Here is a 205,411-nt window from a genome sequence, read left to right as displayed (position 1 = left end):
AGTGAAAGGCACAGTGTGGTGATGATGAAGAAGAGGGGGGAGAGAGAGAAAGGCACAGTGTGGTGATGATGAAGAAGAGGGGGGGAGAGAGAGAAAGGCACAGTGTGGTGATAAAGAAGAGGGGGAGAGAGAGTGAAAGGCACAGTGTGGTGATGAAGAAGAGGGGGGAGAGAGAGAAAGGCTTAGTGTGGTGATGAAGAAGAGGGGGGGAGAGAGAGAAAGGCACAGTGTGGTGATGAAGAAGAGAGGGAGAGGGAGTGAAAGGTACAGTGTGGTGATGAAGAAGAGGGGGGAGAGAGAGAAAGGCACAGTGTGGTGATGAAGAAGAAGGGTATAGAGAGAAAGGCACAGTGTGGTGATGAGGAAAAGGGGGGGAGAAAGGCACAGCGTGGTGATGAAGAAGGGGGGGAGAGAAAGGCACAGCGTGGTGATGAAGAAGGGGGGAGAGAAAGGCACAGTGTGTTGATGAAGAAGAGGAGGGGAGAGAGAAAGGCACAATGGGGTTATGAAGAAGAGGGGGGGAGAGAGAGAGGCGCACAGTGTGGCGATGAAGAGGGGGGAGAGAGAAAGGCACAGTGTGGTGATGAAGAAGAGGGGGGAGAGAGAGAAAGGCACAGTGTGGTGATGAAGAAGAGGGGGGTGGAGATAGAGAAAGACACAGTGTAGTGATGAAAAAGGGGGGGGAGAAAGGCACAACGTGGTGATGAAGTTGAGGGAGGGGAGAGAAAGAAAGGCACAGCGTGGTGATGAAGAAGAGGGGGAGGAACAGCATGGCAGAGTGTGCAGAGGTTCAAAAGCAGCATGGCAGAGTGTGAAGGGGTTCAAAAGCAGCACAGCAGAGTGTGAAGGGGGCAAAAGCAGCATGACACAGGGTGATGAAGGGATGCCAGCAGAAAGGGGGAGCAAAAGCAGCATGGCACAGAGTGATGAATGGGAGGCCAGGTGAAGGGGGAAAAGTAGCATGGAGGGGGCAGTGTGATCATGGGCATAGTGTGGCTCTGATGGAGGGGCAGAGTGTGATCATAAGGAGGCACAGCATGGTGATAATGAAGGGGCACAGTAATGTGTGTGTGTGTGTGTGTGTGATGGCACAGGGAGCTTTTGGCAATGAATGTAGAGTGTGTGGGGTAGGTGGTGGCTAATTAATGGGTGCTATTTTTTGGTGTGGTGATGGTGGGGCAATGTAATAGTGGGGACTATTAATTTAAGATGGGGTGGTTTGGGGGCTATTGAATGTAGAGCCGAGTTTGGGGAGAATGAGTTCTCTTTATTAAATGTGAATATGAATTATTTAATGGCAGTGATGGTTGCAGGAAAAGGTATATTTATGAAATGTAAATACTATTAATTTATTGCTGGGACTGTTTGTAGGGAGGAAATTAGGTTTATTTCTTAAATGGGAATACTATTATTTTAATGTTGGAGCTGGAGGAAGGCCTAATTATTAATCGTAGATGGTATTGATTTAACGCCGGGGCTGTTGGGAATTTTCTAAATGTACCCATTTTTTTTCCAAATAGGGCCCCCAATATTCCAGGATTCCGACACGCCGCAACTAAAGAAACCTGCAGCCACAGGTGGTGAAAGTGACAAGAGCAGGTAGGAGAGAGAGCAGGAGAGTCATGTTCCGGCGAATTCAAGGCCTAGCGATTTTGATACCTGCATAGCTATACCTCTAATTGTATGACCACACCCACTATTAATTTTGCGCAGCAGTGCAATTTTTTTTACCATGCTTAACTACAAGGGGGGCCCCTGAAGTTTTTGTACCGGAGCCCTGAATTCCTCTTGGCTGCCCTGGCAATCAGCCTGACTCTCCAAACATTAAACGACATGACATATATTACTAAAATACAAGCTGTTAGTAATATTTGCATGTACACAGGTTCAGCAAGATAGGATGGGTCAATTAGGATTGACAACACATTGCCTCTACCTACACCATAGGTTAACTCAATTGGTAAGCCGATGAACAGGCACTTGATTGCTTGATTTTTACATTAAAACTTGTTCTATTTGGGTACAGAGTTTTAGTAACATGTAAGAGCTATTTTTATACATATTATTATTGTAGCTATATCTGTTATATCAGAATAAAACATTTTCTATACTCACTAGAATGACATCTTTAAATGAAAATGGAAATTTCAGCTTGCACTCAGTTATTGATCAAGGTACAAATAATTTCAACATCTTGTATTCTATTTCTGTTCTGCTTCTGGACCCCTGTTTTCAAAGGATAGAGTGCCATTGTTTTATTTGTTGTAGAGAGTTCAACATAGAATGACATTTGTAAACTTATCACTCACATTTGTAATATTTAACCCATCCTGTAAATCCTTAATATAAAGTTTCCTCAAGTATGTGAAATGTTGGGTAATAACTCCATTCCCTTTATCTGAACACATATTAGAAATATGTGTCATTCAGTTAATATTGCACAGCTTTAATTAGATACAGGAAGTCTGAGGCAATTACCACTATCGGTAAAGACCATGTCATCAATGGGGAGTTTGTACATAGGGTTTTAAGTTGTTAACATTGAAAATGTCACAGTGTCAGTTAACAGGAATACATTGTGGCAAGGACTGATCATTCTAGAGCAGTGATGGGCAAACTACGGCCCCGGCCAGATCCGGCCCACTTAGAGTTCTATTCGGCCCGTCAATATTTTAAAAAATGTATTAAAATATGCATAAAATTATTAGGGCCGACCCTGTGTGTCAGAACCTTAATTTTTATGCCTTCCCAGCTATTTCCTCCATTACACTTCATCCTCCTTCCTAAAAGGGACACTTTGTATGTCAATCACTCAAACACCTGCCCGCCCCCCCTAATGGCTGAAAGTCATGTGAGAAGAGATGGGCTGGGCCATATACTAAGGCGGATTTTCGATTGGCTGCTGTGTTGTCAGTTAGTGGATCACCAGAAAGACGGATCTGCAACAACCTGCTGAAATAAGTGCTGTGTCTGTACGATCGCTGCACTTATAGATGTAACACTGCTATATAACACCCTCCCGTCCCATTCTAAAATTTGTATTATATATTTCCGATATTTGAGTTTTTAATAAATTATATTGGCCCGCCTAAAGTTTTTCTTTTTTATTTGGCCCGCACCTGAAAAAGTTTCCCATCACTGTTCTAGAGCATGCTGAAAGATTCCCATATAGAGGTGAAACTGGACATCATTGAGTCTCATAGCAAAGTTGGGAATGGCCTGGTGATGCCACTGTATCACCCTGCCCTCTGCTCTGCTTTAAAAAGAGCAGAGAGGAGACAGATGCTTGTCTGACGTATGTGCATAGGCACATGCACCGCTCAGCTCTGCCTATTTTTTTTATAGCAAATTGGTAGCTAAGGGGTGATGTGGGGGCTCTTGTTCCTGGTATTGAGAACTAGGGGTTGCAAGAAATAGACACATGGGTGTTGGTGTGAGCACTATCAGGGTTTCAAATATGTTACCAACAGAACATGAAAATATGTTTAAGATTTTGATTTAAAGGTATAGTGTAAAGACTGGAGTTTACTATTCTGCTAGGTTTAGAAGTGGATAAGGTCAGTAAATTGGAAGAGTGTGATTGATGGAGTTAGGAATGGAAGGGTAGGAGTGGGGATGATATCTGGTCAAGGCATCAGTAGGGCTCAAGTAGGAGATGGAGGGGTGGTGGTGGAGGGGGGATATTGTGAATATATGGGGTGGATTTGCAGGTGGAAAGGGTAGGTTTAATTGGGGAATAGCTGCTTAAAGGTGTATGTGAGGACCGTTCGTCCGGGTGGTTTTAAAAAAATCAGTGATTTATTCAACAAATGGCAAAAGAGGCAGAGTAATTCCGTAGAAGCACAGTGTAGGTACATGATGGAAGTGCAGTTCCTAGTCACCACACAAGATACATTCACACTCCCCTAAAAACACAGTTTATATAACACTGATTATTCCCATGGTCATGAAGGTAATGGGGGAGTGTATTAGGGTGGTAACTTGCTGGTGACTGGTGGTTATATGACCAGCTAACCCTGGAGTGTCCTCCTCTCTGCTGACTGTTTACTGTTGGTACCCTGTGGACAGGGTGCCTAGGAGTCTGGGCCAGAGTACTATCATGCCATGTCCCTGTTGTCTATAGGACAGAAGTGGATAATATAGAGTTTACTATCCTTGCTTACCCAGACCCCTTATCCTGTCTTAACTTTCATTAACTCTTTGACCTGGCGACATTTAAGAATAAACCCTTGTAACACACAACCAATAACATAAAATAAGCAGGATATATAATCGCATATCATAGCACACGAATGTGAACAAAATACAATAAACTAACACAGCTCGATGAGAACAGTTCAGTAAGAAGAATGAGGCAACGGAACACAAATGTTCTTATATCTTATATGCTTGAGTTCAAGTTTACAGCATGGATTTTCACAGTGTATAATGTGGGTTGATTAGAAATAAAATTGTAATGTATGCAGGCATAGTGATAGAAAGTAGGGGTGTGCACCGGCCACTTTTCGTGTTTTGGGTTTTGGGTTTTGGGTTCTGATTAGCTTCAGGTTTTGGGTTCTGATTGGTTTTGCCAAAACACCCCACTCAAGGTTTTGGTTCTGATTTAGGGTTTTAGGTTCTGATTTTTTTTGTAAAAAGCATAAAAAGTGCTAAAATCCATATTTTATTTTATTTTTCACTCCTACACTATTATTAACCTCAATAGCATTCAGTTGGACTCATTTACAGTCTATTCTAAACACCTCACACCTCACAATATTGTTTTTAGGCCAAAAGGTTGCACCGAGGTAGCTGGATGTCTAAGCTAAGCGACACAAGTGGGCGGCACAAACACGTGGCCCATCTAGGAGTGGCACTGCAGTGGCAGACAGGCAGTTTCAAAAGCTAGGCCCCAAAGAGCACATAATGCCAAAACAAGAGGTGCAAGATGGAATTGTCCTTGGGCCCTCCCACCCACCCTTATGTTGGTGAAATAGGACATGCGCACTTTAACAAACCAATCATTTCAGCGACAGGGCCTACAAAACTGTGGCTGAAATGATTGGTTCGTTTGGACCCCCACAAAACGAGCTGGCAAAGAAAAAAAAAAGGTACAAGATGGAATTGTCCTTGGGCCCTCCCACCCACCCTTTAGTTTTTGAAAAAAGGACATGCACACTTTAACAAACCAATCATTTCAGCGACAGGGCCTACCAAACTACTGTGGCTGAAATGATTGGTTTGTTTGGGCCCCCACACAAAAAAACCTATTCTTCTCTCCCTGTACAAACTAAACTGGCTCTACTGAGGCAAGATGTCGTCCTCATCCTCATCCTCTGATTCCTCGCCCCCTTCAGTGTGTACTTCCTCATCCTCACACATTATCAATTCGTCCCCGCTGGACTCCACAATCACCGGTCCCTCTGTAGTCTCTGGAGGCCATTGCTGTTCTTGATTGAAGAAGTGATAATTCATTTTTATGAACATCATATTCATATCAACATTTTGCAGAAGCAACCTCCTTCGCCGCTCACTGACCAGGTTCCAGCTGCACTAAAAACTCTTTCGGAGTATACACTGGAGGGGGGACAACTCAGGTAAAATAGAGGCAGTTTGTACAGGGGCTTCCAAACTGCCTTTTTTTGCTGCCAGTAAAAGTAAGGACTGTCTGACATGTCTACTTGGATGGTGTCAGCAAAGTAATCCTCCACCATTTTTTCAATGGTGACAGAATCCAATGCAGCAACAGTAGACATGTCAGCAATGGTTGGCAGGTCCTTCAGTCCGGACCAGATGTTCTCTGTATCCCCACCAGCGGGTCGTTTATGAAATCTCAGCTGTTTCCTCGCAGCCACAGGTGTGGAAGAAAATGAAGGAGGAGCTGTTGGCATATCACGGTCCTCTTCAGGTCTTCAGGTCTTTGCACCGCTCCAAATTTTTGTACTCCATTATATTTTTTTATTAATATTAATATTATATATATATATTATATATATTAATATTATATTATATTTTTTTAGACTGCAGGAACAGTGAACGTAATTAGATTGCAATACCAATTTTTTGAGACTGCAGGAACAGTGAACGTAGTTATATATTGCAGTACAAATTCTTTTATACTGCAGGAACAGTGAACGTAGTTTGAGATTGCAGTACCTATTTTTTTGTACTGCAGGAACAGTGAACGTAGTTTGAGATTGCAGTACCTATTTTTTTGTACTGCAGGAACAGTGAACGTAGTTTGAGATTGCAGTACCTATTTTTTAATACTGCAGGAACAGTGAATGTAGTTTGAGATTGCAGTACTAATTTTTTTATACTGCAGGAACAGTGAACGTAGTTTGAGATTGCAGTACCTATTTTTTTGTACTGCAGGAACAGTGAACGTAGTTTGAGATTGCAGTACTAATTTTTTTGGACTGCAGGAACAGTGAACGTAGTTATATATTGCAGGACAAATTCTTTTATACTGCAGGAACAGTGAACGTAGTTTGAGATTGCAGTACCTATTTTTTTGTACTGCAGGAACAGTGAACGTAGTTTGAGATTGCAGTACCTATTTTTTTGTACTGCAGGAACAGTGAACGTAGTTTGAGATTGCAGTACCTATTTTTTAATACTGCAGGAACAGTGAATGTAGTTTGAGATTGCAGTACTAATTTTTTTATACTGCAGGAACAGTGAACGTAGTTTGAGATTGCAGTACCTATTTTTTTGTACTGCAGGAACAGTGAACGTAGTTAAATATTGCAGTACTAATTTTTTTGGACTGCAGGAACAGTAAACGTAGTTAAATATTGCAGGACTAATTTTTCTGGACTGCAGGAACAGTGAACATAGTTAAATATTGCAGTACTAATTTTTTTGGACTGCAGGAACAGTGAACATAGTTAAATATTGCAGTACTAATTTTTCTGGACTGCAGGAACAGTGAACGTAGTTAAATATTGCAGTACTAACTTTTCTTGACTGCAGGAACAGTGAACGCAGTTTAATATTGCAGTACTAATTTTTCTTGACTGCAGGAACAATGAACGTAGTTTAAAATTGCAGTACTAATTTTTCTGGACTGCAGGAACAGTGAACGTAGGTAAATAATGCAGTACTAATTTTTCTTGACTGCAGAAACAGTGAACGTAGTTTAATATTGCAGTACTAATTTTTCTGGACTGCAGGAACATTGAACATAGTTATACATTGCAGTAGTATTTTTTTTATACTGCAGGAACAGTGAACGTAGTTAGATATTGCAGTAGAAATTCCTTTTTACTGCAGGAACAGTGAAAGTAGTTAGATATTGCAGTACTAATTTTTTTTATACTTTTTTTATAATTTTGTTTAAAAAAAAATTGTAATTTTTTTTTATCATTTTTTTATAAAAAAAATTTATACCAATGGACTTAGCAGGACAGAGCACAGGACCCAGCACCACTGGACTCAGCAGGACAGAGCACTGGACAAAGCACCACTGGACTCAGCAGGACAGAGCACAGGACACAGCACCACTGGACTGAGCAGGACAGAGCACAGGACACAGCACCACTGGACTGAGCAGGACAGAGCAAAGGACACAGCACCACTGAACTCAGCAGGACAGAGCACAGGACACAGCACCACTGGACTGAGCAGGACACAGCACAGCACAGCACGAGAAAGAGCAGGACAGAGGACCAACTAACATACCCTCCCTCTTCCCTGATCAATGCCCGAGTGAAGATGGCGGCGGCAAGCGGGGAATTTATAGAATCCGAGTATCGCGAGATCCGATGGCGGGATTTGGACTAATAGCCTCGTTTTCAGTTTTTCTCAGCGCCGGAATTTATGTCTGAACACAAATGAAATGACTGTCTATGACTTAAAAGGTGGAATGGGGATGCAAGAGGCAGACTAACATAGGCCTGGTACAGTAAGGGTGTTCCCAGGACCACAGAGGGGGGGTGGAGCAACTAATTACCTGGGCCCAGACATGACATGGGGGGGGGGAAGCAGCATATCACAGAGTGATGAAGCGGGGAAGCAGCATGGCATAGTGATGAAGGGGGGAAGCAGTTTGGCACAGAGTGATGAAGAAGAGGGGGCAGCATGGCACAGAGTGATGAAGGGGGGAAACAGCATGGCACAGTGTAATGAAGGGGGGGCAGAATGGCACAGAGTGATGAATGGGGAGCAGAATGGCACAGTGTGATGAAGGGGGCCAGGTGAAGGAGGGAAAAGCAGCATGGAGGGCGCGGTGTAATCATAAGGGGGCACAGCGTGATTGTGATGAAGGGGAACAATGTGATGTTGAAGGGGCTCAGTCTGATCATCACAGCGTTGTGATGTTGAAGTGGCACAGTAATGTGTGTGTGTGTGTGATGGCACAGGGGGCTTGTGGTAAGGTGTGTGTATGTGTGTGTGTGTGTGTGTGTGTGTGTGTGTGTGATGGCACAGAAGGCTTGTGGTAGTGTGTGTATATGATTGCACAGGGGGGCTTGTGGCATTGTAGTGTGTGTGAGGTAGGTGGTGGCTAATTAATGGGTGCTATTTTGTTTGTGGGGTGATGGTGGGGCAATGTAATAGTGGGGACTATTAATTTAAGATGGGATGGTTTGGGGGCTATTGAATGTGAGGGTGAGTTTGGGGAGAATGAGATCTCTTTATTAAATGTGAATATGAATTATTTAATGGCAGTGATGATTGCGGGAAATAGATAAATTTATGAAATGTAAATACTATTAATTTATTGCTGGGGTTGTTTGGAGGGACTGAAATAGGTTTATTTATTAAAGAGGAATACTATTATTTAATGTTGGGGCTGGTGGAAGGCCTAATTATTAATTGTGGGTGTTATTGATTTTAATGCCGGCGCTGTTTGGAATTTTCGAAATGTACCAATTTTTTTTCCCAAATAGAGCCCACAACATTCCAGGACCCAGACAAGCCGCAACTAAAGAAACCTGCAGCCATAGGTGGTGAAAGTGACAAGAACAGGTAGGAGAGAGCAGGACAGTCTGTGAAACGTTCTAATTCTAGTGGGACAATCCCAATTTTTGGTGAGTGTTCTGCCCAATATAAGGTGCAGGCCAAGAATGTGAACTCTTTATGTACACACTGCATTCTTTATATACTACACTATAGTGTTAGATGTCCTGAAAGTCAGGAGTGCTGGGACATATGTCATGCTCTGGCAAGCCGGCACTATATCCTGCTGACAATGGTATACACAACAATGCAGATTTTTTTTCTGTAGGAGGGTGGCCTAGCACTTTTTAGCTGCTAGCCACATACCAATGATGCATATTCACAGCCCAAATTGTATGACGGCACCTACTCCCACTTTTGTGGCGCCACAAAATTTTATGCCATGCTCAACTATAAGGGGGGGCCTCATGAAGCTGCTGTACCAGGGCCCTGAACACCTCTTGGTAGCCCTGGGTGTTTCCAATGCAGATGTGACCGATTCTAGTCCTGTGTTTTAAATAAGTATGTTTATTTTAAACCGTATCTTTTGCACCAAGTACAGGGAAGGTGTAAATGCAGACTGATAGTGATGACTGGTACGGCAGTTTTTTAAATAAAAAACTTCCACTCAGATTTAAATCAAAATGTATCTTGAGATTCAGTTGGATTTAAATACGATCTGAACTATATGCATATTCTGTGCTCTTTTTAATTATGTAACTTACGTGCAAGCGCATTTGGTCATGAATCCGACCCTGTTTGTTTATCTTCCTGTATTTTGTTTTTACAGGTGCACTGCAGGTCCCAGCATACCCAAACACTTTAGTAATGCTATGACCAGTAGTACACCAGTCCCGCACACCCACCTCCCCATTGTTGTGGGAAGAACACTAGTGCTTTCAGCACAGTGCTGTTTTCTCCTGGGGGGAGAGCATGTTTACAGGTCCGATGCACCACCGTACTGAACAGGCTAGGGCTGATTGACATTTTGACATGGGAAACCTATGCTGTATGTTTCCCTGCTATAGTGTCACCAGCCCTATCTGCCAATGCCTAGTGCTGGTAGCAGCTTTTTCAAGGGGACCATATGCTATTTGTCAGATTTTTTTAAGATAGAAATCATTGATTTAGTTAGATTTTAAATACCATTATTTCTTTATTTTAAGCAGGTGATACTGGTCAGTAATTGTGCATGTACATCTGCAAGCAAACTGTATGTAGTAATCATATTATGTTACACTTCACTAGTGACTGTTATAAGTTTATGAAAGTATGGCTTTATTTACTCTGTTCAAGGTACTTTCCGGGAATGTGGTAGATGAGAGCTAAAATCTGATACTATAAGTCAGACTCTTTACTTATCTGAATGTGACTTTTTCTTTATTGTCATATATTTATAGTAGAACGAAAAATTAGAAATAATATTATAATTTAGATAATGCCATATGGTAGGTGGCCACTAAACATAAAAGGTAAGTTGTCCTATCTAAAAGCAAGAACAGGCACATTATATCTTTATAGGTATTTAATAATGAACAATAACCTTTGTGGTTTTCACTACAATAACACCCCTGTCCCCTGTAAGTTGGGCTTGATTTTCATTTAAGAGTTAGCAACCCTGGGTTTCTTTTGAGAAGGGACAAAAAGTCATGCTCGGGGAGGGGAGGCTGTTGTTGGAGAATCTTGGGAGAACAAGTACTTGGACTGATTGAGTAACCATATTCTCTCAGGCCCAGAAAGTATTGCTATAGCAGGTGCTTCTTCAGACAGAGCGGAGTGCACCTCTAGGACTCAATCTGACACCACTCCATCAGCAGACACTCGCAGATTCTGGGGAATTAGTGAGCCTGCAATGGCAGGAAGACTAATACCCAGGGTCCAGCAAACTCTTGGAGAGTTGACTGAGTGGCTGGGATCCTAAAGGTACTCAAACTTTCCTACAGTCCAGAACCCCTGGCCCACTGGACTATCATCTGTGGACAGGTATTGCCAGGACTGTGTGCCTGCTAGAACTCCGTGCTGGGAAGGTAACCTGCTGGGGACTTTGTTGGGGAATTTGCTTGCACTGGTGATATACTGACACTTGTTATATTTTGGGAACACGTTTCTCCTTGGGGAGCAATGTTGTATTTTACTTAATGCGTGCACTTTGTCTAATAAAAGGGGTTATCATCTCTTTCCTGTCTTCTTACCTGTGTGACTTGTGAACCTAGAGGACCGGGTATCTAGTGAGCTTCGGTTCCAACCCCAGTATCCTCACAGGTACCCTCTGTGAATGGAAGCATAGATGCCGCTGGTGTCAGTGTGCCCAGCATCACAAGAATCTCTTACATGTGGCAGTTTAGTTTTTTAAGGTGCATTTGATTAGGGTCTGAGCAACTCCTTTAGATTGTACGCTCCTTTGAGCAGGGTCTTCTCTCCTCCTGTCTTCACCACTTTTAACTCTGCTCTCCAGCTACCGAGCCCTCCTCCACGAGGACCCTCTTCCCCCTGTCCCCTCTCGCTCCCTCCTCCCCCCTCTGGGGATCTCCCTGTCATCCGTGCCCTCCCTCTTGGACTCTGTCGTAGGCAGACCTTCCCCTCTCCACTCCCCCGCCCCTCTAGCTGTGCTTTGAGCTCACTGAATTACTGTGCTTATTGTTTACTGTAGTGTGCTGTCTCACCTCGTATTGTAATTTTGTTTGTCCCTGTATGGCGCTACGGACACCTAGTGGCGCCCTATAAATAAAAATTAATAATAATAATAACTCATCTGTGATGTCCTCAGTTTTGAAGTGGGCAGGGATAGAACAACTTGTAGCCAGTCATATTATCGGAATGCTCACATAAATAGGAGATGAGTACGATGATCTTGTGGGAAGCAATGTCCTGTCCACTCAGTTGATTATGTTACTGAGGACTGGCCTCCATCAGACCAGGTCTGCATCAGTTTATTCTGTTGTGCAGTGCGGTTGCTGTAGAATTTGAATATCATTGGAATGTTTCAAATTTAAATTTAATTTAATTTCCAAATGTGAATCAAGGTGAATATTTCCTTGAACAGTTTTAAAAATGTTGCTCATCTCTACTGGAAGCCAAAAACTGAGAGTCACATAATGGAAGGGCCAGGGTCCCAAATAACAGTCATGTCTGGCTTCTGATGCGGGACAATTGTGTTGTCAAATACACTTCTATTTCAGAGTTCATACAGTACATCCAACTTGTTAATCTGTGGTGGAACACTATTCTTTGATCACATGTTCCAAACCCAAGCAGTTTATGGTCTTACCAAAACAACATTTCCAATATAGATTATTCATCATCATCATTTATTTATATAGCGCCAACATATTCCGTAGCGCTTTACAATTGGGGACAAACATAATAAACTAATAAACAAACTGGGTAAAACAGACAAAGAGGTGAGAAGGCCCTGCTCACAAGCTTACAATCTTTGGGACAATGGGAGATTGACACATGAGGTTAAGTCTACATTTTGCATTTTGGCCCAGCCAGACTGCAAAGGTAAAAGTGACTCATAAGCTAAATGATCCCATCACACAACAATGTTGGTCAGGGGGTAGTTGTCTTCTGTGAAAATGTGTAACAGGCTAAAGGAAGCGAGGTTAAGAGGGTGGCTGAGGAATATTATAAGCTTGTCTGAAGAGGTAGGTTTTCAGAGAACGCTTGAAAGTTTGTAGACCAGAGGAGAGTCTTACTGTGCGAGGGAGAGAATTCCATAGAGTGGGTGCAGCCCGAAAAAAGTCCTGTAACCGGGAATGGGAGGATGTAATGAGGGTGGAAGAGAGACGCAGATCTTGTGTAGTAGAACGGAGTTGCCGAGTTGGGAGATATTTTGAGACAAGAGAGGAGATGTATGTTGGTGCAGCTTTGTTGATGGCCTTGTAGGTTAGTAAAAGTATTTTATATTGGATTCGGTACAAAACAGGCAGCCAGTGTAGAGACATACAGAGTGATTCAACAGAGGAATAACGATTTGCAAGGAAAATCAGTCTTGCCGCAGTGTGCAAAATAGATTGTAGGGGTTTGAGTCTGTTTTTGGGAAGACCAGTAAGGAGGGAATTGCAATAGTCAATGCGGAAGATGATAAGTGCATGAATTAAGGTTTTTGTAGTGTCTTACGTGAGATATGTGTGAATTCTGGAAATGTTCTTTAGATGTATGTAGCAGGATTTAGATAGAGTCAATGTGGGGAACAAAGGATAGGTGTGGGTCAAGGATTACACCTAGGCAGCGAGCTTGTGGGGTGGGATTTATGGTCATGTTATCAACAGAGATAGAAATGTCAGGTATGCTTTTGTTGGTGGGTGGGAATATTATTAACTCTGTTTTAGAAAGATTAAGTTTGAGTTGGCGAGAGGACGTCCAAGATGATATGGCAGAAAGACAGTCAGTTACATGGGACAACACAGATGTCGAGAGATCAGGAGAGGATAGATAGATTTGAGTATCATCCACATAGAGATGATACTGAAAATCAAAGGAACTTATTAGATTTCCAAGAGAAGCAGTATAGATAGAGAACAGCAGAGGACCTAGCACTGAGCCTTGTGGTACTCCAACTGATAGGGGAAGCGAAGCAGAGGTGGCTCCAGAGAAATTAACTGCGAAAGAGCAATTAGAGAGGTAGGATGAGAACCAGGATAGAACAGTGTCTTAAAGACCTAGGGATTGCAGCGTTTGTATGAGAAGAGAGTGGTCAACGGTAGCAAATGCAGAGATCCAGGAGAATTAGGAGAGAGTAATGGCGTTCAGTTTTAGCAGTGATAAGATCATTGACAACCTTGGTCAACGCAGTCTCTGTGGAGTGTTGAGAACGAAAGCCAGACTGAAGAGGATCCAACAGGTTGTTAGCGGAAAGAAAGCGTGTGAGGCGAGTGTAGGCAAGTCTCTCTAGAAACTTGGAGGGGCAAGGGAGCTGAGAGATGGGACGGTATTTTGAGAGAGACTTTGGGTCGGAGTTTTGTTTTTTTAGAATAGGAGTAATCACTGCGTGCTTGTATAGTGATGGAAATATGCCAGTAGAGAGTGAGAGATTACAGATTTGAGTTAGAGGTGAAATGAGCACAGGAGACAGGGATCTACCTATTTGCGAGGGAATAGGACCAAGAGGACAGGAGGTGGAGTAGGAAGATAAGAAGAGCGTAGAAATTTCCTCTTCATTTGTGGGGTCAAATGAAGAGAGGGTGTCAGAGGGTAGTGGGAAGGAATTGAGCTGATTGCTTGTCGAGGAAGAGGATACCATTTCTAGTCTGATCTTGTCAATCTTGTCCGTGAAGTAGGAAGCAAGATCCTGAGCACTGATAGTAGATGGAGGGTTCGGGGTGGGAGGATTGAGAAGATATTTAAATGTATTGAAAAGCCATTTGGGGCTAGAAGCCTGGGCATAGATAAGAGATTGGAAGTATGTTTGTTTTGCAGTGTCCAGAGCATTTCGATAGGAGTGGTTGACAGAAGGTGCGAGATTTACGCCAGTGACATTCTGCTTTACGGGACAGTCTTTGAAGATTTCGTGTTGCTTTAGTGTGCCACGGTTGACATTGAAGTCGACGTGTAGTATGTAGTGTCGCTGGAGCCACTTGATCAAGGGCCGTTGCTAAGGTTAGGTGACAATGAGGTACTACCATCTCAGGGGATGAGAATGTAGAGATAGAGGAGAGAAGGTGTTGGAGAGAGGTGGAAAATTGTTGAAGATTGTCAGGATGAGAGCATAAATCTGATATGCTGAAATAGAATATTGGATGTCAGGACCCAAAATAAATCTTTGCATGAATACCTAAATTAACCTGATCTTCAATTCAAATAAATTTGGGACCAAATGAGCCCAGGAGGATGTAATTGATTTAGGTAAACCCTTTGTGCAGAGACCAGCTTAAGATATGCAGATCACAGGCATCCAATGTATTTGATCCTGTATTTCCCTAGCTAATTGACTTCCTCTCAATAGGGTTATAAACACAAACTAACCCCTAGGTGTAAATTGGAGAGCCAGACGCCTAGGTGAGGATCTTGGAGACTCTTGTATAAAACCTCTATGGTCTGTATGCCGGTATATAGAAATGTGAACTTGAAAGGAAATTAATTCATTTTTCATATTTTGGGAAATCTGGATGCCACAAAAACTACACAAGGGTTTTGAAACATAGATACCCACTACACAGGGAACAGCCATAGGCACATGTTTTTCAGGATGAGATTGGATATTGTTGTAATTCCATTATGTTTGGTATTTAAATGTGCGGGAGAATTTGACCGGTTTATTGAGGGAGGTGTTATTTCTCTGAGATATATCTGTGAAGAATTACCAACAGGTCAAAACGTAGGAATAGTTTGACCAAACCTGAGGTAACACCCAGGGGACATTTCCGCCCCCACATTAGCATTCACACTGCCCCTGTGAATGCCATCCCATTTGAGTTTGCTTAAAAATCTGTGTTCTGAGCGGAAAAACTGTCAGCTTCTTGGGGAATCAATCTAATTGAAGGACTGTCCATCTTTCCTGCCTGCCCCAGGCATACAGATTATTATTTGTAAGTAATGCTCTGTACTTTCATCCCATTTGTTTTATAACTGTTTGCAATTTTTTATTTGTATGTCAAATCTTTATTCATTATTTTTGTTATCTGTATGCCCTGTACCTTTTGTATATTAAATCTAAAATTTAATAAGTTGCATCCTTGATACTCTAAAGAATTCATAGCCTTTTTAGAAGAGATCGCTCGACCAGGTTAACCATTGGAATGCCAGTGTGTGATTTGTTGATACATTTGATTAACAAGCTGTGTGGGCTTGTATGTACATTTGTCTAACAGTCTGGAGGTGTGAAGAGTTAACCCTGTGTGTGCTGGTGTGAGTCTTGCTAGTTTGTGGAACTAGAAGCCTGTGTGCCAGTGTGGGACAGTATATTGGGGTCCTATTGCCCGTACCCAATAGGTGGTGGCTGTACCTTGAAGTGTCTGGGGGTGTGAGAGCGCTGTGTTTGGGGGCGATTCCGTATGTCTAGAACCTGTGTGATAGGTGAGAGAGACTGCGGGCTGAAATCGTGTGTGACCTCATACAGCAAACACCCCAAAGTGACGGCAGCTGGGAGCGTGTTCGTGACAAAGATTAATAGAATTCAGATTTCTGCGGGTATGAGAAGGCTTGGTAGAGTTAGACAGTAGAGAGGTTAGAGCAGTGGGGGTGAGTGAGTAGCTGATAAGGTGAAGATCCGAGAAGGGGAAGGGTGTGTTAAGAAAATTAGAAAGTGAGCATAGTCTATAGAAAACAAGATCAAGGCAGTGGCCATCCTTATGAGTAGATGATTCAATCCACTGGGAGAGGTCAAACAAAATAAAAATAAGTCATTTTAAGCAGACATATCTACTTTTAATTGGAATGCTCTACGATCCCGTTATCCAGTAGAATGTCAAAAATGCTGCATTTGATACTATTAAGTAATAATGACCTAAGTCCAAAAAAGGTCCCTTTTAGATGATCAATTCAGCCACAACATTAAAACCACCTGCTAGTATTGTGTAGGTCTCTCTCATACCGACAAAACTGCTCTGACCCATCGAGGTATGGACTCCACAAGACTTCTGTAGGTGTCCTGTGGCACCAAGATGTTAGCAGCATACCCTTTATATCCTGTAAGCTGAGGGGGGGGGGGCCTCCATGGCTCGGACTTGTATTCCAGCACATCCCACTGATGCTTGATCAGATTGAGATCTAGCGAATTTGGAAGCCAAGTCAACACTTTGAACTCTTTGTCGTGTTCCTCAAACTATCCCAGAACAATTTTTGCAGTGTGGCTGGGCGCATTATCCTGCTGAAAGAGGCCACTGCTATCAGGGAATATTGTTGCCATAAGGAGGTGTACTTGGTCTGCATCAATGTTTGGGTAGGTGGTATATGTCAAAGTAACATCCACATGAATGCCAGGACCCAAGGTTTCCCAGCAGAACATTGCCCAGAGCATCACACTGCCTCTGCCAGCTTGCTTCTTCTCATAGTGCATCCTGGTGCCATCTCTTCCCCAGGTCAGCGATGCACACGCACCCAGCCATCCACATGATGTAAAAGAAAGCGTGATTCATCAGACCAGTTTCCCTGCTTCCAACTTCAAGAACTGACTGTTCACTTGCTGCCTAATATATCCCACCACTTGACAGGTGCCATTGTAACAAGATAATCAATGTTATTCACTTCACTTGTCTGTGGTTTTAATGATGTGGCTGATCGGTGTATATACAGCATATATACACTATATGGACAAAAGTATTTGGCCACACCTGTTAATTATTGAATTGAGGTGTTTCAATCAGATCGGTTGCCAGAGGTGTATAAAGTCAAGCACCTAGCCATGCAGTCTAAATTTACAAATATTTGTGATACAAAATGGGTCGTTCTGAATAGCTCAGTGACTGCAAGCGTGGTACTGTGATAGGATGCCACCTTTGCAATAAGACAGTACTTGAAATTTAATCCATGCTGGATATTTCACTGTCAACTGTAAGTGATATTATTAGAAAGTGGAAGTGTTTAGGAACAACAGCAACTCAGCCATGTAGCGGAAGACGACATAAAATCACAGAGCAAGGTCAATGACTGCTAAGGCACATGGTACGTAAAAGTCGACAACGCTCTGCTGATTCCATAACTGAAGAAATTCTGAACTTCCACCGGCATTAATGTAAGTACAAAGACTGTGCGGCAGGAGCTTAAAGGAAAGGGTTTCCATGGCCGAGCAGCTGCATGCAAGCCTCATATCACCAACACCATCGCAAAGTGTCGGATGGAGTGGTGTAAAGCACACCAACACTGGACTGAAATGTGTTCTGTGGAGTGACGAATCATGCTTCTCTGTTTGGAAGTCAGATGGGTGGCTCTTGGATTGGCAGATGCCATTAGAACATTACTTGCCTGACTGCATTATGCCAACTGTGAAGTTTGGTGGAGGAGGGATGATGGTATGGGGATGTTTTTCAGGGTTTGGGCTAGACCCCTTATCTCCAGTGAAGGACAATCATAATACTTCAGCATTCCAAGTCATTTTGGACAATGTTATGCTTCCAAGTCTGTGGCAACAGTTTGGAGAAGGCGCTTTTTTATTCTAGCATGACTGTACCACAGTGCACAAAGCAAAGACTACAAAGACATGGGATGAACTGGAATGGAGATTGCGAGCCAGGCCTTCTCGTCCAAGATGCCTGTCCTCATAAATGCTCTACAGAATGAATTCCCACAGAAACACTCCAACATTTTGTGGAAAGCCTTCCAACAAGAGTCCATGTCCCCATGAGTTGTGTAGTTACAATACAAATTTTGCATTTATTTGTTTGTACTTTGTATGTGCCTTACAATCCACAAAAGAACAGAGACTACAATACACTTATAATTTTTAAAATAAAGAAAACAATTATTTCTCATTTTGGACACTATTTATCAATTTGAGCTGATGATAACATGGATTTTTCTATTGTTGCTTAACTCAGAGATAGAAAATCTTGTATTACAGCAATTTACCATTAAAATATGAATAATTCTTTGTTGCCAGTCAAAAATTACTGGCAGTGGTAAAAGAACTCTTAATACTTATCCATTGTAATCAAAAGGACAAATGGACAAAGTTTGACTTTAGTAAGAAATAAATTCAGTTTAGTTTGAAGGGTTGTTTACGGAGATGGTTATTGTGTTTATTGGGTGTGTATTGCTGTGTATACTAAAGAAGCACTAAACCTCAAATAAAAGTTGACAAATTAAAGAGCTGATAACATTCTCAAATATATGCCTTGACAAAAAAAATTAGCTATTTTGCATTGTGTTACCATTTGTTGTACATCTGAGTAAAAGCTGTTTTCTGTTATTTAGTAATGTTTTACAATGACTGGTCTGAATAGGAAAATATAACACTGTACCACCAAGTTATCTCAAATATCTCTGTCTTGATAATATCCTGGAGATTATATATATATATATATATATATATATATATATATATATATATATATATATATATTTGTGAATGTCATCATGAGCTCTTTTATAGAAAGAAACATGTATTTTACATTTGAGGTCCATGATGTTTTGCAACGAGGATGTTATCCTATAAGTGGTCCAGAAAGAATGTATATCAACTCTGAATATTTAAGTGGTTCAGGCACAAATAAATATGAAAGGGTTCATGGCTTATTCCCAGTTTCCTATATCCATTAGCGTGGTTTATACAGCCATCCTATCCATGGGCAGATAAGAGAAAGTAAAATAATAAAAACAAATAATAGTTTTTAAAATGAATTAACCTCAAATGCCTAAAAAGCACAATGTACAGGGAATACGTTATAGTGCATGAGCTTAAATAAAAGGTGTATTGTACTTATATTGCATGAGCTCCAATCAGGGGAGGGCTGGCAATTTTTAGCCCATGGGGGCAAGACTCAACTATTAGGAACATTTTAAAGGAAAAAAAATTCAGGTGGCCGAGTGACCCAGTCCAAGGAAGCCCCCCAGGCCAGCCTGGCCATAGCTCCAATACAAGATATATTGAACTTATAGAGCATGAGCTCCAATACAAGGTGTAATGGACTTCTAGTGAATGAACTCTGATGCAAGATCCACAGGGCTTATAATGCAGGAGTTCACATGCAAGTTGTCTAAAAACACAACAAATAAAAAAAACACACAGACATGTTTCACACATACACTGTGTTGTTGTTTCTGTTATATAAAAATCACTTTACTGAATGGGGAAAGAAGTTGTGTAAACACAGTTCAATTACTCCACTTCAGAGCCACAACTTTGGAATGTTTGTTTATTTAAGGTGGCCTGAGGAGGGTATTTGGAAACAGAAGATGCAGCTGAGCTTGTATAGTAAAAAGAGTCCATTGCATCCACTCTTGTGCTTGCTGTTCCTATGAGGCTCAAGCTGGCTTTTAATTGAAGGTTATATTGCTATGAGCAGTTACTGCTTGCACTAACTAGCCTTACTCTTAAACCAGCCTATACTAAGATATCATAATAAAGCACAGCTAAAAAGTGTGTGGGGGGGGGGGGGGGGGAGACGACTATCAAGTCAAGTGTTGGCTATTTTGATCAAACTTTTGCACAATTCCCACAAGAGACACTTTATTAAAGGGATATCAAACAAATATAAATTGATTTATATGAAATCACTACTAATTATTCTTGCAAACATAAATAGAAGAAATTAAAACAGGGACACCCAGAGAGTTGTAACCAACACATGTACCAGAAGTTGTGCTAGTGATTGTACTTGATATACCAGTCTCAGATATTGGAACATCAACTATTGATAATGGGTAACTCACTAAACCTCAAAGACATAAAGATATAAAGATGTACCATAATAGTGCAATACTTTTAAAAGTGATTTTATGTTGAATGACAGTTTTTAAATATACATCCGCAGTATAAAATTATGAATAGCTTATCTGTATGTGCAGAGAATTTTGATATTAGTCCACCTCGAATAGTCCTGGATAGGCATCTACTTTGCCAATGGACCAATAATATCATTGATAATAATAGGGAGTGACTTTTACTGAGAATAACATTGTTATAAGTTGCTTAGCGAACATTGGATAATTACTAACAACATGAATTCTTTTTAAAAATGACTATGCAGCTTAAGTAAATATCTTCAACGAACTTGCTTAGAGGTTACTATTTGATTAGAAAATTTCTTATGAGCACTGTTGTAATCACTTAATGATTTCTCTGATGCAAACTGTATATTTTTATTTTATATACCATTAAATCAATAAAGACATTTGATAAAATCTCCTGCACCATTAATGTTACATTACCCTGCTACTCCTAAATTGCAAATATGTATTCATTTTTTCCTTGTTTATATGTAACTATTTGATTGTTTATTGGCTTACTATTTAATCTAGATTTTGATTTCCTTTGATTGTGCTGTTTACTTACTGTGTTATTCTTATTTTTTTTTAAATTCTTTAAAAAAGCGATCCATGTATGTCACTCACCATCTTAATTAAATGAAAGACTTCCTTGTAAAGGCTGTGGAAAGATTACAATATTTACCACAATCACATTCTTTTTGATAAGAACATCAAAACAAAATGTTTATGACACATGAAGACCATCAGGCCCATCCTGTCTGCATAGTTACCTTTCTGTTTTAAGTTCACATTGTTATGGTACGTTTACAGTACATTGCCCTATGTTTATTTTTCAGCATTGTTTTTCCCAAGTAGTTTTCCAGCACCACACCACAACCTACCAGCATGCAGCATCACATGTCATTGTCTGATATATGCCTCTTTCTGAACTTTGCTGAGTACAGTTAAGGCTTTATTTAGAGTTGGATATCAAGCCATTTACAACACGTAAAAAGTCACTTTGAGGCACTGTACATTCACCAGAACTAGTAATCTCATTATGCTAATATATAATAAGTAAATAAAACCTAAGTTTAGGGAACACCTAATTCTGTCTTTTTAGTTTTCCGTACACTGAACTCCAGCTGCTGATATGGAGGAGCAGCTTCTAGTAGCTTCTTACATTTGACTATACTGGCTACTGCTCCTCCATGTCATTGATAGGCTGAGTTGTGGCACTGGGCTATGACATCACTGCCCAACACCACATTCCATGTCTGATGCAAGCAGGAGATGCCCCCCCCCCTAAAGTGATAGGAAAGGGGGGGCATAACACCAAAAAAGAGGGGGGACTCCAAAGGAGCTTCCACAGCCCTTTCTTGCACTTGTGTCCCTTGCGCTTTGAGAGGCAGATCGGATGAGTGCAGTATCATAAAGAATTTTATATTCTCCTCATTACTTGATAGAAAATTGAACCTCTTATTTAAGGGATTATGGAAAATGTGTTTGTTCTCTTCGATTAGAAGGGAATGTGCAATGGATTAGCTGATTACTATGGTAACAAAGCTGCTGCTTCAATTGTATAATGTTAATGTTAATGAACAGATTTACATTGATTCTATGCTTTACACATTCTCTTGGAGCGTGAGGTGGCAATAATATCAGAGATAATATAATTCTGGTTAATATATCATATAAGAAGTTTCTGTTCGATCTGATTTCCATTCATTTGCTGTATAATGAACGGCATTGGTATGTTTTATAGTATTAGGTTAGCTAACCAATCCAATCCTCTCCTTTTCATTTTATGTGTAGTGAACAGTTTTGATATGTTATGTATGATTATGCCTGCTAACTAGACATTCTTTTATGATTAAAGTATAAAGATTTGCAAATATGTTTCACACAGCAAGCTGTGTAACTCCGTACTTATGCAAGATGTGTGGACGGAGCTTGCCATGTAGCAAACTAGTCTTCACATCCATATTATTTAAGTGAGTTATATTTCAGAGTTTATATAGAATTGTAAGTCTACTTGGTAATATGGTATATAGTTTCTCTGAGTTATGAACATCATAATTAATATTACACACCTATTTGAAATAATCAGTATGCTCGAGTACTACACACTATATAAAGCTCCTAATGGCAAGGGGACTTTGACCTTTAAAAAGAACCCATTGAGAGGGTCAAAATGCGTTGGGTTTAGCTGACATGGGATTTATGATCTACTGGAGAAAACAAAGATAATTCACCAGGGATAGAAATTTCATTTTTCTGTTGTTCCATCATCCTCTGGTAGGAAATCTAATCTCACCACAGCTGGGGACCTTTTATGCATTGTATTTGTGTTATAACGTGAGTAGGATTTGTTTTTACATATTTATACAAAAAAAAAAGATGCGCTAGATGCTTTTTATTTTTTGCATTTAATTCCATTACTTTGGAGGAGCCAAGCAACTCAAATTCGGAGTAGAAATACAACTTATGATGATGATACATCTCATAAGCAGAACCACATTATTAAGTAAGCATTTAGACAAAGGGGCGCACCAGGTGTCTGATTATCATTTTATTTTATATGTGGTTAAGGGCACTGGTACTCTTGTATAGTGTGGTTACACTGTGAGTACCTCCTTCATTTAGAGGAATACTGCACCATATTTAATTTCCTATTTTTTCCACACATATCGATAGATACGATTTATATTTGGGGTAGACCATTTCCTAGATCAACTTTTAATGTCAGTGTAAAAATAAAGCTATCAAGTATTTGCATCCTACATGAAAAAATAGCCAGTATTTTCCTTATGTGCAAAATATTAAATTCCGCCGGATTGGTAAGTTTTCTTGTTTTTTTTTTCCTTGGCCTCTGCACCCATGTGACAGTGCTGCGGCTCCCCTGGGAGCCGCAGCGCACACTTTGGGGGCCGCTGGGTTAGAGGCTCTTTTTCCTCTTTTTCCCTCTCCCTAAACCATTGAACCCACCATGGTGGGTACTGTCGGTGGTAGTCAATATTACGGCTATGGTAAAGCCGACATACATTTAAACGATGTAACAATAAAGATTAGTGGCAATACTTGGACTTCACGCCATGTATAATGGAATACAGGCGTGGGGTCCGAGTAGTGCCACTTTAAATCAAAATTTTCACTCTGTCTATGGTAAATAATGTAATTTGGTAGTGTAATTGTTTAGCCCATTCGAATATTACAGTGGGCGGTCATTTCAACCTTCAGAAAAAGTTCTTATCTGTTGTATGGTAAGTAGTCATTTTATTATTATCGGCCTTATACCAATCCTTATTGTCACATCGTTTAAAAGTATGTCGCCTTTTCCATAGGCGTTAACCCGTACCCCACCCGATACTATCACTAGTTCTTGTTTGGTTGCTCCACATTTAACTACTTGCTAACTACTTGCTAGATACGTGAGAGGAAGATGTGGGGTATTTTGACTACAGTGTCCAACTCCCACTCTACTTTTATATTTACCTACTAAATATGGGGAAAATCATCACAAGCAGAGACACAGAACAAGAACATGCATATTACACATCCTGCTATTAAAACTTATATAAAGTGAAGAATCCCTCAGGATACAATCATATAATATCAATGGGCAAAACATATCTGATAAGAACTCCTTAACGACTACATTCCGATAAGATACACATAGCCTTCATACATGAGTTCCACTTTAAACATGGCCCCACCATCACAATTCCCCTGCTTTTTTCAGTAAAAACTTAAGGGGTGGCCACCCCTTTTTCCAATCATCTATAACTGACATTATACAGTGTGCAATAGGAGACTGGCATATACTCCTAACTGGGGTCAATGTAAATACTTTGCTAGTGCACTGGAGCAGGTTGAGACGCTTAAAGAAAGCATCCTACTTATAGGTGATAATCTAATTTGGGCCCTGTACCCTCCAATGTTTGAAAGCATCTTGATTTATGTATTGATTGTTAAAAAAAATGGAAAAAGTTGAAAATCCATATTTATGTTAATGATTATACTGTTAATAGTTGTTCATTTATTTTATAATATAATACTTTTTGTATGCATTCTGATGTGAGCTTATATTGCACATGCACTTGTGCATATACTGCAGTCTGTTATGTCTCTCTACATAAGGCAAGTACCATTTAGGCAGAGCGCATTTACACTCAGATTCAATTTGAAATATTATCTAAACAATGCAACTCTTAAGCGTTCGCACTCCAGGAATCAATATTCAAAACTTATAAAAAAGGAGAATACCTTGTCGTATCCTAACTAAAGGGTGTCAAACCATAAAAATGGATAAACCTAAAAACATAATGGGAGGTGCACTAGGTGACTACAATAATTGACATAATAAATAATAAGCACTAATATAGCACAGTTTGTATGCTAATAAATTATACAAAATCCAGAAACATACAACCATATATAATATGCTAAATAAAAATACTGAAAATAAACATAAAATACATAAAAAAAAGTATTCCACAGTTTACTGTCAAATACTAGACTCACAATACAAACATTCCACTTATCTCAATATATCCAGGGTGCCCAGACTAAAGAATGTACATGTCCAGGTAGCTTTATAGGGTGCACCTAAATCCTGTAGAAACAGTCGGGTATATAGATGCAGGTGCAGATTGGTCATAGGCTTTACCGGGAAATCTCCAGGTAGGCTGGTGACCTAATGAGGCCACCTGATGTTTCTTTTTCTTTTTTTTTTAATTGCAGTTTTTTTTAAACAAGGAAGGTGACTGGACCAGCCAACTTCCTGCAACTGGCCGTGGATATGTGGTCCCCATATGCTGTCCCATGTGAGCAGAGAAGCACCGCTGTAAGCTGCTGAATGGTAAGTGTGGGCGTGGTGGGAGGGGCTGTTGGTTGTGTGTGTGTGTGAGAGAGCAGCGGTAGGGGGGGCCTGTTGGAAATGTGTGTGTGAAAGAGAGCAGCCTGTTTGAATTGTGTGTGTGAGCAGGGGTGGGGGGGCCTGTTGGCTATGTGTGTGTGTGAGAGGGCAGCGGTGGGGGGGCCTGTTGAAAATGTGTGTGTGAGCAGTGTTGGGGGGCTGTTGACTATGGGAGTGTGTAAGGGCAGTGGGGGGAGGCTGATGGCAAAGTTGTACGTGTGGGCATTAGTGTGGGGGGGGCTGTTGGAAATGTGTGTGTGAGCAGAGGGCAGTGCTGTTGGCTATGTGTGTGTGAGCAGAGGGGGGTGCTGTTGGCTATGTGTGTGTGTGTGTGTGTGTGTGTGTGTGTGTGTGTGTGTGTGTGTGTGTGAGCAGCTGGGTGGGGGCTGTTGGCTATGCGTGTGTTTGTGAGCAGCTGGGGGTGGGCTGTTGGCTATGTGTGTGTGTGAGCAGCTGGGGGGGGCTTGTTGGCTGTGTGTGTGTGTGTGTGTGTGTGTGTGTGTGTGTGAGCAGCACACATAGCATGTTACACAACTTGGCTGTATAGAGTTCTCCTCAGGTGAAATAATGATGATTTTACCACTGCTGACACCTGCTATCTGAATGATAAACTTCTGTCCAGCAATATGAGTGTTTGAGGGCAGTGGGGGGCTGGTGGCAAAGTTGTGTGTGAGGGCAGTGGGGGGGGGGGCTGATTGCACATTTGTGTGTGTGGGCAGCAGTGGGGGGGGGGCTGATGGATGGCAATGTTGTCTGTGTGTGAGGGCAGCAGGGGGAGGACTGATGGCAATGTTGTCTGTGTGTGAGGGCAGCAGGGGGGGACTGATGGCAATGTTGTGTGTGTGAGGGCAGCAGGGAAGGGCTGATGGCAATGTTGTTTGCGTGTGTGATGGCAAAGGGGGTTGTGGCAATGTAATGTGTGTGTGGGAGGTAGGTGTTGGCTAATTAAAGGGTGCAATTTTGCTTGTGGGGTGATGGTGGGGCAATTTAATTTAATAGCGGGGCCTATTACTTTAAGATGGGGTGGTGGGGGTGAGTTTGGGAAGAATGAGGTCTATTTATTAAATGTGAATATGAATTATTTAATGTCAGTGATGGTTGCGGGAAATAGGTAGATTTATTAAAAGCAAATGCTATTTATTACTGGGGCGGTGGGCATTCTCTACTTTAATTTGGGTGGGAGGTAGGCTATTAATTTAATGGAGGACTGTGGGTTTGCGCTAATTATTTAATTGTGGGTGCTAGCAATTTATTTGTGGGGCCTTTTAATTTAAGGTGAGGTGACAGGACCTTTAATGGTGGGTGGTTTGGGGCTATTAATTGAATGTGGAGCTGAGTTTGGGAAAGAGGGCTATTTACTAAATGTGAATATGAATTATTTAATGCCGACATGGTTGTGAGAAAAAGCTATATTTATTAACCGTAAATGCTATTAATTTATTGTTGGGGCTGCTTGGAGGGAGGAAAATAGGTTTATTTATTAAATGTGAATAGTAGTATTTTAATGTTGGGGCTAGAGGGAAGCCAATTTATTAAATGTAGGTGCTATTGATTTAACACTGGAACTCATTGGAGTTTTCTTAATTTCATGTACTCATTTTTTTTTCCAAATAGGGCTCCCAGCATTCCAGGATCCAGACAAGCAGCAACTGATCAAGAGACAGCAGCAGCCACAGGTGGGGAAAGCGACAAGAACAGGTAGGAGAGAGCAGGACAGTCTGCTAACTATATTAGCAGTTCCTCTGCACTATGTTATTAAATAAACACTCTAAAAGCTCTAATTGGCTTTGTGAAGTATATTGCTAAATATTTTATTTTGTGAAATTGCCATTTAAAACAAAATAATTGTTTTATATTGTATTCCATGTCCCCAGGGACAAAATTCAGAACCTCATTTTTTTTCTGCGTTGATTTTTATAACCTGAAAAATGAACATAAGCGTCTTAACCTTTCCAAAGGTTCAGAAGGAATGAGTGCGGGTTCATTGTCTGCATAAAGTGCAATTTTATGATTTGAGTAGCCTGAGGTAAGACCAACAGGATTTACACAAATTTTGATTGCAAGGTGCTCAATAACTAATGCAAAGATTAGGGGACTGAGGGATAGGCCTGCTTCGTGGCATTGTTGAAGCTGAAGGGTTATGGTATAGGGTGGAGATTGCTGATAAAGAATTTCCCAGAAAACCCCACTAAGGATAGAGTGCAAAATATGAAGAACCAAGATATGCAATCAAATGCTTTTTCAGCAGCAAGGCCATGCATTTTTCGCTAAGTTGATTGTTCATCTAGTATTGTGTGATATCTGCCTTCCAGGTTAAACTAAACTTGGTCTGGGTGGGGAGGACTGAGTTACCATGTTACCAGGATTTTTGCATAGATTTTGAGGTCAAATTTAATAGCAATATCGGTCTGTAATTGCTACAATAGGTATATGGGTCTGTAAAGTCTGGGGTGCTGGTATTGCCTGCATAGAATCCTCTCCCTTTGTAACAACCCCTCAACCAGGATTCATGTAAACTGTGATCTATAAGACTCTCTCCAACATTGATATCCACCCCTAATCTTAGCAAGATAGGACTGTGAGACCAGACATCAAAGTTCCTAGAATAAACCCCTAGAACCAGGCTTGTCATAATATTCACATGTATCAGCCCCCTTTTGCTTAAAGTGGAAGGTGCTCACTGGTACTTGGTTGCTCCCAGGTTTTAGAAACTTAGTAGTAGGGGTTTATTCTGGAACTAACTCTAGTACTGGGTATATAGGAGACTATGGTCATGTGATACTTTGCAAAAACAGGAAACATAGGTGCTCACGCAAACCTTGCCTAGTGTCTGTGCAATACCATCCAAGGAGTAGTCAGTGCCCAGCCAGAGGTTCAAATAGGAGGCAAGTCTGGATCCAAGCAAAGGTCTGGTTGGGAAGCAATCCAAAGAATACTCCACAGTGAAGATCAGGGCTGGTGGCCAGCCAAAAGAATATTCAAAGTACAAAGTAATGGTTACGGCAGGTAGCAATGTACAGAGAGGTCAGGAACCAATGCAGGGGTCAGAAACCAAACCTATTTGTCTGGCAGTTCCTTTACTCTCAGTAACATGTCGTTACTGAGCACTCCTACTGATGTACTTCAGGCAACAGACACTCACTGTTTGTGAGTGCCAACTGTGAACCAGTTGTAGGAGCGTAGTTACTGCACCCACCATTCTCCTTCACTGGCACCTGGAACTGCTTACATCTGGCTTTTGTAAGTAGCTTCTGCAGCACTTCTTTGCTGGTGACTCTGGCTGGTTCCTAATGAGTTCAACACAAGACAATCAGCAAATGGATTAGAGCTGTAGCTCTTATCTATAGGTCATAGGAATTCAGCACATAACAGGTGTCATGCATGATTTTAGAGCTAATAGCAGTTTGCACCCTTGTCATAAATTCAAATAGGCACTTGGAAAAATGTACCAATCCTACTGGATGATTTGAGCAGGGTGGCCCATCTGAGAAAGAGGAATGAATGCATTGGAACAAGGGTTTTTTCATATTTATCATGAGGACATACCTATCTTCTTGCAAACAGGAAAGATTCCAACAAAGCATTATTACATATTAATGGTCTGGGCACAGGGAAAAATGGGGTGTTTGAAATTGGGAGTTAAATATAATTTACTGTAATCTATGATTCCCATTGGCACGGTTTCTATTACTAATGTAGGAAGACTCACTGATGGGCACTCAACCCAAGGATTGTGGTTGTCACTGTGATGCCTTGTCTCTATCTGGGACCTGAGGTGGATCCAGCAACAACATCTAAGGTACTTACTGCTATGTTTTCACCTTTGATTGTGAACCTACTTGCTGTGCACCTGCTTTTGCTGTGTCTTCTGGTATTTTGGATAATAAAAAGAAACAAACTTGAAACTCCTGCTCACTGACTCAACAGTGCCTGATACAGACCTGAAGAAAATAACACAGGTCTGCGATGAAAAAGCCTTTTTAATGAATTTATGTAATATTATAGATTTTTGGCTTCTGAACACGAAAATGACTCCCGATTTTACATATCACATCACGTTTTTCTGCAAAACGTGTATTTATGAATAAGTAATTTTTTTCATATTCTTTAAAATAATAAGGGCTATATTTACTAAACTGCGGGTTTGAAAAAGTGGAGATGTTGCCTATAGCAACCTATCAGATTCTGGATATCATTTATTTAGTACCTTCTACAAAATGACAGCTATAATTTGATTGGTTGCTATAGGCAACATCTCCACTTTTTCAAACCCGCAGCTTAGTAAATCTAGCCCTAAATCTATTCTGCCTACATTTATTATAAAACATTGTCTTAAATGAATTCAGTCAGTAGTATAGAACGTTGCAATTTCAATACCTAAAATTTTGGAGAACTGTGTAATCAGTGGCTTTATCTAGGGAGGTAATAATTCTGCTTTAAACATGACCTCCTATGTCCCTGGGAAACACACATGAGGCTTGCAATTGCTATAGATATATAGTTATTATAACTTGGTTTACTGAGTGGGATTGTATAGTAGTATGGACACTTTGAGATGCTCTAAACCTTAGATAGAACCAAGAAAAATGGCTTCCTGGGGTCTTGGGGGTCTACCAGTTGGTAGATAAAAGAGGGGTAAGTCCCCTCCAAGAACTTCAGGAGGAGCTATGGAGTGGACCTATGTGCAAATTTGACACTTCATTTCATGCATGGGCCCACTTACTCTACAGAGATTATAGGTGAAGAGGTCATGAATGACCCCTGGTTTTGGTTCCTCCTTAAGATTCAAATCTCAATGTCTAACTATGATAAAGCATTTAAACTATGCAGCCAGGCTTTAATTTTCTTAAACTAGGAATTGCCAGTCTACCCCTCTATCCAAAAATGGTTTCAATCTGAATAGAGGACTTTTCTATTTTGCTCTGCTAGATCCTCTGTAAAATCTCCTAAATTGCCTTAACCCCCACCCAAACTGTGATACGAGACTCTACATACTCTAGGAGGCAAACACATAGACACAACTCCAACTCATACCTTCTGGGCTTCTGTTGTTACAGAATGGGTATAATATATTTGCTATCTTGGACCATCTAGGTCACCCATGAGGTCTCACCACTTATTTACCTAACCTTATATAGACCCACTGCACAGTCCACACCTCACCACATAGGTCTCTTACACTGCTTGGATCCTGGTCATAAATGGGAAGCCGCTGGTCAACTGAATTTTTGGTGAGCTGCTGTAATTTTTGGTGAGCTCTGTGCTCTCAGGCTCCATTTTCAGGATGACTGTTGCCTGGTATTCAGGGCCAAATTGCCAACCTTTTACAAGTTATCAAGGTAACATTCCAGATGCAACTTAGACAAGCCAAAAGAGAATTACACTTTGATATTAGTGACCTGGGCAACAGAACCTATGCATTAGAATCTATGAATGACTATCTTTGCTGGGGTGGGGTACAAGTTTGCGAAGGCAGTCATGCCGACAACAATTTGAGCGACAGGGATATCTAAACGGTCTAATTCCAATATGGAGTTAGTACAGATTTGTAAAAAAAAAAAAGTGACTTACAAGAATTCCAGCATTAGGACATACCGCCAGTGAGATTCACGACACTTCAAACGGCAACAGTTCTACCGGGTTATTTGTTAGCTAAGCCAATTTGTTATCTCTATGTTGTACACATTTTGTTTTCCTTTTTCTAGTAATCTACTAGGCTTTTCCTAGCCTTTTAGTTGTCCACTACAGATGCCCTGTTCAAATACCCATTGTAGTTTTTATTACCAATGTCATTAATTAACTTAGTTATCATGTCATCTTTCTGCACACACAAGATGTTTTGGGTTATTATTGTTATCTTCTCTTCACTTTCCCTTCGAACCTGCTTCCTTGACCTTGCATATCCACTCAAATGCTCAGTATGAGCTCTCACATCTCATTATACAGACTCCTTACAACGTCTAATGGCATCTAATGTTAATGGCCTAGATTTACCGCAGGAAACATTCCATCTTCCTACTTGACCTTAGACATGGTAATTTTTTATAAAGTTTTAATGTAGGAAACTCACCTGGTACCCCCACATTTCCTTGGGACCACCTTCTTTTTGGTTATGTTGATTCCAAATAAAAATGAGTTCTTATCCTTATCCATAGCAAAATCTCTTCACTCCCATCACACATTTTCAGACCCATATAAGAGACTTGTCATATTACTTGGATCTATATGCCAAATACAAAAAAAATTGGTGTTGTCATTTGCTCCAAATACAAGCCCAAAAATGACCTCATCAGCAATTTCAGGACCTGCCTGATTGGTCCTTTTCTGTGTTTACCTTTTGACAGGTAAACATACAAACAAAGGGATAGCAGATGAGCCACTCCTAATTTAATTAGGGACAGGTATTGTTCTGTGGCTATACATCAGAGTTTGTTTAAACAGGAGAGATCACAATCCAGACACATTTACATTTAAATGCACTATACAGTCCTCTGTAATTAAACATAGAGCTCTGTCTGTGGGCCTTTTCCCTATGCTAGCACACACAGACCCACAGTTAAACAAAGACAATAGACCCCCTGGTGTGATGTACATTCATAAAGCACTACTGGACAATAATCCTTTTGCCTAGGCTGAGACAATGGACTAGTTTGCAAGATAAGAAAACCATGCTGGCAGAAATTTTAACTACTTACAAAATTGAATGTATATAAGTATAAATATGACTGAGAAATATGGGGAACCAGAGGGCTAGAAAAAGTATATGTTTTTATAGTTCACAGTTTGTGAGAAATGAGTTGCAGACTGGTTGAGGTGAATTAATAACTTGTTCCTCTACACACTCTTATAAACTTAGACAGAAAAGCCCCCACAACCTAATTTTAGAAAGAAACAACAAGTGTCCACAAACAGGTTACTGGAGAATCTTACCAATTTTTACGCTTCTTTTTTAAGCATCCCTGAGTTTCATTACTTTCCGCTCCTCTTAGCAGAAACAAAGATAACTACTTATTATGAGGCACTCCTATGGTATTAATAATGTAAGGTACAGTATTAGGAATTAGATGCTTAATCTATTCATTAGACTAACGTAGGTAATGTACAGAAAGTGTGTGCGGAGGGCGTTCCGATGCAGATATGACCAATTCAAGTAGTACGGTTGGTTTGCGCATATTATTTGCATAAGCTACAGGGCAGGTGTTAAAGCCGACTGTCAGACTCCGGCCCGCACACCGACTGGTTGGGTCATGGCGGATACCTCTAAACACATTGTGGGCTTGATTAATTAAGGTACACAAAACAAACGTAATGTGCGTTTTTGCACACGTAATTCGGGCACGTGCACGTTCATATTTAACTACAAGCTGATCTGAAGAAACTCTTCTTGTTGAACATGGGTGTAGGTGCACACTATATATAAGGCACTTGCCATATTAAGACAGATACAACACACTGCAGGATACAAACAATGCATATGTGCAATATAAAGTCCCAGCAGAACGTACAGAAAAAAGTAATCAATTAATGTCACTGGCTAATAAAATAATCATTAATGAAAAAACATTAAAAAAAATGTTTTTTTTCTTCCTATGAAATACATTTATCATGAAGTTGTTATTGTCTATAAAATATGTTTTTGCAGTTGCTCTTGATTGCAAAAACATGTTCTAGTATGCATACGTGACATCACTATCACTCGGCACTTACACCAGCACTGTAGCTGGTGCAAATGATATGACTGAAAAACAAATTACCTTAGAGATGCCCAGAGTTTGAATCGAACATTGCTGCGTGTGTTCGACCTTGACACGCACTGTACATTGACTGCCTGCATAGGCCCCTACACTCCCATATTTCGTCCATCAAGTCGTAGGCTGTCGGAAGTGTCCTTTGTGTTCGAAGATGAATTGGATGTACTTGCATTCATTGGTGTATAATCCTTTTCTGGGCATGTGCAGTGCAACTTAACGCAATATAGTCTGTTCTGTCTGTCTACATAAGGCAAGTACCATTTAGGCAGAGCGTACTTACACCCAGATTCAAATCAAAACGCATCTGCTTCTATTTGAATACGGTCTGTACTATGGTCAAGTTCCATGTTCTTTTTCAAAACACAATTTGTGTGAAAGCTGCGTCCAACCATGAATCAGGCACTATTTTCACAGAGCCGTAGCCCTTATTCTCATCATTCACACTAGATTTAGATCAGTATAAAAATTTGACTATGTATCAAAATGCTCCAATAATTATTAGTCATTCAGATACATTCTCTACATAAATTGCAGTAGCTAATAATGTTTTCCCTTTGTGTATAAATCTGATATCTAGGTTGTTGAGCCTATACAAACAAGTGTGATCTAAAACAGACACACGTCCCTGCAATCCTGAAATATCTAGTGAGTAATGACTATCTGTGTTGCAAATTCTCAAGATTATTATGTTTATACTGTATACACCCACTGATGTTAACTGTATTGGCATTATTATTTGAAAAGATAACGATACCATACAAGTTGCGGTAATAAGCTTTTTTTTTAATAAGCTTTTCCAGCAGCAAGGAATGCCCCTTAATACATGCACTCTCCACTCCTGTATATCGTTTTGATCATCTTAAAATCAAATGGTGTTTAGGTACTGCACAGAAAAACTAGTGCGCCTACTTCATACTCTTGCAAAGGACGCTCTCATTCTGTTCAACATCTCCTACCAGCCGTTGCAAACTAAGGCATACATCACCACCAAAAATTACCTTTTACTGTACTTTGGGAGTTTTTCACTTTATAAATGAGACACTATGGGTGTCATTTAGCATTGCACTTAGGTTTGCAAACTTGAACCTGTGCAAATATGCACAAACACAAGTTAGATATGTCTGTCCATATTTAGAGTTGTGTTACACTTATGAGCATCTCATAATATGAAAAAAGTATGTCTACAAAATTTGTAAGTCAGATGCAACTCTAGCCCTAACTACGTGTGCTGCTCAGGGGGGCATGGTTAACTTGCTTCCCAATGCCCGTATTGTATAGTATTTGCATGTCCCTGATCTGCCCTTCAAAGCACAAAAGGCCGCAAGTGTTACATATGCGCGTTACTGCCAAACATTGTGTGCATTGAATTGTTATCACTGACTATGCTCAACATTGAAACTTCCTACTGCAATTATATTGATGAAATAGTAACATGAACTTGCAATATTGAGCATGATTACAGTAAAAAATAAATTTACTACTTCGACTTACAAATTTTTATTGATATGAAAAAACAATAAAATGCAGTGTTGATTCCTTTCCTCATGTACCCAAATTACTTCATTTAAACTCTACATGCTTATTACCAATAATAATAATGACACTGACACCAATGTTAGTTTTCGAAGAAAGGTCACAGTTTATTTAAAATCGAATAAAAAAATTAGGTGCCAGAGAGAGCAGGGCAGTCAGCTAAAAAGCATATACCAAAAAGGTGGGAGATCACCTTCCCACCGACCCAGGTTAAACATTATCTATTGGCCGGTACTATTGTGAGGCAATAAGTGACTATACCCCCTCTGACTCAACGGTGTTATGCCCTTACTAGGCATCTCAGGGTCCTACTTACTAGAGCAACCCAGAGTCTAGTGCTTTGAAGGAGACAGTGACCATTAACCTTGAACTGCGTAAGTACCGTCTGCTAACTGCAATCTGACTGCGATGCTCTCCCACCACAGCAGTGAACCTTTAATGGACTCACAGCCCGCCACCCATAGAAACCAATAAAGACTCCCGAATAAAGTCGCTCAATAAATAGCCTAATGCCTTCCATCGTTAAATGAGACCCAACTGTTCTAAACAGGTGTCCTTTATCAATTGATATTGGGGGATGATCAACGACTGCGCCCTGTAGGGATCTGATGTTCTGTCTCGCATATCTATTAATTTTCTTTACCACTCTCCGATGAACATGACAACCGGGGTATAATTTTAGACCAACAGATCTTAATCTTTGGTCATTCTGCGTAAATATGCTTCAAGTTCTCTCGAATACGAATGATTAAGTCAAAGGATCTGCCTTTACCCACATCGTTGTCACCCAAGTGAGAGACTGCTATATCGGGAACGCCATTAGTGCTTATTTCCTGTGTTAAAAGGGGGATGAGTTCTGACCATTCCATTAATCGCTTTTGTGACCACCTGATGTCAACTGGGTGGGAATAACGTGACCAATTATATGCCAAGCTATGCTTTGATGCCCAAAACATGAAAGAGTGACCTATGACCCATATTTACCTCTTCTTGTCGGCTGAACCAAGGACAAAAGATATATATCTCCATCAACATGTGCAGAGGAAAAGCAGGCATCAAAGCTGCTCATACCAGTTGCCATTAATAGCAAACAGAAGACAAACTTTCTTTACCAGAGGGCATAATAAGGAAAGGAAAGAAAAGGCAAGTAACCCAAATGAAGGTGAAAACCCATAAAACCCTGGAGGCATACCACTAATCAGGCCTTGGTCCAAGGAAAAAATGGGAGAGCTCCCTTCATGCCCCCATTCAACACGGTGAGCGGCATAGCCCTGGGTCACCCACCAACAGCGAAAAGAAAATGACCAGTAAAAAAAGAGGAAGCAAGGTTTGTTTAACATAACTTTATGCATCGGGCCTTATATACCTCCAATAAGTATGTGACTCCCATCTCCCAAATGCCTGAATTTATGAAATGGATGCGCCCCTGGCTGCTGCAGCAGTAACTGCCCCTATCCAGAACGAATGAGTGCCATACTGCAGTATTAATAGTAATATTGCCGGATAGACACATGTAAGTGCACTTATTGGACGTGGACACCGCTGGATGCTGCAGCAGTAGCTGCCTCAATCCAAAAGGTTTTGGTGGCATATAATGCCGGGTCTAAACCAATGAGGGCTAGGGAGCACTTTAGGAGGGCCTTAAATTGCAATTTCGTCAATGGATATTTATCTAAACGTATTAACCATAAATCACAATGTTTCATAATTGTCTGCGGTAGACTCAGACAGGGATAAAATCAGTCTTGCCAAAGTTTGCTGGTCTATTGACCGACGGTTATCAATTATTGCTGGATGTATCTTAGCCTATCCTTTAAGTGCTTTTGAATAATGAGCCTGACATATTTTGCTTTCGTACATGGTCGACTTCCTTAGGTCAAATGGCCGAGTATCGGACCCAGATAATATAAGTGTTCTGAAAGTTATGTCATAATAAAGCCTCAAAATTGGAAATCAATGTAGGGCCAGCAAGAATGAGATGAGCATGTCCCATGAATTAACCGTCAGCTTACATTAAATAACGGAGAGAAGTTCCTTAGCTGTATTGATTAACGAGCCACTCACGCTCGCAGTCCCGAGCCTGTAGCATAGCCTTAACTTCTGTGATTTTTGACCCAAAGGTGAAATAAAGGAACAATGTGTATCTTTTAGTCATGAGTCAACTATGAGTCACGAATATTAAAACGTCATTCAGGAGTCTGTGGATTAAGTCTACCGGGGGAGATGATTGAAATTTAGCTCTGCTAAAAGTAAGACCCATATCATTCTCTGCACCAGATATATACTACAATACATTAATGAAAGGTAGGTGCCACTTTTGCAATGTACCCAAGAGAAGTGCATACTATTGGCCATAAATTAAATTGTAAAATGCCAATGCCTGCGCACCAGGTAATAATTATGAAATCAAACCATTCCAGAACAAGTGGGTAAGGGCGTAGCTTTCTAGTTACTATATGAAAGGCAAACACGCTTCTTACTGGGGGGGCCTATGCCTTATAAACCATCCTCGCCATGGTTGCCCTCCATGGATGTCCTTGCCATGGATGTAGTCAACCGAACCCTGCCACCCCCCTGGGCCTCTATGTGTGTGGCTTTGTGCTAATTGAGGTGTTCTATTATCTAGCTCAGGGAGCATGTTTGTAAAGAGCCTCACCCGATTATGCGGACCCCAGTCCTGTCTGGCAAGCCGTAAATGTACTATAAAGCCTGTTGAATTCATGTGTGTAGCCACTAATGAAAATGTGATAAGTAGCCTAGCTGCCCTCTGATTATAGAGAGGGGCCAAGAAATTAGGTAGTGTTCTGAATGGGACAGTGGTCAAAGTGGAGATTTGTAAGTGGCAATATGAAAATTTAACAATCTACAGCAACCAGCTTTGTAGTTGATAAGAATATCTGCAGCCTTTACTCTCTTGATCCTGTGAGAGTGTGAAACAATGAATAGCTATTAAAGGTACAAATAAATGTGTGAAATACCTTAAAAAGCTATAACTACAGATATGAGAACTACGCCCTTGACATAAGAGTCAAAGAAAAAACAAGTGTTTCCCATGAAACAGAGACAAAAAAAGGATGCAAGACTAAAAACAATGACTGAAGGACATTGCACAGTACTAGACAAAGGATATTGCCTTATATGTACTTATTGTTGAAAATAAATATTTGCTGAGCTAATATCATCATTTATTTATATAGCGCCAACATATTCCGTAGCGCTTTACAATTGGGGACAAACATAATAAACTAATAAACAAACTGGGTGAAACAGACAAAGAGGTGAGAGAGCCCTGCTCGCAAGCTTACAATCTATGGGACAATGGGAGATTGACACATGAGGTTAAGTCTACATTTTGCATTTTGGCCCAGCCAGACTGCAAAGGTAAAAGTGACTCATAAGCTAAATGATCCCGTCACACAACAATGTTGGTCAGGGGGTAGTTGTCTTGTGTGAAATTGTGTAACAGGCGGTAACAGGCTAAAGGTAGTGAGGTTAAGAGGGTGGTTGAGGAATATTATAAGCTTGTCTGAAGAGGTAGGTTTTTAGAGAACGCTTGAAAGAGGAGAGTCTTATTGTGCGAGGGAGAGAATTCCATAGAGTGGGTGCAGCCCGAAAAAAGTCCTGTAACCGGGAATGGGAGGATGTAATGAGGGTGGATGAGAGACGCAGATCTTGTGTAAAACGGAGTTGCAGAGTTGGGAGATATTTTGAGACAAGAGAGGAGATGTATGTTGGTGCAGCTTTGTTGATGGCCTTGTAGGTTAGTAAAAGTATTTTATATTGGATTCGGAATAAAACAGGCAACCAGTGTAGAGACATACAGAGTGATTCAACAGAGGAATAATGATTTGCAAGGAAAATCAGTCTTGCCGCAGCATGCAAAATAGATTGTAGGGGTTTGAGTCTGTTTTTGGGAAGACCAGTAAGGAGGGAATTGCAATAGTCAATGCGGGAGATAAGTGCATGAATTAAGGTTTTTGCAGTGTCTTGCGTGAGATATGTGCGAATTCTGGAAATGTTCTTTAGATGTATGTAGCATGATTTAGATATAGAGTCAATGTGGGGAATAAAAGATAGGTGTGAGTCAAGGATTACACCTAGGCAGCTAGCTTGTGGGGTGGGATTTATGGTCATGTTATCAACAGAGATAGAAATGTCAGGTATGCTCTTGTTGGTGGGTGGGAATATTATTAACTCTGTTTTAGAAAGATTAAGTTTGAGTTGGCGAGAGGACATCCAAGATGATATGGCAGAAAGACAGTCAGTTACACGGGACAACACAGATGTCGAGAGATCAGGAGAGGATAGATAGATTTGGGTATAATCCGCATAGAGATGATACTGAAAGCCAAAGGAACTTATTAGATTTCCAAGAGAAGCGGTATAGATAGAGAACAGCAGAGGACCTGGCACTGAGCCTTGTGGTACTCCAACTGATAGGGGAAGCGGAGCAGAAGTGGCTCCAGAGAAATTAACAGTGAAAGAGCGATTAGAGAGGTAGGGTGAGAACCAGGATAGAACAGTGTCTTGAAGACCTAGGGATTGCAGCGTTTGTATGAGAAGAGAGTGGTCAACGGTGGCAAATGCAGCCGAGAGATCCAGGAGAATTAGGAGAGAGTAATGGCGTTCAGTTTTAGCAGTGATCACATCATTGACAACCTTGGTCAACGCAGTCTCTGTGGAGTGTTGAGAACGAAAGCCAGACTGAAGAGGATACAACAGGTTGTTAGCGGAAAAAAAGCGTGTGAGGCGAGTGTAGGCAAGTCTCTCTAGAAGCTTGGAGGGGCAACAGAGCTGAGAGATGGGATGGTAATTTGAGAGAGAGTTTGGGTTGGAGTTTTGTTTTTTTAGAATAGGAGTAATCACTGCGTGCTTGTATAGTGATGGAAAGATGCCAGCAGATAGTGAGAGATTACATATTTGAGTTAGAGGTGAAATGAGCACAGGAGACAGGTATCTACCAATTTGCGAGGGAATACTTGTTTTTAACCAATTAATGCTCAAGCTCAAGTATAAATAAAGGAACAGTCTGGGAAGTCCCTCAAAGCTGATTCTGAAACTACAACTACTTCTCTGTGTTTCATTTCATCCTCTCCTATTGACTGTATTGCTGCTCAAAGGAAATCAGACTATCAGAGATCGATAATAAGGACACCAAGGATCAGTACCCCACATTTACTAGGTGCTCATCTGGGATACCCCAAATATCAGCCCAGGACTCACCAGATACCTCCTCAATCTCCGGGAAAGGCCGGTGAGTAGTGAGTAGTTGAAGTTTTGTGCATTTGCACCGCTCTAATCTATCTGCTCTTCTGTAAGATATAAGGTGGGGTTCAGTAGGGGATGGTATAACAGGTATCTGAAAAGTTACTGAATAACCTGTTTTTTTTCTAACCTTATTAATCAAATTGTTTCGTGAAAATAGATAAGAGTGAATGTATGTGTTTGTGTCGATGCAGGATGTATATAAAAGGATACAAATAAATAACTTAATTGACCTTGATAATCAAAGGCATTCCTCTATATCCGCAACTGAGGCTTGACCTTGTCCTTTGTAGATGATTATCCCTGGTCTTTAAAAGAGATCATTTGCTCCTGTAAAGACTGTGTGACATTGTGGTGATAAGAGATGTATAAGGGGATAACATAACCTCGAAAAGACTGACCTGATCAAAGACTGCCCTTGTCCTTTGTAAACTGCAATCACTGGGTCAGATGTCAGTGCACAAGGGTCCTCAGCTCTCTAGAAAGTTGAAAGAAGTAACAACTGAGTAACAAGTGTGAAATAAAGTTGCTCAGTGATTCTGGAAAGGATCCTTCGCATTTCCTTGGAGGTAGACCCAGGGGAGGGCTGATAAATTTTAGCCCAGGGGGGCAAAATTTGACTTAGCAGCCTATTTTAACAGAAAAAAAAATGCAGGTGGCCCAGTGACCAAGCCCAAGGTAGCCCACTATTGGACCAGCCTGGGGGGCATATGCCCCCCTGCCCCCCAGCCCAGCCTGCCCCTGGGTACCCCTGTTGAGGGGCGCCTGAGGTCAGAGGATAGGTCTGCCTATTGTCTTAAGAAAAATTAAATGACACCTTCAGAAGAAATAGCTGACTATATTGGTGGAATCATTGTAATAATAATAATTGTACTAGTCTTAATATATTGTCTCATAAAAACATCAAGGGGAGTGGAAGGAATTAGAGACATGCTGTGGGGTGTATGAAAATAATCTTAGTTGTCCAAACTGTAAATGTGTTGTTATAATTCAAAAGGCATTGACAATACAAAATAGTAAATTGATAGCGGTGATAGGAACTGACACTGTAACATATAGTAAACACAAGGAGGGAATTTATAATCCAACGATATATACAGCAATAGTTGGAGTCACGGTTGTCCAGACTATCTGAAAACCCAAGTAGGACTAGGTTGGTGACAAACATATCATTTTTTACCAGAAAACATTAGAAGGTTAGGACCACTTAAATGTCCATCAATAAATAAAATACCAGGAAAATATGTACCCAAGTTCATAAAAAAATCCATACAAATAGGATTTAATCGTAAAGGTGTATAAAATTAAAATAACAGTCACTTCTCATACACACTAGGGGCCGTTATTCCCATAGCTGCTGTAATGGGGGCCCAGGACAGTAAAGGAATGATGGTACAGACATCATACACTCCTGTAGATCTAGTAAAGGAAAGAGAAGGTAATGTGGCTGTTAGAGGAATCCATATCATCTTCAGAAAGGCAGGAATTCCAGATATGGGGTGATTAGATCCTAGAAAACGGGAGACTTTAAAGAAAGAACAAAATATATGGATTACCAGGAATAAGAAAGAACACCAAGTATCAGCATGGGTAAGGGCATGTAGACATATAGAACAGGAACAAACCGTAAACCCGCCTCCTACTAAGCCACCCCCAAGTGCACCACCATCAGCCCTACATAATCATTTGGCACAGGTAAACTATTCAGCTAATCATGCACAAATGCAGACGATAATAGAAACACAGGAATTAAAATATGTAGCTTATCAATTAAAAGATAAACTGCAACACCATTGGTGGGATGTGTTCACAGGTAACTGCCCCACTGCAACAGGTATTTTTAGGGTAATACTCATCCAGTACTAATAGTGGTTTTGATCCTGTTGATTGTGTGGAATTGTTATTTGTCCCATATGTTTAGAAAAATGGTTAATCAGACCATGACTCCAGTACCAATATATTTTACTCAAACTCAAAAAGTATGTACCTCATGTAAACGGAATAACACCTATCAAGCAAAAATGACATGTCTATACTGCAGTGAAATACTACTAGGGAAAGAAAAAAATAATGCAAGGGTACCTTCTCTGGCGAATGACTGATTCTCTACTCACAAAATCTGGATAAAAGTAGCTGGAGTAATAAAAAGGTAACCCTGTATCATGACATGAAAGGAAGGGTCAGGAAACACATGTATATTTGTTTAGTGGAATAAAAAGAGGGGATTGTGAGAGTATAAACAAATGAATAGTTATTAAAGGTACAAATATATGTGTGAAATACCTTAAAACGCTATATATTTATCTGTAGCTATAACTTTTTAAGGAATACTACGCCCTTGACATAAGAGTCAAAGAAAAAACAAGTGTTTCCCAGGAAACAGGGACAAAAACAGGATGCAAGACTAAAGACAACGCCTGAAGGACATTACGCAGTACTGGACAAAGGAAATTGCCTTATATGTACTTATTGTTTATACTACTGTTTTACTACTTATATTATTTGTACTTATTATAATTCTTGGGCGGCGGAGAGGTCGTCGGCGCAAGCCGAGGAGGCTGCGGGACCTAAGAATAAAAAAGTGTCCAGATAGTGGGTTATACCTGTATGACCCATTCCTGCTTGTACACACCAATGCAAGAAGGAGCTGAATCCTTCAAAGTATGCGCAAGAAACTGAACAATCCATAGGAAGGCACCTATCAATATAACACCCATCTGACAAACCGAAACACATGTAAAGAAAAGACTCTGGGTGGAAAGAGAGAAAACAAAAAGTAGAATCAAAGTCCAGCTTAGCCAAAAGGGCCCATTCCCCAAAGAACAGAACAAAATCCAAAGCCGTCTCGAAAAATAATAACTAACTGAGCTATGGCACAGATCTATGGTGCCATTTACCAAGCCTCCTGTGGATCGGACAGGTGCTGGATCAATCTGTATTTTCCCACCGCTTCTTGGGAACCACCCCCAATGGGGATATAATCAAATCCGAAACAGGGGGGAGGTAAAAGGGTCAACTATGCATCCCAAACTAACTTCTTTGGAAACTTTGTACACCAACAGCTCAGGAAATATGTAGATGGAATGGAGGTTCCTCAGAGTGACCGAGCACACTTCTCCACTATTGGGAAGATGTAAATTGCAACGAAAACCCTACCCTAAGAAACAAACCTAGTAGGTTTTGGGAAAGAGGCAGAGCCATCTACTGAGCTCCTGCAATTTAATCAGGGAAGGAGCTTTAAGTAGGGGCGCATGCAGAACCTTAACCTTCACCTGAGCCTGTTGAGCTCCTGGGGCACTCCCGCTCAGGGTGAGAGAAACGACAATTGGTGCAAACGTGTCGGTACCTACAGGCATCACCTCGACTGAATGTCAAGATTTTGAAGGTAAAGCAACGATTCTTGGATGTGAGGGGAGTGCTATGCCTTCCTGTCGCTGAAAACCTCATGCCCCCCGCCACGTGTGCCGTGGTCCCACTTGGGTGCGTCTGCCCCATTTAGAGCTCTACGTCTTTGAAACCACAAGGGATAAGCGTTTGACCACTAACCTTTCATCGAAATCGCTCGTTGCATATGCGCCATATCCAAACTTCATCATTGATAAACATTTGTTTATAAAGTGGAGGTGGGGCCCTACATCAATGAGAGCCGTTGGCTGGGTCTCCCAGTAGGAGGATGCAATAATGCAAAAAACGGTCAACCAACTAGGAAATGACTGGTATGCGTCCTCGCCTATCACCCTCTCTCTCGCAAAAGTACCTTCTTCGTCATATCCATGAGGGAGAACATGTTCACGTAAATACCCTTCCTGATCTTATCTGTGTTGGAGCAGCACCATCTCACCTCCAGAATAAACATACCGCACAGCCATGGTATAAGCTACCTTCACGGCCTCACTACCCCCAAAATGTGCAAACAAAACCTTTAATAGCTTGCATGGACCCTTTTCTGCATTTGACAGTCTAGTGGTAGAGATGGGCGCACTACACTTGCGTGCAATGTATGAGTCGTGCAGCTCATATTTACCGGCAGGCCGTGACACCGCTTGTCCCTCGCACAAGACCTCCGTCTCACTGATATCTTGCCCAACCAGCAGTGTCAAGACCCTGGTTGTTATCGGTAAGCTTCGGTCAGGAACATTACCTCGACGGCGTATTGCCAGTAGTACTGTACAAATAGACATGTTGTTCACCTAATTATCCTTCGAGTACAAAAACAGGCATGGGGGGATATGTGAGGGGTGGGGGGAATGGGTTAAGGTGGGGAGGGGGAAGTGAGAACGAAACCAGGGGCAGGGAGGTGCACTGCTGTATGTCTGGTGAAGGGGCGGTGTCACGATTTGCATTCTGCAGCTGCTGTCTGCAGTGACTCTATTGGATTTGTTATGCATTCTACTTGTAGTACCACTGCCCACCAAAGGGGCCACTGTGCTACTTTGGTTATTTTCCTTGATCACTGGGAGTTGTATCACCTGCATGAGGCCTATATAAACCTGCCTGCTTCAAACAGTCTGGGCCAGATCATCAGGTCACTCCTGTGAGCATTCCCTGTGCTCAGCTTCAATCTACTACTGCTGTTATCTGTGTACTGGACTGCCACATCAACAACCATTATACCTGGTACTTCTAGTTCCACGCTGCTTGCTGAAATCTACTACTGCTGTTATCTGTGTACTGGACTTCCACATCAACAACCATTTTACCTGGTACTTCTAGTTACACGCTGCTTGCTGAAATCTACTACTGCTGTTATCTGTGTACTGGACTTCCACATCAACAACCATTATACCTGGTACTTCTAGTTCCACGCTGCTTGCTGAAATCTACTACTGCTGTTATCTGTGTACTGGACTTCCACATCAACAACCATTGTACTTGTAGTTCCACGCTGTATGCTGAAGCTACCTGTTGTTTCTCATCTGTATACTGAACTGCAATCAAGTTACCTTGTCATCTGTGTGTCTTAATAAAGTCATTATAACCACTTACACTCTCTCCATGGTCATACCTGGGAAATCCTGACAGACGGAGGGGCATAAAATGGCTCGGGGGGGACAATGGTCAAGGCGATGAGGATGGTGGTACACTGGTGAAGGGGTAAGGGGCCGACCAATGCGGCAGCCAATATGGGCCAGCCTGGGCCATAAGGGGAGATTGAGAGGGGCCACCCAGAAGTGGTATGCCCTGGGTCTGCTACCTAAAGGACTGGGATGAGAGGGATTCCATGAACAGCTCGGGAATGGCCACGGGGCAGAATGGAAATCCATGCAGCGGTGGACCCAGTGCAGCTGACAGAGCCAGGGGCCTGGGTGTAGGCCGGGGGTAGGGAAGGGGATGGGAGGAGACAGAACTCCGGGAGTCCTGAAAGTAAATGAGGGGGAATGGCCGCCATAGAGTACGTAGCAGGGGGGTGGTGGATGGGGCATGAAAATTTTCATAACGAATCTGCATGGGGGGGGTGCAGGGTACAGAAATGGGCGACAGAGTGGAAGCAGCCTGGAGAAATGGGCTGGGGGGCGTTATATGTTGCATCACCTCATGGTGCAATGGGTTCTTCCTAAATAGGGCAGGAGAGGAGCCTGAACTTTAATGTCCCATGCCCTCTAAATTGGGTTCATGCAAATGGAGTGGGGGGCCCTCCCCTGTCACCCTGGTATGAGGATTCCCTTCCCATCGCCCTCTTTCTGCTGGCAAAACAACGCCTGCGCTGGAGCATGCGACCGCCAGCCACTGGGCCTTGCTGGCAGCTGCAGTGGCCAGAGCTAGGTTTAAGCTCCGGCGCTCATGCTGCCATAGTGGGGGCCACACTCCAGTGGGTGACATGAAGATCACCGGGGCTTGGAGAGATGGCCACGGCCATCAGTGGGGGGGGCTCCATAAGATGCAAGGGAAAGGAAGCCATTGGAGAAACAGGACAGGTTAACCACTATCCTCTTAGGGTGGGTCATGACGGGGTGGAGGATAGGTTATAAGTGAAAAAGGGAGGGAGAGATAAAGGGAGTGAGGCAAGAGAGGGAAGGTGAAAGTGGAGAGAAAGCAAAGGACTAGAGAAATGAGGGGGAATATAAGCCACGGAATATATCAAAGGAATATGGGAACAAACGGTGAAGAGAAAGGCAGAAAAGAGTAGGGAAGCTGACAGCAAGTAAAGTTACAAGAAAGTATACAAAGCGTGAATGTCCTTTGTCTGTGTCCTATTCAGTGCAGCAAACAAAGAGACCCAGCATCCACTGGGGAGAGAATATAGAGAAGCCTAAGACCCTCCCCGTGGACATTACTGGTTGGGGAGAGCAGGAGACTTAACCCCGAATGGCAGAGCCGTAACTTAGACTTTTAGCTTCCTGGGTGAGAAGGAAAACTGCCACCCCCTGGCCTACAGTTTTAACCAAATTAGTGTAAATATTCATAAACTATGCCCCCCTTCAGCATTGCACCCTGGGCTGTCGCCCCTCTTACACAGCCCTAGTTACGGCCCTGCCGAATGGGTAAGCTAATGACGCACAAACACATGAGTTTAAGTGCGTTCGTCTTTATGGCCTCTCTTGTTATTGTGGCCCACAGTCAAGACCAGTGATAGGCAACCTGTTATCCTTCTAGGGTCGCATGTGTGGGCCTCTAACCTTCAAAAAGGCCACAAATTTCCCTTAATGTCAGTAATAACTTCAAACAATACATTTAATCAAAAAAGACACCACTCTGTAATAATGTATCAGCAGGCATTTTAATGTAAGATAAATTAGTGCAACAAGCTATAACAAACATATCTGACAATTCAATGTGTTCAATGTGTGTGACCATATTTATCACCAAAATTAAGTGCATGGCTGGAACAGGCACTTTGCAGTGCAATTCTGCAGGGATGTTTCCATTCATCAAGCTGTTGTGCTTTTTTTTTTTAATGTGTTCCATATGCCCCATGATAGAGAATGTCTGTGGATTGCACCACACGTATAAGAACTGAGGGCTGAAATAAGCTCAAAGGCAATTTACAAGCTGAGACTGTATATTGAAACTGGATTTATATGTGCGCCCAGGTTTTGATTGATTGTCCCCCAGTGGATGAGGTCCCATGGTTAATGCTAGGGCATTCTGGTTCTGCCTGGCAGATGTCGTACTGAGTGCTCTTTTTCTCCACCACCATATTTAAATAAACTATTTTAATTTTGCCACACTCAGGTTTTATTATTTAAGGAAATAGGAACTAGTTAAATGAGAGTAAGAGGGTAAGGGAAGTCAGGACATCAGCCGTTAAGCATTTTATGCACAACAAGGCCTGCCTAAAAAATCCTACCTTGCTTTAATGAAATAAGTAGGAGTCACAAAGCTATTTCATTGGAATGTAGAGTAGAGTCATGTGTTTTTATCTCAGATGTAAAGAATAAGAGCTGAAGTTGATGAGGCATAAAGCATAAAAATCAGTAATGAGCTGAGGGCCACCTGTTGCCCATCATTGGTCAACACCATATAATCTTAAACTACCTGTAATTAATTTACATTTATACAACATATTTCTACATGTTGTGCACTAGTAGTCCAAATTGTATACTACAAAGCCCATAGGTTGTGTGAACCTAGTGAAAGGAATTTTATATTTTATGCTTTAATGACCAAAATTAAAGATTTATGAAGAGTAATTCTTCATAATCAGTGTTGCTTTCTATATTGCAATATCTTAACGAGGCATCAGGTGATTGCCATCAAAGTACTGTATAACTCTTTACTTCCTTATTTTTACATTTGATTTATTTACAGTGAAATATAACTTTATTATCTCTTGCGTGTCCTAGATTTCTCTACATTTACACACTCAATACAAAAATGGAGTTGCTAAGTCTTTAATTTATTAGACTAGTTTTGTAGGTTGATCCAAGATCACATAGTTCATACCCAGCAAATACTACTGGTGTACATAGGTTGGTATTTAGAAAGATCTATTATATACATGGAGATCACCTGTAAATATGTCGAGTATACATAGATACCATAAAAAATAGAACATGTTATTGCAGCAAGCTGACACATTTTTTAAAGAAAAAGCACCATGTCGTCAGAGATAGGAATGCACATGATAGCAACTATCACTTTTGGACCACACCCTAATTAATTTCAGTGTGTACATTTTTCTGTTCATTTATGTTGAAAACATGTTGTTCACTTTTAGACAAACTTTCCTTAGTTAGACATTCCCTACACATGTAGGAAATAGGTGCTTTTCCCTTGGGACCAACCCTGTTACAACAAATGGTAATGTTGTATGTGGTTCAGAATGATGGTGATAACCCGGGACAGGTAACAGGAGGGAATACCTCTGGTAGCAAGAACCTGTAGGCTTTGGCGCCAAATAAACTAACCTTGAGAAGTTAAGACAGGTCTCCTCCTGGGTGCAGAGACTCACTGACACAGACAAAAAAAACAGGGGCAATAATGTAGACAGGAACGGTGGTCTGAACCAGGCAAAACTTTACTTGGAAGAATGAAACCTTTGACAGACTTTTAGCAAATAAGATTCAGTATTAGGCAATAACTTCAATATAAATCTCAATATTCATCAAGATTCAGCGATCAATGCAAACATTTGTCAATATGCATTCATTCAATTCAACTGGTATAAATTACAGTACATATGCAAATCACTGACAAAACCATAAATAAACATACTCTAAAGGTGTGAAATTGTTCAGTTTAGATGTAACAGAAAGGAATAGTTCTGTTGCATTTTAGGAAAAGATCAAGGATAGGAACAAATAACACAAACACCCGTGGTAGGAAAATTAACAATTAGATTGTACACAAGACCTCCCAGAAGCTCATGAGGAGAGCAGATATATGAGGAGTAGAAAAGATGCAGGATAAATGGAGGCAGTGCAGCATGGTAATAGAGAAGAAGAGCGTGACTGGCACCATCCTGGAGATAGTGCTTGCAAATGTCTATTTATCCTGGGTGCAGAGGAGAGCCAGCGTCCAGAGGTGTCCAGCTCTATCCAGGTACCAGAGGTTGTCCTGTTTTAGTATCCAGCAGATACCAAGTTGTCCTGTTCTGGTGTCCAGTTGATACCAAGAATTCAGTACTTGGTATCAACATAATTAGGCATAATTGTACACCAAATGTAAACATTTAACAATTATGTAGTGAGTTTCCTTGATGAATAGGGAGCTGTTTCACCTTTTGATATTTAAATGTATTGTCAGTATGTTCAACATAACTTTAATATGGACTGGATTTAAAGGATAATTTACAAATTATGGTGGAGCGTAAATATGCCACAAGTCTCCTTGTTGTGATAGCACAAATGTCTATTTACACTGAACTGAAGATGTGCAAAGCAGGATACTAATCAAGTTCATTTCGCATAGGACAGTCATGAAGATTCATGCAGATCATGCACTGTCCAAAGCACTTTGGGTTGCTTTACTACACGCAAAAATTCATAAAAATGAAACTTAAATTTGCAGAACAAGATTAAGGTAAATTTTAAAGAAAATGCTTAGCCTATAGTTTATTGCTATTTCACACACCCCATTGTCATGCTTTTTTTTACAGCCCAATTGCCTTTCCTATAGTGCACATACTACATTGCAATATTATACAGACTTATAAATAGTATATATAGTAAAAATGTAGTAATCTTGAAGCCAGCTCCAAAAGAAGCTACTATCTTATGCAAAGCATAATATACAGAGCAATATATATTGTGAAGTCTAATACAGAGAACCTTATCTAGTCTAATAAGCAAAGTCATATCTGGTGCCAATTCTCATATACAGAGCCGTAGCTGGTGCCAAGTCTATTTGCAGAGCCATAGCTGGTGCCAAGACTAATATTTATATCCATGTATAATATGCAGATACATAAAGTAGATTTAGGCATTGAGTGAACTCAATTGAATGGGACTACCCTTTCAAACACTCTCCTCTTAGGTCTCAGGCAGCCCCTTCATCCATCTTGGGGATTGTTCCAATGGGTCCCACTCTCACTGGTGCTTTCTGCCTTGCACAGAACTCTGAAAGCCAGTGGGTTTTTGGCATAACACAGGAACTCAAGTGGCTTTTCCTTGTGAACATCTAGTACTACCTTTTAAGAATTAATGGACTATTTTTCCCAGATCACTTTCCCAATGCTTTATGACATATGGATTATATCAGTATCGGTATATCAGTGGGCGACCACATGACCATGCTCTGTGAGTGAGGTGGTTTTGTCATTATTATTATTATCCTTTATTTGTTGGGCGCCACAAGGTTTCCGCAGCGCTGTACACAGTACAAACAGTAGTACAAAACAGGGTGACAAAGTACAGAACAATAAACACAAAGTACCAATGCTTCAGGAACTCCAGGAAGACATATGGAGTAAAGACAGAGCAGAAGAACCGGTATGGAGACAGGAGGGGGGGGGGCCCTGCTCATGAGAGCTTACATCCAAAGGGAGGGTGAAACAAAAACAGGCACAAAAGGGAGCCAGTGAAGCAGGGGGAGAGAAGAGAGGTGCCAGGGGAGAGAGGGAGAACGAAAAGAGTGGATGAGGGGTTAGGTGGCTGGTTGGTAGGCTTTAAGGAACATGTGCGTTTTAAGTGCCCGTTTGAAGGAGCACAGGTTGGGAGAGAGACGGATGGAACGAGGGAGGTCATCCTGGAAGACACTCCTTCTAGCAGGAAAAAATGCTGCAACATGGTGTGAAGATGATCACTCAGTACTATTAAGTAGTGATGAATATTGATCTTGTGTTCTAATGTAATGGCAACACTAAACTATGCCAAATCCCTGGTCCCCGCTTTCTAATTCAATACATGCACTCAGAGTCTGTATTGGATTTCCCCCCACCCCCATAACACAGCTTTAAATCATAGGAGTTTCCTGTTCAGACAGAATCTCCTCTGCTGTGCTCCGACTTTACATCACATAGTCATCCAAATGGAGCTTGGACACGTCCTCCTACCTACACCAGAGCTCTACCGGTAGAATGCTGTGCATTGTAGTGTGTTCCCCCTTATATCTATATGCCCCACACACACAGACTGACACACACACACACACACACACACACACACACAAACTGCTGTTCATTGTGGTGTATATCCTTCACCCTTGTATTTCCCCCACCCCCTCAACAAACACAGTCTGCTGTTCATTGCGGTGTATATGCTTCACCCTTGTACATTTCCCCTGCCCTTACATCTAAATGTGTGTGTGTTTGTGTGTGTGTGTCCCGCACGTGCGCACGACTCTCCAGCTGTCACATTCTCTTTCCCTGCTTCCAGGCACCTCACCTGCCACACTCCCCCTTCTGCTTCCAGACACCCCAGCTGCCACACTACCTTTCCCTGCTTCCAGACATCCCATCTGCTGCACTCCTTCTTCCTGCTTCCAGGCATCCTATTTGTAACACTGCTCCTCCCTGATACCAGCCACCACATGCTGCCACTGGTCCCACCAGCACAATGTTCCTCCATAATGCCATACATCACTGTTGCAGTGCTTCACCTGCCACCAGTCTCCCCTACCAGACTCTAGGCTGGCCTCCCTTTGGCTTTTGTAGCTGTTCTGGAGACATCAGAATAGAGAAGAAACAGACAGAAGAGAGTAGACAAAAAAAGAGATTACATTAATTTTGACCTAGGTAATTAGAACTGAGGTATGAGTTAAACCCAATGGAAATTAAAAGCTGTAGTTTGGAATACATAACCATTCTGGATTACTGAGGGTTAACAAAATGAGTAGGTGTGGTATTGTGCAGACAAGTGTCATGAATGGCAGGGACAGAGGCTTTTATTTTAAAAGGACTGGGGTGGAGTTAGCTCACTCTCTTAGCCCAGGACAGCAATCGGATAAGTAGCACAGCAATTTTCTGTCTCTTTGTCCTTTTGACTTTTTCTGATTTTATCCTCTTTTTCTTTCTTTTTGTGCCCCATTCTTTGCCCTTTACCTGATCTATTGTTTCCCTTTGTGTTTTTTATTCTTTTTTACTCCCTGTTATTCCGTTTTCCCCTACCCAATTCCCCCTTTTTGCCTTCATATCTCTGTCACTCACCGGACCGTGAGTGCCTCTTCCCGGACATTTAGGAACCGTGGACGTCCACCATCCTGAGGGTCTGCGCATGCGCAGCCCTTTTCTATACTTTAGTGTATACCCCTTTAACTTAATTGGCAGATCAGGCAACCTCCCTATATTAAGCACCTGTGGTCACTACCACGTTGCCTGATCTTGGAGTCTCATTCTTCATGAGTCTCTGAAGGTGTTCCTGTATTACTCGTGTATTCAGCGCTGCTGATTCCTGTGGTTTCCAAACCACTTCTACGACTGTGGTTCCATACCACTTCTACCATCAACTGTATCATCATGACTGTTTGCTGATTCCTATCCGCTGCCTCCGTGCACTACAGTCTTCTACACCACTTCAACGTTATTTTATATCAATGTGACTGTTTGCTCATTGCTATCCGCTGCCTCCGTGCACTCCAGCTTTTACCTCACTCACCTGCTTCTCATCAAGTCTGTTTGCTGATTTCTATCCGCTGCCTCCGTGCACTACAGTCTCCTGTTTGCAACTCGCCTGTGTTCAACATCGTGACTGCCAGCTGACTACTATCCGCTGCCTCTGTGCACTACAGTCTCCTGCTTGCAACTCGCCTGTGTTCAACATCGTGACTGCCAGCTGACTACTATCCGCTGCCTCTGTGCACTACAGTCTCCTGCTTGCAACTCGCCTGTGTTCAACATCGTGACTGCCAGCTGACTACTATCCGCTGCCTCTGTGCACTACAGTCTCCTGCTTGCAACTCGCCTGTGTTCAACATCGTGACTGCCAGCTGATTACTATCCGCTGCCTCCGTGCACTACACTCTCATCTCATCTTTGCTGTGACTTCCTCGAGACTGCCGCTTTTCATTACCATCTGCCACACTTCGTGATCTACAGCTCCTGCCCTGCGCTGCATTCCTGGTTCCCATCGCTGTTGGTTCCTGTGGTTGCTACTGGTTACCTCCGTGTGCCGCTGAGTCCTGCCGCTGTGGTCAGCGCTATCCTCCATCTCCTGCTGATCCACTCTCCACGCCTTCACGTGTTCCACTGGTCTCTACCCTCCTGTCAGCATTGGATTTGTATCTTTTCTACTACCCTCTGCTGGATCATCTCCATTCTCCTGGGTTTCCTATGAGTCCAGTTCCACGTGTTGCTGACTCCTGTGGATTCGTGTCCCTGTCGGTCTACTCACCTGTGCGCTGCACCTGCTAGACCGCTGCTTCACCTATCCAGGGACTTCCTATCCAGTCGGCCTCCAGCCGCTCAGGTACCGCTGCAATCCCATCTGACTGCTACTGCTGAACCACGGTATGCATACTTCTCATTGACTGTGCTGTGTATTGCATATCTTGCTGGACTGTGTTTGGTTCTCTCTGGAGTCTGCTATCCGCTGAGTCTATTGCCATCATTGACTGTGTTATCATTGTGCTGGACTACTTCAAGAGACTTTCTAGATTGCAGACCTGATCAGTCATTTACATATATATATATATCTATATTGTGCATATTACTGTGGATCGTGTATAAGGTGCCTGTGTATATCCTGTGTTGCAGTCTTCCCCCGTGCACCTCCTCACATATATATTCAGTGGTACAACTTGCTGATGTCAGACCACTGATCCCTGTTTCCGGTATCACCTGTTCCATTATCCTCTCACATAGCAGTGGTACAACTTGCTACCGCAGACCACTGACTACCTGGATACCTCCACTTGGATTCCATTCCTTCACTCAGACAGCGGTACAACTTGCTACCCGCAGACCGCTGACTCTCATCACCTCCTTGTTTCTGTTGGACATTCCTCCTCACTATAGCAGTGGTACAACTTGCTATCGCAGACCACTGACTACCTTCACGTGTCCTTGTCCATACAGTTCCTTGTGTATCATTACCTCATTATTACCAGTGTTGCTAGTCATAGACTTTCCTGAGCATCTCATCGGCCATCATTTCATGTTCCGTGATCACCCAGCTACCAGAGTACCCTATTACCATCTACATTGCTCTGGTAAGCCTACCATCTGGTGATCCCTGGGTAAAGACTCCTAGTGCCCGTGACAGTAAGATCAGGCCATGACAGACCCAGATTCGGAACCAACAGCTATAGAGATGCTGCGGTATCTGGTTACCCGTATGGAACAACAAGATGTTCGTCAACAACAGTTGCTGCAATGTTATCAGACTTTAGTCGCCCAAGTAACTTCTGTGCCAAAGGTAGCAGCCACTGTTGATCCTTCTGTGTCGTCATCTTCTTCCCCTGTGCCATCCCAGGTGTCTACTGCTTCCACGCTACACCTGCCTACTCCGTCAAAATATGATGGAGACCCCAAAACCTGTAGGGGTTTTCTTACTCAATGCTCAGTTCATTTTGAGCTCCAACCTCAAAATTTTTCTACCCATCGTTCCAGAGTGGCCTATCTTATTTCATTGTTTTCTGGACAAGCTCTCGCATGGGCTACCCCTCTGTGGGAAAGAAACGATCCATTGTTACAGGATAGTGCCGAATTTATTTCCACGTTCCGAAGTGTATTCGATGAACCAGGTCGTGTTATTTCCGCTGCATCCAGCATTCTCCGTCTTCGCCAAGGATCTTGCACTGTGGCTCAGTACGTCATTCGATTTCGGATATTAGCCTCTGAACTTCAGTGGAACGCTGAGGCACTGATCGCCGCCTTCTGGCAGGGGCTTTCCGATAAAATTAAAAACGCACTGACCTCACAAGAAGTACCCTCTTCTTTAGAAGATTTGATCTCTCTTTGCCATCGTGTAGACATGAGGTTTCGTGAAAGAGAATCTGAGAAAACAACTTCGGTTAAAACACCTCTTCTCTCAAATCCTCAATTTCACCCAGTTTCATCTCCGGTGATACCCATGGAGATAGGTCGCTCCAAATTAACTTTAGAGGAGAGGGACCGAAGAATAAAGAATAGACTTTGTATCTATTGTGCTGATTCTACGCATATGCTCAATTCTTGTCCCAGGAAATGCCGGGCTCTAACCAATACTGGGGAGATAAGGTTAGGGTTCCTGGAGTCCTCTCCACCTTCTACGAAATTAAAAGTCTGCGCTTTTGATGTGACGATTTCCTTTGCTACCAAATCCTTTGAGTCTCAAGCACTGATTGATTCTGGAGCAGCAGGAAATTTCATTTCTAAATCCCTAGTGAATCAATGGTCCCTACCAGTGATTACTTTGAAAACACCGATTACTGTGACTGCTATAGATGGATCACGTCTCATCAATGGTCTCATCACCCAGAGTACGTCTCCAGTAACGCTTCAGATTGGTGTGCTACACCATGAAGAGATTTCGTTTTTAATTCTTCCTGTTACGACAAGTCCGATTGTCTTAGGCCTTCCGTGGCTTCAATGTCATTCTCCCCAGATTGACTGGCGCACTTCTCAAGTTACGTCTTGGGGAGCTGAATGTCATCATCGTTGTCTCTCTCAAGTGGTTTCATTCAAAAGACAGCATTCGTCTATTCCACCAGGGCCTCCTCCACAGGATCCTTCATCTACGGATCTGTGTGATAAGGTTCAGTCTGAACGCCGTCCTCCTCATCGGGCGTTCGTGACGTCATCGGACGTTGAAGATGGATCTCAGGAGTCATCTTCAAAAAGTCAAGGGCTGGTGGGTTACGGTCACCATCCGTCTTTTCCGGAATTTCCTGCCCTCCCGCCCACCCAAGTTCCTGCGGTGGAGACTGTTTGTCAGACCTTTAAAAATATCTGGTCTCAGGTTAGAACCTGTTTAAAGAAGACATCTGTCAAATATAAATCTTTCGCTGATAAGAAGAGGCGGGCTATTCCACCACTAAAAATTGGAGATCGTGTCTGGTTATCCACAAAAAATATTCGTTTGAAGGTTCCATCCATGAAATTCGCCCCTCGTTTTATTGGTCCATATAGGATCATTCAAGTTATCAATCCAGTATGTGTGAAACTCCTTCTTCCTAAGAGTCTTCGGATCTCTAATGCCTTCCATGTATCTTTGCTCAAACCTCTTATTATCAACCGTTTTTCAACTCCTCCCTCAGCTCCGCAGCCAGTTCAAGTCCATCAGGAGGAGGATTTTGAGATTACCGAGGTACTAGATGCAAAAATTTCGCGAGGAGTCCTCCACTTCCTCGTTCATTGGAAGGGCTTTGGTCCTGAGGAGCGCTCTTGGATCAAAGCTGAAGATCTTAATGCTCCTGTCCTTTTGAAGAAGTTTTACTCCAAAAATCCGGACAAGCCCGGTTCCAGGCGTTCTGTGCCCACCTTTAAAAGGGGGGGTACTGTCACTCACCGGACCGTGAGTGCCTCTTCCCGGACATTTAGGAACCGTGGACGTCCACCATCCTGAGGGTCTGCGCATGCGCAGCCCTTTTCTATACTTTAGTGTATACCCCTTTAACTTAATTGGCAGATCAGGCAACCTCCCTATATTAAGCACCTGTGGTCACTACCACGTTGCCTGATCTTGGAGTCTCATTCTTCATGAGTCTCTGAAGGTGTTCCTGTATTACTCGTGTATTCAGCGCTGCTGATTCCTGTGGTTTCCAAACCACTTCTACGACTGTGGTTCCATACCACTTCTACCATCAACTGTATCATCATGACTGTTTGCTGATTCCTATCCGCTGCCTCCGTGCACTACAGTCTTCTACACCACTTCAACGTTATTTTATATCAATGTGACTGTTTGCTCATTGCTATCCGCTGCCTCCGTGCACTCCAGCTTTTACCTCACTCACCTGCTTCTCATCAAGTCTGTTTGCTGATTTCTATCCGCTGCCTCCGTGCACTACAGTCTCCTGTTTGCAACTCGCCTGTGTTCAACATCGTGACTGCCAGCTGACTACTATCCGCTGCCTCTGTGCACTACAGTCTCCTGCTTGCAACTCGCCTGTGTTCAACATCGTGACTGCCAGCTGACTACTATCCGCTGCCTCTGTGCACTACAGTCTCCTGCTTGCAACTCGCCTGTGTTCAACATCGTGACTGCCAGCTGACTACTATCCGCTGCCTCTGTGCACTACAGTCTCCTGCTTGCAACTCGCCTGTGTTCAACATCGTGACTGCCAGCTGATTACTATCCGCTGCCTCCGTGCACTACACTCTCATCTCATCTTTGCTGTGACTTCCTCGAGACTGCCGCTTTTCATTACCATCTGCCACACTTCGTGATCTACAGCTCCTGCCCTGCGCTGCACTCCTGGTTCCCATCGCTGTTGGTTCCTGTGGTTGCTACTGGTTACCTCCGTGTGCCGCTGAGTCCTGCCGCTGTGGTCAGCGCTATCCTCCATCTCCTGCTGATCCACTCTCCACGCCTTCACGTGTTCCACTGGTCTCTACCCTCCTGTCAGCATTGGATTTGTATCTTTTCTACTACCCTCTGCTGGATCATCTCCATTCTCCTGGGTTTCCTATGAGTCCAGTTCCACGTGTTGCTGACTCCTGTGGATTCGTGTCCCTGTCGGTCTACTCACCTGTGCGCTGCACCTGCTAGACCGCTGCTTCACCTATCCAGGGACTTCCTATCCAGTCGGCCTCCAGCCGCTCAGGTACCGCTGCAATCCCATCTGACTGCTACTGCTGAACCACGGTATGCATACTTCTCATTGACTGTGCTGTGTATTGCATATCTTGCTGGACTGTGTTTGGTTCTCTCTGGAGTCTGCTATCCGCTGAGTCTATTGCCATCATTGACTGTGTTATCATTGTGCTGGACTACTTCAAGAGACTTTCTAGATTGCAGACCTGATCAGTCATTTACATATATATATATATCTATATTGTGCATATTACTGTGGATCGTGTATAAGGTGCCTGTGTATATCCTGTGTTGCAGTCTTCCCCCGTGCACCTCCTCATATATATATTCAGTGGTACAACTTGCTGATGTCAGACCACTGATCCCTGTTTCCGGTATCACCTGTTCCATTATCCTCTCACATAGCAGTGGTACAACTTGCTACCGCAGACCACTGACTACCTGGATACCTCCACTTGGATTCCATTCCTTCACTCAGACAGCGGTACAACTTGCTACCTGCAGACCGCTGACTCTCATCACCTCCTTGTTTCTGTTGGACATTCCTCCTCACTATAGCAGTGGTACAACTTGCTATCGCAGACCACTGACTACCTTCACGTGTCCTTGTCCATACAGTTCCTTGTGTATCATTACCTCATTATTACCAGTGTTGCTAGTCATAGACTTTCCTGAGCATCTCATCGGCCATCATTTCATGTTCCGTGATCACCCAGCTACCAGAGTACCCTATTACCATCTACATTGCTCTGGTAAGCCTACCATCTGGTGATCCCTGGGTAAAGACTCCTAGTGCCCGTGACAGTAAGATCAGGCCATGACAGACCCAGATTCGGAACCAACAGCTATAGAGATGCTGCGGTATCTGGTTACCCGTATGGAACAACAAGATGTTCGTCAACAACAGTTGCTGCAATGTTATCAGACTTTAGTCGCCCAAGTAACTTCTGTGCCAAAGGTAGCAGCCACTGTTGATCCTTCTGTGTCGTCATCTTCTTCCCCTGTGCCATCCCAGGTGTCTACTGCTTCCACGCTACACCTGCCTACTCCGTCAAAATATGATGGAGACCCCAAAACCTGTAGGGGTTTTCTTACTCAATGCTCAGTTCATTTTGAGCTCCAACCTCAAAATTTTTCTACCCATCGTTCCAGAGTGGCCTATCTTATTTCATTGTTTTCTGGACAAGCTCTCGCATGGGCTACCCCTCTGTGGGAAAGAAACGATCCATTGTTACAGGATAGTGCCGAATTTATTTCCACGTTCCGAAGTGTATTCGATGAACCAGGTCGTGTTATTTCCGCTGCATCCAGCATTCTCCGTCTTCGCCAAGGATCTTGCACTGTGGCTCAGTACGTCATTCGATTTCGGATATTAGCCTCTGAACTTCAGTGGAACGCTGAGGCACTGATCGCCGCCTTCTGGCAGGGGCTTTCCGATAAAATTAAAAACGCACTGACCTCACAAGAAGTACCCTCTTCTTTAGAAGATTTGATCTCTCTTTGCCATCGTGTAGACATGAGGTTTCGTGAAAGAGAATCTGAGAAAACAACTTCGGTTAAAACACCTCTTCTCTCAAATCCTCAATTTCACCCAGTTTCATCTCCGGTGATACCCATGGAGATAGGTCGCTCCAAATTAACTTTAGAGGAGAGGGACCGAAGAATAAAGAATAGACTTTGTATCTATTGTGCTGATTCTACGCATATGCTCAATTCTTGTCCCAGGAAATGCCGGGCTCTAACCAATACTGGGGAGATAAGGTTAGGGTTCCTGGAGTCCTCTCCACCTTCTACGAAATTAAAAGTCTGCGCTTTTGATGTGACGATTTCCTTTGCTACCAAATCCTTTGAGTCTCAAGCACTGATTGATTCTGGAGCAGCAGGAAATTTCATTTCTAAATCCCTAGTGAATCAATGGTCCCTACCAGTGATTACTTTGAAAACACCGATTACTGTGACTGCTATAGATGGATCACGTCTCATCAATGGTCTCATCACCCAGAGTACGTCTCCAGTAACGCTTCAGATTGGTGTGCTACACCATGAAGAGATTTCGTTTTTAATTCTTCCTGTTACGACAAGTCCGATTGTCTTAGGCCTTCCGTGGCTTCAATGTCATTCTCCCCAGATTGACTGGCGCACTTCTCAAGTTACGTCTTGGGGAGCTGAATGTCATCATCGTTGTCTCTCTCAAGTGGTTTCATTCAAAAGACAGCATTCGTCTATTCCACCAGGGCCTCCTCCACAGGATCCTTCATCTACGGATCTGTGTGATAAGGTTCAGTCTGAACGCCGTCCTCCTCATCGGGCGTTCGTGACGTCATCGGACGTTGAAGATGGATCTCAGGAGTCATCTTCAAAAAGTCAAGGGCTGGTGGGTTACGGTCACCATCCGTCTTTTCCGGAATTTCCTGCCCTCCCGCCCACCCAAGTTCCTGCGGTGGAGACTGTTTGTCAGACCTTTAAAAATATCTGGTCTCAGGTTAGAACCTGTTTAAAGAAGACATCTGTCAAATATAAATCTTTCGCTGATAAGAAGAGGCGGGCTATTCCACCACTAAAAATTGGAGATCGTGTCTGGTTATCCACAAAAAATATTCGTTTGAAGGTTCCATCCATGAAATTCGCCCCTCGTTTTATTGGTCCATATAGGATCATTCAAGTTATCAATCCAGTATGTGTGAAACTCCTTCTTCCTAAGAGTCTTCGGATCTCTAATGCCTTCCATGTATCTTTGCTCAAACCTCTTATTATCAACCGTTTTTCAACTCCTCCCTCAGCTCCGCAGCCAGTTCAAGTCCATCAGGAGGAGGATTTTGAGATTACCGAGGTACTAGATGCAAAAATTTCGCGAGGAGTCCTCCACTTCCTCGTTCATTGGAAGGGCTTTGGTCCTGAGGAGCGCTCTTGGATCAAAGCTGAAGATCTTAATGCTCCTGTCCTTTTGAAGAAGTTTTACTCCAAAAATCCGGACAAGCCCGGTTCCAGGCGTTCTGTGCCCACCTTTAAAAGGGGGGGTACTGTCACTCACCGGACCGTGAGTGCCTCTTCCCGGACATTTAGGAACCGTGGACGTCCACCATCCTGAGGGTCTGCGCATGCGCAGCCCTTTTCTATACTTTAGTGTATACCCCTTTAACTTAATTGGCAGATCAGGCAACCTCCCTATATTAAGCACCTGTGGTCACTACCACGTTGCCTGATCTTGGAGTCTCATTCTTCATGAGTCTCTGAAGGTGTTCCTGTATTACTCGTGTATTCAGCGCTGCTGATTCCTGTGGTTTCCAAACCACTTCTACGACTGTGGTTCCATACCACTTCTACCATCAACTGTATCATCATGACTGTTTGCTGATTCCTATCCGCTGCCTCCGTGCACTACAGTCTTCTACACCACTTCAACGTTATTTTATATCAATGTGACTGTTTGCTCATTGCTATCCGCTGCCTCCGTGCACTCCAGCTTTTACCTCACTCACCTGCTTCTCATCAAGTCTGTTTGCTGATTTCTATCCGCTGCCTCCGTGCACTACAGTCTCCTGTTTGCAACTCGCCTGTGTTCAACATCGTGACTGCCAGCTGACTACTATCCGCTGCCTCTGTGCACTACAGTCTCCTGCTTGCAACTCGCCTGTGTTCAACATCGTGACTGCCAGCTGACTACTATCCGCTGCCTCTGTGCACTACAGTCTCCTGCTTGCAACTCGCCTGTGTTCAACATCGTGACTGCCAGCTGACTACTATCCGCTGCCTCTGTGCACTACAGTCTCCTGCTTGCAACTCGCCTGTGTTCAACATCGTGACTGCCAGCTGATTACTATCCGCTGCCTCCGTGCACTACACTCTCATCTCATCTTTGCTGTGACTTCCTCGAGACTGCCGCTTTTCATTACCATCTGCCACACTTCGTGATCTACAGCTCCTGCCCTGCGCTGCACTCCTGGTTCCCATCGCTGTTGGTTCCTGTGGTTGCTACTGGTTACCTCCGTGTGCCGCTGAGTCCTGCCGCTGTGGTCAGCGCTATCCTCCATCTCCTGCTGATCCACTCTCCACGCCTTCACGTGTTCCACTGGTCTCTACCCTCCTGTCAGCATTGGATTTGTATCTTTTCTACTACCCTCTGCTGGATCATCTCCATTCTCCTGGGTTTCCTATGAGTCCAGTTCCACGTGTTGCTGACTCCTGTGGATTCGTGTCCCTGTCGGTCTACTCACCTGTGCGCTGCACCTGCTAGACCGCTGCTTCACCTATCCAGGGACTTCCTATCCAGTCGGCCTCCAGCCGCTCAGGTACCGCTGCAATCCCATCTGACTGCTACTGCTGAACCACGGTATGCATACTTCTCATTGACTGTGCTGTGTATTGCATATCTTGCTGGACTGTGTTTGGTTCTCTCTGGAGTCTGCTATCCGCTGAGTCTATTGCCATCATTGACTGTGTTATCATTGTGCTGGACTACTTCAAGAGACTTTCTAGATTGCAGACCTGATCAGTCATTTACATATATATATATATCTATATTGTGCATATTACTGTGGATCGTGTATAAGGTGCCTGTGTATATCCTGTGTTGCAGTCTTCCCCCGTGCACCTCCTCACATATATATTCAGTGGTACAACTTGCTAATGTCAGACCACTGATCCCTGTTTCCGGTATCACCTGTTCCATTATCCTCTCACATAGCAGTGGTACAACTTGCTACCGCAGACCACTGACTACCTGGATACCTCCACTTGGATTCCATTCCTTCACTCAGACAGCGGTACAACTTGCTACCCGCAGACCGCTGACTCTCATCACCTCCTTGTTTCTGTTGGACATTCCTCCTCACTATAGCAGTGGTACAACTTGCTATCGCAGACCACTGACTACCTTCACGTGTCCTTGTCCATACAGTTCCTTGTGTATCATTACCTCATTATTACCAGTGTTGCTAGTCATAGACTTTCCTGAGCATCTCATCGGCCATCATTTCATGTTCCGTGATCACCCAGCTACCAGAGTACCCTATTACCATCTACATTGCTCTGGTAAGCCTACCATCTGGTGATCCCTGGGTAAAGACTCCTAGTGCCCGTGACAATCTCCCAGGTCCCCTTTTTGTTTATCCCCTTGTTTTTTATCCCTGTCCCCTATATCCCCCTTTTTAATATTTGCTCCCCGCTCTTCCCCGTGTTGCGCAGCACTTTAAATCCCAAGTTAGCTCCCGCATGGCGCGGTGCAGGAGACGGTGCATTCTGGGCGGTGCAGGATGGTGCGATGCATTCTGGGATGTTACTGCAGGTACCTCTAGGTGTGAAATTAATGTCTCCTCCAGGTCACTGTCAGTTTCCTCATCTTCTGACCCGTACTGGGCATCTCAGGCTCTCAGCGCCTTTTTCATTTCGTTTCTTGTCTCTGTGTAAGGAATTTCTAGCTTCTTTGTTTGGCACAGTATCTCAAGGTCCGCCTTGGACATTTTACTGTACTTCGACATTCTGTGCGTTCTCCTGGCTGCAGTTATTCCTCTCCCAAATAACTCGGCTCTCCTGACTGGTGCACGAAAAGCCGCCCGGGGTTATCCCGCCACTTGCCACCAGAAATCTATGACAGGATGGACCGCCTATGCCACCCGGACTGTTGTTTCTGGGAACCGGCAGGGCTTACTTTACAAAATACATTAAGGGTCAATACAGAGAACTTTCATGGGGAATTTTTATCCCAAGGACTATACACAGGACACGCAGTCACCCCCTAAGGTTAGAGGAGAGGAAATTTCACAACCAGCAAAGGAAGGGGTTCTTTACAGTAAGGTGGATTTACATGCATTGCAAAGCTAACAATATTTACGCTTATCTGTAATATCTTAAAAACCTTGCTGTCATTTCCTGCATCTTATTTCAGAGCCAGGAAGTCTACTAGCAAGTAAAAATATCTAATTAGCATGAATTTAGCATGAGTCATTTCTTCCAACAGTTGCAGAATACACATTTCAAAAGAAAGGTACAAACCCCAAACAAGTCATTTCCCCACATCACGATACACAAAAGACTTTCTAAACAAAGGCTCATTGTATCAGATATATACATCAGAAAAAAGGCATTTCCTTTAGCAAGGTTAAAACAGAAAAAACGAATTTTCTACCCTGGTCTCAAAAATAACGATTTCCTATATCAAAATATACACAATATAAAAAATAAGTGCATTGGCAATTATATAAATAAGCACCCTGTGCAATTTCCTTTAAATAAATTTATACCATAAGTTATTTATAAGTGATCCAGTCACACTACTCATCTTACCACCTTTCCAGAGGTATCCAACCATGCAACCTGCAGGCTACTCATCTCACCACCTTTCCAGAGGTATCCAACCCTGCAACCCGCAGGCTACTCATCTCACCACCTTTCCAGAGGTATCCAACCCTGCAACCCGCAGGCTACTCATCTCACCACCTGTCCAGAGTTATCTAACCCTAAATCCACAGAGTACTCCTCTCACCACCTTTCTAGAGGTATCTAACCCTGCAACCCACAGACTATTCATTTCACCACCTCTCTAGAGGTATCCAACACTGCAATCTGCAGGCTACTTATTTCACCACCTCCTGCAGAGGTATTCAAAACTGCATTCCGCAGGCTACTCATCTCACCACCTTTCCAGAGGTATCCAACCCTGCAACCCACAAGCTACTCATCTCATCACCTTTCCAGAGGTATCTGACCCTGCAATCCGCAGTCTACCCATCTCTCCACCTCTCCAGAGCTATCTAACCCTGTAATCCGCAGGCTACTTATCTCTCTTCCTCTACAAGAGGTATCCACCCTGCAACCTGTTGGATACTGCATCTCACCATCGCTTTACAGTATTGCCTATTCTGCTGTTAAGAGCTGTGGTTATATTACTGCCTTACCAGTTATTGCATCCTGTACCTGTATTACCTGTGTTTCTATTAATACCACTTTGTTCACCTACTTTCTCTCCGTGGTCTTACCTTGGAAACCCTGACAGTATGATTTGGCCATAAAACTGAGCCTGCTGCTGCACGCTTTCTTCCCTTGTGTAGAGGATTCCCAGGGTATTGACTTACCCCTTATTCAACATTCTAAAGACCATGGCTACTATTTCTTCAGAAAATTCCCTGTTCCAAATGCTTCAAGTGGACATTCTCCAACTACGCACTCAAATCTCGCAAGTATCTTCTTTGCTAAATAAAGTGCTTAAGCAATTTCCTGTTTCCATCCCTACTACGTTAAGCTCGAGTACCTGCTTTGGTCCGAAAAATTATTTTCCGAGGGACAAACTCATTACTGCTGCGCACCTTTCTGAATCCGTATCTTGCTATAAGGAGTCTAATTGTGCTGCTAATTTATCCCAACCAACTTTGTCTGCCTCTGACTCATTGCAAGGCGCACCTTCTAATAATCCTACCACAAAATCGCAGTTAATCGTGAACTCTGCAGCAAATTCCTGGTTCGCAGGTGGTCCATGCTCCCACCTGATCGAAGAAGAGCTATGGTGCAGAAGTGCCAAAAAACTATGTCTCTACTGTGCTAGTGATGTACATTTTTTACAGGACTGTCCACTCTGCACACCTAATCAATTTACAGAACCATCTTCTGATTACTCTACTCCAAGATGCCACCTTCAGTTTCCAGTACTCAGCTGCTAGTTTCTGCTTACAGTGCTGAATCTCTAGCTACTGTCTCCATTCCAAAAACATTGTCTGCCTCCGAGGGGATGTGCCCTTACTACCTGCTTCCAAGAGGGCCCTGTCCCTCCAGTCTGCTCCAGAGAGGGCCCTGTCCCTACAGTCTGCTCCAGAGACATTATTGACAGTCCAGCCAGAGTTGCCGGTCAGTGTGGTCCAGCCCGAGTTGCCGGTCAGTTCAGTCCAGCCTGAGTTTTTACTCAGTGCTGCCATGTCCGAGGCTCCTCACAGTGCTGCCGTGTCCGAGGCTCCTCACAATGCTGCCGTGTCCGAGGCTCCTCACAGTGCTGCCGTGTCAGAGGCTCCTCACAGTGCTGCCAAATCATGTGCTCAGTCCGGGCCTTCGTATATATATTCTGAACCTAAGTTCTCCAAGAAGTGTGCTCAGTCCGGGCCTTCCTCCAAGTTTGTCCATCCCGAGCCTTCCTCCAAATCATGTGCTCTCTCTGAGTCCTCTCTTGCCGTCCCAGTTGGGGATCCTTGTTCTCGACTCAACCCCCCCAGGGTTCCGGTTACCCAATCATTTAAAGTTGCCAAGACTGCTGACTCTGCTTTCGTTTTTGAATTCCCACCACCTACCTTTGATGGGGACAACCGGCAATTTAATACCCTTTTAAGTTTTTGTATATCTTACTTTCCATCAGTACTCGACCTCCTGGATACCAATAAAAAAGTGTCCAGAGCTATCTAACCCTGTAATCCGCAGGCTACTTATCTCTCCTCCTCTACCAGAGGTCTCCACCCTGCAACCCGCTGGCTACTGCATTTCACCATCACTTTACAGTAATGCCTATTCCGCTGTTAGTGGTTATATTACTGCCTTACCCGTTATTGCATCCTTAACCTGTATTGCCTGTGTTTCTAATAAAACCACTTTGTTCACCTACTTTCTTTCCGTGATCTTACCTTGGGAACCCTGACAGTATGATCTCTTCATAAAACTGAGCTGCTGCTGCACGCTTTCTTCCCTTGTGTAGAGGATTCCCAAGGCCAAAAAAACGGTGGTAATCGTTTGATTACCACCATTCCGACCTGGTGAATTCCTCCCAAAAAAATGGAAAAGAGTTAAAATCCGACTGTAAAATAAAGAGACTTACTTTGAATGCAACGCTGTAGATGAGCGATGAAAGCACAATGTTGAAAGCAAGGTATTCTGATTGAAGAAGTCTTCGGCAGTGCAGGGTGACGTCATCACGACATCTGTCAATCCAAATTTAAAGAGGCAATGTGGGGTTAAGTGTTTAAGCACTTAACCTTTGGGATCCCCAATGGAACTTTTTCCATTGTAGTTGCGGTAGAGCTATTGGCAGCTAAATTTCAGGGTAAGCAGGTTACCTTCTGGTGTGACAACCTGGGAGTGGTGCAGGCAATAAAAAGGCAGAGCGCCTGCTCTGCTCCAGGCATCAGCTTGCTCCGTTGAGAACAGTTTGGCAGATGCGCTATCTAGGGGTGATTGGGACAAATTTCGGCTGCTTGCCCCGGAGGTAGCTATAAATGGTTCTTACTGTCCCGCTTATGTCTGGCAGATTGTGAGGCGGGAATAAGGAGCCTGGCAGAATTCTCGTTGGCTCCTGCGACATTGTGTAAATATCGGTCTTCCTAGCAGGAATGGCTCCTATTTCAGAATGCGACCCTGGGTGATAGTAGAGATGGGTCTGACTGCATGCAAGATTTTTTGTGGGCTGGGTATAATGCCAGTAGGTCCAAGTCGGCGATGTCCTCCACCCTCGCAGGTATCTCCTTTTTCTCTATGCTTTATGGGTTAGTTGATGTGACCAAAGGGTTCTTAATTTCTAGAGCGCTGCGAAGGTGGGCAATGACGCGCCCAGTTCTTCCTGATGGTAGGAGACCCATTAGTAAAGTAGTATTGAAGGACTTGCTAGGTGAAATTCCTGGGGTGGCTAGGGAACCATATGAAAGTGGTCTTTTCAGCTTGGCCTTTGTGATGCTATTCTTTGGCGCATTTCGGGTGAGTTGGTTTCACCAGGCGGTCCGATCCTCTCTCCGGGATGTTAGCCAAAGACGTGGTTCAATCCCCTTAGTCCATATCTTGCAGGGTACGGTGGTCCAAGACAGATCAGCGGGGTAGGGGGCGATGGGTTACACTGTTGCCTTGGCGCGGTTGCTCGGTTTGCCCAGTAAGGTGGTTGCTGGCTTTTCTCGACTTAGGCCGAAGGATTTGTGGCCATGGCTGGTGCACAGTGACACGGTGCCAGTTTACAGTAGTCTTTCAGTGCACGCTGGACGCCTTGGGATTGAATAGCAAGCAATTTGGCACACATTCGTTTAGAATCGGTGCGGACATGTCTGCAGCAGTAGATGAGCTGGGTCCATATATTCAGAAATTAGGCAGATGGAAGTCCACTGCATATCGGAGATACGTGAGGCTCTCTTTTCTCTCTTGAATTGTTCTGTTCCTCCGTTTCATGGGTTGACACAGGACTCCTTTGCTTGCTGCTCTTTGGTGCAATGGCACAAAGGGATTTCTCCGGATTTTTCCTCTAAAAGTGGACCTGATTACCTATTGGTACAACAAGGTTTTGACGGTTTTACCTTCGTCTGTGTCGCCCATCTTCTTCTTCTCCTCAATGTTCTTCTAATTATTTTTTGGTTTCATACTTACCTCACATAATGTTTTTTCTGCCTGGGAGTGGGTCTCCTTTGTCTCGATGTGCAGTGACTTCAAATCCCTATGGGATTGCTATGACGCTGTGTGATGCTTTAACGGTATTGTTTTTGCTGCATTACAGTGCATAGAACTCCGCTAAAGATCTAGGTCCTCGGTCATTCATTTGTTCATTGGGCTGCTGTGCACTGTGCAGCTGGTGACACAGCTGCGCTCCCCTGTTCAGTAGTGGTGTCCTGGTTAGGTTGAAGGGAATGAGGTGGCCGAGTTTTAAAGGACTACTGTCCAGAAAAATAGCAGAGAAGGGGTCATACATATTCTGGTTATACATTTGGGTGGAAATGATTTTGGAAATGCCAAATCTATAGAGTTGTGGCTATCCATAGTCTCCGACCTAGCATGGGTGCATGCCTCCTGGCCTGAACTGTTCCTGTGCTGGTCCGACATAGTTCCCCTGCTAGTATGGAGATCTTTTCTGAACGGAAAACTGGCGGAATGGGCCCGTAAGAAGGTGAATGCGATCATAGCCAAATATCTAAGGTCAATCGGGGGACTGAGAATTGAGCAGCTGGGAATTAGATTTCAGAACCCAGGCCTCTAGAGACCTGATGGGGTGCACCTGACAAATGAAAGGTTAGGTATATTTATAGTAGATATATATAAGGCGTTAGGTGAGTTCATTAAGGGGTAGTATGGTGGCGGGCCCAGGTTCAGGAGGGAACCTGGCGTGGCAGATGAACACTGTACGGTATAAACAAAGTGGGTAAGCACACATTTATAGTAGTCAGGTGTTTGGAAGCCATGCCCTTCAAGGAAGCGGCTTAGGTTCGGTGCAAGTACAGCTCATCTGGGCTGACTTGCGGTGCATTACAATTAGCCCAGGGGGTGCAGGTTCCAGATATCTTCTATCTATCTTTGGTCTGCTCCCCTTGTCTTATCTGTTATATTTATCTTCCAGAATGTCTGTCTGAAAAATATCACGATATGTCATTGAAGGCCTGGTTCCACTTATCTCGTTCCGGGTTGTTGTAATTCTACAGCAATGCAACTTGTTTAGGAAGTACATGAGCATTTCTAATTCTGATTTCTCGCAGGAATGCTGTGCAGTGACATCAACACATAGTTCTGTAAATGAATAGGGCTTGTACAACTACTAAATAGGCCATGTTTGTGTTACTGAAAACTGGTGCTACAACTGTATAAGCTTAGAGCTTCTTAGAACTGAATATATATGACAAAAAGAGCCACAAAAATATCAAAAAGAAAATTTTCCATTGCAAAATATCTTTATTTATCGACATTTTCATTATTTTTCCTCTCCATTATTTTTACATGTACTTAAGCTTTTTGAAGTGGCGAACTGAGAGTACTTATCATTGTTTATATGGCATTCTGTGGCAGTGTTAATATCCAAGTGGATTATAACTAAACAAGCCTAGTGATCATTTCATGATTGATTGCACTTACTATGGGTATTTATGTTGCATTGTTTTTGAACATTATTGGGTATATCCGCAGTGATTGAGTTGGGATAAGTTTGATGCAGAGCATTGCTGAAAATTGCAACTGGGTATTGATTATTCATTGACTGTGATGATTGAATGTAGCAGTCCAATCAGATGCTTCTGGCAGCAACGTTAAGTACTACAGCCCATATCACTGATATTATCTATAGTGCACATTCCATAGTGGTTCCAGGGTTTTGGGCTTTTTGAACATTGCTGATCCTGGCTTCCACTGTCGATATGAATACATTTAAGTCACAGCACCAGATTTATTGGTTTCTATTGTTGTTTCTAAGAATATTGCACAAATAAATCAGTCCCTTTCCCAGTGAGGAATTTAATTATATAGCTCTTTATAGGCTGTTTCAGGTGGAACGATGGTCTTTTCAGGTTCAAAGAGTTAATGACTTGTGAGTGCAAGATTTAATAAAAGTTAATATTTATTTACTAATAATATAAACTAAGAGAAAAGTAAATACTTAGCTCCAATATTGAATCTCAGATCAATGTTAAAGCAATAGTCAATTCCAGGGGCATGCTTTTCTGTTGAGAAAGCTGGAAAAGCAATCAAGATAAACTCTGACACCTTCTGCAGCCGGGTCCAGTTGTGAGGCTGAACCTGTCTGGCAGCACTCCAGTTTTTATAACCACAAAACAAAGGGTCCTGAAACCAACTTACATTTAAGGGTATAAACATAATTTTCAGACTCTTAACTGGCACACTCCTGATATGAAAAATACATTCCTGCACAAGTGCAGTAAGCGTCTTGGTTATGTCCTGGTTAGATAGGCATTTTGCAATACACACATAAAAGTACAAAAACAGCAAAATGGAGTTTAGTGGCCATTTTGACAGGCCTGTCACACAGGGCCGTCTTTCCCATTGGGCACAATGGGCAGGTGCCCGAGGGCCCTGCAGCCCAGGGGGGCCCGTCAGAGGCAGTGCCAGAAAAAAAAAAACCTGAAAAAAAAAGATGAAAATACTCACCTTGCGCTCAGCTGGCGATCCGGCTCATTCCCTGGTCTATTCCTCCGTGCGGCGCACGCAGTGCATGTCAGAGCGTGAGCGAACTCACACCCGAACTTAGCATATCCGAGTACCAGGCCGAGCCGGCTCGGTACTTTCAAGCTTTTCAGAAATTGAGAACGAGTCAAAATGTCATTGTTACATCGTTGGATCTCGAATCTCGTGAGTTTTGAAATCTATAAGTACCGCCCTCCACTGCGATCTAGCGCCACTTCACAGAAGGACACAGAAGGGTTAGGACAGTCTGTAGAGCAGTTGGGCAGCAACATAGAATAGAAAGAGGACGGGGTAGCAGTGTTCAACAAAGTCTACAGTTACATTCAGGAGAGCTCCATTGCTAATTGTCATTGCTGAAATACAAATCCTAGTGCTGGCAGGCTTGGTGTAATTCTGCAGTCACATTCTACTGTGTTATATAGGTAACACACAAAGAGGAGAGCTCCATTGCTACATTGCTAATTTTCACTGCTGAAAAATACAAATACTAGGGCTAGCAGGTTTTTCTTCTGAATTTGCAGTCAAATTGTACAGTGTTCTATAGGTTAAACACAAAGAGGAGTACTCCATTGCTAAGTGTCATTGCTGAAATACAAATGCTCTGCCTGGCAGGCTTTTCTTCTGAATTAGCAGTCAAATTGTACAGTGTAATATAGGTTACACACAAAGAGGAGAGCTCCATTGCTCCATTGCTAATTGTCATTGTTGAAATACAAATACTAGGCCTGGCAGGCTTTTCTTCAGAATTTGCAGTCAAAGTGTACGGTGCCATCAAAATGGATTCACAGCAGAACACAGAAGAGCAGGAGTACCTAGCAGCTGCTGTTTTTTTATTAGAAAAACTTGCAACAAAATACATATCTCAACAATCTTATAATAACGAAACCCCTCCCATATCCCAATAAAAAAGTTCATGCTCATAATAAAAATAAAGTCCATAAAAATACAAAGTCCATAGGCCTTCATGGCTAACGTAAACTGGTTATATGCACCATAATAAATCACAACTTTAATGTTAAATCAAACTTTAACTGTACCAAAACTAAAAACAAGCATAGTGGAACTAAATAGGATGACTAGACATATGCAAGCACTTACTAAAAAAAAAAAAAAGGAACCAATCAAAATCTACTGGGAGGTGAAGAAATAGAAAGCCAACAGATGGAGAGGCCCCAGATTTCCACCACCCACTAAGGAGATTTCAAGCGACGCCAAAGCCTGGCCCAGCTCGCAGCATCCATCCATTGCCTCTCCATATCCCTTATCTTCCAAACCCCGTGAAGAATATCTCCCACCACCTCTTTGCAAGGGAGGACTTTCTTGCAGATTGTCACTAAACACCGTGCATTCCACGTGTAATACCTAACCACTAATGTAACTAAAAACAAAGTGACCAAATCAAAAGCCCTAAACCTCTTGAGCGCCCCGTAAACCCACTCAGGGTAACTAAGCCCGAAAGACTAGGCGTGCCCAAGACACACGAGACCCCATCATGAACCTCTATGTTAAAAGGATACCTCAACAAGAAATGATCCATTGTCTCCTCCTCCCCTGGACACTCCTCCCGTGGGCAGCCATGATCATTGGCATTCCTTACCTTGAGGTTTCCTCTAACATAGAGTCTCCCATGGAAGGAGAGCCAGGCAATGTCCCTGAGCTTCAGTGGTATCCTCCGATCAGTGATCAGAGCTATGCCATCTGAGCAGACACTGCCCGGGCAGTCCCTCAGTGACAGAGGCTCCCAGAAGTGAGACCGCAAGACTCTCCTCTCCAACTCCTTTCTAGAGGAGCTGTTGACCTCTCCCACCTCCAGTTGCCATTTCCTTGTCACCTTCAAACCCAGTTTCACGTAGGCCGGAAGGTATCCATGTGGAACTCGAAAGCTCTTTACTGCTCCTCCCTCTACCCAGGAATTGAGGAATGGATGCAACCAGGCATGAAAACCCTCTACCCATCGAGGGGGAGTCTCCAAGATGAGACTGTGCAGATGTAATTTAAGAAAGGTGAGGTTATAAAGAGCACTGGGTTTACCATACCCAGGCCCCCCTCGATCTGTAGGTCACGCTACGCTTAACAAGGTTCAGCCTGTTCCCCCAAAGCATCTGGAAGAACACTGATTCACCCTGGCCCATAAAGATTCTGGCAAAAGGCATACATAGCTGACATACAAAAAGACTGGAATCAGGTAAGTCTTGATCAAGTCCACCCTTTCCCTAAGAGACAAATGCCATCCATTCCAACATACCACTCCAGCGGAAGCTGCTCCCAGCCTAATCTCCCAGTTTGCTTGGCATAATCACCAGGGCCAAATCGGATACCAAGAATTTTAATCTCCTCGCTCGCCTGGGGAAGGCTGTCCGGAAAATCAAAATGCCGACCCTCCTCCCCCATCCAGAAAGCTTCACACTTATCCTGATTGATTCTGGACCCTGAGGCCGCAGAATATGTACAGATATCAACCGTCACGTCTTTCGCTTCATTCACATCAGAAATCACGATCGTGACATCATCTGCGTAAGCCACCACTTTCAACGGCTTCCCCGGGCTCAGTTGCACCCCTCTCACTGTGTCGTCTTCCACCCTTCTGATGAAGGGATCGATTGCAAACACGTACAAGAGGGGGCTCAGGGGACATCCCTGTCTGACTCCCGGAATCACCGAGAAAGTAGGACATACCCAACCATTCACAAGCGGGAAGCTTTCAGCTTGCCTGTAGATCACTCTAATCCAATTGACCACCCACTCTGGGAGCCCATACCTGCCAAGTAGACACCAGAGGTACTCATGATTGACCCGATCAGAAACCTTCGACTGGTCCAGTGTCAGCAAATACACTTCTCAGCACGACACCGCTCAACGGCCTCCCGAACAACAAGGACAGCACTAAAGGTGCTACAACCCTTCACGGTGCAATGCTGAGAAGGAGAAAGTACCAGGTCTGTAATCTGAATCAACCTGTTAAACAGCACTTTTGCCAGAATCTTGCAATCCACATTAAGAAGGGCGATGGGGCGCCAGTTCTCAATCTTGGATTGGTCCGAACCCTTGGACAATACTATAAGGGCAGATGTCCTCATGGAAGGAGGGAGTAAACCCTCGCCCAGGCACTCATTAAACACTTCCATAAGGCGAGGGGCCAAGATGTTGACAAAGGTCTTATAAAACTCGGATGTCAGGCCATCCGGTCCTGGGGACTTCATCATAGACAGACTATCTATGGCAGCCTTGACCTCGTCTACCGTTATATCACCATCCAGGGTGTCAAGCGCAGCATGCAAGTTATTCACACCAGGAGTTTCCTTCAGAAATTGCTCGATCTTCCCTCTGTCAAGTGATTTCTCAGAGAGGAGGCCAGAGTAGAAAGAGCCAATCATGCCAAGAATGCCCTCCCGAGACTTTTGAAAGACACCCCGCTCATCACACAGCCCTCTCACCTCCTTAGCATTGATCGAGTTCCTACAGTTCTGGTAGGGGTCTGGCGAGTGGTATTGACCATAATCCCTCTCCAGAACTAAGGAAGCATACCGATCATACTGACACTCCTTCAACCGAGCCTTCACCCGGGAGATCTCCCCACCATCTCCCTCTTCAGAGATCAGGAAAGCAAGTTTCCGCCTCAAAGCTGAGTAGGTATTAATTTTTACCAAGTTTCTGTGATTTACGAGGCGGCGGAAGAAGCTCTGAGTTCGCTTTTTGCAAACCTCCCACCACTCTGACCTACTCCAACCTGCCATCAAAAGTGATTCCTGTGTTTCAAAGAAGTCCCTAAAGGACTGTCTAATCTCATCCTCCTTTAGGAGCTCAGGGCTCAGGCGCCACAGGCCCCTGCCTTTCTGAGGGGTTTCTGAGGCGTTCAAGCTGACACACACACAAACGTGATCGGAGAACAACACAAGCCTGAGCACAGGTGCCGAAGTCGCAGAGCCCTCCTTAACAAAAAACCTGTCTATCCTAGACCTAACCCTACCTCTAAAAAAGGTGAAACCCGTGAGGTCTGGGGAATGCTAACTAGAAAAAGGGAATCGCAGCCCAGCGTAGAATTGGATCCTCCCCTGTCTTTGGGCCTAATAATGGTGTTGAAATCACCTCCAAAAACTACCTGCCGGGCTGTAAAAAGGTAAGGCTTTATCTCTCTGAAAAGGCACTTCCTGTCCCACTTAGATTGCGGACTGGCATAGATGTTAATTAACCTGAGGTCGTACCCATTCAGAGTGACATCCAGAATCATACATCTACCTACTTCAAGTTCTATAAACCGCTGAATGGTTACCATGCCGGTAAAAAGTACCGCCACCCCACCGTACGGCTTGTCCGCAAGAGACCAATAGGAGGGACCCCGCCTCCACTCACGCTTGGCTTTGTGGAGGTCCAACAGTCGACCTAGCCTAGTCTCTTGCAAAAATAAAAAACCGACCTCAAGCGTGTCGAAAAAACTATAGGCCATGTAGCGAGCTCGTTCGGACATTATAGATGCCACATTAATGGTGGCAAATCTAATAGGTTGGGGAACCATCATTCTAGGTTATAGAAGTAGGCCCATTTAGTTCCACTTTACTTATTTTGGATGTGTCCCACAGAGGAGACCAGCTCTTTCCTTGACTCCTTTGAAGGAGGCTTTGAAACCCGAGTCCTCCCTCCAACACTCTTTTTGAAGATGTCAACCATACCTGGCCCACCATTACTCTGTTCCTTATCAGGGGGGATGGATTTAGTAATGACTACCTCTTTAGCAGAGGCCTTAAGGGGCTTAGGAACAGCAATTGTACCCAAGGAATTGCCTGAATGAGTTTTAACCTTTGGAGTCTCTACATGGGTGGGTACTTCCCCTGGCATTATAGTGTTAAGGGTCAAGGGAACTGGAGCAACTCCAAGAACAGGATCCATCCTAGATGTCGAAGGGACCACTGAGTAATCTGGCTGCCTCTTCCCCCTACCCTTCCCCTTGCCTCCTCCTACCACTAACCCAACCCCTACACCAACAGGGAGTTCCTTCACCTGTAACTGAGGGGGGTTCCTAGGTAACTTCTTCACCTTCTTCCTCTGATGCTTAGGCCTAAGTTTAAAATCACCTTCTATGTCCCTAGCCACCTCTCCCTCTTCCTCCTCTTCACTGGAAATAAACAGAAACCGATTTACAACCACAATGTCCCCTGATTTGCTGGACACCTGCTTTCTCCTTTTATTTTTGCCCACTAGGGTCCTTTCCTCATTCTCCATCTCCATTTCGGACTCTGAGACATGATCAGGAGTGGCATGTGATTTATTCTGAGATCTGCCTCGCACAGCCTCCTCCCTCACACACTCCAGAGTACCCTCCATGCTTTGTTGCAAGACTATTCCCTCTTCAACCACAGGGCTCATGACTGAGGGGGTCACAGTTGGAACTATAATTGAAGAAACTTTATTATGCTCCGCCAGTGGGCATCTACTATATGGGTGGCCATCCTCACCACAAAGGTTGCACTTAATTGAAGTACAATCCCTTGCAGTATGCCCTAGCCCCTGACACAGAGAACAATTCAATTCCGTACAAATATTGCTAATGTGACGAAAAGATCCACACCGGTGGCATACACGAGGCTGCCCGGGGTAGAAACACTGGATCCTATCCCGACCTATGGAAGATGCAGATGGAAGATGCAGAGTACGCCCCTCACTCTGCCGCAGCCGTACAGTCGTGGACCAGGCCCCACCCCAGATATGGTGTTCTGGATCCGGCACCTTACTTAAGGGTGAAAGTAGGTCTGCGTAACGTTTAACCCAAAAGGACAGATCTTCCACTGACAAAGACTCGTTACGGACTAATATTGTAATCCTAACCTGCTCTTGTCTAGTAACTGCCTAAGCTCTATATCTTAGCCAGGGACTCTGCCCTTTAACAGAACCCCATATATTCCAGAATGCCTGAAGACCCCCATATGTGGAAAAGCTAATGTCATACTCAGGGGAGCCTACAGGGTGTATGCAAGCAAACAGATCACTAGCTACAAAGCCCAGTGTAAAAAATTGATTAAGAAAATCAAGCCTAGAGGGATGGGGGTCTCTTAACTTATCCATTTCAATTGAACAACATTTAGCTGTTTTGGTGGCACTCCTCCTAACACAGGCTGTGGAGTCATCACCCACTTCCCTGTTAATACTCCAGCATATGACACAAGGGCTAGCCTACCGACAGCACCTGAAGTCCCAGGTTGAGGCTCTAAAGAAGTAACTGGAGGATCAGGGATCTCCCCACCCCCACCCCTAGGCATAGCAGCAGTCACAGACATAGCAGGAGCCAAAACTGATTCAGCCACACTAATTGAAATATCTTTTACACACTGAGCACCACTGGGTAATTTTCCAATACAGACAGGCCCAAAGACTGATTGCACAGACACAGTACCAGCACTAGGTGAACTAGCAAATGCAAGTCTCTTACCCCTTATCTCAGTGTCCAAAGCACTTGGTGCCTCAGTCTCTGAACTCAGTTTATTTACACCTGTGGTAACGCTGGCTGCTGCAGACATTAGTTCTCCAAGAGACTCACTCATTGCAAGATCAATCTGAGCCTCCTCCTGCTGCACAATACAGTTAGCTGCTGACATAGATGCAACAGAGTCCATTACAGACTGCGCCATACTTCCGGTCGCAGCACTCAAACCAAAGCCGCAATCTTTGGTTTCAAATTTTACCACTTTACCACCAGAGAGAGGAGTGACCCCTGACTGAGGTACAACAGGACCAACTACAGACCCTGCCGCTGACAAACCACCATCTTGGACTTCAGGTGACTGTTTTGCTTTAAACATTGTAAGGCCCACTACAGACCCTACTGCACTCACGACCACACTCTGCAATGTCACGCCTTCTTCCAATGCCCTTATGGATGAATAAAGGGCATTTTCTCCTTCCATATTTTCCATCTCTGCCACAGGGATATTAGCAGGCAGAGGGACTGATGCAAATTGTGAGGTTATATTTACAGAGACCGGATCCACACATTTTACAGCTTCACATGCAGGACCCACAGTCCTTGTGATGGATCAGTAGTAAAAGCATCAGCAGATGTTAATAGCTGACTACTCTCCCTCGGATTGATAGCATGTTGCTGGTAATATGCCAATCTCTTATGCAACTCCTCCAGGTGAGATTCTTTATACTTTAGGGTATCCGCCAGTTCATCAATAGCCCTCTGCATTTCCACTTTGTCACGGGTAAACAACTTATTTTTCTTTAGCTTCTTTTTAGCAATTCTCTGTTGCAATCTAGCAACTGAGGTCTCTGCCCTTTGCACTTCTTCCTGCAGATCCTCTATTTTCACTCTGTCTCCCCAGGATAGATACTCTCTGGAGTCAGGCACTGACCGGGCATCCTACAAAGGCTTCAGCCTCCTGACCACCCTGACTGGATGAAACAGGCGCTTCCACCCCAAAAATTAAATTGTCAACATGCCATACTACACACGCAGAATAAAAGAAAGAATGAGGCCTTCACCTTTCTCTATGAGTGCTAGTTCGGCAACTTCACTGAGGCATCTTCTTGTAAGGTCAGTCGTGACCAAGCAAGACCAAATACTAGTCAAGTCAAGCTAGAAGAAAAACAGTAAGGCATTAGAGGAAAATGTATGTTCAGATTCAGAAATTACACAAATCCCTGAGTAGAGTCTATCCACGAGTGCTATGTGTAATCATGACCATTCTGATAGTGTACCCATCTGCAGATTTGTGCATGAACAGCCCAAGTGTAGCAGGTGATACACAAATTGAGGATGCCACTTTGGAATTGCATCAGGATGAGGGGGATATTTGTGTAGCTGAGGAGGGCGCTTATGAGGATGTTGATGAGGATGATGTTGTTTGTGTAAGTCCTGCACCAGTGGAAGCAGTTCTGGCACATAATAAGAAGAAGGCCATTGTTATGCCTGGACATAAGACCAAACAATACACTACTTATGTGTGGAATTATTTTTACCCAAATCCTGACAACAGTTGTCTAGCAATTTGTAGCGTATGTAAAGCCCCAGTCAATCAAGGTATTTGAAGTGAGTTCATTTTGCTAAAAAGTCCATCATCAGCTAGGACCCTTCTCTCACCTATATCCCGACACCTGCAATCTACATCCACAACACCGTCCTTATATATATATATATATATATATATATATATATAATGTAACAAAAGGAGGCATTTAGCTGGCAATATGCAGAGAAAGCAGGGAAGTAGAGTAAAACATTGGCACAGTTATGTACCTAGGTGGAGATTAAACCAGGTAAAAACATATAGTAAAAGTTGGTTTACTTACAAGATTTAAAAAGCTGCTTCCTCTCAGCAAACAGACAGGGTGTATCTGAAAGTCTAAACAGAGCCAGGGATGGGCGTGTCTTTTTTAAAGAGAAGGTGGGTGTGTCCCCTGTCCATCAAGCTAGGCCTGTGGAAGGAGTGTCAGGTATAAAACCCTGCTTGTTTTATTGTTCAGGGAGATCGACGCTGGGATAGCTGGCTGATCTTGACAGAGAGCTGGACTATGTATAGTAAGCGTTTAGGGTCTCCATAATTGCTGTGCAAGTATACGGTGTCAAACAATTATTACCATCCTGACAATAAAGAACTATAAAAAGGAAGAAGTTGTGCTTCACCAGTAGCGGGCTCTTGCCACAAGTGGTGTCAGAAGTGGGATGCTCCGGGAAGCAAGTTTCCGTTACCCAACCCGCGCAGACATCAACATGGAGGAAGTACTGAGAACCCTCGTGAATGTGGCCGCTGCGCAGCAACAGCAGCAAGCTCAGATGCTACAAGTCGCCGAGGCACAGGTGGAAAACATAAGGCTCTTAAGAGAAGCATTAAGCCAGGTGAGACATGACAGAAATGAACCACCTGGTCCTGTTCTCCTGAAAATGTCGCCAGGTGATGACATAGAAGCATATTTGGTGTCCTTTGAGAGACTTGCAAAAAGGGCAAAATGGCCTCCTAAAGATTGGGCTGAGAGACTGGCGCCATATCTGACTGGTGAAGCTCAGCGAGCTTATATGGATCTAGATGAGGAACGGGCCTCTGATTATTTGTGCCTAAAGTCTGAGATATTGGCTCGCATTGGAGTTTCCGGGTGCTATGATAAAGAAAAACCGGTCAGAGCGCAAGTGGCTGAGCTTTCTAAAATTTTAAAGAAATGGCTGCAGCCTGAGGAGAATTCGCCTTCTCGGATTATTGAAGTTCTGGCGATAGATCACTGCATCCGGGGGCTGAACCGCGATTTGCAAAGGTGGGTTCTACAATCAGACCCACAAACTTATGAAGAGCTTGCCACCGTGGTAGAAAGGTTTTGTGCTCTACAGCAAATGACTAAAGAACCTGCATTTGTGCCAAAGCCGCTGCCACGCCAAAAGCCAGGTTTGACAATCCTTTCCACAGGGCTCAATGGCAAAACTGCCACGGACAGAGGGCCAGGTGCAAAGCTGTCTAATCTGAAGTGTTTTGAATGTGGTGAGCCAGGCCACTTTAAGGCAGAGTGTCCTAAACTACAGGAACCCATGGACTGTTCTGTGGCACATATTGGGCCTGCATTTCCAAGCTGTTTTACCATGAGTCCCACATCAGGAAGTCCTTGTTTGTTCCGGGTGACTGTGCTAATCAACCAAAACCTTGTTCTGGCCTTGGTTGACTTAGGGAGTGAACTCTCATTGGTTTCTAGCTCTGCCTTACCCGAAACCATAACTTGTGAAGGTTCTTTGCGTACATGGCACCACAGAGGAGTATGAAAGAACAATGCTACCAGTCACACTCAAAGACAAAACTGTTATGGTGGTAGCTGCCATAGCACCTAAACTCCCATATCCACTCATTTTGGGGCGAGACTTCCCACTGTTTAATGATGTCCTCGGTGAGCGGATCCGGCCGGACATGCCGGCAACTGATGCAACGGTCGGAAGCCCAGTCTTAAAGGAACCGCCTAACAATCCACAGCATCTGGACATCGATCTTTTGGAACCGCCAAACCGGAATGCCATCCTGGGAGTCACAGCATGAGTTCCACAAAAGCATCCACCTGTGGGGAATCATGGACAGTCCAAACTAGCATTGGTCTGTGATGTCGCAGATGAGCCCACCCCGCATGTCAGTGAGGATACGGACTGGTCCGCAATACCAATTTTGTTTCCTCTGCAGGACTTTGCTCGAGACCAACAGGGGGAAAAAGTAGAACAATTAATGGTTCCTCAGGTCCATGTACCCCTAGTGTTAAAAGCAGCACACACACATGTCTGTGGGGGACACCTAGGGGAGGATAAAACACGGGACCGAGTTCTGCTTAGGTTTTACTGGCCCGGTGTACACATGGCAGTGAAAAAGTATTGCCGGTCCTGTCCCATTTGCCAGAGAACCTGTCCCAAACCTATGTACAGGGCACCTCTCATTCCAATACCAATAGTACAAGTTCCCTTTGAACGGATAGCTATGGACCTTGTGGGGCCACTGGAAAAATCAGCACGTGGGCACCAATATATACTAGTGGTGCTTGACTATGCAACCAGGTATCCAGAGGCAATTCCCCTGCGAAACATAAAGTCCAGCACCATAGCTAAAGAACTTGTATTGATGTTTACACGCTTGGGAATACCCAAAGAAATTCTCACAGACCAGGGTACTCCATTCATGTCTAAACTGATGAAGGACATGTGCCAGTTGCTAGGGGTTACGGCGCTTCACACCTCTGTATACCATCCACAAACAGATGGCTTGGTGGAACGCTTTAACCGCACATTAAAGCACATGCTCAGGAAAGCAGTGGCCCAAGAGAAAAAAGATTGGGACACTCTTATTCCCTATTTGATGTTTGCCATCCGTGAGGTACCTCAAGCTTCAACAGGGTTTAGTCCCTTTGAGTTATTGTTTGGGAGACAGCCCAGATATGTTAAAAGAAGGCTGGGAGCAGCAAGGTCCCAGGGAGCCAAATCTGGTACAATTTGTGTCCCAAATGTATGAGAGGCTAGGAAAGATAGGGCCCATTGTGCAGCAACATGTAAAAGAGGCTCAGGAACAACAGAAGAAAAGTTATGACAAAAGTGCTGTTGTTCGATCTTTCAAGCCTGGGGACAAGGTCCTAGTCCTGGTTCCTACCCAGGAAAGCAAACTTTTCGCCCATTGGCAGGGTCCATATGAAGTTCTAGAGGCTGTCGGTCCTGTCAATTACAGAGTCTGCCAGTTAGGTAGGAGAAGGGAGGAACAAATATATCATGTGAACCTCCTTAAACCCTGGCATGATGAGGAAACCTCTCCTCAGTTAGTGAGTACTGCCATTGAAAAGTCTAAAGTGCCCATAGAGCCAGCCTTGTCCATTCAGCAGAGACAACAGACTGAAGAAATGATTCGCCGGAACAGGGATGTCTTCTCTTCTATTCCTGGGCGCACTACCTTAATCGAACAAGACATTGTCACTGCGCCAGGAGTCATTGTAAAGCAGAAGCCGTATCGTATTCCAGAAGCCAGACGGGTGGACGTGAGAAAGGAGGTCGAGAAGATGCTCCAGTTAGATGTAATTGAAGAGTCCACGAGTGAATGGAATAGTCCCATTGTGCTTGTCCCGAAACCCAATGGGACAATTAGGTTCTGCAATGACTTTAGGCGCCTAAACAGTATGTCGCAGTTTGATGCCTATCCGATGCCACGTGTGGATGAACTAGTGGAAAATCTTGCTGGTAGCAATTATTTGACAACCCTTGATCTAACAAAGGGTTATTGGCAAGTTCCCCTGACTTCCACGGCCAAGCCAAAGACTGCATTTTCCACCCCTGATAGTCTCTATCAATATAAAGTCCTACCCTTTGGGTTGCATGGGGCACCTGCCACCTTCCAAAGGGCCATGAATAAATTGCTACGACCTCACACAGCTTATGCAGCCGCTTACTTGGACGACATAGTGATTTATACCCGACTGAGGATCACATTTAGCCAAAGTTGAGGTGGTCTTAGCTTCATTAAGGTCAGCAGGGTTAACAGCTAACCCAGAGAAATGTGCCATAGCCATGAGAGAAGCCAAATATTTGGGGTACATTGTTGGTCAAGGGCATGTAAAACCCCAGCTAGACAAAGTGGAGGCAGTCAAAAATTGGACAAGACCAGAAAAAAAGTCGGTCAAGAACCTTTCTAGGCTTAGTAGGTTACTACAGGCGGTTTGTAAGCCACTTCGCCACTAGAGCTGCTCCACTTACGGACATGTTAAAAAAAGTTGTCCAGATAGATTAACCTGGTCTGACTCTGCAGAAACCGCCTGGTCTGATCTTTGGTTAGCTCTTTGTTCCTCTCCAGTTCTACAAGCACCGGATTTTACCCGGAGGTTCTTCCTCCAAACTGATGCTTCTGGTGTTGGCTTAGGTGCAGTCTTGTCACAGGAGAAGAATGGAGTAGAAAATCCTGTCCTGTACCTAAGTTGTAAGTTGCTTCCAAGGGAACAAAAATATGCCACCGTGGAGAAAGAATAGCAAAACACAACGCAGTGGAATATCAATGTGATTGGATTAAAACAAATTTATTAAAACAGAATTACATTGGTATTAAACCATTCCCCAATAGGCATGCAGAACCAAGTAGGTCCCAATCTAGAGAAATATCAAAAATAGGTGCACCTATATAGATTATATCAAATTGATTGTTTAGTATTTGAGTCTGATAGTTATTATTCCGTTTGGGCCATGCTTGTTAGAGGCTCATGAAGTTGATATCAATGCATATAGTATGGTAGATAGTAAAATTGCATATAACCGGAGTGAGGAGAATCTCCAAACAATTGATGTCTCTATAAATTGTAACCATGTATATAGCTGGGAGCGGAAGAACTATCGGCTTCGCTTTCACAGTAATGTACTAGCACATATATTCGGAGTGGCGGACCATTAAGAGTAGTGTAATGTTTATAGTCGGTATAGACCTCCTCTATGTATAGGGCATATATTCATTTGGTAATATAAAGCCCATCAGAGGGGTACTTGCTTACCCGAAGTAGAGATCTCTGTTGGAACACCCGCTCTGTGTTCTTCTGTCTCCCGCGTGTGTACTCCGAGTACTTCCTCCACAATTAGGTGTTGCAAACTCAGTTCCCATCCAAAGCAATGAGCTGTGAGTTCCCGTAGGGCCGACAAACGGCCAAAAGATAGAAATGGAATGGAATCTCAGCTATAGTGGAGTGGACTTCAGGTTCTTAGGATAAGAGACTTGCAGGATAAAGTCTCCTCATACAGTTCCGGTGATTAAATTCATGAGCTTCGCAATAATGATCGCATGCACTTTGAGGGTACCTCCGAATGGTAAGAGACACCGTCTAACACGTTTCGTTGTATACTACAACTTCCTCAGAGATCGTGGAGAAAGAATGTCTCGCCATAAAATGGACTACAGAAGCTCTGCGCTATTATCTTCTAGGCAGAGAGTTCACCCTAATAACAGACCATGCACCATTAAGATGGATGCAGAACAACCAGGAGGTAAATGCCAAGGTAACCCGCTGGTTCTTGGCACTACAACCTTTCAAGTTCTCAGTAGAACATAGACCTGGGATTCTACACAAAAATGCTGATGCGTTGTCACGGAAATATGCGCTCCTCGCGAAGTCCGCGTCCCCCTACTTGGAGACGCTAGGGGGAGGGATATGTAACAAAAGGAGGCATTTAGCTGGCAATATGCAGAGAAAGCAGGGAAGTAGAGTAAAACATTGGCACAGTTATGTACCTAGGTGGAGATTAAACCAGGTAAAGACATATGTGTAATAAAAGTTGGTTTTCTTACAAGATTTAAAAAGCTGCTTCCTCTCAGCAAACAGACAGGGTGTATCTGAAAGTCTAAACAGAGCCAGGGATGGGCGTGTCCTTTTTAAAGAGAAGGTGGGTGTGTCACCTGCCCATCAAGCTAGGCCTGTGGGAGGAGTGCCAGGTATAAAACCCTGCTTGTTTTATTGTTCAGGGAGATCAACGCTGGGATAGCTGGCTGATCTTGACAGAGAGCTTGGCCTATGTATAGTAAGCGTTTAGGGTCTCCATAATTGCTGTGCAAGTATACGGTGTCAAACAATTATTACCATCCTGACAATAAAGAACCATAAAAAGGAAGAAGTTGTACGCATGTGCTTCACCAGTAGCGGGCTCTTGCCACAATATATATATATATATATATATATATATATATATATATATTAGAGATGTTCACTGACCCCCGTGTGCTGGTTTTGGTTTTGGATCTGGATTAACTTCGTGTTTTGGTTTTTGTTTTGGCAAAACCGCCCTTGCGTGTTTTGGTTTTGGTTGTGGATCCCTATTTTTTTCTTAAATCCCTATTTTTTTTTTGCTAAAATCACAGAATTTTGCTTTTTTTCCCCCTACAATATTATTAACCTCAATAACACTAATTTCAAGTCATTTGCCGTTAATCTGGACCATCTCACGGGTCCCAATATTATTTTCATACACTTTGAAACAAAGACTGCAGCGACCTGGCTGGATGCTAAGAGACACAGCAATGACTCAAACACACGGCAGTTCCTAGCACATCTAGGAAAAATTGCCACACAGCAGTGTCAGTAAAGACACTGTGAAAGAAAAGTGGTGCAAGATGGAATTGTCCTTGGATCATGAAATCAGTTATGGTTCCTTTGATCAAGAGATGGTCACTGACCCCCGTGTTTTGGTTTCGGTTTTGGATCTGGATTAACTTCGGGTTTTGGTTTTGGCAAAACCGCCAAAGGCAGTTTGGTGGCTATCTGTATAGGCCCCCCCTCCTCCACTTGTAGTTAAATAGAAAATAAGCAGCCTGCATAGGCTGTACAATATAAAACAAAATGGACAAAGGTGATTTGGTGGCTGTCTATCAGCCCCCCTCCACTTGTAGTTAAATAGAAAAGAAGCAGCCTGCATACACTGTACAATATAAATAGAAATGGACAGAGGCAGTTTGGTGCCAGTCTGTATCAGACCCCCCCTCCACTTGTAGTCAAACAGAAAAAATTCAGCCGCTATAGACTGTAGAATATAAATAGAAATGGACAAAGGCAGTTTGGTGTCTGTCTGTGTATAACACCCTGCCCTTATCGTGAAATTGACAAAACAGCAGCCTTTCAAGACTGTACGTGATATAGAAATGCCCCAAGTCCCTTTCTTATTTGGTGATAGATTGCACCCTACACCTATACTTATACTTATACTTATAAGTATACTTATTTTTTTTTGGGAGTGTTTTTTTCCCTGATTTAAAAAGACTATGTACTTTTACCAGATGACGTACAGGGAAGACTTCCATCAGGACTGGTGCCAGCACCTGCTTGCTGATCCTGCTCATATGTGAACTGCTTTGAATCCATTTTAATGAGCCCAAAGCACTTGTAGTGCAAAATATTCAATAGATAGTGCTGTTAGATAAGACTTTATGCAGCCAGAAAAATTGTTGTTTCACACTGGGGAATATGAGACACCCCAAAGCACTTGTAGTGCAAAATATTCAAAAAAAAAATGCCTCCTCTATCCTTCTCTCTTCCTGCTCTAACAATTGCTAGAAGAATTGCTAGCAGAATTTCAGAATAAGGTATACAATAATTGCTCTGTCCCTGCTCACAGCAAAAAGCAAGTTCATCACTGAGCTTCAAACCCCAATTCACAAAAAATTATAATATAGTTAGGTACGTTTTACGTAAAGTGCAGATTACAAGCACTTTGTGCAATACTGATGAAACAGCAGCAGAGTTACAGCAGAGGTGTCACTAATTTTGATCAATTCTTTTACAGTAGACAAGACCAGGGGGTAAATGTATCAAGGTCCGATTTTTCAGCGTGTTTAAATCACGGCAAATCACGGTTGAAAACCCGCGATTTTAGTCCAAAAGTTCTCAAATGTATTAAGCTGCGATTTTGACCCTGATTTTCAAAATCGCTGGATATCTCTGGCGATTTGCTGCGATGTCAAACACTCCCGTGTTTAGCAAACTCTCCTGTGTTGTCCTTATCTAGCTGCGAGATTAGTAAACACATCACTTTTACACTGTCCCTGCCTATAGAGCCGTTGGTCCCTGCAGCTATCAAAACTGTTAAAAATAGATAAAAGTTTAAAGAAAAAAGTGTGTGGGGTCCCCCCGTCCGAGCACTATTAACCCTAGTGCTGTCAGCTTACTGCTGGTTACGTGAAAATGACGGAAAATATTTGCGTGGGGTCCCCCCCGATTTTCACTTAACAAGCACTAGGCAAACCAGCCTGGGTTGGGTGGCACTATAGCAGGGGTCCCCCTGTCATAATGAAACCCAACCCCAGTCTGTTCAGTGCTGGATTCCCTAGGGATTAGGGTCCGCCGAAAAAACGAGCGGACCCCCACTCTAAGGACAACCAGCCCAGTGTTGAAAGCACTATGGCTCTTCCTACCCCCTAGGGTTGTGGGTAGTAGGGTAATAACGGCGATATTAATGTATAAAAATAAACAGACGCAATCTTGTTTTGTGGAACTACAAGTCCCAGCCAGCCAGGGTGCCATAAACAGTGTGGGCATGCTGATACTTGTATAACTACAAGCACCAGCATATCCATGGCAGCCAGGGCATGTTGGCACTTGGAGAACCACAAGTGCCAACATGCCCTGACACCCACGGCTGACTGGGAACTGTAGTTCCACAAAAGAAAATGTTAAATAAACCACCACACCCTCATTAAAACCACATAATTTAATAAAAATAATAAAACCCCAATAAAGACACTAAACACCCTCATTTATACCACATACTTTTATTAAAAATAATAAATCCCCAATATATTCACCACTGATGTTTTCATCTGTTGCCAGCAGCTTTTAATCCTAAAATGAGTATAAACCAAGACCCAATAAAATATGTATCCAAAGTCCGGCTTGACCAAGTCCCAATTAAATTTGTATCCAAAGTCCGGCTTGACCATGTCCAAAATAAATTTGTAATTCCAATAGTCCGGCTTGTAAATGTCCCAAACAATTTTGTATCCAAAAGACCGGCTTGAAATGTCCCAAAATAATTTGTAAATCCAAAGTCCCTGCTTGAAATGTCTTCTGTTCTTCTTGGGCAAAAAGCCCCCCTTGTTGCCTGAAGTCTTCAGTTCTTCTTGGCCAGGAGGGCCCCCTTGTTGCTTGAAGTCTTCTTATCTTCAGCCATAAGCGCACCATATTTGTAAGATCCCATCTGGAACATGCTTTTTCTAAAAAAAAGAGACGCCGCAAGCAGCTTCTAGTGTAGAAGCTCCGATACGCAATGAGCTTAGCTCTTCCGCGAGGTCTATTTATAGTATTAGGGGATTTTCCCACACTGTCAACTCTCCCGAGAAAATCGCTGATTTTGCAAAATCGGACCTTGATACATTTACCACCAGATGTCAAAATGTTGTGCTGAGTCATCTGCATCATCAATAGATATCTATCTAGGGATTTTTGCAAACCACACAACAGTATATAGCACATTTAGATAACATTGGCACACAGCAGTAGCTGAAAGGAAAAGTGGTGCAAGATGAAATTGTCCTTGGGCTCTCCCACCCACCCTTATGTTGGATTTTAAAAAGGACATGCACACTTTAACAAACCAAGCACTTCAGCGACAAGGAGTGCCACTGGTTTGTTTGGACACCAACAAAACAAGCTAACAATGGGCTTAATGCACCTAAGGTAACAGTGCTGTTAATGAACTCTACTGTGGCAAGATGCTATTGTCATCATTCTCAGCCTCACCCTCATTCTCATCAGTTTGTACATCATCCTCACATATTATTAATTCATCACCGCTGGAATTCACCATTACAGAAGCCTCAGTATTTTGATGTAATTGGCGGGAAAGGCCCTCCTTGTGGAAATTGAACTTAATTTTTATGAACATCACCTATTCCACACTTTGAGGAAGTAGCCTCCTACGACGATCGCTGACAAGGTTCCCGGCTGTGCTGAAAACTCTTTCCGAGTACTCACTGGAGGGTGGACAGCTTATGCACTGCAAAGCGACTTGGTACATGCGTCTCCAAATCCCCTTTTTTTCCTCCCACTATGTAAAGGGACTGTCTGATGTGTCTATTTCTATGCAGTTGTGAAAATAACCCTCCACCATCCTTTGGATGTTGATAGTAGGATCAGGTGGAGTTTTGGCAGAGGTGTCACGTTTTTTGGTCAATTCTTTTAGACTTGACCAGATGTCATATTGTTTTCCTAATAGCAGTTAAGTGAGAAACTTAAGGAGGAGACGCTGTGCTGTCATGTAACACTTGAGCTGTCATCTTGCTCACCAGGAGTTCATTGTATCTCTTCAGATCTGGGTCAGATGAAAACAAAGAGAAGGCATAGCTCTTATACCGAGGATCAAGCACAGTCGCCAAAATGTAGTGATCTGATTTCAAGATTTTGAAAACTCTTGGATCCTGGCAAAGCGAATAAAGTACTTATTCTACAAGTCCAACATACTTAGCGGAATTGCTTTGTTTAATCTCCTCCTTTAGTTTCTCAAGCTGCTTTTCCAAAAGTCTAATTAAGAGAATCCCTTGACTCAAGCTAGCAGTGTCTGAACTCACTTCACAGGTGACTACTTTGAATGGTTTTAGCATCTTGCACAACACGGAAAGTATTCTCCACTGCGCTTGACTAAAATACACCCAGCCTCCTTTCCAAATGTCATGGATTGTGGAGTAAGCGTGGATGGCTTTTCGCTGTTCCTCCATCCGCAGAAGCATATACAGGGTGAAATTCCACCTTGTCACCACCTCTTGCTTCAGTTGGTGGCAGGGCAAATTAAATTGTTCTTGTAGCTGTTGCAATCTCCTACATGCTGTTGCCGAATGCCGGAAATATCCAGATATTTTATGGGCCACAGACGGCATCTCCTGCACGTCCCTGTCAATTTTTATTAAGCTCTGCAACCCCAAGTTTATTGTGTGAGCAAAACAGGGAATGTGATGCAATTCACGCAGCTGTAAAGCTCTCACAATATTGGTGGCGTTATCAGAAATTGCATATCCTGAGAAGGTTCAAGCAGGATAAGCCATGTTGCAATGACATTCCTTAGTTTTTGTAACAGATTGTCAGCTGTATGCCACTTAGTGAAGCCAGTGATAACAGAGTAGCCTGCCTCTGAAAAATGTGACATACTTGGGTACATGCTGTTGCTGTTCCTGCTGGTGAAGGCAAATCACTAACCCAGTGGGCTATCACAGTCATATAATCTTTCGTTTGCCCAGTTCCGCTTGTCCACATATCTGTGGTTAAGCGTACAGTGGGTAGAATGCCATCTTGTAGCCCAAAAATTCCATTTATACGAGCCTTCTGGCAGAGGTGAGGAACAGATTTTCTAGTAAAATGGTGTCGTGATGAAATTTATTAACGGGGACACAAGACCTCAAGTAATTGTCTAAAACCAGCTGCATTAATTGTGGATATTGGACGCAGATCTAATACTAGCATAGTCGCCATGGCGTCTGTGATTCGCTTTGCGACTGGGTGACAGCTTTCATACTTGCTTCCTCTTGCAAAGGATTGTTTAACAGTTAATTGTTGTAAACTACTAGTAGCCTTCTTCTTGGTCTGTTTTTGGGATGAAGATTCACCCCCAGCAGCAGCAGCAGTGGGACTAACGCTCAAGAATTCTTCTGAGGAATCCATGATAGTGGAGGAATCATCTAGCCTTAGTAACTTGGATGCAGGACTAACTTTGATCTGAGGATATCGATGAAGACGGTTTTGTGGGTGTAGATTGCAGGTGTCGGGATCTAGCTGAGAGAAGGGACCTAGCTGATGATGGACTGCTTGTTGTTATTAGTTTCCAATTTTCCCAGCAGCTTGCCATGAAATTACTCCAAATGGCGTAACATGGATGAGGTTCCAAGATGGTTAAGGTCCCTACCTCTAATAAGTGTGGCTTTACAAATGCTACAAATTGCTAGACAACTGTTGTCAGAATTTGGGTAAAAATAATTCCACACATAAGAGATGGATTTTTTGGTCTTATGCCCAGGCATGACAATGGCCTTCATCTTATCTAATACAAGAACTGCTTCCACTGGGGTAGGACTTACACAAACAACATCATCCTCATCAACATCCTCTTTAGTGCCCTCATCAGCTACACAAATATCCCCCTCATCTTGTTGCAATTCCAAAGTGGCATCCTCAGTTTGTGTATCACCGGCTACACTTGGGCCGTCCATGTACACATCTTTAGAAATGCTGAAAGAGGCCATCTTTATGAGTACACTATCAGACAGATCAGGATTACATTTAGCACTCGTGGATAGACTCTCCTCAGGGATTTGTGTCATTTCTGAATCTGATCATATATTTTCCTATAATGCTGTACTGTTTTCTTCCAGATCGGCTTTTACACATAATAGTATTTGGACACCCCTTTTGGAGTCCGAATGACAAAGTCTTGACTGACCTTACAAGAAGATGCCTCAGTGGCAGTTGCAGAACTAGCACTCATAGAGAAAGGCGAAGGCCTCATTCTTTCCTTGCCACTGCGTGTGTAGAATGGCATGTTGGCAATTTTATTTTTTTCTGCAGATAACTTTGCCTGGATTACAGGTATTTTTTTCTTGACCAAGATTGAAGGTGATTTTTTTACATTTTTGTTTCTCTGACTTAAAAACACTATGCACTTTAACATAGTCTTTAGCAGATTACATAGAGGGATTACTATCATCATGACTGCTGCCAGCAGCTGCTTGGTGCTCCTGGTCTTCTGTGTACTGCTGTGAATCCATTTTGATAATACAGTACAATGTGACTGCAGATTAAGAACAATACTGCCAGCCCTATTATTTCTATTTCAGCGATGACAATTAGCAATGGAGCAATGGAGCTCTCCTCTTTGTGTTTTACCTATATAACACAGTACAATGTGAATGCAGATTTAGAAGACCAAGCCTGCCAGCCCTATTATTTGTATTTCAGCAATTACAATTAGCAATGGAGCTCTCTTCTTTGTATGTTACCTATATAACACAGTATAGTGTGACTGCAGATTTAGAAGACCAAGCCTGCCAGACCTATTATTTCTATTTCAGTAATGACAATTAGCAATGGAGCTCTCCTGAATGTCACTGGAGACTTTTAAGAACCCTGCTACCCTTCCTCTTTCTTTTCTACCTCTGACGCTGCCCAACTACAAGAACTCCAAGATCCAAGATCCAACGACGTAGCGATGACGTTATGCTTTGTTTTCAATTCCGAGGGCGCGCGAAAGTACGGAGTCGGCTCCGTACTCGGATCTGCTAAGTTCGGGTGTGTTCGGTTCTCGGGGAACTGAGCCTGAACATCTGTAATATATATATAAATATATATATATAACTACAATTTTCAGCAGTCTAGGGGGGGCCCGCTCGTTTTTTTCGGCGGACCCCACTCCCTAGGGAATCCAGTCCAGCGCTGAACAGTCTGGGGTTGGTTAGTCATTATGGCAGGGGGACCCCTGCTGCGTGTCCCCCCTGCTATAGTGCCTACAACCTCAGCTGGTTTGCCTAGTGCTGGTTAAGTGAAAATCGGGGAGACCCCACGCAAAATTTTTCCCCGATTTTCATGGAACCAGCATTAGTCAGGCAGCACTAGGGTTAAGCAGAAATAGCAGGGGGACCCCACGCTTTTTTTTTTTACTTTCATCTATTCTTTACCATTTTTACACTGACAGGCAGTGTAACAGTGATGTGTTTATACAACACGCTGCCAGCAAGCAGCGTGTTGTATCTGGCGTGTTAGAAAGCAAACTCACCTGAGTTTGCTTACTCGCAGCTTCATACATTTGAGAGTTGTATAGCTGCAGTGGCAAACAATCGCGAGTTTGATCTCTGGCGATTTTGCAAATAGCAATTTTGACAGAAGCACAACTCTGGCGATTTCGCATGAAATCTCAGCTTTATACATCTGCGAGTTTCAACTCTCCCGAGAAAATCGCTGATTTTGCAAAATCGCACCTTGGTACATTTACCCCCAAGTGTTTGGGGTGTCAGATATTCCCCTCTTTGAAAAAAGCTATTTTCTGGTGTTGAAAGTATTATATACCAGCACTATATATTTCAGAATTTGCACTACAAGTGCTTGGGGTATCGATATTCCCCTCTTTGAAAAAAGCTTTTTTCTGGTGCTGAAATTATTATATACAAGCACTATATATTTCTGAATTTGCACTACAAGTGTTTTGGGTCTTATTAAAATGTATTCATAGCAGTCCACATATGAGCAGGATCAGCAAGCAGCTGCTGGCACCAGTCCTGATGGTAGTCTTCCCTGTACACCAAACACCCAAAAAAAAACTTTTACCGTGTTGAAGAGAAAAAGAGCTGTAACTGATGAAAAGTTAACTGCCGAGAAAAAAAATAATTGCCAACATACCATTCTACACACGCAGTGGCAAAGAAAGATTGAGGCCTTCACCTTTCTCTATTAGTGCAAAATCTAAAAATGTTACTGAGCCTTCTTATTGTAAGGTCACTCGTGACCAAGCAAGACCAAGTAATTTGGAGTCCAAAAGTGGTGCACAACTACTGTTATGTGTGAAAGCCGAGCTGCAAGAAAACAGTCAGGCATTAGAGGAAAATGTATGCTCAGAATCAGAAAATGACACCAATCCCTGAGGAGAGTCCATCCACGAGTGGTATGTGTAATCGTGACCATTCTGTACCCATAAAGAAGGGCCCTTACAGCAGTTCTGCTGTGTGCCTGAACAGCCCGAATGTAGCCGGTGATACACCAATTGAGGATGACACTTTGGAATTAGAAGAGGATGAGGGGGAGATTTGTGTAGCCGACGAGGGCGCTAATAAGGATGTTGATGAGGATGAGGTTGTTTGTGGCAGCAGTTCTGGAACGTGAGGTTCTGGCACGAAATTGCACTTTCCAAAGAGAAGCAGGGATGACGCAGGTGGCAGACCACAACAGTTTGACATCTGGGCTGGTTTGAAACATTTTACCAAAAAATGTGTGACCTTGCCCATAACTCCAACCAATCCTACTATTTACATGCAAATGATGGTGGAGGATTATTTTCAAGTGTTAATTGATATGGAAATGTCAGACAGTCCCTTTCCATACTGGGAAGAAAAACAAGCCAATTGGAAACCCATGTACAAACTTGCTTTGCAATACCTAAGCTGCCCACCCTCCAGTGTGTACTCTGAAAGAGTATTCAGCACAGCCGGGAACCTAGTCAGTGATTGACGTAGGAGGTTACTTCCGAAAAATGTGGAAAAATGATGTTCATCAAAATTAATTACATCTTCCACGAGGAAGGCCTTTACCGGCAAATATATCCAAGTACTGACACTTCTGTAATGGCGGATTTCAGCGGAAATGAATTAATAGTCTGTGATGATGATGTACACACTGATGAGGGTGAGGATGATGCTGAAGATGATGACGACAACATCTTTTTAAAACTTTCACTATAAGTGGGGGTGTAATCTACCCCCAAAGAGAAAAGGGACTTGGGGCATTTCTATTTAACGTACAGTGTTTGCAGGCTGCTGTTTTGTCAATTTCACTATAAGTGTAGGGTGTAATCTAGACCCAAACAGAAAATCTGCTTTGGGTATTTCTATTTATGGTACAGTATTTGCAGGCTGCTTCTTTCTCTATTTAACTATAAATGTAGGGTGTAAAATACAGACAGACACCCAACTGCCTTTTTTGCTATGAATGTCAATAGCTCTTTTTAGACCGTTGTCTGCCACCCTGGATTGGTGTGTGTAGCTGTAGAATTAAGGAGGGCCTTGCAGGGATTAAACAGTATTTTTCATAATTTGCACTAATAAAGTTTGCCAATAATATACACCCAAACAGAAAATCTGCTTTGGGAATTTCTATTGATCGTACAGTCTTTGCAGGCCGCTTCTTTTTCTATTTCAATTTTTAGATATGGGACTAATCTAGACCCAAACAGAAAAGCTGCTTTGGGCATTTCTATTTATGGTACAGTCTTTGCAGGCTGCTTCTTTCTCTATTTAACTATAAATGTAGGGTGTAAAATACAGACAGACACCCAACTACCTTTTTTGCTATGAATGTCAATAGCTCTTTTTAAATGTTGCCTGCCACCCTGGATTGGTGTGTGTAGCTGTAGAATTAAGGCGGTCCTAGCAGGGATTAAACAGTATTTTTCATTATTTGCACTAATAAGGTTTGGGAATAATATACACCCAAACAGAAAATCTGTTTTGGGCATTTCTATTTTATTGTACAGTCTTTGCAGGCTGCTTCTTTTTCTATTTCAATTTTAATCTGTGAGAATAATCTAGACCCAAACAGAACATCTGCTTTGGGCATTTCTATTTTATTTCTATTTTATTGTACAGTCTTTGCAGGCTGCTTCTTTTTCTATTTCAATTTTAATGTATGGGAATAATCTAGCCCCAAATAGAAAATCTGCTTTGGCCATTCTATTGATCGTCCAGTCTTTGCAGGCTGATTTTATTTCTATTTAACTATAAGTGTAGGGTGTAATATACTGTTAAACACCCAACTGCCATTTTTGCTATGGATTTCAATAGCTCTTTTTAGTGCGTTGTCTGGCACCCTGGATTGGTGTGTGTCTGATAAAAGCACACATCCCGGGGGGTCAGCGCTCATTGACATTTATTAGCTGTAGAATTACCTCTCTTGTCCAAGAAACAGATGGAGCACTAAATTATGTTATTTTAGCCCAAAAAAATTGAATTTTTTAACAAATTGCAAAACAAAACCGAACAAAACCAAAACCAAAACACACAAGGGCGGTTTTGCCAAAACCAAAACCAAAACACGAAGGTAATCCAGATCCAAAACCAAAACACAGGGGTCAGTGAGCATCTCTAATTATTACCCTAAAACCAATCACCCAGGGGTATTGAAAAGAGCCCCAGTATTTTCGTAGAGATGGGTCTTATTTTGTTTCTTTGCCAATTCAGTCGCTATGACAAAGGGACCCCATGTTATAGTCAGACCTGACAACTTGTCATAGCCTGTGCTGTTTGTGACTTTTGAGGGGGGGGCATATATTTTTTATCCTCCAGGACTAGCTGTTTCCAGCCCAGGCTATGAGCTCTGGTGTTCAGTTCAGTCAGGGGAGAGGGGGGGGGGGGGGAAATAGGCTGGGCTTTTTATTTTTATTTATTTTCATTTATAAAACACTGAAAAGGCTTGTACTGATGTCATCCTCATCAGCATATATCTTTGCACCTGGTGTCAAATTATATGTCTTGATGCAGGCATAACTGGACATGTGTCCTACTCAAACCCTTCAGTATTCTCTCATTATCTCTTGCCTGGACTTGTAATGTTGCTACACAGTCTAACAAAGGAAAGAAAGAAATGTTTTTAAGGGGCACTCAGGATCCATAGATCAATGGACTTATTATATATAAAACATAAATTTTATTGGTACGTATAAAATAAAGCAAATAAGTGCTCCTCCTCAAACTATGAAAAAGCTAGCGAAATATTAAAACCAAACAACATATACAGTGAATTAAAAATCGCAGTTATACTGCAATGGCTCGGTGATCCTGTCCAAATTAAAGTAGTAATGGTTTAATACCATAAATTGTCATATATAACTGTAGGGTTATAGGACTAGTTGTCTCTATATTTTCTAGATTGTGAGCAATCCCTACATGTATTGAGAACAGTTACACCGAGCAAACGCCGACGAGCGTTTCGCTCGTGTAACGCCTTATAAATAAACATTGATGACGAATAGACTGCATCTCTAGGCATTGCGCCATACTTATGTGTGCACGCACTTTCTGTACTCAAGTTAAACCTCTACATGCATGCCACAAGTACATCTTACAATACTGCAGTCGAGCAAAACAAAGCAGACATTTGCACTTCAAACTTTTGGACATCCAGCTCTAAATAATGCTCTTAGTCCCTGACCAACCTTTCAGGCTAATCATATATATAAAGTTTGTGTATATATGACATTGTGATTTCACTGCCATTAATTTATCTTATAACTGGTTCTAGTAATATCAAATCATCACTGCTTGTTGGTAACACCATTCAGAACTATTGTTCTGTTGTTGTTTGTTTTTGACCTGTCATTGCCATCATTACATATACAATGAAATACAATCAACATATTACACTACTGGAACAATCATGTCCAGAGAATACATTAATTCCTTAACATTTCCTTAATAATTGACTAATTCACAAATGTATTCATTTAATTTAAAAGTTAACTGTACCCAAAAATTATGTTAAACTTTGCAAATAATGCTTAGTTCCTTCTTGTAAGAATACTTCTATGAATCTACTATAGCTACCTAATTGTCTTTGCACTACATCCACATCAATTTTTAGAATATTCCTTTGCAGATTATTAGTTTACATCACTCTGCAGAATTTTATTGCTCTGCCCCAGCTATAACTTGACAAATATTTGTATGTAGTTTTACAAAATGGAAAGTATACGTTCCATTAATAGTTAACAAATATAAGTAATGGTGACCACTACAGATGAATAGGAATTTTTATTAGGTGGCAAAACATCATGTGCAAAACTTCTGAGCCCAATCTATTATTGGAACATAATAGATTGAGCACTGTGTCTGATTAGGAGAGGAGCTGCCATAAGCATTTGCTCCCCAGCATGAGAGTTGTGTAAATCATTAACAGAAAAAAAGAAAAATACCCTCTATACATCATGTTTAAAGGTGTGTATGCTCCATATAGAGATTATGAAATGATCTTTACCCTGTACATATTGAAACATATAAACAAACTTATAATTGTGGTTTTAATAGTTTTGACCTTAATGGTTTGTGTATCCCATGCATTTTAATGGATCCTAAATCCAAAATCCTTGACCTTTAGGTCAAAGTTGAATGGTCTCCTTTTTCCCTGTTATAAAAAAGGACTTTCTGTAAAACATTTATGGGCGTAAGGTGCATACAGCAGGAAAAAAAAACAACTGCTAAAAACATTTGCTAAAAAAACCCCAATCATATTAACATACATTTTTATATATCTTTTTTTGCTGAATTTTAATATTATAAATATATTTATTTTTGTAACAAAAACAAATAGTATCACTAGAAAGAGCATCACAACAAAACTGACCACACTAGACATAAATATCAACAGCTTCAAATCATCAGATAATAAGAATAAAAGGCAAGACATTGGCTAATTAAAAAAAATCTTCCATCTTACAATCTTCATATACCCTTTTCCCTAAAAATATGCCCAAAAATAATAACTTCTGGGATCAAGTAAGCAGAAGGGTCCGTGAGCACCAAAAAATTTTAACCCAGAAAAATATTTTTTTTTATTCATATACATGTATCTTTATATATGAATCTAAAAAAAGTAGTACATACACCCTGAGTGGAGAGAAATGATGCAATACTGAATAGCTGATAACAGATTAAGATCAGTCAAAATTGCAGCTGTATGCATCTGATTAAACCACCTAAAATATTACAATATTAACTGCATATATATATATATATACCACATTTGACACAAATATAATCTATCACTGTCAAACCTGAATAGTTTGTACACCCACACTAACATATAGTCTGCAACAGGGGACAAAAGTTATGTGTTTTAGACAGTTGGATATTTTGCTAATATTTACAATTCATAATATATTTTAACTAAGGATGAGCGGACTCGGATTCCCCTAATCCGAGCCCACCCGAACAGTGCGGATCCGACTGGATCCGAGCACTGTTCGGGTATTTCCGGCGCCAAAAAAAATTAAACTGAGGCTCTGACGTCCAAGTCTTGCGTCGGATCTCGTGAGACTCGGATTGCATAAATTCCCCGCTAGCGGCCGCCATTTTCATTTGGGCTGTGATCAGGGTAGAGGGAGGTTGTAGAGTAGTGGTACTCCTGCGTGATCAGTCCAGTTGTGCTTTATGCTTGTGTCCAGTGCTCTGTCCTTGCTGAGTCCAGTGGTGCTTTATGCTTGTGTCCAGTGCTCTGTACTTGCTGAATCCAGTGGTCCTTTTGGCCTGTGCTCTGTCCTGCTGAGTCCAGTGGTGCTTTGGCCAGTGTCTGTCCTGCTGAGTCCAGTGGTGCTTTAGTCATAGTAATTGTCTAATTATTAAAAACTCCCCCAAAAAATTAAAAAAAAATTAAAAAAAATTATACAGCCCACTTTTCTCTGACTATCCTCTCTTTTCTGTCTCTTCTTTCTTCTATTCTTATACTTAAAACTTGGTCAATATCAAAACTCTTTTTATTATGATATACAATGATTGTATTAGTCCCTGAACATGCATAACCTGATTGTAACAGATTTTGTCTTGGACTGATGCTCATTATTGACCTTCTCAAAAATAAAACTTTAAAAAAAAAAAAAAATTATACAAAAAAAAGTAAAAAAAATATTAAAAAATAATTTAAAAAGTATAAAAAAAATTCTAAAGCAATATATTATTGCAGTCCTGAAATATTAGTACTGCAATACCTACATTCACTGTTTCTGCAGTCCAAAAAATAGGAACTGCAATCTATATTACTACGTTCACTGTTTCAGCAGTCCAAAAAATAGGAACTGCAATCTATATTACATTTACTACGTTCATTCTTTAAGCAGTTCCAGAGAATAGGTACTGCAATCTATATTACATTTAATACGTTCAATTTTTAAGCAGTGCAAGAGAATAGGTACTGCAATCTATATTACAAGAGAAAGTGAGGGAGGAGCTGGTAAACCATTGCATTTCCACCAAGCATGTAGCTCTTGTGGATGAAGCCCTTCGTACGCTTTGATGATATATTGTGGGCCCGGTACCAAATTGGGTACCGGGGCCACTCCACTACGCAGTCCAGAAAGCTACCTCGGTGCAACGTTTTGGACTAAAAACAATATTGTGAGGTGTGAGGTGTTCAGAATAGACTGGAAATTAGTGGAAATGATTGTTATTGAATGTTATTGAGGTTAATAATAGCGTAGGAGTGTAAAAAAACCAAAAAACTGGATTTTAGTGCTTTTTATGCTTTTTTAAAAATAAATCAGAACCCAAAACCCTAAATCAGAACCAAAACCTTTCGTCAGGTGTTTTGGCAAAACAAATCAGGACCCAAAACCTCAAGCTAATCAGAACCCAAAACCCAAAACCCAAAACACTAAAAGTGCCCGGTGCACACCCCTAATTATAACAGAATCAATATTGTCATGTTGCTCTGTTTTGTTTTGGGGGTTTTTTTGGGGGGAGGGGGCTGGTTTGCGCCGCTAGTATTCTGGGGCTGGCATTACAGACATCTTCACCCTTATCAATTTGGTGGGTGGATAACAAATCTACCCAACTTACCAACAATTGTGAACAAGTTTCTATTGAGAGCAGTAAAGCCTGGTGGTTCTTGGCTCCTTTGCCTCATGGTTAAGGCCTAAATTCTCTTTAGTTCTCTTAACCTTTTCATCAATTTCCTAACTTTTATACTGACATATGATATTGTTTAATATACACTATTGTTATATATTTGGTACACTGCATTCCATATCCCAAAAAAATTACAATAATATACAGGGTGTTAAAAGTATAAGAAGCCTTCATGCATTTCAGTACCTACCAGTGAGCATGATAGATATCAGACTTTTTTGCTCTAAGCAAGGAAAACCCTTTTCAATGATTTCATTGATTTAGTATTACCCTTTACAAGACATTTCCTGTCTACCCAAGGTTAGTAATTTTTGACCTCCAATTTTAGAGACAAATACTAAATAGTAAACTAGAGTACGCAATACACCTGAGCATTATACTGACAACATAATGTTTTACATTGTATACATAGCTGGCTGCGTCCACAGTGATTCACATTGTACAGACAGAGAAAGAAGGTCAATGCAAAAACAGAGCTAGTTGCCAAAATAAGACAGCCATTGTAAGCACATTTAGATACCTATTTATACACATCACTTTTCAAGTAAATCAATGGAATGAGTATGTCATCACTGTTGCAGATTTGCACAGTCATTTCTTTCAAAATAATCTCTCTATTTGGCAGAGTAAGTCTCTGAATGATCTACTGACCACACACATCTCCACAGAAACTACACAAATATAGGGCAAAGGTCTACTGCACAATCGTCACTCAACATCAAAACATTAGACATTTGTATTTAAGAACATGTGATGAATTTTAATCCATGATTAACCACTATGAGGGAGAATCAATTAGCCGCGATGTTCCTCAGATCCTGGTGGCCGCAGGATTTCTACAATAAGTCTCTGCTGATTTTTTCCTTGTACCCCATAGAGGTATGAGTATATATCAGCAGAGAATTTACCGTAGTAATGGTAAAAATGTGCAGCCGTGATGTTTTAAAGAACATGGCGACTAATTCAATCTCCCCCTAAGAGTTCGATTTATTAAACCTTCTCATAAGGAAAGTGGAGATGTTGCCCATAGCAACCAATCACATTTTAGCTAATTTGTATCCAGTATATTCTAGAAAATGGAAGGTATAAACTGATTAGTTGCTATAGACAGCACCTCCACTTTTCCTTTTCAGAAAGTTTGATAAATCTACCCCTAAATGACCAAACGTTTTTCATCCCTTTATAACCAGACTAATATTTATGTTTTGAAGATGCGTTGTTTTCAGCAAGAATACAATTTTTACTTTTTTAGACTATCAATGCAAATTATGCTTTTTGAGGTGGGACAGGTATGGCTTTTTCTTGGTATTGTATTGGAATACATATGATTATATGTTAAATATAAAAATACAGCAAACCATTTTCCCAAAGCTACTTTTTACTCAATTAGTGCAACCCCAAAAATGTACCCCAATATTTATTTACTAGATTGTAAGCTCTATCATTAGCAGGATGGAGGTCTACCATTTGTTTTGACGTCTGCATTTATTTTGCCTACCACGTAAGTCATTTTTTATGTATGATCTGTTTTCCCCACTTCCCTTTGTGGCGCTTTACAAATCTATGTCAATAATAAAAATAATCAGTCAGAGAGAGAAGCTTTATTTTTCTCTTGAAGGTATTTTACAACTGCATACAAATCCAAAACATTAGCTACAAGTCTCTACACAGTGGGATAAATTGTGAATAGTTCCAGTAGAAGGTGGACAAAAACTGAGATGATAGTGCCTTTTTTGCATGCTGTGACCCCCCAGGCTAGAGGTAGTAATTTTTAAGTAACTGTGATTCCATGACATTTCCAAATTGGCATATAAAGCATTAACAATGTAGTAAATGTGTACTACCACCGGTCAAAGAGTTCCCAGGTCCAACACTGGAACCAGAATCACATAGCGTTGAGCGTATTGTGCGGTTGGATGCCGAGACGGAAACAACATTGGGGCTTTGCATGGCCCATGCTTCATACATACGCACACTGTAAATTGTCTCAAACCTGACAAGTACACAAATACATTTACAGGCCAAATAACCATTAGAGATGAAACACTACTCCTAAGAAGCAACTGACTACTTTTAACCCGTATAACATGCACTTCTCAAGCTTGAATGCACCAGCAGTACTCTCATATACAAATAATCTGTCTTATCTTACAAGGTTCTCCTTGTGCTGCTACGTTGAGCCATCTATTCCTTTAAGTCTTTGATTGCCCTGTTTTTCTTGTTTTCCAATTTATTTATATATGTGTATGTAAACTTGCTGAGTAGGATAACTGTACATCTTCTTAATAAAGTACATACTTATGTTTTAAGTGAAATGTATTTTCCTTGGTATTGCACTTTGTTAAGGTTACGTGACATTCCCATTCCTCCCAACATTTGGATAGGCAGCCTCAGGACAGGGGGTGGTGGCCACGGCATGAAATGGCCTAGCGCTTTGAAGCATTATGCTGCCTGTTCTCTCCTCCCTTCCCCTCCTCTCCAAAACCTTCATTGCATGTGCACCAGCATACACCGCACCCGCTCTCCAGAGCTCTGCCATGTATTGGGAGGTATGAATCCTCCTGTACCAAATATTAATGTACATATTAACACCTTATTAAATACATGTATAACCTACTGTCTCTGCACCATTAAAACATTAATATTTGTTTTCTCTACACTAAAACACACTATTATTAGAAAGAAACCAGACTGATATATATTGTTTATTAGAGAGGCTTCTATAAATTAAATACAAAAATATAATCAGTGCCATAACGGGGCAAATTTTTGTTTTGCCTGTACAGTTTTCCTCAGGCATAACTAGGCAGGGCTGCCAAGAAGAATTCAGGGCCCGGGTACAACAAATTCATGGGGCCCCCCTCATAGTGAAGTAAGCCCCAAAATTTTTTTGCGCCGCCTTACGGCGGCGCAAAAAAGATTAGGTATATGGTCATATATTCAGGGGCGTGGCTAGCCAAACGGCAGTGCAAAAATTTTGGGAGGTGCGGTCATGCATTTGGGGGCGTGGCAAACGTGCCATTGGGGCGTGGCTAACATAAAAACCACTAGGCTCTCAATTCGCCGGAGCGTCACATATGTTTAAGCACTCCTGACTTTCAGGACATCTACCACCACAGGGTAGTATACAAACAATGCAGTGTGTACACAAACAGTTCAGTCTTGGCCTACACCTTACATTGGACACAACATTCACCAAAAATTGGTATTGTCCCTACTAGAATCACAACATTTCACACACTGTGCTGCTCTCTCCTACCTGTTCTTCTCACTTTCTCCACCTGTGGCTGCTGCTTTCTTTAGTTGTGGCTTGTCCGGATCCAGAAATGTTGAAGGACCTATTTTGAAAAAAAAATGGCTACATTTAGAAAATTACAGCCAGCCCCAGCGTTAAATCAATAGCACCCACGATTAATAATTAGGCCTTCCTCCAGCTCCAATATTACAATAATGTGCCCCTTCATCATCGCCATGCCTTATGATCACACTGTGCCCTCCATGCTGTTTTTGCCCCCTTCATCTGGCTCCCCTTCATCAGACTATACTATGCTGCTCCCCCCCTTTTTCAATCCCACTGTGCCATGCCTCCCCCCCCCCTTTGTAACCCCACTGTGTCATGCTGCCCACCATTTTTTAACCCCACTGTGCCATGCTGACCCCTGTTTATTAACCCCATTGTGCCATACTGCCCCGTTTTTTAACCCATCTGTGCCCCTCTCATTTTTTCACCCCCTCTGTCATGCTGCTTTCCCATTTTTTAACCCCTCTGTGCTCCCCCCTCAATTTTTAACCCCTCTGACATGCTGCTTTCCCATTTTTTAACCCATCTGTGCCCCTCTCATTTTTTAACCCCTCTGACATGCTGCTTTCCCGTTTTTTAACCCCTCTGTGCTCCCCCCTCAATTTTTAACCCCTCTGACATGCTGCTTTCCCATTTTTTAACCCCTCTGTGCCCCCACTCATTTTTTAACCCCTCTGACATGCTGCTTTCCCATTTTTTAACCCCTCTGTGCTCCCCCTCATTTTTTAACCCCTCTGACATGCTGCTTTCCCGTTTTTTAACCCCTCTGTGCTCCCCCCTCAATTTTTAACCCCTCTGACATGCTGCTTTCCCATTTTTTAACCCCTCTGTGCCCCCACTCATTTTTTAACCCCTCTGACATGCTGCTTTCCCATTTTTTAACCCCTCTGTGCTCCCCCTCATTTTTTAACCCCTCTGACATGCTGCTTTCCCGTTTTTTAACCCCTCTGTGCTCCCCCCTCAATTTTTAACCCCTCTGACATGCTGCTTTCCCATTTTTTAACCCCTCTGTGCCCCCACTCATTTTTTAACCCCTCTGACATGCTGCTTTCCCATTTTTTAACCCCTCTGTGCTCCCCCTCATTTTTTAACCCCTCTGACATGCTGCTTTCCCGTTTTTTAACCCCTCTGTGCTCCCCCCTCAATTTTTAACCCCTCTGACATGCTGCTTTCCCATTTTTTAACCCCTCTGTGCCCCCACTCATTTTTTAACCCCTCTGACATGCTGCTTTCCCATTTTTTAACCCCTCTGTGCTCCCCCTCATTTTTTAACCCCTCTGACATGCTGCTTCCCCGTTTTTAACCCCTTTGACATGCTGCTTTCCCGTTTTTTAACCCCTCTGTGCTCCCCCTCATTTTTTAACCCCTCTGACATGCTGCTTCCCCGTTTTTAACCCCTTTGACATGCTGCTTTCCCGTTTTTTAACCCCTCTGTGCCCCCCCTTATTTTTTAACCCCTCTGTCATGCTGCCCCCCCCGTTTTTTAACCCCTTTGTGCCCCCTCATTTTTTAACCCCTCTGTCATGCTGCCCCCCCGTTTTTTAACCCTTGTGCTCCCCCTCATTTTTTTAACCCCTCTGTCATGCTGCCCCCCCCCCCGTTTTTTAACCCCTCTGTGCCCCCCTCGTTTTCCTCCCTTCACTTACCTTTTCTCCTCTCTTGGTCTTCTCTGCTGCTCTGTGCTCCAGACTGACTGAATGCTGGGCATGACATGATGACATCACACCCAGCATTCAGACAGTCTGAATAGAGCACAGAGCAGCAGAGAGGAGGGATGCCGGCTCCGCGATCAGGTGAGTATGTTTTTTTTTTTTTTTAAACTAGCCTGCTCCCCCCACCAACGACCGAGCCCCCCCCCGCCAAAAAAAAAAAAAAAAAAAAAGGAAAGGAAAAAAAACGTTTGGAAAAAAAAAATTAAAAAATTAAAAAAAATCAGCAGCGCAAGGGCCCGGGCCGGGCCCCCTGACATGCCGGGCCCGGGTAATTAGTACCCGCTCCCCCCCCCTCTCGGCGGCCCTGTAACTAGGCTACATCCATTCCTCATTGTAATTTCTGGTAAAATGACGGCTCTTGCGAGTTTTGTATCGATATCCTCTATATAAGCCCTCCCTCCTGTTCTCAGTTGCCATTTAGAAGGGAAAACATGTGGACAGGATGTTTTCTGCTATTTTGTGCTCAGAAAATCGTTTGTAGAGGGTTGGACAGGGTGAAAGACACAATTTATATTGCAATAGCTATGATTTTACTGCACAAATCTTAAGAGTTTATTTAGAGAACAGTCTACTGGAATTGTGTGCTCATCATTTGGGTTTAAGAGAATGAAGAGCAAGCAAGCAGTGGCTACTGGCTGTAATAGCATATTATAGTATATTTAGTATAGATATCTGAACTATTTAGTGGAGAAAAAGCATGGTGATGTATGACTGTGAGCAGCACACCCCAAGAAACAAATTTATTTCTTATTTTAAAACACCAAGGGTTATATTTACTAAACTGAGGGTTTAAAAAGTGGAGATGTTGCCCATAGCAAACAATCAGATTCTAGTTAGCATTTTGGAGAATGTACTAAATATATGCTACCTAGAATCTGATTGGTTGCTATAGGCAACATCTCCACTTTTTCAAACCCACAGTTTAGTAGATATACCCGCAAGTGTCCAATTTAGAATGCAATTGTGTGAGGGGCAGTATCAGTGACATCTGAACTATATAGTGGACAAAAAACAGGGTGCTCTATGATTCTGAACAGCACTGCCCCCCCCCGCCCCCAAAATAAAAATTTTTGCTTTTAAAATCCTAAGTGTTTCAAGTGTTTCAATACGAATGCAATTGTGTGAGTGGCAGCATTAGTGACATCATTAAGTGGGCAAAAAACAGCGTGCTCATTAAATCTGAGCAGCAGCACCCCCCAAATAAATTATATGTTGTGTCTCAGGTATATTTCACACACAGATGGCACTGTCTTTTTAAATACTTTGACTACTTGATATTTATTGTACATTAAGCGCTGTTTGATAGAGATGCTTTGCATATAAATTATAGCAGCAATAAACCAAAATGTCAGCTCATTGCCTGTGTTTTGCTTGTTTTGGAAAAGCACAGTAAAGTCTCCAATGCTGAAAAATAACTATCATGCTAATTACCTATTGCTACTGGTTTATAATAATTGGTAGTTGTAGATGAGAGAAGCATTCCACTGAAATAACTAGCATTCCAGCACCAGCCCCATGGTGAAAATGGATCAGCTGACAATGAGTTTCCATAATAAATTGTGACAGTCATGTGAATCAGCATTATTAATTCCTCTTTTGACTATCACAGGATGTTTGAAGTGTGCGCTCTGTTCGCTCTGTTGACCTTCTCTACCTGGAAAATCTATGAGTATGACAGTATAAACCACATTCAAAATATTGCTAATTTACTTATTTATGTATAAAACATTGAAGGGAAAGCATAAATAAGGCATATGAAATACAGTATCTCTATATTTTATCAGGATTTGTAACTAGAGATGAAGGGGTTGGAGTTGGAAAAATCCACCAGATCCCAATATTGGGGTTCCGTGTCGTAACAGACCACGGGGTAAATGTATCAATGTCCGGATTCTTCAACTCCGGCGTGTTCAGCGTCTTCGGCCATTAAATTTAAAGCGGCCCTGCATTGTAAATGGAAACTTCCCTTTACAATGCAGCGCCGCTTTAAATTTAAGCGCTGAAGACGCCGATATCGCCGGAGTTGAAGAATCTGGACATTGATACATTTACCCCCACAACTCAGTTTTACGCACCAAATTCAGATCTGAAAATGAGGCCACACGTCATTTCTGGCAAAATGTCAGAACTCTCGAGCTTTAGGTCGAGTTCTTCTATATTTAACCCTCCCCTTTTCTGATCTGCCATTTTAGAAGTGATATCATGTAGATAGAAGTTTGGCTACAATTATGTGAAAAGCAAATCGCTTGGAGATGGTTGGACAGCACTATTGCGATAGCTTTGATTTAATTGCAGTTTAATGAGAAATCAGCCTGCTAGAATGTTGTGCTGACAGTAAGGAAATATGAACAGGCAGACAGAGTCTGCCTCTGAAATCTATAGAGCCAGATGGTAGAAAGTGTGGACGCAGGGTGGGTGATAATCATTTAACCTGTCTAAAAACTCTATTTTATATTCTAAACTTTTTCTATTTTTCAATACTTGTCATGTTGTAAAGGGACATTCAGTGACATCTATATTAAAAAGGGTGTTTGTGGGTGAGGGTCAGCAGGAGAACTCTTAAAAATAAAACTATTCTATATTCTAAACTTTTTTTTAGTTTTCAATACTTGTCAAGCTACAAGTAGCTCCAACTTGTTCAAGTAGCAATACTTCTCTTGTCAACCATGGATCACTATACAGATCAGGAGCATCCCAGTATCAGTACAGGCAGTATTAGTACTTTTACTGTTATGAACTCTACAAGTAAAAAAAAGGTAACGCAGGAAGAAAGTTGACAAAAGCAACCTCATAATCCAAACACTATTTGTCAAATTAAGTCTCAAAGAAAACATCAGTTCTTAACAAAAGGAGCAGGAGTAAGAGAGAAGTTTCTGATGAATTTGAAAATTTGTCCAAAAAACAGAAAATAGCTTACATTCCATACACCAGCCGCAGTGGTAAGACAAGGCTCAGCCTATGCCTACTTTTTGATAGTAGAGGTTCTGCTACTGTTGGTACTGTATACGTACTACAATGGTCATTTCAAAACAGAGTGCCCTTCACGGTTGTGCATCTTCCTTCTCTTCCACATTGTCGCTCAGAGTGTAGGTCTAGCACTGTCACCTCCAAAACAGCCAAATCAGTGCCTGAAAACAACTTGGGCTGTCCCAGAATCCTGAGGAGAGTCTAAGGAGGGTATCCATGAGTGCTATATGTGAGTCTGAGGTTTCAGATTCTGACATTGTAGAGCAGCCTCCTTCGAAAAGTCCTGAACCATTTGGAAATGTGAGGATGAGTAGCAGTAATACTAATGATGATGATTTACACACAGAAATTGAGGATGCTACTTTGGAACTTGCAAATGTTTAAGAGGCTGATGAGGATAATTGTGGATCTGAAAATTAATGTGTTGTACTTGAACAAGATAAGGAGGAGGAGGAAGATGATGGTGTTTAACTAAGGCAGCCACTAGTGTTACTACCAGCTCATGCCCATGATAAACACATTATCAGGGCATAAAACCAAAAAAAGCACCTCTTCTGCTTGGAAATATTTTTATCCAAACCCAGACAACATTTTTGAAGGCATCTATAGCCTCGTCAGCCCAAAATAACTAGAGGGAGAGACATTGATCATCTAGGGCACATGATGTATAGTAGCAAGCAGCCCAGCATCAGCTACCAGTCGAATGGATAGACAGTTGCAATCCTCACTTGCAGCAACACAGTCATCATCAACCTCCATATTATTGGTACGAAGTCCAGCATCCAAATGTCAAATTCCAAATGACATCCTTAATGCAATCCATAATTCCCAAGAGACATCCTTACATGCTACAGCTGCTGCTGCTGGAGGGGGATACATCTATACATAAGGGGAGCAAAATGACAAAGCATATTTTTACACGATTGTCTGTGAAGCAAGGGTTTGCAAGAGGAAACAAGTATGATAGTCAGCATCCTGTTGCACAGCAGATCACTAAAGTAATGACAGCTATGTTAGCGTCTAATTTACACATATAATGCATCAGGCTTTAGATGATTAGTTGCGGTCATGTGTCCTCACTGTCCATTTAATGACCTTTGATTACTGCCTCTTCATTTTCCATGATGTATGCTGTGTAACTTTAAAAATATAGTGTGCATGATCTTTCTCTCACCATTTTTCTGTGTTGATCATGTAACTGACTAACATATATATCACACCCAGCAAGAGGTAGTAACGAGATTGAATTCCACACATTATGTGCTTCAGCTATTATCTCAAACCATTTCAGTTGTGGGGTGGCAGTTGTGAAGAGATAATTAAAAAATAGACTGTAAATGACTGTCAATGAATGTTAATGCTATAAATAGTAGTGTAGGTACAAAAACATGATTTTACTAATTTTTCAAAATTTTTAATTAACTCTAGATCCAAAACTAAAACTAAAACACATGAGGATGTTTGACCAAAAATAAAAGCAAAGCACTGAGATGGTTTTAGAACCAAGACCTAAGCACCGGGGTCTGCACACATCTCTACATATAAGTATCCTTCTTTGTAAATAGTTGTCAGCAAATATTCCCATACCTCATACTTCATAAACATTATTATGCATCTTGTTTAAATTTGAAAATTTGATTATTTTACACGCTTGCACTTGGGGTATTTCATTGGGCCAGGCTATATAGTGTCTGTGACATTCTGCATTTCTCATTAATACGCTTATGGCTTACAGCAACTATTACACATAGTTATTATACACAGAATGCATCAAGTCAAAAGCTAATACATACAGAGCTTATCCTTTTATTTGGCAATGTTGCTCTCAAGCAACATGAATTCCACATTACTTTTATGTACAGTAATAACGTTTACATGTTTACCTTTCTTTGGCAGAAATTCTCTCACATCTAAAGGGGGAATTCAATTAGCTGAAAAGTGTCTCCAGAACAACCGTGAGACACTTTCCGGCGGAGATTTGAAAGAAATTTCCGCTCATTTTTCCTTGCACCTCTATGGTGCATAGATTTCTACCATAATGCCACATCGCCGGCAATTGAATTCCCCCCTAAATGCGTATTTACAGTAGCCTGTTGTTTCAGAAGTTTCAATATTGATCACTAGATGGTGTATGAATACAATACTAGATGGTGGATGATTTGAAAGCTTACAAAATAAAGGATTATATTATAAAACATGTAGAAACTGGGGGGCGTGGCTGGGTGGCCATACTAGCTGGTCACAATTTTTATGTGTTCCATCTGTGAAAAAAATCTAGCCTCATCAGAGGTTTTGAGCCCCTTCTACATCCAGTGAGTCTGGCGGTTATCGAGGGCTTCTCTCCCACTGCTTTCAAGTGTGTGCATGGTGCCTGGGGAGACCGCACGGAGCAACTCCCAGCCTGAGGCCTGCAGGGTCTGAGAAGTACAGCTGCTCGAGACTGAGTTTCGCACCGAGGCCCATTGGGACTTCAGACAGGACACCAGGGGTCATTGGGGATTGCCTATACACTTGGGACCCCCAGACATTGATTTGGGCCACTTTCATCTCACTGTCGCCCTAAACGACCTCCTACTATAGAGGCGGAGGATGGCTGGCTTCCTCGTACCATCAGAGCTCTGCACTTACCTGTCTTCTGGAGAAGTGGCTCCTACAGGCTGTGGTGTTTCTGAGGTGGAGATCTATCCGGCGGCGAAACCGGAAGTCACCGGCTCATTGCACTTCCGGTTGTGGTTCCCCGGGCTCACAGTGCGGATCGAGGGCCTTGCTGTGGTGGGACCTGCCAGGGTACTCTGCCTGGGTGTGAGACCTGCAACCGAGGTGCGCCTGTCGAGACCTAGCATCCTGCTAATCATTGGGCATGCCTGTGGTTCCTGGTGCTATAAGTTGCCTGTGAGTGCCTGATCCATGGGAGACTCCTAGCAAGTATCTGGTCTTCATAGTCAGTGTCTGATTGTGTGCTCCATTTACCCACGTGGGCATACTTCTCAGTGTTGCTGATCTCCATAGCTTTAAAACTGTGCCTCTGTTGCCACTTTGTGGTGAAGTTCAACATGTGCAGGCTCTGCTATTGTATATCATAAAATTCACTCCCAGCTTCACTGCTGTGAATATACTATAGAATACCTCAGGCTGATAGATCTGGGAGCGCAGAGTGCCTCATCTGGTTATACATAATGCCTGGAATTCTACACACAATAACGTGAATCAACTCATCCGGGTCCCAACCATGTTTCCAAAGTTGGTGCGCTATCTGTTTACAAAGGACATTTACATTGTATTGCGGCATGGTTGGATGGCTAAGTAATCCATCCACTGGGGGGAAGTAACATGTGGCAAAGCAGATCATCGATTTATAGCAAGTCTACGCTCAATTTCTGTGCCTCCGTTTTCTACTTGGTGTTCGTGGTGCGACCATCTAATGGGCAAGGATAAGAAAGTCCAGTCCAAGCGGATACACGGGAAACCTGCGGACACGCCCAGGCGTCAAGATTTACGGCAATATCTACATTCTGTAGCTACTCCTTCGGAACAAGATAGTAGTCCTCCGACTTCACCTAAAGTCTCTAAGGCTGCAGAAATGGCTACTCCCACTGAAGCCTCTTCTACTGAGTGCCCTGTGAGTACCAACCAGGAAATTGGGGCGATCCTGCAATTAGTCAAATCCCTACCAACAAAGGCTGAGCTTCCTTCTAAGAGAGACTTTGAGTTACTGGAATCCAGTGCTAAAGATACAGTCAAGAAGGAGGGCGCCACTCTGCAAGCGGAGTTAACCCGTCTTTCGTCGAGAATATCCACGTTAGAAGATTTCAAAGAGGAGTCTGTGGCACGGCATAATCTTCTCAGTGACACGGTTGCTCGGCAGGCTCAAGATCTCCTATTGCTACAGAGTAGAGTTGATGACCTGGATAATAAGGGCCGCAGGAACAACCTGCGTATTCGGGGAATCCCTGAGAATATATCTACACAAGATCTAATTGCCTTCCTCACTAAAGAATTCAGTGGAATTCTGGAGCCAGACCTCTCCACAAATATCCAATTTGACAGGGCTCACAGGGCCTTGAGACAAGGGGCTCCCCATCTGAACGGCCAAGAGATGTGATCTGCCGGCTGCACTATTATGTACAGAAGGAGGCAATTCTTCAAAAATCGTGAAAGCTGGACGGCATAGAGTACGATGGTAACAGACTTCAAATCTTCCAAGATCTTTCATGGAGCACTCTTCAGATGCGCCGTATGATTAAACCTTTAACTGACACATTACGTGCCAAGAACATTAAATATCGGTGGGGATTCCCCTTCAACTTGCAAGTGTCCAATAATGGAAAGACCGAGTTTCTGAAATCACCTCAAGATATTATTCCATTCTGCTCGCAACTGGTTATACAGGTGATGCCGCTTCCGGATTGGCAACAGCATTTTGCCCGACTGCTTCCGACTAGTTCAGATTCTTGGCAAACGGTGGATAGCCCTGGAGGTGCTAGGAGAAGACAGCGCGATCCTCCAGAGTCCTCGGTCACATAATCTGATGCTCTCAGCTGGATTATCACTTATCCGTGCTTGTTGTAATCAGTGAACCTTTGCGCCAACTAGTTACCCAGTTGGTTGTTGGTTGTGGCTGGAGCTGCACTAATTCAATCAGATTTCTTTTAGTACACGGCCTTTCCTACTTCAGTTTATCTTTACTGGTTTCTTTCTGGTAACTGGGATATTAGAGTATTGAATCCTCGCACTTGCCATGTTTCTCCCTGACTTTTCTTATGCCTGAAGTTGAACACTTAAAATAGTTATTGTTAGATGTGCACTCTATTAAGCAAAAAATCTTTGTGCTTCATGTATTTTCATTGGCGCATCAGAGTTCCTGGTTTATTCTTGTTGGAGGCTCTCTTAACCACATGATTTGCTGTGCTTTAGTTACTATTATTGCTATTGTTACTGATATTATTTTGAAAGGTTTTACTATGTTTGCCACATTTATAGGATGTTTCTGTTAGTCACTGTTGCTAACTCCCCCTTTTCTCCCCACGCCGCGGCAAGAATTCCGAGAGATGGGAGTGGCTCCTCCTCTCCCTTTTTACTGGAGCGGTTTATTTCTGTGTTACTTGTTATGTCTTTGTAAGTCATTGTGTCTGTCTGTGTATGAATTTGTCCTTTTTCTTCTGTGGCTTTCATTCCCCAGTTTTCCCAATAGTGTTAATTTACACAATCCTCTCATTACCCTCTAAGCTCAGGTCTATTTCAAATTTACAATTGCTGTATCAATTGGTTTGTCCGTATGATATCAGAGGTGCTCTTCCGATTTTTGTAGATCCTTCATGACAGCTCAACTTAAATTGGTATCAATTGATGCCAAGGGTCTTAACCTCCCTGAGAAGAGATCACGGGCATTAAAAGAAATGAGAACTCCTGATTAAATGTCGCCTATTTGATGTAATGTATACCTTTGTTAATTTATACTTGCCTAATCATGGTCAACCACTGTTTATAAAATTGCGGAGTTCACAGAGGGAGCCCTGATTGTAGGAGATTTTAATTGGACCCTGCAAACAGAACTTGACACTTCTAATGGTCGGACGGCAATACGTAGATCTCAACACTGTAAGGTTAGACGGGCAGTTCATGAACACCAACTGGTCAACACATGGCACCTTCAACACCCTGGAGAAAGATATTACTCTTTCTTTTCCCACCCACATAATGTATATTCACAAATTGACTATCTGTTTCTTTCACATAGGTTCCTTCCTTATCTTCTAACAACATCCACTGACCAAAATAACTTGGTCAGACCACGCTCCTATATCACTAACTATTCAACTAATTCACTCCATGACCAAAAAATGCACCTGGTGCCTTAATGAACTTCTCCTTCTAAATACATCTTACAGAGACCAATTGGCGGTAGCATTAGATGACTATATCACGGATAATGATACTCCGGATGTTTCCAAAATTACCATTCGGGAGGCACATAAATGTGTCATGAGATGGAAAGTCATTGAATTAGGCTCCCGAATTAAGAAAGAAAGCATAGCTCGGCGGGATCAATTATTACAGCAGATTCGAGATTTAGAGATGAAACACAAATCCAACGCCACTAGCGACCTGTTGAATAAATTGACTGAGACAAGGGCGGCACTTAACAAGTTGTTAAATTATAAAGTTAAATTAGATTTTCGTAGATGTGGCCACCGTTTCTTTCGGTGGGGAAATAGGCTGGGTACTATGTTAGCGAGGGCCTTTACGCAAACAACGTGCTAAGGCCTATATGGCCTCGATTAAGGATGGTAGGGATCGGGACTGTAAGTTAACCTCGGATATAACTGATGCTTTCCACACCTATTATATCAAATTGTATAACTGTCACGGGCACTAGAAGTTTTGACCCAGAATTTACCAGATGTAGCTTTACTCACCAGAGGCGTGGAGTCTAACACAGTGGCTGGTCTTCTCCAGGAACTCCCGCAAGGAAGTATGGGTTTCAGCGGCTTCCACTGTGCAGGTCGCGGCCCTCTGGGGAGTATGGTAAATATGCGGATACAGCTATACACAATGAGAACAAAGATCTCCTTGAGCTGGATAGGAGGAAGAATGCAAAAGATATATAGTCTCTGAGTAGTAGGCACAGTAATGACACAGCGAGGATGATGACCCGTAGTAATCTGGAAATGGAAAGTCTCCGGAGTGCCGAGTATGCAGGTAAACTTAGAACAGACAGATGCTTGACAACTGAAGGAAAGTCTATACGAATAGCCAATAATACAGATTAGGAGAAAAGTCAGCGACTAGCAGCTATCTCTACGGATGCACAGTAGAAACTTAGTCCCGGTAATAGATAGCATACAAGGTAGCATGGAACGATCTGCGGCAGACAGATATTACCACTGGCATGTAGAAGAGACTTGTTCAGGTGCAGGGAAGATACAAGGTAGCGTGGAGTGGTCTGCGGCTGACAGGTATTACCACTGGCGTGGAGTAGAGACTTGTCCAGGAGCAGGTGAGATACGAGGTAGCGTGGAGCGGTCTGCGGCTGACAGGTATTACCACTGGCATGGAGTAGAGACTTGTCGAGGAGCAGGAAACATACGAGGTAGCGTGTAGCGGTCTGCGGCTGACAGGTATTACCACTGGCGTGGAATATAGACTTGTCCAGGAGCAGGTAAGATACGAGGTAGCATGGAGCGGTCTGCGGCTGACAGGTATTACCACTGGCGTGGAGTAGAGACTTGTCCAGGAGCAGGTAAGATACGAGGTAGCGTGGAGCGGTCTGCGGCTGACAGGTATTACCACTGGCATGGAGTAGAGACTTGTCGAGGAGCAGGAAAGATACGAGGTAGCGTGTAGCGGTCTGCGGCTGACAGGTATTACCACTGGCGTGGAGTATAGACTTGTCCAGGAGCAGATAAGATACGAGGTAGCGTGTAGCGGTCTGTGGCTGACAGGTATTACCACTGGCGTGGAGTAGAGACTTGTCCAGGAGCAGGTAAGATACAAGGTAGCGTGGAGTGGTCTGCGGCTGACAGGTATTACCATTGGCGTGGAGTAGAGACTTGTCCAGGTGCAGATAGCATCCACAGCAAACAGGAACCATAAACAGGAACAGGGAACTCCTTGGTTACTTCAGCAGAATGAGGACCAAGAACAGGCAACGATAGTAGGGCAACAGGTGTCTTAAATAGTGAGAAGTAATTAATGGTCCAATGAGGAGAGGAACAAGGATTTAACAGTCTGTAGGTCTGCACATGCGCAGACCCCTGATCAAGATGGCGGACGGCTGCGGTGCAAGACAGGCACCGGCAAGGCAGAGAGAGACCTAAGTCTTGAGCCAGAGGAACTAACAGTCCGGTGAGTGACAATAACCTTGAGACCCAGGTTAATGGCTTTGATGGCACAACTCACTCAACTCAGATTTCGACATATTTGAAGGAGGTTGGTTTCCTCACTCTTTCAAGCTTAGACAGAGATGTGCTAGAACAACCCTTCACTGAGGGTGAGTTGAGGGAGGCAATTAAATCTACGCCTGCAGGTAAGAGCCCTGGCCCTGATGGCTTTACTATAGCTTACTATAAGACTTTCAAAGACAAGTTGGTACCCCTCAGAGTTTGGAAGCACACATTACGGTGATTCCCAAGGAGGGGAAGGACCCTCTCAATGCGCGAGCTATAGGCCCATCTCTTTGCTTAATGTGGATATTAAGTTGAATGCAAAACTTATTACAAATAGATTAAAAAAGCTACTTCCAGAGATAGTTCATTCAGATCATGTGGGTTTTGTTCCGGGTCGAGAGGCTCGGGACAACACCACTAACGTGATAGATCTGATTCATCTGGCCTCTCGCTCAGTAACAGCATCATAGCTTTTGTCCACTGATGCAGAGAAGGCTTTAGATCGCGTAAGTTGGCCTTTTATGAGAGGGATCCTTGAACGCCTGGGCCTGGGTCCGGTTGGTCTTCATAGAGTTCTGGCACTTTACCGACAACCTACGGCTCAGATTAAAATCAATGGAGACTTGTCGGAGTCAGTCACGATGAATAACGGTACTAGACAGGGGTGTCCACTCTCACCACTCATTTTTGTATTGTGTATGGAGGCATTGGCAAGAGCTATCAGGGCCAACCCAAATATCTCAGGTCTGCAGGTTGGCGAGAAAGAACACAAACTTGCTTTATTCGCAGATGACCTTTTAGCCATTATTACAGATCCAGTTGTTTCATTACCCAATCTGGTCAGTGAGTTTCAAAAGTTTGGCTTGTTATCTAATTTTAAAATTAACTATAGTAAATCTGTGGCTTTGAAAATCAAGACCCTGACTTCACTGGTAGAGGGACTAAAACTTGCCTTTCCTTTGATTTGGCACCCTTCCCAATTAAGATATCTAGGGGTGATACTTTCTAGTGACCTGTCATGCCTTTATGACGTCAATTTTAGATCACTTTTGGACAGGCTACGGGCAGACTTGAGGGAATGGCAGAGTAAGAACTTTACTTGGATGGGTCAGGTCAATATAATCAAAATGAATGTTCTTCCTCGTCTCTTATATCTCATTCAGACTTTACAGATTCACGTACCTGACTCTTGGTTTCAGGGTATCCAGTGAATGGTGCGCGACTTTGTATGGTGTGGGAGACGTCCTAGATTTAAGCACAAGATATTATTTAGACGTAGACACTTGGGAGGCCTACAACTGCCTCACTTCTCCTCTTACTATGATGCAGCAATATTGGTCAGAATAATGGAGATGACTGGTCGGGTTGGGTCGAAACAGTATGTTGAAATTGAATCATTTTCTCTGGAATCCCCTGCAGCCACACTACTTTAGCTCTCCAGTATTCCTAGGATTGCTCATCCTACCATAGGTCCCACGTTAGTGAAATGGTCCAAGCTTAGAACCCTCTCATATATCTCCTCTCCAATCTCCCCACTAACCCCATTATTTAATAACCTAATGTTCCCTCCTGGGACTGCTCCATTAGCTTTCAAACAATGGTCTCAAGCAGGGATTTATAGTGTCGGTGGGTGCTTCTCTCATTTACAGAGATGCAATCCAAATGGCATTTGCCTAATATAGAGATCTGGAAATACCTGCAGATTAAGCACCTCCTGTTGTCAGGTCTACCGATACAATACACCTCTAGGAGCTTAACGGTTTTTGAATCTCTGTGTTGCAGGTCACCCTGTCCTTCACATTCCCTCTGAATTATATATAAGTTTTAGGTAGAACATCTATTTGTTTATTACAGAGTGGGAGAGAGATTTATGACAGAGTGGGAGAGAGATCTAGGAGTTGAGTTACAAGATACTGACTGGTCCAAAATCTTCCAGGCAGCTCATGCATATTCTCCTAATGTTTCAATTCTAGAAACACACTATAAGGTACTTACCAGGTGGTATAGATGCCCGACTCATTTGGTGAGGGTTTTCTGCGGGCTGTCCGACACCTGTTTGAGATATGACCAAGGATCTGGTTCTCTTTTGCATATCTGGTGGGACTACCCCATGTTGCAAACTTTTTGGTCCCGGGTGGTGAGCACCATGTGGAAGTTGCTAGGTCAAAGCATACCCTACACTCCGGTATTCTGACTATTAAATAAAGTGGACATGCCTCTATCACGCTTTAAAAAAATCTCTTTTAAAATGTATAATCTTGGCTGTTAAGGCAGTAATTCCAGTGAAATGGAGATTAACTACGCCTCCGAGTATTTGAGACTGGTCTAATAGAATGAAACATTATAGGATCATAGATGATATACACCATTCAGCCACAGACTCGTTCGAAATGTATTATGCCATTTGGGGCCCATGGTTAGACCTTTTAGACTCTCCAGAATCCCCAATCTCAGATGTGACTAATTGATTGGTTTGGTTCCTATTTAGCATGTGAATATTGGCTTGGTAAGGAGGGCCACATGGGTTTGTCTTATGTATGGCAGATATACAATTTGCTGGGTTAGCAGAGCACTCAACTGAGGTCTTGAGCGAGGACTTTTGCTTAGTTTTCCCATCCCCCCCCTCTTTCCCCAATGTGGTTACCTTTTCCTCCTTTCCCTTTGTCTTTGTCTGTGTGTTATATGTTATGAGGTTATTAGCAGCTATATGTATGGTTTGGCATGTCCCTTATCTAGGTTTTTAAGCATATCTTGGCCTGGTGCCATGATGTCATTCTTTTATTGCCAATAGCCTATCATGCCATATTGTTGAATCTGCATCTATAACCTGTTTGTGTTATTAAAACCCAATAGAAACTTAAACAAAAAAAAGACATGTAGAAACTATATCATAACAATATCAGAATGTGCCATATTTTTGCAGATTTTTACCTCATGGACGAGGTTGTATGTTAATAATCATATATGTAACTATTTGTCTCAGTCGTTTCTATATTCTATATTCACTTAACAAAGATCACAACCACTTCAGGAAACAAGTAATTGCACCGTGCAGATCTTATGTAACTACTGATATGTTTCACAATCTTATTTTTGGTAACTAATCTGGAATTAGTCATTAAATACTATTTTGCTATACATATTTTTTGCACAAACATTAGAGATGTGCGCTGACCCTTGTGTTTCGGTTTCAGAACCGGTGTCAGTTCTAAACCATGTTTGTTTTTCATCTATGCTACCTATTTTGCCCAAAAATTGTGAAAGGTTTTGGTTTTGGATCTAGATTTAATTAAAAATTGTGAAAAATAGGTCAAATAATGTAATTTTGAGCTGTTTTTGCTCAAATATTACTATTTATAGCATTAACATTCATTTCCAGTCTATTTTCTAATGATCCCTTCACAACTGTCCCAATTTCCATCAATTTTGGCCAAAGTCTGCAGGGAGCTGTCTTATTGAAGGATTTTGTGACTTTGCCATCATTACATTTGCTTTCTCTGATTCAATTAAAAAATAATAAACTGAATAGTGTTGATATCTCCCTTTAATTTCACCCAAACCTCCTTCACAAGTTCAGACTTACTATTACTGTAATAATAACCACTCAGACACCAATGTAAATTTGGCAAAAGGTCACAGTTTTTACTTAAAAAAATAGCAAAGTCAAACAGTGGAAAGTCAAATTGCTATTACACCACTAGTCCTATAGCTTCCTAGTAACTGTCATAAGCTTTTAGAACTAACAGGAGAGGTCTTCACCTATAGCAGCCACCATTTCCATAGAGTTGGACGCACTCACAGGTACTCAGAAGTACCCAGGACTTAATTTAACATAGTAAAAGCTTATGAGCAGGAACCATTAGCACAGAAATAGGAGAAATGGGGCCAAGAGCACACACCCCACGTCCACTCAGGAAGCATCAATAATGTAATTACAGCCATGCGCCCCGGTTGCCTGTTATACTAGTCGGGACGCAGCAGCAGTGTAAGGTGTGCTGGTTGCCCTGACATCAGTGACTACACCCTTTCAGGCGACCTCCTCTGCTGCAAATCTAGGGCAGACCCCTTTACCTTGGGGTTGGATTAAGCTTACCCCGGGGAAATGATGTTTCAGCCCTCCCTCCCCATAAATAATTACGGCAGGGCAGCCTTAAGGCACAGAGCATATAAGTAAAGCATGGAAGGAAAGCCCTGCTCTTGGCTACCGATGAATGCTTTGCCAATGTAATGTGTACCTACTGTTATGCTCAAGGGAGTGCCTCAGTCAGTATTTACACTGGCTTAGCAGGGCGCGGGGTCTAACAGCCTCTCAGGTCTTCACCAAGAACTGCCGCAAGGCAGGATGGGCTGGGCTGCTCAGAAACTGCAGGTCGCGGCCCCTGGTTAAGCCTATTAATGTGGGAGACAGACAGAAGAAACAGGAATGGTACCTGCATGAGGTACAGTAGGTATCGCTGAATGTTCTGGATGAAGCCTGAATAGGTACACAGTAGCAGATGTCAGATGTGCAGCGGAGAATCCAACAGAGTAGCAAAGAACTAGTCGGGTCTGGTACACAATATCAGTTGACAGCCGTGCAAAAGGAGAATCCAAAAGAGTAGTGAGGTTCTAGCCAGGTCTGGTACACAATAGCAGGAGTAACCAAGCAGGAGGTCCAAGGAATAGGCACAGAAGCTCACACAGAGAGCCAGGAGTCAGGGGAAAAACCTGTTGCCCTGACACAGAGCTGGTGTCAGAGCGCGATCTTTATACAGGCAGAGGAGGAGTTTGAATTCCCACCGGAGATCACATGATCGGGACTGCCACAACCTGGAAGTGATGGGCAGCCGGCAGAGCGGAGGATAGTGGAGCAGGTGAGTATTACATTACCCCCCCCTTTTTAGGGGTGGACTCTGGAAACCCTAAACGGCTTGTTGGAAAATCTCATGTAAAAACGTTTTAGAAGATGATGTGCATGAACTTCCTGAGTCGGAATCCAAAAACGTTTTTCCAATCAATCAAGAACTGAAGGGTTCCTTTGGAGATGCGAGAATTAATAATGTCCTTGAATTCAAATTCTTGATTTTGTACAGAGATAGCAGGAGGTTTTCCCTAAGAAATGAGAACTTATTAATAACCACAGGTTTAAGTAGGGAGGCATGGAATACATTTTGGGATCTTCAAGGTACGTGGAAGCTCTAGTCTAAACACCACATGATTAATCACTTCCAAAATCTTGAATGGAACGATGAACCTAGGAGAGAATTTCCTAGAAGGCACTCGCAGTCGAAGATTCCATGTGGACAGCCATACCATATCTCCAGATTTAAGTAGGGGTGCTGGCCGTCTCCTCCTGTCAAAGATTTTTTTACTGGAAAGTGAGGCTTCAGGTAGATTTTGTTTGACTTGAGCTCACCAGGAGTTGCAGTCATGAAGTAGAGAATCTACCGCTGGAACTCCAGATGGGAGAAGATTGGAGAATGGAGGGAGTTTAGGATGAAAGCCCTGGAGAGTAAAGAAGGGTGACACAGAAGTTGATTCATGAGATAAATTGTTGTGAGCGAATTCGGCCCAGGGAAGCAAGTCAACATAATTACCATGAGATGGTGAAATGTAACAGAAATTTTTCTAATTCTTGATTGTTCTTTCGGTTAGCCCATTGGTCTGAGGATGGTAGGCGGAGGAGAATTTTAGCTTCATTCCACAGAGATGACAAAAGGCTCTCCAAAATTTAGCCAGGAACCGAGTACCAGTCTCTTTAATAAAAAGCTGGGCTAAAGAAGGAGCCGAAGGAAGGGCTTTTAAGGGTATGAAGTGGGCTGCTCGGGAGAGGCGGTCCATGACTAACTAGACCACTGAATATCCTCTGGATTGGGGAAGGTCGGGGAAAAAATCAAAGGAACAAGAGAGGGCATCTGCTTTGATGTTCTTAGCTCCAGGTCTGAAAGTGATACGAATATCGAAATGCGAAAAAACTAGGGACCATCTTGCTTGTTGTGGGATATCAGAAGGTAAAGTTGGCCACCAATAGTTGCGAAGAATGAATTCCTTGGTCTTCTTGATGCCAGCGTGGCTGGCGAAGTAAGAGGCATGGGCCCATTTAAGAAGACTACCACGAAAGTGAAAAGGCACGAAGGTAATCCAGGCAAAGTTATCTGCAGAAAATAATAAAATTGACAACATGCCATTCTACACACGCAGTGGCAAAGAAAGAATGAGGCCTTCGCCTCTCTCTATGAGTGCGAGTTCTGCAACTGTCACTGAGGCATCTTCTTGTAAGGTCAGTCGTGACCAAGCAAGACCTTGTCATTCGGACTCCAAAAGTGGTGTCCAAATACTTTTTGGTGTAAAAGCCGAGCTGGAAGAAAACAGTAAGGCATTAGAGGAAAATGTATGTTCAGATTCAGAAATGACACAAATCCCTGAGGAGACTCTATCCACAAGTGCTATATGTAATGCTGACCATTCTGATAGTGTACCCATAAAGAAGGTCCCTTTCAGCATTTCTGCAGTTGTGTGCCCGAACGGCCCAAGTGTAGCCGATGATACACCAATTGAGGATGCCACTTTGCAATTGCAACAGGATGAGGGGGATATTTGTGTAGGCGATAAGGGTTCTAATGAGGATGTTGATGAGGATGATGTTTAACATTTAGTTATTTATATAATTCATATTCATGCTAGTCCGTTACACTTTAATTTATGAGCAAATAGTATTTGGTTTATTATTAGTTTATTATTAGTTTATATAATATGATTATATGTACACTACAGTGATATTTAAGGTTCAGCTTATAGGAAAGGTGTCATGTCTAATATCATATTAATCCCCTTTACATCAGCAGCTGTTCGGTGCATTGCATACTCTAGTTATTGATGTTAGGGAATAAACCTTTAATATGATATTAACTGTCAAATGCAAATGGACTGATTGTACTTGGAGTTTGGCGGGAAGAACAGAGCAGTTTGGCGGGAAGAACAGAGCTCATCCCCAGGAGAGACCCCCACCGTTGGATTCCTTAGATTGAATCAGCCTATGATGTGTAACCCCCTGGACCCTCCTGATGCCTGGACCAATAGAAGAAAGCTATACCACCTGCATTGTTTCACTGTATCTCTGTTTGCATATAAGCAGTAGCTCTCATGTAGTCTCAGTCTACTCTGACCACAGTTATCTATACAGACATACTGTTCCACTGGGACCCGTGGAAGCGCAGCGATTGCAGCGGTATGTATTTATCTTTTGGTATTGGCTGTACTGTACTGTATTATATTACAATCATGTATTGAACTGTTAACTTTTTACATTTGCTAAAATAAATCACTTTGTGCGTTAGAAACACAATACAATCGCTTGGGCAATGCTTATTTGAAAACGATAAAATTACTTTAATATGTGTAACCATAAGACCAACATGTATAGACTTTGTGCTTACTAATTTTATTGATTAACATCTTTAAAACAAATTGTTTAAAACAAATCTCCTGGTATTGACCTCTGGCGTTCTGACACCGCTCCTGCCTGCTCCTTCGGTACCTGTATTGCTCGCACGGTTTAACATCAGACCACACGACTCTTGTACACCTACACTTCACTGGTAGCTATTTGGGAGGGCCGCGACCTGCACGTCTCTGCAGCGAACTCCCAAGCTCCCTTGCGGGTGTCCCTGGCGAAGACCAGAGGCTCCTAGCTTAGCAGTGCCAATGCCGACAGGTAAAACCTTCAGAGCAAGTCTGTTCCAGACACAAATTTGCCAGTTTGATATATTCAATTGCCCTTTCTCCCACTGTACATATACCCTTTATCTTGAGCACTAAATCCCTAGTTTATTAGCTGTACTCTTTAAAAGGTTTGGAAATACATATTTTAAGTTTTCTGGCTGCTTTCCAATTTTTTTCCCTTAGTATGTAGGTAAGAGTGCTGTTTTACTTACTTTAAAGCTTTTTTGGCTTTAAGTTTTAAAGGGTGCTCTGAGCAGTACACCCCCCAAAAAAATGTTTGTTTTATTTGCTTTTAAAACCCAAGTTCAATCTCAAAGAAATTGTGTGGTGGCAGTATCGGTGACATCTGATCTTTTCAGTGGTTAAAAAAACAGGGTGCTGTGAATGACCTGGCACTGTGTGCTAGATCTACTATGCTGAAGGACTAAGGAGGATGATGATGCTGTAGGCAATGCTGCTCCTGAAGGCGTTATTCCTAATCAGTGGACTGTCATGGTCATGTATGCTTTTGTTTGACCAGTACTGCTTGTCTACATATCTGTAGTTAAGTAGATAGTCAGTACAATGACATTTTTAAAGGACTGAATTTATTTTTTGTGTAACCTCCAGCTACGGTTAAGGAATTGCTGTTTGGGAGAAATGGAATTAAGATGGAATTTGGTAGCGAGGACACAAGATCTCAACTAATCTGCTAAAACCTGATGCATTGATGGCTGAAATTGGGTGCACACCCAATGCTATCATAACTGTCATTTAGTGATCTGCTGTGTAACAGGATGCTGTCTGTTTGGAAACACATGCTTCACAGACAATTGTTGTTTAAAACTATGCTTATTCTACTGTACAAAAGTTTCACCCTCAGCAGAAGCTGTAGTGTGCAAGGATGCCTCTTGTTATTCATATATTTCATTATGGGTCAGTTTGCATTTGAAAATTGGATGCTGGACTACATACTAATAATGAAGAGGTAAATGATGAAGGTGTTGACAGTGAAGATTTCCTGAGATGTCTATATGACTATCCATTCTGCTGCTTGCTGATCCTGGAATGCTTGTTACTATGCATGATTTTCCACCTTGTAATAAACTACTTGAATGAACTCACTGCAAATAATGTAACAGGGAATCTTGTAAGTTTGCCCGCTTCTTACCTGTCTGTCTGTATTTCCAAGTATTGATTTATTACTGTTTTTGTTTAAAATTGTAAAGCGCTACGGAATTTGCAGGAATTTTATAAATAAATGATGATGATGGTAGGAGGCGCCTATCTCTACATATTGTGGTGTCACAAAGGTTACAGATGGCTTGACATATGTTGTCTATTCCGCATGCAAAAGGTGGATCATTTTGGTCCCTTGCCCAGGCATGATAATACATTTATCATGGGCATTAGGTGGTTTCACTGGTAACTAACTAACTTGGACATATACATTATTCTGTTCAATAACTTTTTCAAGTAACCCACATTGGGACATTTTCAGATCCTCAATAATTGCCACCATAGAGTCATGGCCAAAAGATTTGAGAATGATACAAGTATTGGTTTTCACAAAGCTTGCTGCTTCAGTGTTTTTAGACCTTTTTGTCAGATATTGCTATGGTATACTAAAATAATATTACAAGCATTTCATAAGTGTCAAAGGCTTTTATTGACAATTACATTAAGTTTATGCAAAGAGTCAATATCTGCAGTGTTGACCCATCTTTTTGAAGACCTCTGCAATTCGCCCTGGCATGCTTTTAATCAACTTTTGGGCCACATACTGACTGATGACCTCCCATTCTTGCCTAATCAATGCTTGGATTTTCTCAGAATTTGTGGATTTTTGTTTGTCCACCCGACTTTTGAGGATTGACCACAAGTTCTCAATGAGATTAAGGTCAGGGGAGTTTCCTGGCCATGGAACCAAAATTTAGATGTTTTGATCCCCAAGCCACTTAGTTGTCTTTTTTGCCTTATGGCAATGTGCTCGATCATTCTGGAAAAGGCATTGTTCATCACCAAACTGTTCATGGATGGCTGGGAGAAGTTGCTGTTGGAGGATGTTTTGGTACCATTCTTATTCATGGCTGTGTTCTTAGGCAAAATTGTGAGTGAGCCCACTCCATTGTCTGAGAAGCAACCCCACACGTGAATGGTCTCAGGATGCTTTACTGTTGGCATGACACAGGACTGATGGTGGCGCTTACCTTTCCTTCTCCGGACAAGCGTTTGTCGAAGTCAGCAAATTGGATAAAGTCATTTCAATTAAAATCAAGCAAACTTGGTTGTCTTTGTCTGAAAAGATGCGTACGGTACGCTACGACGTACAAGGGCACGCTACGGCGTGGAAGGGAGTACGCAGCTACAACACGCGGCAGCAACAGTATTTGGTCTTTTACCATACATTCGCACTAACACGCATACTTGTAAAATAGTACACATTAATGGTAGTTGCAACACATAGTCAGTTATGTCTAAATATTGTAGTGTTTATGTGTTATAATATAAGTTATATGCACATTAGTGAAATATATGGAACAGGTTGAAGGAATCATATCATGTGTGGTATCATAATAAACCTCTTAACATTTGCTACTGTTTGGTTCACTCTGCGAAGGAATCGCAGAGTGCATACACTTTTTCTATTATGGCATTACCATTGCAGGAGCTAGTCTCTTCTTCAAAACCAGAACGTGTCGTACACACAGAAGAGTCAGAGCAAGCATTCTTTAACCTTAAAGATAGTCTGACTAGAGCACCTGCATTAAGAATACCTGATTATGAAAAGCCTTTTGAGCTATACTGTACGGAAGCTGATGGTTGTGCAGCAGGTGTCCTCGCACAGAAACATGGTGACGCTAGCAGACCGGTATCATACTACAGTGCACAATTGGACAATGTGGCAAGATCACTCCCAACATGTCTCAGAAGTGTAGCAGCAACTGCTCTTCTGGTAAGTAAGAGCGAGGACGTACTATTAGGACATAATTCAACTGTCTATACATCCCATGCTGTATAAGCTCTGTTAAATTCAGCCCAAACCAGACATGTTTCTTCAGCCAGATTCACAAAGTGGGAACTAGCCCTGATGGCACCCTAAAACATCACCATCAAACGATGTAGCACCTTAAATCCAGCTACATACCTTCCATATGTGTCTCTAGAGACACAAAGGGTGGGAGGTGAGGAGACCCTAGTTGATGATGAGTTAGGCAAGAATACTGACACGCATGACTGTATGGAACACCTGAATCAGACCTTTACTGCAAGGCCCGACATACGTGACACCCCCTTAGAAAATGTAGATTTTACGTTTTATACAGACGGGAGTTGTCATAGACAGACAGAGACGGGAGAGGTATGTACTGGTTACGCTGTTGTAGACGATCAGGATGTGGTAGAAGCTGAACCCCTTGGTCCACCTCACTCAGCCCAGGTGGCAGAACTAGTAGCATTAAGGAGAGCGTGTGAGTTGGCAGAGGGTAAATCAGCCAATATATATACTGACTCTAGGTACGCCTTCGGGGTAGTGCACGATTTTGGGGCCCTTTGGCGTTTTAGAAACTTTACGACAGCAGCAGGTACGCCAGTGGCACACTCACAACACATAAAAGGACTTCTGACAGCGATACAGTTACCCAAAACAGTAGCCATCATAAAGTGCAAAACCCATACCTTTGAAGAAGACCCACTGTCATTGGGCAACAACAGGGTAGACGAAGCTGCTAAATGGGCAGCAGGGCAACCTATGACTGTATCGACCGAGACTATGATGGTTTTTCAGACATTAGACATGCAGAAACTAATTGAAATGCAAGATTTGTGTTCCCTGCAGGAAAAGGCGGTCTGGAAGGCGAAGGGATGTGGTCAAGAGTCCTCAGGACTCTGGAGAGATGGACAAGGTAAGCCAGTAGCTCCCCGAACGTACTATCCAAGCCTGGCTGAAGCAGCACACGGCCTGACTCACCTGGGTAAAGAAGGTATGTGCAAACTGGTAAGAGCATACTGGTGTGCTCTCGGATTTTCCTCTCAGGCTGGTAAGAAGGCAATGTCATGTCTTACTTGTTTGAGGAAAAATGTCGGGAAAACTATTCCAACTGAGCCATCCCACATCCCTCCTAGAGACGGACCTTTTCAGGTAATACAAATTGACTATATCCAATTACCACCGTGCAGGAATCTAAAGTATGTGTTAGTGTGTATTGATGTGTTTTCCGGTTGGGTAGAAGCATATCCGGCAGCCACTAATACTGCTGTGTTCACTGCAAAGAAAATTGTACAAGACTTTGTATGTAGGTTCGGTATCCCTAGAATCATTGAAAGTGATAGGGGTAACCACTTTACTGGTGATATCTTCCAAAATATGTGTAAACTCATGGGAATCAGTAGCAGACTTCACACCCCTTACCGACCACAAGCCAGTGGTAAGGTGGAGAGAGTAAATGGTACTATAAAGAACAAGCTTGGTAAGGTAATGGCTGAAACTGGGTTGGCATGGCCTGAGGCTTTGCCATTGGTCCTCCATAGCATTCGGACCACTCCTAGACCTCCTCTTAATCTGTCCCCCTTTGAGATACTGTTCGGACGACAACCTCATTTGATCGTGAGTCCACAAGACGACTTGAAGTGTAATAATGAAGTGACTGTACAATATCTTATAAGAATGAGTAGACAGCTAAAGAAACAACAACAAAAACTAAAAATGCTGTCACCTGGTATGCCAGAAACGAACTGTCATGATGTTGAACCTGGAGACTATGTTATGATCCGCAATTTCTTACGTTCAGGTTGTCTAACAGACCGTTGGGAAGGCCCGTACCAAGTGCTGCTGACCAATACTACATCACTGAAGGTTGCAGAGAGAGACACTTGGGTCCATTCCACCCACTGCAGGAGAGTCCATAATCCGGAGAAAGTGCAAGATAAAACTGAGACCGACGACATAGATCTGTCACTTGTGAGTCTGTTCCGGGAGACCTAAAGCCTGCAGTCGAGACACCTGAACCAGAGACGTTGCCCCAGAACTATCTTTCCAGCGATGGAGTGGCGGTTTTTGTTTTTCTTTTGTTCCAGGATTTTCCTTGTTTTTACTCCTTCTAGGACATTCTATTTTTGTGAAGGAGGATGGAGGACGGAGGAGGGTTCTGGTAGTGATGCGGATGAGATGGAGGCAGAGGAAAAATTATTAGAATACTCAGAGCAGCCCATTATCAAGCTTGGTCCAGGGGTTATGAAAAGGTCTGCTAGCTCAGGAACTCGGAGGCAGTGTGAGGGGCTATTGTCTGATGAGTATTGTATCTGCAAGTTCTGTGACTCCCTAGTTGAAGAGAGATGCATCCAACGATGCCAGTCCCCCAGTACTCTGAATATAGGCGGGCATCCTTTGGAGGATTATCACTCCCTGGTGGGTAAGGTGCTAAACCAAACCGAGTGTTGGGTGTGCGCTCACGTGCCGCAAGGGCAGCATAATATAGGACTAGTGCCATTACCTCTAAACATATCCTAAGTACTCGAATTGAGGGGTGGGAGGCCCATAGACGGGAGGTACAATAACACTAGGTCCCCTAGTCTGACGCTTCGACAATACTCCATAGACAGATCTTTGCTGTGTCTAAATATCTCTCACGCAAAACGTCTGGAGAATTGGGAAGCTGACCCATCAGATCAGACAATGGCTCGCCACACTCATTTTAGAGGGAGACTCACAAGGTCACCAATAGGCAGGAATGTTGATGGAAGTCACAAACTAGGGCGTATAACCAAACATAAGAAGGTATCCATTGGAAAAGTCTCTATAGATAATTGTAAAAATGTCATCCATGCGGACACGTGTCTCGAGCAAATGAAGACACTGGGCATGTGTGATATAATTAATGGGCATACTGTTCCTTATGTTCTCCCTGATGATGTGTATTTTGTTTGTGGAAGGAAAGCTTATTCCTGGGTGACTCCGAGTTCCAAGGGCTTGTGCTTCTTAGCTAAACTGGTTCCTGAAATCATGACTATTACTCATGAAGAAATGGTTGGTATTCACAAGACTACATCACCACCATACTTACACACACAGTATGAACACGATGGCAAGAGAAATATGATTCCTGGTGAGGAGCCCATAGCTACAAAATTGATTAGTGAGACCGCTGGGTTTCAAGTTATGGTTGCTCTAGATCTCACCAGGACCGCTCGGGGAACATTAAACTTTAAATATATCCAAGACCTAGCTAAATTAATAGATAAAATCACCGAGATGTATGATGACACTTTCAGGTATACTGGAAGGGAGCTACAAGCGTACAAGAAGGAGTTGGTGCAACATAGACTGGTACTAAATTATCTCACCTCTATTACTGGTGGTTACTGTGTGACACTGGCCACCCAGTTCGGTGTCAAATGTTGCACGTACATCACCAATAATACGGATGACCCGAAAGAGGTTATATGCCGGAAGATGGATGAAATTTTGCAACTGAAATGGGAATTTCGAAAGAACCATAATTCTTCATTATATGAGGTCGGGAAAAGGTGGCAGGTTGGTTCTCGTGGTTGAACCCTGTGAAGTGGTTCTCCGGTCTGGGGGAGTGGGTACAGGAAATGGTTGCTAGTGTAGGTAAGCTCCTTCTCCTTATACTGGATGTCATCTTAGCGATTGGTTTGTGTGTCAAATGTGTTCCTACTGTGTTGAAGTGTGGAAAATGGTCTCCTAGGAGTAACACTGAGAAAGAGACTGAAAGGGTGGTACCAGATACCGAGATCATGGTCTGTGAAGAAGTATTGTATAATCCTAAACTTGAAACGGTGATTGGGTGATAGTTTATTACACTATCAAAGGGTGGAGCTGTCGAAGTCAGCAAATTGGATAAAGTCATTTCAATTAAAGTCTAGCAAACTTGTCTTTGTCTGAAAAGATGCGTACGGTACGCTACGACGTACAAGGGCACGCTACGGCGTGGAAGGGCGTAAGCATCCACAACACGTGGCAGCAACAGTATTTGGTCTTTTACCATACATTCGCACTAACACGCATACTTGTAAAATAGTACACATTAATGGTAGTTGCAACACATAGTCAGTTATGTCGAAATATAGTAGTGTTTATGTGTTATAATATAAGTTATATGCACATTAGTGAAATATATGGAACAGGTTGAAGGAATCATATCATGTGTGGTATCATAATAAACCTCTTAACATTTGCTACTGTTTGGTTCACTCTGCAAAAGGAATCGCAGAGTGCATACACAAGTTATGAATGATAGGAAATTATGAACTACTTAAGACTAAGGAATCTTGGCGGGAAGAGCAGAGCATACCCCCTGGAGAGATGACCCCCTCCTTTGGATTCTTTAGGATAAACTAGCCAATTATTGACAACCCCTTGGACCTTCCTGAAACCTGGACCAATAGAAGCAAGCTATACCATCTTCATTGTATTACTGTATTCCTGTGTGCATATAAGCAGCAGCTTCACATCTAGTGTTCAGACATCTTGTCCCCAGACTTCAGGATTGAATGACTGCACACTGGATCCAGAGCGCCTGCGATAAGTAACGGCTGTACTTATTATTATTTCGCTTGAATATATTATACTACTTTTTGCGAATAAATCTTTGTGCTTTGGAAACACAAATCGAGGTTCGACAATCGTTATTGGTTAGCGACAATACGCACATAACACGTTTTTCCAGATTCCCCAAACAATCTGAAAGGAAATTCATCAGAGAAAATGACTTTACCCTAGTCCTCAGCAGTCCAATCCCTGCACCTTTTGCAGGATATCAGTCTGTCTGATGTTTTTCCTGTAAAGAAGAGCCTTCTTTACTGGCCCTCTTGACACTAGACTATCCTCCAAAAGTCTTTGCCTCACTGTGCGTGCAGATGCATTCACACCTGTCTGCTGCCATTCCTGAGCAAGCTCTGTACTGGTGGTGCCCCGATCCCGCAGCTGAATCAACTTTAGGAGACGGTTCTAACACTTGCTGGACGTTTTTGGGCACCCTGAAGCCTTCTTCACAACTACTGAACCTCTCTCCTTGAAGTTCTTGATGATCCGATAAATGGATGATTTACGTGCAATCTTACTAGCAGCGATATCCTTTCTTGTGAAGCCCTTCTAGTGCAAAGGAATTATGACTGCACATGTTTCCTTGCAGATAACCATAGTTAAGAGAGGAAGAACAATGATTTCAAGCACCACCCTCCTATTAAAGCTTCCAGTCTGTTATTCTAACTCAATCAGCATGACACGGTGATCTCCAGCCTTGTCCACATTAACACTCACTTGTGTTAATGTGTGTCATTCTCAAAACTTTTGCCCATGACTGTACTATTGCACATTGGCGAGTTCCAAAGTAACATCCTCAATGTCTATGTCTAAATCATCGCTATTACTACTCATCCTCACATTTCCAAAGGTATTGGTCGACATTCAGAAAGTCGTCAACATTACACTGACAATTCAAATGTCAACACTATTATATGGTCTACAATTCAAATGCTGACAGTATTAAAACTTAAGGGATAGGGTTGGGGATAGGCATAGGGTTAAGGATAGGGTGAGGATATGTAACACACTCAGCAACAGGTAGTAACAAGGTGGAATTTCACATTTTATCTGCTTCAGCAATTTTCTCAAACCCATTCAGTTGTGGGGAGGCAGTTATGAAGAGATCATTAGAATATAAACTGTAAATGACTGCAAATGAATGTTAATGCTATAAATAGTAATGTATCAACAAAAACAGCTCAAAATCACATGATTTTACATATTTTTCACTACTTTTTTTATATTAAATTCAGATCTAAAACCAAAACTAAACCACAAAGATGGTTTTAGAACCAAAACCGAAACACAGGGGTCTGTGCACATCTCTAATTGTCACTGAGTTAACTGAGCAGTAAAGTTTTTGTCAATCCAAAATTACTAAATAGTTGAAACTGTATGCCCGTTTTACAAATTTAGCAATCCTGCATTTAAAACATTGTTTACAATACAATACCTCTAATTTAAGGACTTTACAATAAGATCTTTAATTAAGAAGAAAATGTCTCCTTTTGAACTAGCTTTGTCAGCTTTAGCTTCTGCTGGGCTTAAAGGAAAAGCATGCATTTAAAGGAAAAACATGCAGGTAGTCCAGTGACCCAGCCTAAGGTAGCCCACTATGGGACCAGACTGGAGGATAGATGAATGAACTCACTGCAAATAATGTAACTGGGAGATTGTAAGGGCTTTCTTACCTGTCTGTCTGTATTTCCAAGTATTGTTTTATTATTGTTTTTTTTCCAATTGTAAAGTGCTACGGAATTTGCAGGCACTATATAAATAAATGATGCTGATGATGATAAAGGTAGGAGGCGCCTATCTCTACATATTGTAGTGTCACAAAGGTTACAGATGCCTTGACATATGTTGTCTATTCCGCATGCAAAAGGTGGATCTTTTTGGTCTCTTGCCCAGCCATGATAATACATTTATCATGGGCATGAGGTGGTTTCACTGCACCCCAACAGAGCCAGCCCCTGGGAATAAATGGGATTTTGAGACAATATTAAAGTGGAAAAATAATTGATTGTCCCATTCAGTTTCTTAAAGGGAAAATAAATACATTTATTTAATAAAACATGACCTTAAGTTTGAATAACGCAGAGCTGCCAACATGTTCGCTTTGACGTTTCATTTGTGAACCCTCCACTGATAGCCTGTCAGGGAAGTTTTTATACCATTTGAACAATGGTAACAGTTCACAAATGTACATAAAGTTTCACAGTGTTATACAATGTTCCAAAAATAAGTTACTTACAATATGCAAAGAGCTCTGTCTATATGGGTGGATGAAAATGCCATTTGTTTTTGGTCCCTAAGGAAGTTTTGACATCTGGCTTTTTGGTACCTTAAAACAGGTAACTCTTAAATAGATATATTACAATTAAATTAATAAGAATTTCACAACAGTTATGATAGTGACATTTTGCCAAGACTCTAAAACTATTACTTAACACTTATTTTATTATTACATTATTGAGCATTGATTCCAGTCTATCTGAGAATGTTAATCAGCGTCTATTTTGTTGAAGTTTAATAATTGGATGAAGGTGGTAGTCAATATTTTCTGTACACCAATATCGATTGCAATGCAATTAGTATGCAATTGAATAATTATTGTTGCAAATAACAATATGTAAAAAAGTTTAATCTATATAATCTAATATAAAATATTTGCACTATGTGAACACTAGTTATAAATTATATCACTTTTTCATACACTAAATAGCCAGTTCACAAGGATCATAAAAAACAGTCTAGAGGCAGGAAACTGGAGATGGACCCCTGGCAATCGCAAGCAACAATGACCAGAGGAATCCACCAATGCCACGTCGAGTTCCTAGGAGGTCCAGACCCTTCGATCTATGAAGAATTAATACTGTAACTGTGTATATTTGTGATATCACTGCCTTTTACAACTGTGCTGTGTATAAATTGTTCACCTGTGGCTTTGAAAACCAGAACGTTTTAATAGAAGCTTGTGTTAGTGCTAATAAGCGCATGATTATGTATACCAAACTTTGCCTTGTAATATATTTTGCGAATAAAACCTTTGTGGTTTGGAACCACAGCGATTGCATCAGAGAATCTTTACTGGTTATGATAGTTATTATTATTATTATTATTATTATTATTATCTTTTATTTATAAGACACCACAAAGGGTCCACAGCGTCGTACATGATGTATACAGAAAGCAGTGATCCATTACGCATAACATGCTACATGAAGAACAAAATACAAAGACTAGACATACTTAATGAATAAAAATACAGGTAACATGGAACTGTAGACCAAATTATATGAGGGACAGTGAGTGAGAGTGATGGTAGTAATCAGCGTGAAGTAGGACTAAGCTTAAGAAAACAGGGCTAGGAAAGCAGGCCAAGAGGTTCAGAGGATGACAGAATATTAGAAGGAGAACACAAGAAAAGAGGGCCGTGCTCATGAAAGCTTACATCCTAAAGTATAGAGGGAGACACAAATAGGGTGGTGTTGACTGGGCGAGTGGAAGAGAAAGCCGGCACAATGGAGTTAGGAGGAAGGCTGATAGGCTTGAATAAAGAAATGAGTCTTAAGGGCACGCTGGAAGCCTTTGAGAGTAGAGGCTAACCTGATGGAGCGTGAGAGATCGTACCACAGCTGGGGAGCACCCCAGGAAAGTCCTGGAGGCAGAAGTGGGAAGAGGTAAACAGTGAAGTAGTGAGGCGGCAGTAATTGGCAGAGCGGAGAGGGTGGCAAGGAGTGTAGGTAGAGATGAGGTTGCAGATGTAGAGGGGAAGAACTGAATGAGAGCTTTGAAGGTGAGGGTGAGGAGTTTAAATAAGTTATGGACGCAACAGTTTCTCATAGGTATTGCTAATTGTACTGTAATTACATATGAAAGACTGTGAATACAACAAAAGGCTGTGTTTATACTAAATATATGTGTAAATCTAGGATGTTACATATAGATTAGTTTCCTGAGTTATAAATGAGACCCTTTGTTAACATTCAAAGTAATTAGTTTTAACAGAGGCAAACTGTCTGAATGAAAGGTAATTTATTCAATATAGGAATCTTGTTTTTATCCTATTTATTAAGGGCAGATATGGAGTCTGAGTAAAATACTATCTGGATTTCATACTGTATTACATTTGTGTTGACATCATTAACCTTACACTAGCAGCAACAGGGTAAAAAAGGATGTTACCATACATCCTGCCAAAGCATTATTACAAAAGCTTTTCACATAAAGAATTGATTGAAAATATTGTGTACAAGGCTTAGGTGACCTAGGGGATCATTTGCTGATCCGCAAGTCCTAACAAAAGCCAGGGAGGCACAGGCTATTTGAAACATAGAATAGCCATCATTTAAAATCATTGTTACAGTATCTCTATATTTTATCAGAATTTGTATTTCATACGCCTCATTTATTTTTTCCCTGTGATGTTTATACATAAATAAGTAAATGAGCAAAATTTTGAATGTGGTTTATACTGTCACACTCAATTATTTTCTAGGTAGAGAAGATGAACAGAGCACACACCTCAAACATCCTGTGATAGTCAAAAGAGGGATTAAAAATACTGTTTCACCTGACTATGTCACAATTTATTATGGAAACTCATTGTCAACTGATTCATCCTCGTCATGGGGCTGGTGACTGAATGCCAGGCATTTCAGTGGAATGCCTCTCTCATCTACAGCTACCAATTATAAAAACAAACATGTAGTAATATGTGAATAGCATGATATTTTTCATGATAGGAGTCTTTACTATACTTTTCTAAAACCAGCAAAACACAAACAATGCGCTGACATTTAGGTTCATTGCAGCTATACTTTATATGCAAAGCATCTCTTTCAAAGAGCGCTTAATTTACAATAAGCATCAAAAAATGTGTGTGAAATATGCCTGAGACACAATATGTGATCTAGAAGTGCAATAGAAGCTCATGCAGAATGTATGTCAATGTCATTGTTAGATTGGTGAAAGAGTAGATTGATCTATACATCTTAAAAAAAAGTGCACTTTATGAGAACATAAATCACGACATTCATGTATCCAGTGGAAAAATGCAGGCCATGGTTCAAAGTATTAATTTGTGAAGAATATAGTAGAATGAGTAATATAATACAAATAGTTGATAAAATACAAACAGTAAATATAAGAAAATACTTAGCTGCTGCCAATAGATTGTTCCAGCAACTATGTTTAATCACAGATTTTCCTAGAACCCCCGCCACAATCACCATCTGGGTGATTGTGAACCGCTTTTCAAAAATGGTTCATTTCGTTCCCCTCAATGGCCTTCCATCATCCCTGGTGCTGGCTCACCACTTTGTGAAAGAGGTCTTCCATCTACATGGACTCCCTGAGAAGATTGTCTCTGATCACGGAGTTCAATTTGTACCTAAATGTTGGAGAGCTGTCTGCTATCTACTTGGGATTCACCTAAAATTTTCTTCCACTCACCACCCCCAGACTAACAGGCAAACGGAGAGGGTCAACCAAGACTTGGAAACCTTTCTGAGAATTTTTTCCTCCGCTAACCAGGATGACTGGTCTGACCTGTTGCCTTGGGCGGAGTTTGCCCATAACAACTCTTTCCATGAATCCACCTCTGCTACTCCATTTTCCACTGTGTATGGCACTCATTCTCTTCTTCCAAAATTTTCTACCTTCTCTCCCATCCATGTTCCTGCTGCCGATTCTCTGCAGAAGGATTTTGTGTCCATCTGGTCTCAAGTCCAAAAGATTCTCAGGAGATCTTCCGATCGCTACAAGGTCTTTGCTCCTGCCTTGAAGATTGAGGATAAGGTGTGGCTGTCTAAAAAGAATATTTGGCTCCGATTTCCCTGCATGAAGCCTGCCCCCCCATTTAATTGGCGAATACAAGATTTCTTGGGTCATCAACCCGGCCTGTTTTAAGTTTCACTTGCTTGCCTCCCTCTGTATTGCTAATTCATTCCACATTTCCTTATTAAGACCATTAGTTATTAATTGGTTTTCCTCGCTTTCCTCCGCTGCTACTACTACCAGTGTTCAACAGGAGGAGGAATTTGAAATCAGTCAAATTATGCATTCAACCAATGCCGGGGGGGGGAGTCAAGTACCTTGTGGATTGGAAAGGATTTGGTCCCGAAAAGCGCTCATGAGTCCGCGCATCTGACATTAATGCACCATCGTTACTGAAGAAATTCCACACTAAGTTCCACAAGAAACCTGGTTCTAGGTGTTCAGCGACCACCTTTAAATGGGGGGTACTGTCCCATGCCAGACTCTTGGGTTCACCGCCCGAGGTCTGACGCACTTACCTGTTCCCCGCTCCATGTGGCAGATCTCAGTGGCCATCTTCCCAGCGATTCTGCGCATACACAGAACTGCTCGCATAGTAAGCTCTCTGTTGGTCTCTCATTGGTCTCCCACTCAATGCTGGCACTATAAAGGACACCTCCTTTTTTCTCTCTGTGCTGGTTCTTTACATCACTTTGCTCTGCATTGCCCTGCATTAGGACTGGCTCTCCTAACCTCTATGCACCTGTTTGCACAAAGTGAATTCCCTGTGTCAGCCTGCAGATCATCGCACCAAGTGTATTCCTTGTGTCAACCTGCAGAACATTGCACCAAGTGTATTCTCTGTGTCAGCCTGCAGAACATCTCAACTCGTAACCATCTCCACTTCCCCTGTGGTACTTTTATATAGACTCTTGCACCCTGTGCTCCTCGTGTAGTAACCTCTATTATCCTTACAGCATATCTTTCAGCTATCTTTTCTATTCAGATCTCCAGGGTCTCGTGGGGTATTTCCCTTGAGGGCTGCAACCTGCAGTACAGACGCAATGAAGTCCATATCTCCTTGCGGTGATCCCTGGTGAAAACCATTTGTGCTGTTAGCTCTGCGACTGTAAATGGAGTAATGTCAAACCCAACAGATCGAAAAGACCCAACAAGAGTCTCAGTCGACAGTGATACCACCGTATATCTGCCCACTTCAACCACTGTATATATATTATGTATTTAAATAAATAAACATGTATTTAAATAAATAAACATAAGTCCTTTACTGCTGCTGTTCAGAGAAGCCTTGCATACTTCTCAATTCAATAAACCACTAGAAAGAACAGCACTGTGAGAATACTAGATAATTCAATATATATATATATATATATATATATATATATATATAGATAGATAGTGTCACGGTTTGGTATTCTGGACTCTGGATCCGTTCAGAGATGTTATGAGAACGGATCCTCAGGGAGAATCTAACAATACATTGGCAAGTGGTAATGGTAACCCGAGGTTCAAATAGATGACAGATGCAGGATAAAAGTACAATCAGCTGTTTAATGATGACTGAATGAATATACAGGAAAGTCTTGGCAGATGCATATACACTAGAAATGTGGTACAAGGTGGGCGGAGCCACCGGCAATGTCATAGGCAATAAGAACAAACAATAAGCAAATGGATATGGCTTTGAATGAACAGTCCAGCAATAGGGTGGAAAGAATGAGGCACAGGTGTATGGTATCACAATAGCGCAGCACACATGAAAGGAGAGTTTAACAGTCCAGGTAGCAGTAGATGCGGCAGGGACCCGATACCAAATAGTGCCTTATTGCTTTCAATGATATTTGAACAGTTCAGCCAGGAAAGAGGACAACAAGCAGCTTGGTGATACGACCTGTAATGCTACTGAGCCGGAATGACCAATGTGGAACAGATGAAGCTGGATAGAACGGTTCAGAGAGATGACTTGAAGGAGCAACCTGACAGAGTCAGGTGTGGTTTAAACAGTCCCGTTCCAGGATCAGCGATACAGCGAAGGCAGGTGTGGCTGGAGCAGTATAGCCCGAGGAGTGACACACAGTAGAGATGGTTTCAGCTTGAGCGGTATAACTCACAGAGTAGCACACAGCAGAGGTAGTTGCAGCTTGAGCGGTATAGCCCATGGAGTAGCAACACAGTAGAAACAGGTGCAGCTGGAGCAGTATAGCCCAAGATGTAGCAGCACAGCAGAGGTAGATGCAGCATTAGTGGTACAACCTCTAGAGTAGTAACACAGCAGAGACGGGTGCAGCTGAAGCGACTTAGTCCATGGTGTAGCACACAGCAAAGGTGGTTGCAGCTTGAGCGGTATAGCCCGTGGAATGGCAACACAGTAGAAACAGGTGCAGCTGAGTGGTACAACCAGTGGAGTAGTAACACAATGGAAACAGGTGCAGCTTGAGCTGTAAATATCGCGGAGTAACAATACAGCAGAGGCACTGACGATCCAGATGAGAGCTCATAGAATAGGTAGAGACCTAACCAGACAGGTAACTTGATCAACAGGCCCAGAGGAAAGGGAGGAAGTGCCTTTTCAAGTCTGGAGCCAACACAGGAACCAATAGGAATCTAATTAGAAGTGAACAGGTAATCAGTCTGCACATGCACAGATCAGCACTTAGAGGTTTGAAGTCTGTTAATGAGACACATGTGAGTGTCTCAGTCTTGGTCTATGGAAGCCGAATGAGCAGCGTGTGGCAGATAGATAGATATACTGTAGATAGATAGATGTCATGTACCTATTCTGTAATTTAACTGACACATGCATAGGTTAGCAAAAAAAAGATAGTGTTAATTGCAGAAGCAGCACTTTTTTGTTCTTTATGATTGGCTGATTATGGGCATATTTGAGTGTTCCAAGCAGATGGAAGTATAATTACAGTTATGTGCCTGATTCTGCTTAATAATTTATGGAGAACAGCTTGTTTTCCAGAAAAAAAGTGGTGGAGACTAGGCATATTTACCATTTTAAAGGAAATATGCAGATTCTTTCTAGGTGCCAGGTTTTTACACATCTAAAAAAGCCTCAAGAACTTTTATGAAGTTCTGGCTTTTGCTCCATTGGAGGGACATTACAGAAGAGTGATAATCTATTACCACAAATAAATGTAAATAGAACTCACTGTCCAGCGCCGCAGAGGAAGTGTTCTTTCTATCGTTCTTCCTTAAAACACAAGTGGGACGTATTGCTTGCTGCTGCAGATACATTTGTCCCTCTCCCTCCTTCCCTGTGCCCCTTCTAATGACTTCACATCAGGACAGTGGCGCACACGGGGGGTTTCTAGGTCTCCAGAAACCCCTCCCCTCCGCTAAAGAAGTGCCCCTTACTATCCAGCAGCCGTGGCACTGTCAAAGAAGCGTGCGCGGCTGTGCTGTATTGTATACAGCATCACTGCAGATGCTTCTTTGACAGCGCCACAGCTGCTGGATAGTACAGTGCTGCTGAAACAGAGCTGCTGCGCATGAGGATTTATGTGTTTGCATTTTTGGTGCACATGTTACCAAAAAAAAAAATGTAAGTACTTCCATCAGCATAGTGTTTCTGTATTAGAAAATTAGGCCAGTTACCCACTGGAATTAAAAAGCATGTTTCTATTAGTGTTTTTTAATGCCAATAAAAGCATGCAAATTGGTATGGGCATGGAACCTGTTTTCTGTGTTTGTTTTACTTTGGGAAATAATATAAGACAAGACCTGATCTCCACCTGGTTAGAGTTAGTGCTAGAGCTAGTCCATTTGCAGAGTGGAGATGGATGTGCACCCCTCCGCACAGGAAAGTACGGCCCTAAAAATCTGCCCTCTCCATCCCTTTATCTCATTTCAATAATCTTGCACCTCAAAATTTTTCAGTTCATTGTTTTTTATATATTACATAAAGTCACATTGTGAAGGTATAGAGTACTTACATTACACATGATGCAGCCACAAACATGTAATCCTGGAAACGCATACCTTGAATTTAGATTTACTGTAGACTGTAAGATGCACTGGTGCAGGGACTGATGTGAATGATAAAACATTCTCTATAAATTTTGGCACTATATAATACTTATAGCTTCCCTGCTAGACTAGGGTGAGTTGCAGACTATGCTGTACATGGGCGGGCTGGGCCGGGGGTCAGGGGTGCATCGGTCCCCCAGGCCGCTCAGTTTTTACCACTGTTAGGTCTCCCCCCCCCCCCCCCCCCCGGATGCATTATTACCTAATTATTACCGGCAGCCGCATCACATGACACGTGATGCGGCCACGTCAGCGCACAGGCGGGCACATCACATGACACGCGACGCGGCCGCATCGCGTGTCATGTGATGCGCCTGCCTGTGCGCCCCCCCGGGTTGAAACTTGCCAGCCCGCGCCTGATGCTGTACTATAAGGGAATGTATTAGTTGAGTTGTTGGCAAAATGGTGGTAACTAATATTATTATTATTATTATTATTATTAATTTTTATATATAGGGCGCCACTAGGTGTCCGTAGCGCCTTACAGGGACAAATAAAATTACAATAAGAGGTGAGACAGCACAGAACAGTAAACAATAATCACAGTAACTCAGTGAGCTCAGGGCACAGCTAGAGAGGTGGGGGAGGGGAGGGGGTAGGTCCGCCAACAGCAGCACCTAGGATGGAGGGCACGGAAGAGAGGGAGACCCCCAGGGGGAAGAGGAGGGAGCGAGAGGGGACGGGGGAAGGGGGTCCTTGAGGAGGAAGGCTAGGTAGCTGGCGAGCAGAGTTAAAAGTGGTGGAGACAGGAGGAGAGAAGACCCTGCTCAAAGGAGCATACAATCTAAGGGGTGGGGTAGACTGACAGAGAGACATGGGGGAGAGAAGGAGAGAAGGAGGAACGGAGGATAAGGATAAGGGAAGGGGAATGAAGGGGAAGAGTCAGAAGAAAAGGTAGGAAGTTAAGTGAGAGACTGGAAAGCTTTAAGAAAAAGGTGGGTTTTTAAAGCCCGTTTGAAACTGGACAGATTAGGGGAAGTTATGATGGAGGGAGGGAGCTTGTTCCAGTGGAGGGGGGCAGCGCGGGCGAAGTCTTGGATATGCGCGTGGGAGGAGGTGATCAGGGGGAAGAGAGGCGACGGTCATTTGCCGATCGGAGAGGGCGGGATGGAGCATGAGTAGAGAGGAGGGAGGAGATGTAGGGTGCTGTGGAGTTGGCGAGGGCCTTGTATGTAAGAGTGAGGAGCTTGAACAGGATTCTGAAGGGAAAGGGGAGCCAGTGAAGGGATTGGTAGAGGGGGGAGACAGAAGAGGAGCGGCGAGAAAGGAAGATGAGCCTTGCGGCTGCGTTAAGTACAGATCGAAGGGGAGCGAGGTGAGAGTGGGGGAGACCAGTAAGGAGGAGGTTGCAGTAGTCCAAGCGGGAGATGATCAGAGAGTGAATAAGACATTTAGTGGCATCTTGGGAAAGGAAGGGCCGGATGCGAGCGAAGTTACGCAGCTGGAATCGGCAGGATTTAGCAAGAGAGAGAATGTGGGGGCCAAAGGAGAGAGAGGAGTCGAGGATGACCCCAAGGCAGCGAAGTTGGGGGACAGGGGAGATAGAGTTGTTGTCGACGGTGATAGAAAGGTCAGAGGGTGGCGAGGTGCGAGGGGGAGGAAAGACTATAAGTTCAGTTTTGGCGAGGTTAAGTTTGAGGAAACGAGAAGACATCCAGGAGGAGATGGCAGAGAGGCAGGCGGACACCCTGCGATTCAGTTTCTCTGACCATTCAATGTCACCCTATATGGTCTTTCATATGGATAAGATCTAATCATTATATAATATAAAAAAAAAAAGACCATGGAAAAACAGTGTATTTTCACCCATATGCAGAGCCGTTCACATCGTGCGATGCACCCCCCCTCTGCATCAGCAGCATATGAACTTGGTTTATGATAAGTCATCATCATCAGAGTGTATTTGCGCCTGCCCTGTAGAATATATGCCTCTAACAATGTATGTTTATGCAGGTCTGTATGAGCCTCATTTGCATAAACATGCCTTCCCTCCCCTGTGCTGCCTATCGAGGCACAGGCAGGTGTATGTGCCAGAATCACACAAGTCTACATAGACCATATATATATATATATATATATATATAATGTGCCCACTTTTTGGGCACGTACAGAGCAATTTCACGCAACATATTCTAAGCTAATAAACATACATCCCACTCTGCATTAAACCCAATACTTTTAGTGTTTGAATTATTTTGAATTAAATTTATTTAAATAATATGGTGTGTGTGTGTGTGTGTGTGTGTGTGTGTGTGTGTGTGTGTGTGTGTGTGTGTGTGTGAATACCGTCAATATGCTGCAATATTCTTGCTGTCTTTAAAGGACATCTTGTGGTCTATATTGGACATTACAAGCAAAACTGTACAAATATTAAAGAACATTTCCGAAAGCGCAAAACATGCAGGAATGCAGAGCTTTGCAAATGTGCGCCTACCTTCTTCATAGAATATATACATCTATGCCTACTTTAGGTGTCTGACTGAAAATGCTTTTAAAGTACATCTAAAAATTGTGTCCCATTGCAAGTACTCCCAATTACCAACATCTCCTGAGTACCCATAAAATTCAAGTCCTTTCGCAGGGAGAGAAATGCTGTATGGTCTACCACCTTCAGCGCCTCTTGGATCTCACTTACTTGACCATGCCTTTCCCAAGCAAAATATTCAAAAAAAATTAGATAAACGTAATAAGGAAGAAATGAATGTATAAAAATACATTTAGAGATGCAATAATACCTGTAACAAACCTCAATACCTAACCAGAATATAATCTTCCATTGACTTAAAATTGCTTAATTAATCCATTTATTATTTTACTATTTTTTATAAACTATGAGTCACAATTGTTTGTTATTGCCCTGCGATTCGGTTTCTCTGACCATTCAATGTCACCCTATACAGTCTTTCATATGGATAGAATCTAATCATTATATTAACTTCTTTAGCTTAATTTACATATCTGTCAATATGTAATCACTTTTCCACCTATTACCTACACATAATATTATATTATAATACTATTTTATTCTGTTTTGTTATTTTCATGCTACGTATGAAATTCTTCCAGTGGGGTTAAATACATATTTTGTAAAAACGAATAACAAAATTTTGAGCACTGCATTTAACAACTAACAGAAAACTTTAATTCTATTGAAAATGTATCTGTTACACTAAATGTTTTACCTTCTCATTCAAATTATCATATACAGAATTAACTGAGTTTCTTACTGAAATAATCTTATTTGATCTGTATTTGTATCCCATGCTAGATTATCAGAATCTGATTTACAACTCAGTGTATTACCACATAGCAAAATAAGTTGTTATCCACACAGGAAAATACCAATGGATTCACCCTAATTGTATTAATATTATGGTATATATCTATTTTAGGAGGTGCTCTGCAATAACTGAACACAAATACTAAAGTTAAAATTCAATGCTTATTATTAATGATTAAAATACCCGCTACTCGTTAGAATTTAATAACTTTGTTAATATGTGGATTTGATATATAGACAATATTTTCATCATTTGGAATAATGACAATGAACAATTTGAAAAGTTAATTGAGACATTAAACTCAAATAATCTTTAATCTAAGACTAAGAAGTGAGATACATAAACAGAAAGTGAACTATTTAAACATCCAAATTATGGGGCATATTTAAATAAGCGCTAAGTGTCACCATTACAGACCTGCTGTGACGGCTCTGAGGTTTTTTGCTGATCCCCTGCCTCACTATGGAGGATGGTGGAGGCAGAATACACTGATATTTACAGGATAAGTTCACGGCTTACAAGCATCAATAATAACACAGGAGAAAGTAGTAGTGCTGCAACGTAGTATATTGAATGTTGGTACAACAGGAATAGATATATATATATATTGGCAGAGATGAATACACGGCAATTAGTAGTAATGCAAACACAATTCACATATGCCACTTCATAGTCGGTAACCCTTGGTAACAGCATGAGATGAGATGATATACAGTTCAACGCAGTGATGATAATCAAGAACACTAGGATCCAGTAGCGAACCACACAGCAGATGAATGTGAATCACTGGTACAGCATACAGTCCAAACAGAGTAGTATATAGAACTTAGCTGATCCGAGAGTAGAGATGACTCAACATAGCAGGTGGTCCTGGAATCGCTGATTCTTATTAAGTAAAGCAGTAAGCGTTAAACATCACCCAAGGACTTGGATGAACACTGACACATGCAGTAGAATGTTGCCTGGAAGTAGCAGAGACGTGAGTAGTATCTGAATCATGCGTGGAACTACAGGTAGCAGGATTAGTTGTAACTGCAATGGTAAGTTAGCTGTAGTATAGAGCAACTGAACAGAGACACGCAACTTGAGCCCAAGTACTAGCCGCCGGCACAACAAGTAGTTCACAATAACAGTCCAGTAACCAGGTAACAGCAGAGTAAGGATAACCCGTGTCAGACGTGGAACTACAGGTGACAGGTAACTTGACAGCAGCTCTAAAAGTGAGATGCAGCGATCTTAGCCAGCCAGCAGTAAAGTTGAACCAATAGATAAAGAACAGGTTTAGCAACAACTCACGATACTCGTTCAGCGTGCAGATGAATAGCGGAGAGAAGTTCCAGCTTACAGGTGAACAGCAGTGAGGAGTTTGCAGCTTGCAGATGAACAGCGGTAAGAAGTTACAACTTGCAGGTTAACAGCAGGGCAGGATTAAGGGAAGGGAGGCCCCTGGGCTAAGGGTACTGTGAAGGCGCTTCCCCCCATGAGGCCCCCCAGCCATTAGGCCCCCCCCCCCCCTCGTGAGCTTACCTCCTTCCATAGTTCCACTCAACGGTTTCTATATGTGCCTCCAGAGCATACATTTGCTGTTAGCTGCCTGCCATTCTCCTTGAACAGGTGACAGTCGGAGCTGGGGTCGGGGATGCTCCCGACCCAATGAATGCTGGCGGGGCCCCCCAGCTGCCCCAGGCCCCTGGGCTGTAGCCCCTTTAGCCCTATTGTTAATCTGGCTCTGGTTAACAGCAGTGAGAAGTTTGCAGCTTGAAGCTGAGCAGGTAACGAACACACGGAAGGAGAGGTATACAGCCAGATCCAAATGCAATCAGAGTAACAGGAAGAACAGGCAATGAGCCCATAACCATGAGAGGTTAATATAGTGCTCCAGGACCAATGAGGTTCGGGAGGAGGTCCAGATCACAGTAGCCAGGAACACCTGTGAAAGTAATGTCTCTGAGGCAGAAGCAAGCAGGCTCATGGTTCTTAAAGGGAAAGTCACAACGCCGGCACCTAACTATGGGACCGGCGTGTGACACCCGCAATATAGCGGATTTCCGTTCACCCCCCCCATAGGGTTCTGAAGGGAAATCTGCGATGTTGCAGTACCGTATTAGCATAAAAAATGCGTAGTCCTGCACACCTGCAATGTCCGCGGCTAATTGAATAAGCCTCTAAGATTGAATCCTCTGCCTGCCTGTCGTTGGTAGTTGTATGTAATGTGCTGCTAGGGGACCGACTGCCCCAATCGCGCCCCTCTCGATCTGCCACTGGGCTAGATAAGGAGGAAAAGTGGGAACAGGTCTATTTTGTAATAACACTGCTACCCAATAATCTGTTGCATAGCAGTAGCTCACATTTCCCTCCATTTATAAGACGCATCACTAAAGGGAAGTTCTGTGATTAAAATGTAATTGTTTGCATATCTCACTGTAACTTCAAACAATAAACAGAAGGATTATCTACTAGACTTAAAGATTGAGGTTATAGCAACCTTTTGATAAGAAATCCTAAAATAAGTGTCAAAGATAGATCAAAACTCCCTTATTTATCCTAAAAAATTGCTAAGAAGGGAAATTAAATTGAGTCAGACATTGTCCCAGTCTTCTAACAGACACTGACTTGAATAACACACTAGGACCTAAAATGTTTATTAGCTGGAGACAAGCCATCAATATGAGGGACAGATTAGTACACAGTCACTTTGTCTTACGCAAAAAGATGTCAAATAAATTCAAGGGCTCATATAACTGTGGTAAGTGTAAAGCCTGTAGATATATGACACAGTTAGATAAAATATCATAAAATTAGGTAATATATTAAACAAGGGAATAATTTATGGATTAAGATGACCCTGTGGGAAATATTATGTTGGTATGTGATCACTTAAAAAATGAATATTAGAACATATAGGAAATATTACAAATGTGGAAAGTGACAAAAAAACCTTGAAGATACTTACCTCAGTAGCCAGACATATTCTGGGCAAGGATGGAGGTGATCCAAGTGGCATGATAGCAATTGGCTTGAAGGAAGTGTCTCTGGGGATCAGGGAAGGTGACATGACCTCTGAGTTCATAAGACAGAAAGTAGGAGGATTTTCATGTTGTATACTCTTGCATCTAAGGATGTAACAAAAAGTATTAATTTGTAGGATGAGCTAAAAAATATATAATATTTATGGATACCTATAAACCTTTGTAGGAAAGTATCTATATGGTATAGTTATAATTGTAAAGCGCTACGGAATTTGCTAGCGCTATATAAATAAATGATGATGATGATGATAGATGTATGAAAGCCTTCAGTGCTTATAGTTTAAACTCTGTGAAAGTGATTCCATAACAGTAAGTGACCTTAATATGCATAGTGATTAAAGAATGCAACTCATCCTCAAAGGGAGTCAAGAAAAAAATTAAGAATAGCTCTGAGAATCCTTGTGATAACTTATGGGTGATTAGAATAACAATATGGTAATAGATTCCATGATGACTTTAGAATGGAATAGTAATAACATTTGGGGAGGCAATTACATAGTGTATCTACAATGTATATTAACATTGTATATCATTTTGCAATAGTATCTGTGAGGACTTTGGAATGGAACAGTAATAATATTTGGAGTTAATTCGAGATTGTATAATAAATGTTATACCAGCATGGAGGTTCACTAGTTTTAGATGAGCACATTATTATGATTGTGTTCTCAAAAATCACTTATATGTATACTCTTCATATTGGAGATATATAATTAATATATAATATCAAAATACAAACATTTTAAAGATATCACAACCCTGGTGGTCACAATATTATTTTAGCAATCTCTTTTAGTATAGTATCTTGTTTTATTTTCAGTATGATAAATAGATGACACATATAATAATACGGTCATGATAATATTCCCCAGGTGTCACATATAGAACCCATTGCACCTACTTTAGCTATTAGCCGTTTCATCATTCTAGTAATATATACAAAAATGGAAGACAAATATACAGTCATGGCCAAAAGATTTGAGAATGACACAAGTATTGGTTTTCACATAGTTTGCTGCTTCAGTGTTTTTAGACCTTTTTGTCAGATGTTGCTATGGTATATTGAAGTAAAATTACAAGCATTTCATAAGTGTCAAAAGGCTTTTATTGACAATTACATCAAGTTTATGCAAAGAGTCAATATTTGCAGTGTTGACCGTTCTTTTTGAAGACCTCTGCAATTCGCCCTGGAGTTCATGGTGAGCATGCGGTAGAGTTGGGGGAACACTCAAGTGTGTGAAGGGGACTGGCTGAGAGTGCTCAGTGGCAGTGGAGGGGCAAGTGAAAGTCAGGTGGTCTGATGCAGAAGGCCGCTATCCAGAAAGCCCAGCAAGAGGATGAAGGTAGAGCCTAGTCCCTAGTGTGATTGAAGCTGGAGTTGAAAATGTGGGGTAAGCAGGAGGAGGGAGGCTTGGAAGTCTAAGTTTGCTGACGGCAGGTAGATGAGAGTTGACAAGTGAGTCGAGGAAGACCCAGGGTCATTGGATGCTCTCTGGTGGACAGAGCGGTATAGACCCCAGGGTCTTTCAGATGAAGAAGCAGAGATAGGAAACAGGTAAATAGGATGCAGAGATGTCAGTGCAGAGCTGAGATGTCAGGTCAGAGGAGACAACAGGGATGACAATTAGGCATTAGAGTGAGGTAGTGCTGACGGAGCAGGTCAGTAAAGAGGAAGGACCACAGGTTGAGATGCCAGATGAAGACCAGCCAGATGAATTGGACGGTCTTCAGGTCTGTGGGAAGGAAAATCCAGGTCCCTGGATCTGGAGGTCACAAGGAAGCCTATGACCAAATCAGTACGGTTTGGTGAGCATTGAGGGCACCTCTGGAAGTGTCCAAAAACCGTTAAAAAGTGTCTGTACTTGATCGTTAACATGCAGATATGTGCAGTGCATTGTAGTATCCCATCTCTTTAATGCCTTCTTGAATTCTTTGCAAACAGCAGTAAAGTGCACCCATGAACTAAATGTTGAACAGATTGCGATGTACAACACTGACAATCAATATTGACAGTGTCGACGGTTGATCAGGGTGAACTTAAGCTTTTCCCTACATGTTTCTCATTGCTATCTGGCTTTTATCGTGTTTTACAATTATTGTCAGCTGTTACAACAATGATGGGCTTTGCTTTGCAGACTCCAGCTGTAAAAGAAAGTGGGGGAGATGTGAGAGGCATGTGGTTGAAGATATGAAAGGCATATGGGGGCATCTCTCTTGCTCCAGCTAAAGATCAAGACTAATTGCCAATTACAAATGATGACGGCTGTGTATGGATGCTAGTACATGTGTTTGCAATGTGGAGCAACTGTAAAAATGTATTTTATTTACAATAGACATTTATGACATACTAATTAATGTATTTTATGGAACAAAAACGAAAAGGTGACATTAGTTGTTTTTTTTTCTGTGCGTTCTTTTGTGATTTTATATTCCCCATATGTATTGGACGTATCCTGCAGTGTCTTGTCTAGTAGAGCAGAGCTGACCTACACCTGTATTCATCACCAGATGTATTTTTACATCCACTCCTTGTGAAATTTGGGCGTATCTATACCTGATTTACGTGTGTTTTAAAACAAATGCAAATTGCGCTCACTATGCGTATCTCAATGAATCAGGCCCTGTACGTTTTTATATAATCTCTTACTTGCATACACATGTACTTTGCTACCTAGTGGCACACATACGTGTAGTTTTTAAAACACTAGGCCGTATTAGTTATCACTATCAGTCAGCACCTGCCCTGTAGCTGGTGCAAATGATTAAGCTTAAAAATACGTACTCAAGAGAAATCGTAGGCAGTCGTGTCATTTGAATTGCATGAAGTAGCGTTCATTGGCACAAGGTCTGTTTCTGAGCATGCTCAGAACTATATCACGGAAGATACAGCACACAAAGGGATTTATGTCCAAAGATGAATCTGGCCCACAGAGTACAAGTTGGATCTGAGGAATTTGTGGGGATGTAAGTGCATGTGCATGCATTTTGTGGTCAGTGGGGTTCTGAGAGCATGTGGAGATATTATGGAGCAAGTAGGAGCAGGGCCGTAACTAGGGCTGTGCGATAGGAGCAACCACCCAGAGCGCAACACTGAAGGGGGATGCAGTTTATGAATATTTTAGGTTCATTTAGCTAAAATTGAGGGCTTGGGGGGCAGCATTTTTCTTTCTCGCCCCAGGCGCTAAAATGTTAAGTTACGACTGTGAGTAGGAGGTCTGAGTGGCATGTGGTGGAATTCTGGAATGAGTGATGAGGTTGTTTTCTGGCTACTTTTTAATTCTTGTAATTAAGTGTAATGTGCGGCTCTTTTTAAGGTTGTAGGGCAGGGCCGTAACTAGGGCTGTGCTACAGGGGCGACCGCCCAGGGCGCAACGCTGAAGGGAGGCACAATTTATGAATATTTTAGGTTCATTTGGTAAAAATTGAGGGCTAGGGGAGCGGCATTTGTCTTTCTCGCCCCAGGCGCTAGAATTCTAAGTTACGGCTCTGTTGTAGGGACACACATGCGGCTGTTGAATTGTATGAGGTTACACATCATTGTGTTAGATCCTCCAAGAAAGGGATTTGCATAGTTTTAGAGCTCATTCATACAATGTTTTTGAATGCATGGTGGACTCAGAACTATTAAGCCCTATTGTCACATAACTTGCCAGTTCACACTGTAAATAACCTGAAATAAATTTGTGAGCGCTGTGCAACAACACCCCCTAACAGTACCATTTAATGCAGTGAAAAAAGGGGCTAGGCAAGGTGGATTTTGGCATATGCCTTGTCAGTTTGGGACATTGTTTAAATTGGTCACTGTGTGATGTCAGAGTATTCTGGACACACCAAATGTAAAGTGCATTCAAAACATATTGTGTCAATAACCACTAAAACCAAACATTAAATACCAGGCTAATTCATCTGTGTGATTTTTTTTCATGTATTTAATGTATTGTTTAATGTAATTAATTAAACACACTAGACGTAGTTTTGGTGTTAGGAAGACAAATTTAAGAAAATATTTTTTTCCTATGATTCACATGATCATATATCTATCGAGAACTTGTTTAAAAAGTTTCCAGCTGTACATTGCTAATAGGTGTTCTGCGTCTGTTAATAAACTTAACTTGAATTATTTCCTTTAACACATATTCAACTTTTGACAAAAGTTTGCAAATCTACAAGGTCACAATAAACGCTTCCTACTACAACTGCAGACTGATTTAAAGCAGTTACCTCGAATTATTTTGGCGATGGTTTTAGAAAAAAAATGTACAGTCCCGCAAGTGCCAGGATTCCAGGAGGGGCGCTGCTGTCATCTCTGGTGACGCTCTATTCTACAAGCTCTATGGTGTCCATGTCGCGCCGCTAATGACATCTGCGCCCACGTGTGTCCAGTAAACACATGGCTGCTGCTCGCAGAGCGGAAAAGATGGAAATTTCAGGTATAGCGGTGTGTGGGGCGCGCTGCTTCTATGCAGGGATAACAATGCGGGGTCTTCTCGGTATAGTGGCAGTGACGTGTAAGAATGTGGGGTTAGATCTATGAATGAGTAGGTGTTACCTAGTGACATACACATAGACATGGTTCTGTATTTCCAATAGTATTCACAGCTTCATCATATAACGTAATTCTGGTGACTGTTAATGTATTAAAACATTCTGATATGTGTCTCCTGATTGATGTAAACTTGCAAACATGCCCATTGTTGTTGTTCACGCACGTAGACTTCTTGAGAGAGGCTATGCTATATATTACCGATTTTTTTTAATTTATTTTTTAACTAATATCCAAGGAGTTAGTGCTGAGTACTTGATGGGACACTTCACCAACCAACATGTCATTTGGCGATTGTGAACCTGTCTATGCTCACTTAACACTATATATATATATATATATATATATATATATATATATATATATATATATTCAGCATGGCATGGTGGCTTAGTGGTTAGCACTCCTGCCTTACAACACTGTGGTCATGAGTTCAATTCCCGACCATGGCCTTATCTGTGAGGAGTTTGTATGTTCTCCCCGTGTTTGTGTGGGTTTCCTATGGCTGTTGATCCTAGCCTCTCTCTCTCTCTCTCTCTCTCTCTCTGTGTGTTAAAAAATTTAGACTGTAAGCCCCAATGGGGCAGGGACTGATGTGAGTGAATTCTCTGTACAGCGCTGCGGAATTAGTGGTCCAATATAAATAAATGGTGACGATGATATATATCTCCACACACGTTCATGAGTTACTCAGGGTTGAAAGCGTGCTGCTGTTTTTTGATGATTCATAAGAAAGTGGAGAATTTGTTTTCGGAACATAGCTTGTCCATCCCAATTACGTTTAGGTTCCGCTAGCTTGGCTACTATTTCCCGTAAGAAGATATACTAGTTTGTTCAAATATGTAAACCTAATTAGACATATGTTTACTTTTGCTTTCAATATTATGATCCTTCAATACTAAAAAAAAAAAAAAATATGGTTTATTTACAGATATGAAGGAGGACGTGGGGAGAATTTTAATTCAGTTTAAAAATGAAAATGGAGAGGTGCTGGGATCATCCTTCGATGTGCCTGTGGATATTACTCCTGATAAACTGCAGCTGGTCTGCAATGCTCTTATACAGGAGGTATTTGCAACCATGCAACCAATGCATGATGAACATTAATACATATACTTTATCAACTGCTTATGTAACTACATACTTACATTTCTTCAAGAGTGCAGTTTAAGCAATACGAACATAGTAGGCACAATAAGAAATGCGTCAATAAAACTAATTGCAGTATTGCTATGGCATATAATATCTGAATTATTACACATTGATCTATTTGTGACTGTCTGCCTGTCACAGCAAGGTGACTCCAGTCCATTCCTGAACCAGGGCACCTTATATGCCTCAAAGGCATTTGCTATGAACCACTAATAAAGTTGATAGAAACCTGGCTATATGCTAAAATAATGAAATAAAAATTAATGCAATGCCATAATGAAGGCAGTTGCACCTCTCAAAGCAATGCACAGAAACAGACATTTGATTCTTATTTGTGACTAAATTGCTACTTTGCTAAATACGCAATGTTTTGTTTTAATGTGTTAAGGAGGAGCCAGTGCCACTAGCATTTTTTGTCCAAGATGTGGAGATTGTGACATCTTTGGATAAAACCCTGGATAAGCAGTCAGTAGAAACAGAAAAGGTGTTGGATATAATCTATCAGCCACAAGCTGTATTCAAGGTCCGTGCTGTAACACGCTGCACCAGTTCTTTGGAGGGACACACTGAAGCTGTCATCTCTGTAGCTTTCAGCCCAACTGGAAAGTAAGCATGATTGCAAAATGTATTCATGCATTTTAAATACCACCAGAATAAAACAGTCTAGAAAATGTTCATATTCTTATTATGTTTTTTGCAGGTACTTGGCCAGTGGATCGGGAGATACAACTGTTCGTTTCTGGGACCTCAGCACAGAAACCCCTCATTTTACTTCCAAGGGTGAGGAGAGTCTAATCCTTCACATTTTTGTGTGTTTATTGTAAAACATTCTCCTTGTTTATTAATGTTTGCTAATAATTAGTGATGCTAAGGTTTTATTTTTTAGCAAGCAATCTCTAATTTCTTTATTCATTGTCTCGGACCTCTTCGCTACATTTGACACCATGGACCACCCTGTCTTTCTGCATATCTTTCACTCCCTTCATCTACGTGGCACTTCGCTGTCCTAATACGCTCATTCTCTTCTGTCTCTACCTCTGACTCCACCATCTCTTGTCTGGACTACTGTAAATTTCTTCTCTCTGGCCTGCCTTCCTCTCTTCTCTCCCAATGCTGCTGCCCATCTTATTTTCCTTTTAATCTTAAAAATATTAATGCAGAGGCGTATGTAGAAAATTTTACAATTACATCTGCATTTTTTGCATATTGAGTATGCACTTTGCAAAGAGCAATGGCAATTTACTACTTCAAGAAACAGGAAAGAGTACATACGTTGTCTGGATATAACTAAGTATGACAACTTTTAAATATATATCTGTATTTTTTTTTTTTATTATTTTATATGTTTGCCCAACACATTGTTGGATAAGGGCATAACTTTAATTCTGAAAAAAAGTGTTCAGCGTTTTTAGTGACAGTTTATGGCTACACGTGGCTAAATGGATGTAATCTAATTCCAATCTCTTCACTATAGACTATCCTACCTCCACCTGATTGCCTGTAAGGTATCTTTGCAAGCTAACAGCACATTTACTTGTCTTGTTCTTTTGTAGTCAAATTCTTTTTTAGATGTTTAACAAAGTCAGTTTTTACCTGGGACTAAATCATGCAGCATTTGATAAAAAAAAGAATATACAGAACAGTGTTTGCAAAGCTTTAGAAAACATGTGTTAACAAGTTATGTGCTGCTTGTATATCTGATTCATGTATTAACTTCCCAAATCACAAATTTGGGCCCTGTATGCGTACAAACCTGTCGGTGGTTAATAAGTTTGATACTGACTTTTATTGCCTATGCCGGTGATAGGCAACCTGATACTCTTCGAAGTGTGTATTTATTTGAAACACTGCTTGATATGTTTTCCCTTTTTACATTTATGGTAAAATGAATACCTGCACTAAGTATGTTTTCTCCATCACAGGACATACACACTGGGTGCTCAGCATTGCGTGGTCCCCAGATGGAAAGAAACTAGCATCGGGCTGTAAGAACAGTCAGGTGAGTTTGTATATGCTTACCCTTGTGCCATTTTGTTCTAAGTCAGTTGAGCAAAATAGAGGATTACAATTGAAATATTTAGTATCCTAATAGAGGATTGCTGAATCATTGAGCATCATTTATAAAATAAGTGCTGCTGATAAAATTGATGTGATGTGATCATGGGATATTATGCAATTCAGCATAACTTTTTTTTAAAAACAAAAATAAAAAAAAACAATTTGATGTGCTATACAAATGTTCTGCAAACTGGGAGGAGGGGCAAAGACTAGACTACTGCACAACTTCTACACTACTTTGGGAGCAGACTGTAATTTTGAATAAATTTCAGCTGAAAGTTCTAGCACAAACACCAGTTACATTATAACGAGAGTGCTGTTTAGTCCACGCCTGTTATTTAGGTCATTGGGATCATTACAGCACAATGATTAAAAAACAGGAGAAAGCCCCACAAACATTATACTGAAAACATTGCTGTACAATTTTTACTCTGCACTAGTTTAATAAATGTGGCCCATGATCTAACTACAGTACAACAGCATAAGGGTGTTTAGCTACAGCTTTTCAAGGACTGTGTTACAAGTACAATGTTTTATGTTTATGATCCATTTTTACACCACCTAATAATATTCCCTGGTCTTTTTTCAATTCCAATTGCAAGTAAACTTCCATACCCGTTAGCAGAGCATAGCAACATCTCAGCATTATTTGTTTTTGTTGTTTGTTTTTTGTGACATCGGACAGTAGGTTCATTTTCTTCTGTAAGAACGAACACTAGTCTGTCTGTCTGTGTGTGTGTGTTAGGGAAATTAGACTGTTAGCTTCAATAGGGCAGGGACTGATGGAAATGTAAAATATTCTCTGTACAGCGCTACGTAATTGGTAGCGCTATGTAAATAAAGGCGATAATTACATTGTAAATTTTCACAGTCCTTTCATATTGGTATCACTGACTGACTATTTAAGCATCTTTTGTAATTATTTGTTTATATATTGAATTTACTTTCAGATATTTATCTGGGACCCAAACACAGGGCAGCAGATTGGCAAAACGTTAATAGGACACTCTAAGTGGATTACTTGTCTGTGTTGGGAACCTCTCCACTTGTAAGCCAGACCTTGTTTTTTCAATTTGTTTTTTATTTATCTATAGAAAAAGCGTGCCATAACATATCGCCTAATATGATAAAAGTTGTGCGTGCTAATGTGCAGGTATTCAGTCAATAAGTAGTACTGCAGCCATGGTTGTATTACAGTTGAAGCAGCATGTAGTGAGTTGTAGTAAAGCAACAGCTGAAGAGCTATGAGATCTTTAACCTCTTGAAGACCTGAGGTCGTTCACATTTCCTAGGAAAAAAACATGAAAATTATTCTGGTCATGTGTTTGTTTGTTTGTTCATTTATTATTCTACCCATGCAAATATCATAAACAGACAAAAATATAGTTTTCTATAATTTTTCCAATGGCTCCATTTACATATTTAGGTTAAAGATCCTGAAATGTTTAGTTCTCCCAAATATATGGATAACAAATATGTACTTTTAATAGGTGTTGGTTATAGGAACAGAAATAGACATATACAATACTAGTTCCTATTACATGCGTGTCAGTATGATCTGTTAGTAATGCCTTGCATGGGATGACTAATTCAGCTATCCCTAGCAAGGACCCAGACCTGTCGATCTGGAGGGATTCTAGTGACTTCACATGGTTAACATCACTGTGATTTCCTGTTGCAATGTGAAAAATCTCTGGTCAAGACTGAACACTATTTGTACATATCACAGGCCAGGAACCAAACAAAATCTCTTCAGACGCCATTGTTGGCCGTGTAATTTGTCGCCCACTATTTATCTACTTGATGTTTGTAAATGGCAATCTGGTTTGACCAATACCTGTGATGCTCATAAATGTTATTTTGTGTTAAGAGGGTAAAGTGCACCTGCTGTGTACACACAGTATAGAGCCATTTCATTGGTTGGAACACTATTTATGAGAATGCTAGGAACCAATGCTTCATAAGCATTAGTCATGCTACATATTACATTGATATGCTGTATATTACTTGAATATTTGTTCAGCAAACAAAATGGCAGCCCTAGTAGGGTATATGTGACAGTTACTGTTTAAGTATGCCATCAATTTTGCAAGTTGAACACTTGTTTTGTAGGACATTTGTCATATGATCAATTGTCTTATGGAAGTAATTACTTTTTTTTTCCTTTTTCTTGGTAATTTTTTCAGTTTGACTCCAACAATACTTAAATCAATTGGTATATTACTTATCCGAGAAGGATCCCATACACCTGGAGGACTGTTTTTAGGCTGTATATGTGATATCACCTGAATGAACTTGTGCCGTTATGCCTGAGTCATCATTTTTTCAACAGTTTAAAATAATTCTAAATACTCATGCAATGTTTTGGTTTTACCTTTCTATGGTTTATTGCTAAATCTGGGGAAAAGAATTTAAGTAGAATTCCACCATTTTTTTTTTTCTCCCTGATAACCCTCCATCAGCCAGAGTTTCCATGCCTGTTCCCCTAGTTGTTCTGCAGATAATCACCCTGCTGCTCTCGGCAACGTCACTGGCTGACAGCTGCAAGAAGTTTAAAAGTAAAAGCAAGATACTGCGTAATTGTTAGTGGAGTTGATTGGATGGCCACAGCAGCCATCCAGTAAACCCCCAACAAAAATAACGTTATGTCTGCAGTTTACCTTAGAATTTCTTCCAGTTGTAGCCTGGGAGAAGTGACTTTGGACAGTACTGACAAGGATGAGTAGCTGCTGAACTCTGTAGGACCCAGGTTTATGGTATTTATGGCTCAACTGAGGGAAAGAAGGTTTATGGTGTTGATAAAACTATGGGGGGGGGGGGGGAGTTGTCTCTTTAGCTTTGTGATCCAATTATGAGTCATAAGAATAATCTTTCTATAGTATGACACAACTCTATTTAACACCCTGGTAGTTGTAACTGCAGTGTTCTATATCTGATTCCCACTTTCTAGAAACCCAGAGTGCAGATACCTTGCCAGTGCCTCCAAAGACTGCAGTATTCGTATCTGGGATACTGTCCTGTGCCAGTGCCAGAAGATTCTTACCAGCCACACACAGTCGGTGACTGCAGTTAAGTGGGGTGGAGATGGCTTACTGTATTCCTCTTCACAGGACAGAACCATTAAAGCCTGGAGAGCCAATGATGTAAGTTTACAAGAGTATTTGTGAGATTACAGTTCGCTTTGTTTATTTCAGTAGTAAAACCTAGGCCATATAGCAAGACCTATTTACCGAACTGATAGAAAATGTTCCATTAATGATTTTACTTCAGCGCACCACGTACTTATTATAGACCATGAATGTTTGTTTTCTTTACATATTCAAGAGAAGAGCTTGGACTTGGATCCTGTGAAAACTGTACAATGACTAATGGGCTGAAAACTCATAAAATGTTACTGCAGTAAAATTGTTTTAATTGTACATGTGGCAGTCCCTTTAATTTATCAATAATTTAATTGCCAAAAGTGTTGTACAGGCTTGAATTAGTTAGCATAACTCCTATAGTACATTGTCCTGTTGTGTGTGTGTTCAGAATATGTTCACAGATCGAACACTTGTGAAAATAGTGATGAATAGAGCACTATTATAACACTAACAATAGTCACAATATTTTTAGTAAACTTATCATAAACGTGCCTTACTATATTTTTGTTTGGTCTACTTTTTGCTAAAAACGCATTTTTTTTTTAACTTCTAATGAGCACTGTTTTAATAAGCGTCCTTGCTGCACCCATAATTTACTAAATTCAATGCAGAATAGATATAAATCCACTTGAGAGAACCAGCCTTAACTGCAATGCTTGTTTCATGTAGGCCAGGTTGATAACTTAAAATCTCTTATAGGGAGTTCTGTGTCGCACTCTGCAAGGTCATGCACACTGGGTTAACACCATGGCTCTTAGCACAGACTACGTCCTCCGTACAGGGGCTTTCAATCCAGCTGATGCCTCCATCAATCCGCAAGAGATGCACGGCTCCTGTAAGTGGTTTTAGCTTGGTATATTTTCCACATGGCATTGATAGTGGGATCATTCATAAAATCAGTACTAATGCAGTTTCATGTTATTTACATTTTATAGATAGATTGCGCAATCAAAATTATATCTATTAGAGCTTAAAAGGGGCTCTAACCTCAAAATGTGTATTCCTTAATAGCACTTAGTATGGTAGAATGCATATGCAAGATGTAGGGCCTGAGTCATTAAGGCAAAAAATGGGTAAATGTTCTCTGGGACAAACCATGTTACAATACAAGGGGTGCAAAGTAGTTTATTTTTTTGCGCATAAGTTAAATACTGGATGTTTTTTCATCTAGCACACAAATACTTAATAGCTTTATTACTAAACTGAAATTTAAAGTTGATCTAGGACATGCCCCACCCCAACTATAAATCTGTCCCCACATTTTAAATTTACCTCCCCCTCCAATGCAACATGGTTTTGCCCAGGTGCAAATGTTACTCCTTTTTTATGCTTTGCTCTCCTTAATGACTCAGGCCCGTAGTGTTTTGTTATCTCACCAGAAATACCCTTTGCCTGCTCTAGGCCAATACATTTGTATTTTGGGAGGGTTTTCACATAAAAATAGGATTAGAGGTTCTATTTTAGAGAAGACTTTGGCATTATATGACAGAGAAGAAACAAAGCTATGTAGACAAGCTTAAGTTTGGTAAATAGATTTAGTAAAACAGAAAATTATTATGCATTCATCTCAGTATATTTAAACCAGACAAATGCTTTAATGTAACTGAGTTCGCCTTTAAAAGTTAGGTTCTAGAAGAAAATCTATCTTGAATTATAGGGCCATAGATAATTGGAGTATTCCCATGGCAATAACAGTACTTTTATTTGTTACATTTCAGTAGAGGAGCTGAAGGAGAAAGCTTTACAGAGATACAGTCAAGTTCGGGTGTGTATATAATGAGAAAATGTATTTCTTTTTTATCTTGGGGTACTGCATCATAATTTCCTTTGTAAGATCTTTACATTGATTATTTTTGTGATAGAGCGTGGAACTGAAGATCTTTGCAGACTTCTTGGAAAGGGTATTTTCAGTAGCGCTTCACTAACATGTCTGACCTCAAACAGGGACAAGCACCCGAGAGACTTGTGTCGGGCTCTGATGACTTCACACTCTTCCTCTGGGCCCCCGCTGAGGAAAAGAAACCTTTACAGAGGATGACTGGACATCAGGCTCTCATCAATGAAGTTCTCTTCTCCCCTGACACCAGAATCATCGCTAGTGCCTCTTTTGACAAATCAGTAAAACTTTGGGATGGTAAAACCGGAAAGTAAGTGACTGCGTGTTGTATGTATTTTATTATTGTTATCATTTATTTAGGAACATGAAACTCCGCTTTATAATTGGGGACAAACACAGTAATAAACCTGTGTATTAACAGAGAGAGCTGTAAGAGGGTCCTACTCCCAAACTTACAATCTATAGGAATATAGTTGGATACATGATGTATATTTGTTCAGCCAGTTACCAATGAGGAAAAGTCCTTAGTGCTACTATGTTATCCAGTCACACAACAATGTTAATTTGGAGGTCAGAGCATTTTTTATTATAGGAGGAAAATAATGTAAGTGAACTGAGTGGTAATTGGATAGAATAGCCTAGGGATATTAAGAAGATGGCTTTGGATTTAATAGCTGAGTTTTCAGGGAACACATGATGGTGTAAAGACTAGGGGAAAGTGGTAAGTCTACAAAGGAGGAAATTCCACAGAGTGGGTGCAAATGGAGAAAAGTCTTTAACTGGAGATGAGAGTAGGTGATTAGTGTGAATGGGAGGGGCACATCTTGAGCAGAGGGCTTGAGTCGGGATATTTTGAGATTGGGGAAGAAATGTGTGCTGGTGCAGTTTTGATAATGTATGTTGGTAGATGGATTTTATATTTGTTTTGATAAGCTAAGTGTATCCAATGTAAGGACTGGCAGAGCGAGCAGCAGTAGAAGAACTCTTTGCACGGAAAATTATTTTAGTCCACAAATTAGTTTGTAGCAGAGAAAGTCTGGTTAGGGGAAGAGCGGTAAGAAGGGAATTGCAATAGTCAATGTGAGAGATCAGTGCATGAATTAAAGTTTGTGTAGTGTCTGATAAGATACCTGCTTATTCTGGAAATGTTTAGTACATATATGTAACAGCTTCTGCATAGAGATTGGATCTGAGGAACAAAGGACAGAGTTCTGAGTCAAGGATGACAATTAGGCAGCAAGCTTAAGGGTGTGGATTTTTTTTTGTATTGTCCACAGATGTAGAGATATCAGGAAGGGTGATTCTGTTGACTGGAAGTATTATTGCGTTTGAGGTGGTAACATGGAAGAAAAATAGCAGACCGTTTTATACCTGTGGAAATGGGTAATGCAAAGTATACACACTGCAACAATTCGTGTAGATGTATATTGGAAGTTACATGACTGAGTCGAATAACACTTTAGGGCACTTTTTTTATTTTAAAAAACACATGCAGTAGATTGGGGAGGCTTTCATTAGATTAGTTAATCCAGCACTGACACTGGCACAAAAGACTGCATTGAAAATGATCCATAACATTAAGCATGACTGTTGTGTGTTATTCTTAACCTTCAGGTACATAGCTTCATTGCGGGGTCACGTCTCGGCTGTCTATCAGATTGCTTGGTCAGCAGATAGCAGGCTTTTGGTCAGCGGGAGTAGTGACAGCACACTCAAAGTCTGGGATACCAAGACCAAGAAGCTGTCTGTGGATCTCCCAGGACACGCAGATGAGGTATGTGATACACTTATACAGTTGTTGAATTTTACCTAACTATAAACAGCAGCCACCTTTAATTAGACACTATTTTAAAATATCATATTGTACATGTACACTCAGTCACTGCACTGTGGAACTGTCCATATTGCATACTGGCTACAGTGTTCTCCCCCAAAAATTTTGCCAGCCGGGTGGCATTAAGAAGTAGTCGGGTTGGGGCATTGTAATACTTCGCAATAGTATTATTATTATTATTGTTTATTTGTAAGGCGCCACAAGGTTTCCGCAGCGCCGTACATGGTACAAACAGTAGACTATACAGGGTAAGATAGTACAGAACAATAAACACAAAGTACCAGTACTTCAGAAACTCCAGTAAGTTTAATCATAAAAAATTATTAAGGTTATTGCCCACATCTGCCAGGACTGGTGGTCAATGGTCTAACACACTCTGCTGGCTGCAGTGCTCACACAGTGCCTATTACAATGGTTTGTTCTGTTACAATAGTGACTTTTGGATTCCAAGAGCCAGGTGCCATTTAAAAACCGCTGGGTGGAGCACCCGGGAAATAGGTGCTGGGGAGAACACAGGGCTGTGTCTGAAACCTATTCACACATTGGCTCTGCACACAGAACTCTTTATCTGGCAATGGAACCCTCAAGTAGTAGTTTGAGTGTAGCGATGCTCATTGTCTTGTACTCTGTGGGAAAAAATATACATGGTTCTTTTAAACAAGAAGCAGTGATTCAGCAAATGTTTTTCAGCAATTGTCACCCTATCCTCTGTTTACAAGTGTCTGTTGTTGAAGAATATATTCTCTATTGTTTTGTTTTAGGTCTTTGCTGTTGACTGGAGCCCGGATGGGCAGAGAGTAGCCAGCGGAGGAAAGGATAAATGTTTAAGGATGTAAGTACAGACACCCTTATAGTATTTTATAAGGCATGTCTCCCTCCTCCTTACCCTTGTGCACTTCAGGTGCATACTGTCACAGCTAGAGGTCAGTACAAGCACCATACATTTAACAGGATTAGGAGTAGCTGAATTCTACTGTAACACTCTGTATTAACTGCATTCACAAATCATATGAGAAAAGTTGTAATAAAAATAAATAGCCAGCTATATTTAAATGGATTTAGCTGATGAATGTAGTACGGATGTGCTAAGTAATGTATTTTCAAGGTAAGACAATCTAGGGTCAACTAGTTTTATCTAACTAATTTGAAATGTTATAATCCCTAGGACTGGTAATTCAGCGAAAGACTACACAGCTAACATGGACTAAGAGAAATATTTTTTTGCATCACTTTTATTTTTACTGTATTGATGCTTCAGTTATAAATTGTTTCTATTTTTAAGTAGTGCTGGTTTCTGTGGATTTGTGAATACTTTAATTACATTCATAGGAGTATATTTACTAAACTGCGAGTTTGAAAAAAATGGAGATGTTGCCTAAAGCAACCAATCAGATTCTAGCTGTCATTTTGTAGCATGTACTAAATGAAAGTTAGGATCTGATTGGTTGCTATACGAAACATCTCCACTTTTTGAAATCCACAGTTTAATAAATCTACCTCAGTGTTTACATAAGCATGCTTTCAGATTTAATCAGTTATCCTAAAAGAAATAGCTTGTTAGTTTGCCTCTCTTGAGATGCCGATCCATATGAACATGTAGAAAGCTGCTTCAAAACAACTGTAAAAACACAGTTATGACAGGGTGTGAAGAATTGATGTCACAAAGGGTAAATAAAGCAGAAATTGTCATTTTGAGGAAGTTCATGTGCAGAAGTTGTAATCTAGACATATATATATATATATATATATATATATATATATATATATATATATATATATATATATATATATATATATATATTTATATATATTTATTATCAAGTTCAGGGCTGCAATACTCCCAACTAGAACACCACAGTCCTGGGCAGGTGGGGGGGGGTTCTTTGAAAGTGTAAAAAGGGAATGTGTAACATGGATAGTATTGCAGTGTGTTTCAGTTGTAGTCACTATATTTAAAGGTTAGTTGCACTGAAAATTCAGTTTTGGTTAGCATTTGCTAGAGAGAGCCCAAAAAAGGTTACTTACCCGGGATCCAGCAATCGGCACTCTGGCGACTCTTACACCTTTTCCAAGCCAGCTTCTGTCCCACTATTTCACCCATGCTACCACTGGCAGTGTGTTATCTGTGGGTAACATGCTGCCTGTGTGAAAAAAAGAATGGGTTGCCAGGCGGAAGTTTCAGTGTGGGAAACCCTGGACTCTCTGCTGAACACTATGGGGTAGGTTTACTAAACCTTTTAAAAATGAAAAGTGGAGAAATTGCCCATAGCAACAAATCAGATTCTAGCTAGCATTTATCTAGTACATTCTAGAAAATGATGGCTACAATCTGTTTGCTAGGGGCAACACCTCCACTTTTCCTGTGTAGCTGTTGCAAAAGCAAAGGGAGCATTGTGGGTGTGAGCAAGTGGTCTTGATACCCACCAGATAGTGTGAACGACAGGCCCAGGTAAGTAATCTGTATAGGATTGGCTTTTACATAGGATTTTCTAACCGAAACTGAATTCTGTTTTATGGCTATTTAGTTTTCTCTCCATATAATTTCCATTGTTGTTAGAAATGGCCCATACCATCATAATGATACATTACTGCATGACAGTCTGCACTTGTGCTTGTTTACAGGCTCCATAACCATTATGTAACCTTTTGTCTTTCTGGTACAGATGGAGACGGTGAGACCAGTGAAATATTGACATTGCTTGCGAAGATGAATATGATGCTTTCCCAAAGACCATTCTAAATTGCAGAGGAAATTTAAGTATTTATTTTTCTGCACTGGAATGACTTCTGATGTGCATACACAAGTATATCCGTTTCAATTTTCTCTCAATCCCCCATACAACCAGGAATGTGGTGGTGAGAAGAATTTACAGAAGAGATTTGAACAGCATAAATACAGTAAAATATAATCAATGGATTGAGAAAAAATGCCACAGAAACATTGTACAAGACAGAACTACACTTTTACAGATTTGTACTCTATATACCTTCCTTCAGCCTGGAGCTCCACTCGTTATCAAGATGCAGCCCTTTGGACTGTTGTATTCTCCAGGCAACTGGTGGAGGGCTTTCCAGCCAAGAGCTGCCTCTTACCCAGGCAGCAATGCCTATGACCACCACAATAAACATGTCTGACCATCTGTTTGCGATGTACTTTGTGTCTGTTTACATAGAAATGGCTAGAATGCACCAGGAAGTTGTGGGGACACACAGAATTTATCTTGGTCTAGTGTTGTTCCCTTTGTACAATTTAAAGCCTTTTTGTAAGTTGTATAACAATGGATTATTATAATTAACATTTGTCTATATAGTACCAGCATATTCACTAGCACTTTACAAATGTAAACAGAGTAATAAAACGAGACTGGGTATTACAAACAGAGAGGCAAGAGAGCCCTGCCATCAAGCTTACAATTTCTAGGATTGAATTATGCTCCAACCCTTTGGACATGTATATACACAAACCAACAACCATCATATTATGTTGTTGACAATATATATGGCAATTATGCAGTTGTCGAACATATGTATCTCACCCGCTAAAGCTATTAAAGTTAGAGATCAGGAGCCCAATAGGCATGTTAGAGCCCTGTAGTTGACAGGGATTCTACTGTTTGCTAAAACTCACATTTCTTATATAGGGTGAGTTGCATGGACTACTGTTTTGGTTACCATTCTATATCTCGTCATTGTATCATAGTTTGAATTGGGTTGCTTTTGGGGCTCTAGAACAAAGAGAAGGCATTGCCTGTAAGTGTGCTGTTTATTTAAGGGGGCTTTATTATTTAATAAAAAAATGTAAAAGAGGAAACATGGAATAAACACCCCAATACAATAAACAATGAAACATAAATAGACAAGGAGTTGCCTCTTGATCTTGTTACCTATAAAAGTGGGGGGAAAGAGCAGGGAGGGGGAAGAAGTTTAGAGAATAGTGTGGGGGGAAGACACTAGGGGCACTTGTACTGGTTTCAAAAGAGGTCAAACAGTGGGGGGGAGAAATATATATAGAGATAGCTATATAGTTATAGAGCTCCTGAGGCTGGATGTGGAGCAGCGGTGGATATACAGCTGCAGCTTTTCTGGAGATGCCATGGGGCCCATATCCGATCAAACGTGTTTCATTGGGGAGGTAGTGGGTGATACTCTCCATGCTTGCAATATGCAGACATAGTTCCAAAGGGCCTGCATAGAGTAGGGGGGTTCCAGTGATTAGGGAATAGGGATTTTGTGGTGGTTAAGATATGGGAGATCAGCTTATTTGAGAAAGTGCTCTCATCAGGTAGGGGTCCTTAGATACATGTTGGTCAAAAACTGAGTTAATGACTGAGAGGACTATGTTCCAAAAGGGATTATGTGTGGGCAAGTCCACCAGATGTGGAGCATCGTGCCTCTGGCCACCGTTCCGCCAGCAGCTCGGAGTGGATGTGGGTGACATTTTGGAAAGCTAATCAGGTGTATAGTAAGTACCACCTATAGTACAATTTGTAGGCCAATTCCTTGATTTGTGTGGAGATCCCCTCTCTGACCTTCTCCCAGCAGGTTTCATCAGGTGGGGGGGGGGGGGGGGTGGGTTCTGGTCCCTCTCGGGCTTTATTATTTTAATATTTGTTTCTAAAATAACACTGATAGGTTACTGCAAAACTTTCAGTATTTACATCATATTTAATATACTTTGGAATAAAAGTTTTAAAATTATCTTAAATAAGCAGTAAACCTACAATTAAATAGATCAGAGTGTGCATCCTGCTTGAGGGTTAATTGTCTAGTTGGCCTCTAGGATAAATGTTTCAAGTTGTGTAAGGTTGGCTAAGTATATTTGAAAAATTAAGTGGTAAACAATAATGCAGATAAGGCAATTGAGAAAACGGTTGCAAAAGGTTCTGGCAAAATAGTATGTATTACAAATTTACATAAATTAACTGGAAAAGTACATAAGTGCAAAGGATCAAAAATACATTTAGCAACATACATTCTAATATGATTAAGCAGCCAAATGTGTGACTGGAATCCTTAGTTTAGCCTAGCCCTAAGGCTAATGGCCCTGTTTTAAAGAGCTTAGTGTAGAGGAAAGTTCATCTAACAGCTGCATCTCCTTTATAAATGTATTTTAAGCATAAGATTACACTTCTGGCACTGTTTTATAAATGATCTTTAGCACCAAAAGAACATTGATGTCTTTCAGATGGATACATGAACACAGATTTGAGTGTTCGGTTATGTGAAATAAATTATGACCAACGTTATGTTCAAAAAGAAACACAAAGATTTGTCCAGTTCTCAACTTCAATTAATTTTAAATATCAAGTAAAAAAAATTTTTTTGACTTTTGTTAAATACAATAATTAAAACATCCATCCATTACCCACTGTAAAAAACATTTAAAAAAAAAAAAAAAGATACAATTATCTATGTGTATCACTTTGCTGCCTCAGCGATATTTTGTTTCATAAATGGCAGCCATAAGTGGTGATAAAAAAAACTATTTGCCACCGCAATGGGCTGCCATTGGTAAATATGATCAGGTGATTTGGTAAATTTTCCTTATCCAAATAATCCTTGTCAGAATCTATGTTTGATATTACAGATTGCCTCTAAAATGTTGTAAGGGAACATGGGCTTTTTAAGAACACCTTATATATATCATGGTATTTAAGTACATTGCACAAAACGCAGGCAGGCGAATATCAACAGGTTATGCGTATAGTTAATAAAGAAAATTGCAAAGTAAAAATATTCAGAATAGGCAACAATTCAAACACCTTCCAGCCAGTGTCATTCTTGTGGTTGAGCATAACCTGTCACAAATAGAGGCCGTTGACATGACGTGCTGAGTCAGAGTAAAGTCCATTAACTAATGTTAATAGTGCATTAATTGACAGCCCAGTACGAGTGGTGCTAAAAGAAGAATAAGAGATTGCACATCTTGTACAATGATGGTTATTGGATATGGCAACTACTCAACTGAGTTCCATACCTGTCCGCAAAGAACAAGAAGACACAATGATAGTGTGTTAAGAAAGGCCAACCTGGACTCTGTAAAGTTGGAAAACCATTTCTAGGCTCATATTGAAGGGAGGACTAAGGACAACACTTAGAAAAAAAGCTTCACCACAGCATATATTTTATATTGTAAAACACTCCTTCCCCCAACTAGCAGAACAGATGGTGTGCAGGACACCTCTGTTCCCTGCACTAGTCAATTCCCAACTTTTGTGGCAAGAGTGCTGATTGGACAGCTGATAAAACATCCTCATATTTACCTTGCTACTAACATTTGTTGAATACAATTTTCCAATTGTGTATGTTTGAACCGAGCAATAACTACTCTAGGGAGCGTTAAATCATCTGTAACATATGTACTGATACTATGTTTCAAATACCTGCAAAATCGTTTACCAAAGATCAGGCACATGCGCACTAACATCTTTTTTATTAATACAGTGTGTTACAGCTGACCAAAAATTCTCAAACAGAGGGCATCATCATCAACATCACCATTTATTTATATAGCGCCACTGATTCCACAGCACTGTACAGAGAACTCATTTACATCAGTCCCTGCCCCATTGGAGCTTACAGTCTAAATTCCCTAGCATACACACACAGACAGAGAGAGACAGACTAGGGTCAATTTTGATAGCAGCCAATTAACCTACTAGTATGTTATTTGGAGTGTGGGAGGAAACGAGCACCCGGAGGAAACCCACGCAAACACGGGGAGAACACACAAACTCCACACAGATTAGGCCATGGTCGGGAATTGAACTCATGACCCCAGTGCTGTGAGGCAGAAGTGCTAACCACTTAGCCACCGTGCTGCCTAAAACAAATGCCAGAAGGAACCAAAAGCTGTCTCACATTTAGGTGATGGAACGCTCACTGCTTGAGATCTCAGCCAATCTAGTAGGGGTAAAATAAGACATATAAAGGTGAATTTGTTGAAACCTAATAGGCTTTAGCTTTATCGCAAGGCACAATGCCAGTCGGACCTGGGTTTGAGTAAACCCAGGTCTGTCTACCACTTAAAGTTTGAAGCTCAGAAGTATGAGACAGATAGGCATATGTAGAAGATATCGGGTTACAGGTACCATCTTTCAGTAATAAGTTTTTATTGAGGTAGAAGAAAAATGACAGAATACAGATGCTTGACTGCAGTAACATCTGCCTTGCCCAATTACTAGTAAGTCAGGGAACATTGTTTTATTCCACAAGGGGGTGTCTGGGTCTAAAAGACACTTGCCACATGTCTTATGAATAAGAGCACATATCTTCTTGGCTTGGCTAAGAATTAGAGTACACCCTCTCTGTAACAACCCAGCCGGTAGAGTTTGTATAGGAGCGTGTCCAAGGCTGACTGATACTGATATATAAATAATGTTGATGATGATGCTACTAACAAATTATGAACTTTGATCCTTTGAGTGTCCCAAACCCAAAGTCTCTGGTGAATCTCTAGGATGTTGCAATTGACCTAGCCCTCCTACCTTTCCAAATAAGAGAGGGTAAGTACTGATCTCCCAGGCTGATAAGTACTGATACCTCCTGGTATATATACTGGGGCATGGTAAAGCCACTATAACAGTTTAGCTTGAAGAAGCATTTTCATCAAGTTATCTACCAGAAAAAAAGAGGCGCTTTATTCCATGTGTGGACATTCATCTTAAGAGTATCCAACACTTGAATCAAATTTGAAGTGACATATGCTCTAAAGCATTATTGTTTAGAAGGAGCATTTCTTATCGATATCTCTCACCATACAGTAGACTTTATCTGCTTATAGTTTATGTTTTTAAAACAATATGTTTTTTTACCATGTAATTTTCTTTGCTCTCAGATATACATATGCATAGCACATGATTGCTGTTTGAGAAAGTAATTACTGCAGCTTCCAATCTGGGCATTAATAGAACTGGTGTTACATTCTTAACATTTGTTTTTGTCTGTTTAAAGGTTCTAACATTTATGAACTGGTATTTTAATTCTAATAACACTTCAAATGTTATTTATTATGATAAACAAGTTTGGTACTTTCAGATTTAAAAGAAAGTCATTTATAAAATGGAAATAAAAGTCTTCAGTTGTGCTGCACAGCCTTGAGAATATTTTCTTCCCTTTGTTATTATAAAACTAGTATTGTAATATATGAAGCAGATATACGGTTAAGATTAGGTGAGTACATGTTGAAGCTTTATGTTTTTTTGTTAATGGGGACACCGACATAAAAAGGCTTTGTGTTATGTGCTCCCAACTCCTGCTTGTAACAAGAAAATGTGTCTTATATTTATTTCTGTATTGGCCACTAGAGGGTACTTTAGTAACACGTTATGCTAATAAAAGTTGCAAATCACCAAGGTAGAACTTGCTAAATTATCTGTATAACTCATAGTATTTACAGAGCTGCAAATTAATCAGGTTGTTCTAATTCAAAAAAATTGTATTTTAATATTTATTAATATGCATTGAAAAAATCTCGCACCATAACAGAACTTATGATGTAAGCCATTGTTTTCCAGCCATTCTAAGAACATTAACTGATGTTTTAAAAACAAATAACGAAATAAAACATGACTCCTCAAACAGCCTGTTTTTTGATTAACAGGTTGGGGTAAACTTGACTCATCCATGTAGCCTTAAATGTGCTCCTCTGTTATGAAGAACCAGGTATTCTCAAACACTTGCTTAGTTATAGTCATAATTAATTACCATTTAAGTCAAAGTCAGCTTCTAAATTAAAGTAATGGGTTGTGTATGGCATACATATTTAGTAATCAGTTAAGCAACAGTTCCTCTAGACTGGGTATTCTTTCCTTTCACAGATTTTCAAGGTGCACTCATCCTCCAGAATCAATGAGGTGCCAAAGCTTGTTGCAGTTATCAACCAATTACCTATTGGTAAAGAAATGCGTCAGCACCCTGAACTATTCTGACTTCATTCACGTATGGAGTGGATATCATTCGTAGTCAGCCTGCTGTGAGCTTAATACAGAAGTGGAAGCTGCTCAAATCAATTTATAGGCCATAACAGGTGCTTGAAAGGGTGGGGTTATCCTGCAAGGAACATACACACAACATTTTTTCCCCCAGCACACTGCTATAGCCAGCAACAGATCTGCCATTTCTACTGTAGATAAAAATGCAAAAGTCTTTGTTGCACACATTTGCAAATATATGTTTAAGCCATCCGCCACGCCAAGGCGCTTTTGCTAATAGGATGGTCCTACTCTAAACAATGAGAGTCCCATATATTTGGGCCATACATATGTGTTTTTAAATTGAGAGCCAACTTACCAAAGAGGTACCCCAGAAGCCTCCAAACAGCAATTCAGTGCCAGTACCCCCTCTCAGCTACTGACACCAACATGCCTCTCAGACAAATACAGAAGTGGAAGCTGCTCAAATCAATTTATAGGCCATAACAGGTGCTTGAAAGGGTGGGGTTATCCTGCAAGGAACATACACACAACATTTTTTCCCCCAGCACACTGCTATAGCAAGCAACAGATCTGCCATTTCTACTGTAGATAAAAATGCAAAAGTCTTTGTTGCACACATTTGCAAATGTATGTTTAAGCCATCCGCCCGGCCAAGGCGCTTTTGTTTATAGGATGGTCCTACTCTAAACAATGAGAGTCCAATATATTTGGGCCATACATATGTGTTTTTAAATTGAGAGCCAACTTACCAAAGAGGTACCCCAGAAGCCTCCAAACAGCAATTCAGTGCCAGTACCCCCTCTCAGCTACTGACACCAACATGCCTCTCAGACAAATACAGAAGTGGCAGCTGCTCAAATCAATTTATAGGCCATAACAGATGCTTGAAAGGGTGGGGTTATCCTGCAAGGAACATACACACAACATTTTTTCCCCCAGCACACTGCTATAGCCAGCAACAGATCTGCCATTTCTACTGTAGATAAAAATGCAAAAGTCTTTGTTGCACACATTTGCAAATGTATGTTTAAGCCATCCGCCACGCCAAGGCGCTTTTGCTAATAGGATGGTCCTACTCTAAACAATGAGAGTCCCATATATTTGGGCCATACATATGCTGTGAGCTTAATCCATATTGCACAGGATACATCCGTTTTTCAACAACCATTAATATCTTTATTTGCCGCTAATTACCTTTTTGCTTGCCAGGAGTGGATATCGCCAAGTTCAATGATTGTGGCCTTTTTTCACTCAATGGAAATTGTCAGTTCAAAGCTTTTCATCTTTCAGCTGGGCGATTACCTATATTATACAGAATCTTCCTTTGCAGCTACAATAGAGGGTCACTAGCTGCAGCATACAGTTGGATCGGACCCCCAACCCCCTCCCCGCAGCTAACCAACACTATGTTTTGGATTGCGGGCTGTGAAGGTTCTACAAACCTCCTGTTCTAGATCTATGCAGATTAAAACAAGTGTGGCTATTTTTTTATCAGCTGATTAACACCATTATATGAGTCTTTTTTTACAGCGTATTTTATTAATACCAATGTTCAGAAACCAGCAGGTAAGCAGCTAATGCAGGGAAGCAGGAAGTATGAACAGGTTCCACGCAGGCATGAACCAGAGGAGCAAGGCAGGAGGAAGAATCCACAGGTTGCAACAAGGATATGACATCACAGGATGGGACAACAATAACCAGCCATGTGTGCTGGGAGAGACAGGTATATAAAGGAAAAAAGAGACCACACCCAAGTGCATGGAATAATTGGAGAACAGAAAGTTTAACCCTTAAAGCACAAGAAATGCACAATAGCAGCACCTCTGGACATCAGAGGTACTGCTGCAACAACATAAAAAGAACAAATACAAATAATAAAGTCCAAAAGGTAGGAGCTGCTGTCACGAGCTGGGCACACTAGAGAGTAGGGCACATGCGCACTCTGGCGCAATCAGGCAGGGGCTGTGACTAGTATCAGAGTAAGCTCTGATTGGCTGATACTAGTACTTAAGGCAGTGAGGTCTGCAGCCTCACTGCCGGTTATAGCGTTCTGTCCTCAGTTCTGCTACCTGCTTGTGCTCCCTGTTTGGTTACTATTACCGTTGATTGACTACCTGTGTTTGACCTCTGCTTGTTCCTGGACCTTTGAACCCTCGCTTCTGACCCTGACCATTTGCCTGAACTCCGGATTTTGCTCCTTTCGCTTGTGCACCTGACCTTTCGCCTGTCCCTGGATTTCGTACCTGTGCTAGTGTCCTTTTGACCTTGGATCTCTTCCTCACTTCGGCCTGCCAATCACTCACTCCTGGGTTCTCCTTTAAGTCAGTACACGTTTCTCGACCCTAGGTCGGCCCGCAGCCAAGTCTGTCCCCACTACTAGGGGCTCCAGCGAATACCGGGCATTCAGAGTAGTCAACAAGTTTCACTGTACTGGCTTGGGAGTTCCTAACAGCTGCCAGGCGGATCGTGACAGTTTCCACTGCTCCACAGTCCAGTGTTGGTGTGCTTTACACCACTCCATCCAACACTTGGCATTGGTATTGCCAATGAGAAGAACGTTGGCGACTTTTACGTACCATGCACCTTAGTAGTCGTTGACCTCACTCTGTGATTTTACGTTGTCTTTCACTTCGTGGCTGAGTTGCTGTTCTTCCTAAATGCTTTCACTTTCTAATAATATCACTTACAGTTGACAACAGGGATGAAATTTCATGAACTGTCTTATGGCTAAAGTGGCATCCTATCACAGTACCACGCTTGAAGTCACTGAGCTCTTCAGAACGACCCATTTTGTATTACAAATGATTCCAGGAGACTGCATGGCTAGGTGCTTCATTTTATACACCTCTGATACACACGTCTGATTGAAACCCCTCAATTTAATCATTAATATGTGTGGCCAAATACTTTTGTCTATATAGTGTACATACAGTGAACCACTAGGAGGGTGTTGGTCTTTTATACACTAATTCAGAGGACATTTGATGAGTTTGGGTGGTCTATGAAATTCTATCTTTTGTGTACTTGTTTTGTTATCTCTTCACTCCTGTTCTCCTTCCCTGTTGGTTGAGTAATCCATTTCAAAGCTCCTAAATAATCGCTTTTTAAAAGTTGAAGTCCTTTAAATATAATTTTCAGCAAAACTTTGCTCCATGGACTCTAATGGTGCATTGTGACATTTTACAGATAATTGGGAGCTATGCTTTCTGTACAGTGCCTGCATTACTTTTACTACCTTCATCATCATCAACATTTATTTATATAGGGCCAGCAAATTCCATAGCACTTTACAATTGGGAACTAACATGGTAATAAAACAATACTGGGTAATAAAAGACAGACAAAGAGGTAAGTGTGCCCTGCTCACAAGCTTACAATCTATAGGACAATGGGAGTCTGACACATGAGGCCAAGTTCCACACATTGCATATTGGTCCAGCCAGAATGCAGAGTTAAAGAGTGCTTAGTGGGCCATACAATCCAGTTACTCCACAATGTTGGTTAGGGACTCAGACTGTTGTAGTCTTGTGTGAACTGTATAAAGGGTGGCAATAGGGTAACTGAGGGAGGTTAAGAGGAATAATCAAAATACCAAATACTTGGAAATAGATAAAAATGACAGCTAAATAAGATAAATCTTTTTTTTTATCAACACATTCACTAGTTATGTTATGGGCCTTTAAGCAGTTTACTTCCTTACCTCCATAACTACAGTAATTTTAATTACAAATTGTAACTATACAAAATATGCACATAAGCAAACAGGCCATACCATGCCCATAGCAGAATCAAACTGTCTTCCCCATAAAGTAGTAATTAGGATTAGTAATTCTGTGAACTTGTACTTGGTGACGACTGTTTAAGATCTTGTTACATAAGCTCAATTTACATGTTCCCTTTATAAATAACTACAACGGTAAAGCACAGTGTTGAGCTTCGCTTCTGATTACCTACCTGTTGCTGTTACAGTATTTGAAAATACTCTTTATTTGCATTAAATTGACCAAGGCCAGATTGCTGGTAAGGTAACGTAGGCTAGTTTGTAGTACAGTCATTCGTGAGGGGTGGCATTATTTATTTTTGGTACAATACTAAAAAGGAAGAAGTACATTTCATGAAACAGCTACAGCTCACAAAACATATGTGACACAGATCCACATCTCCCTCTCTCTATACACTGATCAGGGGCAGAATAGCGTATGGCCGAGCCCCATAGCAAAATTTGGGTAGGGGCGCTGCAATGCTGTTCTCACCTTCCAGGTCTCCTGCTCTATTCTCAATAAATTAATTACAATAAAATAGACACTTTATAGTAGGGGCTGAGATGGATGACACATCATAAGCTGCCTATGTTAAGCAAAATGTAAATCTTAGTTTATATGAGGTATAAGTAATTTTGGCTTGTTAGGCTGAAAGTTGCATCAGACAGACCCAAAACATTCCTCGGTGAAGCAATATGTATACCTTACCTATGCTTACTTGCCAATTTAAATTACAGCTTTATTCTACTTTCAGAGTGGGGGTCACTGTCACACCTTGCACTCTATAATATTTTAATTTCAATTTAAATCTAGATTTTTGCACTCATTATAACTATTATAATTATAATTAAATAATTTACAGTAGATACAACATCACAAGGCCAAGGTTCCTGAGGTGCGAGTAAAGTCAAATCTCCTGAAAAGAGCGAATGCCCTCCCTGTCCACCAGCTGAACCACACACTAAACACCAGCCAGAGACCACATCCCCAGTGACTCGTCCTGGAATCCAAGAGGAAAATCTGAATTGTGTCTAATGGGAGTGAAAATATCACTCAATGAGCACAGATGTTTCCAACACTCTAAAATGAGCTTAGTCATAGGGTACAAGATTCTTGGAATCTTGGGGAGCCAAGACCAGGGGGTAAATGTATCAATCTGCGAGTTCTTCAACACCCGTGTGTTCAGCCTCTTCCGCGATTAAATTTCAAGCGGCGCTGCATTGTAAAGGGTTAACTTCCCTTTACAATGCAGCGCCGCTAGAAATTTAATCGCGGAAGAGGCTGAACACGCGGGTGTTGAAGAACCCGCAGATTGATACATTTACCCCCAGGCGTATGAGTTATTACATTTTGTCCAGAACTCTACTAAGCATTATTGACTGTCTCATCGGGGTTGGCCTTGGCCTATTAGAAGCCAGCCCAAACATTTGTCTGCTTCCTGATGGCTGGGCCCTCTTGAAGGGTTAGCCTACTGCTGGGCTGGCATCTCCATAGTGCAGCTGGAGCATTATGTACACTACACCTGCCCAGCCCCTCAATAGCCATGGTGCCTGAGTGATTTAGATATCCATCTGTTCAGCATCGAGAAGAGGGAAGAAGGAGAGTAACTCCATCACCCAGCTCTCTGTTCCCAGCACAAAGAAAAAAAATGTATTGCTGGACCTCATTGATCGCCTTCCATGGTGCAGATAGTGGGGCTTCCCTCTTGTTTCTTTGTAGTAGAGGGATGTGATGACATGCAATTGAAATAAAGAGAATCAGTGTCTGGATTCAGGTAATCCGGACAGGTAAGTAGCTGTGTGGATATGTAAACCTCTATCAGATCTATATTTTGTGTGGGTCTCACTAGGATGCTCTCTGTAGTATATATAGATCACTAGGATGTTCTCTGCATTGTATGGCCATCACTTGTATGTTCTTCTTACTGTATGGCTGTTGCTAGGATGCTCTATGTATTGTATGGTGGTCACTAGGATATTGTATGTATTGTATGGTGGTCACTAGGATGTTCCCTGTGATGTAAGGTGGGCACTAGGGTATTCTCTGTGATATATGGAGGTCACTATGGTGCTCAATGTATTGTATGGTGGTCACTAGCATGGTCTCTGTGATGTATGGTGGCCACTAGGGTGCCCTATGTATTGTATAGTGTTCACTAGGGTGCTCTACGTATTGTATATTGGTCACTAGGATGTTCTCTGTGATGTATGGTGGTCACTATGGTGCTCTATGTATTGAATGGTGGTCACTAGGGTGCTCTATGTATTGTATGGTGATCAATAGAACGCTTTCTGTATTGGATTCAGTGGGATGCTCCTATATATTTTAATATCTTTATTTCTATTTTATTTTTACATTTCTACATTGTAAAAAGTAAAGTCCTGTTACAAATATATTTTACTATTATTGAATTTATTCAAAAGTGTTTTTCTACATATTCTTTCATCAGCTAGATAATGATGGCCAACAGATGGCCCTAGTGCCTCATGTGGCCTTAGAGTCTTCACTGGCAACCACAAGCTCCTTACTGGGATATTGTCAGATTTGTTTGTTAGAGCTTGTAACACTTGTTTTAAATGCCTGCTGATAAGTTATTACATATAGATGTCTATTTATTCTTATTAAATGTATTGTTTTAACTTATTACTGAGATTAAAGGTAATGTGAGGCCTTTTTGAAGCTTAGAGGGGGTTCAGGTTGCCCGTCACTGAGCTAGTGTCTCAGACTTAGAAAGACATTACCCTGCAAGATCCAAAGTGGATATTGTTGTGATTCATATGATGAAAGCACAGAAAACTGTAGGGGAAAAAAATGATTTGCTCTGTCTGTGACATTTAAACAGATTCAGGAGGTAACAAAAAGAATGCCATAGGCCAGTGTTTCTCAAATTTGGTCCTCAGGGACCGCTAACAGTTCAACAGTTTAAAATGTCAGGCAGTAATTATTATATTCATATGCTCCAGCTAGGAGATATGGAAATCATGCAACGTTAGCAATCCCTGTGGACAGGATTTGTCAAACACTGTTTTAATCAGTTTATTTAGTAATTCAAGAGGGTGATTTGGAATGTGTCATGGACATTCACAAAAATGTTACATTCTTAATTATTGCAAGCAGACATGGTTGTTCTGACATTCTATTAAATTAGATAAAATATGTATTAAGTTTAGCTAATAAACAGCAATAAACAAATATAAGGAACATAGTATATATAAGACAAAATAAACCATGACCAAAAAGCATGGATGCTGCAGACTACAGATAAATAGATGTTTTGGTTTTTTTTTTACACAATTGTCTTTATTTAAGCTTATTAAAAGTAATACAATGACAGCAATGCAGTATAAGGTACAGAGGGAATATACAGTTATGGCCAAAAGTTTTGAGAATGACACAAATATTGGTTTTCACAAGGTTTGCTGCTTCAGGGGTTTTAGACCTTTTTGTCAGATGTTGCTACGGTATACTGAAGTAAAATTACAAGCATTTCATAAGTGTCAAAGGCTTTTATTGACAATTACATTAAGTTTATGCAAACAGTCAATATTTGCAGTGTTGACCTTTCTTTTTGAAGACTTCTGCAATTCGCCCTGGCATGCTGTCAATCAACTTCTGGGCCACATACTGACTGATGACCACCCATTCTTGCCTAATCAATGCTTGGAGTTTCTCAGAATTTGTGGGTTTTTGTTTGTCCACCCGCCTCTTGAGGATTGACCACAAGTTCTCAATGGGATTAAGGTCTTTTGAGTTTCCTGGCCATGGAACCAAAATTTCGATGTTTTGATCCCCAACCACTTAGTTATCACTTTTGCCTCATGTCAAGGTGCTCATGCTGGAAAAGGCATTGTTCATCACCAAACTGTTCTTGGATGGTTGGGAGAAGTTGCTCTTGGAGGATGTTTTGGTACTATTCTTTATTCATGGCTGTGTTCTTAGGCAAATTGTGAGTGAACCCACTCCTTTGGCTGATAAGTAACCTCACACATGAATGGTCTAAGAATGCTTTACTGTTGGCATGACACAGGACTGATGGTAGCGCTTACCTTTCCTTCTCCGGACGAGCGTTTTTCCAGATGCCCCAAACAATCTGAAAGAGGATTCATCAGAGAAAATGACTTTACCCCACTCCTCAGCAGTCCGATCCCTGTAACTTTTGCAGAATATCAGTCTGTCCCTGATGTTTTTCCTGGATAGAAATGCCTTCTTTGCTGACCTTTTTGACACCAGGCCATCCTCCAAAAGTCTTTGCCTCACTGTAAGTGCAGATGCACTCACACCTTGCTGCTGCCATTCCTGAGCAAGCTCTGCACTGGTGGTGCCCCGATCCCGCAGCTAAGTCAACTTTAGAAGACGGTTCTGGCGCCTCCTGGACGGTCTTGGGCGCCCTGAAGCAGGACCATCTTAACAACATTAAGGGCCCCCGGGCAAGGCAGTGCACCAGGGCCCCTATATATATATATATATATATATATATATATATATTCACTCAGCGTCCCTTCAGCTGGAGAATCAAATCCCCCTTAACTTACCTTTCAATCGCCTTGTTCTCCGAGTCCGATCCCGTTCTCTTCTTTTTTCTGAGTCGTCGCTGTCGCTGTTCTCCATTCTGTACTCCTCCGTGCAGCGCTCCTCAGTGCTGTGCTCGCAGTGAATGTCACTGCGAGCGCAGCACGGAAGAGGGGACCAGAGAGGGAGGCGGATCGCCACCTGAACTGAACGGTCAGGTGAACGCAAAAGGTAAGTTTTTTGTTTTGTTTTTTTTACAGGATTTTTTCTTTTCATCCTACCTTGGGCCCCCTTGCCCACTGAGCCCCCGGGCACCTGCCCATCGTGCCCAGTCGGAAAGACGGCCCTACCCTGAAGCCTTCTTCACAACTATTGAACCTCTCTCCTTGAAGTTCTTGATGATCCAATAAATGGTTGATTTAGGTGCAATCTTACTAACAGCAATATCCATGCCTGTGAACCCCTTTTTGTGCAATGCAATGATAACTGCACGTGTTTCCTTGCAGATAACCATGGTTAACAAAGGAAAGATAATGATTTCAAGCAACACCATCCGTTTAAAGCTCCCAGTCTGTTATTCTAACTCAATCAACATGACAGAGTGATCTCCAGCCTTGTCCTCGTCAACACTCTTAACTGTGCTAACTAGAGAATCACCGACCCGAAGTCAGCTGGTCCTTTTGTGGCAAGGCTGAAATGCAGTGGACATGTTGTTTTTGGGATAAAGTTCATTTTAATGGCAAAGAGGGACTTTGAAATTAATTGCAATTCATCTGAATACTCTTTATGACATTCTGGAGTATATGCAAATTGCCATCTTAAAAACTGAGGCAGCAGACTTTGTGAAAAATAATATTTGTGTCATTCTCAAAACTTTTGGCCATGACTGTATACAACATTAAATTCAGTGAAAGAGTAAAACTTTATATAAACTGGAGCCTAGCTATATAGAGGACAGACAGGGTAGGAGATCTAGCATAATATTATTAATATTATTATCTTTTATATATAAGGCCCAAGACTTCTGCAGCACCGTACATAGGGGACTAGAACATACACATACCGCTAAGGACAATGGGTACAGCTAAGCAGAATAATAAATGCATGGATGCAATTAACAGAACAAATCAAATGGCATAGAAATACAATTCAGCAAAAGACAAAACAGGCACATCGAGGAAGACAGAGAGAAGGTAAACATGAGGCATAAGGGAGAGGACCCTGCCCGTGAGAGCTTACATTCTAAAGGGAGGGGGTAATGAGAAACAAGGGACAATAGGCATAGTAAGGTTCACTATGGTGCAGAGTTCTGCAAGATACCAAGGCCAGATTGTAGAGAGTCCTAAATGGGGCCATGATGGTGCAGGGGCCTGGTTGTACAGAGCCATGGAAGGTCCAGATGGTGCTGAGGCCATGAGGATGCAGAGGCCTAGAAGGTGCAGAGGTCTTGATGGTCTCTGGGCCTAGGTAGTGTAGAAACCTGTATGGTGGAACAGTGGCAATGTAATCAAAGTGGCAAAATAACAGCAAGGGAATACTATGGCAAAGCTATATTTTGGCAGAGCAATGTTATGGTAGAGCAGTACAATAGCAAAGGCAATGCAGTACAATAATGGTAAAGCTAAGATTGGTAAATACAAAAGGCAATGGGAAGTAGTGGGGAGATGTAGTGGAAGGAGAGCAGTGAAGAACCAAGGGCAGATAGAAGAGATGTAAAGTTGTCTGCATGGGTTGTCAGTCCAGGGGGATCAAATTCTTTCATAACTAGGGTTACAACAAAGAGAGAATTCTACAAGTTATTCTATGTGGCAAAATCAATCTCTACCTAGGCCTTTTGGAGTGCTGGCAAAAACAAAATCAAGGATAGTTGGAAAAGGAGTTTAAGAAGGTATGCTTCCGCTTCCAAGAAGGCAGAATCAAGGCTTAAGACCACCATATATTAGGGCCATCTTACCAACATCATGGGCCCCAGGGCAAAGCAGTGCACCGGGGCCCCTATATATATATATATATATATATATATATATATATGTATAGAGATACAGATATAGATATATAGGGATAGAGATAGATAGATGTACTTGCTCAGTGACCCTTGAAGGTTTTTTTTGCAGGTTTTTTCTTTTGCAGGATTATTTATTCTAATTAAGAGCCCTGTCTATGGGGCCCCCTTGCCCGTGGGGCCCCCGGGCACCTGCCCATCATGCTCAATGGAAAAGATAGCCCTGCCATATATGTTAAGTATCCTCACAAGCATTGCAATCTTGGAAGGAAACCTTGGGGGGGGGGGGCACACAGAAATATATGTAGCCTCTGAGGAGTTTAATGCCTCTAATCTACTAGTCTAAAAAGCTGTACATTACTGGTCCAATATCTTCCAAGATGCTATGCATACTTCTATGAATATTAGACAATCCTGACAGATAAATAGACTATAGGAAATGTGATTTAATGTCCATCTTTTGCTGGTCTGGGATGAAGGTTAAACAACAAAAGAGTGTGCCTTAATGATTAAGAATTAGTTCCAAATAAGTAATATGACAGCTTGGTATTATCTTTATCTTACAATATTTCACAACAACTACAAAATTTGTATTTTGAGTAGAGAAAGGGGAAACTCATGCTCCTTTGCCTTGTTCTTTCCTAAATTCATCTTCAAGTGACTCAAAGTTTCGGTCATGGCAAGCTCTACAAATAAAGATAATTGATTACTAAACCTATGCTCTGGAGCATCATGGATGATTGTTACAAGAGATTCAGTTAATCTGATATAAGCAATTTTAGGTCCTGAATGTCGACTTTCTAGTTAGTAAACAATAAAGCAGAGGGGGAGGGGTCTAACAGCAGAGGGGGAGGGGTCTAGCAGTAGAGGCACTATTTTATGGCATTTTTCATACCAGACTTGTCTTTACACTTTTATTGTAGTGTTGTTTTTACTGAGAAGAATAGAAAGAACTATATACTATATTGTTTGACACATACTTGCCCATATAGAGCTGTTCTTATCTGTTTGCTTATAACATTCCACTGATATAAAATATTTTTCAAAAGAGATACTCAGATGTAGAATGAACCCATTCACCTCCCTCAAACTATACATTGGAGTTATTCAAGAGAAAGCTAAATGTGTGCAGAATTACATTCGACACGGCTGTTAAAGTTCAATTCTAGCTGCTGCAAGATCCTTGTAATTTTTTAAAGAACATTTTATAGATTATATAGCAAGGAGTGGAGGGACTTGGGGGAGGATTACAGAGAAGAAATGAAGGGAGGGGAAGGAATATTGAATTTGAGACACATAAATTCAAGTACAAAATACACAAAGTACACATTGAAACAGCTGATAGCAATATATAAATAAAATCTTAATATAGTTTAAACATTAAAAATGCCAAATCTGAAATATAAAGTAAACACTAAAAGAACAATTTAGATTTAATAAGAAAGATAGCAGGGAATGCTTGCGTAGAATAAGGGGACATGAAGGAGAAGAGGGAGAAATAAATTAAGAATCTCAATGATTTTTTTCCTATGATACACGAATAAGGAAGTATTTGTGTGTGAATGGTTATAAATATTTGATCCAGGTAGACCAGTTTTTTTTATTGTAAAATAGTGAGAAAGTATCTTTTTTTGCATAAAGGTACAAAAAAAACATTACATTACATTCAAGTGTACTGCATCTCAGCGCAGCTGTCAGCACAATACACTGGGAAACATATTCAGACATACTTTTTAGTACAAGACATAAGGTACAAGATATGAAATCCTACATTATGCATCAAGTACTGCACTAACCATGCATCACTTTAACAACACAACAGATTCAAATTAGCAATGAATGTGAGAGGGAGAGGGGTAGGTGAAAGGATAGAGGGGATCACAGGCCCAAAGCTATACTGACACATTAAAGGGGAGGGTGCATACATTAATTTATGAATGCAATGCATTTCAACAAGACTTCAAACTGTGATGAGGACATGGGTTGGAGGCGGTAAAAGAGGGGGGGGGGGTCACATGCCCAAAACATTATTGAAAAAACAGACACATGGGGGAGAAGGGGAAGAAGGAGTCAAAATCAATCATCTTCCTTAGGGCTGTCAATGGTGATATAGTCTCTTAACAGTCTGTGGATCAGCCTGCGACAGTCCTGGACAGATATCTTCTCCCTTTTCAAAATGAGGTGATTCCTGGCAAGCCAAATAGTACCCTTAAAACATTTCATAAGGTGCCAGGCCTCTTGGATTGCCCCAAGAGTGTAGGTCAGAGGAAATAATCCATAAAATACCAAATGGTATGAAAGGCAAGTCCTGGAAACACTGTACTTAAGTTTGTGTTCTAAGGCATCCAACAGTGCCTGTGCATAGGGGTGCAGTGATGTTTAACTTCTGGTAATACAAAAGGGGCACTGAACATATCTGCACAGGTTCCGGGAGTGCATGAATGTCCTGAGAGGCAAACACCCCTGGATAACAATCCATGCAATGTCTTTATGTCTATTAGTCAGCCTCTTAGAGGCCACATTCTCCCACACATGGTTTGCAGTTGCTGCAGGGAGCCCTGGAACAGACTCCATAACGTCTTTAGCTCTGATGAGCTTTTGGATAGTTTTCTGTTTATACAAGTCTAGTTGAAGTCTCTCCAGATGGTGCTCCCTTACAAATTGTCCAACATCCATGTAAAACAAAGGTGTAGTCAGTTGTAAGGGAAGACACTGTCCCACTTGTCCCAGCCAAGGACCCTCCAAAGAGGCAGGCAGAAAAAGCAAGACATGAACTTCACAGCAGAGCAAGTGTTCTTTTCAATCAGAGTCCTGCAGATACAGTTAGAAACAAAGAAGGCTTGCATCATGGTGGGGATGTCAGATATTCCTTTTCCGCCTTTGAGGTTCTCCTTGTACATAACCGACCGCTTCACTCTGTCTATTTTGGAACCCCAGATAAAGTGGAAGACTGTCCTCGTGATGGTTTTGCAGAATGCAGCAAGAGGTGGCCAAGCTTGGGACGTTTACTGCAGAATGGGGAGGATCTCATTGCGCAGCACCAGTGCTTTCCCTTCGATAGTGAGGTCTCTGAGGCTCCACAAACCAATTTTCTGACAGACTGTTGCCAGTCTTTCCTCCCAACACTTCATGGCCGCCTCCTCTACACCAAACCAATCTCCCAGAATCTTGATGATGTCTGACTGGATTGTGAAGGGGAATGCAACGGGGGTTGACAGATGCCATTGTCCAAAGAGCATTGCTTCTGACTTCCTGCAGTTGACCTTTGCTCCTAAAGCTCAGCTGAAGTTTTCGCAGGTCTGGACGAGTACTGTCACTGAATGCTGGTCAGTGCAGAAGACAGTGACGTCATCCATGTAAAGCGAGCACTTGGCCTCTTGTCTGTCTGGACCCAGTGTAATGCTGCCTCTTATCTCTGTTCTGTTTGATTTTTTTTTTTTTGTATTGAAGTCCAAGGTGAGTGCTCCAAACCACCCAGTGTAATCTGTGACTGTGCTGGGGGCTTGGGTCTTTTGACCCTTCCCAAAAGGGAAAGTGCCCCATTTCTCTACATCCCTCAGGAGCCAAAAGGCCCCGGAGAGGGAAAAAAGAGATCTTCAGGCCCACCTTCGCCAAAGCTATGGAAAGCCCCTTTACATCCCCGACCTCCGGAGCCAAAAGATCCCTTAGGAGGCAAGGGTCTTCAGGACTGCCTCCCCCGCAAGGCTCGGGCAGTCCCCTTTCCCCCAAGGTCGGCCAAAGTTTGCCTTGGGGGACTGGTTCTTCAGCACCCCCAGAAGAAGGGAGCCTCAGATGACTTCAGGAGAGAGGGTCACTCATAAGGATCTATATGCAAACTCCATTCAAAACTTGCCACCCAGCAATCAAAAAGAGGAAAAAACATAAAAAGTACTGGTGATAAGTGCTATGTGTTAATAAATAAATGTCCGCCAGCCATATGGCCAGCGGGTTTTAAGAAAAAATCTGGTCCAGCAAAAAGGCCAGGACCAAGAAATAAAGAGTGATGAAAGGAAGTTGAAGTGCTTAGTGCCATATTCTGTTCACTGTGAAGGGTGCTGCAGATTCCCCATCACCAGCCCTTTCTAACCGGGGGGCACGTCAGCAGCTCGGGCTCTAGACACCACCGGCCTTTTGACCAGAGGACCAAGTGATGTCCCATCGTCTATAGGGGACGCCTTTAAGACCCTACTACGTACATGGGAATCTACTCTTGATCTTAGCAAAAAAGGCTGGATTCTGTCTGATGCACTTCGTAGACCAGATATTCCAAAACATTTAAAAATACAATATGGGGATAATAAACTAAGTAAGTCAGTCTCAATGTCTACCCAACTTCTTGTGTGGACATTCACATGGCAGAATAGACTGATCCATCTTTCGGAAGTTTATGAAGAGTGCATACCCTGGATCTTCGCTCCAACCAAACACATTTGAATATACATTTTTTTTAAAAAGGGAGTGGGTCATGCACAATTGGTAAAGTCTGATAAAACTAGTGGATTCTGGGAAGGATATTCATTTTAGTTGTATCAATTATTTCAATCCATCAGATGGCTCATAATTATTTTTCTTAAGATCCTTGTAATTTAATATAAACTGAACTTAATTATGTGAGAAATTCATGCAAAATATGCTTTCTTTTTGCTATCTAAAACAATAATTCGAGTATACAAATATTTCTCACCTTAACCTGAACACGCTCAAAGCTGCAAAGCAAATCTTCACCATTTACATCCAGAAAGCCACAAAACCATTATGGGAATATCTGTCCTCTAAACCTAGTTCACTAACCTACCTGTGAATTTCCTACAATTAAACACAGTTACTGATTAAAAAATAAACATTGTATTATATTGTATCTAAAAATGTAATAGTAAAAAGGTAAGATAAATGTAGTACCTATAGACTCTATGTATATACCAGCTTACCATCCAACATTCCATATTAGCAGAGAGCAACAATGAAAATGATAATGCGCCAGTGCCTTAATTGTGCCCCTTACATGTTGTTCCTAGATATGCTCGTTACATAACTATACGCTTTTATACTGTTCCACCTACTCCAGTTCACAACGTTCTATATATAATATTTTCTGCATCTAGACAGTATAAATTCATATTCACAATGCATATATAAATGTATGAAATATAATCTTTACTTATACAATAATGTAACAATATAACTTCAATCACATAATCTTACACATTGTACATATAGCAGTTCAACATATAGTATATGACAATCTATGTGCAGGTACAATAACTTATATTATTAATTTCTCACTAATTAATTGTGTATATCTTCCTCATGTATGTGAGTATGTGCGTGTGTGCATGTTTCCCATAATTCATTACAATTCCCATATTGGCTGCATTTATTCCACCTTACATGTATTGCAGCAATAACCATAAATCCTAATTGCACTCTCTCTCTCTCTAACTTCCTCCTCTCCCTCCATGGCAGCATTCACTATGGGGGTTACTCCCCCTTGTATGTGAGTCAAGACAGGAAAGAAGACACACCCAGAGAGCATATAGGGCCACGCCTCCCTCCTCTCTGTGTCTTCTTTCCTGTCCTTGCAGTAGAGTCAGGTAGTTCAGGTTTATTGCTTGCTGTGTTTACCTAGTTCTATTTGTCAGAAGGAGCAGGAGGATAAGGGATAGCTCCACCTGAAGTACTGTCAGTTGCACTCCTCTGAGTTTTAACAGAGCATAGGACTAGCCTACTCACAGAGCGATGCTCTCCTTTTAAGGGTTTACATCCTCTGAAGCCATAAAAAGCTGCATGACATCAGTATTCTAAACAATGCCCTCCTTATAGGGGCTTGCATCCTCCGGCAGCTAGGAGAGCTGCATAATATAAGGCACCTTGTCTACCCTGGTGATACCTTTTTTGCTGCTGGTTCATCCTCCCAATACAATGGTGGCTGTTTTCTTGCCTTTGTGTCTTTAGTAAAAAGCATTGTGGGAACTGATGTTGTGACGTCACGCACATGTGGTGCATGCTGGGAACAAAAAAGCCCACAAATATATCATCAGATTAAGGTAGTGGAGTATTGTATGCAACAGGAGATCCACACACTGTGTATCAAACAACTAAGGAAAATATGGAGGAAAAACAGTCCCAAGGACGCAGGTCAGGACCTACGTTATATTTATAGTAGCTCATATTTTAGCTAGTTAGTGTGCAGGCTGATATTAGTCTACAATATTGTTTCTAGGTCAGAAACCCAGACTGGCAGTGAGAAGGGTACAGAGAAAGCTGAAATAGACCAGAAAATTCTTTGTTGTAGGATTTTTGACAAAAAGTTGCTAGAAGGATTTTCTGGAAAGATGTGTACTGAATGTAGTACTAGTAAACAGCAACAGCCTCTCCGTCATATGGTTGAAATGTTAAAATGGCTGAAGATTGCATTAGCTGAAGCTTTTGTCACTAAGGATGATTTTCAGCTGAGTTCTAAAAGGTCAAAATCAGTAATGAGGGTTGCCTCAGAACATTATGAGTCTGATGTGCAGCAGATGGAATCAGGCATGTCTGAACTATCTGATGAAGGCTCAGCTGTGTGTGAAGAGGAACTTAGTTTCAGTATGGTTTTTGTTAAAAGCCATTTACAAAGTGGTGGAAATTGAGGATGTTTCAGTGGGACAGTCTTTGCAGGAAGCATTGTTGCAGGGGCCTAAAAAGAAGGGTCGCCTTTTTCCATTGAATAAAGTTATCAGCAGAATTATAGCAGAAGAATAGAAGTTCCCAGATAGACGTTTACATGAATAGATTTTGTAGATTGTACTCTTTTTATTAAGAGGAGACTATGACATGGGATACACCCAAGGGTGGACATAGCAGTAGCCAAACTGACCAAAAGAACTCTTTCATGAATGCTATGGATAGAAGGATTGTGCAAAAAGATTACATCTGATTTCTGGGGCAGCATTAAGGCCTGCTGTGGCTACAGCCGTGACAGCCAGAGCACTATGCATCTGGGGTAATGATTTGGAAAAATGTATACAGGATGATGAGTAAACTTCCAAAGATTGTCCAGGATATGCAGTTGTCAACAGAATTTATGTGTGAAAGATCCCGGGATGCAAGTAGACTAGCTTCTAGGACCATGGCTTCCTCAGTTGTTATAAAAAGAGCATTATGACTATGCCCATGGTTAGCGGATTTACAGATTTACAGAATAAATTGATATCACCCCTCTTTGAAGAGGATTATCTGTTTGGCCAAAAATTAGATGTCAGTATTTTAAAATTGTCTGAAAATCAGGCTGGCTTCCCTGAGATAGACCTACCAAATGTTTTCTCCTCAGGCATTCAGGAGGACCAAGTTCTGAAGAATAGAGAAGCAAGCTTTATAGACCTGTAATAGGTTATACAAGATGCTATCGGCATGGCACTTCAAGGCAGTATTTCCTCCAGCAAGGAGGCAAGGAGCCATGAGGCTCTGCAAAAAAATGTTCACAATGATGCAGAGAGACCCACGCGATGGTAGATGGCAAGGCTGGAGGCAGATTTATATATTTTTTTAACAAAATGGGCATTAACTGCAACTGATGAGTGAATAGTATCTACAATACAGCAAGTCTTCAAACTGGAGTTCCTATCGCACCCTTTGTAAGGTGTATTCCAAAGATCACCAAATCCCAGAAGCTGGGAAAAACAGGTGCTAATGAAGCAAAATCTAAAAAAAATGTTGGATCCGATAGTCATTTTCAAAGTTCCAGAAGCACAAAAAGGGAAAGGTTTTTATTCAAAGATTTTCAGAAAAGAACAGCAGAGGTTTTCGGATAATACTAGATTTTAAAGGCCTTTTTTATATTAAATATATAAATCAAGATGATGCGCACTGTACATGCAATGCATTTTTATAGTCTATGGTAGTTGCATACACATGTTCTGTGCTATCTAGTGGCACGCATACATGTACTTTTCCAAAGATAGACTATGCCATGCCAGTCATCACTATCAGTCGGTACTTACATCTGCCTTGTAGCTGGTGCAAATGATATGGGGGAAAAGAAGCGTACTTAAGAGAAATACAGGACTTGAATCGACAGCATCTGCTTCAGAAAATCCGGCATGCCCTTACTGTACAATGCCTACGTCTGTCTGCCCCTTTTCCCACCCCTCTCACCCTTCAAGTCGTAGGCAGTAGTATGTGTCATTTGCGTTCACTGGCATAAGGACGATTTCAGAGCACAGGCAGAGTTATTTCACGCAAGCTACGGAATGTTAACGGACTTACATCTGAACATGAATCTCAGGCAAATGAGGTATCAAATAGTATGAATCCTTTAGTAAAATATATTGCCCTTTCCAGGATCCAACCACAACCAATGGGCCTCCAAATACACTAAGTGCATCACTGTTTCATTCATTTTGCTGTCCAGGACTGAAGAGGCTTCCAACTGACTATTCAATTTTGGTTCAGCATTTAGTCCTACCACGGGAGCCATATTCCAGTCATTCATATCATCATCCAGATAAGCTTATAAAGACCATTGTATATGAGATGGAGCTGACCCCATATATATTTTTTTAGCTTTGTATATATGAGTTTTAAATCCTTAGGGGTATATTCAATTGTTTAGTTTCCCCGCGGCGTTAAAAGTATTACTGTTATTACGGTTATTACGCCGGAATTCAGCGTGAAAAGTACCATAATAACGGTATTCACGCGCACTATTACCGCAATGACGGAAATAGTGCGCGCGCCACGTTACTTTAGACAGTAACGCCAATAATTGAATATGCCCCTTAGCATATTAAAAATATGTTGAAATATTGCACCATGAGATGGACTCTGTTCTCTTTCTAGGATTTATTTTGGAATTATAACACTGCTGTTTCTGAAGTCCATAGTATTTCCATCATTTGTTAAGTATAACATTTACTGATCTATTGTCTGACTATTTATGATGATATATGTAGTGTCATAAAATAGGTGTTGTCCCATCATAAATAATTATTGTCAATGGTGGCTCCTCTTCTGTTATGCTTGGCAAACCCAGGGCCACCAAAAGGAATTTGAGTGTCAGAATCTGCCTGCAGCCCTCTAGAACGCATGCTGCTTATTGGCAGCTTCTGCCTCCTGGACTTTGGACTTATTTTATTACCTGGCAGTACCTATGTTCACCAGAGGTGCTGCTCTTGTGCCTTTATTGTTTTGTTGCTTTTCCTATGGTTTTGTTCTCCTGCTGTTCTTGTGCCCTCAGACCCTCTCATTTGCTGCTAAATCCACTCCTCTGGATCTCTCACCACTTACCTTGCTACCTGTTTCTGCAGTATTCCTTGCAACTAGAATGTAGCTTTATCAGAAATCCCTGTGCAGTTTCAACTATATTTGGTTCATACTATTTATTTGTATTTTAATAAACACCTTATGCTTCATCACATCCCGGGTTCCATAGTTGTGACTTACTTTGAAGCGTGACAGTATGGCCAGTCCAAAAGACAGCTTTGGGACCGTGTGAAAGATCCTGTTTCAGATTTTCTCCTGGGACTCTTTTGCAATTGTGGAAAACTGAGGTGCAGCGGCACAGAAGAACTAATAAATTATGTCTCTACTGTGCCAGTAATATACACTTTTTACAAGACTATCCTCTCCGCAGACTACAACAGCCTACAGAACCTACTTCTGTTTATTCTCGTCCTCAATCTGGATTTGTTTGCGCTTCACTTCCAGTTCCCACATTACAGCCTGTTCTGCTCCCTGGGATGAGCCCTAGCCTGCCAGTTCCAGCCGCCTGCCTTAGGCACCAGTTTCAGCCGCCTGTCCTGAGGTGGCAGCTCCTGTCGCCTATCCTGATGTGCCATCCTATGCTTCCAGTTCCGAGTTGCCACCCAGTTCCGAGGTGCCAACTAGTTCCGAGGTGACATCCAGTTCCGAGTCGCCAGCGGCTGTTTCCGGTTCCGAGTCTCCAGCTGCTGTCACCCGTTCCTGAGCTACAGCCTGCTTCAGGGAGGGCGCTGCCCCCACAGCCTGCTTCAGAGAGGGCTCTGCCCCATCAGCCAATTCTATAGAGGGGGGTCACATATGGTGCAGTCCAAGTCGCCAGTCAATGCGGTGCTGTCACGAAAGTTGGAATGGTCTTGATCTCTGCTTGAGTGACAGCTACCCCCAGAGAGGTGTGGAGTCTAACGGAGGAGAGGTATTCACCAGGGATTCCCGCAATGGTCTTAGCTGCTCTCAACTGCAGGTCACGGTTGTCTAGGGGGCGCTGAGCAGATAATACAGTTAACCACAAAGTGACTGTAAGGCAGAAAGAAATGTAGCCTTCGGTGTATGGAATTCTGGAACAGGATGGATGCTGTGCGATGATCAGCAGTATAGCCACGAATCTCGATATAAGGATAGGCTGAGCAGGTAGTACTGTGAAGCGATGAGCTGCGTGACTCAGAAGAACCGAGGTATATACTAGTGTAGAAATTCAGGAACAGGACAGATGCTGAGCGATGCAGTATAGTCACAGGTCTTAACAGCGGCATAAGTTGAACAGGTATAGCTGTGAAGCGATGCACTGCAGTGAGCAGAAGTACTGAGATTCACACAGGTGTTATAATTCTAGAACAGGACCGATGATGAGCGATGCTCTGCAGTGAGGCCACAGGTCTTGACTGTGGAATAAGCTGAACAGGTAATGCTGTAAAGCGATGAACTGCAGAGAGCAAAAGCACTGAGATCCACACAGGTGTTATAACTCTGGAACAGGATCGAGGATGAGTAGAGCTGCAGTCAATGAACGAACGGCCTAACTCACGAAGACAAAAACAAAGGTAAGTATGAGCACGGACGGGAGTCAGAGGAGATGCTTCCTATCGGGTAGGGAGACCTGATGATCCGACACCCATGGAAAGGAGGAGGACCCTTATAAAGGGAACTGGCTGGTGATCCTCCTATCACCGTGGAGCAGAGGTTTTAAAAGGTTGCCGGGGTTGCGCATGTGCAGAATACTTGGCAAGATGGCGTCTGAGGATAGAGGAACGCCAGGCTGTACAACAGATAGAAATAACCACGGGAAACCCTTGTATACAAGGATCAGAAAGGAACTAAACCGGTGAGATGCGTGATAGGTGCAGCCCGAGTCACCAGTCAAGGCCAAGCAGCCCAAGTCGCCACTTGACACAGTTCAGCCCAAGTTATTACTTGGTGCAGTCCGGTGCAAGGCTTCTCCCAGTGCTGTCTGGTGCGAGGCTTTTCCCAGTGTTGTTCAAGTGTGCCCAGTCTGGGCCCTCCTCCAAGTGTGCCCAGTCCAGGCCCTCCTCCAAGTGTGTCCTGTCCAAGCTGCCTCTTGCCAAGGGTCTCCCGTCCGAGCCACCTCCTGCTGAGGGAGTTGATGTAAACTTGCTGATAAGTGGCTCAGGACATAGTTGCAAGTCAGATAGGATGGGATAGTTAGTCTCAATGAAAGAGTTTGCCCATTCCAAGGCTTATCCTTTAAAATTTGCTAACAAGAACAGAACCTGCCTCTTTGGGTCACTGACAAGGCCAGGTACTGAGGGGAAATATGAAGCACAAAACCTCAATATAGCACTAAGCTGAGAAAGGTGCCCCTCAAAGGTAGGTGACAACTCCAGTTCGAGCACACAATGTTTTCGAATTTCAGCAGCACTACTTGACTTTCTAAAAGGGTCACAGCAATCTTTGTCACTCATTTAATTTTCTTTAAAATCAGAACTGTATAGCAGAATGGAGGAGTCAACAAACACTACTGAGGATGAAAGTGTGGAGGAGGAGGGGGCTGTCACGCCCGCTCCTGTCGCCATCCTTGTCTCTCCAACTTGCTTATCGCTCAAGTGCCCACCCAGGGATGACTTACTGTCTTCAGACTTTACCAGGGATATACCTCAAGATTAAAACCTTACTGCACTTATCTTTATCTGCACTTATCTTTAAGATTTTCTTTTTACTTTGGTGAACAACTATTCTCTCATGTTTTAAAATGAATTTCAGTTTATTGCTCTCCCTGTCACACTTTTGTACCCCAAAAATGTTTAATCTCCCTAAAAGCCTTGCGCCCTAGGCTGCAGCTTAGTCAGTGTAATGGATAATCAGGCTCTGGTTAAGTCACCACAATATGCAGTTGAAGTTCTTGTCTGCTGAACATGTCTCCTGCAGGATTGAGGCCCATGCAAATGGAATTTGTTGCAATAAAATCTAATTAGGTGATAAATAATTAATATCTGAAAATGGTGCCTTTTATTATCTGCTGCTTCTAACTGGGTTGACAGAGCAGGGACTGCACGTGAGAAATATCTCAAGGTGTAGTGATAATATGCTGACATTAGTGCAGTCATGGCATGTGTCTTCATGCTTCTTATCTTAGGCCTGGGGGTACTAGGCAGGGCAACACTATGTCCTCATTCTCCAGCAGCTACATAACTAACTAGCTTTCATTCAGCTTTCCCACACCCCTCCCTGTGGCCCCTGACCACACAACAGGACCGCATTTCAAAACATTTCACAAAAATATTGACAGTGGTTTAGTTAAATGTTTTTATTTATTTTTAAAAATTACAACTGTTATTACCCCTAGAAAGGAAATGATTAATTAAATGCTAAGGTAAAATTTAAAAGTTTGACATTGTATGTAGGGCCATTACTAGAGGAGGGTGAGCTATAGTCTTACCAGGGTTGAAAGGGTTGGGGAACACTAACTGGTAAATTATTTTTTTCCTTTCTTCCCACCGCTCAGAAAAATAAATTAATAAAAATTATATGTGAAAGGCTCCTATTATGCTAAAAAGCTTCCCTTATCATAAACAAAGGGACTGGAGCATAGCTGTCAACAGTCCGTAATTTATAACCGCTTTTCCAGGTTTTCTAGATCTGTCCCTGAAAATAGTTGTCCCTTAAAGTTCAACTTTGACTAACCAATATGTATGGTGCAATTTCTTGCAGAATGTACATTTTATTTCTCACTTTCTTTCTTGCCTTTTCATTATGTTCTTTTACTGTACAATTCAAACTATTAAACGTTGTTTATTATGATGTGAAGGGGCATCAGTTGGATTGCAATTGGCCACTTGTGGTAACCAATTAGCAGCTTCATGTCACATCTTTTGTGGAATCGGGATCCGCTTCGGCTGCACTGGAGACTGGAACTCAACTGCACAATAAAGAGTTATATATACTTAGTAGCTCTTTAAATGGGTACGCCTATCTAGTACTGGGTAGGTTTACCCTTAGAACCCAGAACAAATTGAATTCTTTTGTAGCATGGATTCAACAAGGGGCTGTTGACTGCACAATCATACTACGGACCTCCAATTCCATCACAACCCACATGGGCTCTATAGGATTGAGATCTTGTGATTGGGGAAGCCATTGGAGTACAAAGAACTCATTGTCATGCTTGTGGAACCAGTGTTAGATATCGTGTACTTTTGTGACATGGCAGGTTATCCAGCAGGAAATAGCCATTAGAAGATGGGTAGCCTGTTGCCATAAACTGATGCACATGGTCAACAACAATGCTCAGGAAGACTGTGGCATTTAAACAAAAGTCAATTGGTATTAAAGGGCTAATGTGTGCCAAGAAAGCATTCCCCATACCATTACACCACTACCACCAGACTGCACCGTTGACACAAGACAGGATAGATCCATGGATTTATGTTGTTTATACCAAATTCTGTCCCTACTGTCTACATGCTTTGCACATTGAGCTGCTGCCACATGAATGGCTGATAATATATTTGCATTAACGAGCAGGTGTACCTAATAAAGTGGTCACTGAGTGTATTTGTGTATATGGTACATTGTGGTCAGAAAATGCAAAGATTGCTGATATTAGCTTGTTGTCAACTTTACACAACTTCTGACATTAGCCATAACATATACATGTATGCTTTAACTCATTTTTCCCCACCACCATTCCCTGTAATTAATTTGTCAGCACCAGTACCTCTGTTGTGAAATTAATTTCTCTTCCACTAGTCTTCCCCTCCCATTATAAATTTCCAAGCACCCTCCCATGTCAGTTAATTCTCCCTTCTTCATCTCCTCCTCTTTTATTAATTTCTCCCCCACAACCCTCTTCTGTAATTCAAATTCTGTAATTGATTCTTTCCTCCCATAATTCATCCCATCCTGTCTCTGTAATTCATTCTACACCTGTTTCTTACCTCATACACAAGCTGCATAAAGAGGACATTGTCACAATCCAGGGGGCGGGTAGGACCCTTAGACCTGCCTAGTTTAGCATTACCTCCTGGGAGGTGCAGAAATGTATGACACAGGAGGTTTTCACCAGTGACCTCTGCATGGGGATATGGCCTTGGCTGCTCCTGTGCCACAGCTCGCGGCCCTCCCAGTTAGTATTAGGCAAGGTCTATTGGAGACATAGGAACTGCACAGGTAGGTATGAGGTAGCAGAATAAATACTGAGAAGAGTATGTCCTAGCCAGGGACTGGATCAGGCAGATCACCGCGGTATGCAGCAGAAGGCCAGACAATGTTCAGACATCCGTAGCGGGTATAGGAGAGTATATGGATCTGCGGCCAGGTGTATAGTTAGGTCCAGATATGCGAGGCAACACAGGAACTGGATCAGGCGGAACACAACAGTATGTGGCAGAGTTTCAATAGTATTCAGAACACTGTAGTGTATATAGAAGGGAATAAGGATCTGCGGCCAGGTGTATACTTGGGTCCAGAAATGCTAGGGAGCATGGGAACTGGATCAGGTGGAATACAACGGTAGGCAGCAGAGGTCCAGACAATGCTCAGAACAGTATAGCGGGTATTGAAGAATATACGGATCTGCGGCCAGGTGTATACTTGGGTCCAGGTATGCTAGGCAACACAGGAACTGGATCAGGCGGAATACAACAGTATGTGGCAGAGTTTCAATAGTATTCAGAACACTGTAGCGGATATAGAAGGGAATAAGGATCTGCGGCCAGGTGTATACTTGGGTCCAGAAACGCTAGGGAGTACGGGAACTGGATCAGGTGGAATAGAACGGTAGGCAACAGAGGTCCAGACAATGCTCAGAACAGTATAACAGGTATAGAAGAATATACGGATCTGCGGCCAGATGTATACTTGGGTCCAGGTATGCTACGGAGCACTGGAACTTGATCAGGCGGAATACAACAGAATGCAGCAGAGGTCCAATAATGTTCAGGAAACTATAGTGGGTATAGGCAGGGGCGGATCTAGAATTGTATTGTACGGGGGGCGATTTAGGGGAGGCGATTTAGTCCCCGCCCCCTTTTTGATTGTTAAGGCTGCCTGAGGCTGCACACTATGTGCAGGTCCGTTCGGCAGAGACAGGCAGGGAGAGTGTGCTGCCAGGACGCTCTGATTGTGCACAATCAGAGCAGCCGGGCGGCACACTCTCCCTGCCTGTCTCTGCCGAACGGACCTGCACATAGTGTGCAGTCGCCGACAGCAAGCCCCTGCTAGGGGCGGCGATCACCCCGATCGCCCCCCCCCCCCCCCTGGATCTGCCACTGGGTATAGGTAAGATAGTGCAGGGGAGCCAGAACACGTCCACACACAAAGAGTGATTAAAAGGGGCCGATTCAATTGATCCGCTAATATTATTTTAATGCTCTGCATTTACTCTGAAGCTGCGGCCGTTTTCACGTTCTAAATAGTGCAATTCAATTCCAAAACTATAAATGCCTCCCCCGCGCATAAATCATAGGTGAATGCAAATTTCATGGGAGGAGAGGGGAGGGCTTAATGCGGCCATGTTGAAGCTGTAACAAAAATCTCCGGCAAATCAAACTGTCATCTCCAGGCTTTCTGGTGATTCCCTTGTGACTCCATCGGATCTATGAGTATTTAGCAATTTTTTGCAGTGAAAATTTCAATTGCATTACATTACACTACCCATTTTTTATTATATTGTAATTACACTACAGTAATTTCCAGTAATATTCATACCAAAGTGCCTCAAAACACATTAGTACAAACATATATACATAATATGGTGGATTTGTAATATTTTGAAAAAATATTTACATGCTTTATAATGCTTTTTTCTGTTCTCTGTAATTTTATTAAAAAAAGCCAATCAATTTTGAGATTTTTAATACATACTTTTTTATCTTATTACTTTTTGGGGGTTTACAATTTTTTACCCGGCCAAGAGAGGTGCGAGATAAAACTGCCTATTTGACAGTTTACATCGCCGGGTCAAAATACAATTGAATAGCCCCCTTTAGCTTTAGCATATACCTTAACATGAGGCTCAAACCTGCAGCGATATGCTACTTTCAGAAAGAAAACGGAATGTTAGATTTGCAATTGTATTGCGGGGAACATCATCGCGCTCCAAAATGACACAATATAGCGTTACAAATGTTTAACGCTGTGTTATGCTGTCAATCGAATCGACCCCAAAGAACTGAAACTGAGTAGTAGAAAGAAGTATCTTAAATAATGCACCCAATAGAGGGCACTAGCCTATATGAGTGAATGGGAACTTACAACAAGGCAGATTGCACATGCGCAGCCTAAAATAAAGATGGTGCTGGACTGATGGAGCAGTGGCATCTCCGTGGCGGTGACCACCGACAGGGGACCCCTTAGGTAAGTGGACCAGGACCCGACTGAGTGATCGGCAGGCCCGAATCGTGATAGACAGAATGTTCCTGGGTTTCACACACCATGTTGCTTCCCTTGGCAATGGATATGCTGTGAACTCACCTACCACAGTGATTATATCAGCAGTGTGCTCTGCTCAAAGCTAATCACTGTGTGAAACCCAGGGACATCCCCTCCTACTCACACTGAGTAGCAGTTTTAATTAAATAACCACCATTCGCTGCCAAATTGTTCTTTGCAATATAACTTATTATATATAAATGTTATTACATTGAAGCTTCATTGTGTCCTTTTTGTGTCTCATCCTTGTTCTAGTTTCTCCAATGTCTTCTAGACATCCCATCTGCCACACTCTCCCTCACTAGTTCCAGGCACTGAACTGCCACACTCTCTCTTCCCTGCTTCCAGACACCCCATATGCCACACTCCCCTTCCTGCTGCCAGACACCCCATCTACTACCACCATCCCCTTCCTGCTGCAACACTCTCCCTCATTAGTTCCAGGCACCCAATCTGCCACACTCTCCATTCCCTGTTTTCAGACACACCATCTGCCACACTTCCCCTTCCTGCTGCCACACTCTCCCTCACTAATTCCAGGCACCCAATTTATCACACTCTTCCTTCCTGCTGCCAGACACCCCATCTGCCACACCCCCTCCCTGCTACCAGACACCCCTTCTGCCACACTCCTCCTCCCTGCTGCCAGACACCCCTTCTGCCACACTCTCCCTCTCTGCTACCTGACAACCCATCTGCCATACCCCCTTTCACTACTTCAAAGCACTATAACTGCCACACAACTCATCCCTGCTGTCTGACACCACATCTGCCACACTGTCCCTTCCTGTTGCCAGACAACCCATCTGACACACTTCCCCTTCCTGCTGCCAGACATCCCATGTGCCCAGGGCCATCTTTTTGAAAGGGAACCCTGGGCAATTTCCCGGGGACCCCATAGGCAGGGCGCGGAAGAAAGGAAAAAAAATAAAAATCCTATCTGTTTGCAGCGGTGATCTGGCTCCCTCCCTCTTCCCCTCGTCTCTGCTGCTCTGAATGTCATCACGCCCATCATTTTCAGTGAGGAGTGCACCGATAGGAGCCACGATGGACAAGCAAGGAAGAAAGATAACAGAACATGAGAAAACAGAAAAGAAGAAAACAGACAAGAAGAAGGTGATAGAAAGGTAAGCAAAGGGGAGCAAATAACAGCATAATGGAGGGCACAGAGTGTGAAATAAGGGAGAAATGAAGTGGGGCAAATAACAGAATAATGGAGGGCTCAGAGTGTGAAATAGAAGAAAGAGACATGAGGGGGGGGGGTGGAATTAAAAGCATAACTGAGGGTTCAGAGTGTGAAATAGGGGAGTCAGAAGGGGATCAAAAACAGCATGGAAGGCACAGTGCGAAATAGGAGAGAAGGGGAGCAAAATCAGTATGGAGGGCACAGTGAGCAATAGGAGTGACAGAATGGGAGCAAAAGCAGCATGGTTTTTAATGTTTAAACACTGTTTTCATTGCAGGTAACAAATATAAGCTTAATTTTATTGATAATTTACATTTTTATTCCTGCGAGTGGTTGTGTAGGTAGGAGTCCCAGTGCACTGCTTTACCCGGGGGCCTATAATGCTATTAAGATGGTCCTGGGAGGGGGAGTGGAGATGAGCTGTCATTCCACAGTGACTCCCCTGTGGTTTCCGAGACAGAATGTCTCAGGCAGTCCTGTGGAATACAATGGACAATAATTTACCTTCCCTACCTCCTGAACTAAGATATCACTCAGCCCCTCTAGAAATTAACCCTTTACACTAGTTTGTGCTGTCACAGAGTCCCCAGCTGTTCCAGGCGTCCTGTAGAGAAAGGAGGGGGAGAATGATGCTGTAGCCCCCTCACCTGTATCCTGGAACCTGATCCTTTCCCATAACCCACCTGGCTTCACTTTAAGGACAATGAGTAACAGCTTTACTGCAATATCAACAAGATACAATAAACAATATACATATTTACAATGAGTAACATATAGTGAAAAGGTACAATGTTCCCTTACCGCATGTAATTAGACATTGCAGTTGTACTCTGGTGACCTGGGGAACAAAAATCAGGGCTATAAAAACAACATGCTGTAAAGCTAAAAATTTTGTGAGAAACGAGGGACAGGCTGGTTGAGGGAATATCAAGCCTTTTTCGTCACACAACTGGATCTAAACTACTTTTGAATCATGGACCTATAGTTACCTAAATGTATAGGAATGAGTGATTTTGAAAATCTAGTTTGAGTAACACACAGTTATTTCACCATCCCATTTAAGTCAGAATAAAATAATACACAGGAAGGTCTCTCCATATTTTTCAAAACATCTGTCCCTTTCTGCCTGTGAGAGATTTAACAAGTGCCTCCAATGTAAGGAGATTTAAACCATGTTTAAATAGCATCACCAAAAGATAATGCTACTGTTAATAATATTCCAAATTATTACTTGCTCAATAAATGTACAGTTATGTTCATGAAGCTCATGTTATTGTTTGAATTTCCAGCAGTTGTGATCTATGTCACACAGAACTATGTGACATGGAAGCTGTTGCTCGGCAACAGCCAAAACAGATCATGATGCTCCAGGAGATGTTGGGATTCAAATATAAACCTGAAGCAACAGTTGGATTCTCTTAGATCAGCATCCAGTGAGGAGCTGTGAGGAGCTGTGAGGAGCTGCTCTGTTTGAGCCTCTTCCTACCGTCCTTTCCAGAGTCCAGTTTGCTGATATTGTTCCCATCATGCAGTTTTCCCAAGTTCCTGAACCTGTGACGTCTCAATTTGACCTTCAGGCTCCTGTGTACCAATATGTTCAAGGTGTCTCATCTCAAGGACATCTTGAAGGAGTTGATGAGTTGTGAAAATATAGACATTAGTGCTAGGAGTAAATAATAAAGCTACTACTAAATACAAGAAACAGAGCAATAAATAGTTGAAATAGTCACTTTGTTTCAGGGTGATGGGATTAGTTTAGTACAAATGTATATAGCTTGTATGAAGTACATATTTCTAAATAATTTATTCTTATTGTTTAAAGTAAACAAAAACATAAATGTCTCAACCTAGACAATCTATTTATCCTTTTTAATGCCAAGTGGCAGAAGAGTGTTAGCAAGAATGATTTATGAAGTTTGCTTTGAATAAAGAAACTAATTATGAAATTATTATTAAATAGTACTTAAGCTGCTGTATATTAGTTAAAATCTTTCTACTGACCTATAAAAATGAAGGTGACAGTTTGTTGGTTTTAAGTGGAAATGCTGTAAGTTGATGATGAGATTTTTATTATTAAATTTGGATTAGCCAACAGATTCGGTCAAGTATGACATATTCATGTACTAAGGCAAGAAGAGGCCACATCAAAAATTATTCTTTTATGGTAAATGCAGCGCCAAAATTTTAAGGAAAGTGTACAAATTAGAATGTTTCAAGCTGTCATAGATGGTTACCAGGGCCGCAAAGAGGAATTTCAGGCCCCGGTATAGCAACTTCTTGGGGCCCCTTTCATAGCTGCCAAAGGGGGCTTGGCCACACAAGGTTGGTGGCTCCACCCACTACAGAGGCATTCCAGGGACCCCAAGCAGATCCCATATAACATTTATACCTACTTCCCCTCTTTCTCAGCATCCCTGATGGTTACTTATAATTACAAATAGGTTTTGCACTTATTTAGGTGTACACAGACATGTGCAGACTTCTGCCCACAAATTAACAAAAGATAATCTATTAAAAATAGAATTAAAGAACACAGATATAAAAAACACAAACATCATCTACACTCTCTAAACTATAGAAAAATAGACCTCAAAACTGTTTCATTTCAATGAGCAATTCTATTGTACACATGAATTGTCATTTATGAAAATAATCCACTGCAGAGATATTATGCAAGTTCTGTTTCTACTTTTTTTGTTTTGGCATGTGCCTGTTTTATGGGCATTTGGTGTATATTTAAATTTATGTGAATTGGTTAGCACTACAGGATAACACCTACTGTGAGAAATAAATCTAGATCCTTTCGAGGGGATGAGATGGGCGGATCACAGTGCTTGTTATATGGGAATGCACTTTTATTTGCACAGATAAATCACTCTAATTAAAACATTAAATCTATAAATTTAAGATAGAAAATAAAGCTCTAATGATCCCTTTCCACACATGACTTCATTAAATCATAAATGAGGCTCCAAAGAATAGTAACATTCAAATAATTAGCAGTAATACAATTCGACAGAGTGGGAGACAGACAAGAAATTTCCCAACCAAAAGCTTTTTCTCATGTGGTCACAGCCACGCTTGAAACACCTGACTGTTACCTCATGAAACACCTGTTGGCTGGGAATGATCTGCTCTATTGCCGCTCTGACTCATTCTATTGCCACTGATGTTTTAAAATGAATACTATGTTTAATTTGCAGCTGTGGTGTGTGGCATGACTCTATTCTCTTTTTATGCTAAATGTTGCATATTGAAATATCATGTGTACCCGATTGTACATGCCCCACCCACATACTGTGACCACACCGTCCTCCCTTGTGTTAATGCAGGGACATCGGTGTGTGCAAAGACCTTCTCTTCCTCTATATTTACATTTTCTGAGAACTACTTCAAGGGATGTATTTCATTAAAGGGATGGCCCAACAGTGATAGCAAGTAGTACTTTAAAATTATGTCATTACTTTTGACTATATGTACATTGTTATCATGTGCTATAAGCCTACACAAGTTGGTTGAACATAAGACAGAATGGACATGTGTAAATTTATATACACGTGGTGAACAAGTAAATGTACGTATACAAAGATTACATACTGCACCTCTGCATTACTTGGGTTTGTCAATGACCCCTGTTGGATAAGTGACATTAAAGTACTTTTCTTGCACAAAGTAGTGTATTGTTCAGTATTAAATTTATTATATCTCACTTTTACATGGAGATCTTTAACCTGCAATATGTGAAAATGCTATACTTAGATACAGGTTTTATTGTTGTCCAAAATTCACTCGTTTCCATTTTTCTTTTCCCTAGGTCAAACTTTTGCCATGTTTGAAGCTAACTTTTCTAAGTGTTGCTCAAAATAGTAATGGATCGGTAAGGCCACAGGAGGTTACTGCACAAGGCTCCTCGTGGTACTACAAGTCCCTACACCCTGTCAATGTCTATCCGGAGACCCTCACCTTAAATTAATGGCATCAGAGGTATGATACTGTAGACATCATACCACATTATTCAGTGAATTCATTGGCCCAAGTACCACACAGTACACATAGCTGCAATATTCAGCCAGTGGGTATGACTGGACATGTTCAGTACCCTGGACTGACACAAATACAGTATTTACCTACTACTGAGCTTCACAACAAGGGAAGACAAATGTTGTGTCAGCCTAGTGTTTACATACAGCAACAGTTGCCCATTATGAACCAAATACCACCAGGCCAGATGTATCCCAACAATTTCAGCTGGACACATCATGACATGCGAGCCGAGAGAATATGATGCCACCCAATGCCAGGAAATTATTGCCATCCGACGTCAACACTCAAGATGCTTCTCAAGGATCTCAGACCGCAATGACCATCATGAGTTCCAAGGTGACCCCTGTAGAATATAGATCTGCTTTGCACACACATATGGATTCAGGCTCTAAAATTTCCCAAGAATTAACAAAAAACTCAAAGATGAACATCAAGAAGAGTAGGGACTCATCTAAGTGTGGAACCCTTCCTTCTAGTACTATCCAACAAAATGTTGTACCAGATGACACAAAGCGTTTCTTCAGGTGGGATGATAAACATAAGGACCCATCTTCCAAAAATTATTCTGATAGATCAAAGGCTGCCATTTGTTTCAATCAGGATTATACAACCCTGCATAGTGAACATCTAGAACCATTGCAAGATTCAAACACCCTTTTATCTCCCGAGGATATTTGCACAGATCAGGATGCAATGGTTCCTACAATAAGCCCTGGGATGTCTTCCAACAACAAAATAAGAATGTCCCTCATGGGAAGAAGAGATCTGTGAATGATATACAAGGTTCTTTTGCCAAAGACCTTCTTTCTTCTGACTATGAAGATCCTGATGTCTCCTTGCTTATTTCCAGCATGGATTATTTCTATAAAGACACAGCATATGGAGACATACAGAGCAAATAAATTACCTCCTGATCTGCCCCACCCTCTTCAATTAAGCCCCTTTCCAATTGGTATTCCATATTTAAGAAGAGGCGTCTGAGTAGACTGAAGGCAAAGGCTGCAAAGCACCAAAAGTCTGACAAACTCAAGAAACAGAAGTGAACCCATGTAAATAAATAAAATTTGTATTCTATGCTATCCTTTGTGGACTTTACCAAATCTTGAAAAGTTATTGTGTACAGTTTTGTGTATACATGCTCTAATTAATTCATTACCATGCTTTTTCTGGATATTTATATTTTACCTTGAAAGAACCTTTAATATTTAGAGGTTTTTTTTAAATGTGTAGTTGCTATAGGTTCTATTACGTTTTTTCCTAAAAAACGTTTGGGTCTCATTTTATCTGTCATCATTAATTGGAAATTTAAGCTGAATATCATTATACTGTAATGTAATTTTTTTTTCATGTAGCACGCAAATACTTGATAGCTTATTTGTACACTGATATTTAAAGTTGTTATTTGTGTGCTACATGATAAAACAGACAGTACTTAACTTATATGCAAAATAGAAAACTAATTTTCCCCCCTTGCACTTTAACATGGTTTTGTCCAGGAAACTTAAGTAAGTTCCTTAATGAATCAGGCTCAGAGAAAGGAAACAGATAAGGGAAAGATAATGGCAATGTTGGGTTAAGTGTTTAAACACTTAATCTGTGGGGTCCTGACATTGCCGCTTTACATTAAAAGTGATAGAGGTCGCAATGACGTGAGAACTAGTGATGGACACCGGACTAGTCGGAATCATTTGCGGTGCCCATCCTGCTGCGATCGGAGATCTACAGCGTCGGTATGGAGGTAAGTCTGCTTATATTTACATTGTTTTTCTCACATATTTGGATTTTAAGTGGAGTACTCCTCGGTGTCGGAATGGTGGTAATCCTGAAAACGATTACCCCCGGGGGACAGAGGGTGGATAACCTTGCATCATTTAATATGTTTTGTTTGGTTTTTTTTTTATTTAATATGTTTTATGTTATACCATATATTGTTAAAATGCATCTAGAATTAATTTCACTCTGTCAAAATCCATAAATCTTTGGGGTGCTTAGGTAGCCCAAGGCCCACGTCCGTTTATTTCAAAGTGGAAGTTCAATACCAGCACTTCAAATTTTCCACATTAACCCTTGGGTATGGTAAGACATCCATTGTTTATACAAGCCTAGAAGGGACAGAGAAAAAATACTGCGTATAGAATCAGAAAAAACACCTATTTGTCCAATGTTCTCATACACAAGTGCAGGTTGGTAATGCCTAAATGCATCTGCTTTCTACAACAATATGTGGGATTACTTTCTATGATAAGAATTTGAATGCTGATAATAGTAAAAGCATCACTTTATAGTCATACCTCTTATCACTATCACTTTTGCACCACCGTCTTTCCATTTTCCCATAAAATACTGCTTAGGGGAGCCTCCAATGCACTCATAATAGAAATTTGTAGTCAAAAGTATACCTATAACTTTATGTGTATTCTAATTACAACTTGTAAAGACACCAGATTTTCTGGCCAATTCTACTCCCTCTGCCCCTCGTCCCTGCTGTGGTCGCACTGAATCTCATCACACCCGTCATTTTCAGCGTAGAGCGCACCGTTAGGAACCACGATGGACAAGCAAGGAAGAAAGATAACAGAACATGAGAAAACAGAAAAGAAGAAAACAGATGAGAAAAAGGTGATAGAAAGGTAAGCAAAGGGGACCAAATAGCAGCATAATGGAGGGCACAGAGTGTGAAATAAGGGAGAAATGAAGTGGGGCAAATAGCAGGATAATCAAGGGCACAGAGTGTGAAATATGGGAGACAGAAAGAGAGCAATTAGCAGCATAATGCAGGGAACAGTGAGAAATAGAGAAGACAGAAGTGGAGCAAAAGCAGCATGGAGGGCACAGTGTGAAATAGGGGAGACAGAAGGGGAGCAAAAATAGCATGTACGCCACACTGTGAAATAGGGGAGACAGAAGTGGAGCGAAAACAGCATGAAGGGCACAGTGTGAAAATAGGGGAGTTAGAAGTGGAGCAAAAACAGCATGGAGGGCACAGTGTGAAATAGGGGAGACAGAATAGGAGCAAATAGCAGCATAATGGGGTGCACAGTGAGCAATAGGGGAGACAGAAAGGGAGCAAAAGCTGCATTTTTTTTAATGTTTAAACTGTTTTTGTTACAGGTAACAATAAATATAAGC

General features: G+C 41.9%; 1 protein-coding gene across 2 annotated transcripts; it reads left to right on the top strand.

Annotated features, from left to right (window-relative positions):
• The first annotated feature begins 28,896 nt into the window (after window positions 1-28,896).
• Window positions 28,897-164,364, top strand: NLE1 (notchless homolog 1). Of its 2 annotated transcripts, none has more exons than XM_075195163.1 (13): window positions 28,897-28,982; window positions 152,132-152,268; window positions 152,741-152,958; window positions 153,053-153,132; window positions 154,275-154,351; window positions 155,361-155,458; window positions 157,361-157,553; window positions 158,253-158,388; window positions 159,272-159,318; window positions 159,498-159,700; window positions 161,005-161,164; window positions 161,986-162,056; window positions 163,888-164,364. In XM_075195163.1, exons 2-13 carry the CDS (start codon window positions 152,134-152,136, stop codon window positions 163,898-163,900), a joined length of 1,431 nt encoding a protein of 476 aa, XP_075051264.1. In that variant the 5' UTR covers window positions 28,897-28,982; window positions 152,132-152,133; the 3' UTR covers window positions 163,901-164,364. The 2 variants fall into 2 exon arrangements, with proteins under 2 accessions (XP_075051264.1, XP_075051263.1); XM_075195162.1 differs by lacking the exon at window positions 28,897-28,982 and adding an exon at window positions 151,001-151,087.
• Window positions 164,365-205,411: the final 41,047 nt, after the last annotated feature.

The sequence above is a fragment of the Mixophyes fleayi genome, chromosome 2 (assembly GCF_038048845.1).
Source record: "Mixophyes fleayi isolate aMixFle1 chromosome 2, aMixFle1.hap1, whole genome shotgun sequence".
Taxonomy (NCBI): domain Eukaryota; kingdom Metazoa; phylum Chordata; class Amphibia; order Anura; family Limnodynastidae; genus Mixophyes; species Mixophyes fleayi.
Note: the sequence above shows the minus strand (reverse complement) of the source record. Positions and strands in the feature narration are given on the sequence as shown.

Coding starts and splice junctions, on each gene's coding strand:
- NLE1 (XM_075195162.1), top strand. CDS start 151,048: ATGGCTGCTGCTCGCAGAGCGGAAAAGATGGAAATTTCAG. Junction 154,352..155,360: donor CGGGCTGTAAGAACAGTCAG/GTGAGTTTGTAT, acceptor ATTTACTTTCAG/ATATTTATCTGGGACCCAAA. Junction 159,319..159,497: donor AGAGATACAGTCAAGTTCGG/GTGTGTATATAA, acceptor GACCTCAAACAG/GGACAAGCACCCGAGAGACT.